General features: G+C 42.6%; 1 protein-coding gene across 3 annotated transcripts; it reads left to right on the top strand.

Moving 5' to 3' along the window:
* Window positions 1-83812: 83812 nt before the first annotated feature.
* PHF21B (PHD finger protein 21B) lies at window positions 83813-272669 on the top strand (the record flags this gene model as incomplete). Of its 3 annotated transcripts, XM_082279817.1 has the most annotated exons (15): window positions 83813-83866; window positions 84390-84422; window positions 84708-84773; window positions 195480-195758; window positions 233090-233182; window positions 245877-246227; window positions 248601-248723; window positions 253654-253705; window positions 260248-260324; window positions 262863-262917; window positions 266693-266715; window positions 268019-268177; window positions 268884-268959; window positions 270080-270183; window positions 272445-272669. In XM_082279817.1, the coding sequence occupies 15 exons, from the start codon at window positions 83813-83815 to the stop codon at window positions 272667-272669; spliced, it is 1770 nt and encodes a 589-aa protein (XP_082135943.1). The 3 variants fall into 3 exon arrangements, with proteins under 3 accessions (XP_082135943.1, XP_082135944.1, XP_082135945.1); XM_082279818.1 differs by lacking the exon at window positions 195480-195758; XM_082279819.1 differs by lacking the exons at window positions 84390-84422; window positions 195480-195758.
* Window positions 272670-288358: the final 15689 nt, after the last annotated feature.

Genomic DNA, 288358 nt, shown 5'->3' with positions numbered 1-288358 from the left:
TGGGTGCCTGGAATTCAGCCAGTGCCAACGCACTATATATGGATGATGGTTACTAAGCACTTTTAAGTGTTGTACCTTCTCTGGGATTCAACTTAGGGGGAGGAAAAATCAGAAAGTTACCATGCTTAACTAGTGGCTCAATAATTACGACCTTACTTCTAATGTACCAGGCCTGCTGAACCCAAACTGCATAGCAAATTGATTGGAGGCAGAGGGGGCAAAGTGATTTTTCAATGTGTATATCAAAGAGGAACCCCAGTAATGAGTCCCTAATTACAAATACCTACTAATAATCTATTGCAGTAGGCTATGATTAACATGGAGGAGAAATAACTTCACCTGGCAGAAGCTGGAAGCTCAATGCTTCTCAATGCAATGAATTGCTAAGTGTACATGAGAACAGAGTCCTCTCATTTGGACCTCACATCACTTCAGGTTGACTGTGGTCAGGGAATTAAAGAACTGGAGGACTGAGACATTTAGTATTGTAGCCTGAAAAATACAGAGGCCCTCCTTTGTGAAGGCACACACATGTTAAAGAATTTAAGCACAAACTTCACTGCTCAAGATGTCCTGCCAGTGCTGTGGCTTAATGTGCATACCTGCCAAGCCCTCTGGTGGATTATTCAGATCTTTCCCTGGGTGTTCAAACATTCACTGGGAATCACCAGTCAGAAAGAATAAAGGAATATGGACAATCTCCAGCTCTTTCCCTTTTTTGTGCTCAGGATACTCAGGTAGGTGTGAAATTCACCAACCAGGCTCATGATTTGCCCCAAGATCTGTCCGGGAATTAATTTGTCATGGTTTTTGCATCCTCTTTTTTGTTGTAAGTGAATTCTACAGGCTTCTAGGGTAAACCAGCCCTTCCAGGAGCTAAAACAAAAACTTGCTTTCAAACTCCAAGAGCCATTGCTTCCAGTAATCTGAAGTCCCTTTCCTCCTTAAATAAGAGCATTACGTTTTAAAACTGTAGCTATCAATATGGAGGGATAAGTGAGCACAGTGAAGTGGGAATGTGGTTCATGAGGCAAGGAAATATAATTTCTCTTTTAAAAATGGAAAACTTGAAGTAAAGCACTGAAATAACTAGCTGTTGTGATTTAACTCCAGCAATAAGAAACACTAAGCAACTTGCTCACTCTCCCCATTCTGGTGGGATAGGGAGGAGTATCAGAAAAATAAGGTAAGGTTTGTGGGTTGAGATAAGAACAGTTTAATAACTGAAACAAAGTATAATGATACTAATGATGATAATAACAACAATAATAGTAATTATAATAAGAGAGAAAGAGAGAGGAAAAAACATCAAGAAAAACCAGTGATGCACAATACAGTTGCTCCCACCCACTGACCAATGCCCACCCACCCCCAAGCAGCAATCAGCTGCTCCTGGCCAACTGCCCCCAGTTTCTGTACTGGAGATGATGTTCTGTGGTGTGGAATATCCCTTTGGCTAGTTCAGGCATGCTAGTTTCAAAGCAAACCAGTGGGAGATCCCAAGTCAGAATTGCAATTTAATAGGAAAATTAAGATAAAGGCAATAACACAGAAACACTGGTTTAAATCGACAGAGTCCATCCCAGCTCCTTGTGTCCTGCTCACTGGTGGAGCATGAGACACTGAGAAGTCCTTGATTGCAGTGAGCACTGTTCAGCACCAACTAAACCATCATTGTGTTATCAACATTCTTCTCACCCTGAATCCAAACCACACCACTGTACCAGCTACTAGGGAGAAAATTAACCCTATCCCAGCCAAAACCATGACACTGCCTCAAAACTAGGGAAGAATTTGGTATTAGTAGCATCCCCAGTCCAGTGTTCATGTGATTAGATCACATCTTTCCCTCTTTTGGACAAACATTTAATTAAAACAGTTTCTCACAGCTGTCATTGAGCATGTGGATGCCAGAGCACACCCGAGTGGATGCTGAAAGGTAAACATTGCCAGCCAGAGACCTGCAAATTTGGTAGGAGAGGCAGGTGAGGAACGTCTGCATGAAACACTCAACAAATACCTTTTGGGCTTTTACCACAGAAAACTAATTAGACAGAAAGCATGAAATCAGACAGGACAAGGCAACGTCATTAAACAAAGGACCAGACAAATAGCATTTGACAAATACAAGGTTGAGTGAATGGGCACTGAGCTCCCTCCATCTTTCAGGGAGCTATATTCAGAGAAAACTAATTTCACCTGTTCCATGAAATTTGATATGCTTTGAATCCTTTTTTTCCTGTTATTTGACCAACCCTAAAGCAAACCTTCAGTTTATTTTGTTATAGCATCTTCTGGTCAGATTGTTTCAGAGGGCAGCTATTCTGAAAGCATTTAGCTGGAATTTTGTCCACCAGTCATTATTATGGTTATTAAATTTTTATTTTTAATATTCAAGAGAAATTAATGAAACCTTTATCACCCTCCACATGCTGTGTCTGGCTCAAGATGATTATCTCTGTCTTTTTTTCCCTCAGCTCAACATAATGGAGTCTTTCTTTATAAAGTATGGTGGTCCTCAGGTGGAACCTCTGCTTATTCCCACTTTTTACTGTCTGATTGTATTGGCTCAAAGCTCCTCTCCCATGCAAGGAGCTGAGGACCATGGAAATGAAAGATAGCATGCAGCAGGTCAAGCTGGGACACACTAAGCACAGTTTAGCAACTAATCGGGTGAAAGAATTCATAGCCCCAGCATTCGTGCAGCTTCAACTCCAGTGCTGCATGCCAGTTTGTGTTCCAGAGCATAGGAGTATAAAAATTCTAGAAAAAGACAGTGCAAGATTTAGGGGGCAAGACTTAGGAGGATTGGCTGAGGATACCAGGTTTGCTCAGTTCAGAGAAGGGGATGCTGAGGAGTGATCCCACTGTTGTCTACATCTTCTTCATGAGGGGCAGAGAGAAGAGAAGGAGGTGCTGTTCTCCTCTCTCTGCTGTCTGGTGATAGGACACAAGGGACTGGGTGCATCAGAGAAAGTTCAGCTTGGATATAGGGAAAAGGTTCTTCACTGAGAGAGTGGTACAGCACTGAAGCAGGGAAGTACAGCTCCCAGAGGAGTGTTTGTTAACACAAGCCTCTTTGTGTCCAAGTTTTTGAACAACGATCTTAGAATATATGATTTGACTTATAGGTTGCCCTGTGTGGAATCAGGAGTTGGGCTCTACGGTCCTCGTGGGTCTCTTCCAGCTCAGGATATTCTGATCCTATGAAATGTCCACTGAGTGCATAATTTGCATTACAGCTCCACTCTGGAGCTGATCACTGCTGTTGCTGCTACTGCTGCTGCTGTATCTCTACCTTACACCTCGCCATTTCCTGTTCAGAGAGCCCTCTGCCCCTACTGCAGCTTGAAAACCATTTCTGCCCAATTAAACTCACCTCTGTCTTTGTTTTCTAGGACAAGGATGCTTTCTTCTTCCATGCATCATTTCACAGTAAAGGAGGTACTCAGTGCTCACCTACTGTCCATAAAAATCACAAGCCAGCCATTTGTGAATGACCTCTGCCTGTCTGTGCCTTTACAGCAGGATTCAGAGCGGAACATGGAGGTGGCAAACCAGGGAACTGTCTTGCCTATCTGTGGCAAGATGTATTCCTTACCTCTTGTTGCCTTCATCTGTTCCCCCTCCTCCAACCCCACACGACGCCTTTTTGGCTCCATTGCTGAGATACCACCGTTGGTAGAGATGCAATATTATTCTTTATCCATTGAGAGTTTTCCTCCTACAAGGATAAATAGTGGTCCCTGAGCTCTCTCTACTGTCTCTCTCGCTATTTTTTGCAAGTTTTTTCCCTGTCTCTCTGTGCGATAAACACTAGTGATTGATGTGGTGCTCGGTTCCACCCTATATTGTGTTTCTCAGAGAGCTCTAGGAGCAACCATGCTTCTGAGGAGCTAAGCATGAGGAGACAGCTGCTCTTCAAGCTTTAGGGGCAGCAGGATGTACAGGGAGGATGGCTGTGAGCTTTCTGCAAATTCAGCTGTCCAGGAAAGGGCTGTGAAAGAGTACAGCCACATCCAAGATTATTCCTGTAGCTATCCTCCTTCTTCATGGCATCCATGGGGCTCAAAGATATTAAAAGCACTTGTCTTTTCCAACAGAAAAGCTGGGAAAAGTTTGCTTGCTTCTCCACTAGAAGTTCCTTTTTGGGCTTCTGGGACTTTGAAAGGATAGTTTCTACAAGCCAGGGAAACCTCAGTGTTGAGTAAAGCAGTGGGTCTGCATGAGCAGTTGGCCACAAAAGCCTTGGCCAGAAGATTATGCCAGATAGACCAAGCACCCCAAGGAAAATCCATACCTACTGAGTGAGGTTTGATGCAAAAAATAGCCTCTGCTGTGCTAAGATACTGAGTTTCCACTCATTGTTCCACCTGTACTGGTCCCGAGCAGGTGAACTCCTTCCTCCCTGCTGGTTTCTGATCATATTCCATGGAACTGGTCCCACTGTGTGGTGGGGCCAGTTGCTGTGCTGCAGACAGCAGCTCTAAAGTGGCCTAGAAGAGCTCAGCAATAAAAATCTAAATGTGTTATTCAATTGTGCAGTAACTTGCTTTCATCTGTCCAAATGATGAAGCCCAAATGACTAAATTCATAAGCCAGAGGAAGCATTTTGCTGAACTTTTTTGAGGAGAACAACTATTAATTTTCTCTTTACTGTATTTCTCCTATTTTTAATGATATCACTTGCATCTGAATGCTTCAGTGCCTATGTTATTTCACTACTTGTATTTTTGAAAAAGGAATGACTAATGTTTTCCAAATTATATACCATGACAAATAAAGGGAAAAGGCACCTGTATACAACTTGACCGAAGAAAAACAAATATTCTTTTAAATTATCCCTACCTTTTAAAATAAAATTGCATTTCCTCTTGTTCAGACCTATCACATTGACACCTCAAGCTACAAATTAGCTGTATAACACAACCCCATTAACTTCACACTGTTGTCTTCACAGAACATACAGAAGCAAACATATATGCAGGTATACCTGGCTGCCACCTCCTGCTGCTGAGCTGGGACTCCTCAAGTTGATCATGAAGCTGCAGCTCTTGGAACAAGGTGATTACTGAGAATTTCATCTGGTTGAACAGCTAAAAAATGAAAACCCTAGACATCCAGAGGAAAAAAACAACAAACCAACCAAAACCAAACAACCAAACTACAGCAAAACTACAGCTTTTTTTTTTTTTTTAATTTCACTATATAGAGGATTGAGAAGAAATGATAAAAATCACTAAGTAACTGTAGGCAGTGCACTCTAGAGTTAGTGCTTGCGTTGACCTTTGGAGTTCAATTGGTAATATTTAATTAAGACCTATCTCACTGAGTTCTCACAGTCTGCTCCTTTTTATCACTGAATTTGAACAAAAGTATTGGCATAGAGATTTAAATCCTGGTTGTGTTTCATCCACGTTTTAACACTGGAACAGCAGCTGAAATCCCTGTTTCATCTACTTCAATTGCTTATGTGTGAAGAGAGATGCTTTCCTGTGGGATATGCCCAGCCACTGTCCTGGAGGGATGTCTGCTGAGATAAAGGATTTCGCAATCGCCCAGCAGGACTCCCTGGAAAGGACTTTTGAGTCATGGTGAGGGAAAGTAGACCCACAATCCTTTGGGATACCCTATGCAGATCATTCTGTAACCCATTGGTCTATCCCAGACCCTCTGTAATCCATTGGTCCCCTTGCTGATCCCCTGTATCTCTATAAAAGAAGACCAGTTCGCCTCTGTAGGGAGGAGAGCTCGTCACTGGCCTTCCCTTCGCCGGAGGGAACCCCCAATAAAGCTACCTTCGTGCGGAACCAGCCATACGGGTCTTCTCGTCTCTCTCTCCGGTCTGGTTTGGCCTAGAGGCTGCCCTGCAGAGCTGAGCTGAAATCACGAGCTGATAATCACTAAAGAGCTGATAGCTTCTGCAAGGGCTCCTCTGCCAGCAGCTGAGAGGAAGACACCGGGCCTCGGGAAGGCGATTCCTTTCGGGACCGTCTCCCCGGACTGGTCATCTCTTCCTGGGTCGCAGCCACGGACCCCACCACCAGCTGTAATACTTTCCTGAAGCCTACCAGGGTCTTAATGTTAGTTAAGGTTGTCTTAACTCCTCACTGAGGCTTGCAGAAGTATGAACAGAATGGGGTTCATCTTTTCCAAGAGATTATTTTAATCACGGCATCAGAGAGAACATTTCTCTCCAGTATGTTTTTAGTGCTTTGAGTTTCCTTTTTGCTTTGAGTTTTCATTATGCCTCACGTTGATTTACTATCTTCCCAGAAAACTACACACAAGGCTGATTTCTTTTTTCTTTGCCTTTTCTTCAGGAATGCCACTTCTGCAGTATCATGATCTCTTGCAGCCACCACAACAAATAAGCAGCAACTCTTTGATGCAGAAGCTGAGGAGTGAATGCTCCAAGTCCAAAGGGTGATCCAGGACTTTTAAAGATGTCTTTTTTTTTCTTTCTTTTTTTCTCCTTTTTTCTTTTTTTTGGATCAAATAAAAAACAGTTCTTCATTTAAATGATCTTAACCATTATGTGAGTAGGAAGCTGCCTTCCATAGTCAGCATCGTGAGGGAGAATCCTGATAATTCATTTATTCCATAATAATAGTGGGGTAGCTTTAAGGTTTTTACCGTCTGTGCTATTATGGGAAGGGGGAACAAAGCCAATACAAATTTAACCTTCAGATTTATGCTTCTGTGCTTCTCCATTGTGCCCCTAAAATTCTTCAGAAAAAATCCTTAACCACTTCAGTACTGTATGATAAGAAAAACTACAGCTTCCAGATTCCACTTTTATTTGAAATCTGGAGAATTTAATTTAATTTTAAATCTGCATGTTTTCATTTAATTTTGGACTCTAATAACAAGTACTCAAGGCAAGAGATATATTTAGTGAGTGTTAAGTTTGATTGCATCTATTTGTCTGTGTGCCCAAAATATCCAAACCTAGCATTAAGTGGTGTATCTGTCTTCAAATCTTTATCTCCTTGAAAGTAATCTCACAGTTTTACAGAATGTACAAATATAAAAAGCTCATTTATGCCTAAGGCTTTACAAGGACAAAACTCTTGTTGAAGTGGGAGTGGGGACCTGAGACAAAAGGATACTGCTAGCACAGTTACATGCCAAGATTTAGGATAAAAAAAGTTTATTGATGTGTAGGTTCATCTGGCTTTATGGACTGATGATCTAAGAGAAACCAGAATATCTGAAAGTTGGTATGCTACCCTGGAGACAAGAGTGAGTTTATTAGGCAAAAATCAAAATGTAACTGCATCCAAAAAGGGTCAGTAACTGATTCACCCAGCCTTTGACTGGGAAGGACTGAGTTTCCTTAGCGCATGGTAAATTCATTAAAGACTCAAGGTTAAAATTCAAAACTAGCTGCAAAGTTTGGGACAGGCTCTAGAGAACTGGTTATTGTTGTGAGAGCCAGGGATAGAGTAATATGAGAACTTCGCTTCTTTCCTTTTCTTTTATCCAGGCCCCTGTCAGGCCATGGAAACACTTAACACATATTTTACTGCATCTGAGCACTTGATAATACACTACATACAATACATACAATGTTTAACCATTGCTGGTTTTTGGTGAGCTTGCCCCAGAAAATGGGGTCATTAGGGGCAAAATTCTCTTCACACTCTGGATTGGCTAAAAATTTGAAATTAAACTGACCATCCACTAATTTTCTGCAGGAGATTGAGTTTAGAGTTCAGTTTAACATGCTACAATGTACTTGGTAGAAGAAACTTTACAGCAGAGTGAAAAAGGATGTTTTTCTTATTGACCTACTTACTGATGGGCAGAATGGGATTCTCTGGCCACATTCCACGGTGGGGCATGGAGTCTGTCCCACACAAAAAACCAGCACTGTGGGAACACCTGAACTATACGTCCCCTGATGCTCCCCTGCAGCCTTGCCAAAACTCAAGTGAGTCATACCATAAAAAAACCAAAATATAGCTGTGTTTGTATTAATTGTGCCTGCAAAAAAAAGGCACTTAAACAATGTCTTTGTGAGGTAGCATGCCTCTGCAAGCAGACGGTTGTGCCTTTGACTTGCATGGACTCAGCTGCCTGCTTTGGTCAGGGCCAAGGAAATTTCAGGCATCACAGCAATGGTCTGTCTGGCATTTCTTCTTTTAATGCTGTCACTGTGTGGTTATTTTGCTGTGGGTAATGCTTTAACTTTACTCTGGTTATACAGTCCCTCATAGAACCTCTAGAATCCTAGAATGCTTTGTGTTGGAAGGGACCTTAAAGCCCATCCAGTTTTAATCCCTCCCATGGGTGGGGATACCTTCCACTACACCATGCTGCTCTAACCTGGCCTTCGACAGTTTCAGGGATGGGGCAGCTACAGCTTCTCTGGGCAACCTGTGCCAGGGCCTCACCACCCTCACAGCCAAGAATTTATTCCTAACATCTAATCCAAACCTACTCTCTGTCAGTTTGAAGCCATTTCCCCTTGTCCTGTCACTCCAGGCCCTTGTAAATAGTCTTTCTCTATCTTCCTTGTCAGTTCCCTTCAGGTACTGGAGGGCCACAGTTAGATCACCCCAAAGCTTCTGTTCTCCAGGCTGAACAATCCCAATTTTCCCAGCCTTTCTTCACAGCAGAGGTGCTCCATCCCTCCTCTGAACTCACTCTAGCAATTCCATGTTCTTCCTGTGCTGGATCCCAGTGCTGGAGGCAGCTCTGTAGGTGGGGTGTCACCTGAGTGGGGCCAGAGAGGAGAATCCCCCCCCACCTGCTGCCCATACTAATTTCAGATGACTTGACAAGTTCTTCTTATATCACTGTGGTTGAGATGTTAATGCCATGTCTACAGGTGATGTCAGTGCCAATGTGTGATGAACAAGGTTACCAGCTGTTGTTGGTCTGGGCAGCATCGTAAGTTATTTTGAGCCAATACTGTAAGATGTATTTTATTTGGACAACTGGTGAGGACAAATACACTTCTCTCAAGTTCAAAATCACACATTAATACTGTAGAGAGGTAACTGCTTGGGGTGGCCCAGTCCTGGAATGAGAGGGGAAGTCCTGTGTGATGAAAATAACTCCTTGCCTTCAGGTCTTCCATTTTGCCCTTAGGAATACTGGTTCCTCCACACCTCCAGTCATGGGGGAATCCTACTGCCATTCCTGCAACACCAGTGGTGCCCCACTACCCAGTTCTTTGGCAGCCACTAGACACATGTCTTGCAATCGCTTTCCTGGTAGATAATTATATTAAAGAGGCTTTGATCCCAATTCTGAGCTGATTTGGAAGGGCAAGGGCTTCAAACACAAGTTACTGCAGCACAGTAAGTAGCTGCATGTCAGCTGACTCACAGTCACTGATTGCGTGCATGTGCTCAACCCACTGGTCCTGCATTTCAGCTTCACTTAATCTTCCCTCCTTGTGGTGAATGTGGACTCAGTAGCTGCTCACTTGCCTTCAGAAAGCATTTAGAGACCTGGCTGTGGACATCAGGATTCAGATTTGTGTTCCGCTACTGCATATGACATGTAATGAGCACAAGGTTCTCTGTCATATGGCTTTTACCTCACTTTATAACATATAATAATTACTAGCACAACTATACTTTTAAAACCTTCTTAAGGTATGGTAGGCTATATGAGCATGCCAATACATATAATTAGGTTGCTTTCACTTGGCATGTATTTGACAGTGCTAGTTACAAACAGGGAACTATCACCTTCTGCTGAAGAAAAAGAGGGCAGAGAAGCAGAAGAGAAACTGGATGTGGAGTCATATGGATATTGCAGACACCCCTGGTTTTGTGCTTTCCCACTGTAGGCAGATCTATAACTAGCTTGGGTTTAGCCTGAAACAAGATTGTCTTCAGACAGGTATATCATGTAAACCAGAGCAGTCCCATTCTCATTTAAATTAGATAAGGTGCAAGCATTAGTTTACTCTCTGTGCTGCTTGGAGTTGCAAATAAACCATCAGAATCTGTTTGAACTTCTTGAATGAGTGTTTACTAAACCAACTCAGTTTTTGTGCCTACATGTGAACTGGGTCTTAATATGAGAATTTGTTTTCCAGTTTTGTAACCAACATGGTCTCTCTTAATCTACATAAAAGAAAATGTGAATTTCCTGTGAAAGGAACAAAGATTTTATCCTGAATCTTTCCTACAGGTGATGAGGTTGCTGTCTATGTTCCCTTCATTGTCCCTTTAGTCTCTTGCTTGAAATGCTGTGTTTCTGCTCATTTGAGCAGCGGGTGAAAGCAAGCTTCCACTCCAGAGACTGGCTTGGGGCACACCAGTTCCAGTGAGAGAACTGGGAGGTAAGTCCAGACCTCCTGCCTCCTGGTTCAGTGTCTTCATCTGACATCTGTCCCAATGTACAGAGAATAGCCCAGAGCAATGTCAAAGGTCTCTCTTGGCTTGGCAGTGGTGAGGAAATCCTGCATTAAAACTGCTCTGTTACTTCCAACTCACTCCCTAGCACTGGAGCAGAAGCTGTGTAAGCGCAAGGCTTTGCCAGAAGAGTAGAGGGCGTTGTGGCAGTGCAGACGGCTCCAGCCACTCTGTCTCCTGAGAAGAACTCAGACAACCAGTTGTGGTGGTCGGCAACCCAGTTTAGCATGTAACTTCAGACATGGTGAGAACCCATGATGCCCTTGTTCTGTCTTTTGCATGTTTTCCCCTGATTGGTTAATGTTTTTCCTTCCCTTCATACATAAAGTATGAAGTTATGTATATTCATTTCCCTTCTTTAATATGTATCAGTTCTAGAAAGTTCTTTGTTCCTCAACGCCCCATTGGATCCTTCCCTAAGTCCCTCCTATGTGTTGTTCCCATTAGTTCCTTTCCTGTCAATCCCACCTGCTTGTCTCTATCCCATTGGCTGAGATCCCTTTCCCCACCTATCTTGTACCCAGTATAAGATCCCTGGACCCTCCCACCAATTTGTCTCTTTGTCCCTGTCATGTCACCAGAATTAACCTGCGTGGAACACAAATGGAGAGTCCCCTCTCTTTACTTCTTTGCCTTTGCCTGTGTGCCTGCTTAACAGCGACAGGAAGATACAGCCCCTTTTGGGTGAGGAGCTCTACTCCGTTCTCATTGTGTGTTCGGCACTGAGTGCTGCCTTCCAGAGGGATTTCAGCGTTGACCTCCAGGCTTCTTTGTGTTGGCATGCGAGGGGTAAAACTCCCTTCTGCCAGCTCCCAGTGGCTGCTAACCCCTCAAGTGGCACCCGAGCAGAGCAGGGACTTCTCAAAGGGGAGACATGCTGTTGTACCTAAGGCGGCTTGAAGGCATCCTCCCAGCTCCTAATGAAATTATGCTAAGGTGACCTTCGACCACCTGTGCGGCGAAGGTGAGATGGCCAAGCCTCAAGATCAGGCCAGGCAGATCCCGGCACCAGTGCTCACCGCCATGAAAGAAGCTGCAAAGAAGGCGTGGCTTTTAATGCCTTTTGAAACCCCCAGTCCCAGCTTTGTGTCAACTAAACAGGCCCCCACTGAATCATTTATGAGTTTCATGGTGAGGCTGAGGCTAGTGGTGGAGAAACAAATTAGAGATCCAAAGGCCCAAGATGAGTTGCTTTGCCAATTGGCAAAGACCAATGCAAATGAGGTTTGTAAGCAAATCATCTTGGGTTTTCCATTCCATCCTGCTCCCACCCTAGACCTCATGATAGAGGCCTGCACGAAGCTGGCAACATTTGATGACCATAGAAAAAAAGGGGGAATGGGAGGAGCAGTGAGAACCATGGAAGCGATGCCAACCCAAGCGAGGTCAGCGCAACCACGTGGTGCACCAAGGCAAAGTGCAGAAGTAATCTGCCACAGGTGTGGAAAAAGAGGCCATATAGTGAGGCAATGTAGGGCACCAGCCCCTATTAACCAAGCCACCAAGCCTGTTTCCGCAGACCGTCACTCCATGCAGCCGCAGGGAAACTGAAGGGTCAGCACGGGATGGCTTCGCGTGACGACATAAGCAGAGCCATCAAAGACCACAACGGGTGGGCCCAACCACGAACTATCACCAGACTTGACATTCCTTTGACTGCCAGCCAAGGCCTGTACCTCCTTTTACCGGATTGGACATGTGTAGCTGTTAGTTGCGAGCGTTACACACCAGACACGCAACTGTTTATACATGGGACCACCAATGACACACTACGTGGATTAGAGATCATGCCCATTGTCAGCAGAGTGGACACCATAGGGGCACTGCAAATCCTGGTGAGATGCATTGCACCTCCGTTCTTTATGCCATCAGGTTGTGTCCTTACCTGAGCCACCACCCTACCACAGTCCCCCCAGGGATGCTCTCTATCAGTGGGATGGGTTGAGCTGGTAAGGGGGGACAGACCCATGATGGAGTGCAAAATGCATCTCGAAGACAGTAGTGTCAATTTGAGAGTCATGGTCGATACAGGTGCATACGTCACGGTCATTTCTGAGACCCAGTGGCCGTCACGTTGGGAATTGCAGCCCGCAGGTGGAGTTGTCAAGAGCATAGGTGGATCTACAGCAGCAAAAGTCAGCAAAGATGTCGTGCAAGTAGAGGGACCAGATGGACAATTGGCAACTCTATGCCCGTATGTTATCGATTCCAGTTTTACACTGTGGGGTAGGGACCTCATGTCGCAATGGGATGCAAGAGTTGAGATACCTGCCAAGCAGCAGGATTTTTAATTGGGGCCACTGTGGAGCACCCAACCCAAGCGCTCCATTGGAAAACTGACTTGCCTGTTTGGGTTGATCAGTGGTCCTTATCTGAAGAGAAATTAAAGGCACTCAATCAGCTCGTGGATGAGCAGCTGGCCAAGGGGAACATAGCACCTACCAACTCCCCTTGGAGCTCCCCGGTATTTGTTATTCGCAAACCGGGTAGAGACAAATGGCGGCTCCTCCACGAACTGAGAAAAATTAGTGACATCATTGTCAACATGGGACCCCTACAACCCAGAATGCCCTCTCCTGCAGTGCTTCGAAGGAATTGGAAGCTGTTTACCATAGACATCAAAGATTGCTTTTTTCAGATCCCCTTGCACCCTGATGACGCATCTCAGTTTGCTTTCTCGATTCCATAGATTAACCGAGAAGCTCCCATGCAGCGCTACCATTGGAAGGTCCTTCCTCAGGGCATGAAGAACTTGCCCATGATCTGCCAATGGTATGTCGACCACATCCTGTCACTTGTACACCATGCTGGCCCAGGGGCCATCCTCCTTCACTACATGGACGATGTCCTTATCTGTGCCCCTGACGACAATAGCCTAGAGTGGGTCTTCAAAAAGGTGACTGAGGCCCTAACGGTACATGGGTTCGAACTCCAGGAGGAGAAAATCCAGCGCCTCTCCCCCTGGAAGTACCTTGGCTTCAGAATCCGTGAGACCACCATTGTTCCCCAGCCCATCAAACTAATTGACAATCCAAAGACTTTGCAGGAGCTGCACCAGCTATGTGGGTCCATCAACTGGATGAGGACCTGGCTTGGGATCTCCACCGAGGACCTTGCTCCCTTTTTAAACCTGCTACGTAGAGACCGAGACCTGAAGTCACCAAGGACCCTCACAAAAGAAGGCAAGACATCACTTCTAAGGGTGCAGTGGGTGCTGGAGGAACGGAAGGCCCACAGGTACGAGCTGAGACTGCCATTCCAACTTGCAGTCTTGGGAAAGGTTCCATGCCTTCATGGCATTCTTTTTCAGTGGGACTCGGAGTCCTTATCATTGAGTGGGTGTTCCTCCCTCACCAGCCCACTAAGAGTCTCACCACGCCACAGGAGCTCATGGCTCAACTTATCATGAAGGCCAGAGCATGCCTATGTACCCTCGCAGGGTGTGATCTTTCATACATCTATTTACCAATCACATCTGAGACCGTGGAGTACCTACTCCAAAGCAATGCAAATTTACAGTTCGCACTTGATAGTTACCCGGGACACATTTCAGTTCATTACCCAAAACATAAAATTTTCAATTCAACCTTTAGCCTGATCCCACATGAAATTCAAAGCAGGAAACCACTCGATGCTTTTACCATTTTTACAGATGGCTCTGGGAGATCACACAAGTCAGTCATGACTTGGTGAAATCCCAAGACAGAGAAGTGGAAGTCCAATGTCGAAGTGGTATCTGGGTCGCCACAAGTTGCAGAATTTGCCGCTGTTGTCAGAGCATTCAAGAAATTCTAAGAACCTTTCAATTTGGTTACGGATTCGGCGTATGTTGCAGGAGTAACTGTGAGAGCTGAAAATGCCTTGCTTAAAGAGATCTCAAACAAAAAGATCTTTGGCCTGCTCACAAAGTTAATCTGTCTCATCTCCCACCGAGAGCAGCCATTTTATGTGATGCATGTGAGGTTGCACACCAGCCTTCCAGGGCCTATAGCAGAGGGCAACCGCAGAGCAGATGCTTTGGCCATGCCTGTCTGGCATGTCAACCTGCCAGACGCTTTCCATCAGGTTAAGCTGAGCCATGAAAAGTTCCACCAGAATGTGCCCACCTTGGTCCGGATGTTCCACCTCACCCATGACCAGGCAAAAGCCATTGTGGCGACTTGCCCCGGCAGCCAAAGACACCAACTTCCATCTCGGCAGTGGGGTAAATCCAAGGGGACGCAATAGTTGTGAGGTGTGGCAAAGCAGTGTCACCCATTTCCCAGCCTTTGGCCAGCTCAAGTACCTCCATATGTCTGTAGACACATCTTCCAGGGCCGCATTTGCATCAGCCCATGCCAGTGAGAAAGCGGCTGATGTGGAACAGCACCTGGTTCAGGCTTTTGCCACACTTGGTGTTCCGCAAAAGACAAAAACCGACAATGGGCCTGCATATATGTCAGCACAGCTACAGAGGTTTCTACAGTCCTGGGGAATCGAGCACACCACCAGCATTCCACACTCACCAACAGGACAGGTGATCGTTGAAAGGACTCACTCATTGAAGGGACTCCTCAAGCAGAAAGGGGGCTTCAAACCTTATTCACCTGTTGTTCATCTGAGCCAAGCCCTCTTCACCCTGAACTTTCTGAACTGCACCTTTGAAGAGCCCGATCTGCCTGTCCTGAGGCACTTCTCCAATGAGCCGAGAGCGAGACTAAAGGAGAAGGTGCCTGTGCTCGTCCGGGGCCCAGAAACCAGAGAGGTACTGCCTTCCAGAGGGGTTTCAGTGTTGACCTCCAGGCTTTTTTGTGTTGGCATGCGAGGGGTAAAACCCCCTCCTGCCAGCTCCCAGTGGCTGCTAATCCCTCCAGGGCATCTCAGTGCGATTCTTCTTCTTTGCTGCAAGTCACAGCTTTAATGTGTCTGTAATTGTTTACACTTACATAATTGAAAAAAAGTTTGTTAATGGCAGGTCAGCTGCTTCCAAACTGTACTTTGCACCTCATTCCCAGTCACCTCATTTCCTCTCTCCACTGTGGGGATTTGAGAGAGGCAAAAAGAGAAAAGGAAAAGGAGGAGGAAGAGAAAAAGGGGAAAGGAAAAAAAGAAAGAAAATTAAAAGAAAAAGGGAAATGAAAAAGAAAGAGAAAAAGGAAGTGAAAAAGAAAAGAAAGGAGAAAGAAAATAATAAAATAAAAAGAGAAAGGAAAACATTTTGGCACATCAATATTTATCTCATCTCACTGTCTTGTGTGATGACTTGCTGTCAAAATAGTGTTGCAGTATTTGACATGCCACACTGGAACAACTTCTGAAGTGCTCCAATGTGCTATTTCCATCCGTACAATTAGGGAGGACTTAAAAAAGCAGATCTTTTGACACAATTTGGCATAGCAACTTCAGTGTATTATGCTATTTATACCACAGAGCCTCAACTGTCTGACGTGACTCATTATAAGATATTTAGAGTTGTCATGTATAAGTACTTTATAGTCTTTATGATGCAAATGAAAAAGGATGTAACCTGGAAAAATATTAGGAGTATTGCAGACACCATTAGTCCAAAGGTGTTTCTCTGCACAAATGTGCCATCTGGCCTGGGTCACGTCCTGGTCCTTGCTAATAACGGTAATTAGGGTGAAGCAATGGCATCATAACGGCTGAATGACCCTTTATTCCAGCAGTGCTGGAACAACAGATGCTGCATGGCAAACAGCTGAGAGAAAGCAACATGTGATTAAGAGCACATAATTACACTGAATATTCAGATCGTGCATTTCTCCCATGTATTCCAAAATTCTGGTGATACCTGGCTACTATGCAGGGCAATTTGCATAGCTGTGTACTTCTTGTTCCCTTACAGACAGCCACAGCTGATCCACACTGCCTTGCACTGCAGACAGGGGATGGCAAAATCAGGTAATTATAGTTTTTAGCACTGGTGGCAAAATAAGTGAAAAGGAGTTTTTAATAAGTAGCAGGCTCAGAGTTTCACTATGTGGACAGTTTAAAAAATATGCACACCAGCTGTAAAGGGTGAAGGAAACCTCTTTGTCCTGTGGACATGCCCTGTGGATGCACATCATGCAGTGAGCCCCCATTGCCAAGTCACAGATCCTTAGATGTACTCTGCTCAATGAAATGCTCCCTACTCACACTCAGTTTGCATTGTGCTTATTCAGAACTGAGAAACCCTGTCCATCTATCACAGCCATTGAAGGCAGCTCTTTGCAGGTCTGTAGAAAGAAAAATGCTGCTAGCAAGGATTTTCTTGCTATTTTCTAAGTCCGTGAGAGACTTTTCTCTCTCACAGAAGAGGTAGCAGAGTATGTAAACAACCAAGCCACCTGCAACCTTGAAAAGTCTTTATGGTATAGTAGAAAAATATTTTGACAATGGATGTTTTAGGATTTTAGCCAATCACCCCAAGGGGTGGCTGATCCTTTGTCCAATTAGATTATGAAGAAAAAAGTCTAAAAAAGAGTTTGTAAAATAATTAATCAATCTTGTTGCACAATTCCTGCCTGCTGGATCTCTGTCCTCCTCCTCCCTATGGCTGCGGGACACGGCGATATACCCTAGGGCCCAGGCCTGCAATAATACAGGTCTATTGTGGTTTAACCCCAGCCAGCACCCAGCCCTTCACAGCTGCTCGCTCACTCCCACACCAGTGGGACTGGGGAGAGAATCAGAAGGGCAAAAGTGAACTTTTGGGTTGAGATAAAGACAATTTAATAGGGAAAGCAAAAGCTTCACACAAGGAATTCATTCTCCACTTCCCATGGGTAGGCAGGTGTTCAGCACCTCCAGGAGAGCAGGGCCCCATCCTACAGAATGGTGACTGGGGAAGACAAACACCATCACTGCAAACACACCCCCCTTCCTCCTTCTTTCTCCTCATTTTAGACACTGAGCATGATGTCACATGGTCTGGAATATCCCTTTGGTCAGTCAGGGTCACCTGTCCAAGTTGTGTCTCCTCCCAACCTCCCAGGCACCCCCAGCGCCTCCCCAGCATGACCATACAAAGGGCAGGAAAGGCCTTGGCTCCGTGCAATCCCTGCTCAGCAATAACATCTCTATATTACCCACCCTGTATTGAGCACAAATTCAAAACACAGGCCCATTCCAGCCGCTGGGAAGAAAATTAACTCTACCCCAGCCCAAATCAGCACATTGCACCCCTTATTCCACACCATTTACGTCATGCTCAGATCCCACACTATTCAGTACAACCTCATTAATCACCACCCCCCTTCCCATTCTTTGATATACCACACAGATATCATTCCCTTAGTCTATGGACCACCCCTGCAAAATGTCCATAAAATGTCCACAAAATGGCTGTTGAATTCATCTGGTCTGTGACTTTGGGCTCCATCTGCTCTGGTGGTCCCTCGGGACAACAGAGGTGCGGTAGGGGGAGGTACTGGGCACCAAAGCCAACTCAGGTTGGGTCACTGCTGCTCTATAACTGCTTCTTGTGAGGTTTCTCCTCTGTTAGTTTGGGTGTTTCCTGTTCTAGAAATTCCAGCTCAGGAGGAAAGGGTGACCGACTCATTAGGCTGTTTGCCCACCCCTTGAGGGGTCTGGCAATCCCTTTCTGTTTGAGCACAGGCTTTCTGTGACTCTGAGTTATAGTGCCTAACTTGTAGCCCACAGGTTTCCAGAGTAATGTTCCTGTACCGTGTTAGATAGGACAGTGTGTGGTATGCACATATATATTAATCTATAGTACATATATAGATATATAGATATACACTATATATAATATAGTATATGCATCTACATTGTGTGTACATATATGTGCTTTTGCACATGTGGTGATTTTCATGGGGTCCAGGACCACTCACGTGCTGCCACTTCAAGGCAAGGAAGACACTATGCTGAGGTCAGGGTTGATCTGGAAACCCCCTGCTTCCTATCAAAAGTTGAGGAGAAATTTCTCTGTTTTAAGAGATTGGTATTAATTCTTTCCACTTGAAATTAGAGTTTCATTCTCTCCCTCTGCAAGGGTCCTTAACTCAAACACTTGTCTGAGGAAGAAACAGGGCTTTTTAGGCAATCTTTCCAATTTACCTGGCATAGATAATTTACTTCAGTTTACTCAACAGGGAGTGAGAGGGAATGGACAGAGCTGTAACACTGATGGAACTCTGGCAGAAGATTGGAAAAGTTGCATCTAGTTCATAATAGAAACCTAAGCCTGGGGTTTTCAGATAGGATTTAGATGCTCCAAAGCCACTGGAGCCCATATGTGTTTCAGAAATACCACCACAGGTCTTTCCACTTTTTTCTTAGTAGAGATTCAGAAACAGTTATATTCTTAGCAGACTTCAAAATCAGGTGTACAATGACATTAGAAAGGCCAGGATGGCAGTTTCTAACAGAGGAGCATAAAGGCATTGTGGATGCTAAAAGGCAGGAGCAGAGGAATTTTCCAGCTGCTGATGCATTTTGTGAAGTTTTTCTTTCTCATGCTTTAGCCGAGAAACAGTGAAAGACGGTTTTGTAAACTAATTGTCTATCTCTGCACCTGGGCTTGTTTTCCAGCCTTGTTTTGGTACTCTGGAAAAAATATTTTGAATGGGTGTTAGAGAACCTCAGCCAATCCCTCTAGGGGGTGGCTGGTCAAGCGACCAATCATATCATGCTCTCTCACATACAAAGATATATAACCTAGCTTGTAAATAATAAAATAATTCCTTTTCTCCTTGGATTTGGATTGTGTCATTTCTCGCCAGTTCTCAGTAAAACAGCGACAATGCATGACCACAACACTAAGAATAAAGCAAAATAGGCAAAAGGTTAGTGAACCTTTATGCAACAAAATGTGTCAGACTGTCTCTTCAGTCAATGCTAGGGTAATAAAGAGGAATCCTAGGCCATTCAATGATTCAGGCAGGAGAAAAGACTGTATGAAGTTTGCATCACCCCAGTATGTAGGATGGTAAATGGAAGATCTTTTGTCATTTAATGTTGGGGTTTTTTTCCCTTCAGAGACTTCTTAGGACTTCTTCATTTTGAAATTATAAACCATTATTAGAAATTATCTGTGTTAAATCCCCTTTAAGATTTAAATATGCTGACAAGTATGTACTTTCTGTGGTAGACATAAAGGCTTCTTTTGAAATTTTTTTCTTAACTACCCTATTCAGTTGACAGGAAGAGAGCAGTTTGATGGTTTTGTCTCCAAGATTCACTCTACCATTAGTCACCTTGTCTCAGACAAAACACAAAAGCGCTGGATGTGTGATCCTGTGCACAGCATAGCAGGTTTTGTCCAACAGCTGGCTTGTCTGGCAAGGTTTTTGTAGCACTTGGTTTATGAGGGGCTCTCCACGGCCATGAGGCAAGACTGCTGCCTCCCTCTCTTGGCCTAGGTGTGCTGAGGTGTCAGCCAAGGTGCCTTTGGTAGGACCTCTGTCAGGTGAGGATAGATACCTTGATTGAATCCAGCCTGAATGCTTGAGCCAAAATCAGGCTGATGACTCACAGCAAGTTAGCCTGCTTAGGCTGGTCCAGGTGAGTTTTGCCAGAAGTGAAATTAGGAAGCATTTATAAATCCTCCTCTGGGCAAAAATGGATTAGTCAGTTTGCATCTGGGTGGAGGTATGCTGTATGAGATTTTCTACTGCATTAGCTAGATGCTGGAGAAGATCTGTTTGGGGCCCTCATGTGACTGAACAGTAAGGTAATTTTTATCACAAAGTCATCTGCAGCCCTTTTGTTGTTGATATGTGTGCACTTGGGGAAGTGTTGTTTATAATTATTGTTTATTTCCATACAGGAAAAGAAAGTAATAAGATGTATGATAATGTAAGTTGCATTAATGCTCCTCTAACTGTATTTATTTCAGGTGGTGTGATAATGGTTTTTAAAAGAAATCACATCCCAAAGTAGGTTTGTGTGCACAATAAACTCTGTAGAACTGCTCTGAGTGGTTAGGACTCTGTGATGGGTCGACTCCTTAGTATGCTGCTTTAATATTATACTGTTGTGGCAGTCAGAGAAAGGAGTTTTATTTCAACAAAGTCTATTGTGGGCTTTCTCAATTCCTTTGGATGCATAACCCTGGACTTGTGAAACAGCTCAATCTTAAAAGTCACAAGTTCTTCTGCAAATTTAGTCTACTGCTGTAAATGCCCAAGTAGGGATTATTGTGCATTGTCTAGCAAAGAAAATCAACTGCCAGGAAATTCCCATCCAGAAAACTTTCAAGTATATGCTGAAGCACAAACCATGTAGTTCCCATCCTGGTTGTATGGAGCATAAAGGCAGAGAGAAGTCTGTTTGAAGCTTCTTTTTTCACTTGTGCCAAAGGCCACTGCTTTATCCACTGAGGTACTGCAAGGCTTAAGGCATTAGCCAGAAGAAGAGATGGCCTTCAGTGGCCATGACATAAATAGTGCTGTTCTCTTCCTGGAAAGGCTGCCAGGATAATGCATGACTGTGGATTGTCTGTAGTGTAGGACTCTTCATAAGAAGCTATTAGCTGAATTTTTTTTTAAGGATTAATAGATGCTGTAAACACATGGATGACTTGACAAATCCATGTTAAAGTGGTAGTCATAACACTATATAGCCATGCAGTCCATTCACCTGCGGTATGCTAAGAAACTGAACGTATCAGTACAGCAATTAATAGCTCCCTGGCAGTGTTCCTATTTTGGTTGACTTCTAATTGTATGTGTGAAACATCAGGATTAATAGACACCCAAACCCCTTAATGATTCTTCCAACTGCATGCATATTTTCAGCCTAGAAGCTGCTCTAGAGGTCTGAGAACAATGATCCTTTCTGTCTTTGCTGTCAGTAATGGCACAATAAGTCTGTTCCCACATCTTTTCCTGGCTCTACATAGAATTAGGACATGCAAAGTAGGGGAAAATGAAAACTGTCTACAAAAACGAACACAAAACAAGTTTAAAATAGAGCACAAAACAAGTTTAAAATAAACACCACCATGAAACCTTCTGGTGAGTCTGAGTGGTGCTGTCCATTGAGGCAGGAATTCTATTCTCAGGAAAGCCCTTTCCAACCTCCGCTGGCTTGGTTCCAGTCAGCCTTGCCTGAATTAGGTTGCAGGCCATCCTGCAGAAGATGAATGTAAAGGGCTTAATGCTGGTTTTCTATCACCTCCCTCCACAGTATATAGAACTGCTCCAGGCCACAGGATTTCCTGAAAGGAGTCAGAATAAGCTCCAATCAAAAGTATTTGCTCTGTGCAGCAGTAAGCCGAACCTCATGAGAAGCCCTTCCACCAGGTGTGATGGCTATACTGGGTTTGCAAAGGGGAGCCCATTATGAAGATTTACCTGCTTACCTGGACTGTTACCACACTCTCAGTGTTAGCTTCCTGAGTCTTCCAATAACCAGGATAACAACTGACTGGAAAAAAGCAATGTCTCATTCATTTAGCTGACCTGCTTACCTGTAGCAATCCCAAACAGGATTTTGCCTTTGTGCAGTTTGTGAAACTGGGATAAGAACACTGTGTCACACCTGATGTGTGCAGTGGACAAACAAAAATTGCAGGGGATATAGCAATGGGAGCTCCAGAGCCATCCAAGAAGCACAAGACTTTCGTTTTTCAGAAAGTGGCACTTAACCTGTAGCTGCAGGTATAGACTTAATTCTGACATAAAATGAGCATGGTTTCTGCCCATCACTGGCTTCACTTTTCTTTAGAATGTAACAGGTAGTGGTGAAGTTGCTCAAAATGAGAAAAAATGTCTTTTTCCCTGAGTCTCTTCTTTATTCATTTGACTGAAAATTCTTTATGATAACAACTTCCTCAGCCTTGCTGGTTCAGCCAGATTCCTTTGACTGCTAATGGTGATGTGATGATCCCACAAGCACACATGCTTCTGTCTGTATTGTCTTTTTAAAGCTGTTCAAACCCCCCATTTTCAATGTTATCCAAATGTTTGGTATAAAGATGTTTCTCTGAGTGAAGGGTTTGAGTGCTTTGGAAAATGTACTGTTTAAATCTTAAGGGGCAGCATTTACATGTACTTCTTCCACTGAAAGAGCTTTCTGTGACTGTAAGATGGCAGCAGGTAGGGACAAGATAAAATATTAAAAAAAAATCTTTGGGGTGTTAAATCATAATAAAGCCAGAGCAGGAACTGCAGACAGCAGTTAGCTCTTTCTGATTCATTCCAGCAGAAACTTTTCTCTATGCATATATCTGTCCATCGTGTTGTACGTTTTTTGCTTTGCCCATTTTCATGAGTTCATCAAAGCCAATTACATAGCCCTACTGTATGTGAAGGCTGTGAGGCTGAGCAAATCAGACCATCTGTTATGAACCAGCTTAAGCACAGAAGAGCAAAGGAAACTAAGTGTCTGTGAATGAAACAGATCAAACCCAGAAAGATTTGAAATATACCCCAAAACTTGATTAAAACCAAATGAGGTTAGATGTCGGTACCAAAAAATTTGATATGTGTTATATAATAGTAAAAGAGGCAAAGAGAAAGAAATAGAAAAAGATGTTTGGGGGGTGCTGGGAAATTATTAAAGGATCAGGGACATGGATCATTGATAGAATTATAGGATCAATAAAAGAACTGTAGCAAGAGCCTGCAAGCAAAAGGCCTGTGTGAGAAAAACTCTACATGAGAAAATCCCTGTGTGAAAAACAGGGCTGGGAACAAGAAGGGAGTTTTGAGAAGGTACAGCTGTGGAGATAAGACCCGGAGGGAGGAGGGTGAACTCTGAATTCTTTTAATCATAACATAACTGTAGAAGCTTGCCAATGTAAGTCCAATTATGTAGAAGCAGAAATTCGCTTTGGTAAGTTTTAAGCCACTTAAGAGTTAACAAGCTGGTATACTATATAAGTGCCTTTGGATTGCTAATAAACGGAGCTTGCTCTTATCAACCACATTGGTTTTGGACTGCAATTTCGCCTGCCGCCGGAGTCCACGGACTTTTTTCAATTCCAACAGGGGGGAAGGGAGGTGGGACAGGGAGAGAGTGACAGGGGTTAGGTAGAAACATATCACCTTTCCAAGGGTCCCAACGACATCTCATGACTCCCTTCCACCTGGTCTTCTTGGTGGTGAGGGTCCCCCACCACCTGCTGCTGGAAAGTATAGAGTCCAGTGGATTCTGTAGTTTGGGCCAGGTGGGAAGGCCCACGTGCCTCCCCTGGGGAGTTTGACACTGTCCCTTGCAACACTGTGGATGTGTTGCATCACATGTAGTGCCCTGGTGCAGAGTCTGGGGACCCATTTCGGGGGGCCTTTGATGGGCCAGGACATCCCCTCTGCTGTGCTTCATGTGCATGCGGCTTTTCCTGGGGTGAAGGGGCCCCACAGCTGAGCTCTTCTGCACAGCGGAGGATGGGTGTTAACTGCCTCTCACCAGTGGCTTTTTCACTACACACCCAAAACCTCTTCTCCTCCCTCCACCCTTTGGTGTGAGGGTCTGTGCAAGCCTGGCAGCTGATAGCCCCGGGGCTGTGGTCTCCACCCCAAAGGTGCTAAGTTTGAATCCCTCTGTGAATGTACTCTTCTCCCTAAGCCCAGGCTTGAGTTACTTTATCTTATCTCCATCAATGAGCAGTCCAGGGCCTTAGTCAGGGCCTGGTAGTCTTCTCTGCAGCTTTTATATGGTTTTGCTATAATAGGCAAAAGTCCTTCATGAAGATGTTTAAGCCATAAATTATAACATTTCAGTCTCCAACACCATCCCTGTGGATGTATAAATGAGTCAAATGACCTCCAAAAGCATGAATCTTAAAATATGGTTGTATAAACTAACAGGTCTCAATGGTGATTAGTGCAAGGGACTCTTGGAACATCAGAAAATTATGGCAGAGAGTGAGGGGGGGAAGAAGCAGCAGCGACCTCTTTAATTGTCATTTTGCTCTTCCAAAACACAGTCCTGACACATCCAAGAGCAAATATGCATAGTATTGAAATGGTGGTGAGGGAAGGGGAAGGAATGTTAGGAACTACTGCTGAGGTACTACAGCTGGAGTGAAAGTCACTTATCTTGGCAAATGAAAGGGCTTGTGAAAAACGAGGTTCACTCTCCTGTGAGAATTTAAAGGGTTTAATATAAAGACAATAAGAGACACATAAAATAAAGCAAAGAGGTAATGGCCGGGTGCCTTGGTGCTCTGCCAAGAGCTCGAGGTTAGTCCTTTTTATACCATTTTTACTGTCTGTTCTTTATGCATATTCAGACTTTTCCCGGAGCTGTTCTGCATGGCCATTCCTTGGTTCTGCTTTTTTAGAGCATGCGTATTCTTCTGCCTTGCGGTTTTATTTCTTTTGATGCTTGGGCTCGGGCTCGCTGGGTGAGAGTTGATAGTAGAGTGGACCTCTCAATTCTCCAGACAGTCAGGGCTGATTGCAGCTTTGGGCCTCTTTGGCCTCCCGGGCAGAATGGTGATAGCGGCTCTGGGCCCCTCTGCCCCCCCCCGATTCTCCCGGCAGAGCAGCCTTTGGGCCTTTTTGTTCTCTGGACAAAGTGTTGATCAGCAGCTTCTCAGGCCTCACCCTCTGCTCGCTTGGAGGTTATCTTACTTGCTCACACTTGCTAATATTCTTGCTAAAAAGAAAGAAAACTACATCCACACAGCAAAAGCATTTCTAACATTATGTAATATATACCTTAATACTTGTGAGAAGCCAATATTACAATATATGTTTATAACAGGCTTGTGGAAGTTAAAGCTGGAAAGTGAACTCCTGTTCCCTAATGGAGCAAGTGGGAGCCTTGTCCTTGATGTTAAAATTTTAAACACTTTGTTTGACCTGTAAAGTAGGGCAGCAATTATTTGATGGGAAGATTATTGAATATGCTCATAACTTGCATTTCCCTGGGGAATCATGGGTGGACCTGGCGAGCAGAATGTGGGATGTGTGATGTGTTGCCATGTGTGTGCACGGACATGGTCTGGGTCTGGCAGGGCTTCTGTGGTTGGGGGTAGCTCATGGCTGTTACAGTGTGGTGTGTTCCTGGCTTCCTGGAACAAAAGAATTTAACAATTTCAACCAAGTTTAGGGCAAGGACTATTGCAATAAGAATGGTAATAATAATGGCTACACTAGAACTTGAAGTCATGTGAAGATGGGCCCTGCTAGGAAGCCCATGGTTCTAGAGAATTCATTTTTTGATTATTGAAGTAGAACAGATGGCTCAAGCAGGTGCTGGCTGAAGGGAGAAATGGCTTTCCATGCACTAGAAAACCTCTAAGTGGTAAGAGGTAGGTAAGAAGGGGTGCCCACCAGCCTTTCTTGGGATGCCCAGCCTGCCACCTCTGCTGTCCCTTTCCAGGTGCCACTTCTCATCCTGGGGTGGGATCTCCAACCAATCCCAATCTCAGATGGCAAATAACTAACTTGGGTGATCTTTTTGTGGCTCTTAGCTTTTGTTTATACTTCTGAATCCACAGCTCTGGCTGCTGAGGCTGTCAGACCAGTTGGTGTTATACATTGGACTTCTAGGACTGAAGGACCTACTAGTGCAAGAAAAATACAGTGTTCCCATTGCATATTTTTCTCTTCATTATACTTGAATTTTCCCAAGCTTCCTGTTTTGGTGGCTTCCTGGTACAGATTTGAAAAAACAATAAACAGATGTAGATTAACTGTTTTATTACTGATTTTTTTGTATATAGCAAGTTTGAAGGCTGAGGATGGGATTGTCCTCTGCTGGCCCAGCACAGTGGAAGCTAAAACAACTTTCAGCTTTTGCTGTATTTAGTCACTAAACTTTGGAAATGGAAAAATGTGAAACCATATTGACTGGCAATTGAGCTTTAGTTTAGAGAAGTGTCCCAATATGTGAATGCTGTTCTGACTTTCTTGAAGCTGTTTGTTTGGGAAGCTTTTCACATTATCCCAGACCTTTCTTTTTGGGCCCTTTCCAACTCTTGCTTCATCCCCATGAGATGGTAGCAAGACTTTTCTAACATTTTGGGGAGTGGAATTCCCAATTTCATATTTTACAGTTCTATGATGTATGTTTACTTTTCTAATAGAAAAAAAAATCTAAGTCAGGTTGAAAATTTCTGGATGCTGACACGTCAAAGCAATTTTTGCTAGCTTTTATTAGTATTTAATTAAAATACTTATTCCCCAGGGGATAAAAAGTGCAAAACTATTATTTTCATGAAGGCTACTAAAGAGTTGGAATATCTTTTTTCTCTTCTTGCTAGGCCCTGGTTCCCAGGTTATTAGGTGAGAAACTCATTCATACTGGGTTAAATTTGGCTGTGAGTTGTGAACTATTTGCAGTTGAACCTATGATACTGTGAGAGTTTCTTCTTTAACTTCCAGGTTTCCCTTGAGTGCTGAGATCTGGAAGCTTGACTGATAGCCATGGTTACTACTTCTAGTTGATGTACTTGAGCATCAGCAACTGCTGCCAACTCTTGTAAAAATGTTAGTGGTTGGTTTGTTTTTTTTTTTTTTTTTAAACAAGCATGAATGCAAAGTTTGTTTCCAATGTTGAACATGAGTGACCCACATCTGAATGATTGTGGAGTTCTTCCTTGCGCTGGTAAAATATCTTCTGTGCAATAGGGACTCATCCAGCATCTATCTTTTGCTTTGTCCCCACTCTTGCTATAAAGTAGATGATTCCACTCTGATCTCTCATCCAGGTGATCAGATCAGAGGTGGTAGTTGATAAACTGTAAGGCATCAGTGGAATTAAGTCAAAGGACTGAAGACAAAGGAGCTGTGAGCCCCTTCCCTGCTGGCAGATCAGAGAAGGATTTAACAGCTTGAGTAGGAATGGCTCCATTGAAAGAGAGGTAGGGCAGTTACATCGATGCTCAGAGTAGAAAGCTGGAGGTGTCTCTTAAATGTCCAGTGAACTTTTATGACTCCCCTTTCCACACCCTGGAGCATGCTATTTGTCAGAGAAAAAAATGGTGAAGTGTTTTTGTACGTAAGTCCTCCACCTATAACAGTTCTGTCGCTTCAGGATGTTATTCAAAACTGGCTGTTTGGGATTGCTCTGAGGGGACTTGCTCACCCCTCTGTACCTGTCACTGGTGTGCAGGACACCTGAGCTACAGTCAGGAGGAGTTTCTGTACTTCCCTCAGAGCTCCCTTCAGTGAGTCAAGGTCATCACACTCCACACACAGACCATTGCAGGAGTCAGACATGAATGTAGAGAAACTCTGAAGATATATCTCATTTTTTAAAATTTTTTTTTGTTAGCCCTTGTAATTTAAAGGGATCAGAGTTGAGCTATGCAAAACTCAAGGCAGCTACATCATGCATATGCCAACTTTAAACCAGCTAGAAGTGATGAAAATTGTGGGAATGGGCTCAGAGGAGGCTGTGAAAACCCAGCTGGACCTTAAGTGCCTATGCACACTATGGGCTTGTGACTGGGACCATGTGTGTGACTTGCATGACTGTACATGAGACTGGCTGACCCTTATACCTGTTTAAGCAGCTTAAAATATGCCATGCACAGGGAACACAACTCTGTGTGTAATCACACTGATTTAAATAATGTAGTTATAGCACAAATTCTTAAATCCATGTCTCTGGGATGAGGTTTCTCATCACACCCAAATTATGAAGGTCCCAGCTCAAGCTCCTCTTGTACCAGTAGGTTTGGTCAGGGTGGCAGGAGTTAAGGCTGTGCTTCCCAGCAACTAGGTCACAAAACATGCAGGAGGTTTAACACTGAAAGTGTTAATTTGAATTTGATTTGGAAGTAAATGTATGACCTGAACTGTTTGTAGATATGATACTTCTCACCTCTATTTCCAAACCTTTTTGACAAGGGTGAGACAGATTCTGTTCCTGTTCATTTGCCGTGGGGCTTTCAAGTGAAAACAACTTAGAGTTGTAAGCTCTCTATGAACTGATTAGTGTAAGGGCACACTTAGAATAAAAGGAAGTTGCCCTATGACAATGGAAATGATCAGAGCTGTTTCAAAAGAGTTACCTGGGGCTGTAGGAATGCAGCATCTCAAAATGCCAGGTAAGCACCAAATAATTATTCTTGCTGTATCCAGCTCAATAAACTGAGATAAAATGGGACTCCTACCAATTTTTTTCCAAACTTGTACATAGTAATCTTCAACCAGAAACAAACACAATTTTAGGAGCACTTGAAGTGAAATTATTAGTTTAGATTGTGCTGTATTAAAAAAAAAAAAACCCTGCCTTTTTGTTTGTCTCAAGTTTTAAGCTTCTGGAGCTTACTAATAACAATTGTATAGGAAGATGTGAATTTAAGATAGGAAAAGAAAGCTCTGAATCTTTCATAATCACCTGATTCCAGCAACTGAGGCTCTAACCACAAAAATGCTCAAGTTGTATCTCATCTAAAATTTTGTATGGGCGATGAAAACCACCCCCAACATTCTTTGTCTTTTAAGGTTTTATTTTTAGGGGACGATTGAAAATGTGATTCACTTTGATAATAAAATTCTAATACTGACTTTTTTCTTTTGAGTCAGAAGCTGCATTTTGCCCTGCAAGTCTCACAGACATTGAGTGGATTAGTGGTGGTGGCCTCAGATGTGGCACCATGTTAACAAACATTGCTGAAGTTGGGAGGGGTTCAGGGGTACCAGTGACTGACGGAGCTTAGGACCCATGTTGGAGGGAGGTAAGTGAACAAATACTGTAGCAGAAAAGATGTAAGGTGTGAACTGTATGGGCAGATGAGCCCTTGTAGAACTGGAGGAAACTGAGCAGGATTTTGCATTTAATTTATCTTGTAGTTTTTTGTTAATACCATGAAAGTTCTGGAAAGAGGATGAGTGTATATACTCTAACTACCATGCTGACTATCTGAGAAAACACTGGAAAAGATAGGAATTCACAAACCATATCGTAGCGTTAATTTCTTTTAAAATTCACTATTGAGTTCTATTTTAAAATGAATGCTGTGGTATGACCTAAAGACAGGAAAGAAGCTGACTATCTAAGAAAATATTTCTCCAAGTACCTTTAAGAGATGAGCTTCATGTTCCACAACAGTGTCAAAATCACTTAAATGAAACAACAGAACAAAGCTCTCTTCTAAAAGGAAAGGTTTTGTTCATGTTGGCATCTTCATTATAAGTACACGTTAACTAGAAATAACAGCTTCCACTGAGAGAAATTGAAACAGCCTTGTTTCCAAAATAGGATAAATGAAGCTTGTGCACTTAATCACAGTTACAAGATACTCTCTTTGGTTTTAATAGTAATTCAGCAACGGTAGGAGTCTGTGCCCCAGTTGTTGTGTTGATGTTGGATGGTAAGGTGCTGCAACCTTCCCAAAAGCGCCTCCAAGGAGGTAGCCACTTGATGCAGTAACCGCACTTGCATGCACACGTACACACACATACACCGGATAGCTGGCAAAAACAGTCCGATGATGAATGAACAGGAAGAGTCTTCACATGGGGTTCTACAGAAGAGATTTAATGCATCCACACTTGTGCCAGGTTCCAGAGAAGTCTAGGCAGAACAGTGGGGGGGTCCAGGGTAAGGGAATCAATCGAGAAACTCTGAGGGCCTATCAGGTAACAAGGGGTGGAGCAGCCATCGGAGCCAACCAGGGGAGCAGAACTGGGATACATTAACATAACAGAACAGAGCATTCTGGGGGAGGCTTTTTCAGTCACCAATAAGCTGGAAAGAGGCACCTAGGACTTATCCCACCATGGGACTCCTTTTGTTCCTTGTCCTGCAGGCCCACTGGCCTCCACACCCAGTCAGCAGCTCTGCCTCCTGGCCATGGCTCTTTCACCCATTGGACTGGCTGGTGGATTCATGCATTGGACCCCACACTCTCAATCCCATACACAGCAGCTTCTCAATTGCAAAATAGTTACTTAGTTTTACTACCTTTGCTAAATTATACAAGTTCTTGCAGCTGCCCCTTTCCAGGACTAGAGGATGTTTTCCTCATTGCAGATGTGCCCTGCTGGCTCAGCACTTCTTGCTGCTGGTTCCATTTTGTTGTACACCAACAGCTTTTATAAATCTGTTCATTCCCTTAATTGGAGTTCTGTGATGGGAGGTTTTGTGTTTACTGATGTAGTATTTAAACCTTATGATATGGCCTTGTGCTGGTGTTGGTTAAACCTGGATCTGGGATCCTGAATCTAATCAAGGACATGCTTTTCTTTGGTTAATTTGGTGCATTAATATTTTTGGGGAGCTAAAATTATGGTAATGGAGGATTTCACAGTTTTTTCACTAGGAACATAAACAGTGCATTTTCTATCCGTAGAAGAAATTTAGTTCTTATGTTCAGTGTAGATGTGAGTTGTATATTCTCGTCTGTCCTATGGTCAGTGGCATGGAGAAGCCACAGGAACAAGTGGGCCTGGAGCAATGTGCCAGTTCCTAAATCCACCTAAAGTCAACCTCAAGTGACTTTCTGTCGACCTCAATGGTTTTAGAAGAGTCTCTGGTTTCAGTTGAAAGACAAGATTCTAACTAAAAGTAAGCACAATGTACTAAAGATTAAAATTAAAGGGGAAGATTGGTCTGTAACCAAACTCACACCTAGCTACTCACTTCTCTGCTGCTTTAGCAAAAGAACAAGATCAAGAAAGCTCATGGGTTGAGATAGACAAATATGTTGTTTATCAGTAACCCTTGCAGCAAAACAGACTTACTTGGAGAAATAAATTTATTGCCAACTTAATATGTATTTGATAATTGATTTGTATATTGGGGAACAAAACCTAAGCCAAAATCAGCCAAAACAATTAAAACCCCTTTCCTTCCCTCTTCCTGATCTCAGTTTCACTCTGGATTCTTCCCCTGCCCTTATTGCTGGACCTCACTCTCTTCAGTGAGAAATGGCACAAGGGATATGAGGGGGGGGTTGCAATGAGTATTCAGTGGTTTCTCTTCTGCTCCTTCCTCCTCACTCTACTCTGCATGGGTCCTTTGGGCTGCAGTCCCTCTGGGAATACCAGCTTAGCCATAGGGTGCCTCTTCTTCTGGCCTCTATGCTCTGTCTCTTGCTCTTTGTTCCTTTCTCTTGCCCTGTAGTGTTTTCTGCCCTTTCTGACATGTTTTCTGAGAGGTGCCCCCCAGTTCGGCTGGTGGCCTTTTTTATGTGCCATGGTGGGTCTGTTACAGAGCCACCTGGAACTGACTGTGTCTGGCAAGGAGCAGCTATTGGATCCTTCTTCCAGAGGCTGCCCTCACTATCAACACCTTGACACCTATGTCCTGTTTGGAAGGTTATAGGCTGGTTAAAATTAATAGCAGGAAAAAATAATTAAATTAGATTGCCAGTTTATACAGAATGTAATTCTATGGATATAGGCTCATCCCCCACAGTGTGGACAGCAGGGGAGGGGGGGGTGTTCTGCCCCTCTGCCCTGCTCAGGTGAGATCCTACCTGCAGAGCTGCCTCCAGCACGGGGGCCCAGCAAAGGAAGGACGTGCAGCTGTTGGAGTACAGAGAAGGCACCAAGATGACCAGAGGGATGGAGCAGCTCTGCTGGGAGGAAAGGCTGAGAAAACTGGGATTGTTCAGCCTGGTAACACAAGATTTGGAGTGACCTAGTTGTGGCCTTCCAGTACTTGAAGGAGCTGACAAGAAAGACGGAGAGTGCCTTTACAGGGGCCTGGAGTGACAGGACAAGGGGGGAATGGTCTTCAGACTGACAGAAAGTTGGTTTAGATTGGATATCAGCAAGAAATTCTTCCCTGTGAGGGTGGTGAGGCCTGACACAGGTTGCCTGGAGAAGCTGTGGCTGCCCCACCCCTGAAAGTGTTCCAAGCCAGGTAGGACAGGGCTTGGAACAATGTGGTCTAGTGGAAGGTATCTCTGCCCATGGCAGGGAGAGTAATGGGATGAGTTTTAAGGTCCCCTCCAGCCCAAATCATTCTGTGATTCTATAAATAGTTATTATAATTCTGTAGCTAGTAAACCAAACTTTACCTGAAACCCAACTCAGCAAGCAAATCTTACACGGCCCTTGATTTGACTACAAACTTATTTAATAGAAGTACTGTGATGTAATAGACTTAGTTGTGTACAGTCAGCCCAATGTCATTACTCCTTTTCACTAATGACCAGAAAAAAATGTAAAATCCCTCCTGGGGAAACCTGAACGTAGCAAAAAAGACAGGCGTCATGGTTACAGGAGAAAGAGTGCCAGTATGGGTGTAGGCAACCTATGTATTCCACACCCATCTACATTATTCCTGATGATCTGTTGATGGTGGGTTGTTTGCAGCAGCTATCCAGTGCACCCCCCACCCCTCAGACTATGAGCTGGATGTTTTAGATAAGGAAAAAGAGGCAACCCTGAAAGGCAGGGTAGTGTTTCTTTTTCTTCACACCTATGATTCAGCCCTGATAGCTCCCTCTGAGGAAGCAGCAGCACAGTCCCACCCATCCTAAAAGGGTCATCTCTGCTAATGGGACATAGTGAACTGAATAGGCACCAGCCAAATAGGCAGCTGGAACAATCATCAAGGACTTCAAAAATTTCTATGACTCTGTCCTGGGTTGCAGTGTATTCTATTACCATCCTCATGAGCTGTTGAAACCAGGTGGGGCAGTGTTTCCTTGCCTCCTCCTCCCGGACTATCTTCCTGTTAATGGCCCATCAGTGCCCTGCCACATGACTCAGAGATAACTCCCTCCGGACTATCTTCTGTTAATGAGCCTAATCAACGCCTGGCCTCATGACTCATCATCCCACTGTGAGATGCTCCACCCAGAGGGAGGAACCAAGCATTCCATCCTGGATATAATCTGAGATTCCAAATACCACAGACATCCTTTCCACTGGATTTCCAGAGGACAGGAGCTACATAGCCACCACTGGATCTTCTGAGGAAGAGCAGACCCTTTCTACAGGATCACTGGTTCAACAGAACCACGTCCACCACTTCAGGAGGACTGCAGCCACCATCTTATCGGACTGCTACCACCACCCTGAATAACAGAGGGTGTCAGGTTGTATCCTGACTGTCAATTTAACCCAGTGTTTTCTGCCTTTATTTTTTTTTTTTTAATTTCCCTATTAAATTGTTATTCTTACTTGGTGCCTCCTACTGCTTTGTTTTCAAACTAGTACAAACTCATAGGATTACATCATTCTATTGCAAAATTCCCCAGCCTGGGAGAGATATTGAACATTCCTGCCTGTATATAATCTGGGCACTGTGGGACGTGGGACACCACCACCACCACCACCGGACGTCCAGAGGAGGACTCAAACTTCCACAGGAGAACCAGACCTTTCCACAGGACCACCACTTTTGACCAGAGTACAACCATCACTCCATTGGGACTGCAACCACTGCTTAATTGGACTATGACCACCACTCTGACCAACAGGGTGTCAGGTTGTACTGTAACTTTGTTGGTTTAAGCCAGTGTTTTCTGTATTATTGCATTTATTTTGATCTTTCTATTAAATTGTAATTCAAACCTAAAAATCTCTCTCAAGGTATTTGTTTGGGGTTCATTTCTCCCACTGGCTTACTTTCAAACCAGCACAATGGGACCAGCAGTATGCAACCTAGATGGCAGCTGGATTCCTCCAGGTTGCTGTGCAGCAAGAGCTCACCTCAATGACTTGTGCCATCATCCAAGGGCAAACACTAGGTTGAATGTGTCAGACTGAGGGATGAGGATAATCTGTATTACTCTGTGGCACAAACACTGGAAAGGATTTACAGAAGCAATGGAAAAGCATGAACTGCAGCATTCAGTGTGATATAGAGAGGGAAAACAGAGGCTTTATGGCCCTAGTGAGGGAGAGCAGTAAGTAGGAGCATGGTGATGATCCTGTCTCTCCATGCTGTGGAGCAGCATTTGAATTCTGTGTCTAGTTTCAGCTCCACATTTTGGAACTAGGGTAGAACACTGGTGATGGCACAGACCTGCAAAGGTTATTTTTGGGGCAAAAATCACGTTTTTCTTGGGATTGTAGGCATGCCTATACTGAGCAAGGTACAGTAGTACAGAGAATTCTGGGTTGGTGTTAGACAAGGAAGTTTGTATACTTGGAAGCATCTGGCAGTTTCAGTGCCTTGTTAGGGGTGGTTCTGCTCCTTGTGCTGCTCTCAGCAGAGCTGGGCATGCTGGGGGCAGGGCTGTATGAAAATGCTGCTCTGCTCTTGGGCCTGTGCCGGTGTTTATCCCTCCATATATCGGTATGAAGTCCCTGGGAGACAAGCAGGCCATGGCTGCTGTTCACTTCAGGAGTTATCTTCCAGATCTGTCAGGTTACTGTGAGGGTGCACAAATACACTGACAAAAAGAAAATATTGGTTAGCCAGCCTGGAGACCCTTGAGTTCTCGGCACCTCCATTCCCTTCTCTGTAAAATGTTGGAACCAGGGAGAAAAAAAGATATTTCAATCTGAAAAGCATCATGGATCAGGCTTGTCTGGCACTGCTCAGCCCTGGTTAAAGAACACTGTGTTTGGGTGGGTGGGCATCTAACAGAACCAAGTCTTTGGCTTGCTTTGTTCTCTGGTTTTATGGTATATAGTGGAGCTTCTATGCTTAAGCTTTCCATCTGAGACAGGAAAGGAAGACTGATGTTCATGTAAATCTGGAGAGGTGAATAAACATCACTGTGCTTCCTGTTAGCTACTGGGCAAATAGTGGCTGATAATTCACTGAACTCAATGACCTCTCCCTTTTTGCTGGAGTTTGAAATGTTTGGAGGTTCCAGATACCTGGCCTGTTATTTTCCCTATAGTATCTATTGCTGCATACAGCAGAAAATCTTCAACTATGTACAAATCTTCCATTCTCTGTGTTTATAAATGTGTGACTATTTGCTTTTTATCATATTGAAAAGATAGACATGACAGACCAGATGCCAGTGGCTGTGAGAACCAAGACACTGAGGAACACTGGGAAGTATGAGCCAGAGGCAGCCTTCTTAAAAATCAGACTATTCAGCAGAAAATGTTAAATATGCTGTTAAAGACCATAGCTTTCCCTGCTTTAATCCTTTGGCAGTGAAGGAATACATCCCATGAAATATATATAACAAGGGTATTACTGTATCCTGCAGCTGTAGGGAGGAGAGGCGAGAAGATCCAACAGGTAGGAATTGTGCAGCAAGATTGATTTATTTAATTCTTTTGCAAACTCTTTTATAGACTTTTTTCTTCATAGTCTAATTGGACAAAGGATCAGCCACCCCCTCCGTGGATTGGCTAGAAATCCTAAACATCCATTGTCAAAATATTTTTCTACTTTACCATAAACATAGTTCTACAAGGTCACAGGTATTCATAGTTTACAGAACTTCTGCTATTATCTTCCGTGAGAGAGAAAAGTATCCCACAGGCTTAGAAAGAAGCAAGAAAATTCTTGCAAGCAGCAATATTGTATCCACAATTCCCCCTTTTTGGTTTTTAATATAACAATTCTACTATTAATCCTAAATAGAAATTTACGTCAGTTATTAATTCTAAATATGTCCTTAAGGCTTTAACTATCTGACTCCATAACAAGAAATTTAAAGTTCAGTCTCTGCTTGTGGAAGGACCATCCCAGTCTCTGCTTGTAGAAGGACCATCCGCCTGATGGTTGACATCCTGGTCATCATCAGAAGACTCATTAAGCTGATGATCTACATTCTGGTCGCCATTTGGATGGTTGGCGTTCTGGTCATCATTTGGAGGTTGCCTCTGGTGCCATAGGTCAGGGCGAACACATTTTGCAAGTAGCCACCATACCCCAGTATCTGTGGAAACGTAAGCTCATGTGGGCCTTCCCACTAATTAGTGAGTAAATTCCATACCTAGACTTTTGCCTGGGGCAGTTGTGTCTCACCTGAAGACTGCAATGAGAGGAAATGGTTCAGAATAACAGGATTATTTGAATTTTGTGGTACTGTAAGGTGATTAATTGTATACAAAGCTTTTACTAGTCGGCTCTGTGGGGTTTCTCCATGCATTCCCCCCTTTTGTTTTTCCAAAATACGCTTCAAAGTACCATGAGCGTGTTCGACAATGGCTTAGCCAGTAAGAGAATGTGGGTTACCGAAGATATGGTCTACACCCCATAGGTGCAAGAACTGCCATGTCTTCTCCGAGGCGTAGGCAGGACCATTATCGGTTTTCACAGAAGCTGGCATGCCCAGGACTGAGAAAGCCAATTTCCAATGGGCAATGACACCACAGCCCTTCTCTCCAGTGTGAGCAGAAACCCACATAGCTGAGGAGAAAGTGTCAATTGACACGTGCACATATTTAAGCTGACCAAATTCAGGAATGTGTGTTACGTCCATTTGCCACATCTGCAAGGCTTTTAGCCCTCTGGGGTTTACACCCTGTGGCAAAGGCGCATCGAGTCCATGACAGTCAACAGAAGCGCTGACAATGTCATGCACTTCGTTTGGCGTTAAATGAAACTGCTTGTGCAGGGTATGTGCACTTTGATGGAAGAAACCGTGCGATGCCTTGGCTTGTGCAATTTTGTCAGGCTGAGGCCCTACCCACGCAGGGTTGGTCAGCATGTCAGCCCTGGTATTGCCTTCTGGTAGAAACCCTGGTAAATCAGTGTGGCTTTGAATGTGCAGAATGTAATATGGATGCACTTGAGCCTGAATTGCAGACCACAAGGTTTGCAACAGTGAAAACAGAGCTGCATTGCTCATCTCCTTCAGAAATGAACAATCTGAACGTCGGGTTATATCTGCTATGTAGGCACAGTCAGTAACCAAATTCAAAGGTTCCTGTGAGAATCATTGAAAAGCCATGGTAACAGCCCTTAATTCAACTGAGCACAGCCTGACTCGGATTGGTGTGTTAGTCAGCCACTGCACAGGCAGTGTAGGATACTGTGCACCCTTGCGCACAGTGACCCCTATTAAAAATTTGTCCCAATCCATACCCCCCAAGCCACCAACACGTCCTGTCCCCAAAGGTTAAGGGAAGTGGTACTAACATAAGGTCTAATTGTAGCTGTGTGTCCCTCTGGGTCCCTCACCACCACAGGCCATTCGCTTAAATAGCTCTGTGTGGTTCCTCCTAATCCTGCAATGGCCGATCCCACCGGGGATAAAGGCCATGAGGGAGGCCATGCAGAGAAGGAGATGATAGTTACATCAGCACCCATATCAATCAAGCCTCGAAGCTGAGTCTGGGGTGGACGGGGGTTCGGCAGGATCAGGGTACATGTCATCTGTGGCCTTTGGTCAGAGATGTCTGCAGTCCAGAAGGCCTGTGGAAGTCCCATAGATCCACTGCTGCAATCTCCATGAGTTGGTTGTCCTATCCTGGGGACACAAGACTTAAAAGGCACTATTTTAGCAAGGCAGGTCTTTTCAGGAATAGTGACAGGGGGTTTTTGCATGGAGACCATAGCACAGATCTGACCTTTAAAGTCAGCGTCAATAACTCCTGAGTGCACTAAGATTCCTTGATGGGTAATGTCAGGTTTTCCCACAAGCATCGCACTGGATCCCTGGGCTAAGGGTCCATATGCGTCCAAGGAAACCTTATAAATACCGCTAGAGTCTAAGACGACTGCGGCTGCGGTGTGGACATCAAAACTGTCTGATCCCTGGGTGCTGTCTGATCCCTGGGTGCCGTCTCTAGGATGGCTGGGTAGGCCTGTGCCTGTACCTGTGCCACCCTCTGGGGGAGCGAATGCATCAGAGAGCAATTCCCCCTCCTTGCACTCTGGTGGAAGTTTCCTGACAAAGGCCGACCATCGGCATGAGTCAGAGGTCTCCAATAGTTTGAGCAATGCCCTCTTTCACTGGGGGATCGGTGTGTTCTCTTTTTGGCTCGGCTTAGGACATTTATGTTTTCTCGCGTGTTTGGGTTGCTTTGGTTCACGATCTGAAGATGCGTGAACAGGCTGCAGCAGCGCAGCCAAAGCAGACCTTTTCTGGTTTCCAGATCCCACCTTAGAACAGACCTCGACCATGTCCGCAACATCAGGTTCTCCTTGTAAGGCATCTGTGACTTTTCTGCACTCTTCATTTGCATTATCTCTCACTAACTGCTTTAACAAGAGCCTTAACCCGTCATCATCAACCTGCACTGTGGTTTGAACTGCTGCCTCTTTCCGGGACATGACCTTGGCTGGTCTCGACCAATCTGGCGCTGAAGCTGCTGCTGCCGTCTCCGGTGCTGCAGCCACACGCAAAGCCAATGTCTTCTGTGCCGCGGCAGCGTTCAGAGCTGCTGCCAGCTGGGGCGCAGCTGCCGCGTCCGCCACTTCTGTCGCTGGTCTCTGCTTCGCTGGCAGCTGGAGCGCCGGTGCTGCGCCAGTGGATAACGCCGGGACCGATGCTGCAGCTGCCGTGGGTTCCGGGTTGGGAGCCGCTGGTCGCGCCACTTCCGTGTTCACTGCATCTCTCGTGGGGGGCGCGGGTGGCGCAGACAGCGCAGAAGGCGCAGCGCGAGCACGGTGGGCCGTGTGCTGCGGGGTGCCTCCCGCAGCTGCAGCAGCTGCCTTTGCAAGCTGAGCAGTTCCGATAGCTGCCATGATACTTTCGGCAGCTCTGTCAGCAAAGGCAGATGCTGTATTAGAAGGTCAGTTGCTCACTTCTGCTTTTCCACAGTACTGTCTGGCGCTGCGGAGGGGGGTGATCCGCACCCAGGCATTCTCAGTGCGGCAGGCACTTGTGCAGCACTGTCTGGAGCTATGCTGGCCAAAAAGGTCCATCCGGGCATCCTCGGTGCAGCAGGCACTTGCGCAGCCCGGCTAGGAGCTGCCATGGGCATCCAAGATGCCGGGCCACTATATCACGGCCCTGGAAAAGCGGTGACTGCCGCTGAGCCAAATGGCAAGGCTCTCCTGCTTCTCCCGCTGCCCTGACACCCCCACCAATTGCTCTGCTGGCACGGGTCCTTGGGTGGCATTGAGTCCTGAGGCAGCACAGGGTGACCTGGTGCAGGCTCTGGGGCATTCTCCGCCCGTGGAACCGTGGAGGTTTTTTTGGATCTGTCTCCTTCACATTCCACTGAGGCAGGCGAGCCAGCTTTACTGCTACAGTCAAGGTCTATCAGCAGAATGAACAACGAATGCCAAGTGCATAATAATTCTACCACTGCCGGATCCTCAGATGGAAGCTCGCACCAGATTGCACAGCTGAGCTCCTGCCACAGCCCAAAATCCAGGACAGTGTCTCTGTCCAGGGAAATGCCATGCAAGGCAGCCCAAAGTGAGCTCTCAGTCTAACAAAGTGAGCTCTCAGGAATGGAGGTGTGCATTGGACTGAAAACACCTTTCCAGACTGTTAGCACAGCATTGGTTTTTAAACAGCTGTTTGCCATTTTCTCAGTCCCATTGGACATCCTGGTCCAGGAGGGGAAGGGAACAGCGTACCTCTAGAGAAATTCAGCTTGGTTTGCAGCGTGCAGGACACGTCACAGTGTGCAGATCACATTGGGGTCACCAAATATTACTGTACCAAATATTACTGTATCCCGCAGCCGTAGGGAGGAGAGGAGAAAAGATCCAACAGGCAGGAATTGTGCAGCAAGATTGATTTATTTAATTCTTTTACAAACTCTTTTATAGACTTTTTTCTTCATAGTCTAATTGGAAAAAGGTTGGGTTGATTGGCTAGAAATCCTAAACATCCATTGTCAAAATATTTTTCTACTGTACCATAAATTCTACAAGGTCACAGGTGTTCATAGTTTACAGAATTTCTGCAAATATCTTCATGAGAGAGAAAAGTATCCCATGGGCTTAGAAAGAAGCAAGAAAATTCTTGCAAGCAGCAATATTGTATCCACACAAGGGGTCTTCGACAGAGGAAACACACTGATCATCTCCTAAAAAACGCTGGGCTAACCATTGGAGTCCTGTTGACTGCTGTGCATCTTCTTATGATTTTTGTCATTCAAATATGTGTCTTTGCCTACAGCGTGCACCTGAGATTGCTCTTTTGAGCAGCTTTGGAAAAGCTGCTCATAAGATCCTGTCCCTTTTCTGCCCCATCTCTCTTTTGCCAATTAGTGTGCTTGATCGAAGAAATCCAAGAGTGATTTACCAAGTACCACCTTCCCCCTGCATCCCCATAGCAGCTCCTTTCTGCTCTGACACTCTACTTCAGTTTTGCCAGCAAAAAAAAAGCCTGTACTGTAAAGTGCCCTGGATCAAGGAACTGATCCAAGCTGAAAATAACTTGGCAAAAACCTGAGGAGTTCTCCGGAAGAGCAGCTCCTTGATTTGTTTTGGAATATGGATGCATCTACATCTCCTTGAGAAAGGGTCCAAGGGCAGAAATAGAGACTGGGACAACTTAAACCAGTGTCACTGACAGAAAAACCCTACAGAGCCATGGTTTTATTAAGGTACACTTTGTCTGTCCTTATTTTTATTACTATGGGTCTTTTTATTCTCTATAACACCACAGTACTTCTGTGGTGACTTCATAGTTTCATAACAGGACCTATAAACTGTTCCATCCCAATGCCCCAAGTCCAGCTACCTTTTCATGAGAAGCTACTGCAAGGTTAAGGCCATGGAGGCTCTGATATCTGCCAAGATCTTCAAATACTCTAATTTTTACTGTATTGAAAATACCTGGCTGAATGCTATCTGTTGCTGGGGTTGTATTGCCTGCAAATTACCCAACTTGTTGCTCATTTATTTTATACCAGCACAGCCTGATCTTTCAGATCTACTCTCTCTTCTAGGGCAATAATCTTACTGAGCCAAATCTTAGAAGGCAGAAACTGGCACATCTCTGCTGAAACAGGTGAATTTAGTTGAGAGGGTGGAGCATCAGATGATGGAGAGTAAGAGTAGGAGCAGCAGGAATCACCCTTGTAAGCTCCACCATCCCTTGTGATAAGACTGATGTAAAGAAACAGTCCAAGTGATATGCAGTTTTCTTACTTCCTGTCATTTCTATCTCCATTTTGGGCCACTTGCCTGCTATTATAGTAAACATTTTAATAGTGCATGTATGTAGTTGTAAGTGCTTTAACAGCAGAGATTACACAGATCCAGCCGTTGCTCCTGACTTCAGGAGGAAGCTTGGCTTGCCTGAGTTACCTGGGTCATCTCAATCAGTCACTTCAGCTAGTGAGAACTGGGCAAATTTTATGGAACTGAGAAACATGTGCTAAAGTTTTAGATTTCAGAGTTTTGGCGGTTTCTGTCTACTTGCAAAAAGAAATTGTTCCTTTTAATCCTTTAAAATGTGAAGTTTGGTCTTTAAAGACAAGAAGGGTTGAATAAACACCATGTAGAGCAGGCACGGGCATTAACAATATTGCAATCCTTTCCCTTTTATCTTCAAACTTATCTGTCTGCATGATTGTCCTATTGCAGTATTTTTTCTTAAATTTTATATTATTTACCTGGTTTTGAATATATATTTATATCGCTGCAAACAGTAACATCAGTGAAGTGCTGGTATAGAAGAGATGTTCATTTTTCCTCCCTTTTCTTATGGATCCAAGAGGATCATAACTGACAGCTGCAGTTGAGCTGAGCCAAATGCAAATCAACAGATATCAGAGTAAAGGAGATGGTGTTGATCAAGGCAAAAGGGGATGGTGACACAGGCCAGCGTTTTACCTTCTGGAAAGGGCTGCAAGGCTGCAGCAGGGCTGGCTGTGGTAGGAAGCTTCTTGTCACCTCTGGAGAGGGGAGTGACAGGAGAAGCGGCTCTGGGAAGATGAGGTGGTTGTCTTTGCCTTTCCCACAGTGTTTTTCACAAGTTACCCAACACTTCTTTTTCCCAGGTGATTAAATTATTTCACTGAAGTCTGATAATTGTAGCCACACATCTGTGATTTGTCCAATCTAATTTTACAGGCTGTTCATTGTAAGGGAGGTAGAGCTGGTTAGAGAAGAGTTATTGAATGTTGATGGAATATGTCCTGGTTTAAGACCCAGATTGTTACTATATTAGCTGTCTGGCTGACAGGAGAGTGTAAAAGTATTTCCAGGCTGTGAAGGGATTTTTTGAAGTAAGCACCTGGGAAGCTTTCACTTCCATGCAGGTCCCTAAAGGAAGACAAATAAGGGTTCTCTGAAGCTTCAGGGTCATGTTTTCTAGAAAGAGGGTGGTTAAACTGGTTTTTCTTCTTTTTTTTCTATGTTAAGACTGAAACAATTAGGTGAAAAATAAAGGTGGAAAAAAGCATCCTGCAGTAGGAGGATGTGAGGTTTGCCAGATAAAGCCATCTAGTGGTTACTGCTCACTGCTCTCACTGCTCATGAACTCAGAGTTCTCAGTCACCAAGGGGTTTGGTGCCTGCTGCGGGACCTGGTCAGCTGGCTGGGCTGTGTCTGCTCCCTCCTGAGCAGAGAGGGAAAGGGCTGGTTGCTATTGAGTCAGAAGAGTAAAGGGACTGATCCCCTTGACCAGAAGGAAAGTCAGGTTGCCCGTGACAAAATTGCTTGTGTTGAACAGCAGAGACCAACAAAGGTGGTGGCTGGTCTGGAAAAGCACTGCCAGAAGTAGTGACTCAAGTAAAAGCCTGACTGAATTAAGTGTGTGAGCCCAACCCAGGTGTTGAGAGCATGATGACCCTGGCTGTGCCTGGGATGCATAAAGAACAGCCAAGAAATAGCTCCCAACTGCTGCTGGCATGCTGCACTTGTGAGGAGATGTGAACCTTTTTCAAGCAAAATGCTCTGTGGATCAGTGCTGAATTTATTAAATTGTTCTAGCCTCAAAAAAAAAAAAAAAAAAAAAAAAAAAAAAAAAAATCACTTTTAAATCCAAAAGTTTTTGTGGTGGTGAATTGTGAGCAGAACGATCCCCGATCCCTAAGCAACTCATGTGTCTGAGTAAACCCTAGAAACTTTGGATTCCTCTTCTTGTTTTTGTTTTGCTATTCCATATCTAAACTATGGAGGAACTGTGGGAAGATGGGAAGACTCTTGGCTCTCAGAGCCGCATATGGAAATTTATCTTAAACTTTAAAAGATTCTTGAACAACGATTTGTAAATTTTAGCTTAATTCAAGCTCAAAAAGAACTGAAACACTTCCTGGCATGGTTGTTTAAGAACTTTTTCTATGTTTCTTGGGATTTGATTATTATCAAAGACTTTTGGAACACCATTTGGACACAGTTAATTACTGAGTCAAAATATATGCTGATGGAAGAATATTTTCATGAATATTATTTAATTACCGAGACTGTTGAGCAATGTCAGCTGTGTCCTGGCGAAGGGAAGCCTGGCTCACGGACCATGCGACCCAGGCCACATGGACCGAGCCCTCTGCAAGCAGCAGTGAGGCAGTTCCCGCGCGCGGGTGGAGCCACGTGAGCTGCAGTGTCGGCAGCGGAGTGGCGGGAGTGGCACGACCTGGTGATGCCTGCCTGGCGCCGTGCAGCGTGTGGTGGAGTGAGCCCCATGAACGCCTGACTGAGAGGGGCAGTGTGTGGGCGGCGGCTGGCGGCGGTGGCGGTGGAGCGGAGCCGTGCCTAGCCAAAATGTGCACTGGAGCAGGGCGTGGGGCAGTCATCGCTCTGGGGCCCGGCCGAGATGTGGGTGCAGCGCCTGGCATTGGCAGCGAAGCTGCAACCAGGGGAGGTGACGCACAGAGAACTGAGCGGCGTGGCCCGGCCTGGCCCACGCGGCCCTGAATGCAACCCCGGGAAGAGCACGCCGGCATGAGCAGCCCCGACGGCCCCAGCAGCACTAGCAGCCCTGGCAATTCCAACACGGGAGCAAGTGAAAGAGAAAGCAAGAATGCAGTGAGACAGAAAACAGCAGCCACTCGGAAAAAGAAAAAGATCACCGTAGCTAAGGTTTTAGGAATAGTAAAATGGTGTCATGTTAAACAAAAATGTGGTTTTATAACGAGATGTGACAACCAAGAAGACATATTCGTTCATAGAACTGCTATTGAAAAGAATAACCCTGAAAAATGCATCCCAAGCTTGGGAGATGGAGAGATGGTGGAATTCAAAATTGTACAAGGTAGAAAGGGGTTGCAGGCAGCGGAGGTCACTGGGCCTGATGGTGTTCCTGTAAAAGGCAATATATATGCTAAAAATCATAGTCATGTTAGACAATATCCCCATTGTGAGTCCCCCCTACAGTCTCCCTTTCCTAATCCCACCTTTCCGTTTTATCCTATATCCTATTACCCCCAGTGTATTCCCAATCCATTTTTCCACCCATGGTTTCCCTCTCAAAACCATGCTTTTGCCAATTGTTTCCCCAAAAATCCCTTTCCAATGCCAAGTGGGGGATGAAAAGGGGGAGGGAAGAAATTAAACCCTCTCCTGCCTCAGTTTCCCCACAAAGCATGCTCAGAGAGTTCTGTCTCCCTTCTGTCAGCCTTAAGATGTTCCAGAGAACCTGTTTGGACATTTAAAGACTCAGGAGGGTGGCTTATTTTGTTTTAAAACTGTTCTTGTTATGTTTATCCAGTTGTTTTCAATGTTAAGTTTTACATCTCTTTTGTTAAAAAAAAATGGGTGAAGTGTTGGGGTTCGTCCCCCCTGCCATATAGCCCTGGGAGAGGGGCCCTGAGGGGAGGCACGGGGTTTCCCTGCCCCGGTCAGCCTCGTTCTCCATTGGTTGTTTTGTGTTCCCCTGCATGGGCAAGGACCCTTGGGTCCCATGACTGTAACAGTTTCTCAGCAGAGCTCTGGCAATGCAGCTGGAAAATAAACATCTCTGAAACATCTATCAAGAATTGGTCCATATATATTTCTTTCCCACGGGACTCCTTGTTTGATACATCGTGTTACAGTATTCCCCATTGTAGCAGTTTTGTTTTGACACATTCTAAATGTTTTGATACTTACATATAATTCTAAAAGCTGAGTTTGGACAGCAGCTTTCACTTGATCACCATATGCAGTTTCTCTACTTCCCCATAAAAAAACCAATTGATCAACAAAAAATGTTCCATATTAACCTAAAATACTCTCTTCCCTGTATTCACTAGTTTGGTAAATGAACAAAAATCATTATTATTTCCATTGTGAGGCCTTAGTTTAATGCCCGTTTTCCTCTTAAAGATTATACCTTTGAACTTTGTCATCTGCTGTGCTCTGAGAGCTAGCATTATAAACTTTTCAGAAGGTATTACTGAATCCACACTGGAGGTAGATATTTATTAGGAAAACAGCTACCTTGTCAACATCATGTGACAGTGCAGGAAGTTTATATTGTGAGGAAGAACAAAGACCATTGAGAGGGCAGAGGAAGGAAATGTGTGTGCTGAGTATTTTAATGTGGGTAGAGGTAAACAGTCAATGTTGATGAAGAAATGTGGCAAAGTAGACAAGCCCAATGGAGATTTCTCCTGCTGTTGCACCCTTGTCGGAGAAAGGAGACCAAGGATTAAACAATTCTTTACTTCAATAGCTGAGCCTAATTTCACAGCTTCTAAAATATCTTCACAGTGCATGTACTGTGTGTTCAGCTGCAAGTACAATCCTGTTATTAAACTGCAACTCCAATGCACCTGCCAGTTACGGGGCTGCACTGCTCACCTTTCTGAAACTTTTAAGGGCACTTCTAATGTTGGGGTTTTCTTTTCCTTAAAAGCCTGTTTCTAATTTTAAAAAGATTCCAAGGAATGCTGAGCTTATCAGAAGCTGGTGGGATTTTTGGGCTGTAAATCACCAAAATGCTTGCTGTAAGTTTGTTCCTTGCCAATATCCAAACTCCAGCACATGAAAAGCGAGCCCAAACTCAGTAATGAGAAAATAAAGAAAATGAATGCACATTTGATCACTTTTTTACCATCCCTTTCTTTTATCCTGCCCTTGGTAAACTGTAGTGGCAGGTTAGCCTGTGGTACAAAAAACACAAAGAGAATTCTCAGTAAGACAGTCCCTAGTACCAGAGAGTTCTGTCCTAGGTCACGGCAAGAAAAGAAGCCTCTCCCAGGATGCTTTGTTCTACTATGGTTATCTACCCCAGTTCTGCTTCCTGGGTTGGCTGTTGGCCACCCAGCCCCCTTGCTACCTTATATGTTTCATATCCCAGAAAGTTCTCCACTCCAGGTTCCCCCATTGGCCTCTGCCCCTCACCACTCCCGCAGAGCTTCCCCATTGGTCCTCATTCCCTAGTCCCGCCTTTGTACTGCCCCCGTGCCATCAGATTTCTGGTGTTCACTCCACTCCTGTGCATAAATCTGAGCTTTCCCTTGTTCTCGTCTTTGCCTCTAGAACCTTTCACAGTGTGGAAGCAAACAACTGCTCCTGTGAAACTCCACGCAAAGACCCTTCCTGCCTCTTTGCCATCGACCCATATTACTGAAGCTATCCGTGCGTTTGTGCGTGCGCGCGTGTGAGTGTATGCAGCTGATCCTGCTGAGTGGCTTCGCTTGCGAGATGCTTTTTAGAGATTGCAACACCTCATGCTCCAGCACAGAAGCTGCAGAGCCAAAGAGATAGCAATAGTAGACCATTTTTTGGTTCCTCTATGGATCCAGTTAATGAGTCTTCGTACATTTGGAGTTTGCAATGTTGCACCTTCAATGGCTGTAGAACAAGTTGAGTTCTTCAGGTGTGAAGCTGAAGGGCAAGTGGTGTTGTGTGTGCCTCAGAAGCAAGCAGCCAAGTCCTGCTTCTCTTAAGAAAAACAAAAAGTGGGCAGGTTTTTTGCTTCCACTTCCCATCATTTTTTGCTTGCTTGTTTCTTTTGAAGAGCAGAAATACAAGCCAGGATTGGGATAATTATTGAGATAATTAAATCCCAAAGATCATTTTCTCTGTTAGCTGGAATAGAAAAGACTGGGTGACACCTCCTTCTCTTTGCCAACACCACATGAAGCAAGTAGCACTAACAGACTCAGCAGGCCACATTTCCCCATTTTCAGTGTAACTGCTCATTTTAAGTTGTTGCTTTAATAAGAAGATGGATTTTTCATAATGCTTAAAAGGAGTTAAAGCATGAAGGCACTTAAAGAAATCAGATGTCAAGTCTTTAACTAATAGGATTATAAAGTAGAGACCCTTTAAAGACGGCTTGGTCTAAGTGATCCAGCAGCCATAAAGACCTTATTATGGGTCAACAGTTTATTTTGTTAACAATTGTGCCTTTTGAAGAACTCACACAATCAAAATCTAGATTTGTACAAAGTGCTTAATTTTATTGAAGTGTTGTAATATAAATGCATGAACTTCCATGGGCCAGCTGTGTGTGCTTATGTCTGTACTTTTCTAGAATGCAGGCTCTTTTGCATTGTTTATTAAAGACAAATTCTGTGGATTTCCTTGTTCCAAAACAGCATTTTTATCATCTTTGTGATCCAATGAATGCCATCCTTTCAGGACTACTTTTATAGAAGCAAGAGGAGAGGGGGGAAAAGTCAGCACAATTTTAAAAAGCTCATGCTTTAGTATTTAATAACGTAGTAATGTCTCTTTAAAAGCAACTCAAATTCAGCTATGGGCTAAGGGCCATTTCTGTTATGTTAGACTGTAAAATGCAGGGTTTTGGTAAAGACTTGAGCATTTGAAAACATAAGGTTTTATAGAAAACACTGCATCTTTCTTGCCTTCAGTGCTGGTGAAAGTCTGGATGCCTTATGGGAAACATAAGGAGTTGCTAAGGAGATATGAATATTCTCCTAAATATTCTAAGGTCACATTTCACCCATGAATTCTCCATTGACTCTTAAAGGATCTTCCTTTGTGGTGTCTAGGGCCTGATCCAAAGGTATTAAAATAAACTGGAATTCTTGCATTGATTTCCAAAACCTTTAAATCACATCCTAAGTGCTTTAGTCTTTAACACATCTGATTTTGGTTGATTTCTCACTGAAATCAATGGGGACTTTCCCAGGCTAATGAGAACTTTCCCTTGTACCCCCTAAGAGTGTTCCAGATACTTTTGTCTGGTTTTGCTGTCCGTGCTTTTGAGCTGAGTCCTGCCTCCAGTGCCATGCACTTGACCCAGTTGATGCTGATTTTGGGCTTTGGGCATGAGGTACAGAAGGGGGAGACAGTGCAGGTGTGGTACCCATCCCTTGGCGCTCAGGGTCCTGAGCAGTTCTCACAGTGATCCCACACTGTGCTGACACCATATCCCAGCCAGCAGGATTGCATGGGCACACAGGCTGGTGCTACTGGGGCTTCCTCACTCTTGAAGGGCACAAGCTGTCAGAAGCTGATGGGAGCAAGAGGCACATTCAGATCTGCTTTTGCCCACAGGGATGTTCTGGGGGACTTGCAGACAACCACTATAATCTGACTCCTGGGCTATTTCTGGAATTAGCCTATTTTTCAACCTCACAGCTGATGAGGTCAGGAAAAATGGTGATTCTTGGGCTATGAGTAGATCCTCCTGGCAGAGTTTTCATTACATTTAGTCAGGATGACATCCTGGTGAGTCCAACGTCAGGAGACCCACCTCCCTGAGAGTTCCTGGGCTGCTCAGGGTAGACAGAGGTTGCTGTACCTGCAGTTGCAACTTCCTACTGGGATTGTAAAACTTTCAGGAGGCCAGTGAGGGGGGATGTTTCTAATGCCAGCGCTGACTGGATTGCTTAATTGCTGTTAATTTGGCCTTTCTGAAATGCCTGGGCCAAGGAATAACTTGAACATTCCCACAGAGGTGCTGATTCCAAGCCTTCTCTGAAATCTACAAGAGGAACTGACCCTGAATAAGCTGAGTCCCTTGGGTGTGATGTGTTTTGCTAGAAAGGCAGCTCTCTTGCAGGCAGGCAGAGAGCCAAACCTGATGAAATGTTCAGTAGGATTTAGATTAAGCCCACAAATCCTGATTCTGCAAAGATTTAAGCTTGTGCATAGCTTTACATATGTGAATATTCTCATCAAGGTAAAGCAAATTAAGATAATGTACAAATAACATTAAAATAATGCACCTTCTCAAGTCTTGGCAGTATTGAGGCTGTAATGAACTGGATAAAAACGTGGAAGAGAAAAGGTGACTTTCTCTGATCTATTAAGGTGTTATTTCATAAACCTAGCCAATGACAACTGTATTTACATGTACTATGCAAAGTCTAAATGAAATGGGAGTGTTTATTCGTCCATGTCATGTATGTGGGTCAATAAGGGGTCCCACAGAGCTTCAAGGGTTTGGCTTTTCTATTCTACTCAAAAAAGCACCTGAGTTTCAGTTTTACAGTCTGATCCTAGTGCAATCACTGGGTGTTTTTACTGTAGAGAGACTTCAGGATTCGGATTGCAGGCCTTATTAAAAATAGGCCTAAATTGAAGGAAAAAACAGTGTGACAGGCTGAGTGAAAGGTCTGCAATGCTGCCAGTTCTTCTCCAAAATAAGGATAGGGAGAGGTTAAATAAAATCTTTTGGGGAAAAAAACAAGTCTTGTGCTAAAACAAGTCACACCTCTGAGCCAAGGTGTGAGGGTGACACGTGCTGGTGCTTGCAAGGACTCTGATGGCCACCTGTCCTGCCATCTCCTTTCTCCCCTCTACCTTCAGCCTTGGGCTTTGGTCACTGGGCTCCTCTCAGCTGCTACAGGAAACCAGTGCATCCGTGCTCCTCTAACAGGTGGCAAAACTGTGGAAGCAGGAAGCAGTGGAAGCAGCACCCTTGTTTAGTACACTCTTTGCCTCGCCTTTTCCTCTGGTGTTTGAGGGACCCAAGCCCCCCTTGGAACCTGCAATGTTTCTGGGGATGGCATCCCCTTCAACATGCTCGTCTGCTTCTTGCTTGGGTCTGATCCCTGCATTTGGGTTTTCAGAGCCCCAGGTTATCATTGCACAGGTAAAGAAACTGGAGAAGGTGAGACCCTCCCTGTGCCTGCAGTCAGCAGAGCGTGTGCATCAGTGGAGCTCCGACTGGGGCTAAGCCAGAGATGAACTGTGGGTGCCGGAGCAGCTCTGTGTGCAGGGCAGATCTTATACTGCTAAGGTGTAATCATCTTCCTTAAGCTTAAGAAGCCCTCTGCTTCATTAAGCACTGCCAAACCAGGATAAATTAGGAAGGCTGCCAGACACAGCCAACGTTCACACGCACTGACAGCAATTTAAGGTGTCTTCTCTGGGTCTTATCAAAGCCAAACTCTTTTTAAAAGTTGGAGAACTCTTATTCCTATAGTTCCCAGACCCAGAGGAGCAGGAGGACAAAGCTGACCTTGCACAGCTGGCCCAGTGTCACCAGCCAGACTTGAGGCTATCTTGCTTGGCCTCACCAGCCTCAAGCCTTGAGGGAGGAAATGGAGCTCACCAGGCAACAGGTGACACTCCTAGTGTGCATTTGCTGGAAACAGAAGCCCCACAAAGGAGTAATCCAATGGGGCAGTCTGGTCCAAGGCCTAGATTTGGGAAGCCGGATGTTACTCTGCAATAGGAACTCAAGAAAGGAAATGAAACATCTTCTCCTTTTAGATCAAGGTCCTGGAGAGACTCTGTGCAATTCCTGTCCCAGGAACAACCTGTGCTATTTGAGAAACCTCAGCCAGGAACATGGATTTTGGTGTCCACACCTGCCATCAAGAAGCAGCACTTGGGGAAATCAAAGAAAATCCATCGCCTAGGCTGAAGGGTCCTGGGGAGCTCCATGGACAAAGAGCCTTGTTCCAAGGAGGTGTAGCTGAAGGAGTGTGGTTGGGTGCTCCGTGTTTGGTGAAGTACATACATACAATATGGTACAGTACAGGCCAGAACATACAGGGAACAAGTCATACTCCAGAGGGTAAGACCTCATCCTCACACCATAGGGGACTAGAGGCTTCTGCTGTTTTTGCAGGAAAGAATCAGCTGGGGGGTTCTGTTTGTAGTGGCATTGTATGACATCCTGTGGGGCCCAGAATTTGGAGTGAGGGAACAGATTTTTTGCGATAGTGAAATCTGATGGAAATCAGAAGAACACTCATCTCCTCCATGGCATTCTTCATAAATAGATTACAAATGGGAACATAGCACTCATGCTAAATGTAGGGAAAGAAGGTGAAATGGCTTCTTCCAAGTCATCCAGTCAGGCAGCACAGACCTCTCTTGGCACTGTGCTGCTGCTGCCCAGTGCTCTGTCCTCTAGGATAGACCAAAGAGATCCAGGGGAGAATAATGTCTCCATTCAACTCCTTGTGACAGGATCTTTAATTATACCTTTCTTTTAAAATAAATCTTTTTGTGAAGAGGGGAAACTGTCACAGTGAGAAAGTTCTGCTCTGTCCCAATTATTTGTGTATATTTGCAATTACTGTTCATCCAGGCACATACATACATACACACACACATGGCTTATTAGTGGCCTCGGAGCCACAGAATCGCTCCTGTAGATACCTCCTTAGGCACAAAAGTAATAGTTAAAAAAACAGGAAAAAAAAATTTCTTGCATTTGCTATTCATTTGCTGTAGAATGACACTTTCAAACTACAAAATGCTATTTAACATTTTAGAGAAAATAACCTGCCAAGTGTGTGTGTTTGTTTTAGACAGAAGTTCTTCAGGACCAGAAGTATGAGCAGCTGGTAAACTCTTAATTATTTTCCCCTACATTTCTAACAATGTACTCAGATTATTTTAGCACTTAAAAAATGCTCTGCTTAAACAGCCTATGTGTCAGCAAATTTAGAATTCTACAGGTTTCCTGGAACACAGAAGTAGTGATGGGGGGAAAAGAAGAAGAGAATTTAGAGGTAAAGAGAGGGAGAACAAAGAGCCCTTTAAGGAACACACAAAGAGAAAGTTAACAGACAGGAGTCCTTACAGTAAAGAGTGTTGCAGATTTGCAGGGATCTGCAGAGCAAGTTGTTTAAAATAACACCAATAATTTTGGGTGTCTGTGAGCTGAGGGGAAGCTGAGGATGAGGAGATGAAAAGATGGGAGGGAGGACTTGGGGAGCAGAGTAGCTCTCCTTTCCCTGCCCTCTCTGAAGGCCAAACATATTGCAAGCAGGCCAGGAGCCCCTGTTGTCCCTCCACTAAAGTCACCATGCCAGAGGGGGACAGGATGGAAAAATACTGCTAGTTTGGGAACAAGTGGCTAGTTTGGGTTTCTGGCCTCAGCTGTCCTTGTTTAGACCATTTGTAGATTGTTTTGGAGGGCGCATCTTTCCAAAGGTCTCCTACTTAAAGGACAGTCTCTAACTGGGACTGTATGACTTTTTAAACTCAATGGAGCTTTCTTAAGGAAGAAACTGATGACTGATTTCATGGTGGTTTTGAACAACACCTGGCACAAATATGATCTTTTGAATTCCTTCAGTATGACTATTTAATAGAAGTAACTGCAAACAAAACTGAATCTGGATCCTGTTTTTAGGAGACCTTGACTGTGCTCTACATTTTAATAGTGTATTTGACAACTCTTGCTGTGTTCCCCTGTAAGTGAAATTGTGCAGATAAGTAAGTTTAAATACCAAAAGTGTTTCTCATTTTCCTTGAGTATGCCAGTGTTGGGGGTTAGGTTTTCTCAAAGGAATTTCTTCCCATTTTTTGTCAAGGAGATCGGGGGGGGGGGGGGGGGGGGGAGTGGGGGGGCTGGGGTGGGAAGACAGCGCAGCTTTCCAGGTAAAATGGTGGCAATTAAGAGACAAAAGGAAATGGCCAAGTACCTTGACATACTACTGAAATGGTTTGGGGAAGGGAATGGACTTTTGGCAGTCTCTCCTCTGGGGGTAGGTACTCTTTGCCCAGCTCGGAGGGGAGACGGTTGCCGTTTTTGGTGCTGGACTTCTGCTCAAGTGTTGCTGTGGAATTCTCCTTGCTGCCTGTTGGTAAGCCTGCTGCTTTCAGGAGCTGATGGTTGACTGGGAGTTTTCTGCACCCACCATTGTCGAAAGATCCTCATAATTTGTGTGGGTGTTTCAGGGGAAGACTGGGCCCCTCACCTCTCCCTCTCTCCAGATAGAGGGTCCCAGCTGCTGGTTTGACTGGAACCTCGGCGACTGCCATCGCTAGGATACCACACCGGACATGTGAGAGTCCAGGGAACCCGAAGCCCCACCTTCTGTCTCTTTTGGAGGCCGTCGTTAACCCCCGGGGAGGCTGAGGGCTCGAATCGGATCGCCCCTGGAGCCGCGGGCAGTCACTGCAGCCCCTCTGCCGCGCCGGAGCCAACAGCGCCCCCTGCCAGCTGTGGCGTAACACTAAAGGGGAAATTTGCTTAACAGGTGGGAAATTCTGTTACTGTTTTTGTTGCTGTTGTAGTTTTTTTCTGTTTATATATATATTGGCTAGTAAATAACTGTTACTCTTTTCCACATATTTTTGTCTAGAAGCCCCATAATTTCAGAATTATTATAATTTGGAGGGAGGGGGTCATCTTTCCATTCCAGGAAGGTTCCCATGTTCCTTGGCAGACATGTGTCTTTTATACCAGGACAACCAGAAACAATTGGAGGTTATGAGCAACCTGCACCCTTGGTCACAGCTCCAGATCCTCTCCCAGCCAGCTCTGACTCCGAAAGTTTTTCCCCACCTCTGTTTACTCCCAGGATTTTTTTCAAAGTTGGTTTTTTTTTTCTCCTGACTGTCTTGGCTTTTCTGGTTTTATCTACTACTTTCCAGTGTGCCTGAGGAAAAAATCCTTTCTCCTCACATCTGGGCAGAAGAGTTGGAAGCAGGAGAGAAGAGCAAAGGTGAGGGTGGTGAATGATGCTTCCCTACAAGAGCTCACTAGTGATGCCTGGAAACAGGGAGGCTGGAGTTCAGCCTGGCTGTGCTGCTCCTCCTTCACTTGTGAGGTGTCTGCTGACTTTGAGTCCTCCCAGGTTTTCCTTGTGGAGTTGAGAAGTCTTTCCCTTCATTGCAATTCACGCTCAGCTGAGAAAAATTTGGATTTTGATACCAGCATTTTATGACCAAATGTTGTCTTGAGGATTCTCACGCAACTTGACTGCCTGTTTTTCAGGAGCATGGTGAGCTGAAAAAGTTATTCTGTATTTATAAAATCAATGAATAGGTTAATTGCCAGTTGCCTGTAATCTGTGTGACAGCAGCATGAGGGCCATCTGGAAGGACAGAGCAGCCCCAAGGACTGTCATTCCCAAGCTCCATAAGGAGATGGAAAGGTGGCCGTGATGTCACCACTGTATAAACTTCCTTGGAGCAGGAGTACATCAGATGTGAAATCAGGCTGAGTACAGTTTCCCACACAAGATGAAGAAGGAGAATGCAGGGACGCAAGAAAAACTAGGATTGCACCAAAGGGGAATTGCTGTGGCTATTCCTGGGACTGTGATGCTACCAAAATAATGGAGGTTGGTTATTTCCCCTTACAGGCAGTTCTGGATTTAATTTCCGAAGCTCCCAATGAGAGCCTTGTGCTCTGGCACCTTTAGTAGACAGATCACAGGGATTTGCTGTTCTTTTAATGAGATAGAAAAGATAGGAATCCCTCTAATTGGACTGGCTACGGTTACCCCTCTGCTCCAATGGGCTCCTGCCCTGCAATATTTAAACTGTTTTGCAAGCAACAAAATAACAAAGTGACCTCAGCTCTTTGTACCATTCAGCTGAAGTAGGAAAAACTCAAAAAATTACATGAAAGAGAAGAAGGTGGGGAAAAAAAATTATCCCAAAATGCAAAGAAAATGGGCTGTGAAAGGGGCTGAGAGGGAAAATGTTTTCATAAAGCAGCAAGGGTTCTGAGTCACTCTTCTCCTTTGAGTCCAGTGTTTCTCCTGTTGGCATCAACAGAAGTTTTGGCAGCAGATCAGGCCCCTCTCTGCACTCGTGCTGATGCTCTCCAAACACACTGCATTTTGGAGGTTGCATTGTATTTACAATACTCCCCAACTTTCTTGTTCAGTTCTGTGAGGAGTGCTGCACATCCCTCTGACATGGTGCAAGACTAATCCCCATTTTTCCCACAGGGATGTCACCTGGAGGAACAGAGACTGCTCTGTTCCTGGTAAGTGCTTTAGGAATGCCCATTCCAGACCTCTGTACACCTGGAAGGGTCTTCTCCAGGCTGTGGGAAATGTTCTTCTCTCCCCACTGTGGCCTCCTTATGCTTGTGTTTTCCAGCACTGGAGGAGGAGCAACCGATAAGACACATAGTCTAGATAACAGATATTTGCAATTTTCCTAACCTCCTTTCCAACTTTTCCTTTTTTCCTGCTGCTTCCATCCCAGGAAGAGACAGGTATGGAGGTTATGAAGCAAGAAAATTCGTAAACACTAAGGAGACAAGCAATGAGAATTTGTTTAGGCAGTTTTCCTGTGGGCAGTTGATATTTAGCTCTTAAATAACTGTGTAAGCAATTCAAGGGCAACGACTGGTACGCTCAGGGTTGATGCTTTTAAATCTTCCCTGGCTTTTCTCTGCTGAAAGCTCTATAAAAATACCTTTAAGAAAGTAGAAAAGGAAACATCAAAAATTGTTTATATTTCTGTATAATTTTTGTTCTGTTACAGAACTGGAAACCAACATTATTTTATGAATTATTTTTTAAAAAAATAATTTCTGATAAATGCATCTGGTAGACTGCATATCCAACGTTCTATCCTAAAAGTACCCGTTCTTAAGGCAAAGTTGTGCTTCAAGGCCTTTGTTAGCAGGATGATAAAATCTTCCCATGTGGTCTCTAATATTATCACAAAAGGCCCATTTAAGTTTGACTGACAGCTCTGGCCCCTGTTTCTTCAGTTATAAATTAGGTAAAGTGTTTGCATAGAAAAATGGTGTTTTATAGATGGTCACTCAGCAGTAGAACTAGTAAAATTTTCAAACACAGAGTTTACTTATTGAAAAATGAGGTTTTGACTGAAAAAGTAGGAAAATGTGGATCTCTAGCTACTTTGGTTACTACCTTGTTCTTCATTTTAAAAATGCTATTAAGCACAGAACAGGAAAACAGAATATTTTAGGTTGAGCTCAAGATTTAATGTGACACCTAAAATATACCTTTCCCTTCTGTGCAGTTTGGGTTTTTCTTTCTGGACACACAGTTTGATGAATAGAAAGTGTCCATGTGCGGGAACACAAAGCAAGTTTTTACTGGATTTTTTTTTTTAATCTATCATGCTAAAAAAAAGTATATCTATAAAATCAGTTTGATGTGGTCAAGTGGCCATCAACATTTGAATTCAAATGTCTTAGAAATTTACCTCTCCTCAGCTAAGATGCGATAATTGACCAAGTATATTTTCATGTTTTAAATTCAAAGTCAGCTTATCCTATTTCTGGTAACATCCTAAAATATTTGCAGTTAGTTATTTGTGATTACATTCCCACTTTCAGGTAAGCTATAAGTCTGAGAGCGTGGATTCGCAATAGTGAGATAACTCCTGAATTTAGAGAAAGAGTCTCAAAAGACGAAAGTTCGTTTAAGAAAAAAGAACATATTTTCTGCTAGTATATATTAACATTTAAAGTATGACAAATAACAAGTCAAAGCTGGTTCCCTGTTACAATTTGCAGTTCCAGGCTATGTCAGATAAAACAGCTGAGGTCTTTGAAAGAAGCTGAGTCAAGGAAACAGAGAAGCACTTCTTGCTTTGGCATTCAAACAATGGAGCAAGGAAAAAGTGTCAAGGAATGATGCTTTAGAACACAAGGAAAGCAGTTAAGGTTATAACACTACACAAGTAATGAAAATACGTTATCCAGATGAAAATAGTACCTTTTTATCAGTGCTAAAAAATAAGTTTAAAAGATGAAGTATTCAGTGCAAAAAAATTAGGCGATTTCTTCAATGGAGAAATTGTTTTATTGTCTTGTAACCTAAAAAATAATTATAAAAACCAAGCAGTACAAATGTCAGCACTGTCTGTAGCTCATTAGGTTACCTGAAACAATGGGACAGATTCTGATAGAATTCCTGTTGGATATAAACCTAAAATAAGTTCCATAATGCCACCACAGTTTTTTTTTACTGCCCTGGAGAACAACCAGCAAGCAGAAAGTCCTTTTGCTTTCTTTCCAACACTGTCCAGGGAAAATGCACATCCTTGTTTAAACCCTTTTGGCTACTTCATGAAGCCAGTGCCAGAGTTTGTATGAAATGAATAAATGGGTATAGCTCCCACCACAGAAACACAGAGAAACAGGGCTTCTCATCTCATCCTCTCTTGCATGCCTCTTGCCAAGTCTGACTTGGGATCCATCACATTAGAAAATTCTACCAGACTAGTGCCCCTCTGAGATTAATATATTTGAACAAAATATAAGGCAGTGCAAATTTTGTCTCTCTGCAGCAAATCAGTAAGTCTGTTTTTAAAGCTGATCTGCAGATTGGATGTCTTTCACAAAGGGCATTTGTTCCAGGGCATTATTTCTTAGCAGGGAAGAAAACAAAATCAAGATGATCAATAACCAGCTTTTACTATTTGCCTTTGTATCTGTTTTACTTACTATCTCTAGAAAGAAGCCTTGTTTGGGGGAATTCAGGTTAAAAGGCATATAGATTAAAAATCCCTGGAATATTCTACCATATTGCCTTAGATTTAGAGTTACTTTTCTTCAGTATTCAAGATACTGATCATTTACTATCAGACTTATTTTTATTTCAAATCAATATGCTGCAATTTATCTTGGAGAGAATAATGGTAAAACTGGAAACTTTCTATCCCTAGTTTCACTTTTGCCCTAATTCTGTGGTCCGTGGTCTCCGCTGTCTCTGTGCTGTCCCACAGGAGACAGACATCTCCTCTTTTAAGTGGCACTAGCTGTCAGCTGGTCCACATGAATGCACATAATCCCATTCTCCTTCTATTTGAGGGGCAAATAAATTTTTGAGATTAAGATGACACAAAGTTGCAATTCCACTCAGGTCTTCAGATGTGTGTTTTCCATGCCATTCACCTCCTATCACTGATTTTCAGCAATTCTTGCAAGGAGATTTAACTGTACATATGATTAAATGAGTAAGATTTTGGAGTCTTCCTCTGATCATTTATTTTTCCTTCTCAAGTCACAGGGAGAGCAGAGTTTAAATAGCAAATTGACATCTGCCACACAGTCGCATGGGGCCTGTCTATATTTAGATTGACAGCTACACTCATCAGGACCATCCTTAGTCAGAAGGACTGTAATTACACCACCAGAGTCTTGCTTTCCTCCTGGACTGAATCTGGAGTCACATCACAGAACCTGCCTGATGGAATAAAAAGTAATCATTGCTTCCCACTGCTCCAGCAGAGCTTCCAGTCAAGTTTAAGCCAGGTTGGAAGAGTTCCTGGGTGAACATGGAGAAGATGGCTTCCATGTATAGCTAGTGTGTTGTCACATAGCAATGGAATATAAAGTTGATACAGCATCTTTGTTCAGAATGATTGAAAGAACAGGGTTTTGGTACATGAGTGTTTCCTGAAATTTTGAAAAGAAATGGCTAAGTGCAGAAGACATTAGGCCTTTTAAAGACTTTTCTTTGATAGACTTATGTCTTAGCTTGCTTAGAACTCAGGGAAGAAAGCTAAACTATATAAAGAAATATCTGAAAGTGTGTCCCAAACTAAGACAATTTTGGTAGCAAAATTCTCAGTGTTCAAAAAGCCTGCAGGCTGAGATGGTCAGCAAGAGCTTCTGGCACCTGAAACACATTTAAAACTGGCCTAAACATGGCAACTTCTGGTTCAAAGGCATCATCTGGAAAATGTTTTGATTTGTTGATTTGTGCTGGTTTGAAAGTAAACCAGCAGGAGAAATGAACCCCACACAATTACCTTGAAAGGGATTACAGTTACAATTTAATAGAAAGATTACATTAAATGCAATGATACACGGAAAAACTGGCTTAAACCCACAAATTCAGAGTACAGCCTGGCACCCTGTTGGTCAGAGTGGTTGTTGCAATCTGATCAAATGGTGGTTGCAGTCAAAAGCAGTGGTCTTTTGAAAGTTTTCATCCTCTTCTGGATCCATCCCATGGTGGTGGTGGTATCCCAAGGCCCCAGTTATATATGGTCAGGTTCAGGTGGGAACGCTCAGTGCCTCTGCCAGGGCGGGGAGTTTCACAATGGAATGATGTAATATCGTGAGTCATAGGATATTTTTGGGAGTTCTTGATGGTCTTAAGTCGTTGCAGCTGCTCATAATGCTGGTGCTGTTGAGCAATTATGGCCCATTAGCAGAGATGACCCCCCTCAGCATGGGTAACTGGGCTGGTACTTCCTGGGAGGGAGTTATCATGTCTGAGTCATTTGTGAAGACAAAGAAACTCACAGGGTTTGCCTCTTCTCCCTTATCTCATTTAACACCCAGCCTGTAGCCTGAGGGGTAGGGTGTGCACTGGGCAGCTATTGTGAATGACCCATCATTAACAGTTTGTCAGAAATGGCATAGAGGGGAGTAGAATACACGGTTTGGTTACACCCCACATTGGCACTATCCTTCTGTAACCCAGGACATAATTGTATATGAATAAATTCACATTGACATCACACCACATTGCATGAGGTGGGGGGTGCTGCCAACCACAACCCTGACCAAACTCCCACTGTGATGCAGCTACTCTTTGGCTTGAGGGAACACAAGCAACATGGTTGTGCTGGCATGTGAAAACATGCTCTGCAGTGTGCACAAGGCTTTCAGGCATTGCTGCGATCCCACTTTGGTTGTATCTGCCTTTTTTGGGTCAGAGCCTGAAATGCCCTTCACATGCTCCTCGAAGGGACCAGTCCTCTCATAAAAAGAGGAAGATGTTTCGCCAGCTGAGAAGCACCTGACTTTCTGTGACACCACACAAATGTGGAGTGCAAATGGCAGGTACAGCTAATATATTTTGAAAAGGCTTGTGCGTTCACCTGGTTGTACTGCAGTACTCCAGGGCCAGTCCTGAGCCCCTCTTTGTCTGGTGCAGTGCCCAAAGGTGGAGAGAGCAGGTGCCTTCTGTCCCTGCCAGTCTAACCACAGCGGATAGTGTTGTCTCAAATGAACATACAGAAAAGCTTTTGTAATTCTCCTGCCTGTTCCAGTGATGCAGAAACCAAAGTAAAATGTCCTTGGTAGGGCATTATGATATTCCAAGGAGAGGATTTGAGAATTTCTCACTTGGTGGTGGTCAGTGATGCAGCATTCTCTAGGGCGTAATCAACTGACAGGAAATGATCACTCACTCATTTCTGCAGAGAAAATGAATAAGAGAAATGGCTTGTATATTCTTAGTTTGGGTTTTTTCTTTGTTTTCTATTTTTATTTTATTTTAATAAGATGGCCTGTGCCAGAGAAAAGAAACTCTTTTTTTTTACATTTCTCATCTCTCAATGTGATATAAATACCATCCCACAGTTTAGCATTGTTAATTAATATGTACTTTCCATTACCTTCCTTTTGGAGAGCTCATTATCTCAAGGAATGTAACTCTTCATTCAAACATTTCATTTTGTAGCAGGGGAAAGAGACAGAGGCATGGAAGAACTACTTTAACTGGATTGTGTAACAATGGCTGTGGTAATAATTGTCTGGGAGAATTATCTGGAGGTAACAAAAGGACTCACAAAATGAATACATTACAAAGACACTTCTATGACTGAAAAATACTGATGTCCTTAAAAGAGAGAGAGAGAGAAATAGGAGCTGAATGATTTTGTAAGAAATGCAAAGATTATGCTGAAGTTCATCCTGGCACAGGGAAGATGTTTTCTTAGGATTGCTGGAGGAAAGCCTACACTCTGTTCCGATGTTTCCTCACCCCTATTTCCAAAGCACAAGTTCCTTGTCCTGCCCTAGTAGCAGTGAGAGGCTAGGCTGGTCAGCCTAACCTGGGCTCCAACAATTCTGCTGCCACTGAGTGCTCATCAAGCAGAGCAGCTCTGTGAGTGCCTTGGCTCCTGTGCCAGTCTGATTTATCTCTGCACAGAGAGCTCATGCCTAGTTAATTTTGGTAGTTGAGGCTTGCTGCCAGTCACCTTTTAGGATGCAGTTGTGCAAGCAGGGTAATCCAGAATGGGGTCAATAAGTGGGAGGTTAAGAGGAAGGCAGAGAGGATAACTAGTTATTCTGGGCACCCATCACCATGACAGCTATCTATTTCTAGATCTATCATATATACACTTATTTCCAGAGCATGCAGGGGACTGGTCTCCTAGGTAAAAGATGGGGGTTTGCCCCTTTAAAAATTATGAGAGACTCTTTATTCGACCCACTTGACAAGTGGATACATGCTTGTTAAGAGTTCTCTTAACTTTAAGTTATAATAATGAGAAGTCTGTTTTTCTTATCACTTATTTCAGCTAAAAGGTTGCACTTGCTGTCACCATTTGGAACACTGTAGATGTTTGTACTGAACACTGTGTTCAAAATTTTTTATTTTTGTCACAAAAGTACAGCTGTATCTTGAAGGTGGTACAGAATTAGAATACAGTATAATGAGGTACTGTACGTTGCTAATACACGTTACACTCAGCAGCACCTTGGCATGTGGAAATATGCAACTTTACTATCTGGATAACAGGCAACAACAAAAAAAAGATCGAAATTCTTTTAATGTTAACAAGGGAAATGTCATCTTCAATGAAACAGGTTATTTCTTTCTGTAGTTGGTGACTCCCCAGATGACCACCTTTCCATGGCTAGTGTTCATGTTAAGCACTTCAAAGGCATGGGAATGTGGGAGGGGAAAAAAATCTGCTTTAAAAAGCAATTTATTTTTCTGAAGGGGTAGTGGCTGGCTGGATCAGTTTCTGACTTGGCCAGACACATAACCATGAGTGCCACTGGTGCAGAGAAGGTGGTGGTGGGGAACTGGGGGTGTGAAGGGAAGCAGGAGAAAAAGCAGAGCATGGACATTCCAGCATCATCTCTGTGGTCAAGGGGGCTCTCTGAAGTGCAGCCATTCCTCATTTCTGCAGACCCAGTACAGAGTGGAATTTTCAGCCTTTTATGCACAATGCTGGGTTAACAAACTGTCATGGTTTGACGCTGGCCAAATGCCAGGCACCCATGACAGCTGCTCACTCACCCTCCCCTGCTACAGCTGGGCAGATGAGAAAAAAATTTAATGAAGGGTTCATGAGTTAAGGACTGAGAGAAAACACTCCAAGGACAAAACAGGCTCAGCTTAGAGATAGTAAGTGAATTTATTACTAACAAAATCAGAGGAGAATAATGACAAGTAAAATAAGCCCTTAAAACACCTTTTCTTCCCCCGACCCCTTCCTCCTTCCCATCAACAGCACAGGGAGACAGGGCATGGGGATTTTGGTCAGTTCATCACCTGAGGTTTTCTTCCGCTGCTCAGGGAGAGGAGTCCTTCCCCTGTGAGACTGTGGGGTCCCTTGCCATGGGACACAGTTCTCCGTGAACTTCTCCAGAGTGGTTCCAATCTCACAAGCAGCAGTTCTCCCAAAACTGCTACAATATTAATTCCTCCCACAGGCACACAGTCCTCTCACAACTGCTGTAATGTGAGTCCCTCCCACAGGCAAGCCGTCCTCCCAAAACTGCTGGGGCATGGGTCACTCTTCCATGGGGTGCAGTCCTCCAAGGACAGGCTGCTCCAGCCTGGGAGCAGGGCCCCCTCTCTCCACCAGGTCTCCCACTGGATCACAGCCTCCTCCAGGCATCCACCAGCTCTGGCATGGGCACCTCCCCCAAGGGCTGCAGGGGCACAGCTGCTTCACCATGGTCATCACCACGGCCTGCAGAGGCATCTTGGCTCCGGCGCCTGGAGCACCTCCTCCCCCTCCTTCACTGACCTTGGTGTCTCCATGTTGTTTCCCTCACACGTTCTCACCTCCTCCTCTTCTCTAGCTGGAATTTTGATTTTCTTTTGTTTTGATTTTCTTCTTAAATGTTATCACAGAGGCGTTACCACCATCTCTAACTGGCCGAGCCCTGGCCAGCAGCATGTCCATCTTCAGAGCCATCAGGGACTGGCTCTGCTGGATATGGTGCAAACTTCCAGCAGCTTCTCACAGAAGCCACCTCTGTGCCCCCCCCACTACCAAAAACCAGGCTGTGCAAAACCAACTCACAAAGGTTAAAGAACGGCCAGCAAGCCAAGCAGTCTGCTGAAGGTTAACAAGAAGCTCTGAGTAGAATCTGAGTTCAGGATGTCTCAGGCAGCATTAAGTATCCTTTAGACTTCAATTTGGAAGTGTCCCACTCAGGCAGACATCTAGAGTCTCTCTTTGATGCAACTGTGGATGATAGAACTACTGAAGTCCATTTCCCTATGGATTTTGTGGCCCATCCTCTCCCACAATCCCACTCCAATGACCCTCAATTCCTGTTCTGTTTCCCTGCTGCAATATGGACTTCTCCCCATAGGGAAATGATTTCCCAGTCGTTGGAGCAGTGTGGTAACTGCCACGTCCCTATACTCCACAGGCAGGCCCTGTCTTTGGTGTGTGACTGATTGAAACTGAGTCACTGAAGTTGGCTGGGAAAGAGAAGAAGGATTAGGGATCATATGTATTATCATAGAATTAGGTTGGAAAAGACCGCTAAGATTAGCAAGTCTAACCTGTGACCGATCACCACCTTGTCAACCAGACCAGAGCACTGAGTGCCACGTCCAGTCATTCCTTGGACACCTCCAGGGATGGGGACTCCACCACCTCACCTTCCAAAGCCTGACAACCCTTTCCATGAAGAAATTCCTCCTGATTCCCCCAACATGAACCTTCCCTGGCAGAACTTGAGGTGCCATTTCTTTTTGTTCTGGGAGCAGAGCCTGAGCCCCACCTGGCTGCACCCTCATGTCAGGGAGCTGTAGAGAGAGAAAAGGTCTCCCCTGAGCCTCCTTTTCTCCAGGTTGAGCCACCCCAGCTCCCTCAGCTGCTCCTCATATGCCTTAGTCTCTAGACTCTTCTCCAGCTTTGTTGCCCTGCAGGCAGGTGAACAGCAGGAAGAGTGTCTAAGAATGCACTTCAAGCGCCAGTAGCGGTTTTTATAGTGTGTGTGAAACTGAGCAGTCCTAATCCTAATCTCACTTTGACTATAAGGTTTGCAATTCCTGTAAAAACCGGGCAGTCCTGGAACGGGGGCAGGTAGTGGTCCCACACACCCAGGGCAGCCTGCTGGGTACTCTTGGGAGCTCTGAGTGGGGCTGTGGGGCTCAAAGTCGGTGAGACTCCTCACGGCTCCTTCCGAGCAGGAGACTCCCGGAGCCTAGTGGTGGCGTGAGCTGCGGGCGGCCCGGCAGTGACCGAGGGGCTGAGCTGTAGGGGATGCTTGTTCAGCCCCTCTTCAGGGAGCATAGGGCACAGCCACTTTTCCAGGACTGCCTGTTCAGCTCGACAGATGCTCCTTTCTTAACCCTTCCCCTTTCTCCCTCCCCCCCCAAACAGATCCTTTCCCCAGTCAAAGCCGGTTTTCCCCAGCCAGTCACTAAATCAGCCGGATGTTGCTCCCTTCCCCCACCTAACACGGTGACGAGGAGTGCCTGCTGATCAGTCCTTTCATGTAGTCTCTGCCGATTGCTGCTTCGGCCACTAAAAAAAAAAAAAAAAAAAAAAAAAAAAAAAAAAAAAAGAGAGAGAGAGAGAGAGAAAGAAGGACAATGCCTCAAACCCATCAGTGGCTGTCCCCTCATTCCTTGACGTTCGTGGCCGGAGCGGAGCCCAAGTCGAGCCGCGACCGCGCAGGGTGTGCCGGCCCCGGGGGAGACGCGGAGATGGCGGGGCGAGTAGCGTACGAGATTCCTGCGGACCTGGGAGGAGGTGGAGCTTGCTTTTCTCGGCTTTTTTTGAGCCGCATGAGTCCTGAGCGAACCCAGGGCTGAGGTGCCGATGCGTAAAGGGGGCTGAACTTAGGCCGGCCTCGGGTGTAGGACGAAGCCCCGTCCTACGCCCCCGTCCTGTGGCCGCGTCCTGCGGCACGGCAAGGAGAGAAGCTGAAGCATCCTTCTCCTTCCTCCAGCCGCTTTCCTGGCATCCCCCTCTGGCTGGACGCGCTGGCTGTCCTTTCTCTTCCTCTCACCCCGCGAAAATACGCACGCCCAGCGGCGTCAATGTGATAAAAAGGTCTTGAGGAAAGTCAAAAGCATGTGGGGAAGGAACATGTTGGACATGTAAAGAGAAAAAGAGCTCTAGAGTTTCACCAGTGAGCCATGAAATGAAAAGTAACAGCTGATGTACAGGAGGGAAGGAGAGAGAGTCGTCATCGGGAGCTACGGATCCAAGGTTAACGGTGGGGGGGAAGGGGAGCTGGAACTTAAAGTAATTACCCAGGCAAAGGAGAGAGCGAAAGAAGGAGATCTAGGCTATTGCCTTGTGCTGCAATAGCCTGGAAGGAATCACCAGGAAAACTGGCAAATATTAGCAAAAGCATGTCGAGACGTGGTGGAGAGCCACTTCCCCTCTCCTTCTAGCAGCATGAGACTGAGCACCTGATTTACTTTAAAACAAAACAACAACAACAAAACAAACCAAACCAAACCCCAAACAGACGAAAAAACCCAAACCAAACCGATCCCAGAGGACCTCCAAGAATTTGCATTTTCTATCCCCACATTTGCTTGCCCGGGAGGCTGAAAGGAAGAAACCATTTCACTTCTCCACCCCCCCCCCCCCCCCCCCCCCCCCCCCAGTTAGAATATAAATACAGAAATAAAGAGCTAAGGAGTGGCAGTAGAGGTGTAGGGGATTATCGTGCATTGGGGTGTAGGTTAAAAATACCAACACCACTGGAGAAAGAACACCCCTTAATTTTTCATTTAGAAATATTACAATGAACGTGTTAGATGTTGAGAAGAACATTGTGTTGTCCTGGTGCGGTGTAATGTTGAACAGTATCAAATCGAAGGAATGATTTTTCCTGCTCCTGTTTCACGACCTTATATACAAACACAAAGCAGGGCAGAAGTTTTCCAGCTTGGCAACCCAAAGCTGAGGAGCTGCAATTCCCATTGCCCAAGCCCTAATGCACCGAGAGGGGTGACATGTCCGCTCCCTGTCCCAGTTCATCCCACAGCACGTGCGGACAACGCTTTCACACGAAGTTGGCCAATGCCCAAGAACAGTGAAGCCAAGGGGATTTGCGGGAGTGAGCTCTACTGTGGGGTTCTCTTTTCCCCTCCAGCCGCTCCCCTTACCACGGTGCCCTTGCAAGTTGCCCTTGGCCGGTTGCCCTGCACAAGTACCCCGGGGAGGGTCTCGCTGCTGTCGCCCCTTCCCGCAGCTGCCGCGTTCCTTTGTTCCACGGCAGTTGCGGCTTGACTACATCTCCCAGCAGGCTGCACTGGGGAAGGGGGGGAGAAAAGCTTTCCCACCCTTTTCCCTCCCCCATTACATTTCTCCTCAGTGAGATGAAAAAACCGTACTCACTTTGCTGACACATCATGTGTTTTGAGAAGAGAAGAGGTGCAAGGGCAGAAGAAGTCAGTTAAATCCTGAAGAAGTCAGTTAAATCCTGAAGAAGGAGGGATGTAGCCCTGAGCTTTGAATCTTAATAAATACATAGAGGAGAGATTTTTTCTTTTGTGTGCAGGGCCGACGGCTGCCAGTCTCTCTGGATACACAACTTATGCAACTGTTTCACAAACTAAAGCACACGCATGCCTTGCATAATGTTGTTTGCCACCATAAAAATATTTCTTTTCTGGTCCCTGTGGAGCCTACAGATTGCTTTGCTGATCTTCTGCATCAGATGGCTTTATCCTTCTGGTACTGCCTATATGCATATCTGAGGTCTATGTAAATATATATAAACAAAATGCATATTTTGTAACAGATTTATTTTTAGTCCCTATATTTTTATGCTAGGGATAAAGAAGTTTGTTTAATTGGTATCATTGGTGTGAAAGTGGTAGTGCTAACAGTGGAAGCTGAAACCTTATCAGGGCTTTTAGAATTAGAATTGCTGGTTGTAAGTGGTCTCCCTACCCTATAAACACTGTTCTCTTAGTTATTCTTTTGATTTCAGCAAAGCAATGCTTGTTTAAATGAAGAGGTATCGGTCTCAGGTTTCTAAGGAATCCCGGCAAGAGAGTTTCTCTTTAAGAAGAGCTTGGAAGTGATGATTATAATGAACTCCGGGAGTGGCGTGCCAAGCTTCTGCTCCTCGGAGAGATGGTTCCACTCTCCCACTGAGTGCTGCCCTGTATACATGTGTTTGGAAACCACATTTGAATAACTAAAGCAAGCTGAGGAGCAGACCTGGCACTCAAACGTGTGTTTGAGCATATATGTGAGTGTCTTCTGTATGCATGTAGACATAAATAGCTTTATAAATACTGCATATTCACTATGTAATAATTGTCTGTGTGATATCATGTCAATATACACAGCTGTCTGTGTGATAAGAGACAAATATAATGTTAATATATAGGATTGAATTTTATTTTAAATTGTAAATTGGACTAACTTCTCTGGCTGATTTGGCAGAGCAAATTATTATTGTTCCACTGCAGATTTCATCACAATATTTGTCCTCGGCATCCTAGGATATTTTGCCATGATTATTTTATTCTAAAGATCTTGACACGTACGTATTAAAAAAATATTCACCTGTGCTGCTGATAGTATAACCATTCTGTACAGAGTAGTTTTAAATCTGTAAGTTTTACATTAATTGTTTTCTGTTCCTGTCTGAATTGTAACAAAGATAACAGTCCAAGCTGTTCCACTCCATTATACCACCACTTTCATCTCTGAAGTCTGTGCTTCAAACTTTCTGAGGATTGCTAAAATCTGTTAACAATCAGTGTTGTTTTCACTGAAATTAAAAATTATATCAAGGTGGTAGTTTTGTATCAACTAAGTAGGGCTTAGATGATTGTTATTTTTTTTTTACACATTGTATAACAGTTTTGAGCCAGATTTGTGATTTCAAGCCCCAGCCATAAGAAAGAGGTGGTAAGGAGGCACCGCCACCTCAGATGGGCCTCTTGGAGTCACATTTTCTTCACAGATCCATTTTGTTCCTAAGAACAAGTGCCCATTTGCTCCCAACAACATTTTGCTACCTCCTTCCTTTTCCAAACACCTTCTGGTACCTTCCATTAAGTGGTGGAGGGATGGTAGCAGGTTGTATCAATCCTCACCTTTCCACTTGTTTCAGTGAAGAAATATCTGGTCTTTCTGTTTTCTGTTTGAATTCCAAGTTCTGGTGTGTTTTCTGTCTGTGTGCCTTGAGTTTGCTCTGATTTCTGTGGCTGAGCTGTCGTATCGGTCCCAGTCTGGTCATCTAAACAAAGCTCTGTCAGGATGTTTGCTGGGATAGTGGCCCTTTGTATGCCATTTTTTAATCCATCTGGATGCTGGCATTAAATACACCCTTGCTCTTGGACAGTCTCAAGGGCTTCTTCAGCTCTGGGATAGGAACTATGGATTAGAGCCAGATAAAGGATATTTTTCCACATTTGCTAGATGTCAAAGATGTTCTTGCCCATAGCAAGGGGATTGGACTAGATGACCTTGAAAGTCCCTTCCAACCCAAACTATTCTATGATTCTATAGATAGACTGATATTTAGTTGCCTTCAGATTATGTATAAGCAGGAAGGAGGACACATTTTCTAAACCATTTGTTGATCTGAATGGATTCAAATTTATAATACTTTGATCTCCCAAAGCTGAATCCATAACAAAGTAGAAGTTGAGTTTCTCCACTGCAAGCTTCTATATTGCAAGAATTAATGAACTTGGTTTAAACAGTTTCTTTTGTGACCTCCTGTAACACCTTTGCCACATATAATTTTTCTGCAGTTCTTCTATATATCTGCAGCCTGTCAAGACAACTGTTCTGTATTTGTGCTCACTGACTTCCTCCCAAGCTCAGTGAGAATATGATATTTCTAAGATATTGAAGGCTGGTCTCAAATATATTATTTTTCCTTAAAACATGTGGCTAGTGAAAACGTTGATCTTCTTACCCTGTCCTTACTGAACATCTCTCTAGTTCTGCAAGCATTTTGCTGGTATTTTTGTCATATAGAATCATCACAGAATCCTGGAATGGTTTGGGTTGGAAGGGGACTTAAAGCTCTTCACATCCTATCCCCTGCCATGGGCAGAGATACCTTCTACTAGACCAGGTTGCTCCAAGCCCCATCCAGTCTGGCCTTGGACACTTCCAGGGATGGGGCAGCCACAGCTTCTCTGGGCAACCTCTGCCAGGGCCTCACCACCCTCACAGGAAATATGTAAACTAACCCTACTCTCTCTCAGTATTAAGCCATTTTTCCTTGTCCTGACACTCCAGGGCCTTGTACATAGTGTCTCTCTGTCTTTTTTGTTGGCTGCAGAATTCTGTTTCAAAACTGAAGGTATTTCATACTGTAAAACAGATGCCCACACCTGAAGCAAGATCTCTGGTTGCTATTCTGCTGATGATTACTGCTGGATTCCTGTTAGTGTTTTAGGTATAACATTTGCACCAGTAACTGAAGGTGGTTTACATCAGGTGGATACAAAAATATTGTTAATGGCAAATGCATTTTGTAATTTCCTATGGCATTTGAGCAAATGAGTGTGGAATGTTTTCAGCAAAGTCAGTTGTGTGTTTCAGAGCCTAACATTAAAAAGTAAAGAAAAAAAAGATTAACACAAAGCATTGTATCACTGACATCATAACAGATTGACAAAAATTAAGAAATAGAAGGAAAAGACCCATGGGCTCACTTCCAGTCCTGTGGAACCAAGGGAGGCAAAACTTGAACCCCAGTAAAACTTGTTAGCTTGTTTAACTTGGTTGTTGCAAAGTGATCCTAAAGGGACTCATCACTGATGGAAAGTGAGGACAGAAAGTTGCTGGACCAGCCCTTTTAATAAGATCACATTTATTTTTGTGATGTGTTTTTGCAATATATATTTGCAACTGGGAATTTGAAGGAAAACCTTTAGGAACAGAAGGCAGGCAGTACAGGAGACACCTTTCCAAGTCATGTTATTTAGGTCCAAGCTATTTTTCATTATTTTTCACCTTTAACTTTTGTAATCATGTATTTCCCCAGTAATGCAATTCAGCCAAGGGTGAGATGAAGAAGTGTGGGGACCAGAGGACACAGACGTTCCAACAACAAACCCAGAATTGCTGAGCCAGGGCACTCAAACTTCATGAGTCAGACTGTTCCTGGCTAGTCATGAGACTGAATAAAAAAATAATGAGCTGTTCTCAAAGCAAATTTGGGCTTCCTTTTGCTTGGTCTTGGATTCTGGTTTTGTCCTATGCCTGGGATATGTTTGCAAGTTTTTTCCCATAGATAAAAGGACTAGAAGGGTATTTAAGTCCCAAACTAAGGCATTTGAAAAGCAAGTCAAATGCTAGTCTTGCAAGAATGGGCCAATGTGTAAAAAAGGTTTCTGCAGAGACATAAAGAGAATAAAACAGGCATCACAGAACATAGTAGGATGAATTGCTTGGCATCCTTACACAACTCTCCTAGTATTTAACTGGGACAAGGACAGGGAGGCTGACATTTATCCCAGAAAAAGACAGGGAAAGCATTTAGGCTGGGACTTTAGTGTGGAAAACAGGAAATATCATGACATCTGCGGCCTTTTTGGCTAACTTGCAAAAAGGCTTTGGTAGCTTGGAGATTCGCATCCATTTTGGGGCTCTGTGTCACTCAATCTGCTTGTTCTGACTAAGGCAGTGTGGCCATGGCTGGGGCGCAGGATCTCTCATGGGAGACACCGCTACACCTGAGAGGTTTCTGTGTTCACCTGGGGAAGCAGCACGGACATGTTGTGTATACCCAGTGTCCATCTCCCTCCTTTATTTTGACAGCCCTGGCAACTTTTGGAAAGCACTCAGAAGCCTTTTGTCTTTTGGGAGAGAGCTCATGAGCCAGGTGAGAATACTTTAATGCCTTACTAGAATGTTAGTGGTCAGGAGAGAAAGCCTAATGCAAGGGTTTAATCTATTTTTTCTGATGGCCTGTTGTGTTTTTTCTTTGTACATCATTCATTGCACTTATGCTTAGTGCAGAGAGGACTATTTAAGGAACCTCACTATGTTTATTTAAAGAAGAGAAAAAAACACTTAGAATGCAAAATGTACTTTTAAATATTCTTTGGAGCTGTTTCCCACTATTACATGTTAAGTAAGACACAACCAATAATTGCATTGAACATGGAGACTTTCTATCATAAGTATTTAATTTAATATAATTTAATTTAATTTAATTTAATTTAATTTCATTTCATTTCATTTTTTTAACCTCAGCTTGTACAGCTCCTAGCACAGTTGTCATACTGGGGAGCCCATGTGTGTGCTGCTGCAATATTAGGAGATAATTAGTATACCCTGCTCCAGAGAATGAGTGTATGGACTGCACGAACAATATTCTGTTGCTCAACACTTCTCATTTGACTTGCTCAGACCCCCTATTTTGAAGATGATATTCCCACAGCCTCACTCTGTGGTGCTCTGCAATGCTGCTTTCCAGTGATATTAACAGGAATGTTATTGATCTGAATATACTCCCAGAGTGATCCTTGGAGCAAAATTTGTTGAACGAGTATTATGTACAAATTCACCTCAATGTACAAAAGAAATTCAATTCTCTTCTTCAAAGCAGAATGGTAAAAGGATTCTGGGGACTGGATCAGCCTTGCAAGACAGTGAGGCTGGAAGTGAAGGACAACAGCAGCAACAACAAAATTGAAGAACAGGATGGGGATGAAGAGAGGAAAGACGTACAATATCTGAAAGGTTTCTGTAACTAAAACCATATTAAATATCTGTGCTCTGCAAATGATACAAATTGATATAGTTTCAAAAAGCCATTACTGGGACTCCACTGTGGGAGTTCAATATATTTTCTGCCCTAGGGCTTTGTTCAGCAGAAATGTTAAGCAAGACTTCTGTGTGCAGGAGCCTGCTGAATACAGTGAAATGGGCCACTTCATCTTTTCATCCCATCCAGCAGAAATTTGACTGTCCTGTGAAAATATGTCTCAGTACTGCTGGGAATTTTTGCATCGAGCCAAAGAGAGTGAAGGCTTCATTGTAAATGTTCCTCTCACTCCCTGCTGGGTCACTGTCTGTTCATTGCACTACAAAGCCCTGTTGCTTTCTGCCACAGAAATTAATTTAATATTTTCCTTTGGAGTAAAAGTGCCTTTGGTTTAAATCCCACATGGGAGAACAAAACCTTGGGAAAAGCTGTGCGTGCACTTTTTGTAAGAGAAAAATGTGACATCAGGCAGTTGAGTCAATGTGTTGGAGCTAAGGTGACAGGTTCTTCTTCTACACCTGACCATGAAGAGATGACAGATAACAGAAAGTTTATGGCCTCTGCCAGAGCCAGGCCTGATGTTTAGGGTAGTAGGACAAACACAGATTTCCCCCATGACAGATGACTTATTTGGTGGAGTGAAGATATTAGTGGCACAGGTACTTCTTCCATAAGTGTGGCTGAATTGTGAATCAGGCTTGGGCTGATAGCTGCTTATTCTCTCCTACCTTTCCCTACTGAAAAGCTTAAATAAAGGATTTTCCAATCTGCTAAAGAGATTTAAATTCATAACTCTTGTTTGAAAGAGGCTTCTAAATCTCCTTGGCAACTTGGGAAACCTTAGGCCTAGCATGAGACATTTTTTCTATTACTGTGCTTTTCAACCAGGTTTGTTGTATCAATCTTACCAAGTTTTCCCAGGTGCCACTGGGAGATGAAACTGTTCAGAAAGCATCCTGTAGAAACAGTTGGCTCATTACTTCCTTCCTGAAAAGGAGGTGAAGGCATGCTCTGGAAAGTGATGCTGGAAGGGATGGACTGCTCATTTCTGAGGAAGGAGTCAGAAAAGGAGAAAACTTGCTTTGAACTTCAATATCCTGTTAAATTCTTCATTAATGTGAAATGCCTGGGAATAAGTGATACTCAGATGAGATAGGATTCTTTTCTCAAAGGAGATGAGCAGCCTAGTTTCAAGGACTCGGTGGGGCTCAAGTATGAGTGCACACATTCTGGAAGGGTTGAAGCATTGCAAATCCAAGTGACTTGGATTGATACGCATTTCTTTTCTGAACCTTTTACACTTTGACACAATGTTATGCTGTATTACCTAGTTCTTACGCTTCTACCCTAAATTAAAAGAAGGGAGGGAGGGAGGAAGGCAGGAAGGAAGGAAGGCAGGAAGGCAGGAAGGCAGAAAGGCAGGAAGGCAGGAAGGCAGGAGAGTGAATTTGTCTGCTCCTTGTTTTTATGTGTCTAATTTGGTACATCTCAAATTGACTTGATTCTCCAGAAAAAAAAGTTAGCACCCTTTCCAATGTGAGAAGAGAAACATCCAGAAATTGCTGATCAAATTTAACAATATTCCTTTAGCATCAAGGTCATGGGAGGGATTTTCAGAAGTGTTCAGCGTTATTATATCTCATTTGAATTTTACTCCTCACTTCAAAGTTAGTTAACCCAGCATGAGAGCTTTAGGAAATCACACTGCATTGATTTAGATCTCACGGGCAGTGATTGCCCTGCACTGACATCACAGATGTGAATCAGGGCTGGGTTACACTCTCAGAACTTGCCTCAACCCAGGCACAGCTCCTACTCGGAGTAAGGTATTGGAGTTCTTTCTGCACTGACTGTACAGAAGCAGTAGGAGCCTTTTCCAGACAGAACCATTTTCTTGAGCAGCTTTTCCCAAATGTCCAAGACTATGTGGAGTTTAGCTCCCTTTCCATACAGGCTGCACTGTCATATGGGGAACATACTAGAATTTGATTTCCACAGGAGTACACTTTGTATGTAATTTACATGGATTTAAGTGTGTTTAGAGAGATTCAAAATGTTCTTTCAAAACAAAAATAATTTACTCAGAAGAAAACTCTTTTGTTTTAACTCTTCCCAGGGAAAATGATTACAAAAATTCCCTGTAGTGTAACATGCTTCCAAAAAGCAGCTCATTCCCTTTACCAGACACTGTGGAGTAGGTGATATGTGAGCAGCAGCACACAAAAACTGAGTTTGGTATTTAGAATAAAAATAAATTGGGTAGGGAATGGAAGTGACTTTATTTCTTTGCCCCCAAATAAGGTGTGTGCACCTAGCATTTGGGTATGGGGGATAAGTAAAAGAGCTTCAGTCAATCCTTCCTGTTTTCTCCTGACTAGAGAGGAATGTATTGTGTGTCCCTTTTACCTGAAGTTCTACGTTATACTTACTGATGCAGCTGTTTTCAAAAACTCAGGATGGGGGCAGTGCTGCTGGGCTTGAAAATGTGCCAAAATGTTTGATTTGAACAGATCTTTTTCCTTGCGTTGGCATGTCTGCATTTTTCAGAAGTCCTTTTACCTGTGGGTATGACAACCCAGGGAGGGATTTTTCAAGGTCTAAAACAAAAGCAAAAGCTCAGCTGACGGTTTACACTGGCACTTAACCCACTGAAAGTTTGTCAAATGCACAAAAATGCAGGTAGCATTTTGCATTTAAAGGGCCAGATCTTTTTGGCAGATGGAATCAGGCATTCTCCACTGAAGTCAGTAAGAGTTGTTAATACATAGAATAGAATTTTGTCCATCTTGAGAGTCAGAGTCTGCTTGGGAGGTCTGATTCTGTGATTCAGACAGAAGGCTAAAATGAGAGAGCTGGGAAAAATCAGGGGAAATAGAGAGATGAAAAGAGAGGATGAAAGGCAGAACAGGAAAGTGCTTATAACACAATGAGAGAATAAGGGAGATGGTTATAATTAGAGAAATTCTCAGAGCTGACAATGGGAAGGAAACAGTTTACTTGCAAACAATGGACTTGAGACCGCAAGAAGAAGAGCTCCTACCTCAAGAGAAAAGCTGGAATATAAGCTTAACACCTCCTGAAATCAAAGAAATTGATGCTTTGGAGGACAAGTCAGATCTCTAAAGTTGTTTGGGATCCAGTCAGAGGTATAAATATCTATACAGATTTAGTCCTAAGGCTCTCAAACCTTCAGTGTTGAGGAAATCTGCGTTTCAGAACTTGGCTGCAGCTGATGTAAGTGAATGTAGAATGACAGAAAAGTCCCATGAGTCAAATCCTGAATGCCTCGCTAGAACACAGAGAAGGAAATTTGCCTTCAATAATGATAGGACAAAGACTGCAGAAAAGCCTCAAGATTTTCTGTTAAAAATGCCAGTTTTGCAACAGTAAGTTTTAGGGACAGGCTGAAGTGAGTCTTTTGGTTGCACTCTAAAATCTGTACCTGCTTTTACATTATGACAATATCCTAGAACAGCATCCTGGCTCCTGTTAGATTGGTACTGCAACTTCTACAGTTTTCAGTGTAATCCTTTTCCTATAAAGAAAGTCAGGAGAGTGTGTTTATATCTCTCTAGAGTCTTCAAGTTAGGAAGGATCTCGTGCTTGTCCTGACTGTTACTAAGAGTATTTCTGAGAAGTCAGCATGTGTGAACCATTTTGGTGGATGTGGAAGAAGTAAACAAGAAGATAAACATGTTTAGAAAAATTTTGATACTTCTTTAAAGCCTAGCAGTATTTTAAACTTCTTTTAAGTTCTGTTTTACATTTGGAAGATACTTGCACATAAGGAATAATAGTTTAAAGAATTCCAGTTAAGAGGGGATTGCCAAAATTCAGCAGAAGTTTTTTTCATGGTTGAAAGGGTAAGCTCTCTTTTCCCATCCTGAATCTCCAAAGGAATTGCAATGCAGTCTGGTCTTGTTCTTGCCTAGCAATGTGTCATTAATAGCTGGGGTCCTCTCAGCTTTCAAGTGCACGATGCTTCTATGACCCTGATTTTACTCCAGTAAAGGAGGGAGAAAGGACACAACACCTCTTGAAACTGCACGCAAGACCTACCTTATAAACCTGTGAAGAATAACTGATTCACAATTCTGGTGAAGGAATTGTGGGAATATGGACACTCATGGTAATGAGACAGTGAAAATGTCAAAGACTTAGAAAAGAACCCAGAGGATCAGATCTTTAGACAAATGTTTTAGCCTCCTGCATATGTTAGACTTCAGCATTTCATTGTTCTTCATATCCCTTCCCTCTGATAATCACAGGGAATTAGTGAATTTCCTGACTGTTTTTCCCTCTCTCAAAGGTTTTTCCACCAGAGACAAGAGCTGGCTACATCTCTCAGTTTCACCGAGATGACTAACCATTGTCTCTAGTCTCCAGATAAATCTTTTAAGAGGAAAAAGTTACTTCTATAAAATAATTCCTGTTCTCTAAAGCAGCTTCTCAGTTAAGGTGGAGAGATGATCCTAAAAGGGGAAGAAATATAATGCAGGATGGAGGTATCCAGAAAATAGAGGGCAAACTACAAATCTTGTACAGATTGGACAGCCTTAAGCCCTTCAGTGGGGCTTCAAGCTCTGCTCTAGTTTTCTTTTTGCCTTGCTGGTTCTGAAGTTTTTTTACCACTGGCTTCCACCTTGTTGGGGTTTTAGGAGTTCCCCTTCTGTTTTTTTCCCTCTTGAGGAATTTTCCCCATATATGTTGCCAGGGCGACAAATTGCTGGGTACTTGGGGAGGACAAAGGACCTAGCCATTGAGGATGTGGTCCAACAGGCTACTCTCTTTCAGCTGGGTGTGGGCGGTTTGTGTGCTCAGTGTTCAGATGGAGGGAGAGGCTGCTGCCATCTCGTCGGCACTGCAGGCTTTCTGCTTTTCGGCTGCCTTCTTTCTACCGGAGAAAACCCGGGATTCCCAAACCCACGTTTCCCTGCCCCTGCTGTTGTTTCGAGCCTTCGCTACTCTGCATGCTGAGATCTCCCAGGCTTCCCACTGCAGCTCCGGAGTTTGATACATCTCGTCTGCCACCCGGGATTTGTGCTCGTCCCTGCCGTTCCAGCCTGCTGTTCCCGAGGCTCCGGCCGGACACCGGGATCGGCTGCCCAGGGGTTTGTGAAGCCTTTGTCCCATCCCTCCCCGGGACCCCAAGCTGCCATTGCCGCGTGCTCCCCGAGCTCGCTCCGGAGCGCCCCCTGCAGCTGCGGGGGAACCATCGCACCTGCCCTGCTCACCGGGAGCCGCCAGCGCCCCTGCCGGCTGCGAGCGGAACTGCACCCAAGGGGAAAGGGCCTGACAGCCAAGAAGGCTGGGACTGGGTTTGTGATTGTTTGCTGTTACTGCCATGGTTATTGTTGTTTGTTTGCCTTGTTATACACATATATACATACACATAATAGTAAAGAACTGTTATTCCTATTCCTCATACCTTTGCCTGAAAGCCCCTTAATTTCAAAATTATAATAATTTGGAGGGAAGAGGGTTGCATTTTCTTTTTCATTTCAAGGGAGACTCCTGCCTTCCTTGGCAGACACCTGTCTTTCAAACCAAGACACACCTGTAGAAAGAGCCCCTGCTCTTGCAGAGAGGTCAACTGTGGCTTGTACCAAGACAAGGTTCTGTGGTACATTGCTAGTCACTTCAAGGACTTTCCCAGGGCAGCCTGTACTCAAGAAGCTACTCCCTTCTTTCTCAGCTCCTCATGATCTTACTGTTTTCAGACCCTTTTCCTTACCAGTTTGGGAAGAGGATTTGAAGTGCATGGAATTTGCAATGTCATTAATTCATTAGTTGCCTTTACATATAACTGCTCAGTACTTTATTCCTCCATATCTTTGTAGCACTTTCTGTAGGAAAGTGAGACTATTGCACAATGGTATGTGGGAACATGAATTTCCAAGTTAACTGTAATGAAAGACAGTATGACTAAAAAGAATTAAGTGCCTTGCTCTCCTCTGTAAATTTGCAAGTCTTGTTCTGTATCAGTTATAGTATCTGATAGGGGAAGAACATCATCAGCTCTTGTCAGGACCTGAAATGTGAGATTTGACTCCCAGGTGTTGGATTCCTGGCTACCTGTAATTAGATGCATTGGAAGAAAAAAGTTTTATGTGTCTTGTGTTCTTGATACAATTGATCCTGAGTCTCTGTATGCAGGAAATACTGTTACAACAAGTGTTATTTATTGGTCTACTATTGATACCGTACTGTGCCTTTTTAGGTAATCCCATCAGATAGGTCAATCTGTCAATACATTTTGTAGATACAAAAATGCTGCTAGCAAGGATTTTTCTTGCTATTTTCTAAGTCCGTGAGAGACTTTTCTCTCTCACAGAAGAGGTAGCAGAGTTATGTAAACAACCAAACACCTGCAACCTTGAAAAGTCTTGTTTATGGTATAGTAGAAAAATATTTTGACAAAGGATGTTTTAGGATTTTAGCCAATCACCCCAAGGGGTGACTGATCCTTTGTCCAATTAGACTATGAAGAAAAAAGTCTAAAAAAGAGTTTGTAAAATAATTAATCCATCTTGCTGCACAATTCCTGCCTGCTGGATCTTCTCTCCTCCTCCTCCCTATGGCTGCGGGACACGGTGATATACCCTAGGGCCCAGGCCAGCGGTAATAACATTTCTGCAATAACTTTTAGCAGATAAAGATTCTGATTTAGAAATGTTTGTGCACATAAGTAACATTATTATCAAAGACTGTGAAAGTGATACACATCCATTAAACTTTTCATGAGTGGAAGTGCTTGTAAAATTGGCCTCTTGGTTCTCATCCAATGTCATACAGAAACAAAAATATCTTCTGGCAATTGAGAAGCTATGTTTGTATTTTGCTGTAGAACACATACACCTTTTCTCCAGCAATGCAGAGTAGTTTTGTTTGTAAAAGTCCCTTTCCAGGCTCTGAATGGTATCTCCACCACTCCAGAAGAAAGGAGAGGTGCAGTTTCTTCTGGAGGAGTCCTGGAGTCCCACAACTTCTAAGAGCAAGGATAATCTTTTCAGGAGACAATGAAAAATGTGTTTAATCACATGACATATGACACTTCATTCAAAATTACTTTTTTGTGTTTAGCACCGACCATAAATTTCTATGCTTAAACAAACCCACCTGCAACACTGCCAGGCATACTACTCACCCCCCAATTCACTTTGCATTTCCCAGCTAAACTGTAGCTGTTTCTTATGCAGAGGAATAGGTTGAAGGGAAGTCCACTGAGCTTTTGCAAGCAGGATGATTTTTGCGATCATAATCCTCAAGTAAATTGCATAAAGCTGTTAACATTTTCATAGGTGACTGCATGTCTTTGTCAGATTAATGTATTTTACACAACTTCCCTAGAAAACAATATTAGCAGCATCAATAAATGAAAAGCAATGCAACTAATTATGGGTTATAATTAATAATTTATATTTATATTAAAATGTGTGGCCCATCATAGTAGCATTGAAGATGTATACACCAATTTTTAATGGTGGGAAGGTTGAACAAGTTTCTAAACTTTTCCTGTTGACATCTCAGTGCTGTGGGGAGGATGACATGACAAACCTCACCCCTTGCAGTTAAAGTCAAATTGTCAACTTCATGAACCCGTACACATCTTTGCAGGAAGTCAGGCTTACAGGAATCACTAGTTTTTTTCTGGTCAGCAAGTGACTACTTAATAATGGAAAGAAAAAGGTTCTTTGCTCTACCAATGGAATATGCATTAAAACAAATCAACTAGCATAATGTCAATGAATTAACCACTAACACATAAAGAAATGATACTTCACTAGAATCACTTTTAGTTGATGGCTGAACTCACAGAAGCTTTGCTCTGCTATAACCAGAGGTTACAAAGGTAACCTTCACAATTGACAAAATTACTTGGCAAAGCCCTGCTTTTGTTGTGTCTAACACTACAAAATACCTTTGTACAGAACACATGAGAAATAACATTTTTTTAACATTGAAAGATTTTCATACTTATCAGTATCTTCAGGATTGACTGATTTGTCTACAAATGTGAGTAGAGTTTAGATTTTAAAAGTCTCCCATCAGTTAAGCCATTTTATTGTTTGAGAATTAAAAATCCCTTTGATATTTTAAATCCAGACATCAAGTACACCATGGAAAACAAACTGGCCTAGATACTATCTTGAGAGAAAGAGTGAAACTTCCTGCTTTCACTTGTTCAAGCTGTGTGCCAGCACAAACAAATGCTATAAGTGTAGCCCATTACACTTAACAAATCTTACTAATGCAAATAAGGCTCTTCTAAAATAATTTATTTCACTGTAAGGTTAATAGAAAATTTCAGTTTAGATTTTACCCTTAATTTTGGCAGGCTATATCACCATGAATCTTCAAATTCTCTTAGTGTAAGAAGTCCTATGCTTGAACAGAATATGTCTGAGAAGTTTAATGGAACTTGGATACATTGTTTTGGACTCACAACACATTATATCTCAAACCAGTTTTAATTAGAGCATAGTTGATGTAAGTTGGTTTTGGTATATATTGGTGTCTTTAAATAGTTTTGAGATGAACTTGGTTATTAAAATTGGCATCCAAGCACAACTGCAGCACAGCAGTGTTTTAAATACTGTCTTGGTTTGAAAGACAGGTGTCTGCCAAGGAAGGCAGGAGTCTCCCTTGAAATGAAAAAGAAAATGCAACCCTCTTCGCTCCAAATTATTATAATTTTGAAATCAAGGGGCTTTTAGGCAAAGGTATGAGGAATAGGAATAACAGTTCTTTACTATTAAATATCTATATGTGTATAACAAGGCAAACAAACAGCAGTAACTATGGCAGTAACATAAACAATCACAAACCCAGTCCCAGCCTTCTCGGCTGTCAGGCCCTTCCCCCTTGGGTGCAGTTCCGCTCGCAGCCGGCAGGGGCGCTGGCGGCTCCCGGTGAGCAGGGCAGGTGCGATGGTTCCCCCGCGGCTGCAGGGGGCGCTCCTGAGCGAGCTCGGGGAGCACGCGGCACTGGCGGCTTGGGATCCTGGGAAGAGGTGGACCAAAGGCTTCACAAACCCCCTGGGCAGCCGATCCTGGTGTCCGGCCGGACCTTTGGGAACAGCAGGGATGAGCACAAATCCCGGGTGGCAGACGAGATGTATCAAACTCCAGAGCTGCAGTGGGAACCCTGGGAGATCTCAGCAGGCAGGACATGGTGGGGCTACAGAGCAGCAAAGACTGGAAGCAACAGCAGGGGGGTAGAGTGGCAGCAGCCTGGCTCCCAGCGGGGCAGGGAAAGGCGGGCTTGGGAATTCCAGGGTTTCTCCAGTAGAAGGAAGGCAGCCGAAAAGCAGAAGTCTCCAATGCTGATGAGATGGCAGCAGCCTCTCTCTCCGTGTGAACACCAAGCACTCACTGCCCACACATCAAGGTGAAAGAGAGTAGCCTGTTGGACCACACCCTCAATGGCTAGGTCCTTTGTCCTCCCCAAGTACCCAGCAATTTGTTGCCCCAGCAACATATATGGGGAAAATTCCTCAAGAGGGGGAAAAAAACCCAGGAGGGGAACTCCCAAAAAAGCCCAACACTGACTAATGATTTAGGCTGAGTTTCAGCTTTGTGTTTTAGTGCAGATTAAATAAAATATCACTGTTCAATCAGTGCAGGAGTGGGAGTGTGTATACACTCAAGTTCTCGTCCCTAGCACTCCATCAGCTAACTGCTTGCTAAAAGGTGCCCTAAATTTTGACTGTCATCCATAAAATTATTCTGAGGACTGTTTGTGGCTTCCAACCTTACTCCGGCCATGCATCAAGACAACAGTAAATCTAACTGCACAGCTCCCATTACTGCATGGAAAATACTGCATGGAAAATACTGCAGCTGCATGGTGAAACACTGATTTTGTATACACTCATGCTGCTGATTTGAATCTATTTTTAAAAAGCTGAGAGCTGGCTTGATGCTGCATCAGGTGGAGTCTGTCTGTAGGACCTGGAGCCTTGTCACGCATTCATGGAAGAGAAGTGACATGAAGGTGATGTGTTTCTGTCCACACCTGATCTGGAGCACATTTGTGGTGCCAGGTGACCTAGTGGTACTTGGATTCCTTACTAACAGCTGCAACCATGACTTGACTTGGCTGAACTGGAGCATCCACTTGAGCCAACCCTTCTGGGCCAATTTAAAGTATCACTGCTATTATTTATTAACTAAACAAAGTCAGAAGGTCTGCACTGCCATCCCTCAGCAGCAGGTTCATTTGAGCAGGTGCCGTGTCCAAATGTCCCACCCTCCCTTCCCTTTCCCCTTGAGCTGCTACAACCCCTTGTGCTCTCCCTTAGCTGCACACCTGAAAGTATCTCATCTGCCAGAAGACTTTATCTCCCCTAGTTACATTTTACTTTTTTATGTGTCTCAGGTTTGGCATCCCACTTTGGAGTGTGAGGACACCAGCAGTGGGGTAGAGAAGCTTGTCCTGGTGAGGAGCAGGTAGATGGGGTGAGTGAGGGACCACGTAAACCGGATGCGCTGCCCTATGACTCTCCCATACCCTGTGACCCTTCACTACCTGGATCTCTGCCTAAAGCAGGTGACATCTCCTGTGATCCTCGGAATAGCCGAGCCCGGGTTGCTGGGGGGTTCCCTGGGGCGGGCAGGGCCCCTCACGGGATGGGGGAGGTACCGCCGGGACGGGGCAGGATGGGGCGAGGTGCGGCTGCCCCGCCTGCTCCCTCCGTGTGGGCAGGGACGGGGAAGGACAGAGGAGATCCAGCGGCTGGAGAAGGAGAACGTGGGTCGAATAGAGTGGGAGCGCGTGGAGCAGAGGGAGGGGGGGCTCCCTCACCCCAGGGCAGTCCCCAGCGAACATGCTTGGGGCGGGCAGGGAAGGGAAAGGAAAGAAAGCCGAATCCCTTGTCCCTGTTCCCGTCCTTTCCTCTGTCCTTTCCCCCTGTCTCTTCCCCTGTCCCTTTGCCTGTCCCTACCCTTATCCCTGTAGCAGCTCCCCACTGGCCCAATCCCTATCCCCATCCCTATCCAAATCCCTGTATTTGTCCCTGTCCCTATCCCTGTCCGTATCCCCTATCCTTGTCCCTATCTCTACCCCTATACCCTATCCCTCTCTGTATCCCCTGTCCCTGCCTTATTCCTGTCCCTATTCCTATCTCTGGCCCTGTCTCCTATCCCTCTCCCTCTCAACTATCCCTATCCCTGTCTCTATCCTCTACCCCTCTCTCTCTCCTTCTCCCCATCTCTATCTCCTATCCCTATCCCTGTCTCGTAGCCCTACCCCTGGATCTCTCCCGAGCCCCGGCCCTGGCCCCGCCCCTCGTCCCCGCCCCTTCCCGCCCCTCTCTCGCCACTTTGTTGTGGCGGCGCTGGTGGCAGCAGGAGCCGCTCCGCGCACGCGCGGAGCCGCGAACCCCCCTGCCCCCCGCTCCATCCGGGCACCCGCGCGCGCGCGCGCGCCAAAGCCGTGTCACAACTCTCTCCCCCCCGAGCAGCGGATCCCGGCGCGCGCGCTCTACCAGGAAATATAGTCCCTGCCGGGCCCCGGCTCCCGGTCCGGCCCCGCTGGAGCGGCCCGCGGGGGCCGGCGAGGGGCGGCGGGGCGAGCGCGGGGCGGGGCGGGGGCGGTGGAGGGCACGCGAGGGGGCGCGCGGGCGGAGGCGCGCGGGGAGGGGCCCCCCCAGTTCGGCGCAAAGTGAGTGATGAGTCCGTGTCCCCAGCAAAGAGGCGAAGAACTTGCCGTGCACACCGAGTACTTGTGTCTGCCGGTTGTCCTGCCGCTTTTCCTTAGTATTGTTGTTCTTGGTGCCGCCACTCCTTTTTTTAAAAAAAAAAATTAATTAATTTTTCCTGTTTTTTTTTTTTTTTTTGGTTACTTTTAAAAATTATTTTCTTCCATTTTTCCGCCGAGGGAGGGGTGGCTGCCTGGCTGGCTGGCGGGTCGGTTGCAAAAAGCGAGAGAGAAAAAACAAAACCAAAACAAAAAAGCCAAAAAAGAAAAAAAAAAGGAAAAAGAAAAAGAAAAGAAAGGCAGTGGAAAAAAAAAAAAAAAGCCAAACCAAACCAAAAACCAAACCAAACAAAAAAAAAACTTCACTCGGATCTGAAAGTGGCAGGAAAGTGCCTGGCAAGTTGCAGGGATGGAACTACACAGCTTGCAGGAGGCGTTAAAAGTGGAAATCCAATGTCACCAGGTAAAAAGAATGAAATGCTGAGGCAACCAGCCGTGCTCTGCCTCTGATCGGGGCTCACAGGACCGGTGTTGCATGTTCGGCGAGAGCCTTCGTGCCGCAGCGACCAGGGGAGGGGGCGTGGGGGGGGGGGCGCGGCGGGGACCCCCGGCCCCCCGCCGCAATGGCGAGCACTTCCCCAAAGTACTTTTGCGGATTGTTTGGCTGAGTTTTTTGTGTGTGTGTGTTGTGGAGATGCGGAGTCAACGCTGCAGTCGGTGCTCGTGTGAGTGTGCGTGAGCGTGAGAGAGAGAGAGCGAGTGTGTGTGTGTGTGTGTGTGTGTGCGTGCGTGTTGGAGAGATTAGGACGAGACTTGAATATTTATGAGCTTTGCTTGAAACTGACTCGCAGTGTTTACTTGCCTCTTTGTTCCTTACCCCCCTCCCTCCCCCGTCCACACACATACATACATTTAAAAAAATCCATTAAACTTGAAACAGTTACTAAATTCCTCCTTTTTTGGGGGTGATTTTTTTTTTTTAATAGAAACTAGTTGCACAGATGAAGCAAGATCCACAGGTAAATGCAGATCCTTTTTTTTTTTTCTCTTCTTCAGTATTTTATCCCTGCCGTAATAAGCGCAGTTGTGCTGGGACAGCAGGATGAGAAACTTTATCAGTAAGAGATCTCATTTTGTAGTCTGCACTGAGCTTTCTTGCTAAGGAGGGTGTTTTGTGTGCATGCTTCCGTACGGCTTCGGTGGAATGGTTTTGCCTTTGAACAATTTTTAGCTCGCAAGTTTATTCATTACAGGGGTTAGTTTGCACTTTGCCTTTAATATGCGTCTTGTTGCCGTTTTTGCAGAACGGGGATCTTAAGAAACAAATCCATGAAAGGCAATCAAGAATAACAGCTCTTAATGAGAAACAAGTAAGGAACAGATCGATTCAGTTGTGTTTGGTTTTTCTTCTTGTTTTTACGATGCACTAGCTAAACATCCGAAAAGTGTCTGCATTAGCTGAAAAATACGGCAGGGGATATAACATCCATTTTCTTTTGCATAGAGTCAGAAAATGCATGTTTTTATAATGAGGTCGGATTCTCTGATGTCTTGCTGGGGGGAAGAATTATTTCAGTACTAGTAGTAAAAAAATAAGCAGTAGTTAAAACGTAAAAAAAAAAAAAAAAAGAGGCGTCCATTTTGAGTTGGTCGACATGTTTTAGGAATATGGAAAATTCTGTCTTGGGCTACTTTGTGCACTTCTGTGTAATGTGCAGAGCAAGAGTTGGGACGGAGGAGGCTGGAGCCCCGTTCAGAGCCATTTCTGGGTTTAATTACAAAACTGATTTTTATTGATCACTTTATTTCTTTTCTTTTTGTTTTCTTTTTCTTCTTTTCCCTCCCCATTTGCCTTTCTCTTGCCTTGGTCTGATCTGACGTGTTGGCTTTTGATTCGAGTTCACTTAGGCACTTCCACTTTTTTCAACTCTTTCCAAAAATACGAATAAAATCAGATTAACCTGTTTCAGCTGCCGGGGGGAGGGGGGGAAAAAAAACACCAAAACGGAGGAGGGAAACAGAACAAACCAGGGACCTTCCCCCCTACCTCCTCCCCTCCACGCCCCCCCCCTCCCCCCCCCCCCCCCGCCCTTCCCAAAGTTTCTCATCGCTGTTTTTGGGCCGGGTGACCCCCGGGCCGCTGCTCTGCCCGAGAGGAGCCCGGAAGGAAAGTTTTGGTGCGGGGGGCGGCGGGGGCGCGGGCGCTCAGCACCGCGGACAGCGCCGCTCGCATTCCTTCTCGCAATCCCACTCGCCCAACTCCCCGCGCCCCTCGGCCTCTCTCCGGGCACTTCGAGCGCGGGAAAGGCAGTTGGAAAAGCCAGCGGGAGATCTGCCGGCCCAAGCCCCACTCTGCGCCCCAGGGCTGAACTTTCCCGGTCTCCCCCGGGCCCTCCGCGGCGGTGACGGGCTGCACTACTCCCCGGCCTCGAGCGCGGCTCCTCCGTTCAGCACCGGGGCTGGGGACAGCGCCCGCCAGCTCGAAGCCGCCCCCTCCCTCCGTCCCTCCCTCCCTCCGGACGAGGGGACGGGGAAAGGGGCCACGTGTGCCGATCCCCCGCTTTTCCCTGTCCCTTTTTTAAAAAAAGAATTGTTTTTTTTTTGGTGTGTGTTTTGTTTTGTTTTGCTGGAGTTGTGGTTAAAGTTGCAAAGTGCCTGTGTGATGCGTGCCTGCGGGCGATGGCTGCACGCCACCCTTTTCCTCCCAGTTTATTGTAATGAGAATTTGTCTGCACTCTCAGTTTGGTAGTGGAAGCTTCCATTTTGTGAGGAAGGGGTGTTGGTTGCTCCTAACATGGAGAAAAGTCTGCGGAGTTTGCCAGTGGGGGATGGGGCCCCATTCATGCTGAACATTACCATTTTGATTGCTTTGATGCCATTTTTGGAGGGGGGAGGGGAGAGAATACCCTACTCAGCAGAGCACAAAGATGTTTAATCATTGTATAGAATCAAATCACATACTTTCTTTTTTAAAGCGAATCTGACACTACATCATATGTAAGGGCTGTTAGTCCTTGTTTTGCAGTGTAAAACAGCAAATTGTTGACTCTAATACTACTATACTGGGTAGAAGGTTTGTTGTTTTTTTTTTTAAATAAGGTAACAGCCTTTCCTGCAACAATGCATGTTTATGTATTGTTTCTTCGATGTCAAAATAGTTTTACTGTTCTAAGTGGGTATTTGGAACATAGATTTGATCTTTTCCCCCTATATTGTAGCAACTATTTCAAGGCTGTTTAAATTTTTATGATTATAGTAAATGAGAAGCTATTTATTATATGTCATGTTGGAATTTAGATAAGGCAGAGAAACACATTTGAAAATACAGTTTGAATATTCTGATTCAGCTTGGGGAAAAAGGTTTTTGCTAAGCTTGCACAGCATATTTATGTATAATCCAAACTAACTAGTAAGCAATCGTCATATATTTATGACTTGCCATCCTCATAATCTTGTAAATAAATCTATAGACAGTGAAGTAATTAAACATAAAATAACTAAATTCTGTAAACAGCAAGTTTGGCCTAGCAGGAAACCTCCTATTTTTAGGCAGAACCCTAGATTTGTTTTACTGTTTTCGACATCCTGTGCAATAAGAGCTCATAATTAAGAGCCTGGCTGGTGGTGTGGTGTCCTCGTGCTACAGGCTGCCACCTCCAGTGGTCTACATTGAAATCTTTCTCAGGTCACAAGTGAAATGAGTTTGGAGGTCTTAGCTTGTGACCAAGTCACAAACCCATCATGTAACTGTGCAGATTTGCTATAATTAGTAGTTGCTCCTTAGGTAATGGCTTATAAATGAACTCTGCATCCTTGAGGGTATAGAGAAGGAGCACTGAGGACTCCTGAGACAACAGATGGGATAATGGTGGAGCTATTTGATGGTTTCAAGCCCTCACCTTCATGGGAACACCAGTGTAAACTTAAATAGGCAGTTCAAGTAGGGAGGTTATTTTTACATATGTATTTACATTCCATCCACCTTTACCCCCCCTTCCCCCCCCCCCCCCCCCCCCCCCGATTTGTTTAGGCACAACTAATTCATAATTCGGTAATGTATACCTTTGATTGTGCATGCACTGAATAAAAAAGAGCCTAAAATTGCATTTCAATTCAACTGTACATGTTAATGATGAATCAGTAAAACAAACAAAAAAAACCCATCTACACCTGTTAGAAACATAGCTGGAGTGAGTGTTATCTCTCAGTGCCCATATTCATCACTTTTCCATTTTAGACATTGGCATTTGTGGCAATGTGTACTTTTCTTGAAAGTTACAAATGAAGACAAGAAAGAACTGAATGACAAACTCAACTTTTGAGGGAATCTTATGAAGTAGACTTTTATGCACAGCTGGATTTAAAGTTGCATCCTAATTAAGGATCCCTGGCTAGTCGTCAATGTTTCTTTTATGTTGGTGGGTTAGAGAGCTAGAGAATTTAGCATAGTTTTAATATTTTTCAGTGTCTTCAAATAAGTAATGTAGATCCATTATTTTCATTACTGGAAGGCAACAGCTTTAATCAGTTCTTAATTTGGCATCCAACTCAGAAAGACAAGTTAGAATTCTGTCACAAGTACATCCTTCAGATGCTGTAGTTTTGATTAATTGTTATCACCTTTGAGAGTGGGTTACTTCTTCTTTAACAAGATATGATGTGTGAAGACTCCATTAGTTAGTCCAGTGGTTTTACAACTTCAATCTACAGCACATGCAGAGCAGCAGTAACATTTTTTATTTAAATTGTCAAGCAACAAGCACTTCTATGTAAATAAAAGAGCCATCAGGAGAGCCAGCATTGGCCTTAATAGCACAGCAGAGGTGCTCTGCTGCATGTGTTTCTTGCTCTTTATGTCCTTAAAGAGTTGTTAAGGGTATTTTACTTCTAGAAAGTTAATTATTTATTAATTATTATTATTAATTAATAAATCAAGATAAACAAATAAACAAATCTTTAACCTCCATTGGAAGTTCCTTGTTACTTGTTCCTACTTGCTGATCTAAGAGTTAGGTGGCAAGCCAGGTCTTAAAAATTAACAATGAGCATGTGTGGGCCACAATATTTTTGATTGTGATGATCTCTGAATTCAGACAGCCTGTCTTGGAGCACAGTAATAAAATATGCCTTCCTGAAAGACATTATGCCATTCACTTGTGCACTGCCTCATTTCTTTAACATAATTTACTATCTATGCAGAAAATCAACATTAGTTTCAGGCAGACTCTCCCAGCCTGTGTTATTGCTGGTTCAGGGTTTTTTTGGGTAGTATATCTGAAATTAAATCTGACTGTATTTTGCCTGTGATGGTCACCAGCAAAACCTGTTTGTGGAAAGTGTTAGACTTCTTAAAATTCAAGTACAGTTCTTGTGCAAGTTGTTGGAGATGGTTTAACTCAAGACATCTCATTGTGCTGATGTTGTCTCTTTGTTTTGGGGAAGAGGAGGAAGTGGGTTTTGTGTTTGTTGAAGTTCGTATTGGGCTGTGCCTGGAAATGGCAGGATTGTTTACGTGAGTTAAAGAGTAAATTATTGATATTGCCAGAGCTCAGTATTTCCTATGGTTGGATTCTTTCAAAATTATTAGGGAAAAATAAGGGTTATAAGCTTCAGTGAAAACTCAGGTAAAATCTGAAAGGCATTTCCAGATTGAGGTCAAGCTGATGTCAAACTCTGATCCAAGGTATGCACAGCCCTCCCTATTGCTGTGACAAGAATTGCATCCATGTCTGGCTCTAGATGTCAGGGGAGGCAGTGTGATGGGCTCCCAGGTGGAGTATTAAACTTTTCTATCACTGCACTGAGTCTATAAACACAAAGACAACAGGTATTAAATATCAGCTTGACTTTGCCATTCTTCTGCACATTGAGGTCCTGTTGACGTTGCTGGGAATCCTGAACAATTGCAAAATAAAATGAACTGGATCAGAGTAAAGATTAGTTCTGGATTGTAGTTCAGAAAGCTTCAGTTCCTTTTTTTTCTTTTTCTAATTGCAAAATCAGGTGGCAATGTATTGCTTGTTTTGCCATCTGCAGAAAGAGGGAAAAAACTAGAGAAGGATTTACCTTCAGGCCCTTGGAGGAGAAGCTTAGGAATGTAGTTTGCATAATGACAATCCTAGCATTCTGTTTGTGCTTTCAGTAACAGCATATTGAGATTCCCTGTTCATATTGAAGAAAAAGGGTAATAAAGGACATTTTCATGGAGGAATGGAAATACGGCTTTCAGCCTGCCATTGGGTTGCCCTTATAAGATCCATGGAATTTGCACATCCATAACAAAAATGTGTCCTAGAACCCCATTTTGTTTGATAGCTGCTGGACTGGCATGGGAAATGCTATTTCATTCCAGCATTTTTCTTTGACTGTACACTTTTCTGTACTCGTACAGTATCACTTGGCAGGGCTAAGAGTTGAAAAGAGAATGTTACATTCATTCTAACTATTTTAAAGAGTTCACTTTGATATTTTAGCCACTTAAAACACCTGCTGTCAGAACAGTACAATTGATTTCAATTAACTTTGAATTTCTTCAATAAGATGACTCTTATAATAACTCTAGTAATCCCATGATGCCTCATTAGAGGAGCTGGCTATGATGATTATCCCTGTGATTTAGCAATTTTTTCCTTACTATGCCTTTATCTCTTCAGAAAAAGAAATTACGCCAACAATACCTTTTAATTTCAGTTCTGGTTTTACACTAACAACACTTGCTACCTGTTACACACTGTAAAATACCTAATTTATACCTGCAGCAAACAGGTATTTGTTCAGATATACATAATCCTTTAGTAGGGAGACTCTTTTAAAGAAACTTTAGTTCTATGTAGGAACTCTGCGTCTTGGAGTTAGAATTTTTTAAAATTTTTCAGTAGATACTTGGGCAGCGGTTAAGTGGTGCTTCTGCAGGAGTCTTTGTCAGGAGCTCTGGTTTGATGGAATCAAATCTCCACTGGTTCATGCCATGTGTGTGGCTCATCCAGAACAGTATGTCATGGCAGATGTTTAAACCAGTTCATCTTGTTTCAGGATCCGGTGCACAGACTCCTTGTATCTGTGGAAGAAAGGGGAATGTCTCCTTTCCATAGAATGATGCTAGAGAAGGGTTTTGAATGGTGGTTTTAAATGACATTTCCGTGGGATACTGCATCAGACTTCTCCTATGTTCAAGCAGAGAAAATCCCTTTTCATCTCATTGTAGATTTGATTTTCAAGTTGAAAGCAAGAAGGCATATAATGACATGTTCATACAAAGTTACTTTTAATTTTTCTCTCTATGCCTTTCTCTTTGTGATCAAAGATAAATTTTTGTACTTGATTGTAAAATGATACCTCTCTCTTCCCTCCACCCCAAAATAAAAATCTGAAGCACCAACGAAATTTTCAAGCAATAGAGTTAAAGGCTAGAAATTTGCAAATTGATAAGACAAGGCCATGGTAAATGGTGTATGTGTGGCCATGATGTCAAGGAGGGCAACTGGTACAGGCAGAAGAGTTGGAGGTAAGGGAAGTATGAAAACAGGCTGCAAGTTTAAGATAAGAACAAAGAAGAACATAAAAACCCCAGAATTGGATTAACTAAAATGCAAATTTGTCATTCTGCTATTAGACAGTTATTTCAGTGTAACAGACTCATGTTTGGTCTATCCAATCCTCATCACACACTTCTCTTATATGTCTGTATATACATGTATTTTATATATTTTAAAAAGTTTTTTATTTTTTTAAACTTTAGGTGGTACTACTATTTTATTTGTAATTGTTCTTCTTGAGTCAAAATGTACTTCGTGAAAAATGTTTTCTCCCCCACCCCTCTCTTTTTTGAATCAGCTGCTTATTGTTATGCAGTAGCAATTTCCAGAGTGTCATATGAAATTGCTGATGCGGCTTAGTTCTCGCTCCAACCTGCAACTGCCAATAGTAAGCATCTATTGAAATCTAATATGTACCACAGGGCTTTATGCACATGTACAGGCAGACCCTTCTGATTAATAGACAGAGGACTAGGAAATAGGAGCATGTATTTTTCTTTTTTAACCCATGGAGAACTTAAATATATGTTCAAGTTTAAACTATGAAACAGTCCTTTGACTGAATTAAAGTAAATCAGAGGACTGACCGTAAGTGCAGCTGCAGTAAAATCAAAACAATAAGTACTTGAGAACTCTGTAGATATCATGGGTGGTGTTAATTTAGGCTTTTGAGAGGCAATCTTATTTTCAGAGTTGTAATTCAGTTTTAGGAGCCTGGGCACTGAGGCTCTGGCCAGAACAGTGTGTTCACCTGAAGGTTGGTCTGATTGCTTGTGTTTAATTGAGAGAAGAATATAATTGGCCTTGAAACAGAAGTTAAATCTATATTGTGTATAAGTTATTTTCGTTTCCACGTTGATTTAGCTTGATCCTGTTTGTACTTTGTGATGTAGCTTACCTCTTATCCAGGAAGAAGGAGTGGAATTGCCTTTCTGTGCAAGTCAGCTATCAATGAGAAGTCTTACAAGGTTGCAGAAAGTGAAATTGTATATTACATTTCGAATAATTGAGTCAAGTGAGAATCATTGATACTTTTGACATGCAGCAGAGATTAACCTGCATTTTCTATAACATTCTGTTTTTCTGAAGCACTTCAAATCAGCTAAGAGTGCCTAAAGATTTATTGGTGAGTCAAAGCTTTTCTAAGAATGAGGAGGAGAGAAGCTCCCATTCTCAGAAATTTACAGTCTCTGTGTATAAATGTGCTTCTCTGTGTGTGTGTGTGGTTGGGTGTGAGCATGAGGTCTTTCTCTTTGATATCATTCAGGCAGAAAGCCAATATGCGCATGTAAATGAGCCTGAAAATGTAATTAAAAATAAATACATACTGGAGACTGCAATACAGAATTTAGTATGAGATGCAGGTTACAAAGTGACAAGTAAGATTTCTTATATAATCACTGATACTAACTCTCATCTGTTATTTATGCATCTTGTGTGTTATTAAGTGCCAAACAGATAAATGCTGAAATTATTTCTTTAGATATCATTTCACCACGATGACTGAAAGCAAAGTACATCTTTCCCATTCTCTTCCCTTCAACCAAAACAAAGCCAAAATACACCTACTATGCAAGTGTTACTACGGAGAGTAAAAGTATTTTACATAAAGTCAGATAAAGACCTATTTGATAACATATCTTTCCTGGCAATAAAATGTGACAAAATAGATTACTTGTGAATATATTAGATCAAGGAAATTCTGCAAATCATTAACACGCATCTAGGGACTTGTATACAGATGGAAAAATAGAAGGATTGCCAGGGGAAAGACATAAACAATTTTGTCCTTTATTTCAGTGTAGATAACAAAGGTTCTTACATAAAAGCCTATATGAGAGGCACCTCAGAAACTCCAAACTTTAGTCAAGAAGCCAATTTTCTTTGCTTAAAAGTATTTTCTAAAAGTTAGGTCACAGTGCTGGGTGCAGAAGCTAATGTTTCTGCTCTCCAGCTTAGGGAAAAACTACTTGGAAAAGCATTTATTTTGCATTTAAAAATGCAAGTGGAGTCTAGATGCATTTCTGTCAACAGCTCCACAGCCCATAAATATATACAACCTAAGCCAGTGCCTTATTTACATTATTTTATTAACATTCTTTGCTGAGTGGGCTTGAATGGAACATAATCTCTCATAGAGAGGATCTAATTATAAACACAAGGGACAGAACCAAATAAGCAGTCTTTAAAGGGAAAAGAGTCTGGCAGCTTTGTTTAAAGTGTCCTTTAATGAACTTCTTTAGCAGCTTGTATCTTAGCAACACGTTTTATTACATACCAGTGCGGGAGAAGCAGTTTGCAGATGGAGTTGCACACAGTAATTTATTTCCCCTTTTTTTCCCTTTCTTTTTTTTCTCCTCTGTGGTGACTCAACTGGAATGTGCAGTGTAGCTTTTCTAACACTGATGGCTCTCTTGAAATCCCTGATTGGTTCATTTGTATCTGTTCTGTTTTGTTAGTTGATGAAAAAGGCATTTATTGTGGTAAATGCATAGTGATTTTGCATGCTCTTAGAAATTCAGATATGACTGTTTTTAAATAGGCATGGATTTAAATGGAAAACAACCCCAGCTTTTTTCACTGCACTTTTGTTCCATGGATGTGCTGCACTCAGCATCGTCCTCATCGCACACACCGATGAGTTTCCAGATTTGAATGTTATTTACTCTTCATGTTACATGGAGTTGTTTTAATCTCTCATCTTTCACCCCTCCAAAACTAATTTGAATATAGGAGTGACAGAAGCATTTGCAATCTTCTTTTTTGTCTTCTTAGACAAAACTTGTCACTTAAACTGCAAATATATTTTATAAAAGCTGCTGTTTCAAAAACCACTTGAAATTCTGCACTACTGTCCCTCCTTCAAATGACCTACAGGGCTTATCTTTGTTGAAAGAAATACTTTTTTGTTCTCTCCACTACTAATTGCAGACCAAGTTCTCCTCATATGTTTTGAGTGAAAGAGTGAGTAGCTTTTTTCCATAGGGTCTTTGGAGGAATATGCTATTATTGAAGATGAGTATGAGCAATACAATCTAGACTTCATTATTTTTTTCTTATAAATTAAAGGGGAAAAATGCCTTTAATGAGCAAACTAAATACTATTCAGCTCAATTTACATTTTCTGCTGGCTAGGCAGGTGTAAGTCCAGAAATATATTTCCCTGGAGTTCACTGGAGTTACCCAGAGTTTGCACTGGTGTGATAAAAATCAGAATATTACCAGAGGGAGAAAAGCAGGTGAGGAGGGGAGAGGGTAGATGAAGGCAGTCCAGAGTGTTAGGAGAACCCACAGAAGATGGAGATTGTTGGCTTAAAGATTCTGCTCTTGGGGATGGCTTCATTAAACTTCAGTTAAGAGCTAATATATTAGGGGTTGATATTAAAAAGAAAAAACCCATCCATTTCATAAAGCCCATTGATATTTGCAAGTAGACAGGAGAAGGTTTTTGAAAGAGATGGAATTGTTCCTTTACTTAACATTACTGAAATGTAAATGCATTTCCATTCACTGGCAAACTATTACATTTCTTGAGTCCTTAGTTCAAAAAAACTATTTCCTTTCACTCCAAAATATGGATGATCTCTCCAGTTTTCTGGTTTCAGTATGTTAGGTGACAGCCTGCCTGTTACCCGTTTTGGATCTGCAATACTCAGCCTTAGTAGCAGCATAAAGAAGTCCTTTGAACTTTAAAGCAGTAAAAGAGGTAAAGAATGGAGAGGTAAAGGATACAGTCCCACTCCACTTTAAACCGTGGTGATACTGGTTTTAAAACAGAAGGATGTCCTCTGGAACCAAAAGTGATTCAGTTGTCGTGTGATTAACTTACTTTTTTCTTTAACAGTTCAGCCCACTGTTTATTAACACAATTTGGATTGAAAAAACTCTAAGATGGGGGAATGCACTGGGATCTTGCACAATCACCAGGGTTAATGATGACAGTCCAAACTGTCGAACAAGCTAAATCATGAAATTTGCAATATTGCTAGACAAAGGCTTATATGTTTTTCTGCAGCTGTATTGGCCCTAACAAAAGCGACCTGCCGTTACTGGAACAATTCATATCCTGTCATGAGAAATAGTATTTATGCCAGGCACAGCATTTGAACACCATGTCTTAGGTTATTTTTTTTTAATGGGACAGAGCTGGGAATATTTAAGTGAGGTATAAAAACAAGAGTCTTAACATACTAAGAAATTTCATTCAGAAATGTTGCAGTAAGAGAGAACAAAATGAAGAACTTAATTATTTTCTGAAACATTTAGGAAGGAATTAGGAACCTGTGTATCAGATTGACTAAAACAAATCAGCAAGATTCAGTGGTTCATTTTTCCTTCCATAAAGGAAAAAAATACAGTTTTTTTTTCAGAAGCACAAACATTTCCAGAAACTTCTTTAACCCTCTGAGTGCTAGCACTGTACCTCATTACAGAAATACTTTTAGTAAAGGAAACTTAAAGGAACTTCCATCCCCAGATGAAGCAAAGACTAATTTATAAATAATGAGAGCAGGAACAATAGAAAGCTGAGTACATTCTGCATGAATAATATAAGTGAGGATTGTGAAAAGCCTATGATTTTTGTGTGCCAAACTCAGTTTGGAAGTGCAGCATTCAGCTGATTTTTTTGATATTGGAGAGTCATCCCTTCTCCCCACCATGTGTATTTGCAAACAGACACACACAGAGGCCTAGCACTGATGATTAAAGAGGGGAGGCATCAGCAGCTCCTAGAGGTGATGTTGAGACTCAGGTGTAAATTCATAAAACTGGTGGAAGTTGAGTTGAGATCTAGGCCACCACTGAGCCTGAGGTAGGTGGAGGAAAGGTGGAAGACTTGTTTTAAGAATACAGTCTGAGCTTCAGTCTGTATCCTTGGCTAGGAGGCCGATTCTGTTTGCATTTCTGCATTTTTAAGTCAGAGAGTTTATGAGGCCTTCAATATGAACTCCTATTTCTGGCATCTTTAGATAGATTATTTTTATTTATGAGACTATATCTGGATTTAAGTTCTGGTTTTCAGGCCATTTGGTTGAAAAATTTTGGCTGTAGTTGGTTATTTTAACTTTTTTTCCTCTTGCACTTTCTTAATTAAAGTCATTCTCCTAAATAGCTGAAGCTCTTTGGGTCTGGGTCTGTCTTTGTCCTGTGTGTATTTAGGGTTTGGCTTAATGAGATTCTCCTCCAGGATTCACAGACCATAAGGTAATGCAAACAGTGAAGGCAGTAGTAGCTGACATTTTCCATACACAGTGGAAGAATAAACTTTGAAGAATCACCTTTGAGTGACTTCACCTGCTGTTACAAACACAGAGCAAGTAAGTTGGAATTTTCCTGACTTGGGCTGCCTGAGGTGGTCCATTTCACCCACTGTTATGAACTTGCTATCCTATTTTATAGGAAAATAGCATATAGTTATGAACAAGATGTTCTTTCCAGCCTAAGCCGTTCTGTGTTTCTACGGTTCTCTCAAAGTTGAGTTGTGTGGTTATTTTCGTTAGTTTAGTCCCTGGTTGCTCTTTGAAATTGCCACCTATTAAACTGAGTGCTGCCAAATGATAATGATATATTTTGTAAAATGATGCAATGTCCTGAAAGCTGGACGGAAATCCACTAATGTGTTTTCTAAAGATCTTTCTACTGTATGGTCCGTATTAGTTCTACTGGTGTTAGCTAGGCAAGGTGGCATGCATAAGCTCTATCCATAATTACAATTTCTGATATTCTTATATTTTGCTTCAGTGTTTGGGGGAAAAAAAAAAAAAGAAAGGAAAGGTCTGACATCTGTCATGTTAAGATTTTGTAGTTTCGTTTGGTTCAGTTGAGGTGGGCCTGTTTATACTTCCCAAAAATCTGGGCCAGGTGGACTTAAGTTCCCTCACCATCCCCAAACTACAAAATTGGCCAATCACTGATATATTGGTCTTGATCTCCCAGGTTCTTCCTCTTTCATTAAGCTGGCTTCAGTTCAGCTTAGCATCAGCCACTGGTTTGCTGATGGTCTTTCTCTAAAAGCTGTGGCTAAACCTTTAGATTTTGGTATTAAAAAATAGCTTTAAAAATGTTATTCCAGAACGAAGTCTGAATAATAACTGGCTGAAAAATTGCCACATATTTACTTAATGGTTCACTGTTTCTTGAAAAAGATCTTTTGATCAGCAGATAGTTATGTATTCATCAGCTGGGCTGTTCCAACCTATCATGTAAATACAGAAAGTTTTCAAAATGCAGAGTTCTCAGCAGATTAGGCACGTATGTGACCTGGTGTTTATTAAAGTGCAGTTTCTTGACATGACTGAACTCAGCACTCCTATAGTCTGTTGAGTTATTATCCACTGAAGGAATTTTACCTTCTCTGATTAAGGATCCACTAGGTAGGTGCAATTTCTTCCAAGTCCTTACACTGTGTTCAACTTAGAAAATCTTGAAATTGGAGACTTTTATGGGAATTTGATTTGCTATGTTGAATGTGCAATGAATCAGCCTTAAACAAAAATGATCTGGTTGCTTTACATGCCTGTCCAATGTTGTTCTGAGGGAACTGACTGTTGTCTGAGAGCATCCCAAATTTTTTTAGTGGAAATGGCTTAGAAGACAAAGTAGACACAGGGATTTATGTTTCAAGGGTCAGATTCTGTCAAACACAAGGGTGTTGGCACCCTTTCTTTTTAAAGAGAAAAATCCCCTCCGCCTGGTAGAAGAGGTGTACAGTGTATACAGAGATCAAAACACACAAAGAGCATGAGAAAAGAAATTTGAAAATTTTGAAAAGAAATCTAGAACAAAGGCATTAAAGTTGAAACTTACAGGTTCTTTGTGAACACAGCAGGGAGGTCCCAGTATTTGGATGAGAAATAAGGAAGGATAGGTCAAAGTTTGAGATGGGAAGATGATTTTCTTTCCTGATTCCCAGCAAAGTGGAGGCTGTGGAGCTTCTGTGGAGGAACTGTTGGCAGGCACACCGTGACTTTATGGATGCCCACAACTGGCATAGGTCTGAGCAGTCTCCTTTTCCCACATTTCCTGATTTCCCAGGAGAAATAGGAGAGAACATTTTAAGATTTATTAGCTAATGATGATAGGCAGGAATTCTCTTCTGCAAGTTTGATGCTAGAAGGGGTGTTAAGATGAGGATTGATATTCCTGTGCACACTTTTCACTCTTTCTTTGTTTATTTGCTTGAAGTTGATACAGTCTTTCATGGAACAAGCTTTTGCTGAATGTGTACCCAGGAAGTGTGCAGGAAGCTGAATTTTAATGTGATTCAAATCAGTAATGTCAAAATGCCAATCAGTAATATCAAATCAGTAGTTGTCAAAATGCTGTGCATTTTTATTTCTCTAGGCTAATAAACTACATCTATTTTTAATTACCAGCTATAACTGGAGGTGTGATTGGTTTTCCTCTACTGGAGTGTCATTACTAGCATTTCTGTATTCAGTTGTCCATGTTAAAATGTTTGAATAAACCTCTGTTTAGAGTGACGATGTCCCACCTCAGAGTGGTAATTTCAAGCTCAATAATTTAAATATTGAAATAACTTACTTTTAACTCCCAGAACAGATGCATCACTTTGCTTCCCTCACTTGTGTTCCAGGAGGTGTAACATAAAGCTGATCTAGCAAAATGCATGAGGGAACCTCTCTTTCTGTTTGTTTACATAGGTAAACCCACCTCAGCTGGGCAAGGAGGAAAATACAAATTGCTGAGAGATGGTGGCATCTAATGCAGTCACTTCCTTAGGACTAAGATGATCTGGTTTTAGTGTGGATGTTCATAATGCTCTCCAAGTAGGACAGGTAGTTGTACAGTGAGAACTGAGCTTCTGCCAGTCACTGGTAGCTGTACTGGCTCCTCTCTGGCTTCTGTCTTTTGCTGTGTGCCTTTGGCTCCTTCACCCTGAAGGATTTTTAGATTGAAACACAAAGAGACGCTTTCTTTGGTCTTTTGGAGTTCATAGGAGGGTAGTGGTTATGCCACTATGCAGTGCAGTGGAAGGTCTGGAGAGCAGAACAGTGGGTGCCGAGAACACTGTACCCATCCCAAAGGTTCAGGCTAACCATCCCATGTGTAATCCCAAGGACTGAATGGCTGTTATTGTGTGGAACGTTACATGTTCTCCAGAAGTGTGCTCTGCTGTTGAGTTTAATCCCAACATAATCCGCTTGGTCCACTCCTGAATTACTTTGCACTGTGATACAAAGTACAGGATCTGCCTTCATCAAGTCACAGGGTGATCTGCTTCAGAAATAAGCTCTTGACTTGAAAGCAGTGATTAATGTGGATTTACCCAGTATGTGTTCCTTGCTGGTGGGTTCCTCTGATAAGCACTACTCAACTCTTGCCATTCTGTTTTAATAATGATATCCCAGGCCATGAATGGAGGAGAGGGAGGAAGGCAGTTTCCCTGCTTGTGGGCATGGGTATATCAACTGCATTCCTCCATATTCTGCATAATGAGAATGAAGAACCCACCCCTAATATCTTTTCCCACATTATTCTAATCCTTAAGATCTGGGCCATTTCAGGTCTAATGGAATTCTGGAATCCTACTTAATGCTTTTATTTTTTTATTTCAGATATAAGACCTACCTCCCACTATGGCTGGGAACAGGGTCCCTCAAGGTGAAAGTCTCTTCCATGGCATTATAGTATTTTGGGTTGCAGTCTGCACTTAATTTGCCTGTGTTAATAGAAGTTCGTGTCCATTGATTTTGATATCTTGCTTGTATAGAACATTAGAGGGGCACTTTTGAACTTCTTATATTTCTTAAGAAAATACTACTACTTCCCTTTTTCAGTAGGAATTATTGCCTCTCCTTTCAGATTCCTAATGTTTGTAGTATTATCCAGTGCACAAGACCCAAAAAAATCAATGGTGTTCATAAACACAGTTGAAACTTACTTGTCTTAGTTTACTCTGAATGTTTTGCTCACTATAGAAAAGTCAGCAAGTATAATTGAAAGAGAGCATAGTAGTGCCGTTTTTAAATGTTAAATAATATTGGCTGTTATGAAACAAGGGAACAACTGAGTGGTCTTGCAATATTCTCTTTAAAAAGCCAGTAGCATTCTTTCATCCAGAACTTTACCACTGCTGACCTTCAGTACTACAAGGAGCTGTGTAGCAGCCAGGTAGGGGATCAAAATGCCAATGGTGCTTCCTCTCACCAGGCTGGGTTCTGTTGTGACCTACTGGTTGGGTTGCACAGGTTGGGTTGTGACCTAATGGTACAGGGTTTGTGCTGTGAGCAGCAGGGGAGGGAGGATTCTGCCCTGCTGCGGAGCTGCCTCCAGCATGGGGGCCCAGCACAGGAAGGATATGGAGCTGTTGGAGCAAGTCCAGAGAAGGCACCAAGATGATCAGAGGGCTGGAGCAGCTCTGCTTTGAGGAAAGGCTGAGAAAATTGGGATTCCTCAGCCTGGAGAATAGAAGCTGTGGGGTTACTCAATTGTGGACTTCCACCTGAAGGGAACCTGCAAGAAAGATGCAAAGAGACTACAAGGGCCTGGTGTGACAGGACAAGGGGGATTGTCTTCAAACTGACAGAGAGTAGGTTTAGATTAGATGTTAGGAAGAAATTCTTGGCTGTGAGGGTGGTGAGGCCCTGGCACAGGTTGCCCAGAGAACCTCTGGCTGCCCCATTCCTGGAAGTGCTACAGGCCAACTTGGACGGGGCTTGTAGCAGCCTGGGATAGTGGAAGGTGTCCCTGCCCACGGGAGAGGATGGGACAAGATGATCTTTAAGGTTCCTTCCAACTCAAACCATTCTGTGCTTCTATGATAATAAAGTGACTGGTTTTTACCCAGCAATTCCTCAGTTGCTGTAGGTATAGCTGATCTTATACAATTCTCACCTGGCACACAGCCATAATTTCCTGCTGTCAGCATGTTTTTCAGTGGCATGGCACTCTTTCTCCAGAGTGAAGAGTCTGCATAGAAACACATGGCTACATGACAGAATTAATGGAGAACTGTGGATGCCGACAGATTAGTGTGTAGTGGGGTTCTTGTGGAGTAACAAATATTTATTTAAAACTTAGGAGGTACAAGGTGTGTAAAGGTAAAGTGGTCCTCTTACTACAACTACAGTAGGAATGAAGGCTGGACATTGTGTTAGTCTCAAAGTGACAAGAAGAATGAGGTTCTGGAACAACTTTCCAATAGAGAAAGTGGAAGCAAATGACCAGATTATTCATTATCCAGGGGAATCTGTGACTTGCAAAGATGTTGAGGAGCCCTGGCTGTCTGCAGGAGAAGAAAACACATAGCAGCTACTTGCTACTTGAGCCATAATGTTTGGAACTATTTCTGCAGGATACAGAAAAAAAAAGTTAAGGAATGAAAGGGTAGCTGAACATATTGGCCAATCTCTATTTTACATCATGTGGGGAGCCACTTCCAGCTGTCATAAAGTTCTTGATGTACAGATGTTTTTGTCATACTAAGAAATTGATTTCAAAATTATTTTCTGTTCTAGTTCTTACGGCATCAGTCATAGGAGTGTTTTTATAATAAGTTGAATACAGAGACTTTCAAAGCACAGATTGCTCAGTTTGTAGGACAGAGTTGTTATTTCACAGTAAAGCAGACTCTTTCTGGTACTTCATTTTTCCTTGGGATTGTGGTACCTGAAAGAGCCATGAGGAGCCATGAAACACCTGAAGAGCCATGAAAGATTTTTTTCGGAGTGCAGTGCTGCACTCAGATACAGGCTCATAAGGAGAGGACTCCCTACATGGAGATGGAGGTGACAGTGTGAGTTCTGACACTGGTATTTCTTTTTTAGCTGCCAGGAAGCACCAGAAGATGGCATGGTTTGTACAGATGCGTGCTGGAAAGTGAATGAGTGAGCTTGTGAAACTGCTATTAATAATCTTGGGTAGAGTGTTTAACACTGTCATAAAGAAAAGCAGCAACATGCAGTATTTTAATCCTTATTTCTTCTTTCTGCCAGTAAGGGACAGAAGTAATGTCCAAGTTACCCGTCTGTGTATCTGTCTGTCTGTCTATCTATCTATCTGTCTGTCTTTCTATCCTTCTTTGAGTTTGGATGGCAAAGAAAATGGGAGGGGAAAAGTTAAAAGGAAGCAAGTGTGATGTAATCTTGGTGCAACATACACTGAAAGGTCAGCCTGACAAAAAGGAGTATTGATGGTAACTGAAAAAGATGACACCTTCCCTCAATAATTTTGATGAAAAATTTTCTTTATCTTCTCTGTGTCTGTAGGTTCAAGCTTGAGAGTCTAGACTTATCCCTTTTACTTTCCTGTTCTCCCCTCTCAGTTCCCAGAAAAAATGTGATGAACACAGGGTATTAAGATACTGTTTTACCCTCTGAACTGGAGTGCCAGAGTCTGCTGGTTTTGGAGATTCAGGGTTTAAAGATATTAAAGATCTTAACATTCCTAATGTTGGAAGAAGTAGGAGTGTATTTTAAAAGCTGTGTTTGTGGGATTCTGCAGGACTCTGCCTAGCCTCCCATCATTTACTGGATCCAAAGTTTTCTTTCATGCAGGTGAAACTGGTGAAGGTTTTTATCAGTTTAATGAAAAGTGCCTCAGTGGAGTAGTGTGAGATTTTGGACTAACTGGTTAATATTTCTCTAGCCCTCCAAAAGTGTAAAGAACCACAAAAATATTAAAAATTATTTGTTAAAAATAGTACAGGGGAAGAACCTGCTGAAACTATCTCCCCTACCATAATTGTTTCAGCATGTGACATGCTTTGGCTGATAATCATAAAATCATAAAATCATATCATAGGTTGGAAAACAGCTCCAAGATTATTGAGTCCAACTTTTGATTTGTCAACACCACCATGGCATGAAGTGCCACATCCAGTAGTTTCTTGATCACTGACACTGTATTGTAAAATTCACCAAACTATGTGGTTAGGGTTTATAGTAAACAGTTGCTTTGATTTTTGGTTTGGGATTTTTTTTTCATTGGCTATCTAGGCACTGGTACTGCCTTTTTAAGGACATGTTGAGTTTAACTCTGTGACTTGGTCTTTTATGAATTTTTGAGGCAAAGAGCTTAATATAGAGACTGATTCTGATGTATGGCAGGAATAACTCTACAGAAGTTGGCAGAGTGCTGTAATGTGGAACTGCTTGTAGACTGACCACAGTATTTACAGGGGTTGGGGGTACTTGAAATTTGCTCTTTGCCATCCTGTAATCTTGTTTTTACCAGTGGGACACCTGAATCCACGAGGACATCTCAGGGATGGGTCATATTTTCTTCAGGTTTAAAATGTTGTGAAATCTATACATTTGTGCTCATGGAGAACTTGGTCAGTATGAGTAAAAGGGGGATTTTAACAGAACTCAATTCACTTCTTTCACAGTCTGAAAGAACTGAAAGTAGGTTTGCGTCAGATTTTTTTTTTTGTTGTTTTTCCATCTGATTTTATTAGACTAGTTAGTAGTTAGAAGTAAACATTCTGTTTCATCATTCTAGAATTTTGTATCTGTGCATCGCTTTGGAGGCAGGATACTTCCAAGTATAGATAGTCTATAGATGATGCAACAGAATGTAATTTTCAAGCTTAAACTCCACTAACTTCAGCAGGGGGTAGGAAATGCTGTGCTTGTATAAAGCTAACATTACAGGATTACGGTCAGAAGCTTGTAAGGAATACAGGGAATCAGGGTTTCAGTGCAGTTCTACATCTGTAGATGCCTTGTCTCCAGTGTGCTCATTGCTGTGTTCTTTGTGGCGTAAGGAGCAGTTCTGTGAAGTGCAGTTCTGCTTAGAGAAGAGTCAGTGTGTTCAGGCACACTTTTCTGGCTCAACACATCTGCATTTTGCTGTGGAACAAATGATGCAGAATTGGATTTTCAAAAGCTCTCGACAGTGTCCCAGTGTTCCTGAAAAAGCGGGCTAAGCTTCTGTTGAAACCTGTCTGTAACTACAATCCCATGTGTGTGTTGTCCCAGAAGGGACTGATCACAACAGCACCCCTGGTCCCTGTCCCCAAGTCCTTGATCAGGGAAGTTCCTGTCTTCAGGGTTGGCCTTAGTCCAGCAGCCCCTAGGGTTTTCTTGTTGGGAAGGGACAACAGATAGTAGGACAGGTGCTCATTAAAATTCAATACATTTGTAGAAATTGCCCAATGAACATACTCAGAAATGACTTTTTTGCCCAGTTACCTTCACCCTCTTCCTCTTTCCTTTTCAGATTTAGTCAGTGGTATTGTCACCAGTAAAGACAGGGCCAGATCCAAAGCCATTTCAAGTCGGTGGAAAGGTCTCTGGCATGCAGCCTGGATTTGGCTGGAGTTTGCTGGATTTCCTTACCAATTAGACTAGTTCTCACTGCCTTCAGTGGGCTACAGATCAGTCCTTGGCAGCTGAGAAAGTATGGGTTTACAATGGGAAAATGTGTTTCCATCCGCTCTGGGAGATACTCAAATATACGAAAGAGTTTGAATTAGATTAAGAAAAGCCCCAGTGGTAAAGCCAAAGGTCAAGCAGTGACCTGGAAAGTTTCAGATGAGGGTAAAACATTGGTGCTGCAAAGCAAAGGAGAGCAATGAGGTGTTTCATCTGCTTGGGAACCTGGAGTCAGAATTAATTCTGCAAACAGGTGTTTCCAAGGCCAAGTTCTGCATGTGTGGAAATTGGATTATAATAGGTGTTGTTTTGCTTTTTTTAACAGAAATTGCAAAGTTTTTCTGTCTTGTTGACCTTCAAAACATTTTAGAAACATGGCTTAATTAAGTCAAACTACCAAAATGGTGTGGGTCTCAACTTGCAAATGCAGAGCAGGTGATATTTAGGCCTTATGTTCCTGTGGCAATTTAACTTTCTTACATACGTTGTTCTGTAAGCATAAATACTGTGAACACTAGAGTTTGATGGGTTTGTGCCTTATATTGGTGCTTAAGTAAGAGACACACTCTGGTTCAAGGTTTTGCAGAGACAGGGGCATACAAAGGTGTTCTCAAATATTAATTCTCTAGAGTCTGTTGAGAAGTCATCTGTGGTGCCTGACCTTCAGTTAGTCCAAATAGTGAACCTCACATTTTTGTGAAGCTTGCTGATAACTTAATATCCTCAGGATATTAGCCCTTCTTTCTGTCCAGTTTTTTTGAAATTGCACAGACGGTTCAAAGTAACACACAAAGGTATTGTAAAACTGTATTTTGCATTTTAAACTGGAATTAGCACAGGATGGTAAAATTTTGAAATGGAACAGGTTTTTAATTCCCCTCTGTGGTCTGAGTAACAGTGGCAATGGGAACCCCCCCATATTGACTGGGCCAAGCACCCTAATTTCCTCCCCTCCAAAGCTCCAGGCTGACTTTACTTCTTGGAGGAAGCCATTCTGAGAACCTCATGAATGAAACAAATGTTTTCTAGAACCTGCAGGACTTTGGTTTGGTTTTATTATTTACGTGTAGAGTGATTTGCCAGCCAAAGTTAAGGCCACAGGTGTAGTGTGCTGCAGATACAGGTCTAAAAGACTGTCTGTTGTTCATGAAGTTTACTATCTATGTTCTTCATCCAGCTACTAACTGAGTAAGAGCAGCAGAGCAACTGACCACTTGGTGGCTATGCAAAAGATTAATTTAATTGTGACAATGACAAAGAAAGGGAGGAACAAGGTATAGAAGGGGCCCAGTGTTGATGTGACTTGGAAAGAATATTCTGGTTGCTGGCTTGTTGGCTTGGGTCTGTAAGACCTCTTCATTATTTTGGTGGTTTTATGCCATGTGTACTTCAGCTGGTTGCCTGAGGCATCTCAGCCTCCTTTCCCATTTTTAAATGGATGAGCTGGCTTAGGGAGCTGAGTCACCCAAAGCTAACTTCACAAAAAGAAGTTATTTGTTCCCTCTGGCCATTGATTGGCAAATCAGACCTGTGCAGGATAAGGGCTTTCATTCATCCCAAACTATTCTTTAGGAAAGCAGAACTGGGCCCTATTTAATTTTGCAGCATATGGTGCACAGATCAGCAATGTCCCATGTAATGCAATGGCGGCTTTGTAACAACCAGCAAACACCTGACATCCTGGTATTTTACTGATTACTTTGCAGCATGCTACAGAATGAATAAATCCCACAGATATGTCAAGTAAAATCTTTCCATTTGGTTGCTTTCTTTCACACAATGTTCTGTAGCAGTTAACTATTTATAACTGTATTAGTAACTAATATTAAATTGCACTTCAATTTTTACATGAATAATCACCAAAAAAAAAATCAAATTAGCTGTGTTACCCATATTGTGTCTCCCAGAAATAGGGATTTTTATGTACAATTGGTACAATCAGTGTGGTAATTTACAGTTGCAAAGACCTTCAGCAAGTCATGCAAAATCCATGGGGTATCTATTGATGCTGGAGTTCTAGCTGAAGTCTGATAGAGCTGACAGATGTGGGAGCTCTTGTTCCTCCCCACACAGTTTCTTCGTACCTACTGATCTGTGAACTCTCATCCACAGCATTGGTTCTTCCTCAAAGCCAGAGTAGCTCTAGTTGTTTCTCACATCTTAGGTTAATGTCATTCCTGATGGAATGCATGATTGTCCACTAGAGAAAGTTTGACTTTTGTTTTTTATTTGGCTCTGATTTACATAGTTGAAATGGTTCCTTGGTAAAATTCTTGAATCTCAACTCTACATAGTTAGGTGGTGTTAAGATATAAAATCTATGTAAAAAATACTCATTTTCTGGAAGTTACGTGATTTGCTCAAGTGTACTATTGCTGTTGTGGCTTGTTTCATAGACTTTGATTTTGGTGGGCTGGAAGCAATGAATTGATGCCCAAACGAAGTGCTGTGAAGTTTTGTCTTTACCTCGGTAGTTCTGGCACCAGTACTTGGGTGTGTGGCACTGACCACACACCCAAGTGCCTCTCTGTAACAACTGTGGCACTGACTCAGACGAGCAGGGAATCTGAGACATTTATTGAGAGAAACGAGCTGCTTTTATACACTTCTTCAAGACACTATTTCCTGATATGGTGTTTTCACTGAGTGACCTATCACACATTGCTCCATCAGCAGCACACTTTCTCAATGTCCTTATATGGGGGTGATCACACGCTGTTCAGGCGTCCATCAGCTTCCAGCAGGCTCCTCTCCACAGGGCTTTGCATGTGGCATTTCCTTCTGACAAGGTCAGGCAGAGACAAGCTTCTCTGTGCTGCCATGGCGTTCTGCAGGTGCGTCCCACAGCCAGTAGCTCAATTCTATCTTACCTCTCGCCACACCTCTCTGAGCTTCAGTTCCTTCCTAAGTGTATTCTGGTAGCACAAGAAATTTTCTGCTTCCTAGCTGGAAACAGCAGGTGAGTACAGTTGGAGGGTTGAGCTGTACACTCAACTAATGTGACACTTTAGAAAGACTTTAAATACACGCTGCATCTCCAAATGGATGCTCAGTCTGGCACTCCAAAGTGCAGGATAGATCTGTCCACAACCCCAGGTTGGTCTTGTCCCTGTCAAGCATCAGGAAGATGATCACATCCTCATTCTTCTGTGGACTGCAGGAAGCTGGGGATGTGTAGCACCTCTTAGGAAGTGCCTACAGAAGCCCTACAGAACTTATCAGCATTTTCTGCTCTGTGCAGTGCCAGTGCCTCTCGAGCACACTCAGGCTTCCTCAGAGATTTCAGATCCCGAAACAACTGTTTTAAGTTAATTTAGGGGAGAATATATCAGGCTGTGGTTTCTGAGCATACTGAAGTCTTCTTAAGAAGGTCAGGAGGTTTTTTTTATTACTATATTGAGCTAATTTTGATCATCTTGTCACAGTTTTAAATCTTTGTGATTACTGTTTGCTTCAGTAGCCTCCAGGTGCTTCTTCTTGTATGTGGAAAACCTGGCAGTTACGAATGTTTACTGCTAATGAGTTGCCTTTTGTGAAAGTACATTGATTTCTCGATCAACACCACAATTTTAAATGGCCTTTGTAAACTCTGTTGCAAGTAGCTGTTTGCAAAGTTCAAAGTCATTTCAAAAAATTAATTAAAATCTGAGGCCTTCTTTGGTATAAAATATTTAGTTGTTTTCTTTCTTTTTTGTTAGGAGTGTCAGATGTTTGTGCTAAGCTGGCAACTAATGGTAGCTGCAAGTTAATTTGGTTATTGCTTTTTAGGCACCGCTGAATATTGAAATCCTGTTCCATTGTTACATTAACTGTGGTCTTTTCTGGATTTGAGTTTGCAAAAATAGTGGCTAAGGTTTTGGAGCAGGACTGGTTGACAGCATTTTGAGGATGTGTTTCTGTTGTGACACAAAACAAACTACTAGCTTTTGATCTTCCCTCAGAAAGCGATTGGCTTGTGTTTCATTCAGTGGCAGTGGAAGGAGTGGGTGTGGGAAGAGCTGGCGCAGCTGTTATGGTACCAAAAGCGTCCTTCACGTCTCCGGGTGCTGCATTTGCCATGAATGCCTTGTGCACAGTCCTCCATGGACGCAAAAGCTTTGCCAGCACATGGAAGTGGTTGGATTTAGGATGGGAGAAAGTCCCTAAAAACAAGGAAGGGTCTTAGAGTCTGATCTTTCAGGAATCTTAAAGATTTCCCAGAGCTATATTGGTAATTTGGAGAATAAGCTCCAACATTATGTCAGTGTTCAGTGTGTGCCTGTAGCAAATTTTCCTCTGTGTTGTGCAGGACTCTGGGTGGAATAGTTGAGTTCACTTCAGTCCAACAGCATCAGTACTCTGGAACTGCCTCTTCACCTGCCTGAAACTCCTTTCCAGAACATGCAGATCTCTGGCACACATGAAAGTCTCCAGTGGAATGGGAACCTATTAAAAATGTATAGGATGGTGCAGTTTTAAAAGGAAGAAGTTCCATTAGTTTCTCTTTTTTCTGTGTGAAGGAAAATCATATATTTGCAAATGTAATTGCAGTTTTGGAAACCACATGTCAATTATTTTCTATTAAAGGAGCTTCCAGAAACCTTTTAGGAGTCTCTTGGTGTTAATCTAGGCACAGGAATGCAGGGGAGAGCCTCTGTCTGAAGAGCTTTCAGTTTAGACAAAGACAGGTTATAGTTCCACTTCCACAGAGTGGCAGCTGAGGCTCAGAGGTATTTATCAAGGCAACTGAGGTTGTGCTGGGAATTTTGCAGCAGAGCTGGAAACTGGATCCAGGGCTTCTGTGTCTAGTTTATCAGTTTATCCACACAGGCACCCTGTAAAGGTGCTGCTCACCTGCACTTCTTCTGGGAAGGATGTGGGCATGCTCTGGCTCCTAAATGAAAACATTCAGAGTGCCAGTCTTCCTGATGGCATTTTCTAGTAGTTTTGTTGCAGTGTGAAAGAAATGAAAAAAAGGCCACTGGCTTCTCCAAACAGCCATAACAACAACAACAACAAAAAATCCCAAACAAACAAAACCCCCCACCAACCCCCCCCAAACAAACAAACAAAAAACCACCCCAAAACTAAACAAACAAACGAAAAAACCAACTTCATTTTTTATCCCTGCTGAAATGTTTATTTGGAAGGAGCACAGCAAGTTGGAATAGTTTGATATGATTAGCAAGTCTAAATGTATTAGCAGCAAGACAGAAACTATATTACAATTAGTAATAATTAGTTGCACTGATTACTTCAGACTGCAATGCTGTTTGACAGACATGTTTCTGCACTATGTGGAGCACTATTGAAATAGGAGCGTGCTTTACCCTTGTGGTGGTTCTTGGCTTTCCTTCTTGTGGTATCTTCATCCCATCATTGAAATGGATGAAATCTCCACTGTGGTTACTGCAATTTGTGGCTTGGCAAATACAAATACTCTCTTAAAAGTAAAGTTTAAACTGGGAAATAGTTTAAAACACGATGCATGTGCTCGTATTGATGCTTGACAGTTCTAGAGAAGGCCTCTTGTTTTCCATGGAAACAGTCACAGCCCAGCCCATCCTTGCTACTGCCTGTCAGCCCTGTCCTTCCAGTCTGATCCAAACCCCATGAAATACCACAAGAGCTGCTTCTTTGACTGGAGAAGACTTTGAATCAGATGCCTTCACTGAGAGAGGAACCTGGCTTCCCTGCCTGCTCAGCCCTCGGTCTCTGTAACACACAGTAGGGACTACTAGTGTCAGGATTTGTAGCAAAGAGGCTCCTTGGGGTCAGATCAGGGAGAATAAAACCCTTTGGGTGGACCATTTCCTACAGGGAGGAAACAACCTCCTCTACTGGCTCACTCAGCCCCACCTGTGGCAGGGAAACATGGAAACCTAACTGCTGTTGTCTGACTGAGGAGCAAGCAGGAAGGAGAATGAGCATTCCAGAACTACAGTTCATGGTCTATAAGCCACGTCAGATTCACTGCTCTGTTAGTCATGGTCCTGAAATATCCCTGTGAATTGCAGGTGCTGCTTCAAAGAGAATCACTTCTCAGATTGGGTGTCCCTTTTATAGACAGTTGCTCTGTGGAACGCTGACTGTGGATCATGTGACACAATCATATTCTCCGGGAACTGTATCAAGTTAACCTCTCTGGCTCAGCCTCATGTCGATGAACGCATTAGGCTCTGACAATCATTCTCTTCCTTAGGAATAAACAGATACAATTTTGGATGTCTTGCTTTTGGTGTATGAGCAATAATCTCATTATCAGTCATCCAGAATAAAGTGCATGATGGTATGTATTAATATAGACCTGTGTGCTGTCTATGAGCTGTTTGGGGACAGATAAGCTAGAAATAGGAATTTATGCAAGCCAAATGTTTTCCAGGTTTCTCTAAAACATACATCTTATGCTACTGTGCATGAGTTTTGCTTGTTGCTTCAAAATGCTGGTTCACAGACTCTACAAAGTGCTTCTATCACTAGGTAGACATGATAGGTCACAGAAAAAGGGATCATTTGAAAGTGTGACACAGTTACTGGTTAGTATGGCAGAAAAAGCCAGCGGTTAAACATTTGGGATTGCTCATGGAAAACATTTGAAGATTGCCGGACATCTAGCTCTGTAAGAAAGGTCTTGGTTGCTAATACTGCATGAGTGGACATGTCATGGCCATCAACTCTTCTAGAAATATGTATGTATTTCCAGCTGGATGAAGTTATGAGGCAAACTTTAAATAGGAAAGATAAAATGTAGAGTCTGTCTTATCATTCTAGAGATGAGATGTGTATGTCCTTTGCCACTAAGGCTGTATTTCTGGATGTTTCTTTTGGCAGATCACCTATCCTTAGTCACTGCTCTGATAACACTGAGCACTGAAGGATTTTCCTGTATTGTGATGTCTTGGACATCACTGTGTTACTTGTACCTTGTACGGTTCTTAGGGCTTGTAGTTAGCTTGCAGTGTAAAATCAGGGTAACTGTATGGCAAGTCAGGAAGGATCAGCTAACCTAACTTGTGAAGAAATGTTAATAGAGATTTGTTTGCTGAGTTTTTTTCTGTGATGGTGGGATTCTGCCCTTCTGCAAAACTCTGGGTTGGTGCTTGCTGGCTTCTCTGGCTGTGGAGTATTTCCCAGGGGAGCTCAGCATGTGTCAGGACTGAGCCCAGAGCTTGCAGTGAGCAGAGTTCAAGAGAACAATCACAGAGGTTGGGGCAAGAATGGCACATGAAATAAATTTGAGGAGTACATAAGAGAGAGTGGGGGACTGTGCAGAAGGCAGGAATGGAGGAGGCTGAGTACTTACAAGCCTGATGGCAACTCCACCATGGCTTTGCTTCCCATGGGCGCTGCCTCCCTCTGAACACCCTTTCCCAGATGGGAGCCCTCCTTCAGGAATACAGAAGGTGTCCCACTTCTTGTCTTCCAACTTCCTTTAATAAAAAGATTTTGCTTTTGCATTTCCCTCTCTTCCTCAGCTCTCCAAGCAATTAATAAGCACAAATTAATACCAAACTCCCCAAGCCCTTGTTGCAGATAAGGCTTGTCCCCCTTTCCTCTGTTCACACATGGGTGAAGAAAAGGACGGGGCTTAAGTGTTATGACAAAAGTCACAATAAGCATTTGTGGCAGGAGTGGGAAGAGATCTTCTTACTGCTATGCAGACCCACAGAGCCTTTTTGCAGTTAATAGGCCCTTGAAATCAAAAGCTTATAGATATGTTTATGGATCTGGACCTTATTCTGAACAGCTGCACTGTCTTTGTGGTATCTATCTAGTCAGCAGAAGACATTTCACTGAAATAATTATGCCCATGTGGTTTTGCAGCTGTAGCAAAAAGGAACTACACGGTATCTCTTTAAATAGTATATGAGCTCTGCATGTTCCCAGTGCAAATGGAATACTTTTCTCTAGCTTGAGCCTTACAGGCTTATAACTGATCTGGTTGTCATAATGAGTGGAAAGCCATCTGTGAATGCATGGCTTCCTTGGAGCATTTGTATGTAAACTACAGTGTCATGACAACAGTCCGTAGGAAACTTCCTTTAGGGGAATTATAGAAGGTGGCAAATTTATTGGTCAACTGAAACAGGAAGTATAAGTGAAGGAGAAAAAGAGTAGGTGAAATTAATCATGCTATGAGGAGCTTTGAATATAGAAAAATTGGATTTTCAGAATTAAATGCAGCTTAAATAAGGCTTTAGAAGATACATAAGGTAACCTTCTGGCTGTCACACTCAATTTGCCTCGATTTTGGCAGGTCATCTGCATAGGCCATTAAACCGATTGTCTCAGAATATATGCTAGAGATGGAGTAAACTACCTGATAATAATTTAAGAAAAGGTGATAATGGTATCATGCTGACAGTGTACATTTATAGCGATCAACGCTGGCAACTGTTTTCTTTGAAAGCTATGAAAGCTAAGAGCATGAATTTTCATTATCGAAAAAAAAAATTAGAGACATGCCTAAAAATGAAATTAGGACAGCTTTATACCAAGCTATTAAAAACTGTGTTTTTAGAAACCATTACTTGGTTTCTTGCACTGATCAGAATGTTGCATTAAGGGCCTGTCATGACCTGCTGTACTTGTTGCAGAAAGCTATCAGAAAGCCTGGAGAAACCAAATCAGCTCAGAGTCCAACTTCACAGCTATATCTTTTCTTAGTTACTTGGCCAAATGACAGTACCTTTAGTACTCAGGATGGTATCAATAACCAAAGTCTGAAGTTAGATTGCACTTCGTAGTTTGATTATTAACATCTGTGTATACACATATGTATATATAGGTATGTAATCTCTATGTATATATGTATGTAATTTCAGCATGAGCACAACAGAGCTTTAGCATCCCTGCAAATTTTTGTCTTTGCAACTGACTTACAGAACATCCTTAAAATAAAATAAAAATGGAGTTATTTTAAAATATGTAATTTTAAAATATAAAAGCTTTATTCTACATCCCCACTGATGCTTCTAAGAGTCTTTTGCCAAGAGGAAGTAAATGGATATGAGCGTAACAACCCCAGAGAGCTGCTGCCTGAGACAGCTAATCAAAACCAAAACTCTGAACCCATCTAGACACAAGCTGCTGTCAAAAAAACGTACAGCAAAGCTTACTTAAAAAAGGACAGTTTTCCATTTGCTGCTGTCGTTCAGTTGTAACAGTTAGTCACCATTTGTACCCATAACAGATACAGTAATTTCACTGTTTTTTGAAGCTGGTAATGTTTCTTTAACTGCAGTATTGCAGGTCACACTGTCTCTTATACAGCTGGTCACCCTCAATAAATCTGTTTTGAAAAATCATGTGGTAATTGTGGAATATATGACAAGTGTCTTATTAGACCTAATCTTTATACAAAACATACTTAGTGGTGTTCACTATATAATACTTGCCCTGTTGAATTTCAATTACTATCATAGTTAGGAAATTCTGATTTAAAGTGCCCTTCTAGAATGGGATGGTGCCTGTATTTAAAAGAGTCATTTTTTTTTTTCTCTTGCACTTTCTAGTGTTGTTTGATACCCAGTGTCCTCTGCTAGGTCACCCTGGGTGATATCACAGACCAAATGACCACAGACATAAGGGGGTGCAGCCAGGTGCATTATGGTGCCTGTGTGCAGCTGTATTATGAAATTGAAAGGAGCTTGTAGACAGTGCAGCTTTGTCTATCCGTTTGGAAATGAAAAATTCCCTAGAAGTGCCTGACCTTACCTCTTGGAGTAGACATTTGCTGCTGTTCATGGATAGGGAATGTAGCAATGGTGATTGCTTTTTAGACTTGTTACCGCTGTGCTCAGAATTATGCTCCCAAAGTCATTGGAAGTAATGCAGTTGTGTTTTAGCACTGTGAATATCCAACTACATACCCCAAAGACTGGTCTATATAAAAATGTTAGCAAAATATAGCTGTGTTTTTATATATTACACCTGAGCAGTTCCTTTCTGGATGCTGTGCACTGGAAACTTCTGGAAATTCCCTCTCCTTTTGTAGGAGAGTCGATTGATCTGCTGGCTTGCTTTCTTAGCACAATGTAGCCACATAAAGCATCACTGGCTTCAGTTTCCTCCTGAACCTCTTTAACTTTAATCTTGCAATCTCCTGCCCTCTCTAGTACTAATTCCCAGTTATCAGGCAAGAGCAGGGGGTCACCAGGCTTTTCAGAATTTGATTAGCGCTGTTGTTATGAATAATTCAGATTGTTTGGTACCAGCACAAGTGATCCAAGCAGCAATTTGAAAAATCTGATTTAGGATTTAATATCACTGAAAAAAAAAAAATTAGTGCCACTGTTGAGGGCTCTTGACTTTGTCTATTCATATTGATGAATTTAGTGCCAGTGAAAAACAAGATTGAAACAATCCAGCAAAAACAAGTGTTTCTATGGCAGAGCCCATATTCTGTTACACCCAGGGTGCACATGCTCCTTCCTCCTTGTTCCAGTCCAGCTCTTTCACTGTGTGCCCTTTTCCTTCTGGAGAGCAAGTTCCTGAAAATCCATGTAGCTGTAGTAACATGCTGCTGTCAGTAATGGAAGGTGTTCCTCAAGTGATCATGTGCATGATGTGATTATATAGTTTTTTGTGATCCTACTAAACATTAATTAACAGAACATTCTTCTTCCTTTGTTCTGTAAGAAATTGGAACTGCAGCAATTAACATTTGTGAGCAGAGCCTAGTTAATGACAGTGGGCTTGTCTCTGATGTAAGTTGGTGCATTTAACTCTGCCATCAGTTTGACACAAGCCTTTGTAATACTTCACCATTTGAACAAGACCTCTGCATGTTTAGGACAGTTTTGCCCTGCTTTTGTTACAGAAATAGTTGGGGGCCACTGCAGTTACTGTACCTCTTCTCTTTTTCTACCTTGTCTGAACTTTGCAGTCTCCCAGGCAGTAAGATGTTACTGTTTTACACATTGAGGCATGAGAAATCAATGGAGAGATTTTCAGGAATGCCCAACACCCTGCTCTTATCAGTGGGAACCCTTGGCTACTCTGGAAGATGAAGCTTCATGTCAGAAGCAAGCACAGCACCCCTTGCCTTGAGTCCCAGAGTAACCTCTCAAGGATGAGCCAGTGTCAGTGTGCTGTAACTAAGTACAACTTGGAAGCTTTCATGCTACGAAAATGTACCAAAGTCCAATTGGTAGATCTTTCCAAGAAAATAAGAACCTGCTCTTCATGTTTGAGCATCTGGCTGCTGACTGTGTATTGTCTCAGATCTTCCCAGGCAGCGTTAGTTGTAGGTGCAATCTGGTACAGGCCCATCCTCAAAGGGTCCTTGCCTCCCACCTGAAAGAGCCCCAGACATGTTGGAGCCTCAACTTGGATTCTTTTGGGTGGGACAACCACAAGACAATTTCTAACTTTGTGGAGGCAGCAGTGTTTTGCACAGTGCCTGTTTGCTGTGCCTCTCTTTGCTCTGTTGGGTGTCGCAGTGGCAGCTGCTGAGGAGCCCTCTGTCCTGGCTGGTGTTGGTCAAACATTCCCTTGGCAGTGCCTGCACTGTGCACACCCAGCAATGTGCCAGGCTCTATCCCTGTCAGCTGTATGCAAATCCTCGGCACTGATGTTAATGCCAGTTTGGTTTTTATAATATGGTGACAGCAACAGCCCTCAATATTAAACGCAAGAACACATACACAGTTACAGCAATGATTACTCTAGATGTTCAGCTAGTCATAATATTTGCACTTGGGATGATAAGGAGCTTTGAATGGTAATAGCACTATAGTAGAAGCTTGTTAAAGTGACAGTAACCCTGGTGTCAATATGGAGTGGTGCACTAGCATGTGCATTCTACAGCTTTCCCACAGACTGCCCCTGTCCGTTTGCCGTTTGCAATGTGTAGAAAGTGCTGTGTGTAACCCTCTAAACTTCTTTCAGAGTTTCATCTGCTCTAAGGCAGCACTGAGACATCAGAATGAGTATAGTCATGAGGGACCTTTTTCTAGGTGAGTCTTGTTTCATTAAAATAATCCAGTCCTGATGTAGCATAATCAAGTCTCCATAGATATTGCTTTTATTTACTGACAGCATTGAGGCTCTCAGCTCCCATTCCACTTCTTTCACTAGTACCAGCTGCAAAGGGGAGCAAGTAAGAGCCATGCTGTCACGTCATGGCAGCATTTTGTGTTTCGTCTTTTTGTTTTGGCTAAAGTGAAAATTTATCAGAGGAGTAACAGCAACCATCCCAAACCCTGTGCCTTTTTCCAAAATGTAACCATGCAGACTGGCTTTTATTTTAGCAATTCAGTTGTGTCAGTAAGACCCAGGATACGTCTCCTGCTGTCAAGTGGGCAAAGGCCAACTCCTCGAATTTGCTGGAAAGGTCAGTGTTGTGGTTTGAAGCTGGCTAAGTGCCAGGCACCCACGAAAAAACCACCTACTTATTTTCCTCTGCTATAGCTGAGCACAGGAGGGGGAATTGAAAACTTCATTTTCATGAGTTGAGATAAAGATTATTGAAAAAAAACCACTTTAAGGCAAAACAGGTTCAAAACTTAAACAGTATAAAGAAGATTTATTATTAACAGAATTGAAAGTAAAAAGGGTAATGAGAACCAAAACAAATCTTCAGAACACCTTTCTTTCCCAGTCCCTCCCTCTTTCCACCAACTGTGCAAGGAAAAAAAAATGGGATTTTGGTCAGTATTTCACTTCTTAAAAATCTTTCTTCAGTATCCTTGAGGAAAAGAGTTTTTTCTGGTGTGCCATGGGATCCTTCCCACGGGAAATAGTTCTCTGCGAACTTTTCTAGCATGCTTTTAACTTCCACAAGCAGCCGTTCCACCTGAACCTGCTGCAATGTGAATCCCTCCCACAGGCCAAGCAGTCTTCCCACAACTGCCTAGTGTGGGTCATTGAAGTTCATGGGGTTTTGTCTTTTAAGGATGAGCTGTTCTAGTTTGGAAGGGAAGGCTCTCTTCCTATGTCTCTAAAAGTAAGGGTAATCTCTCTCTGAGTTCCTTGCTAGATTACAGCTTTTCAGTATCCACACACTCCAGCATGAGTACTGTTCTTCACGGGTTGCGCGTGGATCTGTGCACCCCTCCATGCACCTCACAAATTATAGGGAAACAGTTTGTTATATTATAGTCCTCACCACAGCTTGCAGGAGAATCTCAGCTCTGGTGCTTGGAGCACCTTCTCCCTCTCCTTCTTCTTCACTGACCTCGGTGCTGCCATGTTGGTTCTCCTCATGTGTCCTCACTTTTCCTCTGACTTGGAAGAAAGTTGGTGTTTGTAAGTTGCAGTTGAGAGGTTGATCTCATCTGGGCTCCGCACTGGGGAATTGCTTGCCATGTCTCTTGCTGCTGGCCATGTGGTCCCTGCCGGCACCGCACGGCCGGCCCTGGCCTCGTGGTTCTCACTGGTGCCGCACAGGTGGCTCCAGCCTCAGAAGGGCCCTGGCCACACAGTCCTGGCCTTGGGAGGGCCCCAGCTCTGAGGACCCGGCCTCAGGAGGGCCCTGGCCACGCAGTCCTAGCGTCGGGAGGGCCCCCGCTGGGACGGGTCCCGGTGGCTGCCTCACCACCCCTCAGGAGAAGAAAGAGAGCTTCCCGTGGTTTTTCCTTTCTTAAACATGTCCTCACAGAGGTGTTACCAACTTGTTTAATTGGGCTAGTAACATGCCCATCGTCAGAGCCTTCAGCGATTGGCTCTGTGCCAGACATAGAAGTTTTGAGCAGCTTTTCTCCTGCACCCACCAAAAACCAGGCTGTGTTAAACCAACACAGTCAGTGTTTGGGTGCCATTGCACCCATGGGTGTCATTCAGTAAACCCAAGCCAACAATCCTCCACTTCCCAAAGTGTCATGGGCTAGTCAGAGTTCTCCTGGTGCTCTAGGTTCTTTGTCAGCTTCCAGAACTCTGATGCCTTGTTAATGCAGGGTTGTCTTTATGCAGTCACTGTTACAGCCGAGTCTGTCAGCACCTAAATGCCCCTCTTATCAGGACTTTCTTTGCAAAAACTTGTGCTGTACTTGGGAAACATTCAGCCCATGATAGTGTCTACTGGCCCTTTGGATTTTGGAAAGAGATGAAACGAAATATGTTTCAGTGGCTGAAACATTGTAATAGCTGTGCTATTGCCTTCAGGTTCTGCCAGCATGGTGTGAGGATGATCTGCAGAAGCACTGGGTTTTAGTAGACCCAGATTTTGCAGTCATGCACTATTCCTGTCTGCTGGGCATAAGGGAGACTGACAGCAGTGCTGGGCAACAGAATGTGTAAAGAGAGCTCCTTGGAAAAAAAATTTAAATACATGCCTGAAAACATGTGAATAACTACAAAAATATCAAAAATATATTAATATATGGAGGACTGATAAGTAAATGCTCTTGAATTTTTTAAAGTGCCTTTTTGTATCGAAGAGACTTCTCTGGTAAGTAACAGGCGCTTCTGAATTAGTCTTTAATTTGACCCATCTTCAGGAAAGCTCTTCCCATGCATTAATGGAGCCCCATGGATCATTCAAGCCATTTATCAGGGATTGTAACACCGTGTCTCTTCCATGGCCACTTTTCTGATGCTATTAAGACAAGAGGGATGCAGGAATCACAGGACTTAGCCCAGAACCAACACTAATGAAACAAATCTAGTGATTTAAAATGGGTTTCTTGTTAAAGCTGATGTTCTACAAGTAATAATCACATTTGGAGCAGGCTGTATTGGCAGATAATGTGCCTTTAATGCCATCTTATGACTTTGTCATCTTTTCATCATGAATAACTGAGATTAGAGCCCATTATTTGCCCAGGAAACCCACAAAAGTCCCTAACTAAATGTAGTCACCTGAGTATCTTCACCCAGGAGAAAAGAGTTGCTTCCTTGAAGCCATTTTGTTGAATATTTAGTGTGTATTTTTATTCCATTCTGTGTTTAATATGCAATATTTCAGTTTCCAAATATATTGATATGTGCTTCTTTTAAAGGTTTGGAACAGCTCTTTTTAAAATTGAGTTTCAATTTTGTTTTACTTTTGAAAAATTAATGGCCACTAGGCAATTCATTTATCTTAAAAAAGAATATGTGAGGGGTTTGAATAATTTGACAAAAGACAGAATTTTCTGATTTGAGACTATCATTTGCATAGTTTGTTGTGAAATTTGAAAAATATGCAGCAGTTAAACTCTGAGCCAGCAGATATTTCTTTTTCTAGACATAAATCAAATGAGACACTGACAAGATACTTGTTTTATAGTCCTTTACCATCTTGAGTGCATGTGTCCAGCTACTTAACTAATGCTAGAGGTTGTGAGTGTCTATTAAATGTCACAAAGTTCAGTGTGTTCATGCAGATAAGTTATGTTAGTATTTTGCAGTTCAAGTTCATACATGCTATAATCTTATGCTTATTTCAAAATCACTGAAGCATTACAGGGTGATTGTAATTATCCCAGAAATAGCTATTATGCATGCACAGAAATAGAGTTAAAATATTAAAGTTTGGAAGTGTATCAAGCATGTCTTAATATGGAATTGCAACATTTAGCCACATTTAACTCTGTATTCAAGCGATGTCTGGCCTTAGCCATCCAATTGTAATTTCCAGTTTCCTGTTCGTAGCACTAGTTTTGATTGATCTAGTTTGTTTCAAAACACAGGAGGGCTTTTGTCCTTTCTTATTTTTATATTTGTGTTTGTGCTATCAGTTCAGGCCAGAATAAGGGTGACCTGGTTTTCTTTCACACACCATACTAAAATGTACAAGAGAAGTTGTACCACCTGCAACAGCTGCGATAGCATCAGCTGTGGCATTTTAAGATGAATAATGGGAGCGCAAAATCACTGCTTCCTTGCTGTAACTTCGTAAGAATTGTGACGGATGTCAATCACAACTCAAGATTCTTTCTCCTGCTTTTTAAAGAAATGCAGATCAGAAAAGGATGTATCCAGTCCCAAGATATTACAGTCTAAGTTACCTTAATTTATAATAAAAATAAGCACACAGGGTTATTATGGTCTGAAATAATACGAGGTACTTTTAGAAGGAACTGACTTCTAGACAAGTGTGATAATATATTTTTATATGAATAATAAAATTAATTTTAAATTAAGAAAAGTGAACTTGGTTATTTGCAGTTGTGAAACACCAGTACTGAAACTCCAGTAAAGCCTTGGGTATTCTGGAGTCTTTTGTTAAGGAGTAGTAGCTTGTCATGAAAACCCTGACTGGTAATTGTGCTGTGTGACTTTTTATCATCCTGTCTCTCCACTGGGCAGTTTGCCATCAGTGTGTGCTACAGCAAGCTCTAGCTGGATAAGCTTAGTGGAAACAGCATGTTTTAAGCAAATTTGTCCTGAGCACAATGTTCTTTAATACCTTTCCTGTATAATTAGTAGTAGTTTAAAAGGGGTACTGCACTGGATGGGCAAGATTCAAAGCTCAGGGAAGCCAATCCTATTGATTGCAGAGGTTCACATCTGTCATGTCTGTTTCTTAGAGAAGGGTCTCAACAGATCTGTCTCTCATTTCCCTTCCTTCAGGGCAGAGTGAATGTCTCACTCCTGTGGCCTCACCTCGAGTACACTGGGCAGTTTAAGGCACCAGAATATAAGAAAGATAGAGAGTGCTCAAAGGAGGGTACAAAGATGGGGAAAGGCCTGGAGGGGCCACACGTGGCTGAGGCACTGTGCCTGTTCAGCTGGAGAAGGGGAGACTGAAGTCAGACCTCACCAGGAGCTACAGCTCTTCCAAGGGGCAGTGGAGGGGCTGCTCTGATCTCTGTGACCAGGGACAGGACCCGAGGGAACAGCTGGAGTTGGGTCAGGGGAGGTTTAGGGTGGACATCAGGAAAAGGTTTTCCTTCCAGAGGGTAGCAGGGCACTGAACAGGCTCTCCAGGATTTGGTCACAGCCTCAAGGCTGCTAGAGCTCAAGGAATGTTTGGAGAACACTCTCAGGCATAGGATGAGATGGTTGGGGTGTTGTGGGCAGGGCCGAGAGCTGGACTCAATGATCCTAATGGGTCCCTTCCAGCTCAGGACATTCTATATTATATGATTCTAAGTGTCCCACTCCAGGATCATCTGTGCCAGAACCAGCACATTAGTCAGATCCATGCTTTGCTGCTCAGCTGGCTGGGGCAGAGGCTTGCAGAGCTGAGGCAGCTCAAGACAGCAGTGCTGCTCGAAAATGCACTGCCTGACAAGGGTGCTTCTCCTAAAGACTTCCTTCATCTGGCTTGTGATTCAGACTGGTGGTGAAATCCAAGGAGTGGATTTCACTCCAGCTAGGAGTTTTTGCTAGGTTTTGAAAATATTGCTCAGTATTGCTATGTTCCCGTTGGTGTCAGGACCTGAAATGGATGCTAGGATGCTGACTGGAGAGGAAAGTGGTGGTGTCACTACAGATGCCAAGATCTGTAACTTTCCTTGGGAGGTCAAAAAAAGTTGGGATCAGCTAGGAAATTTTATGTAGAAACATTGCTGTTTTCCAGAGACACAACTCCCAACATTCCTTGAAGATTTATATCTCTTTGTTTACTGCTGCCTTTGTATCCAGCTTTTGGTAATTTCTGACATCTGTGTGTGGTCAGCCCAGTGACAGCAGTCTGTGATTATTATAGCACCCTTCTCAGCATGCAATATCCACAGGAGGTTTTCAGTGGTGTATTATTGTGTAAGTGCAAAAGGAAGTACAGCTTTTGAAGGGGAAAGCAGGGAGAGAAAGAGATGTAAATTGTACCAGCAGGTTAGGCTTAGAGCCATTGAATGGCGGGTGTTTGTGGACAGGTGATGAGGAATCAGTCAGTGGCTAAAATTCCTGTGGAAGGAAAAAAAAGTCATGATGCTGTCATTTCAGTGCCTCTCCAGTTACAGTGTGCCCTCAAGTCTGTTGTCCTGCCTGTGCATTGTCTCCCCTGAATAGCCTGGCTTTTCTTACTAAGGAGGGCCTTGGGGCAATGGACTGCCTGGTGCTGAGTTTGTGCAGTGTCTCTGATGTGGGGCTTGGTCTCAGTTGAGGTCTCATAGATGTAGTGTGTGGGGCCAGCTCCAGGCTCAGGCATAGCTCCCCAGCCCCTCCTTGGCCCAGCAGGACCAAGGTGGCACAGTGGTGGCAGGGGGATGCTCATTAGGACAACGTCCCTCATAGCATGCTTTAAGTGTTGGTCAGCCCTGAAGTGGTCAGGTAGTTGAACTAGATGACTGGGAAAGGTTCCTTGAACCAAAATAATAATATTCTATTCTATTCTATTCTATTCTATTCTATTCTATAGGTGTTGTTGAATAACGCCTTATTCTGTGGAACACAGAGTGAGAGAAGATGCCCATTTCCCATACATCATTTCTAGAGGGGTCATGCTCAATTTTGTGAGCAAAACTCATGTTAATCTTTTGCTTAAGCATGAAGACAAATGTGTGTTGTATGTATGTGAAAGGTGGGGCTCTCCAGTGGCTCTTACAGTTCAAAGAATACCACAAGCAAAACACTGTACAGCCCAACACTGTGTCCAACTTCGATTTTCTCGTTAGTAGCTGTGGGCAAATCATTACATGTTTCTGGCCTCCATGTCCCCATCTGCTGCTGAGGATAGTGGAGCTCTACTTTAATGTGATAGTGTGCAAATGCTTTGAGATGCTTGTGTAGGAAAGGCTTCCACTCAAGTTATTGTAGCATGCTCTACTTTCCCTTTAAATATGGGAGTATGCCTAGTGTATCACAAGTTTTTGTGGGCACACCTTTTTCTGTAGGTAGTCAATTCCATCTCTTCTACAAAAGAACGTGTTATGGCTGGGAATCTATTGATTGAAAGGGGAGCTAGGTCAGAGCACTTATGCTTTTATTAATTATCCTGACAATTCAATATGAATGGAGAATGGCTTGTAATTAGGTTTGCAACCGTTATTGATTGTTGTCATTTTCAGCATCAATTATCTTACTACTTGGGAAAAAAATAGTCCAGAAGCTCCTCAGGAATGCCGAGCAGAGCCTCTGGCCTGCCTTTCTGCTTCTGCAGGGAAGATTGAGCTGATTCTCATGATCAAATGGAGGCCTGTCAGCTGTGTGGGTTGGACTTTTAGTTCAGTGATGCTGGCTGTGCTCTCTACCTCCTGCATGGCATCTGAGTTCATTGGCTATCATTCCAGAAAGGATACACCCATTTCTTTTCTGAACTGCTTCCCAATATAAATTTCTGAAAGACATGGGGCTAAATCCCTATGTCCTAGATGGAGAGCCAAGATTAATGGTAGTTATTTGTCAGCTGATAACCACTGAAAAGAAAACATATTTGTCTCTCACCCCTACAATCAATGTTGTATAAAGCCATGCATATAATGACTTGGAACAAATGAGAATATCATGGTATGAGCTGACAGAACTGAGACACAAAATACACAAAACTCCTTTGAAAAGTCTCTGTGGTTTCAACAGCCAGCAGTACTGATCACTCGACACATCTCTAAGATCAAAGTTGTTTACAAACAGATTGGGGAGCAAAGGAAAGGTGTGTTTTAAAAACAGCAGCAAAGTCCAAGTTGCTCTTCAGTTATGGTGACATGGCTCATAAAGGAATTTTGTGGGTGGTTGTTTCAGAGGAGAAGAAAATCCGTGTGGTTTGTGTTTGCTGGGGTCACTGCACCTCCATCAGCACCCTGGGAGAGCAAAGCTGCTGGAAGCAGTGGCTTTGGAGGTTTAGAGGGCATTTCAGTGACTGGGAAATATTGTTCCTTTGTCTCCTGCATTCAAAACAAAACAATAAGATTTCTGGAGAAAAAAAAAATTCCTCAAATGCCTGGGATTTTTCAGAGCCTTTTGCAGCAAGGGCATTTTGCTGAAGTGGTGCTGAGTATTGAATTTTTTCCAAATGGAAGTTTCCTTGAATCCAAGAAGATAAAGTGTTTCCAGTAAATAATAAGAGAAACAAAAGCAACTGTTTTTTCCCTTTGGTCAACTTCTGCTAGATCTTAACGTTTTTGTTTTTCTACCATTTCTGTTTTGATTAGTATGGAGCATCTCATTCCACAGTGGATTTTTTTTTTAAGAACAAAGACCCCCTCTGACCTGGATTTGGATGCATCTGTGACAGCTGACTTCACTGGCTGCCAGCTGAGCATAGTGCATTTAACTGATGAAATAATAATGATGTACCATGCCTGAACTTGCTGTGACGACCACTTGAAGCAGAAGCCACAGTAAATCAGGCCAGTGCTGCAGCATCCCAGTGGTCACAGTCCATCCGCTGACTTGGTGCATGGAAGATACCAACTTCCCAATCACATCCCCACAGGCTTGCTTCATTCTCATGTAATATTCTCCTCTCCTTCCTTTAAATAATAGCCAAATTAAAATCTGTAACTCTTTTGTAAAGAGCAACATTTTTATGCATCCTCTTAACTGCCCAGTGCATTAGGGTGATTAAAACAGAGCTTTCCTTTTCTAAACTGTCTCAGTGGAGAGACAGGCTACAGTAGAACTGCTAAATAGATACACTGGCAGAGCAATCTCTGCCCTGGCAGTTCTTTAGTCTGATTACTGGGGCATGTTCCCTCCAGGAGCCCGAACCTGCATGTCCTTAACTTCCAAACCGCAATTTTCATTGATAACTAGGGCTCCAGCCCTGCAATTTTTAAATGGGGAAAATCTCAGCAAACTTCATATCAAGACTCAGCCTTTTTGTGTACATTCATAAAGATTAGTGGAACATAGCAATGGTTTGTTGTTGTAGTGGTTTAATGAGGGGAATAGATTTGGAGGGGGTTTTGTATGGCTTAATTAATATTACATATTGGTTTAATGTTGCAAAAGGGGACTTTAGGAAGATAAATATTTTGCCTCTAAAGTCCCCCTAGGTGTCCTTTGCCTTGAAAATGGGGGTTTTGTTTTCAGGACCAGTGTGGAGTAAGTACAGGACATGGAAGAAGAAATGGCTTTCTTAGGCCTTTGTTAGAATTTCAGGCTGTTTGTCTTTTGGTTTTTATTCCTGCCCCCCACCCCCTCCTGCTCAGACATGACAAAATGTATCAGTTAACTGCAGCAAAGAGATCAAAGCAGTTCTTACTTTGCAAAAAGGAATATTTATGCTCAAATAGTGTCTTTTAGAGCTGATAGTTTCTTTCTAAAAGTATTACAATGTCCTTTTTTTTCTTTTAAGAAAATACTTAATCTCACCCACTGGTGATAATTAAATGAGTAAATGAAGTTCAAGAAAGAGTATTTTTTTTTCAACACAAGACACTTGGTAAATTGCATGGAGTAAGACAGCTATGTACATGTATCAGTAATAATTACCATGGTTGGGTGTGCAGTTTATTCCAAGCAGACTGCTAGTGGAAGGACTTGAGCAGATATACTGAAGACCTTGATACTTTATCGTGATGGTCAACTGCTGCAGGAGTTTTTGTAAACTGTAAAGAATTTTGCAAGCATTGTGAGGTGTAGTATTCCAGGAGTTGAGGATCACTTAGAAGCTCATTTGATTTGCTTGAGACTGTTTTGGGATTGGTAACCTTGGCTTTACAAATTCTATTCCACAGAATATTATTTTCCCTTAGTCGTCCCATATAAACCTTTTAAATGTCAAGGAAATAAAACCACCAGGTTGAGAGATGAGGACTTTGCTGTGAGTTTCAATTGTGCAATGTTTTGCTGTTTACTGATTTTACCTTCCATTCTAACCAGGGTTTGTGCTTGTAGACCTGCAGCTGGAATGCTTTAAATCTTCTGTTCACAGTTGCTTATAGAAAATGCTGTTTGAGCAGTAGAGTATGGGGTGGGAACCAGGACTCTTGGATTCTTCCTGCAGCCATGTGGGTTTTTCACTGTGGTCATTATCTGATTCTTGGAGAAGGCATTCCCTTAATCTTCAGCAAGAAGTCACATATGGCTTTGACTGCATCATTCTGTTTATTGGCATTTTTAAAAAAGGATCCGAAGTGCTGAAAGCACTAATTTATGTTTCTGAGACATCAAAGATATGAGAAGGAAGGAGTTCCCTAGAACACTGTGTCACAGTAGTTACTGTCGTCTTCATTTTCTGCCTCTCAAAACTGAGGTGTGCTGCTCCACTCAGATGTTTTGGTTAAGGCGCTCATGTAGTCACATAAGCAACTTGGAAGTTGTGGCTCGTCTGTGTTACAAATGTGGTAAAGCTGTTGGTGTTTTGGCTGTGATGCTTGGGCAAATAAAAGTCCAGCTGCGCTCTTGTGAATAACTGTACTGAGTAACTTCTGGACTTTCAAGACCTCAGAGTCACCTCTCAAAGCTCGGTGCAGATCTTCAGGAGCTCTTCAGTGGCATCAGCAATTATAAATACATACTGGCATGATTTCATGAACTTTAACAATTAGGAGTTGGCTTTGTCTTCTTTTCAGTTTGCCACACACCATATGTGACCTCTTCACTGCTTAAGAACAGTTGTCTTAGGACCATAACAGAATGCATGGTTCTGGTGTCAGTTTTATTAAATTAGGAATGGCCCTGTTGACAACAGTAATTTTACCCATGCAAACCAAATGCTAGGGGAGAAAAGTTGGGTCAGCAATCTTAGAATTCCTTTTTGAGCTGTGTAAGTCCTCAAAAATGGGCATGAGTGAGATGTTACATTGTAGGTAGATATTACTCAAATTATTTCAAAGTGATCAGATGTTCAGAGTCAAGGCTTTGTTTGCCCTTTTTCTTATATCATGATCTTTTGGAACGGAAATGTCACTTAACTGCCAGAATTGACATGTCTTCACATGGCTTTAGTGCTCTGTTCCAGTGTCCAGCAGCATTATGATAGCATGTCAGTAGCTGGAAATTGATCTGTCAGTGCTTGAACTGAGTGAAATAGAAGCAAACGGTAGGAAGAGTGAGTATTATTGACTTAAAATTTATTTCTTATTGGCCTTGGTATCTTAGACAGTGTATTAGGATGAATGAGGCATTCCCCATAACGACGCAGCTTTCAGTTAATGGTATTTGTTTTGCAAATGTAATCTTATATTACAAAGAAATACCCATGTTACTTCATTACTTTTAGTTCCATACACATCCTGTAAAAATGCCAAGAGCATCCTAATAGGGACTAAGTTCCATCTGGCATCAAGTCGTGCCCTTCACACAAACTCTCCAGCCTGGGCAATCTGCCTGCTAGGACATCCCTTAGCAGAGCATCTTGCTTATTTATTATTATTATCCACTCAGCACTGTGGTTCTCTGAGAGCACAGAATGAAGTCAGAGGATTTTGAGATGCTGCCTCAAGACTGGCTGATTTTCTGTCAAGCTAAGGAATTGTGACAGAAATGTAGGTTACTTTGACACTCCGCGTCTCCCCGGCTTTCAGGCTGTGGTACAAGTTCAAGCAGCCTTCAAGCCACTGTCCCAGCTGGAAATTGAAAAGGGTACAGACTCTGCCTTGCTGAGTGTATGTATGAGCTGGAACTGTGATGAATTGCATTTTTCAAAACACAAAATAAGTTAATATTTGGTGGAAATATCACAGGATTAATAATGCTTCTGTAGCGGGTTGGGTTTATAACCAGGCGGAAACACCAATTTAGTGTAGTGGTTTGGTCCAAAATACTCCTTACTGTTTACCCTCTGTGAGATAAGAATTAGGAGAAATGCAAAACAGGCACCAAACTTGAAAGAATATAAAGAAATTTATTAACAGACCTAAAAGAAGAAAAAAAAAAAATCATACCACACCTCTGAAGGTTCTCCTCCCCCCACCTTTCTCCCTTCTCCCGGTGACAATGTAAAAAGACAACCCTTGTGGTGTTCAGTCTATTTGCCACTTCCATAATAACCTTGTTCAGTCCATTTAGAAAGAAGAGTCTCTCTTGTCCATGCTATGAAAACATTATCACAACGAGACAGCCACCCAGGTTGGTTCTCTGCTCACATGTGAGTCCCTTCCCACGACTTGCAGCTTTCGAGGGTCCACTCTTGAATTACTGAGGTAAAATTTTAAGGTTGAGCTGTTCAGAAACAAAAGTTCTCTTCATCCATCTCTGTGAGCATTTCATCTCTAAGAACAGAGGCCCTCCTCCTTCCCTGGGAGCAAAGGGTCCTCCTCATCTTCATCTCTAGGACTACGTCTGGGAGCATCTCTAGGAACTGAGGTTTTCTCCTTTTCCATTTGGAGCAAAAGTACTCATCGCTTCCATCTCTCCCTGTCCAAACTTCTCATGAAATTACAGCTGTTTCAGCATCGGCTTATCTCAGCACATGTGCTTTTGCTCACAAGTACAAGTTGAACGCTCCACCCCCCATGCCTTCATGAAATTACAACGGGTACTCTGATATATGATAGCTTTACAACAGAATTTCAGCTTTAAGCATCTCCTCTTTCTTCTCCCTCAGGTTTTCAGCTCTTCACAACACTAAAAGGGTTAATCTCACCTAGGCCTTGCAGCTGGAATGTGGCTTATCGCTGTTGGTCACATGATCTTTTGCCGGATAACAGGGCAGCTTTAGCTGAATCTTGGCCGAATTGGAGAGGAGGAGCCGGGCTGTTCCAGCTGCCCACAGCAGGGCTGTGGGTAGGGTTCCGTGGGTGGAACAGAGCCCATCGGCTCCAGGATGGCCGTGGCCTGGCCTGGGCCTGCTGGCCCCCGCACAGGGCCCGCAGCCAACTGTCCCAGCACCGGAAACGAGAGAGGGCTCTGCCCAGGGTTTGTCTATTCTTAAGTGTGGATCACAGAGGCGGTCACAATTTTAAGTGTCTCAAAGAATTGTCCACATTCAAACTGGCCAGCTGATAGGTTCTGTCAGGTCATGGGGGAAGCTGTAAGCACCCGTTTGCAAGAGCATCACTTCCGGGACTATGCTTGCTAACCCATGACAGCTTCCCATGTTTTCAGCTCTGAGAAGTCTGTTTTTAAATCAGCTGAAATAGAAGTTTCAGTTTGGAAAAAGAGAGAGAGTTTGGAAGTGAAAGGCTGGCAGAGTTTTGACAATGGCCTTAGCATGGAGTTTAGCTTTAGCTGTTACAAAAAAGGACCGTATTGATGAGTAGGTGATAGGGAGCAGAGGTAACAAGATGGTGCAGGAACCAGCAAGGTATAAACACCTCCTCACTGGAGAGGATACTCACAGAGGTTCATGTCTCACCTTCTGATGGTATGGAATTATCTCTGGAACTGAGGACCTTAGAAAGCCAGTTTTTGAAGTTTCTATTTAGCGTTCATGCTATATTGTTGAGTAATGGAGAATCAGGGAAAGCAACAAAATGTCTTTAAACCCCTTCCATGGTACCTGAAGCGATTCTTCCCTGCTTTCCTTCATATTAAGAAAGGATGTGCCTCTCCAGTGACTGAACAGGATTCTAAAAATGTACAACCTGTCTTAGAATGCCCAAGGGACGACAAAAATACAGAGAAGCAGATAGAAAAGCTCTAGTCAGATTGAGATAACACAGGAGAGAGAAGGGGCTTGGGGGGGGGGGATGCATGGAGGGAGGGGGAAGAAAAGGAAAGCACCTACTAAAATTGTACCTTAAATGTGAAGAAGTGGTGCTTATATGAAGTGTCAAGGGATCCATATCCACAAGTTACAATAATGCAGTTTTTAAATTGAGTTTTTGTGGCAGACCAGCTGAATAAAATTGCAAACCTGTGCTTCAGTTGTGTAGTAAGTGGTGCATGTGGTGTGAAAGACAAGCTGCAGCATGATAACAGACTATCTCCTCTATGCACAAAGAGTTCTGTATTCTGATCAACTCAACAGCAGGTGATGGTAAATATTGGTCCAAGATACCTGATCATTAGAATTTAATGTGTTCATTAATCATACTGAGTTTAGTCATTCTTTCTACTGAATTTATTGGTTTACTTTTTGTTGGGGTTTTAGTTTAGTCTTAGGTTTTTTTTCTGTTAAAGGAATTTTCTCCCATATGCATGTTGCTAGGGGACAAATAGCTGTACTTAAGAAAGACAAAAAAAGGGAGTGGGGCGGGCCTGGCTACTCCTTTTGTCTACACCTGGGTGTGGGGGCAGTTCGCTCTGAGTGTCCAGAGAGAGAAGCTGCAGAGAAAGGAGCTGCTGTTTCTTTTTGGCCGTTCTTCTCTTCCTGCTGGAAACAACGCCGGGACCCCAAAAGCCGCTTTCCCTGCCCTGCTGGAGGCCGAGCTGTGGCTGCCCTGCCCCGCTGCTGCTGCTTCGAGCTTTCGCTACGCTGTAGCCCTGCTCGCCCTGCCTGCCTGGGCATCCGTGGGGTTCTCCCATCTGGATACATCTCGCCTGCCACCCGGGATTTACGTTCGTCCCTGCCGCTCTAGCCTGCCGCTCTAGCCTGCCGCTCCAGCCTGCCATTTCCAGCCTGCTGTTCCTGAGAGTCCGGGATTGGCTGCCCAGGGGTTTGTGAAGCCTTTGTTCCATCCCTTCCCGGGATCCCAGGCCGCCAGTGCCGCGTGCTCCCCGAGCTCGCTCCGGAGCGCCCCCTGCAGCCGCGGGGGAACCATCGCACCTGCCCTGCTCACCGGGAGCCGCCAGCGCCCCTGCCGGCTGCGAGCGGAACTGCACCCCAGGGGAAAGGGCCTGAAAGCCGAGAAGGCTGGGACTGGGTTTGTGTGTGCTGTTACTGCCATAGTTGTTGTTGTTTTGTTTGACTGGTTATATACATATACATATATATATATATATATATATATATATATATATATAGTAAAGAACTGTTATTCCTATTTCTCACATCTTTGCCTAAAGGCCCTTGATTTCAAAATATAATAACTTGGAGGGAAAAGGGGTTATATCTGCCACTTCAAGGGGGGCTTCTGCCTTCCTTAGCAGACACCTGTCTTTCAAAACCGAGACAGATCTTGGTGCCCAATGTGGGGCCTGAGGGCATTAAGAGAGAGAGGTGAAAAAAAGGAATAACAGTTCTTGGATAACTTTATTTTGTGTGCCAGATATAGGAACCTTGTTAGGCAGCACTATGTGGTCTAGTTTACCCTGGTTCGGGTGGCATGTGGCCGTGGCTATATTCTTCCCCTTTGCAGCTCCTTACTTGAATATGGGTCCTCTGACTAAGGCTACCATTGCTGTTATCCAGCTTGCGTTATGTGTCGAGAAGGTGAGGAATTCATGGGTTTTTAGCTTCCTCCGGAATGTGGGCACATGGATAAACGGCTATCACACACTGAGCACATGTTTTTGGGGTTATGTTAACAATGGTACCTTCTGTGAGGAAATGACACCAGGGGAAGTTTTCCCCCAACCCCTCAACCAGTTCTTCGGGCCCACCCCATCAATTTTTGAAGGGTTTAAATTCCCTCTGAATACTAACCATCTGCTGCTGATAGGCCTACTCTATTTAGCACTCAAGGATAAGTTGAGATTGGCTTGGATATCTACCCAGACACCAGCCCCAGAGACTAGAGATCCTGCCCCAGAACCTGACGTGGCCCCAGAGAGTAGAGTTCCTACCCCAGAGCCTGATCCTGCCGCAGAACCTGACATGGCCCCAGACACAAGAGATCCTACCCCAGAGCCCTATCCTGCCCCAGAACCTGGCACGGCCCCAGACACTAGAGATCCTAGCCCAGAGACTGATACCGCCCAACAGTCCACCTCAGAAATGGACTACCCAAACTGGGTGGGGGTACTGGCAAAAGGGATGCAAGAGATGTGCCAGGAGATGGGTCAGGTGCGCCAGGAGATGTGCCAGGAGATGGGCCAGGTGCGCAAGGAGATGTGCCAGGAGATGGGCCAGGTGCGCCAGGAGATATGCCAATTGCTAAGGGAATACACCTCCTCAGCTAGTGAAAAGCCCTCTCCCTGCCCCAAAGAGGGTGAGTCCGATGGTGCAGCAGTAGAACCCATGGATGTTTCAACCGTCCAGGCTTCAGCTGAACCACAAGGACAACCACAGCCAGCAGCAGTCGCCCCTGTGCAAAGGAGGAAGTGTAAGACCAAATCAGTACGACCAGTTAATGATGATGGGCAACCAGGGCCCTCACAACCAGCAGGAGAGCCAGAGCCAGAAATCATCACTGAGTCCCTGTCGCACGACAGTCTCCGTGCTATGCGAAACGACATTGTGCGAAGGGGGCGTGAGCCTTATACCACCTGGCTGCTTCGGGTTTGGGACCTTATGGGCACAAGTGTGCAACTGGATAGTGGTGAGGCAAGGTATCTGGGATCATTGACCCAGGACCCAGGTGTGGACCAGGTATTTGTGAGGGAGCCAGGGCCCCTTTCTCTCTGGGAGCGGCTCTTAATGAGTGTGAGAGAAAGGTTCATTCACAAAGAAAGAATGCAGGAGTATCATCATAGAATGCAGTGGAAGACACTCGAGCAAGGGATCCAACAGCTAAGAGAGGTGGCAATATTAGAGATACTCTTTGGGAGGGATGGACAGCATGATAATGACCCCGATAAGGTCAAGTGCACAGGACAGATGATGTGGAACCTGGCAAGGCTAGGGCCATCGCAATACACCACCTTCATTGCAACGATTGATGCTGACAATACCCGAGAAACCATGGGCTCTGTTGCCAGCAAGCTCAGGCATTATGACAGCATGATCAATGGCCCGCTGAAAGCTCATGTCTCTGCTGTGGTCCAGGACCTCAAAGAGGAGATGAAGGAGATGAGGAAGGAAATGAGGGAGGAGATGAGGGAGGAGATGAGGGAGGAGATGAGGAGGGTCAGTGTGGCACCAGTGCGAGTCACAGGCCCCCAAGTCAGAGCCCGTCGTCCCCCTGCTAGAGAGAGAGGGTACACCCCACGAGCTGAGCTGTGGTTTTTCCTGTGTGAGCATGGGGAAGACATGAGAAGGTGGGATGGGAAACCCACCTCTGTCCTGGCAGCGCGGGTGCGTGAACTCAAGGAGGGAGGCACTAACCGAGGGGGTTCCGCTAAGGTGAAGGTAGCCTCAGCCTCCCGTGACCGAGCTGCCAGATATTACAGAAGGGAGGATGATATGTCGGATCCCCTTGAAGGTACCTTGAGCATGTACACCCAGGGAAAGAATGATAACCAGGGCTAGAGGGGCCCTGCCTCTAGCCAGGAAGAGGCACGGGAGAACCGGGTTTTCTGGACGGTGTGGATCTGATGGCCTGGCATATCAGAGCCACAAAAATATGATGCATTGGTTGATACTGGGGCACAGTGTACTTTAATGCCATCGGGACATGTGGGGGCAGAACCTGTATCCATCGCTGGGGTGACCGGGGGATCACAGCAGTTGACCCTTTTGGAAGCTGAGGTGAGCCTGACTGGGAAGGAGTGGCAAAAGCATCCGATTGTGACCGGCCCAGAGGCCCCGTGTATTCTGGGCATAGACTTCCTCCGGAATGGCTATTACAAAGACCCAAAAGGACTCAGGTGGGCATTTGGGATTGCTGCTGTGGAGGCCGAGGGCATTAGGCAATTGAACACCCTGTCTGGACTATCTGAGAATCCTTCTGCAGTTGGGCTCCTGAAAGTGGAAGAGCAACGAGTGCCAATTGCCACCTCGACAGTGCACTGCTGGCAGTATCGGACAAATCGAGATGCTGTGATCCCCATCCACAAGATGATCCGCGAGCTGGAGAGTCAAGGGGTGGTCAGCAAGACCCACTCACCCTTCAACAGCCCCATCTGGCCTGTGCGCAAGTCTGATGGGGAATGGAGACTGACTGTGGACTATCGTGCCCTGAATGAAGTGACTCCACCATTGAGCGCTGCCGTGCCGGACATGTTGGAGCTCCAGTACAAGCTGGAGTCCAAAGCAGCGAAGTGGTACGCCACTATTGACACTGCTAATGCATTCTTCTCTATTCCTCTGGCAGCAGAGTGCAGGCCTCAGTTTGCCTTCACCTGGAGGGGCGTGCAGTACACCTGGAACCGACTGCCCCAGGGGTGGAAGCACAGTCCCACCATCTGTCATGGACTGATCCAGACTGCACTAGAAAAGGGTGAGGCTCCAGAACATCTGCAGTACATTGATGACATCATTGTGTGGGGGAACACTGCGACCGAAGTGTTTGAGAAAGGAGAGAGAATAATTCAAATTCTCCTGCGAGCTGGTTTTGCCATCAAGAAGAGCAAGGTCAAGGGACCTGCCCGAGAGATCCAGTTCCTGGGAGTAAAGTGGCAAGATGGACGGCGTCAGATTCCCACTGAGGTCATCAATAAGATCACAGCAATGTCTCCACCGACCAACAAGAAGGAAACACAAGCTTTCCTAGGCGCTATAGGTTTCTGGAGGATGCACATTCCCGAGTACAGCCAGATCGTGAGTCCTCTCTACCTGGTTACCCGCAAGAAGAATGATTTCCACTGGGGCCCTGAACAGCAGCAAGCCTTCGCCCAGATCAAGCAGGAAATTGCTCACGCCGTAGCCCTTGGCCCAGTCAGGACAGGACCAGAGGTGAAGAACGTGCTCTACTCTGCAGCCGGGAACAATGGTCTGTCCTGGAGCCTCTGGCAGAAGGTGCCTGGTGAGACTCGGGGCCGACCACTGGGATTCTGGAGCCGAAGCTACAGAGGGTCTGAAGCCAACTACACTCCCACAGAGAAGGAAATCCTGGCAGCTTATGAAGGAGTCCAGGCTGCCTCAGAAGTAATCGGCACAGAGGCACAACTCCTCCTGGCACCCCGACTACCGGTGCTGGGGTGGATGTTCAAAGGAAAGGTTCCCTCCATGCATCACGCCACTGACGCTACTTGGAGCAAATGGATCGCCCTCATCACGCAGCGCGCCCGAATTGGAAACCCAAGTCGCCCTGGGATCTTGGAAATAATTACGAACTGGCCGGAAGGTGAGACTTTTGGGTTATCTTCTGAAGAAGAAGAGGAGCAGGTGACACGTGCTGAAGAAGCCCCACCATATAACGAGCTACCAGAGAGTGAAAGACAATACGCCCTCTTCACTGATGGTTCCTGCCGAATTGTAGGCGCTAGCCGGAAATGGAAAGCCGCTGTATGGAGCCCCACACGACAAGTTGCACAGGCTACTGAAGGAGGAGGTGGATCGAGCCAATTTGCTGAGCTCAAAGCTGTCCAATTAGCTCTGGACATAGCTGAAAGAGAGAAGTGGCCAAAGCTCTACCTCTACACTGATTCATGGATTGTAGCCAACGCTCTGTGGGGTTGACTGGAAAGGTGGAATAAGGCAAACTGGCAGCGCAGAGGAAAACCAATCTGGGCTGCTGAAGAGTGGAAAGACATTGCCACTTGGGTAGAGAAGCTATCCGTGAAGGTCCGTCATGTAGATGCTCACATCCCCAAGAGCCGGGCTAATGAAGAACATCGTAACAACAAACAGATCAGGCTGCGAAAATAGAGGTGTCCCAGATAGACTTGGATTGGCAACATAAAGGAGAACTGTTCCTAGCTCGATGGGCCCATGATGCCTCAGGTCATCAGGGCAGAGATGCCACCTATAAGTGGGCACGAGACCGAGGGGTGGATCTAACCATGGACAGTATCTCCCAGGTTATCCATGATTGTGAGACATGCGCTGCGATCAAGCAGGCCAAGCGGGTGAAGCCTCTGTGGTACGGTGGGCGATGGTCCAAATACAAGTATGGGGAGGCCTGGCAGATTGATTACATCACACTGCTTCAAACCCGCCAAGGCAAGCGCTATGTGCTCACAATGGTAGAAGCCACCACTGGATGGCTGGAGACCTGCCCTGTGCCTCATGCTACTGCCTGGAACACCATCCTGGGTCTGGAAAAGCAAGTCCTTTGGAGGCATGGCACCCCTGAGAGAATCGAGTCTGACAATGGGACTCATTTTAAGAACAGCCTTATAAACACCTGGGCTAGAGAACATGGCATAGAGTGGGTGTACCACATCCCCTACCATGCACCAGGAGCTGGGAAGGTTGAGCGGTGTAATGGATTGCTTAAAACCACCTTGAAGGCACTGGGTGGGGGGACTTTCAAAAACTGGGAGATGCATTTAGCAAGAGCCACCTGGTTAGTTAACACCCAAGGCTCCACCAGCCGAGCAGGCCCTGCCCAATCCGAACCCCTACAAGCAACAGACGGAGATAAGGTTCCAGTGGTGCACATGAGAGGTATGCTTGGAAAAACTGTTTGGGTAAAGTCTGCCTTGAGCAAAGACAAACCCATCCGTGGGGTCGTTTTTGCTCAGGGACCAGGTTGCACCTGGTGGGTGATGCAAAAGGATGGAGAGACCTGATGCTTACCTCAAGGGGACCTTGTTTTAGGGTGAACTACCCATGGCTCTGTACTTGTATCACTATCAGCATGTATATTTGTATATAATTTGGGTAATGCATAGATTTATATGGTTAAGAAAAAAAAAGTTAAGTTTCATGTAACATGTTAGTATGGGAAAAAATTCAGGGTGGATAATGTTGGGGTTTTAGTTTAGTCTTAGGTTTTTTTTCTGTTAAAGGAATTTTCTCCCATATGCATGTTGCTAGGGGACAAATAGCTGTACTTAAGAAAGACAAAAAAAGGGAGTGGGGCAGGCCTGGCTACTCCTTTTGTCTACACCTGGGTGTGAGGTCAGTTCGCTCTGAGCATCCGGAGAGAGAAGCTGCAGAGAAAGGAGCTGCTGTTTCTTTTTGGTCATTCTTCTCTTCCTGCTGGAAACAACGCCGGGACCCCAAAAGCCGCTTTCCCTGCCCTGCTGGAGGCCGAGCTGTGGCTGCCCTGCCCCGCTGCTGCTGCTTCGAGCTTTTGCTACGCTGTAGCCCTGCGTGCCCTGCCTGCCTGGGCATCCGTGGGGTTCTCCCATCTGGATACATCTCGCCTGCCACCCGGGATTTACGTTCGTCCCTGCCGCTCTAGCCTGCCGCTCTAGCCTGCCGCTCCAGCCTGCCGTTCCCAGCCTGCTGCTCCTGAGAGTCCGGGATTGGCTGCCCAGGGGTTTGTGAAGCCTTTGTTCCATCCCTTCCCGGGATCCCAGGCCGCCATTGCCGCGTGTTTCCCGAGCTCGCTCCGTAGCGCCCCCTGCAGCCGCGGGGGAACCATCGCACCTGCCCTGCTCACCGGGAGCCGCCAGCGCCCCTGCCGGCTGCGAGCGGAACTGCACCCCAGGGGAAAGGGCCCGACAGCCGAGAAGGCTGGGACTGGGTTTGTGTGTGCTGTTACTGCCATAGTTGTTGTTGTTTTGTTTGACTGGTTATACACATATACATATATATATATATATATATATATATATATATATATAGTAAAGAACTGTTATTCCTATTTCCCACATCTTTGCCTAAAGGCCCTTGATTTCAAAATATAATAACTTGGAGGGAAAAGGGGTTATATCTGCCACTTCAAGGGGGGCTTCTGCCTTCCTTAGCAGACACCTGTCTTTCAAAACCGAGACACTTTTGGAGACACTCCTATGGAATTATTATCCTGTGTCCTACTGGCATGAGTTGCAGAATTACTGGGGATTCTGATGAGATATAAGGGCATGAGTGAGAGATTAGTGTTGGTGAGAATAGAATCAGCTTTTGCTTCCTTCTGGACTTTCAGGGTCAGTTCCAGAAGTGAGCACCTCTAATCTGAGTTTTTGGCAGGACTAGGAACGGAACAAATTCTGCCATGGTTCATTGGTCACCCCAAATTCATTTGGAGAACTTTTGGCTTGTGTTTGTCACAGGGGTGGCTCCCCCATGGCTCCCCTCACCCCTCCATTCTGTGGCAGAGCTGCCCAGCTATGAAGGAGCAGCATGACCTCAAGATCAGCTGCTGGAGTGACTTGGTCAGTGGTGCTGCTAGGGTTCTTGTTGTGCACACCTAAAGCATTGCCTGTCATTTTCAGGTATTTGCCCCATGGTTTTTCCTACTATAGTTTACAGACATCAACAAGACCTTCTGAGATTTTTTATTTTGCTTTTTAATTTTGTTTTCACTGTAAAGTCTCTTGGATGTTGAAGTGAAATAGTGGAAAAGTCACATTTACTTTGGACACGGCTGCATGTCCAGTAAGTGTTCTGTGCTGATGTGAGCTCAGACATCCTGTTATTGCAATTCCAAGAGTTGCTTGGGGAGATACTCCAAGTTGTCCCACCATGTTTTGGGTGATCTTGTTCAGTGATTTAGGGGTTACAGTGTCAGTGATCACTGGGGACTGGATACAGGGACTGGATGGTCTTAAAGGTCTCTTCCAACCTTGATGATTCTGTGAACGGTTTTATCACAGATCTTACAGTGGTGAATACTTTTCAGATTAAGGCTCATCTTTTGTCAGCAAACATTAAACTTTCATTCTAAACAAAGAAAAGTTTTTAGCTTGTCTGATGGTGGAGAGAAGCTCAAAAACTCAATTCATGTACAGGACCCCTCCTGTAAGTATTTTGCTCATATCTTACAGTTTTCAAGCTCATTTCTGTTCCTCTGTGTGTGGGAAGGGGCTTGGTCTTGCATTTCTGAATGTTTGGAGCTGCCAGTGTTGCTTTTTATATACCAGTGCAAGACTGTAATCTGAGGTTTTTAGGCTTTTAACCCTCAATGAAATTGAAGAGAGGACAAGCACCTTTCAAAATCTGATCTCTATCTTCATACCAGCTTGTTCCTTCACAGCCCATGCAATGATTCCTTTGAAAGCAATGTAAGGGGTAAGATTCTTTTGAAGGGAAAGAAAAGTTTCTAAACTCCCTGGAAGAACTTAGAATCATCTATGTTGTCTATTCTGAAGGCTTCCCTGAAGTGGAAGTAAGTTAGTGAGAAGACATGAACTGAAGCTTTTTATTTTCAAATTGCAGTCACAGTCATAGCAATTTACTGCATCCAGCTTGCTATTTTTGCCTGTGATGTTTGGAGTAATAAACTCCTTTTAAGATGTAATTTCCAGAGTACTCTTTGTAGTATCCGCAGTGATTCTGGCTCTGGAAATGCTAGGAAAATTTGGAAAGTTAAGGTTCGGCATTCTTTCTGGTGCCAGTCAGATGGGAACTTACTGTCAGAGTTCATAATGTCCCTGCCAAGTTGGTGGTTTTTATTCTGGTGATGGTAACTTGAAACAGTATTGAGGATTAAATTTTTCCATCCTCACTTCTTACTTGTGCTGCCTTCTTAAAAGCAAAACTGTTCATAAGAATTTGGGAGTGGAGTGGCCCATAACAGGTCCAGGGGAAGGGCATTAGAGCAGGGCAGGGAAACAGGGAAACTCCACTCAGCCTCCCACAATTTGTGGCTCAGGGACTTCCTGAGCGAGAGGTGGTCTTTCTGTAACGTCTCTGTACTAGTCCTTAGCAATGCCATTATTTAAAATTCAAGTAATCATTTACGTACTTGGACTGGAAATAATTTTGGAGGCATATTTATATTGAAGGCAGGGATAACTTAGAATATATTTCTATGTGTGAATCACCACAGGTAGCATATCTAGTTGTGCTCAGAAACACAAACCCATATCTGCTGCCTTCATTACAGTATTACACTTGAGGGAAGAAAGTGAGATGAAGAAATTAAACTCCACAGCCAATTAATGAAACAAATGGAATTATCTGTGGATTTACAGCCAGTTTTTCCAAAGCAGTCAGTACTCAAAGCTCTCACTGAAGAGGATAGTTGGATTTTCTAAGCAGCTCAGTGCCCGCTCTGTGAAGCCTTTTTAAAAATTTGCCTTAGACCCTTAGTGAGGGGTTTCTGAAGGCTTAGCCTGTAGGTTTGCAGGCTGAGATTTGATTCTCTTCCAACACTGATGCTGAGGAGTATCCATGGCGCTTGGGGCAAAGATCCAATCTGGCTCTCCATTGTCAGAGCTGGGGTTTCCACATGGGATCATTAACACGCACATAAATGTAAACAACAAACCCAGGATTTATAGGGACTCACATGCAAAGTGCAGGTAAATAAAAATTGATCTCTAAGCAGAAAGAAAGTTCTTCAGCTATGGGCACAATCTTATTTTCAAATAGCTACAAATATGAAATTACTCATTAATTGACTGTGCAGCTTTATGAGGATGAGCATATGGCTACAAAATCTCTTTCTCCCTTATTCTGCAGTATGCCACCCCCCCCCCCCCCCCCCCCCGTGATAATTAGTCTGTGTTTAGACCTGGAAATTCAATGCACCATAAAAGCTATTAGAATCCTCTGGTGTTGTGAAGCATAAAATCTTTGCAATATCAAGCTTGTTATTCCACTATATCAATTTAATAAAGATTAGAACCAGTTCTGGTCTGGTTCAAAAATTTGAAGAGAGAAATTTCTAAATGAAGACCAGAAAAGTTTCTTGTTTGGCACAAATGCCTGTGACAGGACCAGTGGATTGAAGGGATTGTGTTGGAAAATGGAAACAAAATTTCAGAGATATTTTTGTTAAGTGTGCCTGTTTTTCAACCAGATCATTACACATTAACAGAAAGCAAAGTATGATAACTCTGTGCTCTGCAATGGCATACACAACACATGGATTTCCAAACAAGTATGTGCAAACACATGATTAACAAAGCAAATTGTTACTCAAATTAATCCAAAAGCAGATTTTTCACTAAACCTCTTACAGGAAACAAAAGTACATTTCATAAAACTTCCTGTATCAACTGTGTAATTGCACAGGTTGTACTGTTGTCTTGGGGCTGAGCTGTTTCTGGCTGTGCAAGCAGGTGGAGGGAACACTTTTTTGCGTGCTCGCATCTGTATTTGGAAGCCGTGGCTGCAGTCAGTGGGGATCAAGGAGGGAGGGATGTGCAGATGGTTGGAGGAACCCTGAGCAGGGCAATGGAGGAACAACTCTGCTGCATTTTTCTGCGGGCAGAAATTCCCAGCAAACTAAGGAGTGGAAGAAGCCATCCAGAGGCATATGCCTACAAAGCTGCCTCGGTCCCAAACCACAGATGAGCTTCTGTAGCTTTTCATGGGGAGAAGGGCTGAAGTCTTTGTGCTCACGTGCTGATGCTCTGTTCCAACTTTCAGTGGGTGCTCACTTGCCTCCCCCTCTCCTGCAAATACTTCCTCACTCACCTCCTGCTTCAATGCAGGTCTTTATACGACTTTGAGTTGTGTGGCGATTAAGGCAGACTTGGCCCCCAGTTCCCTCTCAGCATGAGAAGGAATGAGAGATAGTTGAATACTCAGCCTAGTTGTACCATTTCTTTCTAATTTCTGACCTTTAAGCGAAAGCTGAGCTGTCCATGGCAGGACAGTAATGAGGTTTCCTATATTTCAGTAATTGCTGATATATGGAGAAGCCCTGTTTTTCAGGGGGAATGGGTTTCAAAGTAAAGTCTGTTTCATCAGGGAGCTGAAGTGCATATTTTTGTTCACCTCAAACAGTGCTAACAAAAAGCAAAAGATTGTAGCATGACCATTAAAAGGGAGCTATAACATTGCTGCTTGTTTTCTCCTCTAGAAATAGGGCAAAAAATATCTGTCTTCAGTTGATGAACTCTTGTGTGGTCAAAAAGGCAGAAATAAATGTCACCAAAATGTTTCTGGTTGGCCCCCCTCTATCTGTGTAATGCCTTTTATGTAAGTAAGCAGCGAGGTCAAAGGAGTGGGAATTAACACTCATTGCCCTGGACTGTCACTGGTATATCCGGTTCTCCTGAATCCAAATGTTCTGCACCACTAGCTAGGCCGTGGGTGCTCCTAGAAAAATAGAAGTTTCACAGTTACCTTACTGGGTCTCTGGAAACTCACACAGTCCCCTTGCAAGCACCCAGGAAAGCAGGGAAAAAGAACTGGTCCCTGGTGTTCAAAATCCACACTTTGAGAGTGACACATGACTTAAAGCTGCATGGACATTTTGCCTAATGAAGGAGCCCCATATCTTCTGAAGAGTCATAAAAAGTGATAAATACCAATATTTCTGTCACTAAATGATATCATAACTGGAGCTAAATTGCCACATGCAATGAGTAAATTAAATATTGACTATTTCATTGACTGTTAGATTTAATTTGAAGCAATCATACAGGACGTATAATGGCACAGAAGGTGAGTGACTATTTAATCTTGTCATCCCTGCTAAGTGTTGAATAATGAGAAAAATACTTACTTGACAGAATAAGGGAGTTGACTTCATGTTGGGTTTCTGTGTCAGGACTTCCACTTCATACATTTATAACAAAGCTGTTGGGAACAGCTGTTGTTGCAGGCTTCCCCCTGGTAACATGTCAGGATTTGGGGTCCTCAGTAGTCTGTCTACATGACATGCAACCTGACTCCTTCCAACAGAAATATTTGTCTGAGCTAGCCAAGACAATCGGTGCTTTTCTGAGAGCCTGTGCTCTGCCACAGGACAGCTGTGCCCAGGAGCCAGGTGTAGCTCCCATTAACTATGTAGTCTTTTCAAGCTTAGCTTAGAAACTAAAAGGCCCTGTTGGTTTTCCCTGGAATAGTATGATTGGCAGCTCAGATATACACACAGTGTCTTCTCTTTTTCCTTTTCGCTTCCTACTTTGCCAACCCCATTAAAAACCTCACCTCCTTAGCAGAAATCTATTGTTTCTTGGGAAGCGGTCTCTCATTTAAAAAGGAAAAAGCCTAGTTCCCATGGAGTTCTGAGCCTTTAATCTTCCAGTGAAATCAGTGGCATTTTAAGTGCTCAGCACTATTTAGCATCCAAACAAGTCATGTTCGCAATCATTTCCCAGTTTTTGCTCTTTCAGAATTGTTGGATTTCTAAGGGACAGCTAAGGACATTCTTTACAAAGAATAGGAACTTCATTTTATGCCATGCTTAAAGCCCAGAGATCAGATAGAATTTTTTTTTTTAATTGAACTTATTTTTTTAAATCTTCTTGTCCTTCTATTTGAATGGATATTTCTGGAGTGTGGAACAGACAAAGGTTCTTGTTTGCACGATGCTGACATTTTTCTCCCTTGCATTCACATTTCTTCATGAAATAAATGGTCTCTCAGCACTGCATTCAAACTAGAAGCTCTCTGCAGGTGAATGCCATCATTACTTTGTATGATGAAGTCTGCTCTAAGATGGTTAAATTGAAAAAGTGGCTGTCATGTACAGGCAAGCACAGAAAGAGCTGTTTAAAGGCAAACAGAACCATTTTACACCTTCAAGGTTTTAAACTGGGCTGCAGTATTTAATTGTTTTCTCCTGCAAGTAAGATTTTCAATTCTAGGTGGTCAATTCCTGACATCTCTTTGCATGCTTCCATAGGAGTCCAGTCTTCAGCTACACAGAAAATATTGGGATGAATTTAATACAATTAGTGAGGTCTCTGTGCTAAACGACCTATGATTTGGTGTTGAATGTAATTACAGGCAGTCTGCATTGCTATACACCATCCAGAGGGTTTTAAGGATAGCTCATTAGGTCTGTAGTATTTTTGCTATGTGCTCTCAATCCATGAGAAATTACAGTGAAAGTAAAAGGCAACTGGCTCTAGAGTGGACAGTGACACTGGTATTCCTTGGAGTCAGCATCGAGTTAAACTTGGTTGCCACTAGCCCCAGTTGCTACCTTTAGTTTTGGTTTGTATTTTGCAAAGGAATAGCTGCAGACTGATTTTCCATCTCTATTCATATATCCAACAAAGTGACCTGATATGGAAAGTTCTCTGCTTTGCTCTTTTGAGGGTGGGATCACCTGTGGGTGAGAGAGGTGGAAACAAATCCCACATTGGGGTTTGCAGTTTGACTGTAGCTGCTTCCACCTGCCATCCCAAGGTCTGTAAGACACAAGGAGGTTCCTCCAGCCCACTGCCGCACAGGAGGCTGATTTGTACAGTTTGCTGGTGGCAGACAGCAAGTTGCCACTGACACAAAACACAACCTCACGTGGCTGGACCTGCTGGACTGAGCACAAGTAGCTCAGTCAAAGCAGCTATCTTGATCTTGTGCTCATGGTGTCCTGCATGTGGTGGCTCCCAAAAAGGGAGTTCTACTTTGTGGAGACCCAAAGCTGTTTCACACAAGGCCCAGGCCAGGCAGGTCTGATGCTGTGTTGGCACATTTCTCTGGAAGTCGTGTCTGCACCTGAGCTTCCAATTTTGCTCTTTCCAGTGGCAGAATTTGGCCTTTGGGATGGGTTTGGGAAGTGTTTTGTAACTGTAGCCCTATACTCTAGGGATGGTCCTTCATATACCACCCTGGCAGCAAATTCAGCAGAATTGTGCCTGCTTTAGACAATGTTAAGGACCTCAAATTCAGGCCCTCCACATCCTCTTTAGACTGAAATTTACACTTTTGGTGGTGGAGGAAGTGGCAAGCAGTGATTGTTCACCTGTGCTGGGCACTGGTGAAGCCGCATTGCAAATCCTGTGTTCAGGAGCTGGAGAGTATCCAGAGAAGGAAATGGAGCTGGGGAAGAGTCTGGAGCACCAGGAGCAGCTGAGGGAACTGGGGGAGCTCAGCCTGGAGAAAAGAGGTTCAAGGGAGACCTTCTGGCTCTCCACAACTCCCTGACAGGAGGGTGCAGCCAGGTGGGTGTTAGGCTCTGCTCACGGGGAACAAGGGACAAGGAACAGGATGAGAGGAAATGGCCTCAAGCTGTGTCAGGGGAGGTTCAGGTTGGACATCAGGAGGAATTTCTTCATGAAAAGGCTTGTTGGGCATTGGCAGGGGCTGCCCAGAGAGGTGGTCCCCATCCCTAGAGGTGTCCAAGGAATGCCCGGACGTGGCACTCAGTGTTCTGGTCTGGTTGACAAGGTGGGGATCGGTCACAGGCTGGACTTGACAATCGTAGAGGTCTCTTCCAACCCAGAAAGTTCGGTGATTATATGATTCTGTGACATGCTGCTAGTTAAAACTAGTGAAATATTTAACATTGTCCCCTTGTGTCAATTAAACTAATATGTTTATCATGGAGGTACCATGCTGAAAAGTTTTGCATGTTCCATTGAGTGCACTGAAGTGTCCAGTGTGGGAACTTCATCCCAGTCTATGAGCAAAGGTGCCAAATGAAGTCTGTACTTCTGTTTTCCCAGGTGGGTTATGAAATAAGGAATGTGAATTTGAGATCTTCAAATAACTGTCGTGTGCTTTCTGTAAAGCTGCTCCTGGCAAATGTTTAATAAGCCTAGAGAGAAAAAAAGTTTGAAAAGACCCAGTAGATAATTTGCTAACTAAATGAATTATGTTTGCAAAGGTAGGCATTTAAATGGAACTTAGTGACAACTGCAGGAATAAAATAGAAAGACAGAAAGCTCATGAGTGTAACAGGTAAATAATTCATGCATCTAACAAAAGATGGATCAGACTGTCCCCCTACCCCATATTTAGCAGTCTAACTGAATCTTCTGCATGTTGGACTTTTTGAGTTTGACCACAATGGCACAACTTGGATTTTTTTTCAAAATGATAATCCAGCTTCTGTAGAGAAAATGGTAGATTGAAAATTGAGTGGCTACAAAAATAATATGCTAATCATACCTGTGGTTTTCTAGAATATGCCTTCCTTGTCTAGAACAGGTTATACGTATGAAACAATGTAAGGCAATTTCAAAAGCAGCCATTCTGAGACTTAGTGATGCCTGGGAATGAAAAGATCTACTGTTAAACCAATTCAGCTACTGGCTGACAAGAAACAAAGTGTGACCCTGTCAAATATCTGTTTGCAGTGTAAGTAAAGACTGTGCAAGCCCTGATTTGGAGCAGCAAATTGAAAAGCTGCAGATTTCTGCACGTTGGTATAAAAGGTTTATTTTTATAGGTTCATTTATGATCTTGGATAAAAATGTCCCCATTTTAATGAAAGCAGGGTTGAGCCTTCTGGTTGCTGCAGTCTATGAGTGTGGTGGTAGCCACAGGTCAGCTAAAGAGTTGTGCTCTGACAATTGCATCTGAAGCTCATTTATGACCTGGTGACTCATAATAGGGAAGCCAGAGACAGAACAAATGTACCTAGTGCATGACTAGTGCATCTTTATCTTTTATCTTACCTTCTTTCCCCTCTGTACTTCACATCTTAATCCTGATGTTTATTATTATACAACTGAGGCCCAAACCCTCTGCTTATGGCATTATCTGAACTCTCTTAGTAGATGTGATATTACAGTGTTTTGCTGTACTGATGAGTATCTCAAAAGTCCTTGGCTTTGTCTGGATAAATGCTCATGATCTTTTTAAAATTTCATTTGATCATGGTCCCTCAGTTAAGGGAACTTAATGATATTTGTTTCATATGCCTTTAATATAGGCCTCAAATCCACCACTCAGTTTCAATTTAAGATAGAATTTGAGGGCTGGAAGTGGACTGACATAGTGAATCAAGTTGAGCACTGGCCTCCTGCATGTGCTGAATTTCACTGTTTCCTTATTTATCTGAAATGCCTTTGAAATCCTAGAGAATTTGCTTGAGTGCAAATTGAGAAGGAAACAACAGACTGAGGACTTTGGGGAACAAGTTCAGTGAAAGATTTACTCAATGACTGAGTAAAGATTTTAGAATTTTGTCTTGCCCAGAAAAGAGCTTCTGTATGGGAAAAGTATCAACAAACAAAATTACCCATCAGTAAGTCTGCTCTCCTCTGGATTACATTGCTCCAAATTGTTCAATAATTCCCAGAGGGAAGATCTACTCCATTTGAGAAACATTCCCTCCAGAAAACATTCAGGGATTTTAATTGCATTAAATGAAATGCAATGTGGCTGGATTATGTTTCAAGACAGTTGATAAATTAATAAATTAGACCAGCTAAAAGGAAATGAAAGTGAATATGAAAATAAAGCACTAAAAATATGAACTTACCATAGAATTAGAACACAATGAAATACATTTACTGTCTTAATTTGCATAAAGTGAGACTGCTGAGTTTTGTCATTAGTCTGAAATACATGGATTATGGTGAAATACATGGAAGGTGATGACAAACAGTTCAGTCATTGGCTGCAGCTAGTTTCAAATAGCCACAGCTGAGAAGCAGAAGCATTTCTGGCAGGATGAGAGAGTGCATCAATAGCCAAATAAGCCAAAACTCTGAGTCCCTCTCTTCTGTGAGCAAAGACTTCTCTCTCTTTCAACTCTGACTGCAGGATGAGGTGTTTACACCTCTGAACATTGCCTTAGAGACTGAACATCTTCCTAAAAATCACTTTGCTTGACAGTGCTCCCTATACCTTACTGTCCCACCTACTATGAGGAGCCCTAAGCATTTTGGGGCTTCAGCAGATAAAAAACTTATTGTTGTTTTCAAGCTGAAAACACATTTCAGACATATGATTTCCAGAGCAGCTGTGGATTGCTAGTGCAACCAGGGAACCATGAATTTGGGCCAATTGCTTGGGAGTTAGAGCCAGAGCCCAATCAGAAGTTATTTAGCAGATATAGGAATTCTTTAGTGGGACTGATGCTTGCTCAGATGGTAGAAGGTGAGAATAAACAATCCCTGCTGACCATGACATCTTTGAACTTCAGACACTTTTCTGTCTTGTGACTTCTTAGAGCTATGACTTTGTAGGAGACAAGAGATTTTTTGTTTCCAGTAGGGTGGACAGCTGCATGTTTGAGAGGAACTCTGGAATGGTACAAGTATTGATCTGCTGGAGGGCAGGAAGGCTCTGCAGATATGGACAGGCTGGATGGATGGGCTGAGGCCAGTGGTCTGAGGTTCAACAAGGCCAAGTGTTGGGTCCTGCCTTTAGGTCAGACCAACCCCCTGCACCTCCAGGCTGGAGGATGAGCAGCTGGAAATCTGGGAAAGGCCCTGGGGTCAGCAGCTGGACATGAGCCCAGGTGTGCCCAGGCAGGTAAGAGGCCAGTGGCACCTGGGCTGTGCCAGCTACGGTGTGGCCACAGGGTCAGGACCCCTGTGTTGGGCAGTGGTGAGGCCACACCCTGAATCCTGTGTCCAGTTCTGGGCCTCTCACTACAAGAAGGACACTGAGGGGCTAGAGCATGTCCAGAGAAGGGAATAGTGCTGGGGAAGGGTCTAGGGAGTAAATCATGTGAGGAACAGCTGAGGGGGCTCAGCCTGGAGAAAAGGAGGCTCAAGGGGGGGACCTTCTCGCTCTCCACAACTCCTCGACAGGAGGGGCAGCTGGGGGGGTCAGGCTCTGCTCCCAGGGAACAAAGGACAGGACAAGAAGAAACAGCCTCAAGCTGTGCCAGAGGAGGTTTAGATTGGATATTAGGAGAAATTTCTTCATGGAAAGGTTTGTCAAGCATTGAACAGGCTCCTCAGGACAGTGGTGCGGCCACCATCTCAGTAGGCACTTATAACTGTGGATGTGGCACTTGGGGACATGGTTTAGTGGTGAACATGGCAGTGTTCTGTAAACAGTTGGACTCAATGATCTTAGAGATCTTTTCCAACATAATCAGTTCTATGATTCTGAGTGGCAGCCAAGACCAGACAGCATAGGACCAAATATACAAAACAATCTGTGAGAAGAGAAGCAAAACCTATAGCCAGCTTTTGAAAAAGCTGAGGATACACAGCCAACAAATGGAAGACTTCATATTGATAGTCTTCTTTTAAACAGCTTCTTTAAAAATCCTACCTTTATTGATGATAGAGAATGAAGAAAAACCACTTTGTCTTTGGGGTAAAGGTAGAACTGGCTCTTGCTCCTTTCCAAACATTTTAAAGCTGGGGTATAATGAGATACTCCTTAAAAATGAGCTATGAGTGAAATGCTGAAAATACCAAAGATCATCAAATACCACAGAAAGCATGCTATTGAGGAAAAACACTGATATATTCCCAGGGAACCTATTAAAGAAGATGAATATTCCAACTCCTTTCAGACATTCCTGGCAGGAAGTAATAACTTTAGACCTAAGCAGGTTTTAAGATTATAACTGTAACAGTTGAAGCTATTTTAAGGAAACATGCTGATCTGTAAATAGAAAAAAATAAGGATAGAGTGGCTTTGTAATCTTGGAGCTCTGCAATAAGTTATTAAATAAACAAGGGTCCTAATTTAAAATGGTGAACCACATCCTGATCTGGTGTAAATTATGCAATTCTTTTTGAGTGAATGGCATTACACTTATTAATATAATCTGAAGCCTTGTCTTCCTGTTTCTCAGAGGAAATCGATTTTTTAAAAATTCTGTAACAATTTTTTGCATTTTAATAGTTGGCCAGATATGAATCTCAGTCAACAAATGTGTGTTTCCTCAAAATCGTTAATAAAGCTGCTAGTGTCAAGAAAGAAAATATAAAACAGGTCCACCAGAGAGAGGAGGAAAAAGTAGATAATTACAATATTTCATTGCGGTTGTTGTTGTCAGTCTTCTTTTCTTGATAGTAGATAGCTAGATTCAGACATTCTGAAATGATGACTTTAGATTAATCTTTCTTTTATTATCTTCACACAGGGTATTTTGTTCAATGTGGATGACTGTTGCAAACCTTTTTGTGTTGTGTTTGTTGTTTGTTTGGGGTTTCTTTTTGGGGTTTTTTTTGCCATGAAGTTGTATTCTATCTGTGTAATAGTAGTGAGAATGAAATTACAGTTGGAGATCTCAAAACTGATGATTTTTGAAGGATAGAAGGTGTTTCTGTACATGTGAGCTAGGAGTGAACAGACAGCACAACTGAGTCTTGAGGCTCAGATCAAAATCTCAGTCATGGTTTGAGAGGTAGTTATTGGAATGGTGAAATGTCAGGAGCATAAAACTCTAAAATCCTGTGTACTGAATAGTTCTCATGATAAATGATGCCTAGGATAGAAATGCAAATAAAGAGATACTTGAAGTACAGTTGCTTGTGGATTAGATATTCAGGACCAGCTTCTCAGCTCTGTTACCCTGGAGTAAGATGATAGGACGCACAATTCAAATCAGTAGCATTGAGCAGGCATGGAGCTAGTGTGTTCACGGTGGGAGCCAGTGCCCTGTGCTCTTAGGAGGGCTGCCAGCTGCTAAGTTAAGTCCATGAGCTGTAAAACACTGATCATTTTCAATCTGGTACCCATAAAATGCCTCAATTGTTCCCACTGACTTCAATGGCGAATGAGTGCTCAGGATACAACAGCAAGAGGCTTGATCTGTGCCTCCACAGGCCTAGCTTATGCCTCTCTTATGCTTAAGGGTCTGATCCCACTCTCCCTGTCTTCATTCCCAGAGTCATTACTGCAACAGCTATTGTATGAAAGGGGTGTAGGATGAGGCCCCATCTCCTTCATTCTCCAGTTGCTAATTTTTATAATATACTGAAGGAAAAATAATGTGACTAATTAATTATACTTCTTCCCTTGCAAGTTTTTAAGTATAAGGTCAGATCTCTAATGAAAATTCTCATTGAGAATTACTCAAGGAAAACCCAGCCAAACAGTTTTCCTCCACTATAAGATTCCTTTTAGATGAAACATTAGAAACAATTAAAATGTTTAAAAAGTTAATAAAGACCACTCTGAAGTGGGAAAAGGAAAGCCATGCTTATTTATTGAAGTGTTCAGAAAGAATCATAGCATCTTCCAGTGTGTCCTTTAATATTAATGTACTTAAGAGCGGAATTTTGCACCAATTCATTCTTGGAAAGTTGTTCACTGAGATTTTGTGTCTTTTACTTCCCCTCATGCATTTTATTCTTCTTCAACCCAGAGGATGAATTCTCAAGCTGGACAGCTCTAGAAGGAATGAAGTGAAGAGGAAGGGGAAGCATAATGGAGAAAAGGCAGAGTGCTAGTTGTGTTGCTGCTGCAGCAGAGTCCCTGTGGCAGGTGGGATTTGCTGCCTGGGCATTTCTTCACCAGAACAAGGCCAGGCTGCTTTGTTAAAGGGATGCCTTCTTGATCCCCACATCTTCCTCATGGCTGCACATGCATACATATATGTGTATGTACAAGGATCTTCTCCTCCTTTCCACTCTCTCCTTAAGGATAACTGGAGGATGAGTCAGAGAAAGGAACAGCTGGCAGGTTCTACAAATGGTTTTAGGGAGGGGTCACCAAGGGGGCTGTGTTTGTCCTTGCTCACAAAATGTCAGCCTGCAAAGAGATTTACCAAACACATTCTGGCAGATGGACTTCTGTTCCCAATTACCAAGGAGAGATGCAGCTCTACACTACAAATCCACAAGCACTTGTGATTTAGGAACTCCACTGTGCTCATAATCAAACAGAAGAGTCCCCTAAATGCCTGCATCCTCCTTACCCTCATGCAGATAGAACTCTGAATTTCCTGGAACTCTGTATTGCCTGGAACTTCTTAAAAGACAAGTGCATTTAATGGTGCAAAATGTCAACCATCCCGCAGCAGGAGTTTTAACTGGGTTCTTTAAAGATACATTTGGAACATGGCTTTCCATCTGATTCAGAAGAGCTTATTCTGGAATACTACAGACTGAAACTCTTGCTGAACTTAAATTGTGAAACATCTTAGAGGTAGTCAAGGACTGTCTGTGTATATTTTCACAGCCCTGGGTCTAAGTATGGTGCCAGGGGAGTGATTTATGGCTCAAACAGGTAAGGCTTCGGGCTTTAAGGAAGCTGAGTGTGCATTGCATGTGCAGTAATACCAAACTTATTTGTGTTCTTCTTATAACTGAACTCAGCAAGACCTGCCCTACCTGCTAATCACATCTTACGCTTACAGGAAAACTGTAGCAGGCAGTACCTTGAAATGTGAAAACATAGTTCATTCACTTATTGCTAATGTTGGCACCTGTGTTGCAGTCTGCTGTGTATTTAGGATCCATTTGTTATTGTTTTGGGGTTTTTTTATTGAAAGTTGACATTTTCCCACTCATTCAGCAGCTATCAGGAAACTTGGCCAGACTACCTGGGAAGCTCAAAGCTGAGTTGGTTTAAGGAAATTCTCATTTATAGCCTCAAGGAAAGCATTCATTTTCCAAGGGGTAATATCTCTCTTTAATCCTATGTTTGGAAAGCCTTGGAGTAAGACTGAAATTTGGAGAAACAGTATTTCTTAGATGAAGTAAATTACATATTCTTTGTACTAAATGCTGTGAAAAGAAATGTAAACTTAGTGTAATTCCCAGATAAGTAAAAGTCATCATGGCAATCATGGAGAAGTTCCTGTGGCTTTGGTGTTTCACATATGGATTGCAGGCTGGTGTGCTGCTTAGGGAACAAGAACTAAGCAGCATAAATAAACTACATTGTCTTTTTCTGATGAGGACTCTGCATTTTTTTAATCCCCTCATCTGCCCTTCCTACGACAAGGTGTTCATAGAGAAGTGAGAGTTTCTTTAAGTTCTTTTAAAAGTTCTTTCACACTGTTTTCTGTCTTCCTTGTTCTTGGTGATAGTAAAACTGTGTTGTACCTCGCTGACTCATCCCTAAGTCTTTCACATTGTTTCAGTTGCTTTGAAGGCTGTTTGTACCAAGGCTTGCTTTTGTGTGCTGGTGGGGACCTGCATGTCCTCTTCAACCAGTCCCTCAGGAGCATGGAATTAATTCTTGTCCTCAGTCAAGTGTGAAAACAATAGTTGTAAAACCAGCAGCAGCGTTTAGTTGTTAAATTCATGTCACTGAAATGTTGTGCCTATCTGGAAATAGTCTTGGCCACCACATGAGAATATGATGACAGAAACTAAATGTGAGCCTCCTCAGTGTGACAGTACACTGAGTGTGTGTGTCCCATGCTGCTGAATTCCACAGGCCAAATGCAACTTTTTGTTTATAGATCAAAATTCAGGTGGCCACCAATTTCCGTCTTATTAGGACAAAGAGAGGAAAGCCAGAGAAGTAAATAACCATGGTACTTACCATTGATATAAGAGTTCCTTTCATTCTCAACATGCTTTGTAAACTTTAAGTAATTAATCAGATCCTTGAAAAGCAGCAGGACAGCAGAGTATATTGAGCATTCAAGACACATGGCAGCCACAAACACTGCAGATCCTGGGATAAGTGCCTGGGAGGTGCGGGGGATGAAGGAAACAGCCTTGGCACCTGACTTGCATCGAAAAGAATATTTGGAAAGATACAGTGCCTGAGAGGAGGAAGAAGAGAGGCTGGTGGAAAGGAGAGAGGGAATGTTGTGACTGATGGGAAGAGCTGTTCCTCTCTAAGACTGTCCTAGAGCTTGTCGAGAAAGCCTTGCATTTTCTAAATGTGGCAGTCAAAAAAGTTCCTGCAAGAGAGGTGAGAACCTTGAGCAAGGAGCAAGACCCACTTCTCTCTCTGAACCTAGAGACATTGCGTGTGCTCACAACTCATGTCTACCTCCCTCCCCAGGACACAGAACCATAGTCTAATCTCTCCATGAAAAGACCCATCTGTCCAGGCCATTCAAGTGACATTTACACTTCAGTGGCCTCTGATCATCACTGTTCAGTGACTTCCTGTATAGTATGGATAAAGAGGTACAAAATTAATTTTTCTGCACTTGCTTCCAATTTCCTGGTAAGAAATGAGTTGAAGGCCTGGGGACGGTGGGGCAGTGTTTCACAGAAATATCTTCTTTCTCATAGATGACATCATGATTTCCTCCCAGTGACCAAAAGAAAAGAAAAGGGCTTTCTAATCTGGCTATTTTCTGATATCCTCCAGATCAAACAGCATTTTCCCTCTCTTCAAACTAAGGTCACTCTTACTAAGGGGACTGCCTTCATGTCAGGAAACTTGAGTTCTGCCTTTTGCCTGGGAATTAGCACTGGAAACTTTTGAATGTCGTTCAGTTTACACACATTGTCAACCAATACTCAGATGCCTTTAGCTGGCTGTGGAGGATTAGGATGGAGGGGGAGCCATGTCAATCTTTTATCACCACAGAATTAACCAATCTGTAGGTTTTATCTTGAAAATAAAGGACTAATTTCTTAGCATGCCTATTGACATAAGCATTAAATTCTTCAGACACCTAAAATGAAAGAAAGGGGGAAAAAAGGTTGCAAATGGAAAGTGAAGGTTTTTGTTTCCATCCATGTTGCAATAGAAGTAAAAATTAGCAATAATCACAATATCCCCAAGATGTTTAAATGTATTTACATTTTAACATTTTCACACTATGACTGTAATGCAACAATGACATTTCATCACTAATGGCGTAACAGCTGCCTGGGGAAAACTATCATGTAAACAAAACACTGTTGTTGCATGTGTGTTGTTCATTAACAAATGAAAACTTTATTCAAACTATTTCCTTCTTTACTTTCTGAGAGCATTAATACCAACAATTAGTGTTGCATTTTGCAGTTTGCCCTTGTCTCTGTAGCCTGGCCTACACACAAATAGTACTGGTTGAAATAAATTGGCTTCTAATCAATTTAATAAAATCATTGCGATCCTGTTGTGCAGACATTCTTTAAACTGAATGAAGCTAACATGATATTAGCTATTCTTAAACCAATTTATGTGTTCTCACTTAGAAGCTGCTCCAGTTTAACTAAATTGATTTAGAAACTGATTTAGTTAAATCAATGTGATTTCTGTGTGTGTAGACCAGACTTAAATTAATCATAAATTAGTAAAAGTATCTGTTGATTTAGTCAGCATGCATTATCAAATGTTCATGGTTGTGAGGATAAACCAGGATCAGAGGTAAGAATTATAGGTGAGAAGTTTCTGTGAGATAATTGATCAAAAGAGAGTAAACAGGGCACTGACAGGTGTAAATTGGTGTATCAGTGGAGTTGTATTGTTTTATTCAAGTTGAGGACAGTAGCAAGGTGCTGTGGAAAACACTAAGTATCCTTAAATGCTGATAATGTGATTCTGTTCTCTGATAGTATGTCTGACTTTATACAAATCAGATCTTATACCCTTACTTTGTCATGGCTACAGGTGTGTCTATCGCATGTGAGGATACAAAGAACAAGTACAGGAGATCTGTGTTTCTTGTGCTTGATTTTGAGGTGTTCATGCCAAAATATGCTGAAGGGGATGTGAGTCCTTAGGTCTTCAGGTATTCGGTGTTTAAATAAAATCTCATTATGCAAGCAGTCTGGCAGCAATGTTTTATATCATCAACCAGCAAAGAGCAGGGTCAGATATCTGTTGTTGGGTAGCCATCACTCAAAAGTAGAAATTATACATCAGGATATGAAAGCCTCCTTTCCAAACCTTAATGTCATAGGAAGATTAATACCTTTCCAGACACTTCATAGCATTCTCTGTTTTTTTTTACATTAAGACAGGTACTGACCCTTATTTTCTTTGATAAGAAGAAATGTGAATCTACATGCCTGTAGTCTGAAATAAGAAGCCAGTAATACTTTCCTCATGAAAGTGATGAAATTAATGCAATTGAAGTAGCCACTTATTTCTGTCACTTAGGAAAACAATTTACAAATAACTGTGATTTTTACTGATTTCATTAGAGAGCATGTATTTAGTTATAGCACAAGTGAACCTGGCTACAGTAGTATGATCAACATTTATGAGTCCAGTCATTCAGACCAAGGCAAGTTCTCAATGGCACTCAGGAGTTTTTATTTTAAAAAAGAGTAGAGTGATTGGAAATAGTGCTTTCATTAGATCCATGTTTGCTAAAGCCCTTGTCTTTGAGAATGTGTACAGAATCCTGCCTATCAGTGACAGCACAGCTGAACTTTACCCAACTTCCTGCATGTTAGGCCCTTGGCTTATTGTGATACTTGAACAAGGCTTACTATGGACAAAAAAAAAAGGTTTTATAGCACAGCCTTGAGTCCAGTGCAAATATGGACCTGATGGCCTTGCCCAGGATGTTAAGAGTTTGACTTCTAACTTCTTATGGCCTTGCTGACAGCACAACTGGTCCTTTTTTACATTAGAAACAAAACTCAGAAGCATTTAGACTTTCCTGCAACGTTATGCTCTTTGGCAGGAAAACTTACAGATGCATAGATTCTGTTGTGAGTTTTTCCTCAAAAGCAGCTTGTCATCATATTAAAAAAGTAAAGTGTTCCTTTCGTGAAAAAGGTGGACAATTAATACATATATTCTCTTTCAGATCTTTTGTCTCTCATTGGAACAGGGTTTTTTTCTCTACCAAGAGGAAAGTCTTTTTAAGAAAGGACTAATTTAGCATTAGAAGTATTTAGTGTCAAGGCTTAATAGAATGAGTAAATCATTATCTAATACAATAATATCTTAGGCTAGTTAGAAAAATTGTCAGAATGTGAAGAAAGCATTGATATAGTGAAATCCCAGCAGAGAGCATCTAATATGAAAAGTTAAGTAATAAAATTCCTAGTTTGGCTAATAATTTTTCAAAGTATTAATACTACAGCTAGTGTGTGGAGTCTTTCACTGTTAGCACCATGAATTATTGGAACTCTGAAAACACATTGTAAATAAGTTATAAATGTGAGTGTGTTCACAAGGATCTTTGTGTTTCCTTTCATTACAATGAAAAATTTCATATAATTAAGAACCTGACTTCAACTGCTAAAGAGGAATAATGGTTAAAGGTGGATATGAAAAATGATACTGAGTGTATAAACATGGAAACATACTTTGAGATAAATCTTACTTCCAAATCTACCCTGTCAGCCACCATCTGAATTCATGTTGCATAAAGAGGATATATCAAATGCTGCATCCATTTCCCTGGAAAGCAGAGAATATAATGTACAAGCAAGCCCAAACCTCATTAGCTATTACAATTTCTTCTGAAGGCATGTAGTGTCTTAGGAAAGTGCATTATCTGTCAGGTTTTTTGAATGCCTCATAATAAAAGTGCCAGCTGCCAACAAGCCTCTCCTCCCCCTCCTCAGCATGCAGGCTTTACAGCTGCTAGCACAGGTTTTATTAAATATTCCAGTTTAACTAGAAGAAATTAACATGGCTAAGTTTTGAAAATCTGACAGTGGGAAAGAGAGGTCAGCATGTGCTGCTGTGTCTTTAGCTCCAAACACGAAGTGAGTGTAGCCATGAAGCTTCTCAAAGACAGTCAGGGCAATGTAGCTACACTTTTTAGGCAGCAAGGAGCAAGTAGAAAAAACAGCTTTAAAGTCATGTAAGATATTTTACTTTTTAAATGGCTGTGCAGGTATTATTTCAGTTGTAATTTTGAACATCTAAAGTAAAAGATCCTCCACTGGTGTTGCTTTGCTTATAGCTATTATAGGCAGTAGATTTACATGATCTTATTTTGGCTGAAGAAAACACTCCTTTTCCAAGCTCATTTGTCTTTCCAGTGACGTTAATAGAAGCTGTGTTGTTATGCATGTGATCGAGAAGGGGACTGTTGTAATTCACACACTTGTATATCCAACTAGAGCCCAGAATCATCTCTGATTTTGCATAACAGTAGAAAAATCAGCTTTCACTCATTAGCCTTCTGACTTAAGGCAGGGAAAGCACAGATGTTTAAAGATCCTTTCAGGACAATATTTAAATAACTGAAAGGTGTCTAGAAAAGAAGTCGGAGTGAATTTCAGTGTATTTCTTCTGATCCTTTGCCTTAGTTAAGATACATTGGCAGAATTTATCCCACTTGAGATTTATTAAAATTATAGAATCACAGAATATCCTGAGCTGGAAGCGACCCATCAAAATAATTGAGTCCAGTTCCTGGCCCTGCCCAGGACACCCCAACAACCCCACCCTATGCCTGAGAGCAATGTCTAAATGCTCCTGGAACTCTGGCAACCTTGGGGCTGTGACCATTCCCTGGGGAGCCTGTTCAGCACCTCACCACCCTCTGGGGGAAGAACTTTTTCCTGATATCCAGCCTAAACCTCCCCTGACACAGCTTCAGCCATTCACTTAACTTGAAGAGTTTTGTAATTCCCAAATCTGTCTATGAGTGAAACAGTCTTGCAAAAGTATCCTTAGTTCAATAATGTCTTCCACTGGATATTTTTATTTCCACTGTATATTTTATGTTTCCAGATCCATTTTCTATAGTGTATTTCATATAAATTAACTTCTCAGTAGTCTTGGCTCAGTTCCTGCCTCTGATACCAACTTTTTCTACTAGGCTGGAAAACACATGTATGGCTACACAGTGCCAAATCCTGCTTGATTCAGTAGCTATTCAGGACATGTTTTTTCAAAGACATACCTCTTAGCCTATGCATTGTCTCTGTTGATATTCCCAAGCCTAGTTCTCTGTGTCATCTACAGAAGTAATAATCATAGTAATAGCTGGGTACTTTATAAAGGAAGAGGTGTGATATAATTCATTAGTGGTTCAGAAATTCTTTGGGATTCCAGGAAGAAATGGGCATCATTAGGACTCTGTTTATTACTGGTGCTTTATGGTGACTAGTGCTTCCACTTCTCCATGGAAAAGAATATAACTAGATCAATGGCTTTCAGCATGACCTGAGGGGTCTGGGAGAGGTAGCAAGAGGCTCAGAAGGTCTGAGGAGGCTTGTCATATTATTGCTATGCTCGAATATATAGTCCTGATGTTCACAGTTGCATGGGAAAATTTGAGGACTGCACAAACAGGAAAAGCTCTGTTGCTTTGAATTAAGGTTTTAAGAGCATGTAGTGGTATTGCAGGCATTGTTAATTAAAACTGGGCACTTAGAAAATATGTTTCTTTTATACAAAGGGCTGCTTTACCACTCTCTGTAAATGATCAAAAAGGTCTTCAAACCTTATTAAAAGACTGTTATATTGGAGTTCAAGCCTCTTTTCATTATCAAAGCAAATTCCTTCAAATTTCAGTCTGAAGTGGCAATGGGTGAGTTTTGGGAGCTTCCTGAGAGCTAGGTGGCTTAGTCTTAAGTGAGATTTCTTTAGGATGAGAGAGGAATTCTCCGAGCCAATCCAAGTGTCACCTGGGTAAGCAATATACTTTGCAACAGACTTTACTACACAGAGCCCTGCTGTTTTACTGCCATCCTTATTGCCTCCAGGCATGTCCCACTGGGTTTTTGTGTGCCTGGGCCCTTGGCACAGGCAGAACAAAGAGTGATGTGAAGTGGGAAAAGAGAGAAGGAAGAGGAATATATCAGGGGAAGACAATGCAGTGTAAATGTTGAACAGCAGTGTCCATGTGACTCCCTAATAACAATTGGAGGACAAAAACCCAAAAATCCACCTGGCATAATAGGCAAACAAAGTGCCGGTGAAAATCAAGCTCATTTGGAAGATGATTTGCTAGTGTTATTTGTGAATAATGATTTAAAACTTCTGTGTACTTTTTCTTTGTGTTCTTTGTGCTCCTTTTGTTTGCGTGAGCTGGAATATGTTATACACCTGCGACAATGTTAGATCTTACAGGCAGAGGAAAGAAATGAGATAGGGGACAGGAGGGACACCAGTAGACATCATTATTATTATTATTATTATTATTATTATTATAATTATTATTATAAGAAAGATGGAATTTGGACGTATTCACTGTTTTTATCAAGAATTTTGAAATGTAAATTTTCTCCCTCTGTTATTCCTTTACAGATGAGAATAGTAAAGTGGTTTAAATCTTGAAAGCATGTGTAAGTAATCTTGAAGTCATGATATTGCTTTTAGAAAATAGGACCAATAAAACTGAGAACTCCAAGGTCAACTCAAAGAATACCTAAAGCTTTATTTAGTTACAGATGTGCCCAATTAAAACATGTCAAATCAGCCTTACCTTATCCCTCCCATTCAGTAATTGTATATTAACAGGGTGCATGAGTCAAATGAAATTACACAGATATATTTCCCCCCAGTTTTTCCTCCTTCTCTGACATCATGAGAGGTCAGTTTCCTCATCTTCTGGACTGAACTTCCTCTCTTGGGTTGTCAGCTGCAAGATGGGTGGTTCCTAAAGGCAGCACCCAGGGTTAGTCCAGGATGAGGCCCCAGGTATGACTTGTGTAAAGCTGCTTTAGTGACTGAATATGCGGTTCCAGTGTTTGAAATCACTTCAGTGAGGACTGAAGCAGGGTCAGGACAAGCAAGTAGGTATGTTTTTATCCAGTGTTGCCTGTCCCCAGAGGTGGCTGGGTCACCTTGAGTTCTACAGGTGGGGAGTAGAAGTGGAAGCATTGTTCCTAAGGTGTCTGCAACACAGAGGCACTGCAGAACCTCTCAGTTCCCTCCCAGTTCAAGTAGGTGTGTCATCAAAGGATCAGGCATTTCTCTCTTGTTGATAATGGAGGATTTGGCCAGTTCCTTTTCACAAGTTCTCTTCTTTCCTCTCTGAAGGACAATCTCATTGTTATGTGCCCTCTCAAGGATGCCTTTGATCAGTGCTGTGTACAGGGAGGTGCATGAGTGTACACTGCGTGGTTGTTACACCTGCCACTCACTGCAGCATTCTGACCTTAATAATTTTGGCACTCCAAATCCACAACCCAGCATTGACATATTGTAGCGGGTTGAGTTCGAAACCGGGCAGAAACACCAATTAAATGTAGTGGGTTTGGTTCAAAATATTCATTACTTACTTATTTTTCCTTCTGTGAGATAAGAATTAGGAGAAAAGCAAAGCAGGCACAAACCTTAAACAGTTGCAGTACAATGAAAGAGTTTTATTACTAATAGAATTAAAAGTAAAGAGACAATAACAAAACAAAATTAAAGCAAATCCCCCCCCCCCCCCCCCCCCTCCAGCACTTCTCTCCTTTTACCTAGCTCACACAAGGGATAACAGAACATGGGATGTTAGTCAGTGTTCCAGTTCTTGAAAAGTCTCTCTCTTATGCTTAAGGGAAAAAAGGGTTTTTCCTTCAGTTGCACGTGGTTCCCAAACTGCCACCAACAGCAGATCCGCCCGGAAACAATCAATCTGCTGTGTGTAGAACATCTCTCCCATGAAAAAATCTCACAGTTCCTTCACACTGCAAAACATGGGCCATCACATGGGGTTATTCATCTTTTTAAGGATAAGTTCTTTTGGCCTGCACACAAAAACTTTTTCTTCGCCACAAGTCTCTAGCAGCCTCTTACTACTATATAGCCTGGCATCGGCATTCTTCACAATCTTCACAGGCACACGAAGATACTCCATCCCCCCATGTTCTTCAAATGGATTAAAGAGACAAACAGTTTGTGGTATTACAGTTTCTTACCACGGCATGCAAGAAGGTTTCTTTTAAGCTGCGCGCCAGAATCGCGGCACCGCCCTCTTTTCTCCCGTCGCCATTTCCAGCTCCGTCCCACGTGACTCACTTCTCTTTCTCTCTGACTCTGACGCCGCCATGCTGAAGGGTGTTCTTGTTCGGGCTTTACGGTGGGGAAAGCCTCGCTCCCTTTGTGCTGCTGGCTGCGTGGTGTCTTCTTCAGTTCAGCACGAAGTGTGCTGGCTGCAGACAGGAGGTTCTGCTGGCTCCCGTTGACTCCGCCGGCTCCGCATGGAGAGGAGAGGGACCCGCCGGTCCCCAGAAGCCGCGCTGGATGGGTTTAGCTGCCTGTGGCTCTGAGGCAGTCCCCCCCCAGCCACCCAGGGTCCGTGCCACAGCGTTGGGAAAGGGGGAAAGGGGCAGTGGCCCCGGCCCGGCGGGGCCGGGAGGCCCCGAGCTGCCCCCACCTCCCAGCAAGCGAGCTCCGACCAAAAGGGGAAGTCCCGCCTTTCTGTGCAGTTTAAATATGTAAATTGTGAGAAGCGTAATTGGTCTTAAAGACTGTCCATCAACTCAGGGTCAACCCAATACACATATTAAAACATTTTTCCTCTTGTCAGGCTGTATTTTACTCATGTGAAGTATTATTTTCTGCTGTTCCTCTTCCCCACTGTATAGGTTTTTTGCTTTATAGATTTAAAAATTAGTCATGGTGCATCTTTTTTCAGAGAGATATGGACATGTAATGAAAGGAGCTTGCCAAGGTAAAGAAGGAGCAAAATTACCTGGCCTGTTTGTTTTAGAAAAAACATTAACAGTTCACTAAGACAAATTCAGCCATGGATTAACTGTGTAATAGCATTAATATTCTCCCTGCAGTTAGATTCTATTGATTTGTGCCAGAGTTAGATTGCATTTCCCTTACTGCATTTTCATACCATGAGGCTTTACTGTCACAAATTCAAAAGTACTTTATGCTTTCTGTTCCATATCACTTCATTGTCTGTTGGGTTTGGAAGTACCTAAAAGCTGGTGTAAGTGTCTCTTGAGTGGTATGCAGACCACTCCAAAGGCTGGCAAAGAGCAGGGAGCTCAGTTATAGGGGGTATGTTTTATTTATTTTAGTGGCACTCTAGTCTCTATGTTTAATCCAACTTTGTCCTATGTTTAATCCAACTTTGTTGGTGACCTTCCTTCCTTCCTTCCTTCCCTCCCTCCCTCCCTCCCCCCCTCCCCCCCTTCCCCCCCTCCCTCCCTCCCTCCCTCCCTCCCCGTTCCTTCCTTTCCTCCCCGTTCCTTCCATCCCCGTTCCTTCCTTTCCTCCCCGTTCCTTCCTTTCCTTCCCGCCCTCCCTGTTCCTTTTTCCTCCTTCCTTGCTTGCATGCTTGCTTGCTTGCTTTCCTCCAGCTTCGGTTCTTTGTTGTCTGATCAGAAAATCTCAGTACTTTCAGATAGCTGCCTATGTTAAGCCCAAATTAGTTTTCAGGTGTCCCGCACTACTAAAAAGCCTTAAATTTAAATTGAAATTTATTATCACCCTACTCAGACCTACTGTTATCCTCCAGTTTTGTTATTCTAGTTTATAAATATTTGAACGCCTGAGAAGAATGCAGTGAGATAACAGCGGGCCTTTAATGTGATGGCTCAGATGCAGGCAGAGGTTCAGGAGACTAGAAATGATAATACTTGTAATTAGAAATTCTGCAGTCAAGTAATGTTAGTTAGGCACTTGCAAGCACAATTTAAGTATTCAGATTAATCTATATGTTGTGAAAATAATTATGGCAAGCCAAGTGTTTCCCCATCAGGCTATCTGGGATCAGTCCCTTGGATGGATCTTCGTTTTGAATTCTAGTGATGCGGACACAGAGTGTGAGGCATCAGTGAGCCAGGTGTAGATTTGACACTAAATCCAGTATGTAACTGCTCTCCTCACCAACTGTAAGGGACACAAAACTTACCAATTTTGGGTTTATGGGGTGCATTTCCACAATCAGCCCATCATTGTAATCCATGCTCAAAATGCTGCAGGATTGAAAAAGCACTGGGCTGGGCAGAGGAAAGTTCTACAAATGAACACCCATTTTTTCCCAGCAGACTGGTAAATTCCCTTATCATTATGTAACTATGTTTTAATTTTCTTCCGTGCTGAGTGCATATATTTCCTATCTGTGTTTCCAGGAGAGTTGGGGGCATTGAACACCTTGTTTACTATTTCTCTCTTAGGGAATTTGTCATTGTAAAAAGCAGTAAATGTCGATTTTGTAAGGATCACAAAACCATTTATCTTTTAACTAGCTTTAGAAATATACAGGTTTTGGCAAAATAATGAATTCATACAATTTTTTTTTCCCTTGGTTCAGTTCTCTTTCTGCTCTTGGATATTACTTAGCAAGTCAGGGATCCCTGTGCCCTGGTGTGGTTTGCTTTCTGATGGTATTTTTCTTCACCTGTATCTGCAGTTTCTCTGGTTCTGGCAGTATGACCTTGCTCCACAATATGCTCACGCTCATGTGCTTCTCAGGCTAATTTTCTGAACTCCAGCTTTTACACTGGGAAGACTATAGACAGCCCCATAACCAACCCCTTCAGTCAATCCTCTGTAGATACTGTGTGGTCAAGCTGATTTTCTCAGTCCTTGGCCATACATCACCTACAGTGAAACCACTTGAGGTGGAACCATCAAGATGTATCATCCATTTTTTGCCTGCAGGGTGAAAGACGCATGAAAAAGTGCTGTCAGGCTCTATATACACCAAGGTGCTCCATGACACAGCAATCCCGTGATGGAGCCCAGAGTTCTCCATAGCTGTCTCCTGCATCATCACACACACAAGTGCTTCTGTACATTTTAGCATTTAGAAATCAGTGGCTTCTTAAGTTACAGCAATAAAAAAAGGCTGCTGCACAAGATCACTCAAAAAACAGCCTTTCTAGAACATGGGAAATTAGGGATATCAGTTCAGAAGCAGAGGTGAAAAAAGTGGTGGATTTACTTTAATGGGTATTAAAAAGTGTCAGTTATTTAAATGTGACTGTAGACTCAATCTTTCAGTGACTGGGTTGAACAAACACCTGTTGGGAAAGTCTGGATATACGGGGATGGATTTGAGCCTGCCTCCGAGCTGGAGTGAGATGACTGCCCAAGGTCCCTGGGACCCAACATTGTTGTGCTTCTATTTCTTTATTTGCATAAAGAATGTATTTTGAGCTGAAAACTGTACTGGAATAGATCCAGAATACTGGGTCATGTCATTGTTTCACTTCCACTTTAGATCATTATATTTTTAATACTGTAATTGACATAATTAGAAATATTGATTCCATTACAAATAAAGCAATTTAACTGTAAATGTGCCAAGAGGCCAAAAAGTAATCAATCTGTTGTTAACTTGCATGCATGAGTGAATTGTGATTCAGAGTCAGCAGGGGTTTTTTTTCATTTTTTGGTTTGGATCAGTTGCCACTAATTTAGCATTGTCCCCAAGTCGTGTACTTTTTTGATTACTTGGGTCAAAGTGGTGCTAAAAGGCATAAAATGAGTGTGTTAAAATAGTCTCTGATAGTATCATTAGAAGAACACAGCACATATAAATTGTGAAACAATTTCTAGTTCTAGTGTAGGTTTCTCCAGTGGGAGAGCAGATGGTGAGATTTAAGTGTGAGTGTAATCTGGGACCTGGAGCACAGAGCAGAGTGACATTGTGCATGAGATGAGAAAATTAGACTTTACATTACTTTTTGTCTAAATAAGGCAGAAAAGTGAAGTCTTTATATTGCATCATTTGCAAAATGCACTGTCTCACTAGATGCATGTTTCTGAAACAATAAACGTAAATAATGCAGAAAGGAAATCTTGTTGGTCTCCAGAGTGGAAGGAACAGATTCAAGTCCAAAGTTAAAAAAAAAAAATCACAAGGCATCTTTTAATCAATATATCGATTACTGAATTCTCTGTTTATATCTCTAGCACAGTGGTGTGATTTTTTTTCTCATAAAGCTTTAGGAAAGTTCCTCAATGACATTTCTATGCAGTATTTGAAAAGAGTGGAAGAATCATCCATTGCGGCTCTATGTCTCCCTGGAGAAAATGCCAAATGAATTCATTCTGGCAGAGGGAAAACCAAGGTGTTTGTTTCAGGAGAACTGTAAAAGTAATCTTTAGCTGTATTTCACATTGTAAGATCTTTTTTTCTTGGTTAGCTAAGAATCTGAAGCTGATTTTCGGCTTACTACAGATTTTCAGTAAAGCACATTGTTCTTTCTAAAAATACAGGTTTGGAGGAAAACAGAATGTTTGGTCCCACTTGACCAGGAGCTGGCTTCATGTACAACTCCTGCTACTAATGTAACTTCTGTGGAGGCTGTTTGAAACTGGTTATATAGTTGGATTTACGGCTTGACAAAGGTTCAGTGTAGACTCTTAAATGAGCTTGTGCCTTTTCATGGAGTAAGGCTTACAATAATGGATGAATGCTGAAGGAGGAATGTTACAGTGCAGATAGGCAAAGGACTTGTGTGTGACTGCCTTGACACTGCAGCTGCTTTTGCAAAACTGTTGCATATGAACTTGGTATTTTTCTTGGCGTGATATCTGGAGGCTACCTTCCCCCCTTCCCTCCCCTTCCTCACTACATTTATATGAATTTATGGCCAAGGAGAGATTTAAAAGGGCAGAAGGACACTCCATCATTCTTTAAAATCAATCCCTTTAGTTAGATACACTAGCAGTAGTATCCAAAGGAGGACTGGGAAGTATAATGACGTACTGCATTTCCTATTTTTGTGCCAATTGTTTTCCTGCATTTGAATATTCTTATGATTCCAATGTGCAGTGCAGTTTCAAAACACTGTATAAGATCTGAGTCAGAAATAACACATACGTTGGGTCCTTTAGAAAGTGGTGGCTTGGCAAAGAGGAAAGTCAAGAGTTTGTTTATCCTCTATTTTTTTGTGATCTTCTAGTGGAGACATACATAGAAATATGAAACATTTCCTCCATGAGTCTCACTGGTTTATTCCACAGATCCAAACACTGTACTTCTAGCAAAATAAACAAGGAAAAAATATTTTTATTTGAAGACCAAGTTTTTGTTTGCTTTCAGTTTCCTTTCACATGAATGCTCTTTAAGGCGCTTGAGCAAGAAATTAATATCAGAAAATCAGCCAAAGACAAACTGAAGAGACATTTGTTGAGGAACTGGTGCAGTTATTACCTAATTACTGAAATGATACTTAACACGTCAAGCTCCATTGTACAAATTGCTTGTAATACAGTAGAATAAGAAGTACTTAAAACAATAAATCCCTATCATAGTACACATCAGTCAAGTGGTTCATTTTAGCATTTAGTTTTATGTATATACATACATACACATAAGTATATGAAAATTTTTATGTTCTCATATATATGTGTGTGTATGTATGTCCTTGATTTCATTATTGGTGTCTGTTACATCTTGTGTAAAGAAGGATGTAAATTTAAGTTGCCCCAGGTAACTGGAGTGGTTACAAGTGTAGACAAGTCTTTTGTTTCCAGGAGAGATATTATGAGAAACATACTGCAAACTTTTTCACACTTTTCCATGAATTTCTCTTGTTTCACTTTCTGGAAGTCATTTTACCTCACAGGTATGTACTGATGTTTGATGTGACTACATCAGATGAGCACATCAGATGCTGCCAACTTGTCTCTTCTTGGCATGGCTGTTAATGATTATATTGCCTAAAACCACAGGATCTTGAGAGTATTTAACTACTAGCCAACACTCTAGGGATAATATCTGTTTGCTGTTTCATGTGGAACATTCAAATCTAATAAAAACTTATTTAAATAACTTTTAAATGGAGTAAAGACTGTCCCTGAAGTGTTAGATTTTTAACCACCATGGTGCAGAATTAGACCATGTCTAATGACCATTGAATGATCACATGTATCGCTGTATGGGAGAAAAAAAAAGCATGTAACTGGGGAAGGTGCCCATCTAATAGCAGTTATTGATTGAATTCTGACTTCAGCAGAAGCAGAGCAGAGTCCTACAACAGGATATAAAATATACCCAGTGCTTTAAGTGATTACAACCTCCCAATTCAGCAAAAGTCAAACATTGCAGTCTTCCCTGAGCTTGATTTAATTTGTTTAAATGTTGTGTGCAAGAGTGGAGGGACTTTTCACTTCTTGACACTCTTGTTAACATTTGATCAAAGTAGAATGTTGCTTGCATTCACCAGAAGAAAAAAAAAAAGATGAAAAATGGATTATTCAAAGATAGACGTTGTGCAGGAAATGTTACCATTTCCTGTGTAGTTACAAAATTACCACATCCCACCTGCACTGTGTCATTTAACGCCAATTTAAATGAAGAAGACATCTGATCCCCCAAATGCATAGTCCTGAAAGGACATTCAGTTTATTTGTGCTCAAGGACTATGTGGACAGCCTGCTATGTTTTTCACTTCAGTTTCTGCCAGTCACGTAGGAGAGAAAACAGTGACCCCAGGCAGGCTGCAGAAAACACAGAATGGCTTCAAAATTTTTGCCAGCTTACAGCCACTTTCACACCCTCAGTTCAGAAAGCACATGCTGGGAGAATGGTTCAGTCTCCTGCCAGACTCTTGCTTTTTAAAATTTTCTTCAGCTCTGCTCACTGAGGCTAGGCTGAAAGCAGCACAGTAACCAATGAGATAAAATACAGATAACTCAGCATTTGCGTGAAAGGGAAAGATTTTTCAAAAGGAATTAAATTAGTTAGAAAACAAAGGTCTTCCTTAAAAAGAAAATTATTCATTGTTTTTTTTTTTTTCTGATTGACCATAATCAGAAATAACCCCTTCTGAAAACTGCAGCTGTTGTTCCATTGACTCCTAAAATATTTTTGACCTTATTTTTTCATTGTAAGGAAAGACTGAACTCTTCTTCCTCCTCATAAGACTTTCAAATACCCACATTTTAATACTTGGAAAATGTTTCAGAGTAATTGGCACCAGGAACTCCCCTACTTACCTAGCTCTCACTGATTCAAAATCAGGTTTGCAGTTGAAAAAAATGGCGTTCTTAAACATTACAACCTCAAAGCCATTCTGCTTTCTGGAAACTGAGTTCTTCTCAATTACATATCATTCACAAAAATCAAATTAAAAACCAAAAACCTGACTACTGTTACAAGAACATAATAACGGTTGCCCTGGGTCAGACTGGATGTCCATCAGCATTGTGTCTGTGTTAGCAGCCAGAGGCGGATGTGTAGGGACAAATCAAAGAGCAAGACAGTTATATGGGATATTTTATCAAAGACTCTTCTGACAATGATTTCATTTCAGGTTTCCTGATCCAAACATAGTCTCCATGTATTTAGACACCCTCGGTGGCATTCTTTTCCATGATGATCGCTAGTCCTCCCCTGATCCCATGAGAGCTTTCAGCACCCACAGTGTCCTTCTGAAAGACTTTTTTATTTTGAACTTGGCTTCCACAGGTTTAATTGGATTGCCTTTGCTCTTACTGGATGAGTCATAAACAATCAATCTTCACCTACTTTGTCTGAGCCACTTACTTTAGCAAACCTCTTTCACATTCTGTGTCAGTTCCATGAAAATCTGAAGCAACATAATTCTAATAATTCCTTTTGTCTAAGGTTTTGCTTATCTTTGGTCATCATATGAAGCTATTTCAGTACCTTATGAACCTCTGGAGCTTTTCCTGGTCTAACAGTAACCTTTTGCAATGGTGGGGTCAGAACACTGTTCAGGGTGCAGAATGTCAGGACATGCTTCTCTAATCTATATTCCGCATCATTTGTGTTTGTCCATCAGAGAAGAATGATGCTGATTACACCAGAACCTTCAGTTTAGTTGTTTTTCTACTGAGAAGGATAAAAAAACCACCAGTTAGAAAATATGGTGAACTTTAGGATTAAAACTGTGGGACTTAAAAGAAGGAAGATGGATTCAAGAATCCCTAGGAAGAAGAGGGAGGAGAAAGGCATGGTAGAAGAGTTGAAAAAAGGACAAGCAGAGACTGCAGATGATTTACTGTTGCATTACTATTAGTGTATTACAATATATTGTTTCTCTTCTCTTTCTTCTTTGCAACATTTACATTTGGCATAGAAACAGCCTTTAGAAACAGTTTTTCTTGAGGTTCTTCTTTTAAATTTGTCTTTCACCTTAACCTTTTTCTTAACATGGAGGACCCTTTTTATCTAGATATTCAGAAACTGGGATCTGTAGTTTTTCTCCTAGTATGCATCTTTAAAAAGCAGATTAAAGTGCCCATTACATAATATGAAATTTAGAAAGTTAGAATCTGAACGATTTGTTAAAAAAAAGGAAGAAAGATGAAAAAAAACCCTCATCATGCTCAAATTGTTAATACATTCCAAGATGGACTCAGTGAAAGAAGAAGGCAAATGAAAAAGTGCTTCAGCTGTGCACAGGCTTATGAAACCTAGGCATATCAGAATTCTCCAAGGAATCTGTTACAGCACATCTCCCTGGAGCAAAGCTGTGGCTCTGTGCTGTGAAAGGGAACCATATAGCTAAATCTCCTGCTAAATGGATAAGTCCTCAAAGATAAAGACACACTTCTAGTTTGGTTTGCTGAACTTACTATTTTTCAGTTCCACTCTCTGTCCTCATTTGATGTATTTAGTAATGTGAGATGTTCCTCCTGATGTCTGGCCTTCCTTACCAAGTTTTCAGAATTAGGACCACAGTTGGAAGTTATAGAAATAATCTCAGGAGATACACAGATCCAATCCAGAGCAGAGACGGAACTATCTAAATTATCTACTCTGCTTCAATTTATTTTGTACTTGTCCAGTTTTTTTCTGAAAAATGTTGAGAACCTGTCACCAGAACCAAAAGCTCCCTGTGCTATTTATTAACTGATTCAGCACTTCTCATAAAGCCTGGTCTTGTGCAGTGACTATTCAGCACTGAGCTGTTCGCTTTCAAACAGTGCTTGGAGAGTTCCCAACAGAAGCAGTGCAGCCACTTTCCCTGATTTTATAGTTCAGGAGCTGATATTGTTTTTGATAAGTGCAAAGCTGAGAAGGAAAACCTAGAACCTAAAATATTATTAAACCGGATACAGTGAGGCATTCACTCCTCCACCCTGATTCCAGCATCCAAATAAATATCTTTTCAGATGTGATGTTGTGAGGTGTGATGTTGTGAGATGTGATGTTGTGATCTGATTCACTGTATTCCAGACCCCCAAATATAAGATGTTCAGAATTTTACAGCTGGACTCAGTGACCCCAAAGGTCTTTTCCAACCTTACTGATTCTATGATTCTGTGGCATAGGGGCACTTCAGTCCCAGCAATTGTCTCTGGTGGCTGAAAGACACACAGAAAAAGATACCTGCAGTTCTGTCCTCTGAAAGGACAACACTGAGTGCTAAAATTCACCAGTATATTCATATAATTAAAGGATATTGATTAATTTAGTTTAGAGCCTTTGAAATGGATATAGTGAGGAGAAAAGGGAGAGCTTGAAAATCATTACCAGTCTGCTGTAAGCAGTCATCATTAACTACTATTATAAAAAACAAAACAAAATACATGAGACTGTACAGTGACCTGAAGCTGTCTGAAAGACAGTGCTCATATTTCTTATTGATTTGCATTTATGTGCGAAGTGTATTGCAAGGCAGCCCAGTGCTTTCAAATATTTCATTACAGACCAATCACTAAGACAGAAAGGCCTACATGGATGCCATCAAGGGCACTTATTAAACATGTGTTTGTGTGTACTTGTGTTAACAATGGGCTATAAATAAAATAAAATAAAATAAAACAAAGTAAAATAACAGGAACAAACCAGATACTTTCCTACCTGGTGGCTCCAAGTTCCCTGTTGTGGATGTTATTGTTTTCTTGGAGAGGAATTTTAAAAACTGTTTGGTATTATTTCTGAGCTCTGCTGCAGTTAGCAAAATCCTGTAAAGCATAAAATCGGGCAATATTATATCTCTGTAAACAAAAGGTCATTACTACCTATGTTTTCTTTTATTGTTGCAGTTTGGTTCAAACAAACAAGCAAAACCCCCTCAAGTAAATAACTCTACCTCTGTGTTACTCTGTGCTTCTGGTGCAGTGCTGTGTGGGTGTCTCATAGCAAAGAGGTGATTCAAACTGAGGGTTTTTTTTAATTACATAATATGAGTATTTTGTAACAGCACTAACACGTAAGTTCCTGGATTAAGCACTATAAGAAAACTTGGGCCCCGAGTCACAAAAGCACTTAGCACTTTAGAATTCCAGATCCCATCAATGTGAATCCAGAACACAGTGTCCTTGTCATAAGCTGACAAACATTGCCAAGATAGTATCTAAAATCATCAGTAGTGTTTGAGTATTTATCCTTAGGAGGTGCAAAATTGGCTTCAGAGCACTTAATTGACTTAATATTCACAATTATACCCAATCCTTAACCCTTGTGCAGAGTCCTTCAAACATCGGTGTGGTAATGATGATTCAGAGGAACACTGATGCCTTGTCACTGCTTAGAGTAACTGAAGTTCTGGCCTAGTTTGATACACAAATGTTAGAAGCTTGAAAAGCTTTTGACTCACCAAGAATTAGTAAGGACTGAAATGTGAGCTTTGAACAGCAGCATAAGGTAAAATGGTGCTGGAAAATTTCTTTTCATTGCCCAGTTTGAGTTTACAGCATATAAATGGAGCACCGCGAACCCTAGCAGGGATATTGTGTGTCATACAATGCTTGACTTTATTTTTAAAGCCCTAGCTGTTGGAATGATATGATTGCATAAATTCTCCACTTTAATTTGTACAAATAATTGAATTTCTAGTGATTATTTCTGAAAGTTTGACCACACTACTCCTACAAAATTATTAAAGGTGGCAAACCTCCATAATTTATTGCTTTTTTATAGTCCCATATTTTTAAAGTTGCTTCTGTGATTAGTTGGGGCTACAGCATTTGAATGCATTACTTTTGTCAATATTCTGAATGTAAATGGTAAAAAGTTTTTTGAATTTGATTGGTTTTTAAATTTTGTTGATTTGCAGTCAGTGACCTGTTCAGAAATATTTGAACAATGACATTACTGGTGCTGTCCTACTGAAAATGATGTGTAGCCTTTACACTGTGGTGCGTAAAGGTATCCTAAAGTTAGCGACAAGGCCAACGTAAAGGTATCTTAAGGTTAGAGAAATGGGTGGAAGGCAGGCTATGAATTTCTTTCTCATCCCTCTCTGGTGAGGAATGATGCAGTTGTAGGTCTGTAGCAGGTTTAGTTCGGAAATCAGGCAGAAACACTAATTAAGTGTAGTGGTCTGGTTCAAAATATCCATTACTTACTTATTTTCCTTCTGTGAGATAAGAATTAGGAGAAAGCAAAGCAGGCACAAACCTTAAACAGTTGCAGTACAAAGAAAGAATTTTATTACTAATAGAATTAAAAGTAAAGAGAAATAACAATAAATTAAAGCAAACCCCCTCCCCCTTTCCAGCACTTTCCTCCTTTTACCCAACTCAAAAAAAGGGTAACAGAACATGGGGTGTTAGTCAGTGTTGCAGTTCTTGATAAATCTCTTTCATATGCTTAAGGGAAAAAGGGTTTTCTTCAGTTGCACATGGTTCCCAAACTGCCACCAACAGCAGACCCGCCTGGAAAGAAACAATCTGCTGTGGTGTAAAACACCTCTTCCGTGAAAATCTCACAGTTCCTTCACACTGCCAAACATAGTGTATCACATGGGGTTATTAATGTTTTTAAGGATGAGTTATTTTGGCCTGAACACAAAGCCTTTTTTTCACCACAAGTACCTAAAAGCCTCTCACTGCTTCTATATAGCCTGGCATAGGCACTCTTCACAATTTTCATGGGCCACATGTGAATTTTTCATCCCCCCATGTACTTCAAATGGATTAAAGAGACAAATAGTTTGTGACGTTCCAGTTTATTACCACGGCATGCAAGAAGTTTTTTAAGCTACGCACGAGAATCGCGGCACCGCCCTCTTTTCTCTTGTCGCCATGCTCAGCTTCCTCTCACGTGACTCACTTTCTCTTTCTCTCTGACTCTGAAGCCGCCATGTTGAAGAGTGTTCTTGTTCAGGCTCTACGGTAGAGAAAGCCTCGCTCCCTTTGTGCTGCTGGCTGCATGGTGTCTTCTTCAGCGCGGAGTGTGCTGGCTGCAGAAAGGAGGCTCTGCCAGCTCCCATTGGCTCCGCCGGCTCTGCGTGTGGAGAGGAAAGGGACCTGCCAGTCCCAGGAAGCCATGCTGGATGGATTTAGCTGTGTGGCAGTCCATGGCTGGTTTTAGCTGCCTGCGGCTCTGAGATAGTTTCCCCCCCAGCGGCCCAGGGTCTGTGCTGCGGTGTTGGGAAAAGAGGAGTTGGGTAGGGGCCCTGGCCTGGCCCGGCCCGGCCGGGTGGAGCCCGGAGGCTCCGAGGCCCCCTCCACCTTCCAGCAGGCGAGCTAGGACAAAAGGCAATTCCTGCCTTTCCATGCGGTTTAAATATGTAAATTTTGAGAACCGTCATTAGTCTAAAAGACTGTCCATCAACTCAGGTTCAACCCACTACAAGGTCCCACACTGTAGTTTCCACTACGGCTCCAGAGTTATGATACACAGCAGTGGGAAGGCATGTCACAGCAACAACAGATCCTCAAGCTGTTCTAGGAACAATTGAAATAACTCCATTTACTCATTGAAATGTCCTCATCAGATAATCTGATTGTGCAACTTAGTCTCCTCTGCCTTTAGGTTCTTGAAAGCCATCCTCTGTTTATCCAGGTTAGGGCAGAATTTTGATTATTTGTTGAATAACTTCCCTGGCTCATATTTTCACACATGCAAAACATGGGGGCAGGAATGCGCGGTGTAGCTCATCTTTTCTGCAGAGGACCAGCTGGGTAATAATCCAGGATGTTGATCTCTCCGATTAAAAAAACTAGTTGTTCACAGTGAGGGTTGGATACTGGGCATGTTTTTAAAATCTTGTTATTTTTTGAAAAATAATTTTATTTGGGCATCATAACTGACACCAAAATTGACTGAAACATGTACAATGAGAGAGAAAGAGGGGACAAATTCTGTGGACCTTGAAAGGACAAATAAATTTTTGGTTCCCATCCCTCTGGAGAGCCCCAGCTTATTTAAAGGCTGAAGTGAGCTGTGGGACTGCTTAGCTTGTTTTTGACTTCAGAGAGCTGGAAGAAACATTGAAGGAGTAGGACTTCTCTGTGTAGCAATGAGCCATATGGGGAGTTTGTGTAATATCTCCTTGAAGGGAAAGGAATGAAACACAGTCATGATTCTCTGTTTCTTCTTTAGAAAGTTCCTCATTATAGGACTTCTGCTCCTGGAAAAGGCTCCACCCTCTGACATGCAGAACCAACCACATTCTTAATAGCATACTCCATTGTAACACATACACACACAATGCATGGCTCCATGCCAGGCTGTAATTTGTTTTTGTCATCTATCTACTGACTAATGTGACAACCCACACAAGTATTTATTTCCAGAAGGAGGAATGCATAATGAGAGCTGTAGCTCTCCCAAGTTCTGAAAAGCTGTTTAATGAAAAGGAGGGGGAAAGAGCAGCCTCCCACCCTTCCTCCCAAATGACAGGTTTTCCAAAGCCCAAGCACCAAATTCAACAACTTTGAAGTTGGCCTTATGCAGTTTTTTAGCTATCATTTTCTCTCTGCTGTAGCTTCAGAGAAGCTGGTATTTGTTCTTTGTTGGGCTGGGGGTATTTGGGGACTTAAAGTGAGATGTTGCCAGAATGCGAATGGCTGGGAGCTGGGAGGGCAAAAGGCTGGATTGCATGCTGTATTGCACATGAATGACACATACTCCTGCACACTCAGCCCACTTTGGCTCCCTAAATCTGATTAAAATACAAAAATCCTAGAACAGCAATGTGCCCATCAGAAATTCTGGCTATGTCAGAGGCCCTTGGAAGACCGGCTACAGCAGCAGGTAAAACTCCTGAGCAATTCAAATCACAAAATAGGCTGAAGGCTTTAAGGGGAGGAGATTTAACTCTTTCAAGGGCTGATGAAAGGAAGCAGAGGATTTGCTGTTTCATGGGAGCCTCATCCCAGAGCAGGATACCATCTCTAGAAGGTCAAGCTTTACCTGAAAATAAGTTATTAGTCTCTAATTAGTTGAATGCCACAGTGGTGTTCTATGAGATGTCAAACTAGGTGAACTCCACCATCCTTTGGAGCCTGAGGATGAATGGCAACGTGTAGGGTCTTCTTCCCTTCAACTGTACTAATGCTACTCCTAGGTCTTTGCTTGGATGGCAACTCATTTCATCTCTGCACAGGTCTGTCGGTGCACTGCTGAACCATCGCACCTGCACACTGTGATGTTACAGATACCTGGTTGAAATGCTCATGTTCTTTTCATTTACTTCTAGTTATTACTATCACCTTAGGAGGTTTGAAAGCAAAGCCAGTGATAAAAGAGTTTGCAAAGCTATTTTACCAAAGACCAGTGCATCTTAGTGGAAATTTAACATAGCACCATAGGTGGCCTTTCCTCTGACTCAGCTCTTTATTAGGAATAACAGTTCTTTGAATATAGATTTAGTGTAACTGAAATGGGTTTTATTTACACACAATTAGTTAATATAACGGGTTAATTTTATGTGAGGCGATTGTCTTCTGGGAAAATCCCCTGACCTGAATCAAGAGAATTTGGCTTCAGTACACAAAATACTGAAGATAAAATATAAATTTCTGGTGGATTCTCTGGCCCTGTTCATTTTTGGCCTAGTACTGAGCTGGGTTCAGGGACCAATAGAGCAAGCAGTGAGTTTCCCAGGAACATGAGCAGCTGATTTGGCCCAAGACATAATTTGAGGCTGTCAAAAGTGCTCCCTTATATTCTACCCCAAGCTTGGTGCCTGCTGTGGGTATGGAGAAAACCAGAATCATTGTCCCTGTCTCTCAGGAAAGGAACATCTGAGGCAGGCAGCTATTCCTTGTAGCTGGGAAAAAGGTATAAGTGGCTGGAAGCTAAAGCGGGAAGTAAAATGAGGATTTTTCAATATTGAAAGCCATGAACCTAGTAAAATAGTAGGTGCTATTACTTGAGATACTTAAATTGAGGTTTCACTTTGGTTTCAGAATGGCTTCCAGGAAGAAATTGTAAACTTCATGCAAGAATTCCTGAATTAGGTTTTCTGAACTGTGCAAAGTGATTCAGTAGCCACATAATCCTAAAGTTGCCTTAAAACATTTCGCTCTGCAGATAGTCATGTCCTGACCACTCTGTGATAGCCAGCAGGATGTGACAGCCCGTGAGATGGAAACCAGTGGTTCTCCAAAGGAATTTTGGTGTATCCAGACACAGGTTTTCTGGTAGACCTGAATTACTGTGCATGCCTGGTTAAGCAGCTTTGGGCTGGAGCTTGATTCACACCCTGTGGCTTGAGGCACTTATGGAACTGCCCTACAGATCTGACAGGCTTCCTCTAGCAGTCATTGCAAATGCTTTTTCAGAGGAGCCTGTCCACAGAAAAATGGAACCAGGTTTGGAATGCTTGGGCCAGTCTCCAAGGTAAATGTAACTGCTTTTCAGGGACAGCAATTCCTCAAGGTGCTAGTGAAGATGTGCAGCCCTCATTTGTTCTTGCCCATGTATGAAGAAATATAGCAAAAGACCAAGGAAAATACAAATGTCTTGTAGCATTCTATTGTTGGAAGTCAGGCGTGGTGGCAGTCAGTGGTTAAATACATCCCTATTCCTGCTGATGCTGTGGAAAGTTTGTAATTGCCCTTGAAGGGCTTGTCTTTTTCATAAACAGTGTGTTTTTCATGGTTGCTTCTGGCTCAGCTGACACATGCCTCTTGATATTTTAATATAACACAATGTAGAGTGATTGTCCTGAAACTCATGTATCATTTTTTCCCTGTACTATCCTATCAGTTAGTAATATTAACAGCTCCTGTCCTTGCAGTTATTGGCCAGTTGAAAGAAACCAGGCAATGTGAGAACTTTCTTTTACTTCAACATAAAAATAGGTTAAAAATCACTTTAAAAGTATTTCCGTATGAAATTGTAGGACGTTTCCACTCATTTTGCCAGCCCTTAAAAGGAATCACAAGTGATTTTAAAAAAATGGAGGTGTCTAATTATAGTTAAGTCACAATGATGCAAGGGCAGCTTTTTACTGCCATGAGTCAACTTTTGCTTGTTCTTGTGCTCTTTGCCAGGACACTGAGTTTGTCCAGGTCATTTTGCTTTGTCTCCTGCATAGTTGTAAAAATCCTTGTTGATAAGGTCATATCCAAGCTTCATTGCTCAGCATGATCAATCTTAGCAGTATCAGCCTCCTTCCTAGCCAAAACTGCTCTTACATTACATTGCAGTCTCTCAAGGAAAGCCAGAACTTTCCAAGGCAGGAGGACTTATATGCTGTGTCCAGCAGACTGTGCATGTTACCAGTGTACCAAGAAGAGCATGTATTAGGAGCTGTTTTTAATTTAAAAGCAGGAGCAACTTAACTGGCAGTCTTGGAAAGGTGGAAGAATGTGTCCCTGCATTGCGGAATGCTGGCTAGTCAGCAGCCCATCTGTGGGGGGAAGATGGTTGCTGCAGGTGCATGGTGACAGCACATCCTGTTTAGGGATGGCAGGATATTTTGTCAAGTGGCAAGTTATGACCATCCTGACTGTGTCTGTCTGGTTCGTGAACACCTGGAGGGAGATGTCTCTACAAAAATGGACTGTTCCTGACAATACACAAATTCTCCTGCTTGTGTCATTCAGACTTAACATTCTTAATATGTTTGAAGCCAAATTAAATGCTAACAGCAGCTATTCAGGAGCTCTCTCTGAACATCAGGAGATGTTCAAGGTCTAAGGCATAAAGGACTGACTAAGGCAAGGTGGGTCCATTTTGTGGTTTAGGAACAGAATTCCTGCAGCTCACTCACCACTCTTATCCCACTATCCTAAAACTGGGATAACCCCCCACTGAGACATTGCAATTTTATACTAGCACATCTTTCAAGATAAAGAACAGTGCACTTGCATGACTAAGCATTTCACTGTTTAATTTTCTGGGCTAGAATTCTCCAAATTTCATCACCCAGTAGGGTTATTTAATGTAGAAGCCAACATGCCCAGTGGCAGTGAAGAGAGACAGACCTCCTCAGAGGAGAGTTCACTGATCAAGTGGGATGATGTTTCCATCTGTCTCTTTCCATGTAAAGGCACTCATAGGATGCTCCCAGGGAGACTGTAGGGTCCCCACAAGGTGAATGAGGATCCTCATGCTTTGATCCATTTGAGCTAGTTCTGACAATTGACACTGGAGAAAGCACCATGGAGCTGGTCTGGCTTGTTTGTATTTACTCTCTATGAAAATCAGAGCAGAAAGTAGCATAATCACTTAAATACGTTCCATTGGATTTCTTCCTACTCTTATACCAGTCAGAACCAAAACTAATTCTGCTGAAGCTGACAGGTGTTAGTCTGCTGTAGCAGAGAAGAATAAAGTTCAGTGAGTACATAAACTAAAGAAGAAGTGCTGGGGGTTAGGATTTTTCCTATTGTTTCTTTCTCTCCTGTAATTTTGTCCCATCTATTGCTAAGAGATAATAACAACCGGTACTTAAGAGACAAAAGAAATCGCCAGCGTGGGGGAAGGGTGCAGCTGGCTACTCTCTTACCTGAGGGCTTTTCTTTTTGGAAGGGCCAAGATACTGCAAGATTTTCAGATTTTCGTGGGCGCTGAAGGTCTGGGCTTGGCTCCTCTCGCTCTCTCTCACTCTTGACATTGGAGGGGAGACAGGCTGTAATTGCTGTGACGGGAATTCACCACTGCTGTGGGGTTCCATCTCCGCTGTCTTCTTCTACCATGAATGCAGCTCCTAAGAGCAGCCATTGAACTGGGACCTTATTAACATCTTACCTCACTAGAAAGGACTCTCACCATCTACTCTGGTGCCTCAGGGGAAAACCCCGGGGCCCCGACCCCCTCCGAGGGAGCCTTTCCTGGCTGTGCTCGGGAGCCAGGCTGCTGCTGCCCAGCCCCACCGCTTCTCTGTTACTGCTCCAGGTTTTTCGCTACACAGTAACCCTGCACCTCCTGCCTGCCGGGACACCCTGCAGCTCCTGCTACAGCTGTGGAGTTTCTGATACATTTCATTTGCTCGTCCCTGCCATCCCAGCCACCGCTCCAAGGTTCCTGCTGCAGCCCATTGTCACCACCCAGCCTGCCCGCCATTACCATGTGAGGGAGACACAACTGAACTCGTGCCACAGCGCCCCCTGCAGCCGCGGGGGAACCACCGCACCGGCCCTGCCCGGCCGGGAGCCACCAGCGCCCCTGCCGGCTGTGAGCGGAACTGCACCCAAGGGGAAAGGGCCTGCGGCTGAGAGAGGGCTGTCACTGGGTTTGTGGTTCTGTTTGTTTGCCTTGTTATACATATATACACTAGTAAAGAACTGTTATTCCTTGTCCCATATCTTTGCCTGAAAGCCCCGTAATTTCAAAGTTATAGTAATTCAGAGAGAAGGGGGTCATATTCTCCATTCCAAGGGAGGTTCCCGCCTTCCTTGGCAGACACGTGTCTTTCAACCAAGACAAGAAGTTGCTTCTGACTCTGTAGTCCAGAAGTGCCCTGACCTAAAGGTATGCCAGTTATAGATCTGCAGTTACTGAATTCAGTGAATGGGGAACTAGAGAGGCATAAATCTTGGAAGATTTATCTCAAAATCTGAAGGCCTGTTTTCATCTCCTTTGCCCAACAGCCATCTTGCTCTACGAGTGGGCACCTCTTCTCCCCTCACTGCTGAGCCAGCAGTGAGGCTCATCTGGACATGTACATGAGCCAGTCTAAAACAATTGGGTTGAATTTTGTTTTCCTCAGACCTAGAGTTGCTCTTGAAACAGCGTAAGGACTGCACTACCTGCTCTGAAGCCACAACTGTCAGCATCAAAAGCCTGTGTTTCCCCCCCTGCCCATATTCCAGTCCTTCCAGACTGGACTTGCCCTGTTTTCTGCAGGTTATGCATAGACGGCAGTTCAAGTCCTATTATACTCACAGACTATATGGTGACCGGCAAACTGTCTTAGGAAATTGATCACATGTCTTAGAGCGCATCAAAAAACAATAAACCAAATCTCTCAGCTGAGAACATTTGTGCCCTGTTTCAACATATGTACCATCTTCCGTTCATCCACACCATCCCCAGATAAACAATCGACTAATAAATGTCTATCATGTTGTAGAGTGGAAATCCTAATAAGCCCGAAAGTGCAATGATGTTAATGGATGATACTGATATAATGAGTAGCAGGAGATTCAGTCATGCTCACTGCTAAAATACTTAGGAGCTTTACTTTCATTCCAGCTTGGAAAGGTTTCCATTTACAGATTGCTTAGCCTATTTATAGACTTAGCTACTGCTGAATTCAGCAGTCTTTGTCTCTCGCCATTTTGTCCACCTTCACATTAGGAAAGCATCTCTGATGCTGTAGTTACTTCTTCCTGAAACTTCTAGTTATGAAAACTGAATGCATCTGCCTTTACCACAGCACTGCAGCCCAGCTTGCTTTTGGTTTTTGGAAAGAATGCTGTCAGGAAATCTGAAGTTTTGAATGCCTTTCTCTCAACATCCTGTTTCTCCCTTGCCTCCTCTCTCCCTCTGCATTTGACTGATTTCTTTTTCAATAATTTCTGTTGGGTTGCTTTTTTGATGGCTCCTTTTCCTGTGATTTATTTCTTATTCATTATGTCAGCATAAGACTGGGAGTAATGTCTGGTAGGTGGATGTGCCTATGTGGGGATGTTAGTGTCTATTTAGCTGAGGTGCCAACTTGTAGTGCATAAGCTCTTTTGGTGAAGGTTGTTTGTCAGTAGAAATTGTTATTAGAATTATTAAGTATAAAAATATAATAATTTTTGTAATAAAGGGATTTATTTTCTTTGAAATGGCTATTGAATATACAGAACATATTCCCTGACAAGCTATAAATGCTTTAAAGCAGGTCAGATTTTGGATCTAAATGACTTAATGGAGACCTATAAACTTATGAGAGTTGAGAAGATAATTTATTCATTGTGTCCATGCAGCCTTTAGTCTCTCTGCTGAGTCTACATATTATCATTGGTTGTGTTGTAGGCAGCAGTCTGCTGGAAATGCACGTTTCCACGCAGGCTGCTTGACACATAACTGGAGAAAGTGGGCATTGATTACTACTGGAAGTAGTGTTACTAAACTTGTTGGCCTAGCAGTGAAACGTACAGTGGCTCTGTACTTGTTTCCTTTGGCCAAAGTGCATTATCCTCATAGGCTCTTGCATGTGTTCTTTCTTTGATTCTTTAATCCCTTCTTTTCTTTTTCCCACTTTCCTTACAATTCATTGTGAAATTGCCAAGCTTGTGCCCATTGCTGCCCCAATACCATACTAGCATTCTCCTGGAATGCTGTTTTTTCCTCCTCCTTCCCTCTTCCTCCCCAGTGCCTCCTTCTACCACTTAGGTTCAGTTGTTTTTGCACAAAGGGTGTGATCTGAGGTGGGAAATCCATCTGTATTAAAAGCTAGGGTTTTTTTCCTTTGCCAGATTAACTTTAATTGATAGAGCTACTGGTTTATTGCATGGCTATCTAAATGCTGGTGCAGTCACATTAGTTGGGGTGTCACAGGAGGAGGACTAAAGAGCCAGGAGATGGTTTCCCTTGGAAAAACTGGGAATTCACACTGGTGTACCATGTTTGGTAAAACATGGCCTGTTTCCCTCACCTCCTGGAGAAGGACATCACTACTAAGCTTCATTTTGCTTTTCCACAATTCCTTTTAAAGGCTTCGATCCCTTAGGAAAGAAGAAATAAAAGTGGGAAAAGCAGGAGTGAAATGATACGGGGCTGGCTGTAGTCACAGTATCTATAGACAGAATGTGTAAAGAGCTACTGTTTCCACACTGAGTGTTAACACCTCCTCAACAGTTGGAAGCCACTGGAATGAGCAAACTTGATATTGCTACTTATTTGTCCCATTCTTTTTCTACATCGTGTCTTTACAGTTCACACAATTGCAGCCCTATCTTATTCCAAGTTGGGAGTTACACCACAGATGATTTTGAAACTGGAACAAGGTCTTTCTTTTTCATTCCTACTTATTACTTGTCCTGTATTTGAACTCAGATTTTTGGGGGCTTCTGCACGAACCTGCCACCTAATCCTTGCTTCGTGCTCTGAAGGGTGTTCCACTCTTGCAGAAGAAAAGGTTAACTCAAGTGGGAATATAAAAAAAATTGGGTGCACCGCAGAACTGGAGAGATAGAGCATCAGTTCTTTCTGACCACCTTGTTGTTTTTTGTATTCAGCATCTTTGCAAAATGACTTTTATCAGAAGAAGAGCTATCAGCTGGGATAAATGTTCCAGGCAAAGGATTGGGTTGACTGATGGAGGTTGGTATTAAGTGCTTGTGATGTTTTGCACTCAATGGGAAATGTTTATTCTGATTCTGAAATGTAAAAAAGTAAGGGAAAATGTTTGCTGAAGCTTCTCTCAATCTCTTCTCAACTTTCTTTTGTGTCCTTGAACCCTTTCTGAGTATGCACACAGATGAGTGTCACTCTGCAGCTCCCTGTAGAGTTCGCATGGCTAAAATATCCAAGTGCTTGCCACTACCATAGCAAAAAGCTCAACATACAAATGTCTTTCTTTCTCCTGTCACTGTGCATGGAAGTAGTTTAGAAATTAGTTCAGACACAACTGTGGACTAGGGACTAAATTTTGCAGATAATTTCCATTTTATCTGTGCATTATATAATCATCTCCATCTTGATGTGTGAAGGCAGTGGCAATATAGTGTGTCACTGCCTTCTCCTTAGCCATTGTGCTCCTCTCCTGTTGTTGTTTTGAAGTGGGCCCAGTCTGTTCTATCTCATTCTCTCTTCTACATTCCATTTTATTTACTGTCATTGGCACGATCTGTGCTATTTATTGCTTGTTACCCTCTCTTTGGCCTCTGGAATAATGGTTGTGTAGTGTCTTAGTTTCAAGGATCTACACAGTCCTTCATTAGCAGCTCTTTTTAATATTCTTTCCCAACCCTGCTGTATACCTTTCTTTCCCTTTAAGCATTGTCTTATCGTTTGCATTTCCATTAAGTTAGAATGAAAGCATATCATTCCCTTGTTTCTTAAATTTACACAGTGTTTTCTAAATCTGCTAATGTATTTGTACAGTTCAGTCATTCTAAATAGTTTTTTCATGCAGTCTCTGAAGTCTCATTAACAGAAAAATATTGCATGCTGTATCCACTTCTTATTATGACTGATCAATTATCTGCATCTAGTCAAGTGGTATTCCTTGGGATTCTCAAACTAAGTTGGCTTTTGATTTTTCACGTGTGTACTCACACAGCATTCTTTGTCATGGGGGGGAGGATTAGGGAGGGGAAGTTAATTTTTTTTAAATCTGTCTAAACCACCAATGTCCCTAGAGGAACTAGGCCATGATATACCCCCAATAAAAAAAAAAAAAAAAAAAGTAATGCATTGAATAGTGGTCTGAGCAAAGACAGAGGGCTTGGAGTTCCCAATTTTCTGTTTCTCCCACTTCTGTAAGAGGTGATATTTGATCAGGTGGTACTTTATGTTTTTGGTAAGACATTATTTGACAACCTACCTCTTTGATCACTCCCTGCTTGAAAGGTAGAAAATCTCTGCAGTGCTGTTGCTGCCTGTGTGCAGTGGCAGCCAGCCTGCCTGCACAGTCAGCCCTCAGGTTGGATAAAGAGGGCAATGTGATCATTCACATTGTTCACAGTTATGTTTTGGATACTCCATGAGGCAAATGAAGTGGTGCAACTGATGAAAAAATTAAATGAGGAGTGAAGGTGCTCTCTCAGTAACTAAAGTTTTGTGTTTGTGATGTTGAGGTTCAGTTTCCAGCTTTGACTTGATTCATCATGTGAGTGTGTGCTGGGGTTTTAAAAAGTCTAGTTTTTTTCTATTAAAGGAATTTTCCCCCCATACTGTAACTAAGACAACAAATCGCTGGATGTTTAAGAGAGACAAAAGACCTGGCTGCTCCTTTTGTTTCACCTGGGTGTGTGGTCAGTTCGGGCTCCGGCGTTCGGACAGAGAGGAGTTGGCTTGCTTCGGCTGCTTTTCCTTGTGCTGGAGAAGCCCCGGGATCCCAAGGCCGCATTTCCTGCCCCACTGGAGGCCGGGCTGTGGCCGCCCTGCCGTGCTTCTGCTTCTAGCCTTCGCTACGTTGTAGCCCTGCTTGCCCTGCCAGCCCAGACCTCCGGGGGGTTCCCCACTTGGATACATCGCGCCTGCCACCCGGGATTTGTGCTCGTCCCTGCTGCTCCAGCCTGCTGCTCCAGCCTGCCGTTCCAGCCTGCTGTTCCCGAGGCTCCGGCCGGACACCGGGATCGGCTGCTCAGGGGTTTGTGAAACCTTTGTTCCATCCTTCCCCGGGATCCCAGGCCGCCATTGCCGCGTGCTCCCCGAGCTCGCTCCGGAGCGCCCCCTGCAGCCGCGGGGGAACCATCGCACCTGCCCTGCTCACCGGGAGCCGCCAGCGCCCCTGCCGGCTGCGAGCGGAACTGCACCCGAGGGGAAAAGGGCCTGAAAGCCGAGAAGGCTGGGACTGGGTTTGTGATTGTTTGCTGTCACTGCCATAGTTATTGTTGTTTGTTTGACTGGTTATATATATAATACTAAAGAACTGTTATTCCTATTTCCCACATCTTTGCCTAAAAGCCCTTGATTTCAAAATTATAATAACTCAGAGGGAAAGGGGCTACATCTGCCATTCCCAAGGGAGGCTTCTGCCTTCCTTAGCAGACACCTGTCTTTCAAACCAGTGTGTTTCAGTGTGTTTCTGTGACTTCAGTTTTAGCTCCTGCAGCTTCCTTCCACACGTATACTCAGAGTTCCTGCCTCTGGAGGGGTTTTACTGGATCATAGGGATTTCTTTGAATGATGTACAGATGCTCAGAGATCCTGGGAAGGGACAGAGAAAATCATTGAGATTGTCATCCTCTATATATTGTGTATGAGAAAGTAGGAAGTCTTGAGATGGAAGTCCATTGTCAACTCATCCTTCTGTGTCCTTTACTTCTGCAAACACCTGCACAACTGTTTATAATTCTCATTCCATAGTTTGTAATAAACAGTTTTATTTTATGATGCAGGAGGAGAATCTCTCTGAGGTTTACTACTTCAACTCTTTTCTGTCCATTGACAGCAGAACTGCAAGAGTGCTGTTGAGAGAAATTTGGTTCCGTATGTCTCTTCCGCCATTCCTTCCAGCTTCTTTGAACACCTTTCTTCTTCAGACCTGTAGCACCTGTTTTTCAAGGTGCAGTTACCAGCTGTGTGTTTCCCATCTCTGGACATGGGCTTTACCACAATTTTTGGTCTGTAGATTGCTTTTTATGCAACCTGTGGAAAGAAAAGTATATGAAATTAAGTTTATGCCATCAGCTTAGTTCTTTTCATGGCCAAGCCTGCATACACCCAGGAAAATGCTTGGACCTGTGAAGTCTCATCTTCATCTCCACAAGGTTTTCTTTGGAGGACATGAGAAAATATTGGCAGGCAAGATTAGATAAACAGGGCAGTAGTTCACTACCTTTGATTTGACAGACATAATCCTGTGGTTTAAGATAAAATCATATGATTTGTCTTTAATAACAAATAAACAGCATTTAATGGATGCTAACAAGCTCATTTTCATAATACCTCAGCGAGGAAAACATGTTACCAAGTTGAGAAACTAAGGAAAAGGGATTTCTCTAGATCTTGAAAGACAGCTCTGATTCCACCTCAGTCCTGGTATGCTTAGCCAGAAGCAGACTCAAAGGCTGGGGTGGAAGGACGCTCCTCTTTGTGCTGCCAAGCCACAGGGTTTTTCATGAGTAAAGTGTGCTAATGGCTGATGGCTTTTGCAAAAAAACTGTTCATAAAGTTGCCTTCATCTTTGTCCTCTGAACAAAGCGCACTCTTCAGGTTCCATGACAAAATCAGCTTCCTTCATGTACTGACATTCCCTTGCCAGAAAGAGTGGGATCCCCCTGGGCTTGGGGGGGCAGGAGCATTGGGTGACCGTTCCTCTGGCTGCTGCTGCCCTTGTGTTGGCAGTGACCCATGTGGACACAAGAGCCTGGATTTGGAATGAGGAGGTGTCTAGATGTAAGCACTCAGTTTGGGCTCTTTATTTCCCCTCCTGCTTTGTTTGCTTTCATCAAAACTGTACTTGGGAGTGATGGAAAATTGAAAGGTTGCTCTGAGCAGTTTCATGTGTACCATGCAAACATGCCTGCACTTGAAAAACACTAATAATTTCAGAGTCATCCTAAAAGATCATGCTGTTGGGATGAAATGTGTGTATGAAGAATTGCTGTGGAAATATCTACACCAGGTCTGGAGAGAAGGCAGGGATTTTTTTCTTTTCTTTTCAACTTATCCAAAATTTCTGATGGGAATACTTCACAACTGAAGCTCTGCCTTCCCTTGGGCGAAATGCAACCATTTAACTTCTATCTTCTTTCTAGGTATACTGAGGAACTGATGGTTTGATCCCATAGGAAGTTTGTATCTGCTCACATTTACATTTTTTCATTTCAGGAGGATTCTGTGTTATCTAGGAAAAAGCAGGGGGGGGGCGGGAGGGGAAAGGATTTGGCTTAGTTTATTGTACTGCTGGTTCTTCCTGCCACTCCAAAGAAGATGTGCATTTCCAAATTTGATTTTAAGCTGGGGTGAAGAAGGGAGAAATAGAAATGATTATCAGGTTGGAGTGGGGCTTGGGTTGGGACTGGTGGAAGGAATGGGGCAGAGGGAATGTGAATCAGGAGGCAGCAGCTTCAGAACCGGATACAATAAATTACTCTAATTTATTGTTAGTTTTTCTGATTGCATGCAGTTGCATCTCCTTTTGCAGTGCTTGGTCATAGCAAACAGTGCCTTTTTAAGCAAAAATGAGAAGCCCCTGAGTTCTGGACACATAGAATGCAAAGTTTAATGACATTCACGCAGAGGAGAAGAAAAGAATGAGGCAGAATACTGAAACAAAGGGGAGGCAGGTTATCAAGAAATGTGAGCTTGATGCCATTTAGAAAGGGTCTGGGTCCCATGATTTATCTAAAAATGACAAGATGCCACTCTAGAAATGCAAATGTCTGCCCTGCATCTTATAGCTATAATGAATGAGTTTCACACAATGGAAACATTCAGCTTGCTCTAGGGCACTTACTGGGGCTCCATATGCTAACTGCATGTTCCTGGCCTTTAATCACTCTGCCTTTGTTTTCTCAAAACTTAAATTAGAAGTACATTAGTGTTTATACTGGTGTGCACCCAGGGTGTTTTTGTGTGTTTGTTTGTAGAGAGTTGGTTTTGTTTTTCACCAACAAACAAGCCATATGGATGTAGTCCTCTTGAATGCATGGGATGAGGCAAATCATGAAAAACTGAAGTTGGCAACAGCAAAAGAGTGTAAATTTTGAGCTGTTAATGGAAAGTAGGACTCTGGCTTTGGGGCTGGGGGGAGAACCTGTGTTACACAGCAGGGAGCCAGTTAAACCCTCCTCTGACCTGCCAAGAGGATGCCTGTGTGCTTTCTGCTTTATTCATAGTGAGATCAAGCCGAAGTTTTCCTCTGTGGTAAGTTAGGGTTTAAAAAAAGCATATTTAAAAAAGCATATAAAAAAAGGCCTTGCAGACCTCCTCCAGAACACAGTGCCCCCTATCTAAAGGCTGTTATTACTGGGGGCTTCAGCACAGGCTGTGTCTTCCTATTAGCAGTTTATTGTACATTTTAAACTTGGGATTAAGTGAAAGAATTAGAGATCCATCCATAAAATAAAATGGGAAACCAACTACTATTGCCTTGAAGATTTTTTTGGGGAGGACTTTATCCCACACACATAATATTTAATCTTCTGGATGCATATATGCAGCATGTGTGTGAGTGGGCACACATGTAACTCCACTGCAAGTTTTAAAAGCTCTGTTTCTGACAGAAAACTTGTCTAATTAATAGGGGTAGGAGACAAAATGCCAGCTTGTAGATTTGTTTCCTCTGCAGAAATCGGCTCCTCCCTCCCTGTTACACTCCTTCTTGATCTGATGTAACAAGAAGAGAGAGTCAGCTGTGAATCAAGCGCCTTGTTCTCATTTCCTTGATCATTGGCATGGTTTGAGAGAGAGAAAGGAGGAGGGTTTATTTGTGAGGTTCCCCTTCCTCCTCTCCTTCAAGATGCACAGGTACTTCCAGAATGTTCCATAATATCAATCTGATTTTTCTCATTAAATAACATTCTCTTCCTCCCTATTCCGTGTTAGTTTAAAAGTGCTGTTTACACTTCACTAAGCTACTAATTCCGAGCTTTGACGAGTGGATTGCCAGTTAACAATACCATTTAAAACGCATTGGTTTTTGCAGCAAGCTGTTCAATGGGTTCAGAAATTAAAGGCAAAATGCACTTGACTGAATATGTGCATTTCTAAGCCCACAGTTACCATTGCTGGAGTATTTACCACTTTGGAAAAATCTCTCTTTACATAAATCTGTCAGTTCTTCATTGCTGCACACTGAGAGTTTGGCCACTCATGCTGACAAGCTGGGGTGGGGTTTTTTTGAAGCAACTTTAATCGTCATCTGGTGTCACATTTCTGCACTATGGTTTTGCTTGGAGGATTGTACAAATTTGTTCCCATAACATTCAGGTTGTATATGATCCCTTGTGAAAGAAAATGGCATGTTGGTATTCTCATTACGATATCAAGCAGACAAGGAACTAGATTGTCTTGGGAGAATAAGCGAGAAATACAAGGGTAGAATTGGAAGCAGAAAAAGTTTAGCTGTTGTGCGCTGCAGTATATAAAATTGCTGATGTGTGGAAGAGCTTGTGAATGCTTCTAAACCAGATTCTTAATAGTAATAACATTAATGGAAGCCTTTCCTGGAGAATGTGGCAGGTCAGAAAATCAAAAGCCATTTTGCTCCTTAGTAGAAAGACTGTTTCAATATTTCCTGGCATGTGCTTTCCTTCTAATTAATGTCATACACAGAAGGGGTAACCATTCAGCCATCTTTCCAGCTTTAAAAGAGTCAAAGATTAAAAAAAAAATAATTACACAATGTAATAATTGGAGAAGGAATTTTGGGGGGCATGTCTGGGGGTGGTGGTGTTGTGCCTTGTTCCTCTCTTCTGTTTCGGGCAGTGTTTGTAATTCTTTGGCAGGAGTGACTAATTTATTGTCTGACTATCCTATCTGGATTCATACAGGGTGGCTTTCAATCCCTTCCACTCCCCCTCCCCCTCCCCCTCCCCCCCCCCCCGCCAAAATTCTTCTGATGTGCTGAGTATTTGTTTGGGAAGGGAAGGAGGAGGGGGAAAGGGAGAAGGTTATATGTTTCTGATCTGCTTTACTGCTTTTCAACTGCAAGTAAATTAATGCACACACTAGCTTCCCCTCTGCTGTGCTGATTGGATCCTTGTGCCGATTAAATATTTCACACTGATAGAGGGTGCTGAAAGCACTCAGCTGGTAATGCAGCATGTATATCAGTGATACAATAACTGAATCTCAGGTTAAAGTCAAACAAAACCCCCAGTTTGCTGCAGTTTTGATTGGAATGAGTTTCACTTTGAATTTAAATCCTTTATCCTGCTGCAGCGATGGCTAATTAACTGAGGTCTGATAGAGGCAAAGAAATACGTTCTTAGTTCTAATGACAGGCAGGCAGGAAGTTGTCAATAAAAAAAAAAAAAGAGAGAAAAAGAAAAAGAGAAAAAGGAAAGAAACCAACAGACAAAAGAAGTCGTAAAAACACCCCCAACCAACTAATGCTGAGGCTGTACTTCAGCACATGTAAACCTTCCTGCCCGTGTTTCACACTCGGCTTCCTTTGGCTAAAAGTCTGCCCCTCTTTCCATCGAGTCCCAGATTTTCTTCAGCTATTTTTTTAATCCCTCTAACAAAAACTAACACTCGAGTTGTACCTAGTCGGGCAGTCGCTACCTCCTTGTTTATTAATCGTGCTTTCGGGGGCTTCCTTTAGGAAAGGGCAGGGAGACGGGAGCAGCCATACTGGGGAGGAGGAAGGCAGGAGGGGGAGGAAGAGGAGGAGGAAGGCTGCCTGCCCCCGGGTACCTTACGTCAGCCTGCGCCACGGTGACGTCTCCCTGGGGGTCATTAAAAATACTTCTGTCGAGCAATTTTCTTCTTCCTCCCCTCCTTTCTCCCCATCCCTGCCCCCGCCCAAGCTGGGGCGTCGCAGGGAGAGCGTTTGCATCAAACTGACAGGTCATTTACTGAGCGAATGGCAGGAGGAACCCGACCATCTTTAAAACGCTTCTCCTCCTCCTCCTCCTCCCCCTCGGTTGCACGTCTTGAACACCTTTACATCGAAGTACAGCATTTTTGGAAACTGCATAAAACCTTCCCTTGTGACAGTCTTCATCCTTGTTTGTATGAGAACCTTTTTTAATGTCTTCTCTTTGGGCACAGGCAGCCTGGTGCCCAAGGCCTGTATGCAAAAGGAAGCTTTTTTTATGGGAGGCCAGGGATAAAATACAGACTATGAAGCCTTCTGCCTCCATAAGCATCCACCAAACTCCTCTGGGTGCCTGTGTGTACACATGTGCTTGGCTGAAGCCCTGCTCATTTCTGTTTCAGTGTGTAAAGTTATGAGGGTGGTTGGCTCATGACTTAAGGTGCAGATCAGGCAGGATCAGCCATGTATATAAATAGCAACTTGGAAATATATGAGAAATACATGGAAATGCATATGATTGAACCAAAATCCTAAGACGAGGTACTAAAGTGCTGTAGCTGGTGACTGTTTACCATGCACTTGTGTATTGTCACTCTCTGAATATTAAATATTCTGTTGTTCAAGAGAATTTTATTGTGACTATTGGGTAAACGAAGAGAGGCCATGGACCTCATTGCTGAAGAAGTCTGTTCAAATGGTTTGCATGCATGGCGTTATATTAGTGTGGAATGTTAAATTATTAATTGACAAGACATCATTTTGGTTTTAAAGTGGATTGCCAGTGTTCTGCAAGCTAAATAAACTCTCAGGGTTATGCCAAATATTTTCTCGTAGCCATGGGGCCACTAAGGAAAAAACCTGATATTGCTCTGAAAACAGTTGCAGTTTTTCACAATCAAACTGCTTTGTCAGAGCATCATTCTAGAAAGATTAATTGACTGAGGTCTCTGTCTACAGTGTGTAGGCGTTAAAATACAAATGTGATGGACAGTGAATTTTAGGTCCTTTTTAAACGGATCTCATATTTTACTATGAAAACATGGAGGTTTGCTGAAAGATGTGTCTGTTTTAAATCACTGCTGTGGCAGACAGCAGCCAGGAGCTGAGAATTCCTCCCTTGTAGAGCATGACCATATTTTTATTTGAGATGCATGTAGGAAGTAATGTTGACATCAGATCAGTAAGGATTTGAAGACATGATGTAAACTGCAGCAGAGTGACGATGAAGGAGCCAAAGCCTTGCACCAGAAGCAGTGCCATGTATATGGAGCCTGGCTGGAGCCTGCGTGTGCACATATACGTGCCCCATTGCTCAGTGTGTGGATCACAACAGAACAGCCAGCTGCAAACACTTTCTCGCTTTGCTCTTTCCGTTGCTTTATTCACTGAACAGAATGATTTGTGGTTTGTGATAGCAGAAGTAGCATTTGAGTAACCAAGTTTGAGGCTAGAACTGTTGGACGGCCGCCTTCTCACATGAAAACCTTTACAGCACAGACCTCGCTAGAAAGGAGGGGATGGGGAGAAGGCTTACATGCACTAATAAATAGAAAGGCCAGAGTTATTTTGATACATATGGAAAAAATATTAACTCTGCTCTAAATAGTTGAGACCATGCCATGTACAAGATGGGAAATCATAAACAAGTGGCAGATTTCCAGCACATTGTGGCGTGTTTGCATGTGACCAGCATACATATTTCAAACTCCAACTGCCTGTGGCATCCTGCAGTGAAAATGAAAGTTGTGTTGCTATTGAAAAGGCGCTGCTTCAAAATTGGTGCATTGTGTGGGCTATTATGCTGTGGATGAGAAGCAGAGACCTGCTTTCCAGCATTTAAAGCCAATACTTTTTTTTCTTGTTTTCCTCTCTTTTGGCTCTTCCATTGTATCAGCATGTGTTTTCTGCTGCGGTGTCTAAAGCTTGCTTAGTTTCTTATTGTTCATTATTCCAAAAGTATCAGATAATATGTTATGCTGACTGATTCTCAAAATGCAGATTTTCTTTTTCTTTAAAAACTAAGATTATTCTTGTAAATAATCTGGCAGAAATAGAATACAGCAGATGTAGGTTTTGTTGAGGATTTTTTTTAATCTCTCGTATCATAATCTTTGTTTCTGTCAACACTCCTTTACCAAAATCTTCTCAGGGTTATAATGTAAAAATGGCTGTTACAAAGGAAAAAACACAGAATTCACCTCTTAACTAACACAGTTTGATTAAAGGGGCTATTTTTACAGTTTTGATTGGTACATTTTAGAAAATTAATAAAAGAGATATAGAAGAGATGCTGTTGCTGCTTTTCCCTAAATAAACAGTTTTTCTGTAAGTCTACTTTGGAAGCTAATCTTGAGCACCCGATCCTTTGTATATACTTCCATATTTAGTTTCTAAAATTTTCAGTTATTTAAATAAACTTAGTATAACATTGTATCCTCAGGAGGTGACAGATGTGGGCCAATTAGTCTTTGCAAGCCTACAGCAAAGACATAATATTTTCCCTATATTTACTTAAAAAAGCCACAAAACCTATATTCAAATGAAAGTTTTCCAGTTTTACAAGCATTTCATATTTATCACAACTTAGACTGAAACAAGTAGTAACCTTTATTTCTGTAGCTCTTTTGGTTGCATGCACATGAACAGACAGGATTGTGAGATTATTAGGAAAAATGTTAACATGCATCACATGCAAAGACCCAAAACTGACTCACTGATAATGCATGTAGGGAGAACAAGTAGGAATGGGATGGATGGTAGTTTGAGTAGCGAAATTTTTTGTTGGTTTACAGAATTTCTGCTTTTGTACTTCTCAGCTAATTTGCTCCTTTGAAACAAGACAAAAAGCAATTAGTTGCTATTGAAGTTTGTCAAGAAAGTCATAATCTACTTCTACTTAATTTACTTGTTTTTTCCTCTGAGCTACCAAGGATTGTCTCTCTTTTGGTGTCAAGAAGTTTTATTTGCTTAGATGTTTGCTGTTGCTAACCCGCCTGAGAACAACATAAAGCTGTACTAATACCACTAGATTATTACTTATTAGAAATTTCAGTGAAAATATGAAATCAGAGTAATGCTGAGTGTTTCTGTAAGAAGTTTTTCATTCAGTAACCCACACGGTCATGTCTGAGGACAAACATTAAGACACTTCATCAGTACACTGGTCAATCAGGAATAGCAAGTGCTCCTAGGGCCACAAAAGAGAATTCCCAATGCTACTGACGTCAGCAGCAAACCTCTGGTTGCCTGCAATAGATCTAGGATTTCCCTCATGGACTAACTCCAGATAGGCAATGGATTTCTAGCACTGTAACCAAGGACAGCATTTTCAGACAGTCTTATGTAAGTGAACTTACATTTTACATAGGTCACAAAGCAAAAATACAACCACAGAGCTGAACTCTTAGTCTGAGAGCTTTATGTCACTGTAGGGGTTAATAAGGTGCTGAGCAGTGAAATATTCTGTAGAGCAGGAGAGGTGGTGGTCAGCTCTCCCACATGCTGTCCCAATTCTGTTTGGCATCTGCAGCAGCATACCATAGGCCATAGAAGCAGTGCAAGGAACACCAGTGGAAAACTGTGCTACAACAAACCAGAGAAATAGAGTTTTATAGAATTTTTTCATAAGCAACTTTTTCCCCCTACATAAAACACATACCTGACCTTCTTGTCTTTCACTTGAGCACTCTTAAACTGTCAGACAGGTATATTTCTGTGTTGAAGGAAAAGCTCTTTTCTCTTCAAAACTTCTATGACACACAACAGCATAGAGAATAAGGAGAATATTGCCTATGCTTCCTTGGGATGATTGTCAGGATAATGGAGAATGAAAGGTAAAGACAAAAATGAAGAAAGCTCAAAACAATTTATACAAAGTCATGATTACTAGAGTAATACTGACATTAGAATCACAGAACCACAGATTCAATAAGGTTGGAAAAGACCTCAAAGATCATTGAATCCAGCCTTTGACCAAAAAGAAGTAATTTCTGTATATTAAAATCTGAAGCAAGTATCTCTGGTAAAGCATATGCTTGTGATTTCATATAAACACAAAAACTACAGTTCCTGGAGCAAACATATTTGTCCACTAAGCCTTTCCAGTCTTAAAGTGTATGATGGGTTTAAAGGTAAGAAGGGATGTATTTTCCTAGAAGTCACTTAAGTTTTATGCTACAGGGCTTCTACTTTATGCCCAGTAGTAAGGTTTTCAGCCTTCATTCTGGCAAGAACTAAGCATGTTTGTGACTTCATACACACACTCACACATATATACACACCATATTTTAAACAAAGTTGACAACAAAAGTCTTACGGGCTTTAACAGTAGAGCAGCAGTTTCCCAAAGGCTGTACATTAGATGTAATTGCATTAGAGTCCAAAGTTATGGTCAGTGCATAAAGTTAAACACGGGCAGAACTGTTTCCAGGATTAACTGCCTTTGATGTCAACTCTAGTAAAAATGAGATGTTTAATAATTAAAGGTATCAAAAGAGGCTTGAACCAGCATACTTTTTCCACATATACCTAACTTGCCTAAATGGCACTAATAAGAAAAGCTTCCAAAATTACTCAAAGTGCAAAAACTTTATAGAAGTTATTTTTCTTCCCAAAAGTGAGCATTTTATGCACACACTATTATTTACCGTATGCATCTTCACAGTACCTACAGAAATCTCAAATACAAGTCTTGTAAGAGATCCTATAACAAGGTCATAATCAAAATATTCCTATTACAGATGATGGAATAGCCACTCTGTAGCAATATAAAAGAACAACTATTAAGAAAAACAGAGAACCGTTAGTTAAAATGGTGCTATGGAGAAAAGTTAGCTTGGATTATGTTAATGATTATGATAATAATAATAATAATTGTAATTACCGCCACAGGAAAAATAGTGGAAGTTTGTGAGGAAAAGAAAACTTTAGAGGGAAAGCAGCAAACTGACTCGAAAGTCAGGCAGAGTGAAAGAACACAGAAGTCGCTAAGCACTGGGGTGCGGTGGGCACGCAGAATGGATATTCAGACCAATGGAAGAGAAAACTGAAAATACCCTTCTTTAAGCCTTTTATTATTAATTGAAGCTGCAGTATTGCCTAGACTTATATCACGATCAGGATATTAGCTCGAGGCAAAACCCAAAGGGAAAAAAATCCAAGCCAAAACCCCAACTTTGGTAGCCCAGAGTGCAACCCGCGAATTCCCGAGCAATGAAAGGGAACCCAGCCCTTCCCCTGCCAGGAAGAAAACTGTAAGCCCTTCCAAACCCCAAATCCGTGCTGCCTGGGGGCCGGCGGGCCGTGTGCGTCTGCATCCCTGCGGTGATAATGCCGCTTCTCTCTCCCCCTCTCCCGGCAGAAGCTGGCGGTGCTGGTGGGCAGCGGCGCCAGCGGCAGCGCCAAGCCCGGCGTTGTCCCGGCCCTCCTCAAGGCTCCAGGCGGCGGGAGCCCCGGAGGCAGCCCCGGGCACAACCTGCCCATATCCGCGCTGCCAGCCCGGGCGCCCATCGTGATGGTCACAGCGACCCTGCACGGCGGGATGGGCGCGGAGCCCCCGCAGAGCGCGCCCGTCAATCTGCAGACCTCGGCCAAGGTGGTGGGTGCCCGCCGGCCGCTCGAGCTCGGCTCCAGCGCCCAGGTACGGCCGGGAGGGATAGAGGGAGGGATGGGTGCCAGGAGGGCGGGGTGGGGCCCTGAAGGGAAGGAGGCAGGGAGGGATGGGAGCCGGGAGGAAGGGATGAGGGCCGGGCGGGAGCGGGGCGGCGCTGCGGGCTCTGCCGCGGACGGGTGGCCGCTGGGCGGGGGGTGTGAATGGGCTCCGGGCTGGGGGAGGTGCCGGCGGGGCAGGGGGATACCTGTCCTTCCATTCCAGTGCTCTCGGGGTGCAAGAGCAAGGGGAGATCTGTCCCTTCATCCCGGAGCCCTCGGAGTGCGGTTCTCGCCCCGGCGCCCTGCAGGGGGAGGGCTTCCTGCTCTGGTGCTGAGCGCTGGGCAGTTGGGCACCTCGTGTTGCTCGCCCCCAGTTTCCCCACCTTCTGTCGCCACGTCTCTGATTCAGAAACAGTTCTTAAATCTCACAAAGTTTACGTAGAGAAATGCTTGCGGGGTGGAGGGGCTCCTGGCTATGCTGGCGTTTCAAGCCCCCGCAGTACGGTGCTCTCTCTTAGGCACGGGGGAGCTGGCAGGCTGTTGCTTCCAGGTTCAGATGCCTATACATATTTAATGCTTATGTTCACGGTAATTAAAATACGAAATAAATGGACTTAGTGCAAGGAGGTCGGAAGGTGCAGGGGCGCTGTTTGTTTGCTGCTAACCATGTTTTGTGCAGTCTGTTAACAGAGAAGATTTGACTCCAGTCATGCTGTGTCAGAGAGAGAGGGAGATGATGCTGATGAAGTAAAAATGTGAAGAAAGTGACAAAGCCTTTCCAAAACTTTGTAGCAGAGGGTGTAAAGTATTATTGCTCACATGGGAAATGTGGATTTCTATTCTGCTTTCTGCACATAGGGGCTGTGTTAGTCTGGGGTTTTTTTTATACTCTGATTCCCCTTCACAGGCTCAGGATATGAATCTCTAATAATCAGGAAAGGACAACCTGGTATGGATAAAGGCAACAGGCAAACTATACCTGAAGATTTTTGTAAGTCAAGGTTATATTGGAATGCATGAGGCTTTTTAGTACCTGGGGAGCCCCTTCCTAAACACCCTATGGGGCGTGACTGTCATCTACTGCACCCACCATTTTGTATTTCATGCTGGGTAATTTCCTTTTTAGAAAGTGTTATTTATGCTTTATTGAAAAGATTCTTGATGGCATACTAGTAGATATTTCTTAGAATCCTGGAAAATAACTATAGAAATGATAATAATATGAAAGATAAAAGTTAAAAGTCAATATTACAACCGTCAATCATTTTGTGAAGGACTATCTTTTACTTTTACTGTCAGGAGCCATTGGAAGAAAAGAATCAAAGCAGTGAGGGAAGAAGCTTGAAATATAATTTAATATGTTTAGACCAAATAGTGAAGAAACAATCCCAGGTGCTGGAGAGCAGTATGAGTTAGAGCATTTGGCTGCAAACTTTTCACTTCTTCAAGTGTTCTTGGAGAAAGACTTTCTCACCTGCTGTGGTGTTGAATAATCCATGCTCCTTCCCATTTATCCTTTTAAAAGGGCAAATGGGTTCCACTCCCACCTTTCACATCCCCAAGCATACTGGGCTCAGTGATGTAGTGCAGCCTGCTGGAGCCAAGCACTAATGCTCCTGCAGGTTTCTATTTTATATGCTCGCAAACCTGAAACAGTATTTGTCCTGGCATTGCAACTTTTGCTTGCAAAGAGCAGCTTCATTTCAAGCAGAGGCTTTCTGTTGTTGGAATAGCATGGGAATGTTGACCAGCATTTGGGGTTTGCCTTGGTTTTGCTAGAGGAAAAGGTCTAGTGTTTTTATTTAGAGATGTCTTCACATTACAAATTTTCAACAACTGTAGTTTTATGATCTAGTATCTCTGATTATGTTTGTAATTTATGAAGGAAGAAGCTGAGGAATGGCAAGTTCCTAAACCAGAGGACTATTACGGTTTTATTTTTTTGAGAATAGTCAACAAGCATGAATAGAAACAGTTAGAAATATTGAATTACAAAAATAAAATTGCAAGCTGACCATTGGTCCTAAACTGTCATCAAGCTTAGTGCTGGATTGAATGTTAGTTATCACTCCTCTACCCAAATTAAATTTGTTTTGCAAGAATTATTTTTCTGGGAAAATTTAAAAAAAAGCTATTCTTGCTTCATGCTCAGTATTCTTTATTGCTCTCGGAGTGTTAATCATTAATCAATAACAGTAACACCTTAGCTACAAGCTCTGTAATGTCAGAGGGAAATTTAATTGCTGTCATTTATTAATAAGCATTTACTATGTCTTCTTTTTGGGTTCTTTTATGGTGTTGGTACTGCTCAGTAAAGTGTTTGGGTTTTTCTTTCTACAGAAATGTATGAAGTTTGTAAGATGGAGGATAATAGCTCTCTGCAAACTGGGCTAAGGTGGCAAGCTGATGGTTGTAAATGAGATACTGGTGTAGTGTAGCCTCTTCCTCTGCATCTGCAAAGGGAGAGAAAGGGCTAGGGCATAAAATGAAATGTTACAAGTTTCTGAACAGTGGTTTCTGCTTGAAAGCATTTAGAGGATCAGGATGTGTGTATGGTCATCTCATGTGGTACCCAGCAGGAAGAATGAAATGCTAAATGAAACTCAGCAGAAAAAAATAGGGCATCAAACATTGTAATCGAAATACAGAACTTTCAAATACAGATAGGATTAAATGTAAATTTGTTTAAAATTTTTCATTTGGGCAGCTGCAAGTCAGCACTTTCATTTTAGGCTGTTGTTTACCCAGCAGATTTTTAAAGTGATTTTGAAATGTTATTGACTTAATGGAAGTCATATCTGCATTGGAAAAAGTATCTGAGTAAAGAAATGCATAATAGATGCTAAAGGATTGTTTAGATATATATCACATGGCTTATTGGAAGCAGAAAACATTGTAAGATTAAAAAGGATTGAAATGTGTAAGCATCGGAAGTAGCGAGCTGCAGGAATGAGTTCTGGGTCTACACTATTCCCTGGCATCCTTTTAGTGTCAATCCCATGTGTGAAGACATGACTGTTGGAGCTACACTGATGCAAGTGTACAGACAGGGATATCACAAATGGAGCTCTTTGTCCCACTTAGAGAAATAAAGCTTAAAGCTTCGTTTGGATGATCTGGAACAAGTTATGTTGGCTAAAGAAGAATTTTGCTGCCATAAGCTGAATTTTGCTGGTATATGCTGTATATATGGTAGATGTGCTTTCACTTCAGAGAATTGCTAGTGCTGTTGTGTAGAGAGAATGCCCTAGAGCTAGTCAACGTATGCCTGCACCTACAACATACTTTGGTATAAAGAGATTTTGATATAAGCCTCTCAAATTTTATTTTTATTGTAATGATATTTATGTGGTATTTGCCCTTTCCTATCCTCACCACCATTTCCTGACTGAAAGCAAGATCTGAGGTTGCTTTTCTGAAGGATGAAGTCCCATCTGCTGTGCTGGAGCAACATACCTTGTAAAGAAATGCCCCTCTGCTGCCTCCTCATTCTCTTCTAACTAGCAAAACTGTGGGCAAACATCCCAGGGTCTAGTTTGGGGAAATGAGAAAGCCTTTTGGCTGTTGGGAAGACAGTTGGATCAGGCAGTATTGGGAGTACAAGCAGAGAGGGGGAACACAGCTGTCAGACCCCTTGGCTGCCTGTCTTGGGGTGACTTTATGATGTGTATCCCATATTGCTGCCCTACGCCCAGAAATTAACTTTGTGCCTTTCTATGCCTCTAAACTGAGCCTGAGAGGGGGAAGGAAAAACTGAGCAAAACTTTTTCAAAGCAGTTTGCAGCTTGTTCAAGGTCATACAGAGATAGCAAACTTTTTTTTCCCCAGCTGCGGCAGGGGAGAGAGGAAGCACCCGGCTTGCTGCTCCCGAGTCAGTTTTTGGCCAGTTGTTCAGCTTCTTTTTCTCTGGAGAGAGACTGAGAGTTGAATTTTTTTCCCTTCCCTAGAATTTTGGATTTTCTCCCTTTTCCACTGGACTGCTTCAATATTAGAACATATTGGGAGGACTTTCCACCGCGTGCAGATGGCCTGGTCCTGGGCCAAGCCCCAGCTCCGAGGAGACCAAAGGGAGGACTCTAACACTTTCCCAGGTTTTTTCTCCACAGCGAGAGACTTTATTATTTAGCATTATTATCCTTTTCTTGTGTGTTTGTTAAATAAATAGCTTTCATGTCTTTCACTTTCCTCTGAGGAAAATTTATTTTCCTCGAACCTGGTGGGGGAGGGGTGGTGACCTGCCTTCTCTCAGAGCATATATTTCTAAATTTGGCCAAACCGGTACACTGCCTTTCAAGATCTGTTGTCAAAGACAAAAATGCTGGAAGGGCACGTCAGCACTGGGCCACAGAGCACCAGGACACACACACACACAGAGTGTCTGGAACCCTCTGGGATCTCTGTCCTCTGTTACGCTGTGCAGCTCTTAGAAAACACCTTAGCAAGGCCCTGTCCATCACGACTTCACAAACAGCATCAAACCTACCTCCCACTCCTCTCTGTACTTCCCTTCCCACACATGTATTCCCTGGGTCAGCTGGAGAAAAGTTTGACAGCTTCCCCATGCTCATGTACTCTTTCATCTTGGGGCTTGTCTATACAGGGGGATTCTTTCAAAGCAAAATACAGTATGAGGATTTATAGTGCTATAAATTCTTGGCAAGAAATAAGCTGTTCTCCACAAATGCTTCATTAACTCCACAGCTCACAGAACTACTTGTGTCCCTGTTCAGATTATGCAATCTACATGAGTATCCATTCCTTTTTTTCAAGAAATGTGGCTTTTATACATGTAGGAGGATGTTCATATATACCTGTTAGTTATCTGTATATTCAATTAACCAGAAAAAAATGCATCCCAGAACTTTAGAAACATGCTCCTGACTTCAATGGCCATTTTTCAGAATAATTTATTTGTAGAATGATTTACTGCCTTTCTCTTCACCATCCTACTTTATGTGCTTCACTATGCTCTTTGTAAAAGTACTTCTTCCATAATTGGAAATCCACCTGTGCATATGACTAAGTCTTTTTGGTTTTTGTTTATTATTTGTATTGCATCAGTACTTACAGGTTTTATTTATAGATGTATTTACCTGTACTGGTTGTGTGGCAATATAGCTTTTTCTTTCTAGAATCCATGTTACCACAGTGCCTGAAAACACAGCAGTAGTTAATTTATTCTCCCAATATGGAGTTATTATGACTAAGGTGTTATTATTCCGTGTTTTACTGTGGGAAAACTGAGAAAATAAAGGATCCACTTATGCTGATCTCTTTATCCTTCTCCGTAGGAAGCTTACAAGTGCTGCCTTAGGCAGGATCCCTGTATTGGCAGCCACACTACAGGCTTTTTTTGGTAATTGTGAGAATGCCTCAGACATGCCCATGCTGCACACGGCATCCTTGGCAATGAGAACTGTCCCACAAGTCCTTGGATCATGCTACAGCCCCCTTTAGCATTTCCTGCAGCTCTTTGTGCATCTACCTCATGCTTCTTCCTCATCTATGTGGATCCATGTGCTGAAATGTAGGTGGAAATGATAAGTAGTGAGCACAAGTAAGTACAAAAGAAAGATCCAGAGGCTCCACACAGATCTAGGGGAGAGGAAAAATAAAGACATTTTTCTACGGATTATAACAGCCTTGGACGTGTTGGCCATCGCTGGAGCACCAGCATCTCACTGGCATCAGAGATATGCCAAGTTGTCTGTGATTGCCAAAAACTGGTTGCATTTCTGGAGTCCATGGCTCCTGCTCTTAGTGTAACACAAGTTGTATTTTTCTTCAGATCTGGATTGGTCAGTGATGGCTGATGAATTTCAAGATATTGAAGAGATTTTTTGAGGCCTTACTTGAGCTTTGTTTTATCAGTCACTGTATTGGTTTCTGGATGTCTGTCCTGGAGGAACAGAGCAATGATTGTTCTGTGTGGCTAATGGTTCCTGTTGACTTTCCCTAAATTGTTCTGTTTTTTACAATTTCCTCAAATGTGAAACAGAAACTGGGTTTCCTGCTGGGGCCAAATTCAGGCTCTGAGCTTTCTGCTTTTGCTGGTCTATGAGAGCAACGTGGCATGGAAACAGCATTCTGCTAGAAATAACAACAGAGGAGAAAACTCCACAGAAAGCCTGTGGCATGGAGATTTTGAACAGACAAGTACTGACATGGCCACAGTTTCATACACCAGAGTTGTTGTAAAGAGAGGAATTCTGAAGTATGGTCCTAGTAGAGTGTACCTTCAGGAGATATGTGTAAATGTAGAATAGGAGAAGTGAGTTGATTAAATTAAGAATAATAATAAAGAAAAGCACACAAGGGAGTAGGAACCCCAAGGATTCATGACCCCACACACCATCCAGTGATCAATTCTTGCCATTTGGGCTTAAGTTTTAACTCTACCATTAGAATGTTGTAAAGATCATGGTAATTTTAGGAAATGGGTTATAGAGTGTGTGTGACAGATTCTGCTTAAATCTGCACCCTCTTAGTTGCAGGTTTATTAAGGGAGGGTCATGATTTTACTCCATATTTAAATATGGGTAGCTAAGAGCAGGATTTGGCCTTACTACTCTGATATATACCGCATAAAAGCACTTTAAAATTTGTATTCTTGCTAAATAGCATAAAATTACATCCTTTCAGGTTAATTAAACCATTTCTCAATGCTGGTTGCTGTTGATGGGATATTTAAACATCAGATTCAGAATTAGCACTTATGTTTCCTGATGATAAATAGCTTCCTTTTAAATATCCCAGATATACGTATATGGTTGATGCATCTAAAGCATGTGGATTTCTGCTCTGTTCAATCTGCATTTCTATTTGATCTACATTAGGGTTCAAACACCCAAAGATTGAATAAAGACTCTCAGGATCTGAATAAAACCTCATTAGGCCCTATATCGTATTCCTTACACAGCCAAAAATTTCCAGTGAAGGCAGCAGAATATTCAGCAGGAAAGGATAAACAAAAGTGGACTCACACTGACTGTCTGATGCTTTGTTGTAAGAATCTAAGAGCAACTTTTCCAAATTTGTTTCTGTGGGAACTGGCAAACAAACACCCTGCTGGAAGAAAATTAATGAGCAGGGAATAATTGTGAGTCCCGGTTTTTGCACACCAGACCATGGTTGCTGTCTGCAGCGTTTGTGTCACTGAACATCCCATCTGCAGGTCCATGTGCAGTGGGATGTAGGAATGGATATGCTGCTTAAGTGTTTATGGAATGGATTTTCTTCATGTGAGTGTCTGGGAAGTGTCTCTACTGAGGAACACAAGCAGAAGGAGATTAACTAAAAACTACTTTAGTTTTGTCAATGATTCCTGGTCCTGCAGAAGAATGATAGAGCTGTCAGTACATTTGTATGTCTAGTCCTTATAGCCAGAGGTACTTCATTGTCCTGTCTATAGAGAACCATACAAAAGAGACCAGGTTAAAGGAGGGAAATGCAATTGCTCCAATTTCATGCCTTTTCTTAGGCTCAATTTTAACTGCCTGAAAAAGAAAGTCTTAAAATTTAGGAATATAAAAATTTAGAAGTGTAGGCAGCAGGGGAGGAGGGTATTCTGCCCTTCTGCCCTGCTCAGGTGAGATCCCACCTACGAAGCTTCCTCCAGCCCTGGAGTCCCAGCACAGGAAGGACATGGAGCTGTTGGAACAAGTCCAGAGGTGGCACCAAGATGATCAGAGGGATGAAGCAGCTCGGCTGAGAGGAAACCCTGGGAGAATTCGGATTGCTCAGTCTGAAGAGAAGTTTTGGGGTGACCTAATTATCTGAAGGACTCAACAAGGAAGGTGAAGACAGAGTTTGGACAAGGGTCTGGAGTGACAGGACAAGGGAAAATGGCTTCAAACTGACAGAGGGCAGGGTTAGATGAGATATTGGGAAGAAATTTTTCCTGTAAGGGTGGGTGAGGCCCTGGCACAGGCTGCCCAGAGAAGCTGTGGCTGCCCCATCCCTGGAAGTATCCAAGGGCAGGTTGGATGGGGCTTGGAGCAACCTGGTCTAGTGGAAGGTGTTCTTGCCCGTGGCAGGGGGTAGGATGGGATGAGCTTTAAGGTCCTTTCCAACCAAAGCTTTTCTGGGATTCTGTGACTATAAATATATAGACAGTCCCCTTATGGAAATTTCTGTGATATTTTAATATGTCCTTATCCATACAAACAAAGTTCTGGGTCCCTTGTTCTAATGCTGAGAGTTTTGACGCTAATCAGAGTAGCTCCCATGTAAAGATTTGATTCACTTCAGAAAAGCAAAGAATGCTCTAAAAATGATAATACACTGTAACTACTTCATTGTAATTGGAGGCTGTCTCTGCTTCACAGAAATTACCAGGCAAGCATTATTGAAAATGCCAGAATTTTCAAGTTAGTTCTATTTGAAATGGGAGAACAAGAATGTGAGGGGATGGATAGAAAATTTGAGGGCTGTGTGATTCAAACTTGAAGTGCAGTTTGTAACAGCAAAAGATGTCTTGGGGTGATTTTATGTTAATACTGTATTTCCCTATCATTTGCTTTATGCCCAGAAAGGGGTCCCGCAGCTTTAAGCTGGGTCCAAGGAAGAGGGGGGAGAGAAGCCAGGCGAATTCTTCAGTGTGATTGGTGTTCAAGGACTCACACACTCTCCCACGTTCTCACCACTGCAGAGCTGAGGGAGCACCTTCCTGCTTTTTAGCTAGCCTGTTGTCTGAGGCCAGAAATTTTCCCATACTGGCATACTGAAATCCTCCTGTAATTTCTTCTTCTGGAACTATTCGGCCTAGCTGTGATCCAAGAACCAGATCATTGGACCCTGTGGACCAGCGCGGAGACTGCGGGGACATCGCATCCCAGCACCAGGCCTTGGGAGGGGCTGAGCCAGCTACAGAGGGAGCGCTAAATCCACCAGCTTCCTCTGCATCGAGGAGGTTTAATATTTTAACAGTTATTTATTTTTCTTGTGCCCTGCTGGCACTTTGTTAAATAAATAGTTTCTTTCACTTTCCTCCAAGAAATTCCTTTTGTATTGGTGGGGGAAGGACTACTGAAACCTGCCTTCTGTGGAGGAGATGTTCCTTCCAGAGCATTTCCCCCTAAACTTGCCTCAAACCGAGATAGAAGATGATCAACTTTGGGGCTGGAGAAACCATCCTCTAAATCTTTTTCTAAATGATAGGATGCATAAACAGATCTACTTATTCTACATGTGCTGTTACTTTAATAAGAGGTACCGCTTTAAGAAAAGAAAGGCTTTGGATTATTGCCAAACGTCTTAGTTTTATTTATTGTCTAAAGGTGGGAATTTTTCATTATCTACAGTTTGTTGGATAGTTGAATAATTTGCAGGAATCTGTTTCATACCAGACTGCAAACTCTGTATTTATCTTCTTTCAATGTTTGCATTGCAAATACAGGCATTATAAGATTTCCTATTGGTGTTCTAACTGTATCAGGACTTGGCAATTGTTCTGCTACTAATCTCACAATGCGCATTTGTGTCTATATTGAAATTAATTGGAAAACTGTATCAAGAAGTATTGCTCTTCAACTATTTTATGTATCAATGTGGAGGGGTTGGTCAGAGAGATGGAGAGAGAGTAGATGCTGTAAATACAGAGTGCTGATGAATACTCAAGTAGTAAATAGAAATACCTTAAAAGTCATTTCTGACAGTAATAAAGGCAGAAATTTGATTTCATCTGTGGATAGTAAACGTATTTCACATTACAATGTAAGTGGTACTTATATTAATATTTATTAGTACTTATTGATGTTAGGGTTTAGTTGTTCTCTTTTCCTCACATCACAGCCATTTTATAAAAATTCAAGTTAAATTGCTACACAACAAGCAATTAAAAGTGTTTGTGTGTGTGTGAGAGAGAGAGAGAAGAAAGTAATCTGTGTGTGGAGATATTCCTATAAAGAAGGACAGACCCTCCCTGATGAGGAATCTAGAGAGTTTTGCTCAAAGTGATGGAGTTCTGTTTGCACTTGTTAAAGATGTAGCTCTTTGAATGCATATTTCAACCCACAGGCACTGTTTTGCTGTTCATATCAGGGTGGTTTGCATGGGTTTCCTGCCTTTTAACAGGGTGTTTGTGTATCCCTTGTTTTGACTGTGGGCAGTGCCTCTTCAGGAACGAGATTGTGCACTATGTTCAGTGGCCTTTTTATGTAACGTGAAGGATTGCCAACTTGGAGGATAATGTGAGTCATAAAGTGCCTGATCCAAATTTAACGAAATTTGTTCATCTCTAAGTTTAGAGCTGAATGGCAAGACAGATATATTTCCATTTCCATCAGTGACAAGGACAGTGTTGGCGGATGCCTGTTAACAGCTATAGTGTGTGTTTTTGATACTCATATATGTGTGTATGGGTGGGAAAAGACTAGTTACTTTTACTTACCATGAGCCTGTTTCTTCTTTGACCACTTTTAAATCACTCTTGGGCTTGATGTTCCTTCCATGAAGATAATTCTTGTGCAGAAGGTGTGCTGTGGTCTTGAGTCACGTTTTTGCCCTCTTGAGTAGAAAGACTTGCATTGGACTTGGATTTTTGTCATTATGAAAACTGAAGTAGAGACCCTTTTAAAATAAGACAGGTACCAGGCAAGGCAAGACAAACCAAAATTCTTTTTGTTAATCTTACAATCAGGCTTCAATATCAATAATTTCAGAAAATGGGTTCAAGTTCATCCTCTATTCGAGCATAATGCTGAGTTAACATATTTATAATTCACATGTCTTCAACAGGATTAATCATATCCATGTATCAGTTTGTATTCACCTGCTTAGCTGTGCTGGAGTCTTAATCTTTTTGACTGTTCTAATTCTTTGGCCAAATATTTTCCTTGGAGATTTGACCAGTGAAAGCAAGACCATGTCCCCACTGCTTTTGTGCAAGGCATTTTGTTCATGGGTATGACTTTTTGTTTGAGGGTTTTTCTCAGTGAGATCTTTATTAAGATAAGACCTCTGTTCAGCCTTTTTCTTGTTTTATTTTATTAGGACCCCAGTTCAGTGACTTGTGTCATCAAATTTGCACATGTAGTGATGGATTGTGATATTACAGACAATTTGATTGTTGCATCCCTCACTGAATCAAACAATGAGATTGGCTGGGTTGGAGATATGTTCAATTTTATATATAGGATCACTGAAATAGCAGTGACTGAATAGGTAATACCAGAATGTGCATAACAGCTTTGATAAGATTTAAGCAACATTGTGCTTCCTGCAGTTTGCTGAACTGGTAATGATGATTTAAGGGTCTTACCTTAAATGTTTTCTATACTTCTGGATGTGAAATAAACCCACAAGTTAGCATTTTTTTCATTTCATATAATATGAATTTTTCTTTGAAACATCAGTACACTAAGGTATTTTTAAAAGACAGATATTGTAGCATAGTAGTAATAAGAATACTGTAGAAATTTGGCAGGGATACTACAGGGATACTATGATTTTAGAAGACTGTATATGGGAATTAGTTAGTGCTTGCTCTAATAAAACCCCACCACTCTATTTGCTGATTTCACATTTTCTTAAGAGTGAAGCATTACTATATTCATTTTCCCTCACACTTTTCTTTTCAAAATACAAGCCAATCATCTATATTCTGTCAACTTGTGTCATTTTTTAACCTTTCTTGTAATATGGCAAATTAGATATTGCATATGTTATTATTGCTAGAAAAGGACAGCCCAACTTCCCTAATAAGTATGAGAAGACAAAAAAGCTTCAGGTTTCTGCTATATCTGTGTTCTTAAGTAGGTTTCAAAGCCAGAGTAACTGAGTTTGAAACATCACTATGATGGCTCAGAGTTGTCAAGTCTTGAGGAATATGAGCTCAAACTCTCATTCTTCTAGCTTGAGTCCAGAAATTGGTTTTGAATTTAGAAGTTATTACATAGAACCACAATTAATTTATATCTTGGTGTATCATGGTGTGTTTACACTTAAGTAAGTTTAAAAGTGTTAATAACAAAGTATTTCGCAGCAAATCCTATGAGCATTGTCAAATGTGTGAGTTTGGAATATGTCCACTGAAGTCAGGTCTAAGGAAGCTTGATTTGTACTAGAAGACTTAATCTACATCACTAGCATGTCTTTAACTATTTTCCTAATGACTGTACAATAGGCTTGGCAAGTGATTGTTGTTATTATTATTATTACATTTTCTTTGAAAAGGGATGTTTGATGAAAAGAAAAATCCACCAGCTTTTTGACACGTTCATCCTAATTTTTAGATTTTTTCAATTTGCAGTATGAGGGTGTGAGTGTACAGAACTTACATATCTGCATGTGGAAGGTAACTGAGTAGCTTCCCTTACCAACATTCAGCTTTTGTGACCAATGGCATGGTATAAATAACCCTGTTTGAGTAAGAGCCACTCAGTCTAAAAAATTATTAGCCATTTCATACTGTAAGAGTTCTCTTTGTAGCTTCCTGGCAATTATTTTGGATTTAGGATATCTTTTTAAGAAAGATGGAGTGAAACTTTTTACAAGGTCATATAGCGACAGGACAAGGGAGAATGGCTTCAAACTGTCAGAGGACAGAGTTGGATGGGATATTGGGAAGAAATTCTTCCCTGTGAGGCTGGTGAGGCCCTGGCACAGGTTGTCCAGAGAAGCTGTGGATGCCCTATCCCCAGATTGTCCAAGACCAGGTTGGATGGGGCTTGGAGCAATGTGGTCTAGTGGAAGGTGTTCCTGCCCATGGCAGGGGGTGGAATGGGATGATCCATAAGGTCCCTTCCAATCCAAACATTTCTGTGATTCCATGGTTGTCCAATTTAAAAAAAAAAAAAAAAAGAAAGAAAGAAAAAAAATTCCTCAATTTTATCTATGGGAATGATGGGGTTGACGTCCTGTTCTCTTCAATGGTATCTCTATGGATACACACACAGCCTTTCATTGGGCTAAGACTCATAAAGCTCCATGGCTCTGCCTTCATGAAGACTTTATTGTTGTACCATCTAATTTGCACAGTAGGCAAGCTCAAAACACAACATATTTTCTCTCTGTGTCTTTTATTTCTAGCAAAAGAGATTTAGCCTAGATCGTTGGAAGAACTTCAGTGCTGAAGTGCATCTGGCTGCCTGGAGCTCAAAAATCCTCAATCTCTGTTCAGTAGCGTTCAGGTCTGGGCCCAGGTGAAATCCAGGGATGCCTCTATTTCTACCAGTCATATTCCAAAAAAATGCTTGCACTGGGCCATTGTAGGAACTGCTGTTACGTTAACAAGGGTGAACAACAAGGTGGCCAGAGCATTGATTGGAATTGTTGGTTCTCTTTTTCCTCAAGTGTTCTCTAAACCACTGGGCCACGACACCATGTCTTTTCTTCTCTCACTGACTAATTTAGCAGAAAAGCTTGGAAGAAGAGTCCTTCTCCCAAGTATGTTCTGATAATTAAATGATTCACAGAGCCATGTGTGAGTGTAGGATCTGAAATATTCCTTCTCTGGAGTAGGTGGTTGGACTCCCAAGAAACTAGTTGAAGAAAGAGATGGGAAGGAGAAGGAAAGGAAAGCACAGCTTTTATGGAATATGTTTTGAATGAAACTGGTTAACCACAGATTGGTTGTCAGAATGGGGCTCAGGGAGGTGAAACTCAGTGGGAATGAAGCACGTCTCCTCTTTCAGAGCAAAGTACAAACACCTGGAATCAGTAGTGCAGTAAAACACATCAATGCAGCATCTCAGGAAGGTAAAGAGATGTTCTACTTACAAGTTCTAAAATTGCTTGGCTCTATCATTGAAGGGAAGAACTGGTGCTCACTTTGGTATATTATAACTCTGGAAAAGTATTATTTATAATAAATTGTATTCTGAAATGTATGTTTATGTAGTCACATATATACCTATATAGAAATATATCTGTATATATTTATGAATTCATTTATATAAGCATAAAGTTACCAAATCCTTTTACTATCTGAACATAAAAGAACAGCCGTTTTATTTGGATCATCAAAGAACCAATTGGATTTGTAAGCGAATACTATAGAGTTTATCATCCTCCGAAACTAAATATAGCTATTTTCTTTTACTAGAAGACAGCACCTGTTACAGCGGGGATTACTGTAACAAGCATATATCAAACCAGGAGTCTCGTGGAAAAGAAATATATACGGATGGATTCTTGGTAGATGTTTCAGAGATCTTTATTTCTCCAGCCGCATGGCCGGGGCTGTGCTCAGGAACTCTGCAGTCACGGGACCCGAGGGTCCTTGGCCACACCGGGGAACACAAACCAACCAATCGGGAATGAGGCTGACCAGGGGCAGGGAAACCCCGTGTCTCCCCCCAGGGCCCCTCTCCCAGGGCTCCATGGCAGGGGGGGAGATCCCAACAAGCACCTATCTGCTATACCTACCAGATAGCAGTATCTGCAATGATTTTTCACAGCTGCAGTCTTAGAACTGTGGAATACCAAAGTTAGGAATTCAATAGCAATGGTAATGCCTCCATATTGTACTAAAGCAATATTTTCCACTGGGTTTTGTTGAGAGACAAGTAGCTCAATATTGCTGAGCAGTCTGCCTAAAAAGTATATAATGCACACTTATGGGATGTACTGCTCATCCAAGTTAACATTTGATAAGAAAGTTGCTGCCTCCTTTTTTTTTTCCTAACAAACTATATTAACTACATAATTTTAAAATCAGTCATATTTATACACAATTTATATGGAAGTCAGGCAAAATTTTATGGTACTTTCCCCAAGTTCTGTTCTCAAGGAAATAACTTTTGGTACCAACATCTAGTTATTATGGCTGAATTGATATAATTGCTTCTTTTGTCAAAAAGGGTTGGAATTGTCATTCCACTTTCTTTGTGGGTTTTGTCTCCTCCCCCCTTCCTCTGCCACCTTAGCTAAGAAGCATTGTTTTTCCCCTTGTCTTTATTCTGTTGCTTGTTGGATACTTTCCTAAGCAAATTCAACTTTCTTTCTCCCACTCAGCAAGCTGGATTAGCTTAGCTCAGGCCTGACAAAAAGGACTGTCTGGCAGCAAGCAATTCGGTCACCTCAGGCTGTCACTTCCCTCATGTTTTCCAGGTCTTCCGAGTGACTGAAGAACACCTAACACTCAGAGGAAAGAGTACAAAAGCAGCTCTGAACCCTGTGGGTGCTAAGGTGGAATCATATGGAATTCTTATTTTTCAGTAGCTGCTAGTAGGCTGCATGGACCATGCTGATAGGTGAGGATTCCTAAATCACTAAGGGATGATGGTATTTTCCTCCTTTATTTTTCATCCCCTTGCCTTCCCTTTTCATACCTTAATCCTCATGTCCTGCAGCTGGGTAGGGTAGTGGTAGGAGTAGGGCTTTAGCAGCTGCTGGGTCTGTTGAAGATTTTCACTCCTGCCTGAGCTCACTTGAGGGAGAGGCTTGAAACGGCTTTGTGTGACACTGGTCATGCATTTTCCCTTTACTCAGGAATATTTCTGCAGACTGAACAGAGACTAAGTAATTTAAAAACATTAGTCATAAAAAACCGTATCAACCTGGAACAGTTGAATAGTTAAACAGCAAACCTTTTATGAATCATCTGAGCAAGAGACTATAGGTGTGATCACAGCTGCTGAGTTTTGCTGCAACTCACTGACATTATGCTCATTTGTGCAGGAGGTGGAGACTTAATTAGTTGAATATGGTTTCTGAATAAGGCTACAAATCACAGAACAGGTATGTGCATGCTAATGCAGTTCACACACCCAAACTTTCTTTTTCTTTTTTCTTTTCTTTCAATTCAGAAATTTAGAGTATGATCTAATGCCTGCAGAAAAAATCCTAATAAAAATAATTTTTACATATATATATAATTTATTTTTATAATATATGTATAAATAATTTATAATTCTTTTGATAAAAATAATGGTGCATTGAAAAAACTACTGACCAGTAAATAATATGGTGGAAATTGTGTTTAGGAATAGGCATTTGGCACAGCTGTCTCCTTGTGTAAGTAATCAGTGGGATTTCTGAAATGGGGAAATATGTGGACTGTATTCATTGTGTTTTCCCTTAGTTAGAATACATACCTACAATGTGTTCAGAGTTTGTATTTTTCAGTGCACCCTGATGGCAATGTGCAAGTGGCAAGGAGTAGAGATAGTGGTCTGAAAATCCTATGGTCAAAGGAGAGATAAATTGGGTGGTGCTCTGAAAAGCCTGAGAGCCACAGGAAAAGCAGAACATGGCTTGCTTCATCTCTGCATATTCTCTTCTGATACCTGCATGAGCTGTAATACCACCTTGGGCTTCCTTGCAAATGAGTGGTGATAAAAGGGATGAGTACAAAAACCTCAGCAACAACTACGAATTTGGTTTTCAAAGCAGGTGTGGAATTTAAGGTGGTACTTTGCCTCCTACTGCTTGTGGCTACCCCTATGCAGAGAGAGCTGTTCCAGGGCAAAAGTCCAAGTCATTGTTAATTGGCTATAAGGAGAGTTGTTTTAAATGGTATTTTTGATACACAAAGAAAGGATGGATTCAAAAATATTGGTATTTTGAAAAAGCAACAGGATATGTATTTCCAATTGTCTACTTTGTAACAATCATAAATTGCATATGAAAGCATGGATAATGAATTCTGAGTAAAGGGAGAGGAACTGGGGAGAACAAACGCTTTTAAAACCTGTAAAATAAATCTTTACATTTCTATGAAATTCCAATTAAATTACTGTTTACACAAAATATGCATCTGAAATAACCGCCTCTTTAGGATACAATTAAATGTGAAGCTGATACCTTATTCCACCAGTTTATTGGAAATACCATGCACAGTGATTTTATCATATTTTTGAAAATGAAGAATGATTTCCACAGATTTTTATGCAAGTTGAGTCTAGAAGGAAAGAAAAAATATGTATCTGAATATGCGTTACAGGAGCCTCAAAGTTATGTCCAAGGGCCCGGTGCTTTTTTTGGTGGACTCTATGGAAAAATGATAGTGTTCAGATGTTTAGGTGCGCTAGAGGACAGCAGTTATTTGGGATTTGTGAGGGAAGGGGCAGCAACTTTTAGATCAAATCAACTTGGAGGCTGCATATAGTACTTGGCATTTATATAAAGCAAGCTCAAGGTTGAATGAAGCATTCGAGTTGTAAAATGGATGTAGAAAGGGTAAAAAATCCCTGCAATTACTTCAGTGATGATCCATTCAGGTTAAGAATTTTCATCTTTGCTGTTGCCATAGCAATCTGTTCCCCTGTCACTAGCACATTAAAAATCCTTTCTGTAAAACTGTTGTTGCCAATATTGAACACATAACAGACAAAACCATTTTTTTAATAGCTTAGGTGCAACACGAAGAAGACCTAGATCTTAGAGAGATGCATATGTTCTTTAAAAAGATTAGTATTTCCATAATTCATTGCAGGAACACAATATTTGTGCTGCAGTATTGATGTCAGTATAAAATAGTTTTCAAATAATCCAGCAATGCAGTGTCAGCTGAGCTCAAATAATTGGACTGTTCAGCTGAGATACAACAAACCCATATGTTCCTGAGTTAAAATCTAATGCAGTTCTTGGTGCTCGAGGCATGAGCTCTGGCGTGCCCCAGGTCAGAGACAGTCCAACTGCGTTCTTCTGTGCGTTGCTGAAGCGACTTGGGCATCAGGAAAAGAGCTGCTGGCTGAGCTAGCTAGCTGGGTTCTTTGCAGAGGGAACACCGCAGGAGCTGATGGGATCGGCTCACGTCAGCTCAGAGACAAAGGAAGAGAGAGGCTGGTCTGACTCCTAACAGGTTTATTGTTAGAAGTTTCGCAACCCGAACAAGCTTGGAAGGGATGGAATGCGATGGGATCCTCCCCTGAGGCTTGTCCTCAGTTTTATAGGCAATTTGAAAACCGCGGTGAAAGGGTAAAACAACCAATGAGTTACAAGCCAGGGAGAGGATACAATATAACATGAACCACTGGGGGAAACCAAGAGGCGGGAGTTATAACAGAGAACCAGTGAACAACCGAGTAACCGAGAATTTTCCCGAACCAGGGAAGGCAGCTTGTACCCAGGCACCGCCCGGGGGGGTGCGGCTTAGGCTTCTGAGCCGCCCATCGACCCACCCTCTGAGTCTGCCTCTTTGGGAAACTTGATCCAGGGGATGGGCTGGGATTGATTGGCACCATGCTGCCCCAGCCCCGCAGTGGGATGGGTCACACCAACATCTTCCCCTTCTTTATTACCTTGAAATGAGGGGGAAGGCTTAAGGGATTTCAAAACCAAACACTTAAAAATTGGAAGGGCTAATAAAATTAACAACACTATAAACAAAACCCAAACAATGTCCTTGATAATGGAAGGAATCCAGCTGCTGAAGCTCCCAGTGGATGAAGAGAGACTGGAGGTGGAAAAGATGTTTTTAAACCAGTCGCTGCCCTCTGCACGCAGGTCGTCAACTTGGGCACGAATTTCCTTAATTTCAGCATGGATGGACTTGCTCTTTGACAAAAAGTCTATACAGCAGAGTCCTTCAAACTCATCGCAGCCGTGGCCGTGAGTGAGGAGAAGGAAATCGACGGCAGCTCAATTTTGTAATGTTACCTGCTTTGTTTTTTCTTCCTCAGCTAAAAGCTGGCTGAGGATGGAGGACGTGGCTTGGGCGCTTCTCCCTAGCCAGCAAGAAATCTGCTCAAGTTCTCCAAGGGCCTTAGCTGCCGCCACCCATGGCATAAAAATTGACATGATAACTCTTTTAGAATGAGGTCAATTAGTGACCGAATTCTCACAATCATCAGGGATTTTGTAAATTGACCCAGCCTGATTAGCTGAATTTTGCCACTTGAGAAGTTGAGCCCTGTCTGGGGTGTGAGTGGTCAAATGCCCCAGAGTGCAGGGGCCTCCTATGAGAAATGGTGGGATTCCATTCCACACCCGGTCTCCACAGATTAAGAATAAACCCTCTGGCAGCACCTTGCTGTGACTGATGGAGTTGGAAACCGACAGAGCCATATTGTGACACCAACTCTGGGTTTTATAGACTCTGTTAAAAGGGCTGACTGGGAATTGGTGTTCTGGTTTGCTATAGTGTGAGTTAAAACAAAAGGCTGCCCCAGCAGACCCCTTAAGATTTAATTCTTGGGGTTCCTGTATGGCTACTGGAAGTTTCCGCATCCACCGGTCCCAGCGGTGGGGCTGGAGGATGTGGGTGTAGGCAACAAACTCCTCAGCGTGCAAGGGAATACCAACAAGGCAGGAAGACATTGGGTCCTTCACCCTGCCCGTGTCCAAGCATATTCCTGTCTGGTTGAGGGCTTTGGCCAGCGATACCCACACGTTGTTTTGTGGCTGCGGTATGATCCATGCCTCGCCTTGTTGGTGGTGGCACAGGAGGAGCTGCAGCAGCCAGTGGGACAGCAGCAGGTAGGAGGTCACCACACAGTCAAGGGTGGTAACTTTAGGAAAAGTATAACACAAATAAAATTAATACAAATACAATTAACTTAAATAACAATGACTCCCTTGGACTCCCCCTCTTTCAAAACAAAACTGGGGGGTCATTTTGGGAAGGGAGACACATTTTAAGGAGACTGGGAGGTGGAGGGTTTGTTTTTCAGGCCTGGAGGAGGAGTCTTTTTTCCAGGTGGCTTGGTTTTTCTTCTTTTCCAGGTTGTGGAAGCTTCTTTCCTTTGCTTGGCATCCACAGGTGGTCTCAAAAAGGGTTTGATCCACTTCCCAGGGATCCATCTTGGACCCTCTGGGGTGGAAACACATCCGTAGCCTTTACCCTGGGTGACTAGGGGGTACAGGCCACGTATTTGTAAAGTATCAGGGTCTTTTATTAGGACCTCAGGTCTCTCAGTCAGTTTATGTTTGGCAGAGTTTGTGAAGTGTCTCAGGATGGGAGGGTTGGGTTCCTCATAGGAACAGTTTAAAAAGTTCAAAGTGAACAACGCTTTGGAAAGTCTTATGATGGGGGCAGCAATCTCATTCCCACCTTTTTGTTGTTCTAGCAGTCTTTTTAGTGTTTGATGCTTTCTTTCTACGATGGCTTGGCCTGTGGGCGAGTGAGGGATGCCAGTGATGTGATCCACACCCCACTCACTCATGAATGTTTTTAACTCTGCAGAGGTGTATGCTGGGCCATTGTCAGTTTTTATTTTATTTGGTGTCCCCAACACAGCGAAGGCCTGTACTAGATGGTTGACGACATCTTTGGCCCTCTCCCCACAGTGGGCTGAGGCAAAGGTTGCACCAGAAAAGGTATCCACAGAAACATGAATATATTTCTGGCGGCCAAATTGGGGGAAGTGGGTGACATCTATTTGCCATACCTGGCAACTGTCTAGGCCTCGGGGGTTAACCCCTTGGCCTAATGATGGAAGCTGATGTTTTTGGCAGTTGGGGCATGGCACCACAATTGCTTTTGCCTGGTCTCTAGTGAGGTGGAACTTTTGGATGAGAGCTGGAGCATTTTGATGGAACATTGCATGGCTCAGCTGGGCTTGCTAGAATCTGCTAGGCAGATTCACTAACTCAATGGGCATTGCTAGGGCATCTGCTCTCCCGTTCCCTTCGGCAATAAATCCTGGCAGGTCAGTGTGTGATCTCACATGCATGACATAGAATGGTTGCTTTCGGTGGGAGATCAGTTGAATCAATTTTGAAAGCAAGTTAGGAATTTTTGGGTTTGCACCCTCCTTTAGTAAGGCTCTCTCTGCCCTGGAAACTCACCTGCTACATAGGCAGAATCAGTTATCAAATTAAATGGTTCACTGAACCGCTTAAATGCTCTGACCACGGCTGCAAGTTCTGCCACTTGTGGGGATCCTTCAACTACCTGCACAACAGACTCCCACTTCTGAGTGTGGGGATCCCTCCAAGTGATGACAGACTTGCGGGAACGTCCGGAGCCATCTGAAAAGATTGTCAAGGCACTTAATGGTTTTCTGCTTTGAATTTCTTTTGGAATCAGTTTGAAGACTGAAGTAAACAGTCTGTGTTTTGGATGGTGTATAGAAATTTGGCCTGTGTAGCTGTCTAGGGCGTATCGGAGGTGTTCATTGTTTTGAAGGAGGTTATCAAGTGAATCGGTTGCCAATGATAAGTGGATGCATGTAAAGTCAGACCCTGCAAGGGTGTGGAGCGGGATCTAGCTCGCATCACCAACTGAGCCATGAGCTCCTGTGGCATTGTGATACTTTTTGATGGCTGGTGCAAGAGGAAAACCCACTTGATGATTAACAGGGGATCACTCTGCACCTCGTCCCATTGAAATATCAGTCCGTGGAGGTATGGCATTTCCCCTAATACAATAAATTGAAAAGGCAGACCTGGGGCGCAGCGGTGTGCCTGCCGGGACAACAGCGCTTCCTGTACCTTACAGATGGACTGTCTCGCCTCCTCTGTTAGATGCCTAGGTGATGTGAGGTCATCTTTCCCTCGCAGGTGGTTGAACAGAGGAGTGAGATCTTCTGTTGTCAGCCCTAGGAGTGGCCTCACCCAATTTATGGACCTGCAGAGCTGATGGAGTTCCTGCAAGGTCTTAGGGTTATCATTAATTTTGACTTGTTGGGGAACTACAGTCTGTTCATGGATTTTTAGTCCAAGGTATTTAAATGGAGAGGTTTTCTGGACCTTTTCAGCCTGGATCTCAAATCCATTTGCCTCTAAGGCCTCGATTACCTTCCCTAATGTCCAGTCTAAATAGGATTGGTTAGGAGCACACACCAAAACATCGTCCATATAGTGGAGCACTATTGCCTTTGCTGCTAACTTTTGGATGAGGGACAGAATGCAAGCTACATACCACTGGCAGATGGTGGGTGAGTTTTTCATGCCTTGCGGCAGAACTCGGCACTGGTAGCACTGTATGGGAGCCTTTCGGTTGATGGAAGGGACCGAGAAGGCAAACCGGGGTACATCATCTGGGTGGAGAGGGATCTGGAAGAAACAGTCCTTAATATCAATTACTGCTACCTTCCACTGCTTGGGGAGCATGGAGGGTGAAGGCATTCCAGGCTGCAGGGGTCCCATGTCCTCAATGACTGCATTTATTTTCCGCAAGTCCTGTAGGAGGCACCACTTGTCTTTCCCAGGATTTTTGATTACAAATATGGGGGAATTCCAAGCACTATTAGATGGTTTGATATTTCCTTTTTTCAATTGCTCCTCAATGAGTGCGGTGAGCGCCTTCAATTTGTCTTTTTTCAAAGGCCACTGATCCATCCAGACGTGTTAGTCAGAGATCCAATTTAATTTCTGGAAGGGGCGCTCCACAGTGGCCTTTACTAAAAATTTTGGGGTTGAGATGGAATTTCGACTAGAGCGCCGCACTGGGACATGAGATCCCTGCCCCACAATGTAAATCCAGAGTCAAGTACCAAAGGACGGACTGATGCTATTTGTCCCTCTGGACCATCAATTTGGACAACTGCCTTTCTTCTCTGGGTAGATATAGATCCCCCCACACCCATCACGATACCTTCTGCCAGCTGCAGCTCCCAGTGTGACGGCCAATTGTGGGAAGAAATGACTGTCATGTCTGCTCCCGTGTCCATCATTCCTGCCAGGCTGATGTCCGAGCCTTGGCAAGACAGTTTGCAGTTAAGAATGGGTTTGTTGTTTCCAACTACCTCAGCCCAGAAGACAGAGGGGTTGTAGTCCTGTGGCGGACTACTGGGCATGAGAATAGCTTGGGCTACAACTTGGTTAGCAGCAAGAAAATAGGGAGGATTAACACACTGGATATTGACAGTAAAGAACCCTTGTGGCCACACTTGAACAATTTCTGGGGTAACACAAATGTCAGCTGGTGAATGTACAACATCTTTTAACACAAACAATATACAGTCTCTCAGATTCTCGCAACTCACAACGATTCTCTGGGGTGTCACCATTTGAGTTGCAGTGGTCGTGGTAACATTTTCCTGGTGGCAGTTTCTTGATTCATTCCCCCACATGGCCCTGCCAATCCATTCGGTCCTGTCAGTTTTTTGGCTGAATCCCATCGGTGGCAGGCCCTGGGGAGACAGCTCGGGAACCCTGATTAATTGGAGCTGAAGCTCTGCAGTTTTGGGCCAAGTGCCCTGGTTTGCCACACCTGTGGCAGACCCAATTAGCATTTCTTTTGTCCTGGGATGCTGTTGCATCAGCAGTGGCTGCAGTTCCTATGAAGTTTTCCCCTGTTTTTAAATTTGGCTGATGAGTTGGCACCCATGTTGTGCAAGCACGAATCATTTGACTTAAGGTTGGTGGAGGTTCGAATGGAAGACCCCAAATCACTCTTTTACAAGCATTATTAGCATTAGTTTTTGCAATTTGCATTATAATATGCTCCCTTGTTTTCAGATCTTCCACTTGTCTTTCCACTACGAGCCTCAGTTTATCTACAAAATCAATAAATGGCTCATTTTGTAGTTGCCGAATCTCAGCATAATTCAATTGAGGTGCTAATTTAGGGGGCATCATTAAGAACGCTTGCTGAGCTGCTTGCTTTATAACATTCAGGACCAGCTCTGGTGTATTTTGAGCCTGGTTCTGGGGCTTGGTTAATAACCCCTCACTGGTAAGGTGATCCATAGAAACCCCGGCATTGTTTGGATACTGCAGTAAAATAGGGAGGACCTCTCCCAGTTGCTTTCTCCAACCTTCTTCCCACATTTGAAATTCGGATGGGGAAAGCAAGCAGCAGAAAATGCTTTTGAGGTCATGTGGCAAAATCACTGTACTGGTGAGAGTTATCTTAAGAAGGTTCTTAAAATGCTGACTCTCCCTCCCAAATTCTTTCTGGATTTGCAAAGCTCTTTCAGCCCTGCAGAATCAAAAGGTTTCCATGTGGGATTATTGCCAGTTCGATCATATGTTACAGGAGCAGCAAAGGGGTAGGAGGGGGCTGAGGGGACTCCCAGACCCGATTTCAAGATGGCGTCGGTTCCGGTTTCTACCCTGTGGGAACCGGAAGAGGGGGCGTGGGAACCAGGAAGTCCTCCACAGGGGGCGGGGTTGGAGGATCAGGAGGCGTGGTCACAGGATGGGCGGGGATTCCTGACACAGGGGGTCGTACCTGATGTGTGGGAGGAACCTGGTGACGTCACGTCTGGGGGTGGGGATAGGAAAGGGTTGGGGGTAGGAGGGTGAAAGGGACTGTGGGAAGAAGAAGGGGGGAGGGGTGAACTGTGCCATACGGTCAGTGCCATTGTTCAGACACGTGGAGTGGGGGGGGGGCAATGGCAAACAGCGTTTAGAACAGTTTTCTGGGCTTACAGCTGGGGAAGAGGGCAAGGGATACAGGGTTTGGGAAGAGGTTGAGGTAGCCTGGCCAGAGCTACCCCAACAGAGTGGCTGAAAAGACCGAGAGGGGTCAGGGAGAAGGTAGCAACTCTGTGCGTCTGGGCATATCACCCCATTCGGTTTTTCCAATGAAGGGGAAGTGGGATGAGGAGCAGGAGGGGAGGAAGGAGGGATACGGAAAGAACTGCAAGGGGATTTGTGCTTTTCTTTTACTTTCTGATCCATTTTATGCAAGTCCCGAAGGACTAGAACTAGAGGAAAGAATTTTTCTCCAGAGGAGTCCCCTTTTCACTTTAAATCAGTAATCTTATCCCCCACAGCCTGCCAGAAGGCAGGAGATTTTAAATTTGTGGGAGACACTTGAGGAAGGTAAAAGAAAAGCCAGCGAACAAACTGTTTTAACAGACTCTTTGAAAATTTAAAACCACTAACTTCAAGGAATTTCACAACTTGGAGAAAAACCTCTCACTGGGGCTATGGGAGATTTGTTCCCATCTCTCTCTCAGCACTTCTTCTACCCGCCACCCGCAAAATGAAAAAAGAAACAAAGTATCAGGGACCGGGGATACTCACACAAGTTTCAGAAATCAGTTAAAAGGTGTCCAGTCCCAAACTAAAAAGCACAGGTGGGGTTCTCTGAGGCACGGCTGCTCTCCAAAGCCAGTTCAGTGCAGAATCAGTGGGAGTTAGCAGTCTTCTCTCAGGGCACCGCTCCTAAAACAGAGCAGACTGCACTGAGAGGCGTTGGCAGGTCCAAAGACACTTCTTATCGCTGTCCACCAACAGCCACGACGTCGCAGGGATTCACTCGCGTGAGCCCCACACTTGGTGTGCCAGCCTAACGCAGTACTTGTGTTCGAGGCACGAGCTCTGGCGTGCCCCAGGTCAGAGACAGTCCAACTGCGTTCTTCTGTGCATCGCTGAAGCAACTTGGGCATCAGGAAAAGAGCTGCTGACTGAGCTAGCTGGCTTTTTGCAGAGGAAACACGGCAGGAGCTGATGGGATCGGCTCACGTCAGCTCAGAGACAAAGGAAGAGAGAGGCTGTTCTGGTCTGACTCCTAACAGGTTTATTGTTAGAAGTTTCGCAACCCGAACAAGCTTGGAAGGGATGGAATGCGATGGGATCCTCGCCTGAGGCTTGTCCTCAGTTTTATAGGCAATTTGAAAACCGCGGTGAAAGGGGAAAACAACCAATGAGTTACAAGCCAGGGGGAGGATACAATGTAACATGAACCACTGGGGGAAACTGAGAGGCGGGAGTTATAACAGAGAGCCAATGAACAACCGAATAACCAAGAATTTTCCCGAACCAGGGAAGGAGGCTTGTACCCAGGCACCGCCCGGGGGGGTGCGGCTTAGGCTTCTGAGCCGCCCATCGACCCACCCTCTGAGTCTGCCTCTTCGGGAAACTTGATCCAGGGGATGGGCTGGGATTGATTGGCACCATGCTGCCCCAGCCCCACAGTGGGCTGGGTCACACCAACAAAGCTCTTATTTTGGTAATGTGCTGTAGAACTATGGGTCTCTTTAACCTTCTGTTACTGGATGAGTCTGATTCTCTTCAGTGACTGATTGGAGTGATTTTACTTATCCTGGTGTAATTCTGGAATGGGAGTTATGTCCCCTAACAGCTTTACATCTGTGTTCTAATCTTAAACTGCTCATGGACACAAGCTCTGCAATGAGTTTGTACAGATAATGAATTGTAGCAATAAGTCCTTAAGCATTCTTTAGTACATCCAAAGGAGTGTGGAAAGCAATTTGTAATTCAAAGCAAGCATAGCAATCGTTCGACAAATGTATGTACCCAAACTGAGTAAAATGCAAATACTTCTCAGTAAAGTAGAGATACACATCTCTAGATACATACGTATATATGTGTGTGTTTGTGTATGTGTTTGTGTGTGCGTGTGTATTCATTCAGGACTGAAAGGCAGAAGTTTGCTTAAATCGCAAATAGTCCCAGATTTGAAAACTCAGGGATTGACGAAATAAGTCATAACATAATAGCTGGAAACTGAATATATGGCCCATAGTCTGATCACTGACAATGTAGGTCTCATGCTTGTTTCTGCCTCAGCATTCTTTTATCCTCTGACCATCTCTAGACTTCATCCTTTGAATACTTATTCTCTGTCCATGCCATACTCCTTTGTTTCACTTCTTATGTCTTCTACTTGCTGTTCTCCCCACACTTCTGTCCTTCAGTTGTCTTTGAGATCCTTTGTCCTGGGATGGTGTTGATTTAATGCAGAACAATCATAGGAGGTTCACAGAATATACTGATTTGGAAGGGACCCACAAGGATCATTGAATCCAACTCCTGTTGGTTGCTCCTGTAGTTACAGTACAAGGTATTAATAGAAATGACGGTGATAAGTGATTTTTTTTTTAACTGCACTTGGCAATATTGCCCAAACTTTTCATTTTCTTTTGGTTGAATGGGAGGAACTGCTTTTTTTTTTTTTTTTTTGTCTTTTAATGCAACTGTGTCGTCTTGCTTGGGGGCTTGAGTTGTGTAGTGGTTTGGTCCAAAATACTCATTACTGTTTATCTTCTGTGAGATAAGAATTAGGAGAAATGCAAAGCAGGCACCAAACTTGAAAGAATATAAAGAAGTTTATTAACAGACCTAAAAGAGGAAAAAAAAATTATACCACCTTCAGAACTCTCCTCCTCCCCCCACCTTCCTCCCTTCTCCCACTGACAATGTAAAAAAACAATCCTTAAGATGTTCAGTCTGTTTACCACTTCCATAATAACCTTGTTCAGTCCATTTAGAAAGAGAAGTCTCTTCTTGCTCATGCTATGAAATGAAAACAGTATCACAATGAGACAGCCACCCACTTCCAAATATTGTTCAGTCCATTTAGGAAGAGGAGTCTCTCTGCCTGCGTGTGAGTCCTTTCCCTCGACTTGCAGCTTTTCCCGCAACTGCTTTCGAGGGTCCACTCTTGAAGGTTTTTGGGGTGCAATTTTAAGGTTGAGCCATTCAGAAACAAAAACAGAGGCCCTTCTCCTTCCCTGGGAGCAAAGGGTCTTCATCATCTTCATCGTTAGGACTATCTCTGGGAACATCTCTAGGGACTGAGGTTTTCTACTTTCCCGTTTGGAGCAAAAGTCCTCATCTGGTTCATCTCTCCCTGTCCAAACTTCTCATGAAATTACAGCTGCGTCAGCATCTGCCTATCTCGGCGCAGGTGCTTTTGCTTACGAGTTGAACACTCCACCCTCCATATCTTCATGAAATTACAACAGGATACTCTGATATATCATAGCTTCACAACAGAATTTCAGCTTTAAGCATCTCCTCTCTCTCTTCCCTCAGGTTTTCAGCTCTTCACAGCAGTAAAAGGGTTAATCTCACCTCGGCCTTGCAGCTTTGCAGCTGGAATGTTGAATTTTTCTTATCGCAGTGGAGAGGGGGGAGAGCCGAGCCGCTCCGGCTGCCCACGGCAAGGCAGTGGGGGGGGTTCCACGGCTGGAACAGGTCCATCGACTCCAGGATGGCCATGGCCCGGCCCGGCCTGGCCCAAGCAGGGCCTGGCCAGGCCCGCTGGGCCACACACGGGCCCCGCAGCCACCTGTGCCAGCGCCGGAAACGAGAGAGAGCTTGGGGGGGGAAGTTTGCCTATTCTTAAATGTGGATCACAGAGGTGAACAACTGAGCCACAACTTTAAGTGGCTTAGAGAATTGTCCATATTCAAACTGGCCAGCTGATAGGTTCTATCAGTTCCCAGAGGAAACTGTAAGCACCCCTTAGCAAGGACATCCCTTCCAGGACTATGCTTGCTAACCTATGACAAGTTGGTTTTCCTGTTTTAAGTTATTACTATTTTCTTAGTGAGTAAACTGACCAGTGAAAAGGATTTAATTTGGATCCCTTCACCTGTTTTTGCAATTTGAAGTGTGACCCTTTGGAATGTGCTGCTGGATGATACTTATCCAATGGAGATTGCAGGTCCCCTCCACAGTGGGCCTGCTGCATTCCCCTCTGAGAGCATCTGTGGATTGCTCAACCAAAACTGTGTCCCTGACATGCCAGATCCCTGTCTGCCTGTGGAGGTCACTGAAGATGGGAGTTGGGAAGTGTCTTGTGTCCCAGGCCACATGTGTTCATTATCCAATTGTAGAGGGATTCCTTATGGAACAAGGGCATATGATACCCCTGGAAAGATTGGACAACCCAAGGTTGCTGAGGAAAAGCCCCTGAACAGGCCCCTGGCTGCAGGCAGGCCTGGAAAGCACCTGGCTGCAGGCAGCCCTGAGAGTCCTTGGCAAGGTATACAACTGGCCAGCTTCCACGCTGATTAGAGGCCATCTAGAGGGACTGGGCGTTAATCTTTGCAAAAGTAGATATAAGTTGGCATAGTTGAACAATAAAGGGAGAACGATGCTTAATCGTATCGGTGTACGTGCCATTTATCCGGCCAGCTCTCCAGACTCAGTCCCTAACGCCTGGCGCCCGAGCAGGGACTTGAGTGATCTTACTTGCTTAAATACAGTTCATTTCGCTTAAATGTGGTTCGTTTCACTTAAATGCGGTTTGCCTAAATGCGGCAAGACTCCAAATCATCGCACCGGTGGTGAGGAGCCTGGAGAGCTTGAGCGGGAGTGTCCTGGCAAAAAGCTGAGTGGTGCCGGAGACTGGAGCTCGTGCGGCTGAGCGAGCCCCCGCAGGTAAGACAGCTATGGAGTACGAGGCTGCAACTCGTCTCCTAGCCAGTATCCTCTCTAAGAGAGGCGAGACTGTAAAAGATTGAGATCTCTATGCCCTAATAACATGGGCCCAGGAACGAGGGTTTTTGAAATGCACTTCGCTTTTGTTTTTGACTGAAGAGTGGTGGGAAGTTGGAAACAGACTATGGGAGTTCACAACTGAGGGTAGAAAGGAAGGTAAAGAAGCTAAAGCTCTCGGATTAACATGGAGAGCTTTGACTAATAGCCTCTCAGAAATGAAAGCAGAGAGGAAGGTGGCTGCAGCAGCCATGGAGGCGCTGGGGGGTGGTGGCCCCAGAAAAGAAAGAGGAGAGGGGTCTCACAGAGCGGCGGCTGGAGGCCAGGGCAGAGTCCAGGGTTGCACAATTCTTTGGGCTGACCGCGGGTCGACCGATGAAGGGGACATCAGCGCCTGTACACTTGCTGCGGGAGCTGCTGGACCCGGCAGGGAAGGAAGTTACCCCGCAGAAGCCTGAGGGAGAACTGCAAGCTGTCCTGGGTTGCAGTGTATTCTATTACCATCCCCATCAGCCGTTGAAATCAGGTGGGGCAGTGTTTCCTTGCCTCCTCCCCCCAGACTATCTTGCTGTTAATGGCCCATCATTGTCCTGCCGCATGACTCATAGATAACTCCCTCTGGACTATCATCTGTTAATGAGCCTAATCAACACTTGGCCTCATGACTCATTACCCCATTGTGAGATGCTCCACCCAGAGGGAGGAACCAAGCATCCCAGCGTGGATATAAGCTGAGGCTGAACACCAGAGAGAAGGCTTTTCCACTGGATTTCCAGAGGACAGGAGCTACACAGCCACCACTGGACCTTCTGAGGAAGAGCAGACCCTTTTTTCTACAGGATCACCGCTTCAGAGGACTGCAGCCACCATTCTAGCAGACTGCTACCACCACCCTGCCTAACAGGGACTCAGGTTGTATCTTGACTCTGTCAGTTTGAACCAGTGTTTTCTTTTAGTTTTTTTCTTTCCTTTTCTTTAACTTCCCCATTAAATTGTTATTCTGACTTGGTGCCTCCCACTGGTTTGTTTTCAAACTAGTACACAAGCAAAGGCGGAAGCAGAGCCTCCTGACTCTGGGGGCAGGGTGCAGGCGGGCAGAGAAGCAAGTGGTCCTGGCTGCTGGCTGAAAGCGGCAGCGCACTACCCCCCTCTGCTGGACAGCGGATCATCATCCGACTGTGAAGCAGCCTCTATGGCTTTGTCGCCTGCAGAGACAGAGCCAGCCAGGGCTGCCGGGGGTCAGCCCCAAGAGGAGGAGAAGCACCGAGAGATGATGCATGAAGTAATGAAGAAGCTTGCTGAATTGTCTACACGTCAGGACGCGCTGGAGTCTAGGGCTCGCGAAACCACACCATCAGTACTGTGGCATCCCGTGGACCCACCGGTCAAGACGGCCACCAGAATTCCTCCGTTCCCATTGGGAGAACCGGGCACAGGGCCTACAGTCCTTCCCTCCCAGCAAGAGGACATGCAGCTGTTGCCTCCGTCAGCCCCGACGGTGAGGACTGATCCATTGCAAAGGAGATGGAACAGAGTTGTCCGTAACGCAATCATTGAAGGAGATTGGCAGGCCGTAGATGCTCTAGCCTGCCCTGTACTGATACAGGGGCACACCACAAGGTGGGAGCCCCATGACTGGAAGATCTTGCAGCAAGCGAAGCAAACGGTCACCACGCACGGTCTCCAGTCCGAAGCTACACGGAGCATCGTGCAGTTTATCTTTACAGTCCTGTGTCCTAATGATTGCATCAGCATCGCACAGTTGTTATTAACCCCTTCACAGTTCCTGCTCTGGGAACGAACATGAAAGCAGCTAGCACAAGAAGAAGCTAGCAAACACCAAGGTGATACGCAAGACCCACTGTATGCAATCCAAGCTGACATGCTAACTGAGAGTGGGGCTTATGGAGCGATGGTGACGCAGCTGACCCTGCCCACAATCATTCATCACTTGTCACAGACTCTTGCCCACAAAGCCTTGTTGTCAGTACCTGAAAAGAAGAAGTCTCCTCCATACGGGGCAGTCCGACAGGGGCTGTCAGAGCCATATGGTCAGTTCATTGACCATCTGTCAGCAGCCTTGAAGGACACAACTGAGCTCTCCGAAGAGCTCCAAGAGCAAATGTTCCAGACCCTTGCCTTTGAACATGCTAATAAGCAAACTAAGACAATTCTTGCCATGCTGCCCCAGGGAGCAGGAGTAAACGAGATGCTTGTGCATGCTAGCCATGTGGAGCAGTCATCTCAAACAGCTGCATTTACCACAACGCTGCAGAATGTCCTGCAGAAGCAGGGACAAGTCATCGCCACAGCGCTGACAGGAGGGGCGCAAAGTAAAAAGGGGGCAAGGGCTGCTGGCCCATCTCCTGGTTCCCGGATGGGCAGAGTAGCCTGTTTCCGGTGTGGTGAAGAGGGACAAACTAAACATAACTTAGCAGATGCTTGACGAGCTAAGCGCAGATGTTACTGGTGTTAGGCATGCGGTATTACAAAATAGGGCAGCCATTGATTTTCTACATTAGCCCACGGCTATGGCTGTGAAGATTTCCAAGGTATGTGCTGTATGAATCTTTCTGACCACTCTGTCTCAATTCACAAGCACCTCTCTGACCTCCAGAGGGGCCTGCACAACCTTTGGGAGACAGACAACCCTATTAGAGATTGGCTTAAGGGTCTGGGTATCACCGGATGGCTGCGTACCTTGGTAGTAGAAGGCTGACGATTGCTATTTGTAGTTATAATAGGCTTGATAGTATTTGGGTGCATTTTTTCCTGCGTCAAAGCAGGGCTGCGAAAGATTATCGACCAGGCCTGGGTTGCCCAAAAAGAAAACAGGGGATGTGTAGAGGGATTCCTTATGGAACAAGGGCATATGATACCCCTGGAAAGATTGGACAACCCAAGGTTGCTGAGGAAAAGCCCCTGAACAGGCCCCTGGCTGCAGGCAGGCCTGGAAAGCACCTGGCTGCAGGCAGCCCTGAGAGTCCTTGGCAAGGTGTACAACTGGCCAGCTTCCACGCTGATTAGAGGCCATCTAGAGGGACTGGGCGTTAATCTTTGCAAAAGTAGATATAAGTTGGCATAGTTGAACAATAAAGGAAGAACGATGCTTAATCGTATCGGTGTACGTCGTTTATCCAGCCAGCTCTCCGGACTCAGTCCCTAACATCCAATAACTCCTGCACTGAGGGATGGAGGGGTTGAGCTGTCTGTTCCAGTCCAGGGCTGGAGCTTGAGGTAGGAGTTAGCAAAAGATCGTTAGCTCCCAAAATGCTTCTGGATGTAAAGTTCAGTGAATTAGACAGCAGGAAATACACCTGATGAATTTGTTCTTATTTGAAAAAAAACCCCAACTGTATAAAGTCAGTAAGTCTGGCTTAAATGCATACAATCAAACTGAAGCCAACTGAAACTCAGCTCTTCACTTTCCCTCATCCCTTCACATTGTAGGTGTTTCTGGGGCTCGCCAGAAAAGCCCAAGTAGATTTAGATAGAGGAGATTCAGAGCTATCTTTGAATTTTATGGACCTTTTTCATTAAAATGCTTAGAGTTGTAAATGTAGAAATAAGAAACTCACTTATCTTTACAAAAGTGCTGCTATTCAGCACTCATAAAATAATCTTTGAAATTATTATTTCTGCTTGTATCGATTAAATTCTTACAAAATGCTTAAAGATCAGACATTTCCAGAAAAATGTCTTTTCAACTTGTTAATTAGAGGTTTACAAGAATGTGCACCAGCTTGCTCTTTGGATAAACTGGAAAAAAAAAGGAGCAAAGAAAAAGGTCCTCATGGATAAAAGTGATAATGTGGAATTGGTGAGTAGCAAGAATTTGGTCCACCAGGCTCACCATGGCCTGGACAGTCAGGGCATGAAAACAGGTTGCTCTGCTAACAGGAGGAACAAAAGTTAATTTTTCTGTTTGTTGAGGAGGTATCTTGATTAGTCACCTCTTGAAGCCCACGGGCTTGAGCTGGGGGACCAGCTTGGGCTGGTGTACGAAGGGCAGTGTGAGCAAGATTTGACCTGGTGTAGCTTGAGCCATGGGAAATTTGTCCAGTTCTCATTGCGTGGCCAAGGGCATCAGATAAGGATGCTTCCATTTTTATTTCCCAGGCAAGTGGTTTTATCTTCTTGTTTATGTACAGTTTGAACAAGAGCAAAGCAGTGTAAATTGTACCCAAAGACAAACTACCCAATCACCCATTCTGGCACCTGCGCCTCCTTCATTGCAGAGACCGCAACTGGGATTCCCTGTTTCATACTTCACTTCTTTCACCCATTGTCATGGAGACATCCTGGTCTGCCTAAAAATTAGGCCATTTGGATGGAGCTCTCCATGCACAGATGAGATGAGGTTAATCAGTCACGTGGATAAGACACTAGAAGTCTGGCTTACATTTCCACCTGCCCAACAGTCTAGCCTTAACCATACAATTTTACCTCTAAATCTAGGGTTTTTTCATGAATAAAAGGGAGACAGTAATACTGACCTGGGCGAAGTACCCTGACATAACAGATGAAATGTGTTACAGGGAAAGTACAGAGGTTATTGAATTCTGCTGATAAAATAGCTTGAGCTATTTATGCCCAAGCTGGGAAACAATAACAAAACAATGTAAATAGTGAAAAATAAAATAGTTTCTTAGCAGTCTCTCTATCTGAACATACTGTAGTGTTAATATTAATGTGAGATGGAAGTTCTGATTTTTTCCTTGGCCATATGATTTCTGTGATTTTCTAGTTGAGATTTTTTTCCTTGAATATTAAATAACAGATCCTTACTATGAAACCATTTGTCAACAGAAGGCTGCGTCTTTGTCACTGGAAATTTCATAACTTAAGAATGCCATTATTTGGATTTGTACTTTTAAGTTCTCTGCAGAACTCCTACTTTAGGAAAATAAATCTGATTAAATTTTTGAAAGTGCAGGTGACAGAACTAATGGTAGGTCATTTCTCAGCTACCCACAGACGGTTCATCCTGACTTTGCCGTCAAGTGAAGCTGAGAGGACAGTGCAGAGTAGTTTCATCGTGTTTCTTGTTTTTCTCATTCCCATTTCTTTTGTCTCAGTCATTCGCTGTTTTGAAACTTGAACCAGAATTGTCCTAGCAGTGCACCCAGGGGCTGACATGAGCTCCTTCCTCATAGGACAGAGTCATTTTGTTCTAGACACGGTTGCTTGGTTGGTTTTTATTCCCTGGAGATATTTGAAGAATTACAAGAGAAGAGCTTTGTTGCTTAGACATGGAGTTTTTTGTGCATCTTAACAACTGATAACTCTATCTTATTTAACAGCTCAGTAATTTGATTCTTACCTTTATAATCAGTTTCCAATTTCATTCAGTATCAGCACTTTGTATTTTAATGGAATCACAGAGTCATTAAGGTTGGAAAAGACCTCCAAGATCATCAAGTCCAACCTTGGACTGACCACCATGCCAATCGCTAAGTATTTTGTTGTTCAGTTTGAAAATCTTTGCAAATCCTTGTGTATCTATAGGAATAAGAATATTAGGATGTGTGTTTGCAAGGTTGGAGGCAGCAGTCTTTAAGGCTCAATTTTCCAGAAGGAAGAACTTCTTGTTTTAACTTTCTGTAGAGGGTATCTATACAGCCCAGGAGAAGTTGTGGTGCCCCTGATGTTTCCAGGTAAACCTTGGACTTCACTGCGTGGTGAAAGACATCTCATTTGGGATAGTAGGAAAATGTAGATCCTACTTGTGATAAGCTTTCTGTAGCGTGGGTTGGAAAGTTCACTTTAGTATTTACCCTAAAAATCTGAATCTGGGCTGAATTGATTACAGTTCATGCTAATATTAAGCAGGAAGTTGTGATAAGTCTAATAAATGCCCATAGCAGCAGGTGGCAGCTCAATTTCTCCTTCTCCCCAGACTACAGTAGTTCATCACATTATTCTTGCCAATGTGTGAGGGTGTGATAGGGTAGACAGGGCAAAGAAGTTGTTCAGTCAGATCCTTCCCATTGTTTTTAGTCCATGTGTCACCCTATAAGGAAACTGTGGCAGAAATACCCCCTTCTGTTCCTCATCCTGCTGCCAGAACCTTTATTTCTAAAGGAAGGTATAACTTAACTTGTTCTATCATCCATGGATGGACATGCTGCTCTCTCTTCCCCCTTTCCCCCTTCTCTTGGCTTGAGACAGAATTTTAATGGAGTATATTTTTCCATGGAAAATCCAGGGTACTGGTAATCCATGAGTACTCAAGAAAAATTGTCTTGCATGTTTATTACTGTTCAGCTCTCCTTGTTGTTTATGTTGGGGAAGATGAAACAGGAAAGCCTTATAAATATGATTGCCTGACAAAAGATTTTGGGAATATGAAAACTATAAGCGACATCGAAATGAAGGCCACCTTTGAGATACCAAGTCTTAGTTACTGAACAACTGGAAAACAATGGTATGGCCGACTGAAGGTAATCCCCTCTTGATTGAACAATACCCTCTGCTTGCAGGCAGGTCCAAGGGTCAGAGCAGACCCTACTAGCTCAGCAGAAGGGGTCCAAAGAGTAGTTTTTAGAAGTTAAGATGTAACACTCTATGGTAATATAAGAACTCTTATAGGCTGTATGTAAATGCTATAGGATTTGTATCTTGTATTAGATTGGTTAGTGACAATTAGAATATTCAGTACAGAAGATGATTTATTGTATTGTAACCAGGACTTCACAGACACTCTTATTCCTCTCTCTCTCTCTCTCTTTACTTACCCGCTTACACTCTTGCTCTCTTGGGCCTGCTCCGAGCTGCAGCTGGCAGCTCTAAGCAGTGCCCCTGTACCCACGCCCTTTGCAATAAACCGCATGTTCCAAGATCTGACTTCAGAGATCTCTCGTCTCCGTCCGTCCTGACCGTCCAACCGACCCAAGCACCCAGTCTTGTGCCCGAAAGGTGGAATTGAACCACTCTGTCGCTAGACAGCTGCAGGTTTGAAGCCTGCACCCCAGACCACTGAGGGTCATCCGGGCATGATTTGTGGGGAAACTGAGGCAGGAGAGGGTTTAATTTCTTCTCTCCCTCTTTTCAGTTTCATTCAGGCAATTTTTCTTCAAATGTTAATCTTTGCTGAATATGCAACATCACACCCCCAAATGTCTCTGACAGGAGTAGCAGAGGTGAAAATATAAACATTTCAGGAGGAGTTTGTTACGAATATTCTGCCTGAAAACACTTGTTACTTCTTATCAAACACTGGAGACAGAATGAAGAAGACTGTTGTGCCACTCTGTGGCTGAGGTCTGAGGAGAACATATCAGCATGGATATGACAGTTTCACTTTCCTTGAGCTGATTATATTATAGTGTCTTTTCTACTGACAGATTTCATTACCAGATTGGGGTAATAATAGCATATTTTATCATGCTAACTGTGATCAAAAACCTTGGTTTAGAGCAGAGTTAAATTTAGAGAAATTCAGTTGAATCTGTATTTTTTACCTTATTAGGTATTTCTAACAGCCTGATAAGTTTTTGTGTTTGGTGACTACGTGTCTCTCGCTGTTATAATGACAATCATCTGCTTGCTTATATTGCCATGTTGTCCCAACAGCAATAAAGAAGTGCTAGATAAAAGTTACAAGTTTGCCTTAAGAATATTGGCCAGTTAACCAAAGTATGAAGTTTTGGTTAGAGGCTGTGGTTTCCCCATCCCTGGAAATGTCCAAGGCCATATTGGATGGGGCTTGGAGCAACCTGGTCTCGTGGAAAGTGTCCCTGCCCATGATGGGGGTGAAATTGGGTGATCTTTAAGGTCCCTTCCAATCCAAGCCATTCCATGATTCTATTAATTGAAATCAGGGATGAAGGAATGAAAGAGGTTAAATAGGAAAAGTTAGCTATCTTCTTTACGCATATGGCCCAATCATAAATTTATAAGCCATCCATTTATTCCATCCTATCTTAAATAAGCTTTGAATAAATTTGGTATACAACTAAGAAAAGGGTAATGAAAATAAACATGGATAGTAATAGGTGCTGTGTTGGCCCAAATGGATGTCATCTTAGCTGAATGTTGTGTGGCAGTGTGCTGTAGTATATTTATAGGCAGCTTTCCATTTTAATAATTCAGTATTCACTATTTCCTGAGGCACAGCAAACATCTTTTTGTGACCCTGGCTACCATGAAATGCATCATTGTACCCATGCACGTCCCTGTGGTGCATTTCAGATCTCTTTCGAAAACAGTCTGGTGCCTACAGAGCCTGCAGCCATGTTAGCTAGGAAGAGAAAAAGAGCTGGAAGGGAACTTCTGGCTCGGAGAGATTGTGTCTGGGAAAGCTTTGCAATTGTTTTAAGCTCTGTTCAAATGTTTTTCTTTCAACAGACTTTGGGAACTATCACTGCAGTGCCCATTAAAGTTCCTCAGGTCAGCTCCTTGCAGAGGTTGGCAGGACAAGGACCAGCAGTGCTACCTCAGGTACATAATACAGCTTCAAAGAGGGGGTTGTGTCATTTTGTACATATTCTCTGCTTCTGTCTAGTGCCTAGGCCTGGGTGTGTCAGCACACTGATTTTGCAGAGTTGAGTTTTCTTCAATCCAGGAAAAAAAATTCTTCTGGGAACCTACTGATAGCACAATGAAAAGCTATAAAAAATCAAATAGAGTCATTGTGGAAGAACAAAATATGTGTGGTGGAATGTAAATTTATGCTTTAAAGATGAATCACAAATCACAGAAGTGAAAATCTATACAATTCTGTAAGTAAAAGAACTGGTGGAAGTGTTAACCTTCCTGCTCAAGATTTAAACCCACATTCTGTTTCACTGACTTACTTGCCTTCAAATCCCAATACAAAGTTTTGGCCCAGCTAACCCAGGTACCAGACCGAGGAAAGATTCTCTGGGTAAGAGTGAAAGGGGAGTTGCACTCACTGGTTTTTAAAATGTTTTAAACTGTTTTCTTTTCTGAACACCCATCACTGTTTCTACAACTATACACTTTATTCCCCATTTCAACCCTCTTTCTCAAAATTTTTGGATGTCATTTTCAACAAGTGGTTTGCTTTTCACATTCATGATTATTAAGTATAAATATATTTCTCCCACTGTGGCCCTTAGAACTCTCTTTCTCATATATGAACACTAGAAAAGTGTTGATGACGTATATTCTTCCTATTGTTCCTTTCTTTTTTTCCCATTTTTTTTAGTGGCAGAATCTAGTAGAAGATCTGTGAGCTAAATTTACTTGGAGGAAGAAGTATTTGCAATATAAAGTTCTTAAATTCTCTCTTTAAATTACATATTGTGGAAGGCAGAGTTGGGAACATAAAGTGAGGTTATAGTTTTCTTATCAAGTTCAAGACTTTGCTTTTCAGTTGTTCTTACCTTGTAATAACATTTTGATTTCTGCCATTTTGGGGTGTCAAAGATGAGCAGATTGCTCCTGAAAATAGATGAGGTCCAAGAGCTATAACAGAGCCTAAATTAATCATTTAGGTTACGTTTCAGCAATGGTGATGGCATTGCAAATGCTGCACTTAGAGAAGTACCAATGCTCTATGCTTTTATTAAATAGAAAAAAATTTCATTCAGTGCTAGATCCAATTTTGAAGAATTGGAAAAAGTGGAGGAAGCTGATTTCCTTAGCTTTTTGAAAAGAACACATCCTTTCTGTCTTGCTTTTTAGCTCATGGCAATATTTTTGTTTGTATCCCGCTTTGTTTCACTCCCTTCCTGGTACAGTTTCCATTTCAGACCTGTTTATGCAATCATACTTAATACTAATGAACTACCAGTGCTTTCTTGGCCGCCCTGAGCCATAGTTCACTAACTTTTCTGTTTAGTGAATATTTCATATGGATAGAACGGGCAATAACTACCTAGCAACCTCATTTCTGACAAAATTGAAAATGAAGTAGGCAGCTGTTATGTATTACCATGTTACTGGGGGTATGTCTTATGCCCTGAGTTTTTTCTGGCTTTTTCACAGGCCAGCAACAGGCCAGCTTTTTCAGCAACAGCCTGTCCCATTTACACACCAGTCCTCTTTTGCACATCTTCATGATCCATGTGTTCCTCTCCCCCTCCAAGCTCACAGAGAAGTTTAAAATTTCCATATAGTTTCCTAGTGGGGAACTCCCTCCATGCATCAAAACTTTGTGCTTGATGTCTTCAGAGATACCAGGTTTTCATCTACAAGTGGAAAGTTTGGCTTCTAATTAAATAGTCAGATGTCTTGAAAATAGATTAAATATAGCCATTAACCAGAGTGGTGTCAAGCTGTCATTCCCCAGGTAGAGCTGGATGCAGGTGACCTGGGAGGCTACTGTAAGTCATCTGCAGCACTGTGTCACTGTGAAGGCTGTCCTTTGTAAGAACTGTAGCATGAGTGCGTAGTCATCTCTGGTCCAGGAGAACTGGAAACTTCAGATGGAAATATAAAAATTCCAGGAAGCAAGGCCATGTGATACCATACAGGTGTTATGGTAAAAAACATCTCCTTCACTCTTCTTCCTTGTAGTTTTGTGAAGACAAGCACTTAATTAAAAATTATTTTGGAAATTAAGGGGTGTATATTATCTTCCAGTAGGAGCTGGAAATTGTTCAGAATTAAACCTTGTCACAGACCATGTCCTCAGCTTTCTTTCATCAGACTTGGTCTGATGCTAGATAAAAGTTACAGACCAGGCTGGCCACTAATCTCCTTTTGTCCCTGTGGATGACAGGCAAGGCCCCATACCGTGCTGTGAGTTACTGGCACAATCCTGCCATTCTAGGATTGACTTTCAGAGACGCAAATTCCTGTCTGTCAAGCATACCAACAAGCGGAGTCCAGCTGGGTTTTGCATCTGCTAAAACCTTTACTTTGGTTGCCCATGTAGCAGCAAATTACTGGGACAGTAGAACCATATTCATCAGTTCTCTACCAAGAATTTGGAGTATTTCACTGGGAAAGAAAGCAGTGCCGTATCCAGACTCTGGGATGTTACCTATGGCTCAATCTTGTTCTGGAAAGGATGGAACCTTCCCCGATCTCCATCTCTGCCAAATCTAGTTGTGACAGTGAAGTGTGTAGAGCCCTACGGTGATGAAACCAGAGCAGCAAAGGCTTCTGTGCTCCAGCAGCTGTGTCCGTTTACTCAAGCAGGTGAGTGCAGGTGTAGCTTGTGCAAGTGCAGTAGCAGGTACAGTCGCACTCACCTAGTCTTTTGGGCTGCATGTGCTGCTTCTCTGCAGGTCTGTGGAGGGGTGGAAGGCCTGGGTGGAGCCCTTTTGGGATTCCTGCCATTTTAGGAGCCTACTTATCTCTGAATCATCCTCTATGAGTGGCTTTCCTCTAAAGTGGACAGATTGCACTTCTATCTCAGGTACATGTAGATAACTGGGTAAAATCCAGGTCAGTATCTGCATTCCTGGCAGCACACCAACTGCTCCCTGGCATTTCTCCTTTTGGCCAGTCTCATTATTTCTTTGGGATTTCAGATTCCCTTTAGATTTACAGGTAGGCATAAATTTTACCAGGCTGGCTGGACAGAAAGAGGGGACTCCTCCATTTTGAGCATCCTCATCATGTCTAAAGGAGTCTGATATATTTGACACTTTCATGCTCCTCATCTTGACAGCCTCTTTTGATTTACCCTTATGCAGTCAAGCAAAAACATACCACACAAGTAAACCGAGGCATTTAACAAGACTTACATAAAACAATGCATACAGTGCCCTCATTTTCCAGATTTGTACAGATACTTGTTATTTGTTTTGTTCATTTGAATGGGTTTATGATATGACCCCCTGGGAGCTTTTCCATCTGGGGAACGAAGTTTCAAAATTTGCACATTCACAAATGGCAGCAAAATCCCATCACTTAGAACTGCTAATTAAGTGGTGAGCAAACAAACATTACTTACAAGTTCATTGTACAATACAAACAATATTGTTTAAGCATTCATTATTTGCCAAAACAAGCTTCTTTGGTGGACATTTGTTCTTTTTATTTTCTTCCAGAATATGAAGTTATTTTTTGCTTTCATCAAACAAAGGAGCTGTGATGTTTGAGAAGCTAAGTCCAGATAGTCTTTCTCTTCTTACTTTGGTCTTTGAGGTTTCCAGCTGGGTGAGATGCTTTGAAACTGCAGACTCTCTACTGCACTTTAAGAAGAAAATCCTAGAGGTCCTCTACTCAAACACTGTGATAATCCTGAGCTACTCCTCTTCTTTATGGCACCCATCTGCTCTATGGAGGGGATGGCATTCTGTCAGGTTGAGTTCCAATTTCCAGCTGCAGAGCAAAGATTCTGTCTATTTTGAACTGGTTTACAGACAAATATAAGTTGTACTGTAGCCACCTGGAGGTACATGTGAAATGTTATTTTCTGTTCTTCAATAGGAAGATTTTAAATGAAAAAGTAAAGATATTAAAATTAATTTTCTGTTTTGTTGTCAGTAATTTGGGCCCAGTCCAATCCTCATTCAAATTAATGGAGAGACTGTGACATTTTGAATGGCAGTTAAATCAGATTACAATGCTATTTCCGTGGCCTATCTTTCCAGTGCTGGTTGAAGGCACAGTTTGGGATGGCTTTGCTCATGACACTGCTGCTTAGAGCAGAGCAGTGTCTGCATTGGAGAGATCACACAGGCTAGTGGTGAAAACAAACAGGTACTCACAGGGCCTTAGGTGAAACATGTATGTTTCAATCGACTCTACCCAGTTCTGCTGTCAGATACTGCTTAGTTTTTATCTTCTGTAGTGACTTTAGCATGTAATTCAGTAGGGTCTGAATGTGGTCACTGGGCTGGCTGCCTTGGGACAGGCTCTGTTATCTTAGAGTGCATTTACTCTTCACTGGGTACCATGTGATCCCAGCCAGAGTCTCAAAAGTTAAACACACATTCCTATTTTAAAATTTCATGTCACAGTTCTCATGAGCACATTTCTACTGGTAGCTGCTGCTTCTCTTCACATGTGTACCAAAGCCAGGCACTGCTCCTGACTTTCTCAGTAGTAGGGCTTCTGGAAGATTTCTTGATAGGAAAATAATTCCTTATAAACAGAACTCAAATTTTGGGATGCCACTGTGTACTGTAGAAGAAATAGGCTGGTCTGTGGCAAAGTCTCTCTCTGTTTGCATCATGAGTTTAAAAAAAAAAAACAACCCTATTATTTTTAAGTGTAATATGTTAAAACTACATAGCCATTGGAAAGTGGAAAAGTATTACTAAATGCAAGTCAGTCTCTCATGAAAATAGAAAAGAAGCTCACAGACATACATGTTTGTATAAAAAGTTATGGCAGAATCATGCAGTGGAGAGACAAGTCTACTTTATTGTTTGATTGAGAAAAGAATAATGGAATTGGGTAAAGTTGTTTTTACAATATCAGGGGGAAGGGACTAAACCTAAGGGATGTTGTGAAACTTTCTGGTATATAACTCTCAGCACTTCCAGAGGAATTTGTTGGAATGCTATTGGAGGAGGAGCGAACCTGATTGAAGGTAACTTAATCAGTGTGGTAAGCAACCAAGCAACAGTATTTAATATTCATTGTATGCATGCAGAAAACAAGCAAAAAAGGTTTGCAGAGGCCTGGCTGAACCTGTAGCTCTTAATAAATATAGTTATTAATCTGTTTTATTGTATATAAGCTCTTATACCATGCTTGTCACTGTAATTGAAGCACCTTCTGGTAATGTGTTAAGCACCAAGATGAATATCTGTTGTAAGCTATTTCTTCTCTCATCTTTTCCTTTGGGGAGAAGCACATACAGCTGAGCATTCTGCTTAGGTTTTCTTTTTATCAATTTGCTTATTTTCAATGGTCATGCTACTATTAATTGCATGCCACTATAGAAAACATTTAGTATAGAAATTGATGAGGTTTGTGCTCGTAATTCTTAGAGAAGAAGGTTGAGACAGCTGCCTCCCCCTTGTTGTAGAGACTCCCTGCCCCAGGCATACATGGCTAGCTTGGCCTTTCATATTAAGTCTTTACAGGGAGAGCTTTGAAGGTTGGGATGGAAACACAGTATAGTATTGAAAAGTCTGTGGGAGTCTCGGTTCCACACTAGTGGATGTTTGGTAGGTTGCCTGTGCTTCTGAGAAAGGCAGTGGCTTACTGTAGCACCTTCTAGGTATGTATTTTACACTGCTGCTGTGCATCCAAGACAGGTGAAGGAGTGACTAAGGTGGTGCAGTAAGAATATTCCCTGTGGATGGTAGCATGCCAGAGCTTGGCAGCGGCAAGAAATCCAGTCTTCTGCAGTAAGGTCAAGGATGAATGTGTAGGGTGGATCAAGGGGGCCTACACTCAGATGCACCTTTTCCAAAGGACCTCTCTCTGTTTCCTCTGCCTTTCTATTGGTGTCAGTTTTCAGTTCTTAACAAGAGAACTGATTCAGAGTGGTGGGGAAGGAGAAGTAGAACTGGTTGTTCCTGATGCTTGAGACCTTCAGATCTGATCAGTGTTGTAAGCACTTTGAAAAGGACCTCCACAGAAGTCAACTCTCCATGATAGTCTTCACACAGAATCCTAAAGTATCCATGAAAATCTCAGGAAATATTCAAGCCATTTTTACACCTGGCATGGTGCCTTTTTCCCAATTGAAAACTCTCATGTTACTCCATGTCAAGTCCTGCTTTGCGGAGTAGCAGCGAATGAGAGGGTAAGAAATTTTCCCTCTCTCCACTGATGCCATTTGTATCCATGTGAAAGATGTGGCTTCCGATCCACATCTGGCCTGGATCTGGACTATGCTGTGTCTCTGAGCCTCAATGCCAGTTGTACGAGCTTGCATTAGAATTCTGGGCGAATAACAGGTAGACAGGAAGGCTTTCTTTCTTTGCACGACTTCAGCAAAGGCTTGGAGGAAGTAGCTATGCTGCTGTCTGACCCTTCATTTTCATCTCCTGGTGTCTCAACATCTTGTGTGTTTCCATCTTGCTTAGGCTGTCAGCAGACAGAAACTATTTTTGTCCTTACTTTTATTATTATTTTTGTTTTTCTTTTTTTATTTTGGCTAGTAAATTAATTGGGGCTGGTCGAATCATCATAATGTGATGTTATTGTTGTCTAGAAGCAGGACAAGCTCTTAAAGTGGTGGACAGTACAAAGCAGTGATATCCATGGTCTTTAATATGACACCAGATTTTGAATCCAGTGAATGCCAGCTGTGTGGGTTAGTCCAGAGCTTGCCTATGGAAGTATATGGACAGGAGGAAAGCAGACAGGTCTTCTCTCATTTGTGCCTAAGGGCTTCATGGACACTTTAAACTGAAGGAAGTTAATCATAGATGAGTATCTGTGAGAGAAGCAAGCTAACTTGTAATGCTGAGAAGAGTGGAAATGGAACTAAGTTATTGACTGGTGTGTATAATCACAGTCTATCTTTTATATTCCCAATGTAATCCTAAACAATAAGGATTAAATTTTTTCCTCAGAGGCCCAAAGATAACTGAATGTTCAAGGACAGAATTGTTGTGCAGAAGGTAAAAAAACCCAGAAGTCCTTTTCAACTTCAACCTCTGGTTCTTATTTTTTTGAATAATATTGATTTTTATTTGCTGGTTTAATGGTAGTTTTCCCCCTTTGCAAATGGAAAAGAGCCACTTAATGAATCATCCATTCAATGGTGGCAGTGCCAAACCAGAAAATAAAGGCAGAAAATACACAATTCATTAGCAAAAGTCAGTCAAGTTCCTGTGAAAATACAGCTTTGTGTTCAAAACATTGATAACATTTTTAATAAAAAACTCCCACCTGACTACCTTATGGCAACATCCACAAAAAGCAGAGCTGGCAGATTCCCACTCAAACATCCCTCTCAGCAAAACTTCCATTTCTGTAGTATTGGGCAAAGCTGAAGGAGAAGAAAAACTAAATTCGATTGTTTTGCCTTCTTAGAAACCGCACAGGAGTTCTATTAGCTACGTGTCATCTGTACACTAAAGTTAGCTGTCCATGACTAACAATTGAAATACCAAATCATGGCAGGTACACAGCACCTGGGAAATTCCTAATTGAGTGTGTGCAGTTTTAACACGTGTGAAAATACTGCTGATTGACTCCTGGGTTTTGTTGCGTGTAAACTGAGAGACCAGGGTTTGTTTTGAGGGGCTCGTTGCAGTTCTGGTCTTGCTGAAGTCTGCTCAATTTTGCTATAGGTTTTGATCAGATTAAGGTTTCTTCCCTGGTCTACTCCATCCAGAGTAGTAGGATTGGAAATGTGGGCTGGAGGAGCTCCTTGGGTTTTGCCCTGTATTTCACACCATCCTTCTTTAGGTTCCCAGGCTAGTATTCCAGGGATATGCTAAAGAGAGAGTTATGTTGTATGTGAACATAGGATTCACTGATCTGGGTCATCTTGCCTGGGCTTTCCACAATGAAGAGTAACTTCTTTTTTGTGTAGCCCCATCAAAGGGAAGAAAGAAAAGAAAGAAATCTTTCCCCTGTGGGAAGAAAATAGTGTTTATTTGATTTTGACTGTGGTCTTAGACCAGGCTGACAATAATAGGAGCTTATTGGGAAAGGAACTAAAAATGAACCAAGCTGCAAATACTTGTGTTTGAGTGAGCGGGGCAACCTGGATTTCAGGGAGTGTCATTGCTGTAAAGTTATGCTAAACCTTTTTTTTTGCATAATTTTTATTGATTAAAAAAGAAGAGGGAGAGAGTTGGTCCTCAGCTGGCATAAATAGACACAGCTTTACTGAAGTAAATGTGCATCTGTTCGCTCTGGTGAAGGATATAATTACCCCATATTACATTCATTTTTATCAGCCATTGCTAACATTTTCTGTGTGATCCTCTAAAGCTTTTCAAGAATGAAAGCTCTGTCTGCTGCTCCCAGCACTTTGTCTATGTGACATATGAATTGTGCCAAATCCATTTTGAGTTTTTGTTTTTAAGCTCTGAGTACAAGGGTGAAGTGAAAATAAAGTGTGAATAATGGTCTTTCTCTCAAAGGCAATGTGATATTGTGTTGAGCTGAAAAACTTATTTTCATACAGATCAGCCCTGCCAGTATGAAGGCCTGATGGATGCTGAGCATGATCCAGCTGATATCTGATACAGGGGAAGGGGAGGGCTCTTCAGTGTTGCTGACAGAGCTATAACAAGATCCAGGGACTGGAAGCTGAAGTTAAGCAAATTCAGCCTTGCAATAAAATGCCAGTCATGAGCATAAAAAACCATTTTAGCAATTTACTGGAGCTCATCGTTAAGAAGTCTTTAGTATTTTCTTTTAAAATCAGTCTTCAGTTTCTGGGAGAAATTATATGGCCTGTGAGCTGGAGGATCACAGTGATCCCTTTTGGGTTTGTAATTGAGGTATTCTTGTTAACTTCCCTTCTATCCTATAGGCTTGAAGGAGAACACATTTACCAGAAATGCCCTTAAAAATTCTCATAACACCTGCAGATCAGCACAGATGTAACTGTTCTAATTAAATCCTGTTCTTTAGGACTACATAGGATTGCCCACAGAAATTGGAGGAATTGTGTGATTTTCTTCCCTTCTCCTTTTTCCCCATACTTGTTTGGGTTGGATCTTGAGGACTTCTTTTGTAAGAGGTTTTCTTTCTTATCTTATTTTTCTTTACTACAACAGGTGAGTGGCTCACCTGGTGGGATGTACCTCAGGAAACGGATTGCCCATGATCACATTTGCCTTTGTCAGTGGTGACACACAGCAGGCTCTTCTACCTCCACCACTCAGCAATTCATTCACCTCTGCAGTATTCAGTGATTTGTGCTCTTGAGAGCTTGAATGACATTTTGGTGAATTAGAAGCCTTTGAATTTCATATAGGGACATCTGGATGGAGCTTAATAATATGGGATATACAAGAAATCATGTTAGTCACAGGAGCTAATTCTTTCCTGATCTGAAAGTCTTTAAAATATATTAAATTAGAGGTTGTTGAACAAAAGAGCACTCTGTACATGTCACAGGATTGGGGTCTCTTATTTCCCTGTCTGAAAAGCAGACAGCCGCCACCTAGTGAATGCTCAGGTTTGAGAATATCTCCTTGAAAAGTGTGCTCACCTGCAGCTATCTGAGAAGTACCAGTCTGAACACTGCCACAGGAAATTGTTTCTGTTATTGTGGGTATTGAGGAAACTCAAGAATAACACGGGCTTAGGAAATCATTATATTCAAGAAGCAGCTCTCTCTTTTGCATTTTGAGCCCTGGTAGTATCACATTCTGTTTTGACAGCTGTCAGAAGTTAAATGAAAGATACTTGGGGAAAGAAGGGTTGAGCTACAGAGAATTGTTTGTTACTCACAGCATTCACCAACAGTTGAAGTGTTCTCTTGGTAACATACGGGCTGTCTCTTTTTCTTTCTTTTTTCTTCTTTGCTGAACTTTGGTGCCTTTTATTTCTGTGGCTCTTGTGACAGGGACTGGTGCCATCCAGCCTGTGCTACTTTCAGTAGAAAATTACTCTTTGATACTGTGCATGTGCAGTGCAGTCCCTGTCCTGCCCTAGTTTTATTCTACCTCTTCTTCAGTGATTGCCAGCTTCCAAACTTTTGCCAGTGCCACTGTCCTACTTTCATCTCCCAAATTTAAGCTACAGTTTTGCTGTGAGGAAAAGGAATTTATGCTACCTTTTTCCTTCTTATATTTTCTCTTACTAGCTGACACCATTTATCTTCACAAATTACTGTAGCAGTTTAGGGTTTTAGGTGACACTCTGCCAAAGGTCTTTCATGTAGCTGTTTATTAATGTTTGCGCTTAGTGTTTATATCCCGAGGGGAACATTCATAGGTGTTGGAGCACAAGGGGCTTTTACATTTCCTTTGTGTTTTGGATTTATCCTTGCAGGCCCTAGAAATAAATGTTATTTTCTCTTTAAATTATTTTAGCTCTAACTCAGGAGCACCTGAAACTTTTGTTTCTGTAATCAACCCTTTTTATTGTTCTGTAATTGGAGATAAATATGGTCTCCCAAGGTTGGGTGAACTTGGCAGGGAGTTTGCAGAAGCTTAGCCCGTGAAAACAGCTATTCCTCCTCTGTATCACACAGTGGCAGATAGTGCCCAGCATATGTTCTGTGCTGTACCAGTTTGGTAAGTCCTATCAGATAATTTCAGCATGCAGCACTTTATAAAGAATTTAGTGTTTTGGAAAATTAAGTTTGTTTAATTGTCTGTGCAGGAAGAGCTTATTTTATAGCAAAGTAATATGTGTTCATCCACAACTTGCAGGATGTGTATTATGGGTGTGTGTAGGATTCACTGAGGTATTACATCTGACAGTCTATATATATATATAAATGCTATAAATGCAGTAGAAAAGATAATTATATAGCTGGAATATATATAGGCACTTAGTTTTAATTAGGTTTTTGATTAAATATAAAAGTGCAATTAAGAGTGACAGATACAGTAGATCCTGGTAGACTACATGACAGTTTTTGTCTAGAAAAACTCCTGAACTGATTGGTTTAAACCAGTGCTTTGTGCACTACTTTTGAAAATAAGACCATTAACTAATCATGGATATGAAGCTAATTACAGAGTCCTCCCTTAAACTACTTGACCAAGGTATTTGTGTGGTATCTTAACTAAATCAATCAGATAATCATTACACAAAGTGATTCCATAAAGAAAATGAGCAAAGAACCCTTTAGTTACATTCAGAGTATTTTGACTATGGTTTGTTGGCGTTCTGTGTAGTTTTGCATCATTTCACAGCAGGTCTCTGAGGCTTTCCACTGTCACCTCAAAGCTGTGAGCTGAACACAGTGGCTTCCTGGCTCTGGCACAAGTCTGCAGGACCTTGGGCAAACCTCCTCTTTACCTTTCCATCTACCATAACTGCTGGAAATGTGAATGTCCCAAGCAGAACTGTTGTCTGATAACCGTTTGCACTGCTCGTGGGTGTTGGGGTCCTGCCAACATTTGAGGGACAAGTTACTGAGACACAAAGAGCTCACAACATGTGTGTTGCTGCACTTAGTATTTGCTTTGGGGACAAATGGTACGGTTCCTTCTTGACACGATACAGAATGATGGCCAGCCTTGAGAGATGGTTTTCTGCAGATCAGTAAATCACTGCATTTTCATTAACTTTCTTACTTAGGCTCAAGATTGAAGTTGGTGCCATTTGAAAGGCTCCTGTAGACTCCAGCGTGGTGACATAGACAGCTGTTTCCCATGTCTGTCTGTTAGAACTTGTCATTTTGTTTCACAATATGGAAGGTGTGAGAAGTGACAGGACTAAATAAGCACAGAGGGAACTGACTGTTTTATCTGGCTGTGTTAACGAGTAAGCTGGGAGTGAAGTTAACTCCATGTGAAGCAGTTTAAATTATTTATTTTCAATCCTGGAACTGTACTTAACATGTTGTTAAGGCAGAGCCGTATTGACAGGGTGACATTAATTACACCACTGGAAACACATCACATTAGCTGAAAACAATTGATTGCAGCTATCATTCATGGCTCTGGGTACAGTCACAGCTATTGCAAAGCTGGGCAAAGTATCCTCTTCCATTCATGGAAGTTCCTCCTGCATCCACCTGCAGCTGCAAATTAGCTCTTTAATTACTGCAACAAAATATGATGTTTGATGGTTTTGGGTTTCTTGTATCCCTCTCTTTATTTTATTTATTTTTTGTAAATTAAGTGATTGTGTGACTGATCTCCTCTCCATTTGATGTCTTAAACATCTGAGGATGTTCATTGACCAATCCACCAGTATAAAGGCATATGCTTTACTGTCCCTGTAAATGCTTTCCCACACAACACCCTTAATGATTCAGCACCCACTCCTTAATTCATAACAAGAGTGTTGTGTTGTTCAAAACAGGAAATTATTGCATGGATTTTCCATTCTTTGCAAAGGCTTTGGCTTACACATCCCTACTGAGAGCTGGATGTGACTTGACTAGCATTTGTATGGATGTGTGCTAATCAAAATGAGGATTTGACTTTCTCTTCCCTTATTGTTTAGCACTGCAGTGATTTAAGAACTTCAAAATGACCTAAGTGAGAAGTGCTGGGAATATATGTAGAAGTAAATTAATGGTTGGCTACTTGCAGTTGCTACATTCTGTTTTTCTAGATGCTCCTGGTCCGTGGTTAATGCAATTAGAGATTCTACTGGACAAATGCATGTGTGCAGTGTTTGTTCATGTGCCTAATAACTCCTGACTCTCTGTTTGTAGGTTAGGCCAAAGACCCTGATTCCAGACAGCCTCCCAATCTCCCCATGCAGAGACCAACCTTCCAAGCAGCCTCCCACCTTCCAGAAGGCAACCATAGTAAGCATCAAAAACCCTAGCCCTGCCCTCCCAACTGCCAACAACACCGTCAACCATGTACAGACACCCAACAGCCAGTCACAAAGTGTCACCGACCCTGCAGCTCTTTCATCCCCTCTAAGTGGTGCTGGTGTGGCCTATGCCATCATTTCCACCTCCCCCAGCAATGCAGCTCCGATCAGCACCAGTGCCACAGTCTCAGTGGTCAACGACAGCATTAAAGTGCAACCGCTTCTCATCAGTGCCGACAGCAAGGTGAGTTCCTTGGGTAGTGTGCCAGTTTGGACAAATTTGGAGGAAAAATATCCTCTGATAGAAGGCAGATCACAACCACCCCTCCCCCACCAGGTTCAGGAAAAAATAAATTTTCCTCGGAGGAAAGTGAAAGAGATAAAAACTATTTATTTAACAAACACACAGGAAAAGGTTAATAATGCTAAATAATAAAACCTCTCACTGTGGAGAGAAACCTGGGAAAATTTCAGAGTCCTTCCGTAGTCTCTCTCCCCCTCCTTGGAGCTGGGTCCTGGTGGGCCCACCTCTGGAGCCTTGATGAATAATTCTCCCTATGTGTTCTGATGTTGAAACAGTCCAAAAAAGAAGAAGGGATAAAACCAAAGTCCCGGGAAAACAAAGTTCAACTCTCCATCTCCCCCCGGATAAAAAAAGAGCTGAAAAACTGGCTGAAAAGCAAGAAGGGTACTTCCCCTGCTCCTCTTGCCGCTGCAATGTGCTGTGTCCTTGAAACAATTGCTTGAAAAGCTTGCTCGGTTTTTTTTCCTCTCCCCCCTCTCAGGCTCAGTTTAAAGGCACAGAAAGGCAGAAAATTAATTTCTGGGCATAGAGCAGCAATAGGGGATATGCATCATAAAGTCACTCCAAGACAGGTAGCAAATGCAGGAACTGTGCTGCAAGTATGAGCAGAATATTCCCCTGGGAGTGCACAGCCCTGTGCAGTGATGTTAGTGGCTCTTCTCAGAGAAAATAGTCAGAAAGCAATGGGAAAAATTTTACAGGGACACATAGAGGCTAGTAGACTTTTATCTGTGTTCAAGCCTGTTTTTTAGAGGGAACAAAACACATTATTATGTAGACTGACATTAGCAGGACCATATGAACTTCTATTCCTTAAGCCAATCCTCACTAATAAAATCCCTGAATTCTGTACAGTCTCAAATTTCCTATGGACTCCTTCTTCAATGATACAGTGATACTAGTTCTATTGACTGACTCCATGGAGTACATAAAATAATCAGAGATTCCCTTCTGCTCTTCCAGGAGAAGACCAAATGAAATGAGAGCTGAGAGTTTCAGAAATGACCAGGAGATGAATCAGTAGAAAGAAAAAATTCAAGCTATGAATTACTTGTTTCATCTTTGTACTGCTTTTAGCATTGGAATGCAAGAACTTCACCACTCTTATACCAGAGACAGATTCCATACAGGCTGCCAATGTACCCAGCAGACATTCACTGTAATTTACTACTGGGATTCTGCTACTTTTGGTCTTGTTGGCAGCACAGCTTGTCATACAGTGCTAAAAAAAATACAAGATGTGGGCTGGCTTTTGAGGTAAATAAAAGCAGACATCTCTTCCCCACTTCTTTGACATAAATTATTTTTCTCTTACTTAAAATGGCTGCTGGCTCGGAAAACCATCTCTTTTTATGCTCTTGAATCTTCTAGAGTGACTGAGTTGAGAAATGTATCTAACACTTAAATGACATTGATTGAAAATGAACAATAAAATAGATGGAAAAGGCCCAGTGTTCAAATCTAATAATCTTTATCTAGAAGGTGATAGTCCTTGGGAAGTCCTTTTGAAGCTTCCGCAGTCCTTTTGATTATAGGTATGAAGTCACATGTGTAGTTCTCTGGGCAGAAATTGTCATTCATTCCTTTTAATTTATTAGCTTCTAGAGAATGTGACCTACATTGTGTAAATCTTCATGTGGTAATTCAAATATGAGCAACTGGATATACTACCATAAATGTGTGTATGAGATCTGTGTCCTAATTCCTATAGGTTCTAAACAAGACCTAATTTTAATTTAGAACACATATAGTTTATTTAGTTTACAGAAAACTGGACATCCACTGCTTATAACATGTAAAGGCTGAGGACTGAAGTCTGATCTCAGTTGAATGAGGAGTACCTGTCACACAGTACCTTCTTTCCCATTCCCACGTACTTACTCTGAAATAACACTCATACAACTGAGATCAGACTGGGTTTGAATGTTTAGTAATCCCATCTCTTCTACTTGTACACAAAATAAAATCAAAGGAGAGACCTTAAAATCACTGACACCACAAGTGCTAAAGCATGGCTGCTCAGCCACCTTCACAAGTCCTCTAAACAGAAAGTGTCCTAATTTTCAGAGGCACTGATCAAGTGACCTAGGCTGCAGTAGGTTTATAATGCACCAATAAGAATTAATTTTTAGAAACTTAAATATGGATTTAGGACCCTAAACCTAGGTATCCTATTGTTTCATGCTTTTGACTTGTGACTTACATTTCTTATTTGTAGGGTATCAAGTAACCCTTCAAAGAGGACTCAAAGGTTTCAGGCAGAAAAATCCAGTTTCGTATAGTGAATTCTCTGATTTGTACATTGTCTTTTAGGTTATCATTATTCAACCTCAAATCCAAACCCAGACAGAAAGTAAAGTGGAGACAAAGAAACCTCCTGAAGAGTCAGCTCAGGGACTGCCTGCTACCAAAAAGAAAAAGGAGCAAAATCCAGAGGTGATTTTTTTTTATTTTTGATGTTTAATAAATGAGCTACAATATGGTTGTTATAGGGGCTAAATCTAAACATTCTTCTGTATGCATACACGATTACTTTATTCGTGCTTATCGTTCTGCCAGCTGTTCATCTCCCAATCTCTGCAATCAGGGTGGTTTTCCTGCCAGTGAGTGCCCTGATAAGTTTGGTTTGCATCATTCAAATCTTCCACTGTCACAAAAAAAAAAAAAAAAGACTTTAAGGTCTCGTAATACTTAGAGGTCTCATAATAATCTAGGCACCCTGTGGCTGTAGCTGGATTTCTTGTGAAAGGTGTGTACAAGCTTAAGCTATTTTCTTTCATGTTATCAAACATATAGCATCAGATTTAGAGGCTGAGTATGAGGTGGAATTAACATTTCTTTTTTAAGCTGAGCTTTTAACATCTTCTTTGTAATGAATCTTGCAATTTTTATATTGTATTAATAGTTTCCTGCATTGGCTGTGTACATGTTTTCCCACATGTACACAGATTCTAGTCTGAAATACATTAAAATCCTTTAAATTGAGTAAGAATAGAAAGCAGGTAATAAGACTAAATCTCTTTTGGGAATTATACTTTTGATTTAAACTAGAAATATAAAGTGCAAGTCCTTGTAGAAATGGGGTCTCTCTAATAGATATTTTGGGTTTTGGCTGGATATGTTCACATTAGATTGGTTGTAATTTTAGGGCATTTTGAGAAGTTATACAAACCAAATTGACTTCTTTTGTGGAAATGCTCAGCTCCTATGAAATCTTAACCTCACTAGTCTAATAAGTGTGTGGCATGAAAGCATCCTTGGAGCTGTAGTTTTAAGAGGATTAATACAATATAAATGTATGTTACTTGAGGCACATGGGTGATCATTTGTTTTACCATTTTAAGAGGTTCATATAGTTAAAACAGTGTTAAGGATAAATATTTTAGCCTAAAATATCACAGCTCTATGTAGAAGCTCTGCAGAACTACAGTTGGGAAACCTCCCAGGTTTTAAATCTGAAACACTTATATGAATCTTCATTACCACTGAAGGATGGGACTATAGAGTCCTGTTTTGTTTAGGCAGATTATTTCCAAAAATTTATTTTGTAGCGCCTCACAGGCAGAAATGCCAGTAGGCCCTGCTTAGAAACAGAATGCTAGGAAAAAACAATAATTTTTCTTTGCCTGTAACTTATCCCCATGGAAAAAATATTGAATAAAAGTCTTCCAGAAAGATGCAGGAAGAGGCAATGGGACTGGCCACACTTTTGGTATTGGATTCATAAATGTAAGAGATTTTCATTACATTGCTAACTAGAGTATCTCTACAACCTTATTCTAACCACAGACACTGTTCCTACCCTGTTTACTGGAGGTCTCAAAAACCTTTATTTTCTGGGTAGGGTGCTGACACTGTGCCCTAAAGTATGACAGTTCTTTTATTTTCATAGATTTGTTGCACAGCCATAACTAGGTAGGTCTAGAGTTAATTTCTTTTGTTCTTTGAAAGTAAACGTTAGTTGATTATCATGTATTTATGCAATTAGTGTAATTAGAACTAACAGCATAATTAGTATAAATACATGTAATGACATAAATAGAACATGTAATTACAAAATGAAATGCTTTTGTGAAAATCTTTGTTTTGCTTCATGAAAAGACATACTGTGTATTTCTAAAAGCACTCATGGCTTTTAAGCAGATGATTAAATTTGAAGGAAAAACAACATGTTTTTTTTTAAAAGAAAATAGGCCCTCAATGCACTTCTCACTTTTATTTATCTTCAAAGCACAAAACTGAGGCAGGAACTCCAATAGGGCTCTGTACAGAACTTAGTTGGGAGAGACTGGGATTTAACAAATTACACTGACAATTTGAAACAAGTTAACCAGAAATAACCAGACTTATCAGTAGCCAGGAATCCAACATGCAGTTATGGAGTGTACCAGAACAGAGTGAGGATAATTACTGTCTTTAGTTCCTGGCTTGGTTATTCTGCTGGTAAGTCCTGAAGTTGGTCATGGACTGAGGAGGAGGAGGCCACCAACTCATTTCCATCAGCAGGGCTCAGCTGGGCATGGAGGACAATGATGATGGATCCAGTAATGGGCCTTCTCCCACCAGGGAGAAGAAATGGAGGAATGTCTGTACAGAAATAGAGGAATTACAAAAGGGAGCTGCTCCTCTGGGGAGAAAATCTCTGGATGTTGTTTTTTGGGTTGGTTTGTTTGTTTGGGGAGTTTTTGTTTGGGAGGGGGCAAGGGGTGTTAATCTTTTTTTCTTGAAGAGACCTGAGTTCAACACAGAAAGAAACAGAATTCTGCCGAAAAACTTTTTACTCATTTAAAAATTCATATTAGCAAACTATCTGGCAACATTTTCATTCTAAAATTTTTTAATCTAAAAATAAAATTACTGCCGTAAGTGCTGGTTATTTAGTTACTGATGTTCTAATCCCTCCTAAGAAGTACAAGAGAGACGTACGGCAATTGTGAACTAAATGCTAATGTTAGGCCTGGATTGCAAATCTGGAGAAAATGAAGTCTTGGTTTTGCAGCTTCCTGCACAGAGGAGAAACTCTGTGACATTTGAAAGGAAGGTTTTGCAGTGGAAGTCAGAATTTGAGTTGAATCCAATGAGCTACTGGGGTGTGAAATAGCAAAACCCATAAAAACAAATAGCCTGTTAATATAATATGCTTGCTAAAAAGAATACAGGTTGAACTGGGATTTTTAAAAAGGAACCATCTTTCAAATCTGTATAGTAGCTAAAACTTCCTGTGTTTAATCATGAGATAATTATCAAGTCCACTTGTGATGGCTCTTCATATTTTAAGTATGTTGTTATTACATTTAGTTAGATACGTATTAAAACAATTTCAGCATGAAGAGAGGAAATTGTTTAGCAAACATTCCAGTACACAAATAGTTTCAGTTGAGGCATGAGAAAATGTGTGCTTTCCCTACAGTTCAATGTTGGGGTAATGCAGGAATTCTGCACTCCATTAGGAAAACACACATTAACCATTCCAGATTTCTGGTTCTATCCCAAAATGTTGTTCTTACTTTTGCTCACAGTGCTGAGAAGTATCCTGCCACCATTACTTTTTGATGGGGCTGAGATGAAGCTTGTAATTCTAAGCAGTTGACTAATTTTCTTCTCAGATTTGCACAGTGGATCAAATAAAAAAGATTTTCCTTCAGGTGTGGGGCTACCACTGTCCCTGGCTGGTGTTTGAGGCATATAAGGAGTGAAAACTATTGAAATCAAGGTCTGACATGCTAATGAACACGTGTAATTATCACAGATATGGAAGGCAGAAATACGGTGTGAATATATCGAAACTGCCAGTGAAGAAATTCTACACCACCATTTTTTAATCTACCCGGAGAGTGGGAGTCTCCCGAGGCTGTGAAAAGGAAATATTCCTGTCTTATGTGGGTGTTAGTTCACCTGTTTGACAAAGGTATTTTCACAGACACGAGTGGTAGAGATGTCCAATCCTGACCCTCTGATTACCCAAGAGTTAGATCTTTTCATCTACAAAATGAGGATGTTTTTGCTTTCACAATTTCACTAAGTGAAAGTCAGAATTGCAAAGGAAATTGTAGTTCTGGTGACTTACTAGTTGATTTTATCCTGAACTGAAATGAAATGTTGACTCATCAGGCTTTTCACAAAACAAGAAAGTCAGACTAATTTTGACTTGAAAGTGTTGAAATGTTCTCCTGACACTCTTTGAATGAAACAGAACGTTTTGACCTTCTGCTGCTTAAACACTGTGTTTTAGTTTGACCTAAATCTAAACAGTTTATTTGGGGTACAATAATTGCATCTTCCTATGGTCTTTGTACACTTCCTCAGACTTGGATTGTGGGCTTTGCTTGCTTGGATTTCCCAAGAGCTTGAGTTTTGTAGTCAGATTTTCTCTCCTGTGGAAATGAACCTCATGAAAATACTCCTTGGGTAACCTGATCCAACAAGATTGTTCAGCAGAGCAGAAAGTGGAGGCCCCCGAAGCCCCACAAGTACCACAAATGTGACCGAAAGCCAAAGAGTTCTGTTCAGTCTGGGCTTGGAACAACACAGCGTAATTTCAGTTTTCATCAAAAACATGCAATAAAAACTTCAGCAAAACCTTTCTGCAAGGAAAAATTTTCCAGTGAGAAATCACTGACAGTAAATTTAAAATCTGCTCTAATACTTGTCCTATAACTGCATCAGCATGTTTTGGAGATTTTTTAGTATGAAGATATGTTTTGTGCATATATAGTTTAGAAGAGTTGTGAGTAATATTTTAGATCGATTCCTCACTTAAAATGAATTCACCAGCATCCATGGGAGATGTTTGTTCACTCCCTATTGAGGAAAAATGTTGGATCAGTATATATCTTCACAATCCATGCACACGATGTTATTTTTGTATCTTGGGAAGAGAAATTTCTAATTTTTTTTTTGAGGGGAGGGGACTTTCAATGTGTTTCTGATGTCTTGTTTAGTGTTGTACAGTTCATACTTGTTGCACTTCATACAGCTTGCTCATATCCTATAAAAGCAGTGCCATGTCCAGATCGTAATAATAATACACAATTACTTCATTAAAGAATGGAGTAACAATCCAGCTAGCAATGTGAAATTGAATAGATTAAATTGACTGAATAGTGGTCATGTGCTGTGTAAGATCAGTAGTCATTTAGCATTGGCTTCAAAAGTCTTTGAACTGCTAGAGTTTATATAGTCATACAAGGAGAACCAGGTGTATCTGAAGCAAATCTTCAGTTAAAGTTCTTCACATTACTTTGCAATCAAATAAGATACATTTCTAAGAGACTTTCACTGGGTTTATTCTGTCAATGCTAATTTTATTTATTTTCTTACCATGATTATTAGAGTAGAAAATCTAACCTGTTTATTTTTTCCTTAGAAAATTGCCTTCATGGTAGCACTAGGACTGGTTACAACAGAACATTTGGAAGGTAAGATGGCATATGTTGATTTACAGTTCAGTTTTTGAGTGAAATTTTTTCTGTTGGCTTCTATGCCAGAGCACGTTACTGAGGATTGTGGTCAGATGGCTTTTGAATCTCTCCAGAGAAGGAGATTCCACAGCCTCCCTGGGTAATCTGTTCAGTTCTGTTCTGTTACCTTTCTGGTAAAGAAGTTCTTCCTCATGTTCAGGTGGAACTTCCTGGGCATCAGTTTCTGCGCATGGCTTCTCGTCCTGTCACTAGGCACCATGGAGCACAGCCCGGTCCGTGCTCTGACCCCTGCCTGCAGATAATTATACACATCAAGAAGATTTCTTCTCAGTTTTTCGTTATCCCATCCTCTGAAGGGCAATGAAAACTGAAAAAATGAAAATTAAAAAATCAGATGAAATGTTACCTTCGCACAATTGTGCCTTTCAGTCTCACAATAGTGGGTGACCTTACTTAGCTCTGCCTCCCACCCCATGGCATGGCTCAAGGGGCACAAGGACTGGCCCTGCAGCCAGCACCAGCATGCTTGGCACAGGCTGGTATTTGGACTCACTCAGTCATCATGGTCCTTTAAAAGACATTAATAACTGGAGGAAATAGGGAAACAAATACCCTGCAAAGTCTCTGACCACCACTGATCTGGTTGATGGATCTCTGAGGTTCAAAGATGTTTGCCCAGATATGCAGCAAGTGCCCCCTGCTCTCTCCCATGTGAGATGGACTTCCAGTTTCTGAGTTGATTGTCTGTCATCTCTAGAGGTGCACAGAATAATGTGTAAAGTATGGTGAAAATCTGGCATTTGGTTAATAAGATTTTACTTACTTAAGACTACTTCTCACAAGGAATTCCTTCCCTCCATTTCCCCCACTTAGCCAAAAACTTAACAATCTTCCCATCTAATCCTGTGTTTGCATGAGAGCCTCTAGCATGCCTTCCCAGGCTCCTGAATTTGACTTCAAACAAATATTGCACGTAAGCTAAATGCAGTATTACATAGTTTTCAGTTTCCTTCTCCAACCTTCCAAAAAGAGCTTGCAAAAGTTAGCAGATTTGTATCTTTCTTTGCCTCAGCTCTGTTGTTCTGAAGTCATAGATGAGAGGTGGAAAAGGAGTGTGTTTAGCAAATCTGCCAGTGATGTGAGACAAGCTGGGGTGGCAGAATAGTTCTCATGGACAGAGATGATGAAGATATTTTTAAGAAAAGGTCTGTACCCTGATGGTTTTAGTTACAAGCTCAGCCGCGACAAGTTGGTGTGATTCCACCAGTAAAAGGAGAGAAAGCTGGTATCTGTGTCAGGTGACAGTGAGTCTTGATCACAAAAAGTGTTAATGGCAACTGATATTAACCACCCATCCCATGGACCATAGCCAGTAAAATACTTAGGAATTTCTAGTGCATTAAGTTTTATGTGCTGTAGACTTAGGAACATGCTTAGCTACCTTGCTGTCTCAAAAGGTATCTACCATTTTTAGCTTGATTTCTTTTTACTAAGATTTCCAGTTCCTTCGTTTTAAGACAAGTTGTGAATTAGTGAGAAAATACATCTGAATTGTAATGTCTCCTCAGTATATGCAGCAGGTTTCCTGTGGGTCTTGTTGCCATTTTTCAGTGTTTTTTATCTTTAAATTTGCATTTTAGAAAATCATTTAATGTCCCAATGACTGAGAATTTGAAAGCAGTTTAAAGAAATTTTAAGCCTTCATCATTTTTAATCCCTTAATGGTAATGGGTTGAAATGGAAATAAAAAAGCTACAACTATCTGGGGAGAAGATTTCTAACCCAAAAAGTGCAAATGATGACTGGTTCTTGTTTTCTCTGTCTAAGGAAAATAGGACAACATTTGAAATTATCCTGAAGAACAAATTATGCTTACAACAGAGTGGACTTAATTTTGAATAATTCTATACCCTTTGGTTTTATTGGAACTAATAAATTGTTTGTATGGATTTATTGTTTATATTCAAAATGCCAAGCAGTGCTCCACTTTGTTCTACATCAGGTGTGGAAATGCACATTTTAAACCAAACTGCTACAACACTCATCACGCAGAATCAATTCTTGAAGACAATTTCACTTTCTATATTCCTACTAGCATTAAATAGATGGTTCCAAACAAGAGCTATTTACTATGGAAAGGGTATTTCTTTATCAGAATTGGTGATTACAACTGTCAAAAATGCCCTTATAACTTTCACATACTAAAGGTTATTATTTTACTGCTCTGTCATGTTTACAGTTATCAGTCACTGCTATTTATCAGGAAGCAGTGGTCATTACACAGTTCAGTTTATTTTAATACTTCTAATGTATTTCTCAATTTGACATTTTTGGAATTTAACTTGGGTCATTAAAAGCTTATTCATTTGGTATCATTAATTTAAAGTGTTACTGTTTTTCTTCATTTTATTCATTAATTTTTTGGTGAAGGGCTGTGATCCACTTCTATATGGATTTTTCTATCTGCCTAGAAGCCTTCCCACCTAACCTCCACAGGAGCATTCCCTGCCTGGGAAAAGAACTCTGTTCTGCAGAGCCTGAGTGTGAGGCATCTTTACCAGTAAATGAACACAGGTGCTTCCACTGACTGACAGTCTACAAGGTACAGCTTTCCCTGAAGATAAATTGCTATCATGGGCCTCATAGAATGACCATGCAGAGTTTTTATTGGTGAAGGCAGCAGCTCATTGGAGTTTGGCCTCCAACATGAAGCTATCTTCAAATTCATTCATCTTTGTCAAATGTATTACAGTTTAATTTTTCCTGTTTGGTTTCTATTTTTTTAATTAATTGTGCTAGTTTGTAAACAAACCAGTGGGAGATCACAAGTCAGAATTATAACTTATATAGGAAAATTAAAATAAATGCAATAGTATAAGAACACTGACAGAATCCAGATACAACCTGACACACAGGTTGTCAGGGTGTATCCTAGGTCCTAGTCAGGGTGGTGGTAGCAGTCCAGATGAAGTGGGCCTGTTGAAGCAGTGATCCTGTAGAATGGTCTTCACCTGAAGGTCCAGTAGTGTAGCTCTTGTCCTCTGAAGGTCCCATAGGAAAGGGCTGCTTGTGCTGTTCCAAACCCCAGACTATATCCAGGTGGGAATGCTTGGCTCCTCCCCCTGAGTGGAGCATCTCACAATGGGCTGATGTAATTCTGTGGGTCATGTGGGTCCTTGATTGCCCATTAAACAGAGATAGCTCCCAAAGGGAGTTATCAGGGATGAGTCATGGTAGGAGATAACAAACACTGCCTCACCTGCTTTAACAGCTTGTGAAGATGATAATAGAATGCATGCTTTTGGTTACATCTTACATTGTAACCTAGGACATTAATAAATGAAGGAGTAAGATAGCTCAATTCTGTGATGCAGTGCATGGTTGTAACATATTGAATCTTTCTCTAGGCTGTTAGAACACCTTCTAGCATTACAATTGCGTAAAAAAAAAGTAGTTAGAAAGCAAAACTTTAAAAGAAGGACCTTTAGTTCAGGTCATTCTAAAAATGCATCTCTTGGTCTATCTAGATTACTGGAATATTTATGATTTAATAAATTGAAACAAATTTAATTTAACTTTATTGCAACCTGTTCTGAAAGGTACACAATACTTTTTTAGGAGAAGTAACATGTAACAAAAAATAGCACACCAGTATATGCTTTTGCTCTGTCTAGGTGTAATTATTGACAGAACCACTCTAGATGTACATAGATGCATGGTATTTTTGTTTCCATAAAGAAAGTGCTCTCCCTCCCTGATGGCTGCATAGGGTGGTGTACATCTCAAGCTGTTTCAGTTCATTACTCTCTCTCTTCATTTCTGTCTATTCCCACTGCTGTTACTTTTCCTCACAGCCAGCCAGCCTGCCTTTATCTCTGTACCATATCAATGTCTCTTCCAAAGCTACATTCCAGGTATCTGCCATATGTGTGATTCAGATCCCATCAGATACTTTCTGTTGCCTTGATGAGAGCATGTACCAAAGAAATTTTCTCTTTAACTTGGGACCAAGAAGGGCAGAGAGTAACAGATCCATCTCTGTCCTTTTATGATATGCTTGGCCCAGTTGCATGCAAAGAAAACTCTGCTGTATTGAATTCTTTGTTTCTTTTTCTGGGCCACTGAAAGTCACAATCTTGTATCCCTGTGATCACTTCTGGAAGACCAAGCCTGCCCTAACTCCAGTTTTTTCTCTGCACTGCCATGGCTGTGCTGAGGTGCTGCAAGCGCTGAATTCACTGCCTGGGGTCATGAGCCTGGCTGCAAGAGCTGCAGCTCTAGCTCACACTGCTGAGACCAAAAGAAAGAGTCAGCCAAGAATCACTTCCTCTCTTTTATGGCTGCACCAAGGTTCCTCAGTTGTGACGTCTCTGTTACCTTTGGGCCTTGAGAGCATTTCTGTTGTAAGAACTGACACTGACATCAAGAACAACCATCTCTCTTCTGTGGCTTTGACAGGCCACTGGATCTGTGTGTAGCACTCACCCTGCTGCTGCTGCTGCTGCTGAGGCATGATTCCCTTTAAATGCTCCCTGGGAGCTTTGGGATGGATATTTCAGCACAGACACATGAGCATTTAGTAGGAAATACTTTTGCAGTAGGACAGAACTGTTTTCCAGACAAGATCCTGTGTTTTGGAATCTGCATAGCATGGAGGATGTTAACATGATGTTACAGTGGTTACAGCCAAGGCATTTATCTCACATTGCAGTGCAGCTTTGGATCACACTTTTCTTGGTGGTGAGATTCTCTGCAGCCCTTTGAGTCACATGGCAGCATGTGACAGGTTGTGTCAGACTGTGAATACAGGTCTGCCTGTGCTATTTGAACTGCCCTAGGAGAAGACACCTTCTGAACATGAGAGGTGACATGTCCCTGTGCCATAGGAAAACCCAGACAGTAGTTGCTCTCCTGTTTTTCTTGTCCATCTAGTTTCCTTCTGATGCAACCATCACTCCAAGAACAGCGGCTTAGCCAATAGTCTCTTGTGAAGGAAAAGTTTTAAATCCATATCTTAGAAGTTAGGCCAGTACAAAATCCATGCAAAGTGTTGGCCTCATCTCTACGGACACTGTGTCCAAGACACAACCAACAACACTGACACCCTTGTATTGTAGCAATGCTTAAAATGGTATGTGGGAATGATCAACACTGGAAAAGCATGCTGGCAACCAGAACTCAGCGTTGGGAATCCAGTTCCTGAGTATCATAAACACCTTGAAAGCTCAGCTGTATCTTACTGTTGGATTACAGGTGGGAGATCTTGCTCAATACCTTGAAGACTGGTGCTGCAGGTGTTCTGAAATAGACCTCTTTAGTTCAGACATTGAGGAAAGACACCAGACCTCCTGCATAATCAGATGGTGTCCTTCGTTTCTCTTGGGTGTGTTCTGGGGCCTCTGGGCTGAGGAACATGCTCCTGCCAATTCCTCTCCTTCTGAGATAGAGCAAGACAGAACAGAGGTATCACCACCGTGGGGGCATTTAGACTAACAAGATCGCTCTGGTACCTCAGCGCAGAGTCTAAACTTTACCTTACAATATTCACAAAGGAAATATTTTGGAATAGAGCACACACTTGATGTCATGGGATGGATGCTGTGTGGCTCTCCTCTCTAAAGTGTGTCTGGGGTTTATAATCAAAATAATAGGTTCTATGCTTGTAATAATCTCAGCATTCTGAACTGGCGTCAAGAGCTGGGAAAAGAAATTCCATATGACGTAAATGAAATCCTAGCTCAGATCAAAGTAGCATTAAACCTACAGATTTCTGTGGCCAAGTAATCTGCTCCCTCTCTCTGTCTCTACAGAGTTGTGCACATGGCTAGTGGTTGCTAAACACAGTCGTCAGCATGTGCCATCTTCAATAGGTGTCACCATTTAGTGGAAGGGAGTTGTAGAAGTTTAGTGGAAGGGAGAAATGGGCTGCAGTCCAAAGAGCCCATCTGTGTGCTGGTGTTGCAGTGACACATATATACACATATGGCTCGTAATGACATTTTGCATGCTCAGGATTATGAAGTTGTATGCTTCTGGGTGGATAAATCATCACACTCTGGTTAGAACTGAATCAAGCTCTGCCATTTCAACTATGCTTTTTCTAGCCTCCATGGAGGAAAAGTAATGTAAATTGAATTTAGAAGGTTCTCTGTGCTTTCATATGATATGAACTAAAGGCTTAAGTGCTTTAAATGCTTCCTTTTTGTTAACAGCAGACATTGAGAGTACTTTGAAGGCTTGCTGAATATGTCTGAAGGGATCATAATGAAAATCTTATAGGGCAACAGAAGTCTACCTTGAAGGAAGGAAAAAATAAAAAATGCCTGTGTTCTGAATATCACAAGGAAAAGCTTATTAATGTCAAACCTTGAACTGCAGCAAATATCAATGCTAATGCAACCCAATTACACTTTAGCAACTGAAACTGAACACAAAGCTCAAGGGGCTGAGGGTAAGATCATCTTGCTTAACAAGTTATATCTACATTTTTCCCTGATGAATGAGAAATATACAGTTCATGTTCCTTTCCATGGTTACAGAAATCCAGAGCAAGCGTCAGGAAAGAAAGAGAAGAAGCACAGCAAATCCAGCCTACAGTGGACTCTTGGAAACAGAGGTACTTTATCATTCACTTTGTTTACTATGGTTCTATTTCATGTCAATAAGAGGTCTAAGTGTTTCTTACTACAAAAATATATATGAATGCAGAACCATAGTTACTTGTTAAGAGATACTGATGTAGAAAAGAGAGAAAAGATCTCATCTCAGTAACTATGCAACAGGTTTTCACCCTACAACATCACTTGCTCCAAACTAGAATTCATTTTAGTTTTAATAAAGGCCAAAAGGACTAAATTAATATGGGACCTAATTACTCTTTTACCTACAAAGGCAGTCCCTTTAGATCATAACTGGAGAACAGAAGCATTATATTCAAATGTGCATTGCTAATTCTCTTTTCCTGTGTGCCAAATAATAAATGGAGAACTTTGCTTTTTTTCTAGTGACATTCATAAAAGGGGTGCGTTGGTTTAAGAATCAGTGTGCTCTGCAGGAGTATAGAAGTCAGCATAATAAATATAATAATGCATAATTAAAAATAAAATGCTCTGGATAATCTCTGTTTTCTGGTACACTTACACTGTTGCATTTATAGTAGTATCAGAATTTGGTCCTGCACAATACAGGATTGCAAACTTGGTGTAAAAGTAGGATATAAATAGGCTCAACTTTTTATGAAATTTTTTTCTTTGTTTCTAAACAAACATATATGCATTTATTCAGCTAATTAAAATTTCACCTTTAAAATTTCAGCACAGTTTATGTTTACTGTCTGAACTTTCTACTGAAATGAAACTCAGTTGCAGCCAGCTCTCCATTTAAGCAATAACATTTCTCTGTGTTCTGAGTTCTTTAAGCCTAAAGAAAGGGATTGTTCTTTATTTAGGCCCAAGTGAATTTTTGGTATGCCAGCATTTCAGATTTCTGTCTTTGTTGGCAGATAGCAAACACATGAGGCTAAGAAGAAGCTCACTGCTGCAGTCAAACTGCTGAGTCGCTTGATTGTTCTTTTTTTTTCAAGCATTGGAGATTTCTATACTCCAGAACAGCTCTAGGCACTTGAGTTCTTCAGAATTCCTCAGCTATTTTCTTTAGTGCAAATACTTATGTCTATACACGCAGTATTTAACACAGTAGGAACTTTAGCCTTGCTAGCATCAAATCTGTAGTGCCTTAGACCTTTTTGTCCTGATTATTAAAATACTTGCAGCAGAGTTTTGTGGCTGTAGCCAGATTGATGTTTGTGACAAACTCAGTTACTCTGGAGCAGAGGTGGAAGATAGGATGGCCTAGGTCTGCTGCACGCTGGTTTTTCTCTGATCAATTAGCTGCTCAGACTTATTTGCTAATCAGTGAGTTGGGGTATTTGTGGCATTTCAGGCATTTTGGTGCACTTTAATTTAGTCTACTGAATGATCTTTAATTCATGATTGTTTAAAATGAAATTGCATATAAATTAGTCTTTTTATTTTCCAACACCCCTCAAAATGGCAGGAGCTCAGCATTTGTAGTGGTGATACTAACTTTGATTGCAAAAATGGGATCATGGTCTTATGTCTTCACTTGAATGGTGTGCTTTTTCTTTTCAAAGCTTTGTTCTTAAAAAAATGAGATACCGTTTCATTTTCCTACTCTCAGTAGCCTTTTTTTTTTCGTAAGAAAGGGTTACATTTCGGGCTGGTTATTTTTTGAAGAAAGAAACATCTATTCAAAATTTATTAACAGCCTAGCAGGCACCCATCTATAAGAGAATAGTTTTCTCACCGCAGAATAAATTATTTATTAGCAAAACCCCTCTAATTTTCTTCCAAGCAGAATCTAACAACATCTAATGGAGGAAAATGGTGCTGTTTCCAATCCTGCTGAACAAGTATTGGATGGCTTACAGGAACAATTCAGGGTTGTCTAGACTATTAATGAAGCCTGGCCTGCTACTGACCGCAGCTTGTGCCATCAGACAAGGCTGGCCATGGGCTGTGTTAGATGAGTTAAATATCTCAGACAGATTTGTGGTGCTCTGTGTTTGTAAGTTTGGTTATCTCAGCAGATTGAAATCACTGCCAGCTCCTCAAGATCCTGCACATTCACTTCTGAAAGGCAAATATTTTGCTAAGGGCCTCACTCATTGCTTGCAAATGCAGTATGTTCCTCTGAACTGTAGGCAGGTGTCACAAAGGTAGCAACGTTTTTCCTGCAGGTGAGAAATCCATCACCATTTCTAGATATGTAAATAAAGATGTCATCTCACAGCAACAATTTTCCCTTATGGACACTTTTGGGCTTGGAGTTAGTTTTGCTGTAGCCTTGCTCTTACCAGCCCATGCAGCATATCCTGCAACCCCATCAATAAGATTTGCAATTTGTATTTCTCTCTTCTTAATAAAATCTAATGCACAATAAACCACTCTATGAAGAACTTGTTAGAAAGGTAAATCATGCAACTGTTTGTCTGTCTGTGTCAGTGGTCAGTCTAAGTAGCTTTTGGAGAGCTGGTTAAGTATGAGGGAAGCCCATGGAGATTGTTAATCTGAAATGTAAGAGACAACCAGAGCACTTTGCAATGACATGGGGGTTGGTTTCTTTTCCCTTGTAGCGGAAACGCCTTGCATCGAATTGTTTGAATAACCCCTTGTTCCTTTCAACGAGAGGTAAGTGTATTTTTAAATGGATATACTACTGTTCTAATGACATGTTAAAAATTTATTCGTAGGATTTCATATGAGTTACTGTTAGGATACCATAGGGCATTACTTTGTGCAATGTCCCTGCATTTTTTAGTATGAAGTGAAAATAGATTGTTTTCCTGCAAGAACAATGGAAAGATAAGGCTAAAGGTCACAATTGTGTAGAAACAGATCCAAAGCCTCTGCAATCAGTGGAAAATCTGATCTCTGGCACTTTAAGCACCATGCAGTGAGAGAACTTATGGAAGAGTGTTGCCAACCCCAAGTGCTTAAAAATATATATGGAAAAATAATTACTATTTTAGGCTTATCATTTGCCTCTTTCCACCAGCTTTAAGAAACTGCTCTCCATCCTCAAGTACTAGAAATTTCCCACACCTTTTGCTTCAATAACGAGTGCTGAAAACCACAGTTTTTCTGATTCCAAGAGGTGGAGCCATAAATCTAGACCTGATGACCTTGAAGATGCCTTCCAGTCTTGTATTTATAAGAACTTCAAATCTAAAAAATTTAATAGTAAATGTCTTGAGAATTAACAAGTCAGAGGACCTGTTTGGGGATGCTGATGATTAGCTCATGGGAAGAAGCGCATTTCAGGAAAAAATGTGCAACACACAGAAGACAAAGAGTTGGGACATGTGAGATGAAACACAGAGAATGCTGAGTATAGTTTAATTCTCCAGACAAGGCCCAGGTAGTATTTTAGGGAAGAAAGTGAGAAGCTTGAGTTGTATTTCAGAAAAGGAAACAAAGCTAGTAAAGAAATTTGATTCTGTCCTTGTCCCTGTTTTGCCTTTATAAATTACTCTCTACTGAGGTTCATTAGAGGTAAGGGAAGACAGAACTTTTTCTAAGTTAAATATTATTTCAGTATTAGGAGCATTTACAGGGGTAATTATAATTGAGACATGGAGTTTTTACAGTTTTTCAGTATTTGCTTGATCTCGCTGTCAAGTGTCATATTTAGTGCTTGAGATTCACCATTCTGCCTCTGCCTTGACTTCCTGCACCACAGGAGCACTGACTGAAAAGCAGCAGTGCTTCTCTCTACCTTCAAAACTTCATGTGCCAGATGCAGACACTTGGCCTACTTACCATATGCCTCTAATGCGTTTGGTCTCAGAGGACAGGAGAGGTTATTACAGGAAACAGTTATGATAGCATGCCTCTTAGCAGGAGGCCAGGCTCATGTGAGCCCCAGTGGAAAGAACATTATTCCTGGCTTAGTTTTATCTTCAAAATTAAATTTGTAATTTATTGTTTGTCTTATAATAGCACTTGTTTTTCCCATGTAAACACATGTGAGAAACCAGGACAGAATGGCGTAACAATGCAGCAAGCTGTGCTGCCAGCCCCTTGGTGGGTTTAAGTTAGGGTTTGATATCCCAGACATTCCTTTTGTGACATGTTTCCCATTTTATTTGCAAGGAAGCAGGCAAGTGACAGAGTTCTACTGATTCAGCTGTCTCAGAGCTTCCTGGAAATCAGCAACCTCTCGCCTTAATCATTAATTCCTCTTTGAGTCCTCTATCTTTGCTTTTTCCAGAATCCAGAACATGTGCTGGAGTTCTGCATATTCTAAGAATGTTAAGATGGACTTCTTTATAGCAGAATTCCCCACCTCAGCAAGGGTTTTTTTGGCACCAGCACTGTTTTGCTGGATGTTGTGCAAGCTCTGAGCTGAAGGCAGGTGCTGTCCCAGATTGTTTGGCTCTGCAGTGATGTAGTTCTCCAGCTTCAGTGCAGAGATGGCTACCCCTTCTCTTATAAAGTGCTCCTTTAAAAATATTGTCTTCAGTTTAATTTTTCAGCAACTAGAAGAGGGAAGGGGACATGTTTAAAGAAGTTTAAAACTCTGTAGCAAAAGTGAGCTGAAAAGACAAATAAACAAACTAGAAAAAAATCCCCATGATGTCCAGGAAACAACTGTCATTTCTGGAAATACAGAAGAGGACAATTCTTGTAAATTTTGTTCAAAATGTCAATTAATCAGGATTCATTTATATGAAAATGTCTTATCTGAAATGAGGTCACATCTGCTGACATATATCATTTATACAAAAGACTCATCAATTATGAAGCCTCTGTTTATTTGAGTAACATTTATATCCCCTGAGTAATCATGATGTCATATAGTGGTGGATATTTGGGTGTGTATTTTTGGATATGAAGTAACATCTACAGATTTTTTAAGTGTGATTATTTCTAGAACTCATTGCCAAAGTATACTACGATTCTTGGGAAAACTAGAGAAATTTATGGAAGAAAAAAATCTGTCAAAGACTGTTAAATATAAAAATGAGTGTGCAAGCTCAGGGTTGGGGAAGCACATAAAATGCCAGCATGAGAAGGATGGTTCAGGAATAGAAAGGTTTACTCAGTTCTTGCCCTGTTCTTGCACTCTCTGCAGGAATGGCAGCACTGTGCACTGTTAGCAAAGATCACAGAGATTTACAGCCTGTGGTCCAGGTTAGGGAAAGCTGTTTCTTTATTCTCAAGTTCCTCTTCCTATGTGTGTGAGGCCTACTCATGTGTATATCTTCACATGTATGCACACATCAGTGTGTAAAACCAACGGCAGGGGACTTCCAGGTGGGTCTGATATGAGGGATCACAATGGGACAGGTATATTCCCATTCTGATGAGAGATGGAAATGAAGGAGGACAACAGAGAAATATCAGTTTGGTTGTCTCCACTTTAACCCAAAGAAAGGCCTGTCCATTAAGCATTTTTCACTGGGGCAGTGTACTCCAGCCCCTTGCAAGGACCCAAGGGAACAGCTGGAGCTGTGTCAGGGGAGGTTTAGACTGGATATCAAGAAAAGGCTCTTCCCCCAGATGGTGGTGGCGCACTGGACAGGCTCCCCAGGGAATGGGCACGGCCCCAAGGCTGCCACAGCTCCAGGAGATTTTGGACAAGATGTTTGCAAGCACAGGGTGGGATTGTTGAGGTGTCTGTGCAGGGCCAGGAGCTGGACTCCATGATCCTGATGGGTCCCTTCCAGCCTAGGATATTCTGTGATTCTATGAAATCAGCAGCAAAAATTACAACCAACTGTGCAGTTCCTATAAAGCTCTTAATGTTTTCTGGCTTTTTATTTTTGGACCAAAGTGTGTTGAATTCCACATTTTTTTTTTTTTATGGAAGGCTTGGCCTGCTTTCCAGCAAGCTCTGTTGGTTCTTGTTCATATCAGGTTGTGAATACAATCACTACAGATTCATTCATCCAAAGGTCACTGGTGTTCTGGGCGGTAGCTGTTTGATGAGAAGGAGTTGATGATACCATCAGGCTCACTTCCACAAGGAGCTGACCATTTTGTTCAGGAATCAGCTCAACATTTAAACCTGTGTTTAATGATTAGTCAGAGGCACCTATTTAATACTCCACATTAAGTTCAGGGCCAGCCTTTTCAACACCCAGAACACTGAGGTCCTCTAGGAGGACTTTTTGACTACTGGCACATGGAGAGGAGTTCTGCATGAAAATTTCCGAAATTTTCAAATACCATGACCTTTTAGTATCAGACCTTTGGACATGGGATTCTTGCAAATGTGCATTTTTAATTCTCAAATGCTAATGCTTGCTGTTACATTCTTTCCTGCCAGCATTAATTTTGGCAATGTCCTGATCTCCTATGCCACATCTTGACTAAAATTACTCCCATAGCTGAGAACTAGCAACCGCTGCAGCAATGTATTTTCCACTAATCTGTTTTCTGCCCTTCTTTTATATGCTAGCAAATGAGGATCCATTCTGGAAGGTATGTGTGGCAAAGTTTATGTATTAACAAGTATCTTTCTCATCACTGTGTATTCAGTGCTTGCTTCTGATTATTGTAGTCACTCCCAAGGTACCTAATTGCAGTATTCTCTTTTCCCACTTTACTAAATCTTAGCGTCCCTAGGCTAGAATTTCAGAGATGAACTCTTGGGCTTTCACATGCAAGGCTTGAGTTTAGTCCCTTTGTTGATTCCACTGACTGAAAAATTACTAGTCCAGATTTGTGGGTTTAATGAAAATTTTATAAGAAAAATGAGTAACTATTCTAGTTTGTAAAGATTAAACCTCCTTACATTGAGGTTAAAATTAAGATCCTTTGAGCAGGTAGTCTAAAGAGTAACATTTTAGAGAGTGATTTTTTGACAGGACTGGTTTAGAATTCAAGATACAAGCCATGAAACTTTTTAATTACTACTCCTAAAAATGAAAATATTCTTTTGGAATTAAAAAACATATAAAATTACTATTCTTCTTCCTGGGAAACCAGTAGGAAATTTTTGATTTTTTATAATGATTCACAAGCCATGAGAGTTTCAAAATCAGTGTCTCCTTTATTAAAATGCACTTAATTATAAAAAGAGTAATTAATGTTGCCACCAGATTAGCATAGCAATCTACTACATGACATTGTAACTTTGTTGATGAGTCTTAGTTCATGTAATGAATTGCTTCAGACAAAGCACTATTCAGTCTTGTTGGAGAAAGGTTGTCAGCAAGTCTGAGCAGAGAACAATTAGTACCAGGGAGAAAGAGGCCAGAGGAGTTCGCAAAAGAGGGTACATAGCCTAAGGGTGTGCTCCAGCCTCCTGTTTCCCCAGCTACCCTTTGAGGCAATGGGCATGAAACATGGAACTGTGCTTTTTCCCCAGAACCCTTTTCTTGCTTGCTTCCTTCTGCTTAGGGCTTGAAGGACAAGTGATCCCCACATTAACTCTGACTCAAGATAGAGCCATGCACGGGGATACGTGTTGTAGTAACGCACTGGCAAAGAAAAAAGTGAAATAATTCCTGTGTCACAAACTGGCTATATTAGTTGACTCTCTCCTGTGTTTCATTAGTTGGGTTTTATGTTTCTGTTTCAATTTATGGAACTTGCTTCTGGCTTTTTTGTTGTTTGTTGCTATCACACATCTATTATTTCTATCTTCTATGTCTGTCAGGGTCCTTTTGACAATTAGATTTCATGTTTGAAGGAGTCTGTCTGCTGCAGTAGAGGCTTTGAATGCTGTATAGGGAGACGTTCTCAATGGATTGACTTTACCCAGGGCATCCTTCTCTTGCAGAACGAGATTCACCACGATGAACACTGCACTGCTTGCAAGCATGGAGTTAACTTGCAGCCCTGTGGCACATGTCCTAGAGCATATCACCTCAACTGCTTGGACCCACCCCTCAAAACTGCCCCCAAAGGGGTCTGGGTCTGCCCAAAGTGCCAACAGAAGGTAAGCTAGATGGAGCATGGAATACCAAGAAGGGAAAATGGGAGACACCTCAAATTTGTGTACCCCTAAACTAATCTAACCTATGGTCATAGCTCTGGACTACATTAGATAAAGAAATACTGAGAGGGTTTTAGTGCAGTTAGCAGTATTTATTTCTGGTATTTTCATCATCCTAGAGTTAGAATATACACAGAGTGCTGTAGCTTGCCTAAAATTGCTAAGAATTGTCCTCTTAAAATGTCTCTTCAGTTCTTTCGGCTCCTTTCTTTACAGTAACACCACTAGCATGTAGCCAGACAAAGAATGTAAAAGAGATGACGGAGGCAGTGTCAGAAGGAGACACTGTTCACCAGTGGATCTGAAAGGTGTGAGGAGAAAACTTCCTTTTCTTTAAATCATGTTTGTTACACACAACTGTCCATCACAGTTATGCTAATCTGTTAGCATAATCTGTTAGTTATATGCTAATCTTTCTAGTTGCAGTGAATAATGCTGATTGCACAAGCAAGAAAAAAATTACTAAAACACTAAGGTGTCACTAAAGTGTAGATTCTGTGCCACAGAGTTCCTTGTGCTTAGCCTTGAGATCACTTTTATGTTCTGAGACAAGGACCCAAGTTCTGGTCCTGCCGCACTGTAAGGCTGGAGCAAACATTAATATGTGTTTTTTGGAATCCTAACCATTTATTGTTTCCCGGGCTTATAGGTGTTAAAGAAAGATGACAATGTGCCATGGACTGGAACTCTGGCTATTGTTCACTCCTATGTTACTCATAAAACAGGTAGGGGTTAACTCAGCCACTGACAAGGGATTCCCTGCTCATGATGGGCAATGTCATTTGAGTCCTTCTTAGCAGAAATATCAAGGTGATGTTATAATGATGCCAGGTCTGATGGTATAGGTCATAGGGCCGTAAGTGACTGGGGAGAGCAGACTTTTTCTCTCCCCTTCCCTTTGGTCTGCTCCTTTGCCATCTTCTTCCTGTAAGGAAGTTGGGAGTGATCTCTCAGGAACTTCAGTCTCTGGAGGAAGCTGTCATCAAAGTGGTGCCTTCTCTGGAACAGGGCTGGAAACAAGATTTTGAGGCAGCATCATTGTTTGTGAGGCACAGTCAAGCTAAGCAGAGCCATGTAATTGGGTGTGTAGCACACTGCCAGACTAGTGTCTCAGACACCACAGCAATACCAGCTTCTAACTGTTTCAGTATTATTTGTATGGCAGCTACTGGGGTCATATGCTGTTTGACAGCTGTGCATTGAGCATTATTCTTTTTTGGTTCCCTGATGCACTCTTACAATAATGCTGTTTGGGGCATTAGATCATATTTGTAAGGAGCTTTACGGAGGTCTGGCACAGTTACAATTGTGCTTTTCTGCCAGAGTCACTATTGCCATTCATGCTCCAGGAGGGGCTGGCCTCTTCCTAAATACCATTCACCTCTTTCTTGGAGACCTCCAGGATCACATGTGGTCTAAGGATGAATTTTAATTAATCCTAAAGGTGCACTGTAGCTTTTGGGTTGTCCTCCTGTGTGCTAACCGTTGACATAGACACATGCATAGAATCCCAGAAACATTTAGGTTGGAAAACACCTCCAAGTTCATTGAGTCCAACCAGTAATTGATCCCACCTTGTCAACCAGCCCAGAGCACTGAGTACCATGTCCAGCTGTTCCATGGACACCTCCAGGGATGAGGACTCCACTGCCTCCCTGGGCAGCCCCTTCCAATGCCCAACCACCCTTTTTGTGAAGAAATGCCTGCAAGCAGAAACTCCAGATTTCTGTGGCTGTACCTGCTGACAAAACTCACGATGCAAAATACTGGCTTCTGCTTTCTATCCTCAAGTGCACATTATGTCCTTTTCTTAACCTCTGCATCCTTAACCTTACTGTTCCACAGTCAAAGAAGAAGAGAAGCGAAAGTTGCTAAAGAGAAGCAGTGAGCTGAAGAGTGAGCATAGACAGTTAGAAGAAAAAGATCGACTTCTCAACAATGCAATGAAGGTAAGACACCTGACTGGGGACACAGTCTCCTGAAGAGATGTTTATAAAGAATTTAAGCCCCCCCAAAAATGGTATTTTATGGCTAGAAAATTATTCAAGCTCCCAAGCTATAGATTTTCAAGTATGAATGTGTTTCTCTCTGAGGAAGTACATGTGCATTTCCTTTATGCACAAAAGCAAGCCACTCTGGAGTGGCTTGAGGAGGAGAGATCACTTGAATTCCTGTGGCACACACACAAACAAAACTTCCCAAATAGCCATGGCTGTCTTCCTTGTAGTTGCATCCATAGCTCTGAGCTACCCAATGACTTCAAGGCACTTCCATCCTCTAGGTGAAAAGTTTAGTCACAAGTGTGTCCTCTGCTGGTAGCTGCTTGTCCATTAGTTCAAACCTCTTTATATTTATATAATATAATAAATATAATACTTTATATTAAGTAGAAATAACCATCTTTACTGAATGTTGTAACATCTCTCCATGACTGGAAATGGATTCACAAGTATTTTGTCTCTCCAAACTTACTTCAAAACTAGATGTTGTCTGTTGTCTGGAGGTGTCTCCCACACATATTGTGCCATTCTGGCATTTGAATGGGCTGAATTCAAAGCCATAATTCCTACCCTTCATGGCTGAAGGAACTGATTTGGGGCTACCTCCCTCCTAAGATGTAGCTGTTAGTTTGCATGGCAGTCTCAATAAATATTTGACACTTCCTTACTGGAAAAATCAAAGTGGCAGCTGCAGGAGTAACTGGTCACTGCTTGTTTTATCACTCCAGTTATTCAGAGGAGGCATGTTAAAATATTTATCACATAAAACAGAGTGGAAGAAAAAGCAATAACTTATTAAAAGACATCACTGTGGGGAATATTCCCTGTACATGTTTATAGCACTAATGGAACCACACGCATATGTAGTAGGTAGGAGAGTGCAATGGGCTGAGAAATTTGGAAAAAGAAAAGCTGTCAGCTATCAGGTGTGTGTCATGGCTATCAAAATCAGTAAAATTTCTACCTAAGCAGAATCAGGTTCGTTCAGTGGGCAACACTGTCTTATTTAAATGGTAATATCAACCAATGATTATATTTATTGGAAATTTATCCACTTGAAAGGAGAAAATAAATTAAAAGTGTCTCAGCACAGAGCAGTTTCATTCTGACATTTTAACAGAGATTTGTATGAAAAAGAACACTCTCATACACCCGACAGGTGCAATGGTAAAAATCTGAAATTTCATATCTCTAAGCCAACCTCTGAGCAGCTCCACACAGTTGCTTTCCAAACAAGTTTATTTTCAAGTGAGCATTTCCCAATTCCCCAGGACTGGAGAATCCGTACCCCTGGGCAATCTGGACCATAGCCAAAGAGGAGCAATCTGCAGACAAGAAATTGGTTTGGTCAGAATCCTGGGCACACTGGGAGAAAGGAAACAGGTTTCAGATATTAGAGACCGCTGTCCCCTTCCATCTCACAGACAGACTCAGGGTTTGGGTCTGTTCCTCACAGAAGAATGGGGCGCTGGATGCAGCAGTCTATGGTTGGGAAGGGAAAGGAGAATTACTGATTGTTCCTATCTCTTTTTGGAGAAATGGAAGATTTGGGATGCCTTTGCTTAGCTCCTGCTCTTGTGCCCATTTGCACAGAGGTTTGTATGGAACATTTCAAGTGATCACAGGGTGCAGTTTGGCTACCCTGAGGGACAAAAGCTTTCTTGTGACTGCTGTGGTGTAACAGTTGTGTCTTGGAGCAAAGTTATCTGCCGGAAAAATATTGGTATAATGTTCAGTGAGATTAATGGATCTTCACAGTTCCTATTCCCTGAAATGTGTGGCACATAGGAAATGCATCCTGGTGAGGTTCACCCATCAAGCACTTATCAGGGTCCTTTGGTAAGAGTGAGAGACCTGAGGGGTGCCTTCTGTATTTTCAGTAATGCAGCTATTGCACTCCCATGCCAGGCATCTCTGTGGAGTGCAGAAGGCGCTCCTGCCAGGCTGTCTACAGGAAGGAGTCGGAAATGTCCTCCAAGTGCGTTTCACCAGGGAAGAATGTTATTCCCTCAGACAGCTGCTGCAATGTGTGCAGTACTGGTGATTACTCCATTTGTTAAGCTATGGTTTTGCTTTCCCCAAAGGACAATATTCTTCATTTGAGCAGAATGCGCACTCAAGGCACCAAAGGATGTCTGGAGAGATGTTTGACACCACTCTGAATGTATTCTCAGTCTTTCCTTCTCTCTCCCCTTCTCTTTATTTGACAGAAGTGCTTAGAGCTAAAAACCAGCCTGTTGGCCCAGCAGAAAGGGACTCAGTCATCACTGGAACGTCTCAAAACCCTCATTAGACTGATACAAAATGAGCAGATGATTCAGGTTACCATGACGACGACCACCACCACCTCCCTGCTATCCATCCCTTGGATCAAACCCTCCCCTGCCTCCGCTGCCATGCACAAAGCCTTGCAGCCATCACAGGGTAACAACTGACAAAGAGTCGGCTGTGCGAGGTCTAAGGAAGGGGGGACGAGAAACTTTATGCACGTGAGCATAGGAGAGATGAAACTGGAACAAAGACAAGAAGAAGCAATCTCAGTTTTGATACACTTAGAGACTTGCAGACCAGTCAGGCCAATTTGTAGGTCACTGTGGCAGCAGGTTCCCACAGAGCAGTTTGTGCTGCAGTTTTGTATTTGCCAAGACCTTCAGTGCTTATGATATTTTGTTTTGTTGTGTTGGCCTTAATGTATTTATGACTGAGGATGAACAGGAAAAGCATGGCCAATAGGAAGCGGGATAGCCTTTTGTGGTGGCAGACAGGCTTTCTGTTCTAAGCAGAAAGGGGTTAGTGAGGTATTAGAGAAGTAGTTGGGCTGAAAGCTGTTTGTGTGTGGGGTATTCAGTGAGATAACCAGAAACTGAGCTACTTAGGACTTGACATGGATTGTTTTCAGAGGAACAAGTTTGGTCCCATTGATTCAGGTGACCTGCAACAGCATCACGGACACTCACAGAGCCTTGGAAACAAAAGATCATTTTTTCCCGTATTATTAGACTTGGGAATTGAAGATATTTAAATAAAGAAACTGTATGAAGTTAACATTTCTAGTAAAATATTGAAGTATTTTCATGCTGATGCTTCTGTATATGCGTTCTGAAGTATTTAAAAAATACAACTGTAAAACTCCTTTTGCAGGTCCTTTTTACTTGTTTTGCTATCAGTGTATTTTTCTCATGGAATTTTTTGTGCAAGGTTTAGCATAAACCATAACAGTGGATATCTTTGAAAGTTTGGGTTTCATTATTTAAAGAGATTATTTTGTGGTTTTCTTTCTTTTTTTTCATTTTGGATTCTTTTTTAAAGAAAAAAGCAAATAAATATTCTGGGGTTTGTTTCTTGTCAGTACAGATAATATGCCAAAAAGATAACTTTACATTTTTTGTACTGCATTTTTATTGTTAAAGATATGTAACATGATTTAAAATTCTTTTTCTTTCTTTTTTTTTTTTTTTTCTTGTAGAAATATCTGCTGAAACGGTACAGGAAAAAAAACTGCCTCAAGGGGTTGTTTCTCAAACTGGAGACTCGAACTTAAGACTTCTGGGGGAGGGACAGGGCATGGAAAATTAAAAGGGTTTGGGGGGATTTTGTTTCTGGAAATTTGCTTCCTTTTTAACATTTTGTTGGATTTTAGCATATTTGGGAAGTGTTTAGCATTGGGAAACACTGAGCACTGAGAAAATCCCAGTTCACCTGCTTGTTTCACTAGCTGGTCTTCCTGATTCTGCAAGGTCCTGCCTGGCCCCCAGGGCCCCTGGAAAAGTGGTGATGGACACCTCGGTTTTCTCAACTGACACTCCGCAGTGCCATTGTTTCTGTCTTTTTAAGTTCCCCATCAATTAGCACAACAGGTACTTATGGAAAGCAACCAGAGCAGCACACAAGGCTAGTCTCTCATATCAGCATATCACATGGTGCCGAGTAGCTTTTTTTGTTTTTAATTAAAATAATAAACACATGAGGGACTGGCTGTTTCTGTTGCCCATCACTAGGCAGCACATAGTCCCTTCAACCATTTTCACAACTCCGGGAGAAACTGTGCAGTACTATACAAATCTATTTTAATACACAACACTCGATTGAACAAGATTTTTATATTCTTTTATTGATGAACAAAGTGAACTAAGTAAAACACAGTTGTTATACATTGGTTAATGTATGCTAATTATGCATTCTGAGTGGCTTGCAATGTAAATGTTTTTAGGTTTAATGATTTTTTTTCCTTCTCAGACAAATTAAAAAAAAAGGAAAAGTGTGGAAGGTTGAATATGTGAAGAATTTCTGAAGAACTGTCTTCAACTGTTAAAAGTAGTTATTTTGAAAAGGGGACTGTCCAGTGGATAGTGTGCATAGAAAAAAAAAGTGTTTGTCTTAAATATGCCAATGTAGTTATACTTCTTTATGATGCATTAAACTTGACTGACAATTTCCTGGCATTGTCATGGTGGTCACTGCTACTGAGGGCCACAGCATGGCCTGCCCAGGGCCCGTTGAGGGACCCCCTCCCTGGCCAGACTCTCTCTGGGGCGGGGGGGGGGGGGGGGGCGAAGAGACTGCTGCCGATTTCTCCACCGTGTTCGATTTTCAAACTTAAGCTGCAAGAATGAATACAGTACTTTCTGCTTGCTTTCTACCAGGAAGGTGGTCTCTTCCTTGAGGCCACTGTGTCTCCCAGGCAGAGGCACCCTGTCCAGTCCCTTGCTTAGCTTCCCACCTCTTGGAATAATTGCCAATCTGCCAGACCCCTGGGCTTTGCTTTCATACCTGCACTCTCAGGTGCTCTTCAAATGTGTGGTGACCCTATTTTGTAAAGTAATTTATAAATCACTTTATAACTAAAAAGAAACAAGGAGAGACAGCCCACACAGGGGTTGGCTGGTTTCTGGCTGGTGGAAGGGATGGAACTTCTTCCCAATAAAATTAATCAAATTAAAGCAAAACACTGTCACAGCTACATAAAGCCTGTCACAGTGGCTAGTGCTTATGCAGAACAGAAACGGAGGTGGGGTTTTCTTGTCAGGGGTAGGGGAAAGGGTATTTTTTTGTCTGGGAGTGTGTTGCCTTGTCTTCACCTCCTGGCAGTATCACCATTTTAATTTCAGGCTGCAATGGCGAGAAGAACTCAGCACTACACTCCTGCTTCCCCTACAGTTCAGCTGCTCCCTCCTCCCGGCCAGCCCCTGCTACATGAAAGGCAGGCTGATTTTTCCTAATATTGTTTCCAGTATTAGAAGACACCTCTCCTCCATGCCAGAAAACCCACCAAATCATATGTCATCATCATCATCATCATCATCATCATCATCATCATCTGTCTGCCACCACCCTTATCTTTAAACTCAGTGCTGTGCTAACACACAGGAGCCATTTACAGAGCTCTGCATGTTGCCTTAATAATTAATGCAGTTGCAAGAGAGTGTAGCCTTTAATCTTTGCTAGTAATTTAAATTGCGGTTTTGGTGGAGATTTGCAGGAGCCATGGTAGCCTCCGTGTTCCTTACTGTGGCATGGGCATTGTTTTTGAAAAGAATCGGGAGCTGCAGGGTTCCCAGCCTCCCCTCCCAAGTGAAAGTTATCTTTGCAGCTATGCCAGACTTCACAACTTCAGGGCTCTTTATTTTACCGTGACAGACTGTTTTCTGTGCACAGGACCTTTTCACATGGCATCTTGCAGAGGATCTGCTCTGAAAATAGCCATTTAAATGGTGTGTTGTCTCCAAGCCTGTCAGTTTTGTATTTTGCACCTCTTCAAATGTAATTTCACCTATTCTTCCTCCTTACTGTCTCTTGTCCCTCAGAAATGAGAGGAAAAAGAACACTTCTGTCTGTTGGGAAGTAACACAGAGCAATGCCAGAATGAGCAATTTTTGTGTCAAGATCTCAGATGTTTCAAGGTTTCATACTCTTTAGAGGGAGAAGCCACTAGGACCTAAATGCTCAGAAGTCAAAGTCAAGACCTCTCAATTTTTTTTTTAGTATTTTGTTTACAATCACAGCAGCAATTTTTGGAAGATGTTGCAAGATGATTTCACAATAACATCAGCCCAGCAAGTGGCTTCTCTCATGGCAGACCTCTGTGTAAGGATAGCAACAGAAACTACAGCAGCTATATCAGGAGTTTATTCCACATGCCAGCCAGCTTTCTAGTAGTTTGATGGCCTATTAGGATCACTTAAACTTTTAGAAGAATGCATTATAAACTGATACATACCTTTTGTTCTGTGTTCTGCATGTCATCTGCAGTTGGAAAGAAAGCCATGCTGAAATGAGTGGCAACAGCCACATCAGATAAAACCACTTAATCAAGTTTTTCCAACTGCAGCTTATTTTGCTTAGAAAACGAAGCCTGGCTTCTGAGATCAATCACTAGTGACTGACTGGTGCAAAGAGAAAATGCCAGACTCCCCTGCTGTAAGCCACTTTTAAGTTCACCATGGAGAAGATCACTAAAGTAAGAGTTGGGATTTTTTTCCTCCCTTAAAAAAGCAAACAAAAATTAAATTTTCCTGATAGGAAAAACTACAAAGCATACACAAGCTTGCTATAACACATTCTAGCCAGGGAGAAAGAAAACAAAAGATGCTATTGCCCTTTGAAGTTCTTGTTTGCATTTGCACTGGCAAATTGCAGATGATTCTTCGCTGTTTAAATGCAGCAGAAATACTGCACTCCAACCTTTGATTGAGCAGTTACCACAGAAATTTTAGTTCACTTTTGCATTTCATCTTTGGGCTTACAATGCTGCAATAAATCACCTTTCTCCTCAATATTCATGCTAGAAACACAGCTGACTGGCAGTCCAGCTGCAGTTGACACTCTTCCAGTTGCTGAGGTAGAAACTTCAATCTTCCCAGAACTGGTGCTATGTTGGTTCCACATGGGAACAGTGCCATTTCACTGCTGGTGTGTGGCCCTGTCCCCACTGTGTGGTTACCCTGCTAAGCAGGAGTGCTGCTGTGATGGCAGATCAGTGAGGCTGCTCTGGCTCACTCCTTGAACTCTGGAACTCCGCATGCTTTGCTTACCTCCCTCTCAGGGAGATGAAGGGAAATCTAAGCAGAGCACAGGGTGTCAAGCTAGAACCATGGCCAAGGCCCTGAAAATCAGTGACACCAGGTTCATTATTTTCCATTGGAGGACGATTGAAATAATAATTTAATGAGTGAGTCCAATATTTCTTTAAATACTAAATTCCCTTTCTCCCTTTCATTTTCCAAATTGGGGTGCTTTGTTGCACAGCAGCACCAGGGAGAACAAGAGACACAGGCCCAGAAAGTGACTTTGTGTCCCTGCATACAGGTGAGCAAAAGCTCCAAGCCTGGAGCAACAAGTGCCTGCAACAAGCGTTCCTCCATCTGCAGCCAAGCATGGAAACCTTTAAGGTATCAAAGGAGTTGGGAGACCCTTACAATATCTCCCCAACATGAGGGTCCTGCTGCCAATGTGCTCCATGTTGTTGAAAACCCAGGGTTGTGATTTAAACTGTAGCTGCTGAAAAAGAAATTATGCATCCTTCACCCTGATGGGCTTTTGCATCCCTTCACGTGAGACCTTCCCAATTGTCTTCATCTGCATCTTGGGGCCACTCCTGCTTTTCTTGGCCATGGAAATATTGTCTTAGTTAAAACTCCAAGGAGAATTAGTAAGGGGTAGCATTACAAATAAATTCACAAAACAGTGAATTGAGAAAAATTAAATTCTGGTGTAGATATTATGTTATGGTTTAAAGTGCACTTGCGTAACTAAGGAATTTTCTAGTGGTTTTAAACTGCATCATAAAAAAATAAGTGCTGAGCCACTGGCTATGTGTTTCAGTCTTCTTACCTTCCTCCATTACAGCACAACTTCAAAAAATAAACAAACAGACAAACAAAAAATCCCAAATCCCATCCACATAGTTGCGTGTCACTTCATCTGGGGGCTCATGCATCTGACCTTGCTCAGCTCTGGGAGGTTTCATGCTGATGAAAACAGCTGATTTCAAGGACTTTTCACACAGTATATTTCTACTTTTTTTTTTTTTTAAATTCTCCCATTTGTCCCCTCGTCTCCTCTCAGCTGGAGACTGTGCTGGTTGCTGCTGCCCCAGCTTCCCCTCTCCCTCTGCTGAAGGGCTCCAGGAGCTTCATCCAGCCAGCGTTGTATGGAGGAGAGAGGCACAATCAGTCAAGTGGAGGCTGCACAAATTCTTCTGGGTTGAGATTTGATTTAATATCAGCCATCTGGTGGAACAGGCTTGGCACAGAGCTGGTTGGCAACAGCTGAACATAAGCCCAGGTGGGCCAGAAGCCAAGGACACCTGGCCTGGATCAGGAATAATGTGTCCAGTAGGACCAGAGCAGTGAACAACCCCTGTGCTGAGCACCCTTGAGGCCTCACCTTGAGTGCAGTGTTCGATTCTGGGCCCCTCATGACAAGACAGACACTGAAGGGCTGCAGCATGTCCAGAGAAGGAATCAGTGCTAGGGAAGAGTCTGGAACACAGGAACACCTGAGGGGTCTGGGGGGGCTCATCCTGGAAAAAAAGAGGCTCAGAGGGAACCTTCTTGCTCTCTACAATTCCCAGACAGAGTGCATCTAGGTGGGGGTCAGGCTTTGCTCCCAGGAAACAAGTGACACCATCTCTGAATATATTTAAAAGACTTGTAGATGTGGCATTTGGGGACGTGGTGTAGTGGTGGACTTAGCATTTTTAAGTTAGTCATTGGACTCAACTGTAAAGGTCTTTTCCAATCTAAATAATACTGGGATTCTATCATCACCCCTGCTGTGCACCCTGGGTGTTCGGGGCTGCCACGGTGCTGCCTCAAATAGGGCTACCCAGTGTGCTGGGGCCAGAGGGTCACTTTCTTTGAAGCAATGTTGCTCTGGGTGTATCTATGACCTGTTTCACTTAAGTGGGCTCAGGCTGGAGCCAGGGGGTGAGTCCTGGCAGTGCCAGTGACCTGCCAGGTGGCTGCCAGGTTCTGCCCTGTGCTAGAGTAGTAACTAAAAATTGCAGCCTAATGAAGAACTGAACGACACATGTAAAGGACTCAAACATGAAATAATGATGAAACACAAAAACAGATCAAAGCTTTTAATTTCACACTAAGTACTTCACTCTCACGCTCAGAAATTCTTATCAAAGACAGGCAGATGTCACTGCCTCCAGGGGTCTCAACTCAGAGCTTCCCGATTTGCATTTACTCTACAAATTTGCCTTTAACACCAGAGACCAACGATGTAATAGTAGCAGCAGGTTTTGCTGTGGCAAAGCCACATGCTGAAATTTAATAGCACTGCAGAGCTGAGTAAGGCTTTCCAGTGCCCATTAGGTGCTGTACAACTGTAAATACAAATAAATCCCTGCACAAATGCCGCCAACCTTCTGCATACTGGTAAGATGAATTACTATCAGGTAACACAAACATTTATTTCCATAGCAAAATACTAGAACAAGCCTTCCATTTTGGGCTCTATATTAGGCAGGAGAGGGTTTACGAAGTTTATAAATAAATTGTACTCCCAGACACACCAAGCCATGGGCGGGGGACCCACTCTTGTGGGGCTCTGCCTGTGTGAGTCTCCCTTCTCTCCAGATGAAGGTGGGGATTGCTGGGCTTTCATGTGAGGGATTTGCCTGGTTTTCTTTACCTCTCTGGTCATCAAATTCCTTTCCACAGTCAAAAGCTCACTTAACCAGTGACACAAGTAATTAGTTCATTGGAAATAGCATTGCAAGGGCCAGCTGGGAGCAGGGCAGGGTCCACAGGGTGGTGGGACTCCCTACCATCAAAGCTGCAAGGAGCCAGGGATGCAGCACAGGCTATTGTGCTCCTGAATTTTGGAAAGTGAGGTTGCACAGGGCAGTGCTGGGTCATGGGGACAATTCCTCGGCTGCCAGCAGAGGTCCAGATGAGTCGTCTTCTGCAGCAATGCTGACGCAGCCACCCGATGCCAGCTCAAGGGGGAAGGTTGGGAAGACTTTGTTGCTGAGCTCAGCTAACAGGCTAGAAAAATAAATTGTACTCTAAATCTTCTTGAAGAGAAGAAAGCAATATCCCATATGTTATGGCCTAATAATAATTCTAGTGATGCCACAGAAGTGCATCTTCAAAGAAAACTGCAGAAAATGAGTGCTGAACTAAAACCTGGGGTGCTTCCCCTGATTTGGTAGTGCTTAGAAGGGTCTCCCCAGGGCCCTGCTGCCTTAAGCTCATGATGAACTTGAAGTTGACTCCCTTTGAACCATCCTGACCTGTTCACCAGCTGTTAGCACCCAACTGTGCATTGTAGGAGATCACGAGAGCTTTACATTTCTCCTTCAGGGGCTCAGGGCAAACACTTGGACTTCTGCTATGCTGGAAAGGGCATAGACTTGCTTTTCTCTTCCCAGACAGAGAAAAATCACTGCCCCCAAGTGATGGCTGTTCAGGGCAGGGGTAGAGTCCCCTTTGAGGTATTTCAAAGATGTGCAGATGTGGCACTTGGGGACATGGGTTAGTGGTGCCTTGGCAGTGCTCGTGGAGCAGCTGGAGGTCTTTTCCAAGCTAAACAATTGTGTGATTCTATGCTAATCGGACCTTCAGTTTCCTTAGCTGAATCATCCTTTCCTGCACTTCACTAGTGTTGTCCTTCACAACTCCTGCAGGGAGGAAGAACCACCTCTCCATCTCTGCACTATCCATCATCTTCAGTGCCATGGTACAACAGGGTTTCCTATAAGGAAATCACTTGATTTCTAATGCAGCCTCAAAAAAATTGTCTTACAAGATGGTGCTTCCACAGCCAAGTCTGCAATGATAGCCATGGATGCAGGACATGCGGTGACTATAGAAAATACAGCCGTCATGATGGGAGTAGAGTCCTGTTAACTTTCAAGTGGTAATTATATGGAGAAGTTGTGGTATTGTGACATGGGGAGAATGGGGTGTTTATCCAGGCTGGCTGTCAGGACTTGCGAGAGAGCTCTACAAAGCCTCTCATCATTTTCATCCTCTCATTTATATTATTTCGTAAAAGCTCTTTTGGTGTGTAGGGCACTGATATTATCTTACTGAATTTTAAGTTATTTTGTAATGGAATAAGTTTGTTTTGTCCTTGCGCTGTAGCCACTTACCCATCAGGGCTGGCAGCATGCACTCTGCACCCCGGAAGGCTTTTGCTGCAGCACTGCCTGAGAGATCAGCCAAAAGCCAAAGACAGGAAAATAAAAATTTAATCAAGCGTCTGAATAGAATGTGAGAATAAGAATAGAATGTAGGCCTGCTAATCCTTCTTAAAGCATGGAAGCCATTTGTGATAGTTCAACATCTTGTTTGTTGTTCTGCAGCAGCATTAATTACTCCATGCAGATGAGACTGAGAGCATTTGGTGGCGCATGGCTGCTGGTGTTTGGTAGCTCAGTAAGAATGAAGGAGTTCCTGTACTGGGAGGGAAGGGGGGAAGGGAAGCAAGACCCCTCTACAGCCCCTAACGTAGAACAAGGCAGCCACAGACAGCGGCCTGTGCCTTGCTCAGCTCTGTGCATGTGCTCAGAGTGGAGAGCAATGCAGCCTGATGTGATACTGTGTCTATTCTCAGCAGAGCCATTAAATACAACATTAGCATTACTAGACATCAGCTGGAGCTGCACTGGGAGATGTGGAAAGAAAAAGATCATCCTAACTTCTTTTTCCCTTCATCACAACAAGTGTTGTGTTATAAAGATATAAACACTCAATCTAGTTATGAGAAGCATAATCATCTTTCTGCTTCAGAGGTGGGGGAAACCCAGTCTAGGGAATTCCACTCACTCAGATGCTTTAATTTGAAACTTACCTGCAACTCCAAACCTCCTGCAGTTTCAGGTCAGTTTATTCAGCTGCAGAACAGCCCTGAGAGCCTTGGATCATTCCTATACCCACAAAATCCCAGTGGGATTGTGTGCACAGGCTGCTGACAGGCTGCAGATGAAGAAGGATGCAACTGGCAATAGACAGAGGACACAGCTTTGAAGGGGTGGGAAATATGTGGGAAAAGAAATAAGATGACACTGGCAGGTGAAATGGGGAAGAACATGTTTCTTTGGATGCTTTTGAAATAGAAAAGCTAAATTCCTTACTATTGCCATTATTATTTTTAGATCTTTGGATCAAGAAAGTGGGTGAATTATCAGATATCCACCCATCCAAAGACTCTTCCATGACTTGATGCAGGAATCTAGTTCAGACATTAAAGATGATGCAGTTTGGTGCACTTTACAGTTGCTTTTTTATTGTCCCACTAATTAAGGGGACAATTTTCATGACAGATGAGTAAGAGGCTGTAAACTGCTTTTGTGGGCAATTAAAGGTTGAAGTGCAGAAATAACTTCAGAAATAACTTGAGAGTACAATTCAGTATTGGGGAATACAATCCATGTAATGAAGAAAAAAAATATATAAATCCTGATTTTATATCAGGCTTGAGGATCCTGGTATTAGTATCTGGCCTGGCAGTAGCTTAAATTAGTCTGGTTTTAAGGACTGAAGCAAAAGAAAAGAAAGCAGGGAGCAGAGCAAGCTGTGTTTCAGAGAAGCACATTTCCATGCTGCAGTTTTGCCCCACCAAATATTTGGGTCAGGGATCAGGTCCAGCCACTCCCAACAAGAGGCACAAGCTCTAACCTGTGAGCGATGAGCTGGTGCTCTGGGGACTAGAGAGACAAGGCAGGAGAGAAGTTACCACACCAAGAGTGCACCATGGAGAAATCAGGGCCACGCAAAAAAAAGTCAGTGTTAATGATCAGTCAGTTCCCCTGGTTCCAGTAGAATTCCCTCCTTATCCCTGGCAATAATTGCAACACCATGTGCGGAAAGGTTACGCCATCTCAGAGGTCCATGAATGGGAAGCAGCAATGCTTGTTTCCCTGGCTCTGAAGCACTGCAGAGGCTGCCAGAGCCAGAGCTGGACCCTTGATGAGTCCGGAATTCTGTGGCTCAGAGGGACACAGGCAGCTTTCTAGAAGAACATCACAATTTCTGGAAGAACTGCAACAAAACTAGCCTTTTAAGAAGGCACTTGTATTTTTTTGTTATCATGTTCCAGCAGAAATAATTTTTTTGGTAAGCTAATTTTTTTTTCATTTGGCAACTATTCTGGAGAGGAGCAGCCAGGCTAATAGGTCTATGGTCCTACCGTGTACAATTAGCACAGCTTTCCTAGCACCAAAGACACCAGTTAGGAAGAAACATGAGAACTCATGTACCGAATCAAAACACTTTTCCCTCAGAGTGACATTTTTGGCGACAGCTCTCAGGTGCCAATCAACCCGCTGGGGAAAAGGGCTTTTTTCCTGGTTGTCTCCAGCCCAGTTCACCGCACAAATCACCAACCCTCAAGGCAGTCTTTTCTCAAGCAAGATCAAAGAGAGCATTTGTAGCACCTCACTACAATCTTCCATCGCTCTCAGATGATGCTGGAGGACACTGGAATCCTTTGCAACATTCCACACACCAAAATGGCTTTCCAGGATGTGCATGGATAAAGACAAAAATTAAACTCTTCAGATTGTGCAAATGAGCATTGCTCCATCAGGAAAGGCAGAACACCTTTCACACCCCAGCCATGTGTATTGAATATAGGATTTACCACTTCTCACAGTCATACCTTTGACTTCAATGGAGATGTTCCTGCTCAAAACAGGGCATGTTTGCTTCTGACTTGTCTTGGTAATTGAAAACCTGTTAAAATGAAGAGGGTATGAACAGGAACACTACAGGCCAGTAAAGCTTTCACTGAACATGACTTCTCACTTCAAAAATTCCAGGTGCTGGCAGTAACTCTCCTTCACCTTCTTCCCCCACATCCCAACACCCCCATGGCCTCTCAAAAAGTGAGAGTGTTGCCAAACCTACATTTTCCACACCTGGGAATACAAACCAGTCAGAAAATGAAAGGGGGGATGTGTGATTGTACAATCAATCCCATTAAATGTTCAACTTGCTACCTAAGTACACATTGATCATGCAAATAAAATATCGGGAGCTTTTCTATTATTAGTTTCCTCATGGGTGGATGAATATATTAAAGTTTATACGGCTCTGAGAGATTCTGTGACGGATGCCATTCAAGGATTGCAGCACACCCAGATGATCATCTGCATACATGTAAGTGATATTCATTTATGGAAGGTTTTTTTGTAAGAACTGCAAAGGCCCTCCTCGGTTCATGGCATTGTTCAATCTTCTTATGTTTCTTCATAGATTCAGGGTAGAAAAGTATTCCCTTTCCCCTTTGGTGCTTGTTGATAGAGGTGTCCTGATAATCAGACTAAGCGTGGGACCAATTTTCAACTCCTAACAGCTCAGTAAACTAAAATGCTTAGACAATTTATTCTCTATATATTGTCAGCTACGTAACACTTGATTTCTCCTTTCATTACTGCATTTTGTTGTTTTAAACTGGAATCCAGCATGTGTGTTTTCAACAGATTATCTCCATAATCACTTTCTTTTTGCTATGGAAATGATCTGAAAATTGTTCTTTGATATGAGAGAAGAGTTCACAAGGCCACACTGTACAAAAATTTGAATCGGGCAATTATCATTTGTAAAGAGAAACTGTTATCAAAGTAACTGCAGGGGACACCTCCAGGACTCCTCTTAGAGTCAGGAAATTTGAAACATATATTTCTCTAACATGAACCCTTCTGAATAATTCATGTAAGCTGATTTAATGCTATAGTTAAGTCTGGCACTCGGGACAGAGATTGGGGGGTTTTGCCACAGATGGAGGATTTCATCAGTTCCTCTAGGACTGGGGGACAGAGCTGGGGTCTCATCACTAGGGATTTGTACCCAGGTGCCTTTAGTTGGGTAGCGTCCATTCCCCGTGATCGGCAGCCTTGTAGGGAAAGGTTGGGGTGGAGGTGAGTCCCTTCCTGTTTTTGCCCAGACTGCCTGCTGGGGAGGCAGGAAGGCAAAGGGGAGCAGGAGCCCCGGTCCCCCATCACTCTGCCCCCAGCAGAGATAATGGCAATCAGAACCAGAGCTTCTGGTTTTCTAAAGCAGCATCAAATGACCCACACTGGGATAACAGATGTTATCTGTTCTTTAAAGAAAGAAAGCACCCTGACATGAGAGAGCACCATTTTGTTCTTCATTCACTAAATGAGAGGAGCTATAAGTCGATGGGAAATGGTAGTTTACAAAGCTCTAAAAGGAAGACCGGGCATTTAGCATGTGACCAGTACTGAAAGAAGGAGTCTGGTTTTAACTATCATCTTGGGTGTCCACAAGCAGGCAAACCAGCTGAAGGGATGCTTGTGGCTTGTATTTTTTCTTTGTAAAAGTAAAGGGGTTGGAGACAGCTGTGTTCTGACAACTGCAGCTGGCAAGTTCCTGTTGTCTCCTAACCTAGGAACTAAATCTATGTGGGAGCCCCCTATCTACCTCTGGGGACATTTTAAGCAAAGCTGATTTCAATGAACTAAGGATTTCAAACCACAGGATTCTGGTCTGTTACTTCCCAGGACTCTCATTCCCATTATGCAACACAGCCTGCAAGCCATATGGTGTTGCCAGATTTTTAAAAAAGGATATGAGGAAATGGAAAACAACCATTTTATAGGACTTACCAGTATTTAATCCCAAGGCACTTTTCTAATGCCAGGTGCTCCTTTATTTTTTTTACAGACAGTGAAAGTAATGCGTATGTATTTTGACCAAGGTCAGAGGGTGGCAAAATACTGTGGTTTTGTTAATTCCCAGAGGCCAAATTCCTCCCCTATCAAAACAGGGTGCTGATGTACAGAACCAAGTTGCTGAGTAGTTGGGTTTCAATACAAGGCTAGGAGGCTCTTACTCAGATGTAAAACTGATGAGTTGCAATACAAACCTATGATAGTTTTGTCCTTGGCACTCTCATTTTGCTGAACTGCAACAGCCCTGAATTCTTGTTAATTATTCTCTTTGTATTCTGCCAGATTTTATATTTAAATCGGAGTCATCGGTGGTTATTACTTACAGATATTCAAAAGCCACACGTTGTCTTTAAGACATTTGAAGAACTGGAGAAAACACACAGCTGTGTCATCAGAAGTTGACCCTAACCTATCTTGTTCCAAAGCCTGTATTTTTCAAATTGTAATCACTGCCTAATGCTGTAGATGACACCTACTGGGCAAATGAAGGTTGCGCATTCAGCATTCCACAGCCTCCTGAATATTTCGTTTTCTGAGACAAGAACAAATCCTCTTCACCCTCTGTGATAAGATTTTGTTGCATTCTTCACACAGGCTGGCAATTTCCAGCTGACAAGACGAAGGACAGAAGCACAAGTCCTCAACTCACTAAAACCCATGGGATAAAAAGTGGCTGTGTTTGCAGAGGAGAAGGTCCTCTTGAGACTATTACTGAAATCTAAATATTCCGTCTGTTTCATTAGCTCTGTACAGAAGCAGGAAGACCAGAGCATTAGAGAAAACACCACTTACCTTTTTTAACACTGGTTAATTTTCTTTTGCTCTACAGGCAACTACGATCATAACTTGTTTAAAATATGCCATTGCCAATCAGTGTTAAGCAATGAAATAGTAGGGTGTTCATTAAACACAAGCAATATTAATGGTATAGTTGGAAAGAAAACACTGAAAATTCTCCCTTTATGTTGGCTAATTATTCACATTGGGACTAATAGCAGACTTTTAATGTGTAAAAATGATATTATCTATCTGGTACATTATCTAAGTTGTTCTTACAGCTTTCTAAAGAAACTAATTTGAAATTTCTATCAATTCAATCTGCAAAAGCAATTGGGGGTACTCAAAGTTAGTCTATATTCTGTATTATGCATTCACTAATATAACTCCACTCATTAAAATTCCAAGAATTTAGAGGAAAACTCCAAGAATTTAGAGGATTGTTGCTCCTCATTTGAACTTACAAGAAAAAACTTTGACACACTTTGCATGTGCAGCCACAGTGATTAACTGCATATATTAGATATTTGGAAGCATAACTAGTTACCCATCTGCACAATTCAAATTTCACAGGAAGCATTTTATTCTTTGTGGTACTTGTCAACCTGATGTGCCACAAGTGCCCACCCTCTTTGTGTAAAAGAAGATGCTTAAGTATATGGAAAAATAGTTCAAAAATGTTAATATCTTAAAAATTGATTCCACCTTTATTAACTTAATAGGGTAATTCTGAATAAACTTGTATTCAAATAAAAAGTAGAAAAGAAAAAAAAAAAATAAAAGGAAGATGTACATTGAGAAGTGGTCCAGAAATTACCTCTGGCCATGCAGAAAATATTGCCACATAATAAGGTCTCCAGATCCCCAAAGAAATGACAGACTGGCATGCAGTGTCATGGGGTTTTATTACCACAGGCCTGGTTCCTACGGTATATCACCGTGTCCCGCAGCCATAGGGAGGAGGAGGAGAGAAGATCCAGCAGGCAGGAATTGTGCAGCAAGATTGATTGATTTAATTATTTTACAAACTCTTTTATAGACTTTTTTCTTCATAGCCTAATTGGACAAAGGATCAGCCACCCCTTGGGGGTGATTAGCTAAAATCCTAAAACATCCATTGTCAAAGTATTTTTCTACTATACCATAAACAAGACTTTCCAAGGTTGCAGGTGGCTTGGTTGTTTACATACTCTGCTACCTCTTCTGCATGAGAGAAAAGTCTCACAGACTTAGAAAATAGCAAGAAAATCCTTGCTAGCAGCATTTTTGTACCTACAATTCCCCCTTTTTGTTTTATAAGATAACAACTCTACTATTAATTCTAAATAGAAATCTACATCAGTTATTAATTCTAAATATGTCCTTAAGGCTTTAACTATCTGACTCCATAACAAGAAATTTAAAGTTCAGTCTCTGCTTGTGGAAGGACCATCCAAGTCTCTGCTTGTACAAGGACCATCTGCCTGATGGTTGACATCCTGGTCATCATCAGAAGAGTCATTAAGCTGATGATCTACATTCTGGTCGCCATTTGGATGGCTGGCATTCTGGCCATCATTTGGAGGTTGCCTGTTCTGCCTCTGCTGCCGTAGGTCAGGGTGAATGCATTTTGAAGGTATCCACCATACCCCAGTATCTGTGGAAACGCAAGCATACCCACAACCCCAAATGATAAGCTCATGCGGGCCTTCCCAC

Source organism: Coloeus monedula (genome assembly GCF_965178545.1).
Source record: "Coloeus monedula genome assembly, chromosome: 4".
Classification (NCBI taxonomy): Eukaryota; Metazoa; Chordata; class Aves; order Passeriformes; family Corvidae; genus Coloeus; species Coloeus monedula.
Note: the sequence above shows the minus strand (reverse complement) of the source record. Positions and strands in the feature narration are given on the sequence as shown.